The sequence below is a fragment of the Ovis aries genome, chromosome 7 (assembly GCF_016772045.2).
Source record: "Ovis aries strain OAR_USU_Benz2616 breed Rambouillet chromosome 7, ARS-UI_Ramb_v3.0, whole genome shotgun sequence".
Classification (NCBI taxonomy): domain Eukaryota; kingdom Metazoa; phylum Chordata; class Mammalia; order Artiodactyla; family Bovidae; genus Ovis; species Ovis aries.
Window position 1 is genome coordinate 42,909,403 of NC_056060.1, and position 288,358 is coordinate 43,197,760.

The window sequence follows — 288,358 nt, forward strand, 5'->3', positions numbered from 1 at the left end:
GTGGGATAGGAAGGCTCACTTGGTGACTTCCCTGATGATAGAGTTATCCTATATCAGCCCTAGTTTTCCAATGTTCCTTGTTAGTTTACTTGCTAGAGGGGTGAGGCAAGCCTGGGTTAAAATGTAGAGTTGAGAATTTACTCTGTTGCCCAGGAAGATTAGCTTTCCAAGCACTGATTCTTGAGGAGAGGTTTCTTAACAATGTTGCCTGGACACTAGAAGGATTCCCCCCACCCCTACCCTCAGCCTGTATTTAATTTGTAGCTTCCCCCAAAGCACCTTGTGTTCCTAATGAGGAAGAATGACTCACAAGATGAATAAATTCAGAGCCCCAAGAGCAATGAGGTTTAGTGGTGAATATACTAACCATGGGGAATCAGGAAACCAAGTAGTGGTCCTGGTTTGGCTGCTGACTGCTAAAGTTACTCACCATCTCTGAGCTTGTATCCTCTAAAAAGAGCTCTGATATGTCAAACGTATCTTGTGTTTTAGGAAAATATTATTATCATGTTGTGCATCATTTCATTTAATCCTCAAATTTCTGCTATGGGGTATGACCCTGCACTCTGTTGTTTCGGTCATGCCAACTCTTTGTAACCCTATGGACTGTAGCCTGATAGGCTCCTCTCTTCATGGGATCCTCCAGGCAAGAACACTGGAGTGGGTTGCCATGCCCTCCTCCAGGGGATCTTCCTGACCCAGGGACTGAACTTGCATCTCTTGAGTCTCCTGCGTCAGCAGGTGGACTCTTTACCACTAGTGCCATGAGGTGTGACTTTAATCACCTCTATTTTTGCAGATGAGGAAATTGAGGCACGTACAGGTTAAATAATTTGCCCAAGTTCATAGCCAGTAATGACAGTGTGGACTCAAATACTGGTGGGCAGACTGCCTGCAGTCTCTCCCCTTATTGCTAACACTCCACCACCTCCTAAAGTGAAGGGAAAGGCCGAGAGAATGGCAAGGGTCCTTTCAGTCCTGCTAGTGTAGGGCAGAGGGCTCTGTTTCTGGGGGGAGAAGATCCAGCATTCAGCCCCACCTCGTTCCTTCCCACTACTGAGAATCTCTCGGGGAATACGTCTTCACTACTAGGTCACAGGTAGCATTTCTTATCTCCTATGCCCCACAAAAATATATATTAGGGCCATTCTTTTCTGAGCACGTGGGTTAAGCCAAAGCTCAATGTAGTAGGGCCTTGGAGAAATGAAGCATCGGGAATGTTGGCCACAGAAGTGTTTCAGCAAGAAGCTGCAAGCTCCCAGCTTGCTGGCTTGGTAGGGACCCCAGTAAATCAGGATAAGCCATGGAGGCTGGCACTGGATCTCAGGGGTAGAATGTGGTCAGGGGCTGCGGACCCCTCAAAACAACAGCAGCAGCAGCAGCAGCAACAAACCAAGTTCAAGCTAAGAAAGCAGACTGTGTGCGTGGAAGGGGGCTGAAAGCAGGAGGCAATGAGGGGGAGGAAGCAGCAGACAGGACCAAAGGGACCTGGAACAAAAGAGGGAAGAGGATTTACAGGCAAAGGGTTCCAGTGAGCCCTGAAATGGAAGGAGAGGGAAAGAAGTAAGCAGCTCACTGTAAGCTAGAGGAGGAAGTGGGAGATGCGCTGCTTCCTGTAGAAAGACCGATGATTGAAGACAAAGCTGGGTGGGGACTAGTCCCTGGGCTGCAGGCGCTGCTGCTACACATACACACAACGGCTGCCGCTCAGTGGGCAGCTCCTACTACTGCGGGGCTGGGCTGGGCGGGCTGCACCGGAGCTCGCCTGCACTCAGCGGCGCGGAGGGCGGAGGAAAGCCACTCTCCTCGGACCAGCCTCGGGAGCCAAGGTAAAGGAAATGCTTTTCGTGTTGCTCCTTGTTAAGTGGGAAAAATGACCACCGCCAGCGGTTTTAAGGGCAGATTTCGAAGGGAAGAAAGGCACATTGTTCGGGGATGGGAGGAAATGATCAGGATGGATTCTGTTAGGAGGACTTTTGAGAAGGACCAAATTTGTGACACCTAGGTTTGAGAAAATAATCCTCATTAGTGCTTAGCTTCCGTGACTCATCAGGAAAACATGCTAAATATTAAGAAGCTGTTTGCAGAGTTCTCTTGTAAGAAAAGCAGAGCCCAGGCGAAATCAATGGGGGCTGTGAAGCTGTGGGCTGACCATCTGAGCGTCGCAGTCCGGTTTCAGGGGTGAAAGTGGTGTAAAATGTTAATTGCATTATCTTTCTTACACAGAGCACTGGAGTGGTCTGTTGCAGCATGAGGATTGTGATTTGGCTTTTTATGTTGTTTGTTTGTTTTGGGAGAGTAAATCCTTTTGTACTCAGAATTTACCAACAAAGGCTGGAATTGCGTATGTGAGGGACAGTATTTACCATTTAAAAAACGGTGTCTTCCTCCCTCTGTGCTCTGCAGCTGCTCTCAGGATAACCTTAGAAACAGCTATCAGTTGCCAGTGGGTCTTATCCTAAAGTTGCATCCTTTCTCAAAGGAGTGGGGCGAGTTTAACTTATCTAGCATCAGATAGGAGTGTATATATGGATTTTATGTTTATATAGATTTTATTCAGCTCTAGGTCAAGGTACATATTAGCCTCGGTGAGGGACAACATGTTAAAGTGTTGCCGGAGTTGTTTCCTTACCTGCATATGCTGTGCATGGACAAAATAGTGAAATCAGAACGTGATTTTTATTTTTTGATTTTCTTGAGCACTGGGTCATCTTATTGAGAGTCTGTGGCCCTGGCTTGTTCATATTTGTGAATGATACATACAAGTGCAGTAAATAGGTCTAACGGGTTAGAAATGAAATTGTGAGATTCTTTTCGCAGAGTATGTAGGAGGAAGAGTTTAATATCCCAACATAGCCTGATTTTAAAAATTAACCTTTGTCTCCAATAAGAAGTATGGTTAAGCAATAAATGACCATTGGTAAAAACGTTTTGTCTTGCATTTTTAGAATGAAAGGAGATACATTTTCAAAGGAAAGAAAGAACTGCTTATAGTGGAGTAAAAATAATAAAAAGGTCCTATTTAGACACTCATAAATTTTTAAAATGTGGGTTTTAAATACTAAATATGCCATGGAGAGTGTATATGCTTCCTTTTTTATCATTATTCTCAATTGTGAAGTTTCTTTTAATGTCATCTTTATGAAATTGATTTGGCTTCTCAAAATATGTGGGGTAACAGCACATTTCAGAAATAAGAATTTTGGGGTCCTTAAGGGATAAAATGTCTAATTTTCTGAGCTTGTTTATGATGACTAACAGGCAAAGTATTACTGGTGTTGAAACCATGGCGCTCCCCTGACAGATCTGTTGAATTTAATCAAACCTGTGGGCAAAACAAGGCATGCCACGTATTCCATGGCTCCAGTTGCTGTATGTCTCCTGGAGTAAAATACGTAAAGATCATCTACCCAAAGAAGAGATCTTGGGTGGATCTTGGATCCAGAATGCCCCTAACTGCAGCTATATGCTCAAGCCGCCTGTCATGAAATGGAAAGTTGGGAGTCTGGGCTATATGAGTGAAAATGGGACTCACCCTCTGGTACTTACTCATCTACAGTCTGGATTCACTAGGTAATGCCAACACCCTGCTTTGTGTGGGGATGTGGAGACAATCTGCCTTACTTCTCTCTGTGTTTCATAAAAGAGTAAGAAAATGAAACCTTGGGTCATAGACACAGGGGAGTCCAGAAACCCCCTGCTCTCTTTTAAAAAGACGTTGAACAAGAGATGCCTATTTTTGCATAGCCCAAAACATTTCCTTAATTGTTAAATTCCAGCTTGAAGCACAACATGAATGAGTAACAGCAGATCAGTAGCTATGATGGTAGGAGGTTTAGGAAAAAGGTGAAGAAACTCCTAGCCTGTAAAATGGGACTATTTCCACTTCTTCTGGCCATACAGAATATAAAAAGACATACTGCTTTTGTCCAGAGTGTTTAGAGTCAGCCGACACTGAAATTTTAATTGTGTGTGTGTGTGTTTTTTCCCCTGCCATATGGCTAATGGCAGAGTGGAAACACGACTCCATTATTTCCTGGCCAGTCCTGGGCCTCATGGTGGGCTCCTAGTGAATGCGTTTGGTTGACTGACTTTTTTAGCGTACTTCAGAAGGCAGGCTCAACTTTTAAGTATAAAAGCTCTATAGTCAAAGCACAAAGCCTCTTCAAAGACAACTGTGGGAGCAGAAAACAGCATGGTAGAGTGAAAAGAACACAGGCTTCAAGAGGCAGGCAAATTTGCCTTTGAATACTACCACTAGTGCTTGCTCCTTGACCTTGTACGTTAATTTATGAACCTTGTTTTCTTCACTGTAAAGAAGGGTTAATAATCAAGGTATTTTTTCATCGTTGTTTGTCGTGTTATGGTTTTATTTGGCTTTTGCTTTTGTGTATGATTTGTGAGTGCCTGTCAGGTACATAGTAGGTACTCAGGCCCTTTTTTCTCCTGCATCAGGAAAAGTTAGTCTATTCTTAGTCTTTGCCACCATCTCAAAGATTCCAGGAGATATTTTTTTAATTGCAGTTAAATATATATATAAAACAAAATTTCCCATTTTAACCATTTTTAAGTATGCCATTCTGCGGCATTAAGTATGTTGACATTGTTGTAACCATCACCACCATTCATCTCCAGAGCTTTTTCATCTTCTCAAACTGAAAATCTGTTGCATTAAACAGTAATTTCCCATTCCCTCCTCCCCCTGGCAACCACTATTCTACCTTCTGTTCATGAATCTGACTACTCTAGGCACCTCATATAAGTGGAATCATGTGGTATTTGTCCTTTTGTGATGGCTTAATTCATTTACCAAAATGTCTTAAAGGTTTGTCCATATTGTGACATATAATTGTAATTTTATGCCTTGTTTAGGCTGAATAATATTCCATTTTATGTATATATTATATCTTCTAATTCATTAATCTACTGATGGACATTGTGGTTACTTCCTTGTTTTTGCTTTTGTGACTAATCCTGCTATGATCATGGGTGTACAAACATCTGTGTGAGTCCCTGCTTTCACTTCTTTTTGGGTACCCAGAAGGATTAAATGCTATATTATATGGTAACTGTGTTTAATTTTTGAAGAATGACTATACTGTTTTCCATAGCAACTATGGTGACACCAGTGGTAAAGAAATCGCCTGCCAGTGCAGGAAACACAGGAGAGGAGGGTTCAATTCCTGGGTCAGGAAGATCCCCGGGAGGAGGAAATTGCCACCCACTCCAGTATTCTTGCCTGGAGAATTCCATGGACAGAGGAGCCTGGCAGGCTACAGTTCAGGGGGTCGCAAAGAGACGACAGGATTAAGCAGGCATCACAATGTAACAGACACAACGTATTTCCATTACAGCACATTAGGGTCCCAATTTGCATTTCCCTGAGGATTAGTGATGTTGAATGTCTTTTCATGTGTATATTGGCAATTTGTTGTCTTCTTTAGAGAAATGTCTGTTCAAGTCCTTTACCCATTTTTTTTTAATTGGGTTGTTTTCAAGGAGATGTATTTAAATGTGGCATCTCTTAACATAGTGTGTCAGAAAGATCATGACTATAATATTTGTGTTTAATCTCTTGCATGCACCAATATTACCACTGCCCAAGTGAAATGCTTCTCTCAAAAGTAACTTTTAAACTGAAAAGGAGAAAGCAAATCTGCATAGATCCTGGTAACTGGTAACATCAAGAACTGGATAGTGAAATTCAAACCCTTATTGTAGACCAGTGATCCTGCTGGCTAGGCTGCCACAAAGGAGGCAGGAGGGACCTGTCACTTCAGTGTCCTTATAGTCTCTACACATTAGCTTCAGGAGAAAAAAATGCCCAACAGGTAGCAAGTTCAACGACAGTACTAAGTTTTTCTCGAACTTTTTCTGATAGAGAGGATTAATCTTGGAAAGGGGCTATAGTAGTTAAACAACAACAGATTCTGAGAGAAGTTTCTACTAACAAAATGTGATTCTAATCCAAATTTCACATCTTACAATAAAGACCCCTGTGTTTCATTCTCCACCACAGATTTCACTCTCTATTCCAAAACCAGAGAGGTAGGGTATGGATGGGGCTGAGGACATCTGAGTGGAATGATTAGGGAGGACTCTGATGAACAGCAATGATACCCGAGATGGCGTGGTTGAAGATGTTGACCTTGAATGGTTTGAAGAGCTCCTGAAAGATTGTATATTAATGTGTATGTTAATTTTTTGTAATACACTCTGTGTGTGTACTAAGAGGTTGGATAATGGCCCCCAACTTTTTCAAATTTGCCAATCTGTTGATTCTACAGTTACTGGGAAGACCTATGACTGGCTTTACTAGATCCAGATGGGAGAGGGGAATTACAGCGCTGGGTTAAGGCTAGGACATCACGGAACGGACGGTGGAGCTAAAAACTACCTGGGAACAAACCTATCCTGTATCACCCCCTCAGTGATGGATTATAAAATAGACCCAGAATTTACCTTTCTAGAACTGCACAGTTGATTAATACCTCATTTCTCAATTCAATTTCCATTTTACTTTCCTCCATTGTAGAGAAAAGATTTAGAGAAAGTCATTCTACTTCGTCACTTTAAAAATTGTTTGGAAGACCATATTATTTTGTTTAAAAAGAAGGTAATGTTTACATTTTATATGCTATGTTTCTCTGTTCAAATTTGTTCACATGTAAAGATGTCACTGTGGAACTGAGATTCAGATTTTCAAGTAAGAGCATTAGAAATGTATGTGGTTCCCTAAAACTCTTATGTTAAAGAAAACGAGTTATGTCTAATGGGAGTCGATGTTCATACAGTGTTCAGAATCTCCGGGGGACTTCATTAAACTTTAAAAGAGAGGGAGCTCAATTCTCAAACTCTAGTGGTAACATGTTTCTTAGAAGTGAAGATAGGAAACAAAATCAGCCCTTTTATCTCTTGGCAAATATGTTTAAATGGTCAGCTCTTAATGTTTGAAAGATTTAGAAAAACTGGGTGGTTGACCCTTCCTCCCCATTTCTTCGGCCTTCCATTTGTCCCCTTGTCAGCCGGGTTGTCAAGGTCATGCTTTCCCATGATCCTCTGTCCCAGTCACCCGGCAACCGAACTGAAGGAGAGGGTTTGGAAACTGAGGTGACGGCTTCACTTCAGAGTCCTGGCAACACCAGCAAGGACTTTGCTGTTTTTGGAAAATCCTTTTCCTTTTTATTTCACTTTTTTACTCCACTCTGCATTTTCAATGAAAACAATGAAATCCAACCCCCCATTTCCTTTTTTCATTGCAGGTCACTTTTTGTTTTTCAGAGAATGTATGTATTATGGAATTCTTCAACCTCATTCTTTACCACCTCAAAATTTTTCCTGTCTTCCTTCATTTTCTTCTCCTCCCTTCCTAGCTTGTGTTAGCACAGCCTTTCTTTCAACCCAGAAGTCAACTCTTTACTTGGAACGTGTCAGTTCATTTCTTTTTACTTTCTAGGGGGCTATGTTCTGATGATAATTCTGTCTCCTTCCTACATATTTGGTTTCTTCCTTTTATTGACCTTTTCCTCTGCCTGCAAACTTGTTTCAATTCAGTTCAGTTCAGTCGCTCAGTAATGTCCAACTGTTTGTGACCCCATGGACTTGGCACACCAGGCTTCCCCATCCATCACCAACTCTCAGAGTTTACTCAAACTCATGTCCATTGAGTCAGTGATGCCATCCAACCGTCTCATCCTCTGTCATTCCCTTCTCCTCCTGCCTTCAATCTTTCCCAGTATCAGGGTCTTTTCTAGTGAGTCAGTTCTTCGCATCAGGTGGCTAGAGTATTGGAGTTTCAGCTTTAGCATCAGTCCTTCCAATGTATACTCAGGATTGATCTCTTTAGGATGGACTGGTTGGGTTTCCTTGCAGTCCAAGGGACTTTTAAGAATCTTCTCCAACACCACAGTTTAAAAGCATCAATTCTTTGGTGCTAAGCTTTGTTTATAGTCCAACTCTCACATCCACACATGACTACTGAAAAAGAAATAGCCTTGACTAGATGGACCTTTGTTGGCAAAGTAATATCTCTGCCTTTTAATACACTGTCTAGGTTGGTCATAACTTTTCTTCCAAGGAACAAGCATCTTTTAATTCAAGGCTGCAGTCACCATCTGCAGTGATTTTGGAGCCCCCCAAAATAAAGTCTGACACTACTTCCCCTGTTTCCCCATCTATTTCCCATGAAGTGATAGGACCGGATGCCATGATCTTCGTTTTCTGAATGTTGAGTTTTAAGCCAACTTTTTCACTCTCCTCTTTCACTTTCATCAAGAGGCTCTTTAGTTCTTCACTTTCTGCCATAAGGGTGGTGTCATCTGCATATCTGAGGTTATTGATATTTCTCCCGGCAATCTTGATCCCAGCTTGTGCTTCCTCCAGCCCAGTGTTTCTCATGATGTACTCTGCATATAAGTTAACTAAGCAGGGTGACAATATACAGCCTTGATGTACTCCTTTTCCTATTTGGAACCAGTCTGTTCCATGTCCAGTTCTAACTGTTACTTCCTGACCTGCATATAGGTTTCTCAAGAGGCAGGTCAGGTGGTCTGTATTCCCATCTCTCTCAGAATTTTCCACAGTTTATTGTGATCCACACAGTCAAAGGCTTTGGCATAGTCAATAAAGCAGAAATCGATGTTTTTCTGGAACTCTCTTGCTTTATTGATGATCCAGCAAATGTTGGCAATTTGATCTCTGGTTCCTCTGCCTTTTGTAAATCCAGTTTGAACATCTGGAAGTTCACGGTTCACATACTGTTGAAGCCTGGCTTGCAGAATTTTGAGCATCACTTTGCTAGCATGTGAAGTGAGTGCAGCTGTGTGCTGAAAGTGAGGTCGCTCAGTCGTGTCTGACTCTTTGCGACCCCACGGACTGCAGCCTACCAGGCTTCTCCATCCATGGGATTTTCCAGGCAAGAATGCTGGAGTGGGTTGCCATTTCCTTCTCCAGGAGATCTTCCCCACCCAGGGATCGAACCCAGGTCTCCCTCATTGTAGACAGACGCTTTAAGGTCTGAGCCACCAGGGAAGTCAGTTTACACTATAACTAAACTTTAAATAAACCTGTTGCCAACAAAGGTTCCCTTTGACTTTGGTAACCTTTGCTAACTTTGTTTTCTTCCTACCTGTAGGGGAAGAAAAATAGTTTTCCCTTCGCCCTTCTCAGTTCTAGGAAGCCTGTAACAAAAGGTTGATAAGGGAAAAGCAAACAGACATTTATTAACTTGAATACCTCATCTATACATGGGAGGTACCAAGGAAGAATGAGTAGCTCTCAGAAGCGATTTAGAACTCAGGCTTAAATACCACCTTGAGCTAAAGACAAAATTGAGGGGGAGGAGTGGAGGAGGTCAGTTATGGGGAGGTGGCCAGGAAAATTGAGGTAAATAAGAGTTAAGAGTTGATACGCGTATTTAAGTTGGTGCTGGTCCTTTGACGAGAGGCTCTATCAAGTTAATTATCCTTCTTTCCTAGGACCAGAGAGGGAGGCATTCTTACAAATGAAGATTTCCTTTATAAATGTAAATTTCCCTTACAAAAATGTAACTTCTAGTCTGTTTTCATAATTTGTCCAATTTCCCAAAATAATCTGCTCAAAATATTTTTATGCCAAAGAGACATATTTGGGGGTGGTATATTCTACCACCCTTCATGCCTATCTGAAGGTTCCCAACTTCATCATTAACTCCAAGTTCTGCACCTCAAATATGAGTATTCTCAAAATTTGATTCTTCTGCCACTTAATTTCTCCCTCTTCCTTTATCAAATCCTTTTCTAAGATTTCTGTCATTGTCACAGGGGTGGAAAGCAGCTCCAAATCTAATTCTGCATCTTCATCTCTAACTTACTCTAAATTTGCACATCAAGCACCTTACGGACTTGGCAGAACAGGCAACCCACTGAAACTGAGACCAGAATCAGTGTTTGCCATTGCCTTTCCCCACTCACAGCCAGTTCTTCACCTGATTCCATGACTATTAATGACACCCCATTCTCTTAGTCCCTCAATTAGGAAAACTCAATTCCATTATTTTCCTCACCAGTCAAGGTGGAGTCAGTCGCTCAGACCTTTGCCTTGTCGTTGGAAACATACCTTGATACTATTTGCTTTTTCCCACGTTGACAGTTGGTGTCTTAGGTCTGGTTCTCCTGACCTCCCGATGGGCTGATTGGTGGTTTTCTTGCCCCTCCCTAGAACTCTCCTGCTGCTCTTTCTACGCTTCACCTCTGTAGTTTGGCTTCTCTGCCTCACCAAAGTCCTTTCATCCTGTAAGACTCAGTTCAAATGCTACTTCTTCATGAAGTTTCCTTGGTTTCTTCCTTCCCCAATAAAAAACAGCCTTTATTTCCCCTGAAGTCTTTTGTTCTTTTCTCTCAGCAGTTAGTGCATTCTAGCGTATATAATGGCAATGGCAGTCTTTTTTTTTTTGTAAGCTCTTTGAGGATAGCAGCCACACCCAGTTTCATCTTTGTCTTCTTTATAGCACGTGAGAACAGCTTGGGTTTTTCTTTGGTTTTAATTTCAGTTTTAATGAAGTGTAATTGTCAAATAAAATTATAAGATATTTAAAGTGTTCATCATGGTGATTGGATATACATATATACTGTAAAAGTATTCCTCCCAATTAATTAACACATTCATCAACTCATATGTATTTGTGGGTTTGGTGAGGGTTTTGCCTCTTTTTTTAGTGAAAGCCTTTGGGTTCACAAATGCAGTTTATCATTTGTTTAATGAACTTTCATGGGTCATTTACTTTTTGATGCAGAGTGGGTTAGATATTCTAGGAGCTCATAAACTACTGGGGAAACAGACAAATACTGATGAAATTACAATATAGTTAGTCAGTCTGTCCGCAAGTCTTAACTGAATGTTTGCAGTGTGCCTTGTGTCCTTTGAGGGCCTAGGATACTTGGATGAACAAAACAGGCCAGTTCTTTGTTTTCTTGGAATTTACATTGTAGTGTTGGGAGAGACCCAGTAAACATGTAAATCAGCGGTTTTCAGATCTGGCTGCACATTAGAAATCACTGAGAGGTACTTTGAAAAAAATACCTGTGGCCCAACCTCAACCCAGACTAATTAAATCAGAATCAGCCAGGATTGGACTCCACTGACAAAAACAAATTACTATACAAGAAAATACCAGGCAGTGATAAGTGCTGAGGTGGATTAAAATAGAAATAGACTAAATGATGGAGATTGTGCGTATGATGGTGTAGTCATGGCGATTTTACTTTTGTTGGGTAATCCCTGAAGGCCCCTCTGAGATGACATTTGAATGAGACCTGTATTATGGTGAGGAGTAAGCCATGTAAGCAGCTTTGGGGAGAGAGTTCCCAAGCAGGAAGTACAGGTATCTTTCTGAAATGAGGGTGAGGTGGACTTCCAGCTGAAGTGTGACCCTTTTCACACACACCTGTGCAAGAATCTATAGAATGTCCTTCCTCTGCCGAAAGCAGCTTTCCAGTTGAACTAGGTAGACTACAAATGCAGAACACTTGGCGTCTCTGTTGAGCATATGTGGGTGAGATTGTATTTAGATCAAAGTGATTTAGTAGTCAGAGTAGTCAGGAAGACTACTCCGTTTAATAATCTTCTTTTACATTGCCACCAGCACTACAGGGCTTGTTGTCGGAATTAAACACCAATCTTACTGTTTAAAATCACCTTAAATATTTGGTATGATCTCTTAGATGAATAAAGTAGAGAAAATAGTGACTTCTGCCCTTAACTCTACTTGGGGGAGCCAGGGAAAACCTCACAGGGGAGTCATTCAAACTACACAGCACCAAGCACTCACTCATGTCCGGATGAGTGTGTTTCAAGAATCAAGTTGAGAACTAGCATTTGTTGAGCATTCTGTTTGAGCTTCTGTGTGCTGGAGACTTTATACATGTTACTGTTTTCCATTAGCTTTTTCTTTAAAATGAAGTATAGTTGATTTACAATGTAGTGTTAGTTTCTGGTGTATAGCAAAGTGATTAAGATATACATATATATATTTCATATTCTTTTTCATTATGGTTTATTATAAGATATTATAGTTCCCTGTGCTATACAGTAGGACCTTGTTTATTTTTATACAGTAGCATAGATCTGTTAATCCCAAACTCCTAATTTATCCCTCCCCCGCCTCCTTTCCCCTTTGGTAACCATACATTTGTTTTCTATGTCTCCGTTAGCTTTTAAAGTAATTCTATGAGATGAGAACAATATTTTTCAATCAGGATACTTTTGGATGCCGGTGAAAGAATACCCTACCGAAACCGTGTAAACAGTAGGACATTTATTGAGGACCTCCTCCTAGCTGGACAGTGTTCCTAGCAACCTTAAATCTTTCTCTCCTCCTATTCTGACATCCTGAGCAGGTTGGTTTGTCTTCTGAGGCCAGCTCTCTTCACTGTGCTGAGATGGCTCTCACTACAATTTCAGTTATAGGCTGATTTCAGTTTCACTGGAGGCACAGTGAAATGCCCATATACCTCTTCTTAATGTTACAGAAAAGCTGCCCATAGCAGAATTCACCTTCACAACTCACCGTGCCTTCCCTATTAGTAGCAAGACCAACAGAACTGCTGAAATTGGCTCATTTGTTTTCTTGTGAGGCCATGGCACAACCCTGCCTTTCTGAAGAGCATGGTCACCAGACCCCAGACAAAAGATCTGACTCAGTTAACAAGGATGAAGGGTGACTGATTATCGAGTGGGCGGTCAACAGAGTCTGCCGCTATATTATTTCCATCCTGTACATGAAGATATCAAGGCTCAAAAAGGTCAAAATTATCAAGATCACACAACTTTGAGCTGAACAGTGTTTCCATGCATTCTCTTTTCAGAAAAACAAACACACTCCTATACACAAATGAAAAGCTTGTTTTTGTTGATAGTGATGATCTAGGTAGATTAGAGAAAGAGTCCTGGAAGAAAATACAAAATGGCTGCTATGAGTCTAAGCAAAAAAATCACCTTCAAACAAATGCTTCCAGAAGAAATTACAACAGGTCCTGGTGAGCATTAAGAATGGCGTTTAGTTTAGACAACCAGTCCTGCATTTCTGCATTATAATTGTATCAGTTCAGTTTAGTTCAGTTCAGTCGCTCAGTCGTGTCCGACTCTTTGTGACCCCATGAATCGCAGCACGCCAGGCCTCCCTGTCCATCACCAACTCCCGGAGTTCACTCAGACTCACGTCCATCGAGTTAGTGATGCCATCCAGCCATCTCATCCTCTGTCGTCCCCTTCTCCTCCTGCCCCCAATCCCTCCCAGCATCAGCGTCTTTTCCAGTGAGTCAGTTCTTCGCATGAGATGGCCAAAGTGCTGGAGTTTCAGCTTCAGCATCATTCCTTCCAAAAGAAATCCCAGGGCTGATCTCCTTCAGAATGGACTGGATGGATCTCCTTGCAGTCCAAGGGACTCTCAAGAGTCTTCTCCAGCACCATTTGTAATTGTGTATATATATATAATTAAATTGAGTGCTGCTGACTGGTCATTATAATCAGTTTGATCTAAAGAAAATCCACCCTGGACCAAGAAATGACCAAGAGAGGCCAAGGGTTCTGTGTACGTTGTCTTTCAGACTTAAATGAAAACTGTGTTTTCTCTGGAGAGCCATGCATTTTGTTGATGATGGCGTGTGTAAGGGAAGAAAGAATAATCTCTGACATTTCTAATTATGAGTTATTTTGAAAGTGGGTTTTCACTTTGCAACTCCAGGGCCAACATGCAGTTCGATCAGTGTTGCTTTTTCTTTGTGGTTTCTTCAGTTCCCATATTAGACTCCATTGCAGAGGCAGGGTTTGTAAGAGGACAGCAGTGAAAAGAGAAACTGCAGCGGAGCTGCTGTCATCGCTGGCGTTTTGGCGGCTTGCCCCAGGTGTATTTCTGTGCCTTATCATTGTAACAGGTTAGTGTTAACGGTGGGAGTATCTTCTCTGTAATAAATGACTGAGTGCTTCCTACTCTTCTATTTGCATTTTTAAACAGGAAAGTAAATGTTAATTTCTAGGCTTTTCCAACAGAGCTGTGTTTAAGAAGGGTATTTATCTGATCTGCCCAGAGCCATATGAGAAAAACTGTGGAAAAAAAATTTAAACATGAAAAATAAATTAACTCTCATTTTAGAGTCTTTGATGGAGAATTGAATTGATCCTTTGAGATTTTTTAAACTTCATGAATTGTGGTTGTGTTTAGATGGCTCAGACAGTAAAGCGTCTGTCTACAATGTGGGAGACCTGGGTTCGATCCCTGGGTCTGGAAGATCCCCTGGAGAAGGAAATGGCAACCCACTCCAGTACTATGGCCTGGAAAATCGCATGGACAGAGAAGCCTGGTAGGCTACAGTCCATGGGGTCACAAAGAGTTGGACACGACTGAGCGACTTCACTCACTCAGAGACCATTACTGTATATAAGCATTAATTTCACTAATAGTTTTATTATGATTTTTTCCTTTGGGGACAGAAACTTGATTATTGAGCAGTCCCAAGATTATCTTTTAATTAAGCTAACAAAAATTTGAGTAAAAAAAAAAAAATTTCTAAGCAAAAAAAAAAAAAAAAGAAAGATTTTTTATTATGTTTTAAAATAATCCCAAAATACTGTAGTGTAGAAAATAATATTCTAAGGCTTAATTCACAGGAGATCATAGTAGTTAAAGAATATTGGTTTGGAATCAGAATATCTTGGACAAGTTCCTTATACTATTTATGCCTGTTTCCTTATCTATAAACTAGGATATAATGACAATACCTACTTTACAAAATTGTCAGGAGAAGATTATATACTGTGTGTAAAACATTTATTTAACATCAGTTCAGTTCAGTTCAGTCGCTCAGCTGTGTCCTACTCTTTGCGACCCCATGAATCGCAGCACGCCAGGCCTCCCTGTCCGTCACCAACTCCTGGAGTTCACTCAGACTCGCATCCATCGAGTCAGTGATGCCATCCAGCCATCTCATCCTCTGTCGTCCCCTTCTCCTCCTGCCCCCAATCCCTCCCAGTATCAGAGTCTTTTCCAATGAGTCAGTTCTTTGCATGAGGTGGCCAAAGTACTGGAGTTTCAGCTTCAGCATAGTGCCTGACAGATAGTAATTAACTATTCAGAATTGTAGCTGCTATTATTGTTATTTTTATTTCTGTTACCACAGTAATAAATTTATTATTTTATTATTATTGTTACCACAAAGATGGAGGCGAGTATCTTTTATTCTAGCTTTGGGGTTCTTAGCAGGTTTTAGCAGAAACGATTATGATCCAGTAAGAGCGACAGGTGCTCAGAACTTAGAGTAAAGAATCACCCAAGGAAGCCTTCTTCCCTGGCATAATCAGATGTTAGTGTTTTGACTTTAAGTGATGGTCTCAAGCTTGCGTTATTTGTTCACCAATGCATGTGCTTAGTCATAAATATTTCCAGTTTTCCTCCCCTACTTATGATAGACACACATCTCTGTCTACTTTAGTTCGATGTAGCCGTGTGTCTTGCACTGGCCAGTGAAACGTGAGCAGAAGTGATGTTTGTCACCTCCAGGAAAAAGCTTAAAAGAACCAGGATGTGAATACATTCCTTGGCAATTGACTGTGGTAGAAGCACAGAAACAGTGGCTGAGCCCTTAAGCCTGGTTCTTAGAATAAAGACAATAGAAATGGTCTCTCCACTGACCTACAGTGGACATGTAGAGAGAGGAGAAATGAGTTTTTCTTTCTTAAAGGGTTTGAGGGTTGTTAATTATGACAGTATAACCTAATCTATCCTAACCAGTATAGTCTGGTTATCCCTTCAAACTCTAGGGAAAAAAATATTATTGGTAACAGTACATAAAATATGTAGCACTTTGGAGAAATTAATTTTTAATGACTATTGTATGTGTGTGTGTGATAAATTATACCATAAGTAAGCCTTAGGATACTTCACATTTTAATTTAAATAGATATGTATAAAATTTATTTAAATCTCTTTTAAAATAGGGTTTATTTCCATTTCAAACAGAGGAAAATCAGTATACCAAGATTACCAACATCTGTTTTTCTTTGAAGAGAGTCATCTGTGATGCCCAAGTCAGGACTATGAATTCTAGACCCAAGGTGGTCACTGGGTCATGATTCCTCTGACTTAAAGCTCATCCAGAATGGTGCTTTGTGACACAGAAGATCTTCTGAGAGGAGATAAGGGACTAAACCATGCCTGTGGCCTTTGTCTCCAGTAGGAAAATGGTCTTCCCTAAGCTCTATTGCAATGTTCAGTTATAAACAATGGTGCTAAGTACATACAGGGTCTTAAATAACTTGTATTGATAAATGGATGGAAGTAGTCTACAGTTCTTCCAAATGTTGGCGTCTCTCATATTCGCTTTTTAAAAATGAACCTTTATCTTAGACCTTGGTTTAAAAACGTCTCGGTACTAAGACTTACATTTACCCTAGAATCAAGTTACATTGTTATGATTAGACAGTGTTAAGGAAAAGAAAATTCATTTTAATAAAAAAAGACATTTATTCTTTTAAAGCATTTTACATGTACACACAGATGTAAGCTATTTTATTTGATATTTTTTACTACTGATTTTTTCATCTGATTATTACGTTTGGATCTCTAAAACTGCATTATGAAATACCTTAATTATTTAAATTAGGAACAGATTCATTATCTCCAGTGTACAAACTCAAATTAATTTCATTATTAACCCGAATTTTAAATTGATTAATCTTGGAGTGTTTAAGGAATCAAGAAGGATTTTTTTCATCCTTAAAGAAAAGGACATATTGATTGGATGACTCTCTTTCCATCACACCGGTTGTGCTACAAAGAGCAAGAAATTTGTAAGAAACTTTGGATAGATTTTATAAACCAGCCAGAAACCTGTTTGTCTGGGGCTTCTAGGGGAACAATCTGTGAGTCATTTTAAAAAACAAACACACTCATAATCACAGAGCATGTTGTTACCATGGTTATCAGGCCTGTGGAGTTGAGTTGCTTATGTTCCTGTAAAGGGAAGAGGGGGAGAGAAACTGAGAATTCAGAGCTTTGACTATCAGCTTCAATTTGACTATTGTGAGAGAAAGTGTAAGGGTTTCTCAAGAACATGCTGGCTCAGTCATCCTGAGAGGGAAGTGAAGAAACTCTGGAATCCTCCCTTTGTTACTGAATATAAGTTAATCATACTAGTGTTAGGTGTTATGATTCACAGGGGAGAAAAGGACCATTTGGCATACTCTTGGGAAGATGGGGGAAATAAGTCCCTTATCTGTTATATAATTACATGTAAGTCTCTAAGGTCTACCAGGAAAGTGTCTGGTGTGCAGATGCACAGGGCTTTAATGAGCCTCTAAAAGGTACCAAATGCCACTGGCATAATATTATTACAGATTTAAAGGATCCTTAGTGCATTATTCTGATACAGTTAGAGATGGGTTTTAGGCCATTGTTTCAGATCCGGTCCCCAAGAAGACCAGGTCTCTTTTCTCTATTTTATGGAGGGAATATGACTCCTTTGTCTTGTACAGTCATCTTATAATACAGGCCTCTGGGTCACAAAGGTGACCAAGGAGGTTATGTGAACTGTTATTCCTCCAGGGGAAAGTAAAATCAGCATGCTTGGTTTTTTCGTTTTTTTGATGGACAGTCAACAAAGTGGGATTACTGAGGAATGATTCATTATGATTCTATATGGAGAACAAACAACACTGTAAATTAAAGGTATAAGTTGGTACACATACAATACTGGTTTTCAAGAATATTTTAAAATTTAAGAAGCTTCAGCATCCTTTTAAATGGAAAAGTATAATACATTGACCTAGAGATTTGTTTTTTTTTAACCTGGGTTCGATCCCTGGGTTGTGAAGATCCCCTGGAGGAGGGGCATGGCACCTCACTCCAGTATTCTTGCCTGGAGAATGCTCTTGGACAGAGGAGCCTGGCGGGCTACAGTCCATGGGGTCTCAGAGTCAGACACACTGAGCGACTAAGCACAGCACTGAGGTTTTTTAGAGTATTCCTTATGCAGACTTTATTTCTAGAACTTTTCTTTATTAAAACTATTTTTTAAAAAGCTTGAAATGAAGTGCCATGGGGTGTGATTAAAGGGTGATACAAATGCAGGGAGTTTGTATATGATTTTGCCCTGGCATATGGTGTAATTAACTATTTCTCAAAACTGTAGATTTCATTTCTCTTTTCATATATAGGAAGAAGGCACATGTTATCCAAACTTCATTCTATGCTGTCTTAATTTTTTTTAAGATTAGTAAACAATGCTTAAACTTTTTTTTGGATGATGAAAGGAATTCATTGATAATTCCAAAAATACTTAAAGTGTAAAAAATAACCTAAGACTGACCCTTTCCATTAATCAAGTTGTTGGTTGAACTGCATGTGACAGAGACCTGATCACAGTGACTGACAAAAGTTAGAAGTTATTTGTCTTTCACATAACAGCCCAGAAGTGTGTGGTCCAGGGCTGGTAAGGGAACTCCTTGACAAGATCTCCCAGGGACCCAGGCTCCTCTGTCATACTGTTACATCATCCCTGTCATGTTTTCCTTGCTTTGTGGTCTAAAGTGGCTTCTTGCCATAAAAACCTCACTGTAACCAGTAGGAAGGAAGGAAGTTGGAAAGGGGAGGGCATGACCCAGAAGTTGCATGGATCACTTTTGCAGCCTTCCGCTTGAACTTTGTCACATGACCACATACCTAGCCACAAGGGAAGGTGGGAAAAGCACTTACTATTGACTTAAATGTGTCTAGCTTAGAATGGAGGAAAGAGATATTGAGTCATATCTAGCAATTTCTAGTACTTACATTTTCTGGGCATAAAGGACAATACACTGTTAACATTTTGATGTGATCCTTCCAATCTTTTTCTAGAAAAATATGTATCAGAAAGATGTTACGTATAATATTTACTAGGAAATACTGTATATGTTATACTAGGAGAATATTATATATGAAAAATATTAAAGAAAATATTAGAAAATGTATATATAATATAAATATTAGAAAATTAGCTGAGTTTATACTATATATATAATTTTGTATTCTTTTCACAGAAGTTTATTTCAGTGTATTTTCCTTAGCATTTAAATCTTTTGTATTTATCCTTTCCAAGTTCCACTGTGTGTAGTTTTTTTGTTTTACTTAATAGCTTTTATTATTAATATTTAAGCTATTTCTAATGCCTTGATAATAATTATTTGTGTATATTTAGCATTTGGGGGATCACATTATGGAGTGACCTCACTAAGACAATGGCTGAGAACATACCTGAGATCTTAATATAGTGCCCAACTACTTTCCAGAGAGATTGTGCCAGTTTATGCTCCCCCAATAGTGTGTAGGCTTCCCTGTGGCTCAGCTGGTAAAGAATCTGCCTGCAATGCGGGAAGATCCCCTGGAGGGGGAAAGGCTACCCACTCCAGTATTCTGGCCTAGAAAATTCCATGGACTGTATCGTCCATGGGGTCACAAAGAGTCGGACACGACTGAGTGACTTTCACTTTACAATAGCTTATGAGAGTGCTACACTAAGAGCTCCCTTCAAGGCTAATTTTGCAAGTCCCACCAATCATTGTTGTCCCTAGGGTTTATTCTCTGAAAATAGGTTGTTTTTTGCCCTTGGCTTGTTTTTGTTTCCTTTGCTGTCATTAATCATGAAATAATAGTTTTCTAATAACATTGGCTCATTTAAAAACATATGGTCCCTTATAGTCATCTGGGAATATGAGCACTTGAGCTGAGATTTTAGCACACATGTCAGTCTCAAACAGTGGGCAGTCTCTAGAGACACTGATGTTCATTTGGTCTTAGGACCCAACGTGAAAGTGATTTCCACCCTTAGTCATAATACTCTAGATGCCAAATACCTCCTAATTCTGAGACATAACAAATTAGGAATGATAGAGCATTCCTTGAGGCTTAGGTAGTTCCCTTTGAGCTGATTGCTCGATATCTTTTCAGCAGTAAAGAAGCTCCTCTACATAGGAACTTTCTCTGATATGAATCGCACTCACACTTGGCAAAATTAGGCCAGCTCTGCTGAACATCTTCAAAGTCATTAGTGGCTAGGGGTATAGGTATTTCTACCTCTTTATTTATTATTATTTTGGCTGTGCTGGGTCTTCATTGCTGTGCATGGGCTTTCTCTAGTTGCCCTGAGTGGGCTTCTCACCGCGGTGGCTTCTCTTGTTGTGGAGCACAGGCTCTAGGCGTGTGGGCTCAGTAGTGTGGTTCTGGGTCTCTAGAGCACAGGCTCAATAGTTGTGGCTCACAGGCTTAATTGCTATGCAGCATGTGGGATCTTCCTGGACCAGGAATCATACCGGCGTTCCCTGTGTTAGAAGGCAGATTCTTAATCACTGGACCACTAGGGAAGTCCGTGTTTCTACTTCTAAATAGCCTTTTGCTTTGGATGCTAAAGATGTTTTTAACCATAAACTTATTCAGTCTACCCTCTTAGCAGCTGCTGCTAAGTCACTTCAGTCGTGTCTGACTCTGTGCGACCCCATAGACGGCAGCCCACCAGGCTCCCCCGTCCCTGGGATTCTCCAGGCAAGAGCATTGGAGTGGGTTGCCAGGTTGCCATTTCCTTCTCCTATAGATGCACACAAATGGAGCCCCACCTCTGTCCCTAGTACCTGGCAAAAGAGCATATCTGCATGTTGGTCCTGCTGGGAGCTAATCGAGTTAGGAGGAAAGTTTGTTTCATCTCACCTGTACACAGCCTCTCACCAAGAACTCTGCTTGCCCTAGGTTCCCCAGGCTGACTTTCGTGTTTTCTTGTAGGCTGGGGATGTTCACAAAGAAAGGAACTCATATTTTCACAAATCTGTTTCTTCAAAGAAAAAGAGTTAACAAATGTTTCTTGGCTCAGAAATGTAAACCTGTGAACCCCCCTGCCCTTCAAACTATTCAGCCATCACCACCAAACCCTATTTACAGAAACATTTATTTGCTTGTTCAGCTTTTATGTATCATGTTGTCTCTCCTTTTTTTAATGAAACACTTTCCTCTCTGTTTTCTCAACAGCCAGTGAGCCTCAGGCTTTGGGAAGTGAAGAGGTAAGAATTCTGAAATATTTTCTTCTATGATCTTAAATCTAACCAGAACTTTAAAATGAAAAAAACATCTTCAGTAAGCCTATAGGTGAAAGCGTTTAACATGAAATGTTGATCAAGAAGAAACATTTATAGTCTTTAGCAATGTTGATTGCTGAAGGGGATTTAAAGGGGAAAGAAAAGACTCTCCTTAATGATTGTTAAAGATCAGATTTCTCACCAGAACTCCCTCTGCCCTCCTCCCCACTTTGCCCCCTACTTTTTTCTAAAAACCTGAATTTGGAGACCCTTTGAGATGACTGCCTTAACAAAATGTATCCCTATGGCACCAAACATGATTAACTGGTAGCACCTATTGAGGATAATGAAAGACAGATGTCAGAGTAAGTTAGACTGGAGAAGGGTAGGGAAAACCCTGTTCTTAACTGGTTTTGATGTTATAAGGACTTTTCCAGCAGCAACAACAGTAACAATAAAAGGTCTGTTTAATACTGGTGTGGTTTCTTCTTGAAGAAACTGACTTGGCTTTTGAAACTGATGAAAGTCATTTGAATCTAGCTATAAACTTGAAAAAAGTGAAAGTTACTCAGTCGTGTCCGTCTCTTTACAGCACCATGGATACATCCATGGAATTCTCGAGGCCAGAGTCCTGGAGTGGGTAGCCTTTCCTTTCTCCAGGGGATCTTCCCAACCCAGGGATTGAACCCAAGTCTCCCACTTTGCAGGCAGATTCTTTACCAGCGGAGCCACAAGGGAAGCCCTAAGGTCTCCATATTGCTGAGGCAGGTGATAATGTATTCACCCTCTCCAGCCAAGACATAGTTCCACCTTTCATCATCCTGATGTGGACTTTCCCCCCTATTTTAAAATTTAACTTCCTTAGGATAAATTTCAGGCATATACCCAAATAGAGAGGATATCCATGTCACTCAGTTTTCGTAGTTATTGACTCATGACCAGTATTGTTTCTTTGTACCCCTACCTACTTCTCTTCTTTCCCCATTGGATCATATGGCAATGGCTTAAATATGGCTGTTAGATTTTTGATTGTTTATTTACATAACTATTACTGGCTACAGCAAAATGCAAATAAAAAATAAAACCTACTTTTACCCTTAGTTTACTGAAGGTAGCCATTCATCCATTTACTCATTCAGCCAATATTTAGTATATACTACTGTCAGAACCTTCTTAGGAGAAGAATTAGAGAGAAGCCTCATGCAAGGGAGACCAGTATATATCTTGGGTTGGGAATGATGGGCTGGATATGTTAAGAATTGCTGAATAGAGATGAAGGAATGGAGGACATCTAGAAAAACTGCCAAGTTTCTCTTTTGGGAGATTCAGTGGTGGTGATAACTGGGCTACAAGAAGAACAGATTCAAATCTGTGGAGTGGCCACATCCAGATGGGTGTGTCCAGTAGACTGCTTGTGGATGGTACAGAACAGTGGTTCTCAGTCCTGGGTGCACATCGGAATCTTCAGGGATGTGTTTGAAAGTACTGACCAGTTGAATCAGAATCTGATTATCTGTAGTTTTTAAGAGCTCCCGGGTGATTATAATATATAGTCAGGATTGAGAATTTCTGGTCTAGAGATTATTAGAAGGAAGGTCTACGTGTGTTTTGTGCTTTTAAGACCATGCATAGCTTTTGTTACCCCATAATGAGATTTTGTTTGAAGTATTTAATATCTTTCAGGTGAGGGCTGAGCCATCCCTACTTTCTACCAAATACTATTAATAATGAAGACTTTTAAAACAAGTACTTCTTGTTCTCTTATCTGATTTGGTGTTGATTTCTTTCATACTAATAAATGTACTTAAATGTTTCAAATTAATTCAAGCGGATTTCTCGGTGGGAGTTGCTGTGTGTTGAATGGGGCAATTCTTCATTGTATTCCTTGGTATCCTGCCCTTGGCTCACAAAAGGCCAGTGGCATCTTCCAGCAATCTGGTGCCCTAAGGATACATTGAGAACTGCTGTGTCTTTACACACCTTTAAAGAAGTTATTTGTCATTTTCACTCTTCTGTACAAGCATTTTTGCTTCATACATAATTACTGGTTTCAGTTATGCAAAGAAACTCCTTATATAAGTGATCTCTGCTAACAAACTAAAGAAAGAAACTAAACAGACATTTAAAAAAATATATTGTTTTGCACTGTTGGAGGGATTTTGAGCATATTTGTTCTAGTACCAAATCTAATTTTTATGTCTGTATAGAGATGCAAATAAAGCAGTAGGTAAGAAATGGTCAAATATTGAGATTTAAAACAAAATACTGCTAAAGTGTTATGCAAATTGAACGGCAGTGATAATGATGTCTTCATTTCTTGTTTGCTGCTATAACAGGTTATCACAAACTTTGTGGATTAAAATAGTACAAGTATATTATCTTACAGTTCTGCAGGTTAGGTTCTGTAGAGATCTTACTGGTCTAAAGAACTGTGTTCCTTTCTGGCGGAAAGGAGAGAAAGAATTCTGGAGAGAATACTAGTCTCCTTCCTCCATTTTCAAAGCCAACAGCCTTGCATCTCCATGCGTCTTTCACCCATAGCCGTTCTGAACTGAGCCAGGAAGTGTTCTTTGACTTTAAGGGTCCATGTGATAAGATTTGGCATATCTAGGTAATGCAAGATACCCTCCCCATCTCAGGGTCCTTAATTTAATCGTATCTTCAAAGTCCCTCTGTCTATGTAAGGTTGTATATTCACAGGTTCCAGGAATTAGGGCATGGACCTATTTGAGGGCTGTTATTCTGCCTGCATGCATGCTCAGTTGTGTCTGACTCTTTGTTACCCCATGGACTGTGGGTTAAAATAGTACAAAAATATTATCTTACTTGGAGCCCACCGAGCTCCTCTGTTCATGGGATTCTCCAGGCAAGAATACTGGAATAGGTTGCCATGGTTTCCTCCAGGGAATCTTCCTGATCCAGGGATCGAACCCGCATCTTCTGTGTCCTCCTGCATTGCAGGCAGATTTTTTACTGCTGAGCCACTGGGGGAAGCCCATTATTCTGCCTACTGCAGAGTAAAAAAGATGAACTGTTCAGAAAGGTAGAAATGCTTCAGGTAACAGAGATCAAATTATCTTACATTTCATTGTATAGGGTTGAGAAGGTTTAGGGTTCCCAACTTGAAATAGTGAGTTCTTGTCTTGACTCTGCAAATCCTGCTTTGTGGATACGGGCACTAAAGGCTTTTAGTTTTCTTGGAGTATGTGGCGTTGGATCAGGTGGACAGGTTGAAGTCCAGTGGCTCCTCCCTTGGCCAGACTTTCTGGTGCTGTGGGTGTGGCCTCTGAGGACTGTGCTGCTTTTGGCATTTCTCCAGCTCTGGAGAGTTTGCTGGCAGTGTGCAAGTTCCAAGGTCTTTGAATAGCACCAAAGAAATGTGAGATTTTTATTTTATGCTGTTATGTCTGCCTGTCACATTATGCTATATTTATTAGGCTCTAACCTGTAGAAATTGGAAGAAAAATAACAGTATTCTAGAACTTTCAGTTCAGTTCAGTTCAGTAACTCAGTCGTGTCCGACTCCTTGCGACCCCATGAATCGCAGCATGCCAGGCCTCCCTGTCCATCACCAACTCCCGGAGTTCACTCAAACTCATGTCCATCGAGTCGGTGATGCCATCAAGCCATCTCATCCTCTGTCATCCCCTTCTCCTCGGGCCCCCAATCCCTCCCAGCATCAGAGTCTTTTCCAATGAGTCAATTCTTCGCATGAGGTGGCCAAATTATTGGAGTTTCAGCTTTAGTATCAGTCCTTCCAAAGAACACCCAGGACTGATCTCCTTTAGGATGGACTGGTTGGACCTCCTTGCAGTCCAAGGGACTCTCAAGAGTCTTCTCCAACACCACAGTTCAAAAGCATCAATTCTTTGGCACTCAGCTTTCTTCACAGTCCAACTCTCACATCCATACACGACCACTGGAAAAACTATACCCTTGACTAGACGGACCTTTGTTGGCAAAGTAATATCTCTGCTTTTTAATATGCTATCTAGGTTGGTCATAACTTTCCTTCCAAGGAGTAAGTGTCCTTTAATCTTATGGCTGCCATCACCATCTGCAGTGATTTTGGAGCCCCCCAAAATAAAGTCTGACACTGTTTCCACTGTTTCCCCATTTATTTCCCATGAAGTGATGGGACCAGGTGCCATGATCTTAGTTTTCTGAATGTTGAACTTTAAGCCAACTTTTTCACTCTCCTCTAGAACTTTACTGTAGTGGTATTTATTCTAGCTAATTTCTAAGTGTGGTTTAATTTCCATACATTAGGTAGGTCATCCCCACAAAGCATAAAACCATTGCTTGCCTAGTGAATGAAATGGATCACTGGGTTATTTTTTAAAACCATCTCTGCAGTAGGATGTAGCCAGAAATTTTTGATGGAGATTTCAAATGTTGTAGCTAATTTTGTAATGAGTCCCCTCTCTATCCACTTCTAGATAGGTCAGCAATACAGATCTGAAGGTCAAACATAGGGCTAGCTGTAGAATAACAAACCATCCTGATTTTGTCCAAGACTGAGGGATTACTGGGGAGTTGGGATCTTTAGTGCTAAAACTACTAGAGTTCTGGGACAGTTGATCCCAAAGATGTTTAAAAATAGCTCTGGTAGAAAGTGATTGTCATGCTGATGAATTGTGAAGGTAGAAATTTTGATTGAACAAAATAATGACAATAACCTCCAGGGTTTGGGTTGAGTATAAAGGTGAACCCTAACTCTTGAAAAATCTGTATCCACATACATATGTTTGCCCCAAGCCATCTTAGAAGAACCAACATTTATGAAGTGTTAGATTTCATAGCCCACTCTTAGATTTTTCCAGTGTTACCTGTGTACCCCTGCATGATGTCCATGGTGTAAGTAAGTGGGTGCATCTTGTTGAAGACACTTATTCAGCCTTTCCTCCCTTCTCCATAATGCCCTGCTCTGTCCTCACCCACAGCAAAGTCAGACTGAGAAATCAGGAATACTAAAGACCCTAAAGCCTCATTGATTTTATTTCTCTGACATTTATTTGGAGATTTTTATTCTCTAAGCCGCTGGTTCAAAGAGGTTGTAAGTGTACTTAAAAGAGCAATTCATTACCTTCCCCAGAATAGAATTTGACTTTTAGGAGCTGGTAATCTTTTTTTTTTAATGTGTTTGTTTCCTATCTTCTAAATGGTTCTAGCTGGTAGGTACAAGGAATTCTTTCTTTATTTTTATTTTTCTTCCAAAAAAAAAAAAAAGAAAGATTGAGCACTGTCTATTGTAGAAGATCTGGGTTTCTAATGAGAATAGGTCTTGAATAGATTGTGAGTTAACTCTGATATTCTTAGGAATCCCTTTTTGGGGTTCCTTCCTTCTAGGACTCTCAATCTTGGTTTCATTTTTTTAAGACTAACCTCTTTTCAGTTTTGAATCTCAGCTGGATTGTTTCGTGAATCAAACAAACTCTAGAAGAAATGAAAGGAGATGAAATCCTTATGCTGTTGATTAAACTCAGCTTCTTTTATTCCTTTCCAAAGAGAAATTACAGAGTCAATGTAAATAGGAGATCCAAATGACCCAAACTACTCTGCATGCAGGGTTTCTGTGGGGGTAATAGGAATGTTTTGGAACTAAATAGAGATGATGGATATGCAACTTCTTAAATATACTAAATGCCATTGAATTGTACACTTTAAAGTGGTCCATGATTAATTTCATGTTCTGTGAATTTTTACCTCAAAATAAAAATGCCGAACTTCAAGAGGAAAGAAAAAAAAAAAAAAAGACTGTTTCTCCCTATTCAAATTCTGGAGGAAATCTCATCCATTTTAATACACTCATGTTTTTAGATTTATAAACCAAAATTGTTGTCCTGTCCTGTGCCATTACTAGGAGAACATATTTGGACTTAAAAGTGTCTGCCAGCAGAGCCAGTCAGGAAATTCAAAGAGTTAAGATACTAGTTGTTTATTATTAAGATACATATTTTTGTTGCTCAATTATAAATGGCCTATAATTTACAAAGCTATTGCAATAAAAATTTTTTTTTGAAGTTTAACAATTTAAAACACTGGACTTTTTCCACTTCCACTTTACAAGTTATATCAACTAAGTTGGAAAGTTTTTTAATACTCTGTAGTGGTGGTCTTCAATTGGGTATGACAAAACAGAAAGAGTCCAGATGTTGCAACTTCAATGAAATGTAAGCATGGTAACAAATTTCATATATAGAAATGTCTTTTATTAAAACATCTCCTTAGATATTCCCAAGTGCTGCCAGCTGATCAAAGTGCAATGGGCATTTATTTTAAGGGATGTCTACATAGGGGTAAAATGGTAAAACTTTAAGGTTTAATTCCTTCTAGATTTAGAGACAACTTTTTTGACCTTTTGCAGAGATGTAACTAGGCAACCAGTATAGCACTTAGCTGGTGCACAGCATCCAAGCTTTGTAGCTATTGCATCATTTTAAAAAAATGCTAGTTAAATCTGTCTTTTAGTTTTGGCATCTGCTGCCATGTAACCTTTAATTCCTTAGAAATAACATACAAACCCTCCGCTATAAGATAGAATGGTTCCTAGAAGTCTAGCATCCTCTGATGTTAATAAACAGCAGTAACAGGGTGGAGAGGTAGCTGAATGTACTGTTTTATAATTGGACATTAAGAAGGTAGTTTTTAGTTTTGGTGTGTAAAGGTGTAAGAATTTAAAACCATATCCTCAGCAGGTGGGTATGAGCATTCCTCACAATATGATGAATGGAAAATGTACTTTCATAGAGATTAGAGCTGGCTTTTAGTCTAGTGAAGTGGACTTCACTTTGCTGGATAGGTGGTAACTAGAAATACTTAGTTTGATCAGTAAGCAGGAAATATGGAAAGCTTCTTAAGTGTCAGATTCTATATTAGATATATACTATGTTCAATTTCTGTAGTAACTAACCTTGTAATTTTTCAATGTTTTTTTATTAAAGGAATATGTGTGTAAGATTTTTAAAAATTTAAGTAGTAAACACAGGAATAAGTAAAAAAGAGAAGTTCTTTCCAAACACGAACTTATAGCCCACTCCTTGGAGATAACCACTCTTAATACTGGTCTTGTGTGTCTTCCAAAAATTTTCCATCTCTTGGTTAATCTGTACTGAGAAGGTACGATGAGTGCCATTAAACCATCTGTTTTTAAACTTTTCTTTGGGACTAAATCTTTTCAAGACACCATTTGATGCTCCTTAAAGAGTAAAAATGTCAGAAGCAACGTGATGCTAACGGAGGGCTGGTGGCGGGGAGAATGATGACTGAAGACTGTTACTGTGTAATTTTAGCCTCTGTAAGATTTACATACAGAATGCAAGTAATAGACCTTAAGGTAGTTCCTTATCATTTTCAAAGTCATCTGGAGTATGTTGTCACCCTTTATCCTTTTGATGACCCTGTGATGCAGAAATTGTTTACTTTGCTTTACAAAGAAGGAAGCTGTGGTTCCCAGAGGTTAGGTAACTTGCCCATGAACACAGATGGCAAGTGACAGGAACAGGACAAGAATCTGAGGTCTTTTCCAAGCCTTGAACCAAAGTGCACTGGCAACTGTGAGGAAGAGAGGAACTCTGTAGGGTCCCTGTAGTGAGAGGCCAGAAGTGAAGGAGAGGCTGTTAGGCTTACAGTCTGAAGATCCAGTTGTGAAGTTGTTCTGATTCTGCTCCTTGGGCAAGATGCAGCCCGTATGCCCTGCTCACAGTTCCCTAACTGGCCGTGTCTGTTTTGCTTGTTTGGGGAGTACTGGCCAGAGGAGTTGGTTCAAAGGGTGGGCATGCAACCCAGCAAGGGTCAATAGAGTCTTTCTCTGAAATTTTTCAACTCAGGTTGCGAGAGGAGGGGTCCCACCCTTTCCTGCCTCAGTGTAGAAAGAATCACTAAGGGCATGCTTCAGTCTCCTGAAAGAGTAAAGTCTGATGCATAGAGGGGAAGCAAAAGAGAGAAAGACAGAGAGATAAAGGGAAGGAAAGAGAGCCCAGTGAGAATTGGAGTCCATCCATCCAGTTGAAGTGAACCAATATATTCCCATTTTTTTACCTAACCTAATTCAAGTTGCTACTGAAAGAATCCTATTATTTTGAGGCCTTAGTTTCCTCATCTGTAAAATGGGGGTTTTAATATTTTCTGTGAAATACTGTAAAAGTGAATTGAGATAATGAATAGGAAAGTTCTTTGTAAATTTTAAAATGCTATACAAATATAAGATAGTATTATTCATTGATATGTTGTATTAAGCTAGGGAAAAGCTGAAAGAATGAAGCTAACACTCATTTAAAAAATAAGAGTTGAGAGCTTTGTAAGAACCATCTGGTGTTATGTAGAAGTAAATGAAAGCTGCCAGAACTCCCAGATTTTCTTTTGGTATCCCTTTTCAAATACTCTTTAAGTTCTAATAAATACCCATCATAAATACAGGGGTAGGTCTTTCCTCACTGGCTCAGGTTAATCCAGTGAGTTCCTCTTTTCTATCTCCTGTCCTAATCTATGGTAAACACACACACACACTAACACAAACCAAACAAAAATGAACAAAGCATCATATTCATATTTCAACATTTTATCCTTTTCACTTAAAAGAGCTTTACAGATTTTAAATGGTATTTTGACATCATCAAAGAAATTTAACCTTAAAGTAGTTATTCTGTTTAGTTATGACATAGTTGAGGCAGTTCTTGGGATGGGAGGTTAGTTTGGGGCTTAGATAGGATCAAAATCCATCTTTTACCTTAATAGACTTATATCTTTGATATATAAACTCTAATCAAAGTCTACTTGAGATTGTATCTTATGCATGTCACAGGAGGCATCACTTCACCTGTACAGCATTATTCACTGTATATGATACTATTTATCAATGAGAGAAAACAGATGGTACCTCTGAAATCTGTTCTCTTTCCTTGATTTGCTGTTTAGGCAGTTTTTATAATAACAAATATATCTTTCTTTATATTTGACCATTAAAACAGAAAGAGTGGTTTAAAGTCTCAGTCTCAGTGGAATGTCATATGCAGAAAGATCGAAGGTACCATAGAAGTATGATCAGTAAGTGTAAAGAAGCATGACATAGCAAACTGGATGTCAAACATCTCTCATATTTTAAAAATCTGAGAAATACATCCACCACCTTCACTGTTCTTACAAATCTATTCTTTTGCCTTACAGAATTGTCAAGGCAGGAAGGGCGAATTGGTGCTGTTTGACCACCCTACTCCACATCTCACCTTGCTGTTATTTATTTTTGTCTGGGCTTGGTTTCAACCCCATGAATGTCAGTGTTTTCATATAAATTGAGAACTTGGAATAAGTTCTTTTCCTGAATAAGCATAGTCTTAACCCTCAGAAACCGTCAGCTGCACTGAAAACAATTGACATCCTCAAGTCAATTAATTTTAGGAGAGCTTAATAAAGAGAATATTTATAAGGACATGAACAGAGTTTAGGGAAACCACAAGGGAGGATGTACCTTCTCAGGGTTCCTTTACCGTCCTAGACCTAGAGGGGATGAGGGCTAGGAGGAGAGGACCCTCCGGCCTGGAACTGCGGCCTCTGAGAAAGGGATGTGGCCCAATTATAATGATCCTGCCAGCAGGGGTGCTGGGAAACAAATGCCCTGAAATCATTCTCTTCTCTCCTCCTATCTGCTTGTGCTCACTATTGACTAAAGTCAACTGGAAGACAATGAACAAGGAAGCTGGCTGTGGAGTCCACAGTTTAGTCTCTTAGAGTGTAGAGCCAGGTACGATGGAATAGAGAATGGGTTTGGAGAGGCAAGTAGAAGATATTTGCTACAGTTAATCGTCATTGTGAAGGTCTTCCATGAAAGAAAGAACACCCTCTTCTCCCCCAAATCTAAGCTGTCTTATCAAAAAATTGTTTTAACCAGCTTTCACTTTTTCATTAATTGTATTTAATTAGTTTCCTAGTCCATGTTCAAATGAACCCAGTTGCGATTGGTAGCATTTGGAGAGACTTCCGTTGTTTGTGTGGTAAAAACATGATCAGGAGGAGGTAAGGAGGTGATGAAACCACCTTCGTGCTTGTCCTGCTCAGACATAGGATGGGATCCTCAACTCAAAGTTCAAGTTTAGAGGAAGGGGTGGTGAAAAGTAAGTAGACGCTTCAGAGCAACTCTGAATAGTCCACATTCTTGGGCCTCTCATAATCAAAGGGGTGGCTTCTGTCCCAGAGAAGTACAGCATCCACCTCTGGTGGGTTGAGTAGGCAGTTTTTGTTTTTGTCCAGCTTGCTTTTAATCTCAGATGAATTATTTTCACTCCTTTGACCTAGGGACCAGGATTACTTGCCTTGATCTAATCCAGATTAACCATTCTGATCCACTGAGAATGAGTAAATCAATTGAATCGGATAAATCTCCATAATTGGAAAGGTATTTGTGGCAGCATAAAATGATGGGCAAAAAAAAAAAAAAAAAACATCAAAAAACAAATTTGGAGTACTACCCTAAAACATACAGTTCTGTGGACCAGAAACTCCATGACTTGGGAAATGCCTGGACCAAGGATCCCAGAACAGAGTTGGGTCTATAACAGAAACAGTGAAAGGCAGTGTGGTGTAATGAAAGGGCATGGATTTTGAGATCTCAGCCTGGTACTGACTGACCATCTTGGAAAACTTCTGTGCTTTCACATTCTCAAATTTCCTTGTGTGTAAAATGAGAGTAATTTAACTTGTTACAGAATTAATTGAAACCATATCTGCAAACTAAAAGTAGCGTTTTCCATATGCTCACTTTTTTTGGTTTGTGCTTAGTTGCTTCAATTGCGTCCAATTTTTTCTGAACTTTTGGACTGTAACCTGCTAGTCTCCTCAGTGCATGGGACTCTCCAGGCAAGAATACTGGAGTGGGTTTCCATGCCCTCCTCCAGGGGATCTTCCCAACCTAGGGATCAAACTCGTGTCTCCTGTGTCTTCTCCACTGCAGGCAGGTTCTTTACCACTGAGCCACTGGGGAAGCCTACTTTTTTTGGGGTGGTGGGAATGGTATACTCTCTTTTTAAAAAATAGTGTTTCTTAACAGCTCTGTTGAAACATAATTGACATGCAATATAATGGACATATGATGAATGATACATATTTAAAGTTGAAGAATATTGACTGCATACATCCATGGAAGTATAGCCACCATCAAAGCAGTGAACAAATCCATGTAAAAGTTTCTTTAAAAAAAAAAAGTTTCTTCATGCTCAGTAACAATCTCTCCTTTCCCTTCCCCGTCTTCAGGCAACTAATGATCTGCTTTCTGTCACTCTAGAAGAGTTTGCATTTTCCAGAGTTTTATGTAAATGTAGATATATATTATATTTACTTTTGCCTGGCCTCTTTTGCTAACATAATTACATGGAGATGCATCCATGCTGTATGTATCAATATTTTATTCCTTTTATTACTGAGTAATATTCTAGAGTATTGGTATGCCACAATTTATCTGCTCACCTATCAAAGGAGTTTACTCAATTATATTTTAATTCTATTTTCCTTCTTCTTCCCTCAATAATAGTATAAGAAAAAATTTTATATCCCATGTTAAGACTGCTGACATTTCTACTAACATAATCTAGGAGTAACATGATTTATGGGAATGGAGTGTAAAAGCAAGTATCACAGTAGTTGTCTATTAACCCCAGGCTTAGGTTTAGTTCTGAGCTGAAGGCTAGTTCCTTCTGCTTTCTAGGCTTTCTTTTTGCTCTTTATCATAAATTAGCAACGCAAATGCCCATCAACTGATGAATGGATAAAATTATGGTATAGCTGTACAATGGAATATTATTTGCCATAAAAAGGAAGTACTGATTTATACTACAATATGGATGAACCTTGAAATGATTATGCTAAGTGAAAGAAACCAGGCACAACAGGCTATGTAATCTATGGTTCCATTTATCGAAATGTCCAGAACAGGAAAATCCTATAGATACAGAAAGTAGATTCATGGTTGCAGGACCTGGGGTGGGGGAGGGGAAATGGGGATTGACTGTTTAAAAACTATGGACTTTGTTTTTTGGGTGAAGAAAATGTTCTGAAATTTGATGGTAGTGATGGATGTACAATTTTAAAATTTTCTCAAGTCACTGAATTTTGTATACTTTAAAAGGGTAAATTTTTATGTGCATTGTATTTCCAAAAAGCTGATTTTTTAAAAAAGCAATATGTGCAACTTTGCTGAAGGAAATGTATTCAGGCGCAGCAATTAATTTAATTTCCCATTTTTCACTTGCTAAAGAGAAAACTTAGAGCTGCTTACCTCATTGATTGTGCTGCACCTGTATTTCCAGGTCATGAGCATGAAGTGGAACTTTCTAGCATGAGGAAGTAAAAATGTCGCATCTGTTAATAAGTCATGTTTGGGGAGGTAGTTCAGTATCATACTGTTTTGGTTTACTTGAGATGGTGAAGGGCCTGGAGCCACTTTGACTTTTTTGTCTTTTCCTTTCCTTTTAAAAATAACATGCTTTCAGATTGTCTAACCACTCTTTCCTCTAGCCTTAGTTAACCAGATACAGGATATCCTGTCGGTAAAACATCTTAGGTAAATCAGATTATTTACCAAACTCCTAACAGCAATAGACAGAACAGAGTGACAAAGTAGACGTCCAAATATTCAAAATAATCCTTGGGAAAGGAAAGAAGCCAGTAGCATAGAATTAGCAGTGATTCAATTAGAGGAACAGCTTTGGTTTCCAGCAGCTGTGGAGGATGGGAGTAAGGACAGACTTCCTCCCTTTCTAATTGTCTTCCTTCACCTGGTAAAACACCACCTTATATAGAAGGCTTTTAGCTGCTCCACTGCTGTGAATCAGGACCAACATTGTAATATCTGGAAATAGAGCTTCATCTGGTCTGTTCCCAATAAATCAGTGTCTCCTGGGTCCTCAAGATTTGTAGTCGAGAAATGGCATGTTTTCCCCCTGCTTTTGAAAATCTTACTAGCCGAAACTTGAGTTTTGGTGTCATGTAATTTAAATTAGAAAGTAAATCAAAGGATTACCCCAGGGTGAAAGTAAAACCCATGTAACTCTTGCCCAGAAATGTTCCCTTTGCTTTTTGCTGTGATTTAACAAAGTTTTCCCAAGGTGATTTGAAAAATTTTATGTCAGTGTGTGTGTTTATCTTGGATTTTCTGATACAGTCTCACCAGTTTCTGGTGCACTGCAAAAATTGTGTAAGAGAAATTTCCACTTTACCCTGACTCTGGAAGAACATGACTCCCAGGGCTGTTCCTTTTGAGTATTACTCTAAAATATATCTGTTCATTTATATATTAAACATCTGCAATGCAAAGCATTCCTGTAAGATGATTAAGTGACTTCTCTAGTAATAGGATGGGCTTTGTAGGCATGGGCAAGTATAGCTCTAGATTCTGTGTGCACAAGTGTGTGTGAGTGAAACACACCACACATCCTGAAAATATATGGATGTATACACATGTACACCTTAAAGACTACTGGTGAAACATGCATATGTTTCCTGACTTTTCTCCCTATCTTTAAAGACTCCCGTTTGCTCCTTCCAGCCCCTCCTTTCTCCTTCTTCCTGGAAAGCCATAATCTGGATTATTTTTCTTTTACCTGTCATTCCCCTGCTTTTTCTTAAATTGTTTAGTGTCACCTCTTTTTGAAATGGAATCATACTTTTTCTCTGGCTTAGATTTTTACCCAACATTACATTTTGAGATTAACTAGGTAAATATATCAGAGAAGGCAATGGCAACCCACTCCAGTACTCTTGCCTGGAAAATCCCATGGATGGAGGAGCCTGGTAGGCTGCAGTCCATGGGGTCGCTAGGAGTTGGACACGACTGAGCGACTTCACTTTCACTTTTCACTTTCATGCATTGGAGAAGGAAATGGCAACCCACTCCAGTGTTCTTGCCTGGAGAATCCCAGGGACAGGGGAGCCTGGTGGGCTGCCGTCTCTGGGGTCCCACAGAGTCAGACATGACTGAAGCGACTTAGCAGCAGCAGCAGCAGCAGGTAGGTATATGCAGCTGAAGTTCACTCGTTTTCCCTACTATCTAGTATTAATTAGTACATCAGTATTTCTTTCTGTGTATGAAATATCCCATACTTTTTCTGTTAAACCCATTTGGGACATTTGGGTTGCTTCCAGTTTTTTAGTTTAGTTCAGTCGTGTCCGACTCTTTGCGACCCCATGAATCGCAGCACACCAGGCCTCCCTGTCCATCACCAACTCCCGGAGTTCACTCAGACTCACGTCCATCGAGTCAGTGATGCCATCCAGCCATCTCATCCTCTGTCCAGTTTTTTGCTCTCACGAAAATGCTGCACAGTACACTCTGTACATGGGTCTTAGTCCTCATCCAGTTTTTCTAGGACGTATACTTTGGAATTCAGTTGCTAGGTCATAAAATATGCAATGCTCAAATTTATTAGGTAATGCCAAGTCATTTGAAAGTGATTACACCGATTCACTCTTCATTAGCAGTGTAAAAATGTGACTTTTGCTCCACTTGTCAACACTTAATGTTCTCTGAATTTTTGTTTTTATTAGTCTTATTGCAAATTCTGAAATTTGTTTTGTAACAAGTGGTGCTGGGAAAACTGGTCAACCACTTGTAAAAGAATGAAACTAGATCACTTTCTAACACCGCACACAAAAATAAACTCAAAATGGATTAAAGATCTAAATGTAAGACCAGAAACTATAAAACTCCTAGAGGAGAACATAGGCAAAACACTCTCAGACATAAATCACAGCAGGATCCTCTATGATCCACCTCCCAGAATGCTGGAAATAAAAGCAAAAATAAACAAATGGGATCTAATTAAAATTAAAAGCTTCTGCACAACAAAGGAAAATATAAGCAAGGTGAAAAGACAGCCTTCTGAATGGGAGAAAATAATAGCAAATGAAGCAACTGACAAACAACTAATCTCAAAAATATACAAGCAACTTCTGCAGCTCAACTCCAGAAAAATAAACGACCCAATCAAAAAATGGGCCAAAGAACTAAATAAACATTTCTCCAAAGAAGACATACAGATGGCTAACAAACACATGAAAAGATGCTCAACATCACTCATTATTAGAGAAATGCAAATCAAAACCACAATGAGGTACCACTTCACACCAGTCAGAATGGCTGCGATCCAAAAATCTGCAAGCAATAAATGCTGGAGAGGGTGTGGAGAAAAGGGAACCCTCCTACACTGTTGGTGGGAATGCAAACTAGTACAGCCACTATGGAGAACAGTGTGGAGATTCCTTAAAAATTGCAAATAGAACTACCTTATGACCCAGCAATCCCACTTCTGGGCATACACACCGAGGAAACCAGAATTGAAAGAGACACATGTACCCCAATGTTCATCGCAGCACTGTTTATAATAGCCAGGACATGGAAACAACCTAGATGTCCATCAGCAGATGAATGGATAAGAAAGCTGTGGTACATATACACAATGGAGTATTACTCAGCCGTTAAAAAGAATTCATTTGAATCAGTTCTGATGAGATGGATGAAACTGGAGCCGATTATACAGAGTGAAGTAAGCCAGAAAGAAAAACACCAATACAGTATACTAACACATATATATGGAATTTAGGAAGATGGCAATGACGACCCTGTATGCAAGACAGGGAAAGAGACACAGATGTGTATAACGGACTTTTGGACTCAGAGGGAGAGGGAGAGGGTGGGATGATTTGGGAGAATGACATTCTAACATGTATACTATCATGTGAATTGAATCGCCAGTCTATGTCTGACGCAGGATGCAGCATGCTTGGGGCTGGTGCATGGGGATGACCCAGAAAGATGTTATGGGGAGGGAGGTGGGAGGGGGGTTCATGTTTGGGAATGCATGTAAGAATTAAAGATTTTAAAATTTAAAAAAATAAATAAATAAATAAAATTATGATGTTCTACAGTTAAAAAAAAAAAAGTACTTGTTAGAGAAATTAATAAACCATGTCTAAATCTTAAAAAAAAAAAAAGAAATTTGTTTTGGTTAACAAATATTTGGTTGGGTTTTTATTTTGCATCATCTTATTGAAAGAGACAAGAAAATAAATGTGTTTGTTCACTACATTTGATAAAATTAAATGGACCATCACTAGATTCTGCCAATAGATATATTTCCAAGTGATAGCCAGCCTGAGAGTCTTGTTCCTTTCCTGTTTTTTCTTTATTAGATATTTTTGATATGCAAAAATTTCAACAAGTAAAACAGTGCAAAGATGTATGAGGAAGCTAATTTCTCCTTTCCTCTTTTACCCTCCCCCCAGCAGGCTACCAGTGTTAATGATAGGGTATATCATTCCACATTTTTTTCATATTCATAAACATGTAATAGACTTATGTTAGATTGTGACTTAGATTGCCATTTTATTAGATCAAAAAGAGTTGAATATCAGCAATTTCATACGGTTCAATCACACATGCACACGTTTGAGGATCTTTCAAATGTAAGCGTTACCATGCGGCTGTGTTTTCATGGTAAATGTCACAGACATTCATCCAGCTCATAGGCATGGCCCTCACTCACGTTAGTGATTGCACCATGTTCACTCCTCCGTCTCTGTGGAGAAAAATTAACGTCTCCCTTGGGTGGCTTGTGGTTCTTCACCCTGGTTGATTCCCAAGACAGGGGAGCAACAGGGGGCAGAGTCAAAGGACACATGTATCTCCAGTTTAAAAGTATATTGCCAGATTCCTTTCCCCAAAAGTTGTAACAGTGCAGGTTTCCATTAGCAAGTGTCAGAATGCTTGTTTTCTGTATTTAGTCATCACTGAGTACTATTACTCTTCTGGGTGAAAACTGGTATCCTATTTTCATTTATATTCCCATGAATTTTGGTGAGTTGAGCCTGTTTTCACGTTTTATTTTTCTTTCGCATTCTTCTGTGAATTGTTATTTCATATCCTTTGCTCATGCCTCTTTAAGATGATTTGACTCCTCAGTTTGTTGGGAACTCTTAGTTTATTAATGATAGTAATGTTTTGTTTGTTCTGTATGACACAGTTGTTTATTTCCCAGTATATTATTTGTCTTTGATTTTGTTTACATTATATTTTGCTTTCCAAAATTTTTTTAATATTTAGTCACATATATCTGTCTTTTTCTTTATGGTTTCTGTCTTCCGAAGGCTTCTTCTATCTAAGCCAGTATCCTTCTAATTCTTCTTCTAATGCTTGTATTTATTTATTTATATATATATTAAATCCATCTGAAATATATTTTGTACAAGGTATGATATATGAGTATAACTTTATGATCTTTCAAATGTATAGCCAGTCTGACGATACCATGTATTTTATTTATGAAGTCAAATGCAACTTTAGCCCTATATTGTTTCACATATACATCTATCAATTTCTGTACCTTGTATTATATTTCCTGGGTCTGTTTCTATTCCTGTATCAATATGATACTATCTTGATTATGATAGTTATATTTTAGGCTTTAATATATAGAAAAGCAACTGAGTCCTATTTTACTCTTCTTTTAAAATATTTCTTGGTATTATTTGGCATTTTTTCCCATATAAGGGTTAAACTGATTTTGTTTCAATATAAAATGTCATTGGAGATTCTGCTTAAGATAGAATTAAAATTATATATTAATTTGGAAAGGATTAACTTTTTTATATTCAGTTTTTTCCATCCAGGAATCATGTCTCTCTGTTCAAGTCTTATTTTATATCTTCTAAAAATACTGTCAAATCGTTTTCAAATAAATACTGAACTTTCTTCAAAAATGTGTTCCTCAGTATGTAAGAGTTTTTATTTCTTTTGGAATTGGAAATTTGGTTAAATGGTTAGATATAAGATATAAATATAAATAACTTTTCTACTCTTAAGGCTAAAACTTATTCTCAGGCTAAAGTACAGAGGAGTCTCCAGGGATGGATGTGGTAAGCTGACTTAAAGACTGTTAAAGAAGAGCTTTGTGCCGCTTGACCTCATTCCCACTTTGCTGCCACGGGGCAGACAGAGGCTGTGCTCTGAACTTTGTGTGATTAGGCACGTTCGTTTCTTCTCCCAGTGCTAGATTGGCCATGACTTATTTAAAGGTGGGTCTTAGAGGAAACTAATGACTGTAGTTACATTTCTGTTTTCTTTGAAGCATACTTTTATCTGTTTGTATAGAGGTTCATTTGAAAATAAAACCTCGCTTATATGAAGTAGATGAGGAAAATTACTTATCGGATAATAACTTATCATCAGTTTAAAAAACATCTACAGTACTCCTGTATTTACTTTTAAAGGCTAGAGTTTACAAGTAAAAATATTTTTACTTCTTGGAAAACAGTAGCCTAAGTGGCAGTGTAGACAGGCTTCTTCATATTAAACCCATTAAAATGCCAATGAAAATGTCACACAAAAAAAATTTTCAATAGTACAACCTCCGTATTCAGAAAACAAATAAGAGTTTTCAAAATAACTAATTAAAAAAAAATAACTCATTTATAACTTTACAATCACAAGGAACAAAATTACAAACAAACAATAAACTTTAAAATTGTCTGATTCAGGACAACAAAGTCTCAGAGTTCAAAAATGATTCAACTATGCCCTACATGATAAGAAAGAAGATATAAAGCTGTGATGCAAAGGCCATGTAGTGAAATTGCAATACTACAAATAAGGACATGTCTAAGAGTAGTAAAGAATACATTGATAACTGCTAAATATCAATAGTTAATTAGGGAGGTATGCTTATTAACTACTAAATGAATTCCAAAATTAGGTTGCTTAAATAAATGTGCATAGACAGTGATGAATCAAAATAACTCATTTCTAGAAAATTGAGCATAGTATTTCAACTTAAAAATAATAAGTAAATACTTGACCCAATAAAAGAAATACATTTTGAAGAATCAATAATTTAAGGTAAAAGTATTTTCAGAATTGATTTGGCCTATAAGTGAAAATGAATACCCTGAGAAAGATATCAAGACATTTACTATTCATATCTTCAATCTTCAGTGAAAAATAAATTTTAAAACATTTGGAAAGAAAGTCCAGATAACTTTCAAATAATGATTTCAGATGTAGCCACAATTAAGACCATGAACTCCCCAAGGAAATGAAACAACATCTGCAATTCTTTTTATGGAAAAGAATGATCCAGGCAAGATATCATTCATTTGGGAAAGCTAAAGAAAGATTTTCACATATCCCACCAACCCTAAATTGTCACTGACCTTACACTTTGATCCAGAACAAGAACTTCATGTTGTAGCGGCCTTATCAACTAAAGATGGGAGACTGAAAACACCAACTGAAGAGAGATCAATGCTTCTGACCACATCATCCCATTTCAGAATAAGATTGTGATCTAAAGCTTAAAAGGAAGAGAAGAAGGGAATTAGTATTTAGGGAGCAACTACTATGTATCAAGTTCTTGACATTTTTTCATTTACTCTTCAAAAACCCTGATGGTATGATCTCCCTGTTTCAGATGAGAACACAGTCTCAGAGAGGTTAAGGAACTTGCTTTGATAAGTGAAAATGAAAGTTGCTCAGTTGTGTCTGACTCTTTGCGACCCCATGGACTGTACCCCACCAGGCTCCTCTGTCCATGGAATTCTCCAGGTCAGAGTACTGGAGTGGGTAGCCATTCCCTTCTCCAGGGAATCTTACCTACTCAGGGATTGAACCCAGGTCTCCTACATTGTGGGTGGATTCTTTACTGTCTGAGCCACCAGGGAAGCCCAAGAATACTGGAGTGGGTAGCCTATCCCTTCTCCAGGGGATCTTCCCAACCCAGAAATTGAACCGGGATCTCCTGTACTGCAGGCAGATTCTTTACCAGCTGAGCTACTAGGGAAGCCCTGCTTTGATAAGTAGCAGAACTTGAATTCATGTCTTTCTGACCCCACAGAAAAAGCAGAAGTTTCAGAGTAACAGTTAAAAACTAAGAATAAGACAAGACAGGTAAGGGCTGAAACCTGTAACTCAATTTTTTTTTTTTTTACTTATGCAATAAAAGTCTAAGGATATGATGTTTATTATATGGCTATATGTAGAAAACAACAGAAAAATGAATTTGATGATTGTCATGATTGTGTGTGAGTTGGTGTACAGATGTGGTTTAAGTGAAAATCGTTTTACTCAATGCTTTCCAACAAACATATTTCAAAAAAAAGGAGAAAGAAGTATATACACAGTGCTTAATACCAATGGCATGTATTAAGCATAAATAAATAGCAAAAACAAGATGAAATAAAGATAGTTGTCCAAACATAACAATCATAACAGATATAAAATTAATCTGCACAAAACAGATTACTTAAAAGTTAATTAAAATATAAGGCAGAACTATGATATATTAAATTATAAGGAAATGGAGAATAATAATATCTGAGAATATCACAACAAAATGGATAAAGGGGAAAACCTTTAGAAGCATAAGGAACAGCGTTGTGTGTGTGTGGTTTTTTTGTTGGTTTTTTTTGCATTCGTGGTCAGTTGTGTCTGACTCTCTGCAACCCCATGGACTGTAGTCCGCCAGACTCCTGTGCCCATGGAATTTTCCAGGCAAGAATACTGGAGTGGGTTGCCATTTCCTACTCTAGGGGATATTCCCGATCCAGAGATCAAACCTGCATCTCTGGCACCTTTTGTGTTAGCCGGTTTACCACCACAGCAGTTTACCACTAGTGCCACCTGAGCAAATAATGTTAAAATGTACAAGTGGTGACTCTGGAGTGAGGTGTCTTCTTGGTGAGGCAGCATTCCAGGAATGAAGGTTAACATCATCAGGTATAAACCAAGAGCCCTCGGGCCAGGAAAAAGCTTTGGCCTTTTGAAATTTAAGAGTAAATGTTGTATACCTCTGGGTTTACTGAGTAGAGTTGGAGAGTCAGGCTTTATCTGGAGTGGATATAGTTGAGTCACACTATTCATTCATTTATAGTTAAGAAATGTATACATTTCCTTGGCTTAATCATCTTTGGGAAGAAAGAGACTTCCTAAGGTGATACAGCTGTAAAAGTGATGGCTCCTGTAGCTAATAAGAATGAAGACAGATGTGGGAGGCAGGGTTATGTCACTCACAACTCCAGGGGGGTTGTGGGAATGAAGTTGTGATGTAAAAAGGATAATGTTAGAATTAAGAGATGTCTGTTGAGCAAGGTTTACAGATGGAATCAAGCTTGCAGTTGAACCAGAACTCTCATGGTTACTTCAAGAAGGAGAGATGGATTGAGAAGTTTAACTGATGAAAAAGTTACTGGTTGGGTAAATGAGCGATCAGATTTGCTTTCCAGGGACATAAGCCTATTTGTAATATGGTCTGTATTTCCCTGAGGAGATTATTACCAGATTGCTTGGGTCCCTTCTTATCTGGTTTTGGAGGCTGCAGGGAACTCCTTTGGTGAAAGGCTAGATGGAACTCAGTGGGGTCAGGTAGACAGAGCATGGCTTTGGCCCTACCATGTTTGAGGCCAGAATCTTACAGCTTATAACAACTGCATGCCCTGCAATGTGTTGAAGGAATAATGTTTTAAAGGAAGACCATGGGAAATATCTGCATAATAATGACGTTCTTTCCTAGTCCTGCCTTGAAATGAAGTTGTTGGGAGGCAGGTCTGTATGAAAGGGAGAGAGACCCTCTCACTGTGGATTTAACACTCTGAGTGTTCTCTATAGGGTTCTTGCTCTCAGGGTATTGCTTCCATTTATTTTATTTTCCATTTATGGCCCTGGTTTCTCAAGTGAATTGTCTCTGAACTGTGGTAACCTATGTTAGAGACCACAGATTCTAGTTTACAGATCTCATATTCTGAAAATTTTGGAGTGGTATTATTCCAACCTTTGAGGCTAATATTACTGCTTACAAATGATTGTGAAGTATTTAAATTATACAGGAAAGGACAGAGAATTTCTTTCTTTCTAAGTGGTTCTTTTGAAAGACTTGCATGAATAATTTTAAGGACAGAAATAGCCCCTGCATTTAGGTTTTGCTGGGTCTGACGTAGATGTGTGTTGGGGTAAGTATAGGCACGAATACCACAGATCTGGCCAGGAAGAAAGATTGTCCCCAGACTTCTTTCCTTGCTTCCTCATCCCTATTTAATAAAAAGTGAAAAAAAATACAAGAAAGTAACATGAAACAAAGCTGAAAAGATAACTCATTTGAAAAAGAAGGGACTTCCGTGGCAGTGCAGTAGCTAGGATTCCATGTTTCCACTGCAGGCGACACCGGTTCTATTCCTGGTTGGGTAACTAAGATCCCACATCCAGCAGCGAAAGAGAGGGAGGGAGGGGAGAAGAAGTAAAGACGAAAAAGAAAGAAAAATTGTGAAAATAATAGCTCCAACAAAAGCCCAGTGGGCCAAACAAAATAGCCACACAAGACCAGGGAAGGTTCTTTGTCTGAATTTAAAATACCAGTAACAACAACAACAACACGTTAGGAAGTGCATTGAATACAAATGTTCATTTCATTGCAGAGTCCTTCCGTTCTGTAAGTTTGAAGCCTTTGCCACCACAGGGAAGCACTTACCAGACAAGTGTTGCTATGGCCAAGTCACTGTCCCTTGCTTTCTTCTTTTTTTATTTAAATTGAGACATAAATAACATACAACACACTGGTTTAGAATGTACGACATACAATGTGACGATTCAATGTATGAATATATTTCGAAACAGTCACTAAGATAAGTCTAGTTTACATGCATCACCATACAGTTACAAATTTATTTTTCTTGGGATGAGAACTTTTTAAGATCTTTTTTAGAAACTGTACTGTTAATGCTGGTCCCAATGCTGTACATTACATCCCAGGACTTATTTATCTTGTTACTGAAAGGTTGTACCTTTTGACCATCTTTACCCTTTTCACAAACCCCCTCCTCACCTCTAGCAATCACCAGTCTGTTCCATCTATGTACTGGGGGAATTTGCTTTGTTTTACGATTCTACTTATAAGTGAAAGCATACTGAGCTTTCCTTCTCTGTCTGACTTGTTTTACTTACCCTAATGCCCTCCGAGTCCATTCATATTGGCACGAATAGCAAGACTTCATTGTTTTTTATGGCCGAGTAATATTCTATTGTATGTGTGTATATCACATTTTCTTTACCTCTTCATTGATGGACATTTAGGCTGTTTCCTTGAAAGTCTTTGCTTTTGTAAATAATACTGCTGTGAACATGGGGACGCAGATATCTTTTCAAGTTGATGTTTTTGTTTCCTTTGAATAAATACCCCGAGAAGGAACTGCTGGATCATATGGTAATTTTACTTTTAATTTTTTTTAAAAAAGATTTATTATTTATTTATGGCCATGCTGGGTGTTCGCTGCTGCACATGGGCCTTCTCCAGTTGTGGTGAGTGGGGGCTAGTCTCCAGTTGTGGTGCATGGACTTCCTGTGTTGTGAGCATGCGCTCTAAGGCACGGGCGTCAGTGGCTGTAGCAGGCAGGCTCAGTAGTTGGGGTGCACATCTTATGGTTGGAATATTCCCCGGCCAGGGATCAAACCCACATTCCTTGTGTTGCAGGTGGATTTTTCACCACGGTATCACCAGGGAAGCGCCTCTTTTTACTTTTTTGAGGAGCTTCTTCCTACTTCTTTGATAGCCTGCTACAACACATAGACATGGTCAGCTCTGCCTTCTAGGTCCTAGCTGTGACACCATGAGGATTTGGTGGAAATGAAATACAAAGGGTGATCCAGACTGCTATTTAGGATCACCCTTCAAATTCTGTGTATTTACCCTTCAGCCGCTGAGAGAAATGGTGGGAAAAAAGGGGGAGGAAGGGTAGTGTGTGTATAAAATCTCCATCTCTGACAGCGCTTTGTCAGCTTTCTGGAAACCTGTCTCTACTCTAGAATTCATCTTCAAGGACTAGACTGTTTCTGAGACTTTCCCCTGTCTCTGCTGCATGCTTCTGGTCTTGAAAATTAACTGACAAAAAAGCATTTGCTTCAAGGCTCTTTGAGGGGTAAACAATGTCTTTCCCTCTCCCAGCACATTGCTGCCCATCAGCTTTTGCTTGGCCTTGCCTCGGCTAAGGTTTGGCCATTTTCTGGTTGAGCTCACAGCCTCTGAACAGCCTCTTTGCTGGGGCTTGGGCCATCCCCAGCTCAGGCCTAAGCTGGAAGGAACTAAAGCAAGGACGATACCAACAGTAAGGCAGAATTATTATGATTTATGACAAAATTAAAGGTAGAGAAAGGGAAATAAACATCTTGGGTTTTTTGAGGTTTTTTGTTTTGAAATTGTGGTAAAATACACATAACATAAAATTTACCATCTTAACCATTTTTAAATGTACAGTTCAGTGATCTTAAGCACATTTTCATTGTGCAACCATCATCCACTTCCAGAACTCTTTTCATCTTGCAAAACTGAAACTCTGTACCCCTTAAACAGTAATTTTCCATTCCTTTCTGCCCCTAGCCCCTGGCAACAGCAATTCTACTTCCTGTCTGTATAAACTTGACTACTCTAGGCACCTCATATAAGAGTGTGGAAAGTGGAAAACATTAGTCGCTCGCTCAGTCGTTTCTGACTCTTTGCACCGCTATAGTCTGTCCATGGAATTCTCTAGGCAAGAATACTGGAATGGATTGTCTTCCCCTTCTCCAGGAGATCTTCCTAACCCAGAGATCCAACCTGGGTGTCCTGCACTGCAGGCAGATTCTTTACTGTCTGAGCTACCAGGGAAGTCCATATTGGAGTATATATCAATAACCTCAGACATGCAGATGACACCACCCTTAAGGCAGAAAGTGAAGAGGAACTAAAAAGCCCCTTGATGAAAGTGAAAGTGGAGAGTGAAAAGTTGGCTCAACATTCAGAAAATGAAGATCATGGCATCCGGTCCCATCACTTCATGAGAAATAGATGTGGAAACAGTGTCAGACTTAATTTTGGGGGGGCTCCAAAATCACTGCAGATGGTGACTGCAGCCATGAAATTAAAAGACACTTACTCCTTAGAAGAAAAATTATGACCAACCTAGATAGCATATTCAAAACCAGAGACATTACTTTGCCGACTAAGGTCCGTCTAGTCAAGGCTGTGGTTTTTTCCAGTGGTCATGTATGGATGTGAGAGTTGGTCTCTGAAGAAGGCTAAGCGCCGAAGAATTGATGCTTTTGAAGTGTGGTGTTGGAGAAGACTCTTGAGAGTCCCTTGGACTGCAAGGAGATCCAACCAGTCCATTCTGAAGGAGATCAGCCCTGGGATTTCTTTGGAAGGAATGATGCTAACGCTGAAACTCCAATACTTTGGCCACCTCATGCGAAGAGTTGACTCATTGGGAAAGACTCTGATGCTGGGAGGGATTGGAGGCAGGAGGAGAAGGGGACGACAGAGGATGAGATGGCTGGATGGCATCACTGACTCAATGGACGTGAGTCTGAGTGAACTCTGGGAGTTGATGATGGACAGGGAGGCCTGGCGTGCTGTGATTCATGGAGTCACAAAGAGTCGGACACGACTGAGCAACTGAACTGAACTGAACTGATACAGTATATTTGTTCATAGTAATTTTTTTGTGACTGGCTTATTTTACTTAGTATAATGTCTTCAAAGTTTATTCATCTTATAGCATATCAGAATTTCTTTCTATGTCTGAATAATATTCCATTGTGTGTATGAGTGTATCAAAGTTTATTTATCCATTCATCTACTGATAGACACTTGTTTGCTTCCAGCTCTGGGCCATTATAAATAATGTTTGAGTATACAAATATCTCTTCAAGACCCTATTTTGGGGCTATACTTAGAAGTGGAATTGTTGGATCATATGATACGTATATTGTTAATTTTTTGTGAAACAGCCATACTGTTTTCCATAACTGTATCATTTTATATTCTCAGCAAAAGTACACAAGCAAAAGCATATTAGTTCACTGAGCATCTTTTCAAGTACTTGCTGACCACTTCTGTATCTTTGGAGAAAAGTATATTAAGTCATTTGCCCATTTCTTAATTGGGTTGTTTGTTTATTATTATTGATTTGTAGGAGTTTTTTATATATTCTGGATATTAACTCCTTATGTGATTTGCAAATATTTTCTTCCACTTTATGAGTTTTCTTTTTCCTCTGTTAATTGTGGGCTTGGCTGCACAGAAGTTTTAAATTTTGACATAATCCAATTTATTTATTTTTATTTTTGTTGGCAGTGGAAAATATTTTTCTCAGACATATAGGAAGTTTCAAAAGTATGTTCTTAAACACATAGACACTTTCAATGAGGAAAAAGTTAGAAAATATATGTCATAGTTTATGAACATAATACAACTCACCCAAAAGTACTTGTAGTAAAAATTCTGTATATAAAATAATTAGATCATAGGCAAGAAGTACAAAGGGAAAAATTTATCACTTTCAGGATTGTTTGATTCTTTATTTCTTCTGGGAAGTAAAGGAAACTGTTAATCATATAGGAAAGAGGAGGGGCTACCATGTTTGAGAATGGGAAGAAGGGAAAAGGCAGTGGTGTTTTGAATCATCTGCAAATTGACAGGTGATTTGCATATGTTGTTTTACTAATTTCTTATACCAGGCTTGTGAGGGAGACATTGCTGTTGCCATTCCACAGGCCAAGGCTTGATATCTTGCACAAAGCGACAATTTACTGAACAGTAGAGCTGGGATGGGAACCCAAGACCTCTTTTTTCCCTAACCCCTTACCAGGTGAACTAATAGTTAAGTAACAGTTAGTTACTTTAAGACAGGACACTTTATGGAATATAGCAAAATTATTTTAAAACTAATTGGTGAGAATTAATTTTCAAACTATCAAAAGATAGCAAGGATGATTTAAAATGTCTCACAGTTCAGAATGGTATGATCCAGAATTAAAAATGGAAACATAGATTATTGTGACAGAGAAGACCTCAAGAATAAGGCTTCATATACGTAGGATTTAATATCGAATACTCTTGAGTATAAACAATTATTGGGGGAAAAGCAACTCATCATTTTATCAAGGCTGCGAGTTCTATAAATCCACATGTAGAAAAAGTAGTAGACTGGGGTCTGACACTTGCCAGTAGAAATTTCGTTTGACCAGAGATGGGTGTGTATCTGTGTGTGTGTGTGTGTGTGTGTGTGTGTGTGTGTGTGTGTGTGTGTGTATTTGAAGGCTTCTATGTGGAACATTGAGACTATAGTTTGCCAGGGACTCTCCATTTCCTTAGCATCCTCATCTTATCAAAACTGCATCTTTGTCCCTGCCTGGCCCCTTTGCCATTTGGGCTTGTGGTTTCTGATGTGTACTCATTCTCGATGAGTGAGTCTTGTAAAAATGAGCAAAAAATCACAGTCACCTCAGATCTTGTTAAAACACAGATGGCTGGGCCCCACCCCAGAGTTTCTGCTTCAGTAGATCTGGGATGAGGCCCAAGAATTTGCATTTCTAACAAATTCCCAGATGAAGTAAAGTCCCTTGACCTGAGAGTATATAAATTGAGCAACTTTTCTACTTTTAAAAGAAACTTCTATATTGCAGAGCAGTTTGGATTCTGCTGAATCTAATGATTTTTTTAAAAATGGGCCTACATTTTCTATGGCTCTTTTAAAATTGCATTTTCCTGGAAATGTATTTTTATTAAATGTTATAGAAGTATTGGTCCACAGGGATTAAAAATCAAAAACAAACAAGTGAACCAAAAACATGTCCAGAACCACAGAGAGTTTGAGAAGCACTGTCACCAGGATTATGACCAGCTGGCATTTCCCTTGGTGGGATCACATGTTCTGGGGTCAGCCACAGCTTGCAGGCCTAGAAACTTGATCTGGTTGAAGAACCAGAGTTGATTGAAGTCACAACACAGACACACGCTGTCAGGTTCCACAAAGAACTGGAATCTAAAACCACATGCCAATGATAATTTACTAATCTACAATGAAAAATGAACCTACAGACTGGCTGGGTTACTCATGTTGGCCTGACCAGTGAGTCAGTTCCCTGCCTGAGAAACCATCTTATAATCCAGAGGTTACTCAGTGAGCATGAAAATGAGAAAAAGGGAGCTCAGTACATGGTTTGAATGTTGATGGCATCAGGCTGATCACCTAGTGAAGACATAGGCATGTACCTGCTAAGTGGACCACATCCCCTTGGTCATTGCTTTAATGGATGGACGTTTACTTATGAAGCTTGCACTGCTGGCTCGCCCATTTCCTCTTCCTAACTGACAGGTAATGATATTAGTTCAGTCAAGTCACTGCCATCAGTCTAGTCAGATCTGTCTGAAAGTACGTAATTCTGTCTCTTTGTTGATGTCTTTGCAAATCTCCGCTGCACCCATTAGGCTATGATTGTCAAAGTCAATTCTGAAAAAATTAAAAACATGAATCTCATCCAAATGCATATTGAGCACATGTCAAAGAGTTAATTGGCTCATTAAAGGAAAGAGTGAATGAAAAAATTGGTATAAGAAGTATGTATAGTCTATGAGAGAAAGAATGCTGAAATAATATTTTCAAGTTATATAGAAAACTGGTTAACATCCTATAGGGCAATAAAGACATAAGCTTTGGGGTTGTTTTTTAAATCAACTTGTGTATCTCTACCAGAAAAAAATGCCATTTGTAATTTACCGATTTTCTACAAATGTCTGTCTAGCTTTACAGAGTCAGGCCCTAATCAATAGTAAGTAGGAAAAAAAAAAGCTGTCCTTCTTACAGTGATCAAATGAGCTTTTTAGACAATGCTCTTGTGTGACATTGAAGGGCACACGGTAATCATTATTCCTTATTTCTGAATTTTGGAAGACTTTTTTTTAACAGACTTAATAGTTTTACTCTCAGAGAGCTATCCCATTTCCTTGTCTCCAAGTTCTCTGAAAGAAGAGAGATCATCTGGGGAAGAGCAGAGAGAAACTGCTCGGTCACTGAACTTTCACTGTGCTCAGTTCTTCCCAGCCAATGGGACCCGACCTTAAAGAATTTGGGTCTATTGGTTGTCTAATTGCAGAAAAGAGGAACTCCGTATTCACAGTGTGCCTCCTGGCATTTCAATGTTCTCATCAGCTGACTTTGGGCTTGGTTCATTTGGGTCAGATATTCAGCCAGTGCATGCAGAGTTCAAATATGGAGCAATTTAAGGATGATTCCAGTGTGTTCCTATATCCTGCCAAGTTGACCGTCTTAAGTATTTGGGAATGTTTAGGATCTGTTATCTAAGCAGGTGTCAAATCTGCAGGAATTATGTTTCTGAGTAATCATTTCATGTAAAATATGCCTTACAGGGAACCTAAGGCTAATCATCAGCTGATACAGCAGAGCTGCATTGAGTGTTCAAATACTGCAGTGTTTTCGTATCAGCTGGTGAAGAGAAATTATCCTTGGTTGAGGTTATAAGAACCTAACAATGTTGCCCATCAGTGGCTGTGGAGGTGGTAATGGACCTGGGAGGAGTGCCAACTAGAGGCTGGTGGTCTGGGGGGCAGTAGGAACGGCAGGTCCTCTCTCTGGCCCAGGGCTCCCTGGAGTTGCAGTGGTAGCAGAGCAGACAGAGGCCATCCAGAAACCACTGGCATCCAGCTCTCCACCTGCAGTGAAGGGCTTGTAGGATGCCCAGCTGCAACAAAGACGCCGGTTTTTGTGACTGCCAGTATCACGGTGACATCACTGATAAGGATCTATAGTTTGAACAGAGGCATCACCTAGCTAAGTGACAGCTACATCAACTTAAGATCACCACAACAATTTGTAAAAAAAATCAACAATTGATTTGGAAATTTCTAGAATATTTTGGAAAATCATTTTCTGTATAACATATCATTTATGCATATTTTAAGATGTAGTTAATTCAGCAACTAAAAGGGATGTTAAATATATTTTGGTTAAATGTTTTTGGCTTATTATATATTAATATTTTATCTTGCCAGTTGTTAAATATTTTGATTATGATTCATTTCTGGCTATTTAAAGTTAAAATTATTCAACTTAACCATCAAAATTAAGGAAAAAAATCAATTGGGAAGCTATTGGCATTATAATAGGAAAAGATTTATTGTTTGAATTTAGATAAGTGTTTATTCGAAGTTTAAGAGATGACACAGCCTCCGATAGTCAGATGGCTGAATTTTAATAGGCAGTTTGTAAAAAAGTAAAGGCCGGAGGAGGGGAGGTTCCCCAAGGGCAGAAACTGTATCTGATTAAACCGGGTCTCTTGGTTGCCTGGTAGGGACTTGATAAATGTTGATTGACTAAGTGAATGACTGAATCAGTATATTAAAAAGCTCTTTATCTTCACCAGTAATTATATAAATACTAACTAAAACAATCATGAGATACAACTTCACAGCAATTAATTTAGCAAATTTAAAGAAATAAAAAACCAAAGCTGAAGAACTGTTGGGGAAACAGGAAAGCTCTTCATCACTTTCTGAAGGGACTTAGTTAATTTATAAAGAGAAGTTGCTCAGCCGTGCCCAGCTCTCTTTGACCCCATGGGCTGTAGCCCACCAGGCTTCTCCGTCCATGGGATTCTCCAGGCAAGAATACTGGAGTGGGTTGCCATTTCCTTCTCCAGGGGATCTTCCCAACCCAGGGACTGAACCCAGGTCTCCCATATTGTAGGCAGACGCTCTACCATCTGAGCCACCAAGGAAGTCCTCAGTTAATTTATAGTTACTAGTAATCAAGGATACTTACTTTCTTCACCCATTTCCTGAGGAATTTATCCTCTGGGAAAAAATGTTTAAAAAAAATGAAAACTTTTCTTTAAAAATGTTTATTGTAGAGCTATTTAAAATAGCAAAACGTGAAAGTGAAAGTCATTCACTTGTGTCTGACTCTTTGCAACCCATCCATGGAATTCTCTAGGCCAGAATACTGGAGTGGGTAGCCTTTCCTCTCTCCTGGAGACCTTCCCAACCCAGGGACTAGAAGCCATCAAAACATTTGACAGCTCAGTGGAATATTGTACACTCATTTAAAATGATACACATGAGACTTTCATGGAGAAGTTCAGAAGAAATGTTAACTAATACAAATACTCTGTTTGCACCCATGTTTAAAAACAAAACATCTATTGAATGAAAATGTGAGAGGCAGTGGAAAGCATCCAAATGAAAAGCTGGTAGGATGTCTTTATTAATAAGTTCCTTTCTAATGGATGAACAAGAAATCTTACAGAAATATTTGCCTCCAGATTGCTAATAGAGAAATTACCACAGATCATTCTTAGCACATTAAAATTTAACCCCAAATTAATTTTCTCAAAACTGGGGATTGTTTTCTCTTTGCAATTTACATTGCTCCTACAGATTCATGACACATAAATTCAAAAGGGTGATGTGGGATAGCAGTGTTCAAGCAATTCATGGTTTGTAGGAATATTTCTGGGAACAGAGCACAGTTGTTCCTTTATTTGCAAGTTCCATATGTGTGAATTTGCCTACTTACTTAAATTTATTTGTAGTCCCCCAATCAAAACTCAACAGCATTTTCACAATCATTCACAGACATAAACAAAGGAGGAAAAATTTGAGTTGCTCAACATGTATAGTCCCAGCTTAGGCCAAATCAAAAAGATACTCTGCCTTTTTGTTTCAGCTCTCATACTTTAAACAAAGTGTTCTTTTCACGGTCTATTTAGTGCCATGTTTTTCACATTATTGAGCTCTTTTTTTGTTGGTGGTGGTGGTGATTATACTATTCAAAATCTTCCCCAAAACATAGTGCTGATGTGCTGTCTAGCATTCCTAAGTAGAAGAATTCTGTGATGTGCCTTATGGAGAAAATACATGTGTTAGATAAGATTCCTTCAGGTATGAATTGTAGTGTTGTTGCCCCTGATTTCAATACTAATGAATCAACAATATATATTAGGGACTTTCCTGGTGGTCCAGTGGTTAAGACTTCATCTTCCAAGGCAGAGTGTGGGTATTCAATGTCTGGTCAGGAAGCTAAGATCCCACGTGCCTCAGGGCCAAGAAACCAAAACATAAAACAGAGCAATATTTTAACAAGTTCAATAAAGACTTTAAAAATGGTCCATATAAAAAGCCAATTTATATATTAGATAAGATGTGTTCATAAACAGAAACATACATAAAACAAGGTTATGTGTTGATCAACTGATCAAATGTCGTGACCTGAGTTCCCAGGAACTTAACCCTGTATTTCCCCTGGATACAGTGCTTCAGTATTTGCTCACTTATTTTTTACGGCAGCTTAAAGAACACACCGCCATGAACAATAAGAATTGACTGTGTATGGTTCTAGTGGGAGCATAGACTTAATGTATTCATATTTGGTCAGGTATCATCAGTGATACTGAAAATCTTGGGCAGAGTGGAAAAAGACATCTGTTTTTAGGTTATTGTAATTTTTGCTCCCCATTGGCAGTGGGCACACACCTTTCCAGACCCGCATGGTTTTTAGCCTTTTGTAGAGTTTTTCAGATCTCTTGTTCTCTTTTTCTCCCTCTAAGATCAGCGAGACTATTGTTAGTCAAGTAGTGTAGACATGCACAATAAATCCTAAGGAGATGGCAAGAACCTCAGAAGATGTGTCCAGTGTTTTTCTTTATGTCCCCACAAGATCAGAAACTGACAAGTGCTACCAATTGGGAAGAACTCAGTGAAATAGCAGCTATGACCTGATTCCTAATCAGACGGCCCATGCTGGACGTAATAAAGACTCAAACCTCAGAGAACGATGTTCTGTTCCCAGGTCTACTCACCGTGGGCATTCTTAGTTAAAGCAGTAGCAACTAACTTGGGCATAAAATGAATTACCAAAAGGATAGGTAACACTCAAAGAATCTCTGGGAGAACTGGAGATCTTTACTTATGGAGCATGCATAGTCAGACGTGCACCCAAATTATACTGTAGAGCTGGTCCAGAGAAGACGCTACTACTGCTTCCATGGGATGCAAACACGGGAGTTCACACAGCTGGCACCCGACACTGGGAGCTTGAATTCTGCTGCTAAACTGCTGCCATAGCTGCCTCAGAAAGCCCAGAGTAGCTGCCATCACACCCACATCCCGCAGACTCCATTCTCCACATTGCTTGCTTGCTTTTCAGATTTCTAAGCAGCGGCTTCGGTGATGTACTTGTACAATGGATTTTTTTTTTTCTAATTTTTATTAAAGTATAGTTGATTTAAAATATTAGTTTCTACTGTACAGCAAAGTGAATCAGTTATACATATATCCACCCTTTTAAAAATTCTTTTCCCATATAGGTCATTACAGAGGATTGAAAGAGTTAACTTTTCTTCCCTGTGCTACACAATAGGTCCTTATTATAATGGTTATCCGTTTTATATGTAGTAGTGTGTATATGTCTCAAAACTTGGGAAGAAGCAGGAAAAGGAGGAAAATGAATGATAAAAGTGCCTTACCATTTGCACAGTCCTTTACAAAGAGGGGTTCATTTGTGGTGACTGAGGCCACCATAGAGACAGAGACATTTTCTTTCACCCTTCTAAGCCAGTAAACACAGAGGGATTATTGCTGTCCCAGGTCCACTTAAGTTTCTAGAATCTTCCATGTGAGGCAGGAGTTTCTACTCCCTGCCTTTCCTGCACCTGGCCCTCAAAGGCCATACTCTGTTTCTTCTTTCCTCCTCCTTCCTTCTTTATTTTATAATTTCGTATGAAATTTTCTCTACCCAGTAGGAAATATGATATTATGATGCATTTTGTATAGCATACTTTATAATGAAACTGCTCTTCTTTCTTCTAAAATGTGTATTCTGTAAATGTAAATTTATGCATAGAGCATGATTTGCTTTAATCAATGTACAAGATTTTCACATTCAAGCAGTGAGTGAAACAATCAGAATGCAGTTACATTTCAATGGAGAACAAGAATTTTTTTAATCTCCCTGTAGCATTTCTAGAACAATGATTCTCAACATGTCAATTGTAAAAGCCATATTTTAAGTAAAATTTTACCAATCTTAGTAGTAATATGTAATAGAAGCCAATCATTTAATATCCAGCTCTTAATTGAAGAGTGTTTCTAAATGAATTTGCATTTGATGTATCACAGTTATCTATGTATTCTTGTGAAAACAGAACAACACATAGATGAAGAATATATTTTCTGTGCAGCCAGTTGTAGAACCCTTTGTGGGGACTCTGACTTTGTTATTAGGTCACACCAGAGGCACAGGCGTGACATTTCCTGGATTGTAGTCAGGCTGGCGTCCACTGCCAAGTCTCCTTGGCCCAAGCTGGCAGCAAATTGATGGTGTCTTGGGAGAGATTGGTTCCCCCTGCCCAAATATGCTGGTCTTACTTTCCAGCCTCTCACTGGCTTTTGAGGTGGTGGTTCATACACATGGTTTTTTTTTATTTTTTCAGTTTTGCAAAAATGCCTACTACATATGCAAGCCATTTAGAAACAGAAAATAAAAGCCATTCCTAGAATAATTTAAACAGATGTTTATGACTGGATTAAAAAACCATTAAAAATAAGAGTCTGGAGTGGAAGCACACTGACAAAGCAGAAAAGACTGCAATAGTGAAAGCTCATTTCCCTCACTGCACTGGACATTGAACAGAAGTAAACCCACGTAGGAAAGCAGTTCATTTCTTCTTTCATCAGAGACCCTTACTTACAAGGAAATAATGGACAGTTCTTTCAGCTCTATGGTCCTTTTCTCTTTGTTATGAATGTCCTCTTGTTACATTTCATTTGAGTCCCTACCTGAGTCAATAAAGTAATGGTTTAAAAAGATGGAAAGCTTTTCAGAAGCACACAATTTTAACTTGAAGGTCTGAGACCAAATCAGTTCCAGGTTCTGGTGACCTCCGTTGCACTCCGTCCCTGTTCCCTGATCATTATTGGACCCCTCCTGAGGACGGAATAAAATGCCTAATACTGATTTTCGTTGCTGTTGTTACCAGTTCAGGGTTGATGCAGAGTGGGAACTAATGTGAGATTAAGTTTAGAGCATAAAGATGGTCATTTAAAAGGCAATACATGTAGACTGGGAGACAGGCACTAAAAATCACATAGTTGATTGGGTCCTGTATGAGTTTTCTATGGCTGCTGCTACTGCTAAGTCGCTTCAGTCGTGTCCGACTCTGTGCAGCCCCATAGACGGCAGCCCACCAGGCTCCCCCGTCCCTGGGATTCTCCAGGCAAGAACACTGGAGTGGGTTGCCATTTCCTTCTCCATTTCTATGGCTACATAACAAATTAACTCTGCCTTCTAATGTCTGTGTTATTTCCCTTTGCTGTACTTTGCAGTGATTTTGAGGAAGGTGTTTCATTTGGCAGAGAAATCTGACAGAAAGGAGAAAGGCCTGCAGTGAGACCAGGGCAACCATCCAGGAGAGTGAAGAGGAGCCATGAATGGCTTGTCCCCAGGTAGCAGAAACCCCTCTGCACATAGATCCAGAACCCGAGTTTGGCTTCTCCACCTTGAGTATGAACACTGGGAATGTGCATCCCTTGCTGAGATAACTCTGACATCTTCAGGTGTCTGTGCATCGGTGAGGACAGGAATAGAATAGACGAGAAGAGTGTTATAGAAAGCAAGTTCCCCAGTTCTCGTCAACAGCCTGCCACCATTCCTGCTGGAAACCTCACTATCGCTTTGCTTGACACCTTGAAATCAAATTATCTGAGAAAAGTAATTCATTGATACCAGCCACTAATGTGTAAGTTGAGGTTAATGTTTCACATTAGTTGAAGAGACCATTCATTCATTGATTCATGGGTTCATTCAACAAATAATGCCTATTGAGTATCCACATAGTCTCTGCGTATATAATCGTGATCCAAAACAGGTGTCAACATGGAACTGTCAGTCTAGTGGAGAAGATGGACAATGATCAAATAATTCCAAACTCAGTTACAAACTGTAACTCTGTCTAGGAATAAGCCAGGGAGGTGGAAATCTAAAAGATGAGTTGAGGTCAGTAGGGTTGACTGCTAGACAGAAAACAAAGTAACAAAAAGCCTAGCTGCAAAGGCCTTGAGGTGGGAAGGCATTTGTCTGTTTTGAGAAACTATAAAAGGCCAGTGGGGCCATAGCGAGAGATGAGGTTAGAGTGGGGCCTGGGGCCAGGTCATGCAGGGCCTATACATCTCGCTAGAAGAAGCAGTTTAAAAAAAGAAATTCAGAATTTGGAAATGTTCAAAGAGGCAGACACAGGGATTGGAGGGGAGTGATGGACATTGGACTGGAAAGGAGAGATGTCCCTGGGATAAGAAGGCCCCAACAGCATCCTTAGCCACGTCTGTCCTTCCCCTCATTAACCACCTTGGCTTTGTCGGCAGGGCACTGTTTGGCTGGGACCCTCTACTGCTCATGGCACTCACTGCAGGGGCAGAGCAGACTTACCAGGGCCCTTCTTTCTACCCTCATGGACTTAAAAGTCTGTGCCCCACTTTGCCTTTCAGCCGCCTGGGAGGATTCCACCAAAAGTCCATCTCTAATTCTGTTAATTGAATTACAGAGGAAAGGCCCTAGTGCATTCAGCAAACCTTAATCCAACTCCACGTAACCTTAGAACGCTCCATGTTTTAAAAAGCCCACTGCAGCATGCCTCTAAAGCAGCATTTAATTGACATAATATGGGTCACCTGTCTACATGGAATTAACTGGCAGAGCTTCCAGAACAACCTACTTTCCCTCCCTTTGGCCTCTGGTTCTTGAACTTCTGAAATGCGTGACTGCCACTCAAGTCAGTTCTGAGTCATTATGTAACAAAGAGGCGTAAGGTTGAGAACACCTAGCTTCAGGGTTGGTCCAGGGATGCGGCTGAGGGGTGAGAAGGGAATGTGGTCGGGGGCTTGGGAACTGTGCTGGGGCCTGCCAGTGTTGCTCAGCAAACTGATCAGCTTCAGCTTCTGTAAACACACAAGACAGAAAGCATCCCCATGGCTCGGTGTGCTGCTTTCATGGGGTCATGCCTGTAGTGTCAGTCTTTATTAAAACTTGCGCACATGTGTGTGCCTAGGGTGGGGACAGTGAATGAGAAAATTCTGTTATGGGGCAGGAGATGGAATAGTCCCTGAGCATTACCTTGGTGTCCCTGTGCCCTGACCTAGGAAGTCACAGACCTGAACAACCAAGTGTGCGTGGCCTGGGAGATCTGCTGTCTGAGGTCACATCCTGGCTTGGACCACTGCTCAGATTCTTAACGACTTTGCCACACTGGCTCTTGGCCGTATATAAACGTTAGCTTTCATTATTATTGGGAGAAGGGTAAGAAAGGATGGGGGAAATATGGCAGAAATGGCCAGAGGAGGAAGGTGAGAGTACTAAGTTCCCTTGGGCAGCACTGTGAGCCTCTCTGCCCTCCACCACCACACCTCTGGCCCTCTTCACCCCCTACCCCTAAATCTCTAGTGGGTCAGACTAAATACCAAGTATCGCTTGAGACTGTTACACCCTCACTGAAACCTCCTGAGCTCACCTAGGTGAGGGAGAGGCTGTCACTTTCTGCTGTTGCTACAGCTGCCCAGATTAGTGCAGGCTGCCAAGGGTCAGGCCACCAGACTCTGCCACCATGGCCAGGGCAGAGCCCCTTTTGTGGATTGAGTCATGTCCCCTTTCATTAGCCAGGAGTGAAATTCTCAGAACAGAATTGCAAAATTGACCAAATCTGGCATTCTAGAGAAGAGTTATTCCCTGCAGGGTTACCACATAGAATCTTTCTTCTAATATGTCAGTAGTGGTAGTATAAGGCCAAAGTCGCCACACAGGGGAACATCATATGGGCAGTTCTTCCCAAGAGTTTTACACCACATATCTTGCTGCAGTCTATATCTCAGCTACTTGGCTTGGTTTTGTTTTGTTTTTTTCCCCCTGAGGTGGGAGATGGCCTAGGAAAGGCTAAAATAAATATTTAGATAAATCGCTAAAGTTCATTCACTCTGCTGGGAGTTTGCTTAACCTGTAATCTTAAGAGTTTTGCTTTCAAAGGGATGCTACTGCTGAAATGTTCAGACATAGAGCCATCTGATATCTGCTGTCTAGTTTCACGTGGTGGGTAGGGAGACAGAGAAGGCAGAAGTGACAGTTGTTAAATCTAGGTGGATGATATATGGTTTTATTCTTTCAACTTTTCTGTATGTTTCCAACTTTAAAAAATAAGTTGGGATATCATATGGTATTACTTATATGTGGAATCTAAAAAAATATATACAATTGAACTTCTATACAATACAAAACAGAAGTAGACCCATGGACATAGAAAACAGGCTTACAGTTACCAATTAGAAAAGGTGGGGAGTAATAGATTAAGAATTTGGAATTAACATATGATATATATACTATTATATGTAAAATAGATAACCAACAAGGACTTACTATGTAGCAAAGGGAACTATAATCAATATTTTGTAATAACCTATAAGGGAAAACAATCTAGAAAATATATATGTGTGTGTGTGTGTGTGTGTGTGTGTGTAGCTAAATCTCTCTGTTGTACACTTGAAAGTAATGTAACTTGTAAGTCAGCTGTGCTTCAATTAAAAGTTTAAAGTTGGGGAAAAACAGACACATATAAAAATAAAGTTGAAGGGAAGAATGTAAGACCACAGTTACTACTGATGGGATCTGTACAATGGAAGTGTGATACAGGGTTTGGTGATCTTTTCCCCTGTCATCCACAGATCCAGCAGAAACCTAGAAAGGCTGTAGGGAAGGGAGGCAACAGATGGGAAAGAGGTGCGCCAAATAAAGAGATGAGTTTCATGGCTGTTAGTACTGCTGCAGAGCTGTAAATTTCTGTGGGAGTGAAGTTTACAACCTTTAAGTAACATTTTTAAGTCTAATATTAAGATCCAGGCCTTCCATATGCCTTTGAAACAGATCCAACAACAGCAAAAATTTTGCACGTATATGTGAAATATTTTTTCATTGATGTGTTTCATTCAAAATATATGAAAAAAATGGAAAGAATGTCATTAAAAATTTATCTCTATGTGGTAGAATTAAAGATGCTTTTTATATTTTTCATATTAAACCTCTGAATTTTTCAGATTTTTTTTCAAGTGACATGTACTATTTTATAATCAGGAAAAGTTGGTATTATATGAAAAAGAAATGTCATATAGGTATTAATAGTATCTCTGTTGTTTTCTATGTAGTTACATGGAAGCTATCCACAAGTTTCTATGTAACTTGTTTTCTATAATTACCACTATTAGTAACCACCACATCAAGTGGAATGTATCTGTTTTATTCAGAAATTAAAATGAGAAATTTCCAGAGAGTCTGTCCAGTGTCTTAACAGGAGTTAATAAATAAACCTTCAGTGACTTTATTCATACTTTTAATATTATGAGTTTTAACCACCTTAGAAATTTGCCCAATTTTGAGGTGTTTTTCACATTTACTGATTTTAATGGTGCTTTGGCCAATATCTACACAATTTCACCCTTACTTTCTCTTTAAAACTCTTGAGTAGAGCCATCTTGGCCTAGTAACTTCTCTAGATGCAATTAGTCAGTCCGGTTGAGAATGTTATGTGCATTGACCACTGTTTGACTGAATTGCTCAAGCATTTCTCTTTCCCAAGATTATTTTCAGATTGAATCTCCCCAGTGGTTTCCTTAATAAAGACCAGTGCCAATAATTCATTTAGTTTCTTGACAAACATATTTTCATCCCTAGGCCCATGTCATGTCTACAAATAGCCAAATGATTTATTTTTAATTTATATGAATGAATTTTATAAGGGACTCACAAAATTCTTTCTGGCCCAATTTCAAATTTTTACCCTATTTGCCATATTTAGTAGATCTATTTGAGCTATGTTTGGGTAGGAATTTCCAATTCTGCGCTTAATACTGGGAGTCACTGTTTTGAGTATAAGGTTCAAAGCTTTTTGTTTTTGTTCAGGGTTTTGCTTGCTTGCTTTTTTATGTACTTTGGCAGAAGGTATTTAAGTTGCCATCATCTTGTTTCTTGAGGATGTAATGGTTCCATGTTTGCTCTTCTCTGTGTCTGTCTCCACTCTTATTCCAGCTAGAGGCTGCCAGATATGGCAGCATCATTGCATAGGGGTCATTGGGCAACAAGAAATAGATATCAGATCAAGGTAAATGGAGGAGGATTGCCATCCTAGACAGCTTCGGTAGGCCCAAAGAGATGTGAATAAAGAAACACTGACCTCAGTGATCATCAGTTCAGTTCAGTCGCTCAGTCGTGTCTGACTCTTTGTGACCCCATAAATTGCAGCACGCCAGGCCTCCTTGTCCATCACCAACTCCCGGAATTCACCGAAATTCATGTCCATTGAGTTGGTGATGCGATCCAGCCATCTCATCCTCTGTCGTCCCCTTCTCCTCCTGCCCCCAATCCCTCCCAGCATCAGTCTTTTCCAATGAGTCAACTCTTCACATGAGGTGGCCAAAGTATTGGAGTTTCAGCTTTAGCATCAGTCCTTCCAAAAGAACACCCAGGGCTGATCTCCTTCAGAATGGACTGGTTGGATCTCCTTGCAGTCCAAGGGACTCTCAAGAGTCTTCTCCAACACCACACTTCAAAAGCATCAATTCTTCGGCACTCAGCTTTCTTCACAATCCAACTCTCACAGCCATACATGACCACGAAAAAACCATAGCCTTGACTAGACGGACCTTTGTTGGCAGAGTGATATCTCTGCTTTTGAATATGCTATCTAGGTTGGTCATAACTTTCGTTCCAAGGAGTAAGCGTCTTTTAATTTCATATCTGCAGTGATTTTGGAGCCCCCCAAAATAAAGTCTGACACTGTTTCCACTGTTTCCCCATCTGTTTCCCATGAAGTGATGGGACCAGATGCCATGATCTTTGTTTTCTGAATGTTGAGCTTTAAGCCAACTTCTTCACTCTTCTCTTTCACTTTCATCAAGAGGCTTTTTAGTTCCTCTTCACTTTCTGCCATAAGGGTGGGGTCATCTGCATATCTGAGGTTATTGATATTTCTCCCGGCAATCTTGATTCCAGCTTGTGCTTCTTCCAGCCCAGCATTTCTCATGATGTACTCTGCATATAAGTTAAATAAGCAGGGTGACCATATACAGCCTTGATGTACTCCTTTTCCTATTTGGAACCAGTCTGTTGTTCCATGTCCAGTTCTAACTGTTGCTTCCTGACCTGCATATAGGTTTCTCAAGAGGCAGGTCAGGTGGTCTGTATTCCCATCTCTTTCAGAATTTTCCACAGTTTATTGTGATCCACACAGTCAAAGGCTTTGGCATAGTCAATAAAGCAGAAATAGATGTTTTTCTGGAACTCTCTTGCTTTTTCGATGATCCAGCGGATGTTGGCAATTTGATCTCTGGTTCCTCTGCCTTTTCTAAAACCAGCTTGAACATCTGGAAGTTCACGGTTCACATATTGCTGAAGCCTGGCTTGCAGAATTTTGAGCATTGTTTTACTAGCGTGTGAGATGTGTCTCCTTGAATCTTCTTGAAGAATCCTTCCTGCTTTGGATGCCCAGGATGAAGAAGAAATTCGAATAAATGGAAACTGTTTTGACAGGAAGTTTGGTGAATCATCTTGGGTGCTGAGCCCTATGTAACATTATCTGAAAATAATGAGATGTCCTCAGTTTTTATGTAGCTAAAGCTTTAAATAGACTATGTGATTAACGTACTTCAGGTGCTTATCACTCATTCATTCATTTGTAAATGAAATACCTAAATAAAGGAGTTTAAGGGAGCTCCTTTGTAGCTGTGATCTGGTGCGTCCAGTAACAGAGAAATGTTACTCTTGGCAGATGAAATTTGTTGGACAGATTCCTACTGGTTCATTAGCTTGACCACACTTTATTTGAATATTGGTTTGGGGATTTTTTTTCTAAGTGTAATACAGGTTTGATTTGGTCTTTAATATTGACCAGAGTCACTCACATATTCATAGCTTTGGAAGAAAGCTGAAGATAGTATGATCGGAAGCTCTTTCAGTAAGGCAGGGGAAATGGACAAAAGATACCCATAGCTTCCTGTTATGGCTTACTTCCTTGCCCTCTGCCTTCAAGAAGGGCCGAAGAGCCTATCACTTCATGATTTCCCCCATGGATTTAACTTCAGGGGCATTTCTTCCTATTTATGAGTTTGCTTTGCCTTGTCAGAAAACTATGCAACTCTGGAAAGTACTTACTGTTGTGCCTCAGCTATTCAGAAACGTTGACCATGTTTAGAACTTGAAGGATATTAATCAGTTCAGTGATCTGTTCCCTATGCTCCCTTTCATCTTTGTTCTTTTCTTAGAATAAGGACCTCATCCTTAAAGGAAAAGAGGCTTGTCAAAGCTGTTAACTAGCTTATGGGTAAGAAAGGCAAATTAATGTTTTATCTTAATGTGCCTCTGCTCCATTATGAGGGAAAAGGAAGTATTTCAGTGTAGCAATTATGACTGACTTATGTGTTTTGTTCCTTGTAAACTGCTACTGCCTCAAATAAAATGAAAAGAACAAAGAGCATAAATGAATTCACAGAAGACATCTAAGTTGCTCTCAGGATATGGGAAGATTTAGAGAAGCAGCAGGAAAACAAATTAATCCTGGGATAAATGGAAACTTAGGGGGAAATGGGTAAATATGATGATACATTAACAGCTGCCTGTTTTCTTCTGTAGTAGACTTGTCACTACGAGGTGGAGCTCACCCCACTCTTTAAGCAAGCTCCAATCCTTGCCAATGCCTTCCTTCCTAGCTAGATTAAAGTGATATTTGTATTGGGAAAAATACTTTATATGAATGTTAGGCCCTTAATATAATTTCTCCTGAAAAAATATTAATGTTTTTCTAAAATGTTTTGTGATGAAGTGCTATTTGGAAAAATTCACATTGTTCTGAATTAGTTCTTTGAAAGGAACATATACTTAGCCTGGATTAATCATTTTTGCATGCATTTGTGAAATAAAGGTCATGTTCTTAGAGCTTTGGAGCCAAATGCTGTACTCCTTTTCTGAGGTAGAAACACACTGCAGAACGCCACCTCTAGGCTTTTTCATTCCCCTGGGAGTGACAGTAGGTGACAAGTAACAATAGTATTTATTGTAAGAATAACCTATATTTACTGTCATTTTTACAGGAGGCATTAGAAATACAAAGGATACAGTGGAGCTGTAAGAGAATATAAAACTCAACCTCGAAGATAAATTCCTTGAGAACAGGAACTCTTCCTGTTTATTTCTTTGTTCTCTACTATACAACATACTACATAGAGTAGGCATCAAATGAATGAAGAATGATTCAGTTAATGAAATCAGGCATCATTCTATCTACATAATCATTTTATTTCTATATGTAAGTTCCTTGTGTTGAGTGGTAGCTGATAGTGTTTAATAAAAGATGAATTTTAGCTAGAAAGCCATGTTTGAGCTCTATTATTATTTTAGACAGAAAAAAAACACAGACATTGAGTGGGCGCTGGAATGTCTCCATTATTTGCCCCCAGAGATGTATGGAATAGCTGAGAATAGTGCCCCGTTGGCAGAACATGGTAGGAAAATTTGCATGTTGGCTTCCCACAAGGACCTATTCTGTGCTGCTATTTCATATTTCAGTCTCCAGGATACCAGTGTTGTAACATCTTAGAGTGCTAAAATTTTACCACCAAAATAATTCTGAAAAAGAAAGAAATGGAAATTAATCAAATTAAACACATTCCCCTGGGAGAACAGGATTTGTAGCTAGTGCCGCTTCATCAGAGGTCGGTGATAGAGGAGAAAGCCAGGAGCATAGGAGTGGGGCCCAGGGAGACCCAGCCTCCTGCTGTGTGGTGGGGGCAGGGCAGGGTGCCTTGGGCCACAGTCAAGTTGGTGTAGGTATCCCGGGGTGCCATGCGATGAACCAGGGATGTCAGGTAGTGAATTGTGTCAAGCTTCCAGGCCCATCTGCCAGCTTGAGAGCTGCTTCCTATCTGCTGCTGCTGCTACTAAGTCGCTTCAGTTGTGTCTGACTCTGTGTGACTCCATGGACAGCAGCCCACCAGGCTCCCCTCTCTACAAGATTCTCCAGGCAAGAATACTGGAGTGGGTTGCCATTTCTTTCTCCAGCTTCCTATCTAATAGCATTTATTAAGATTCAGGAAGGAAGGTGAGGCCATTGGGGGTTGAGGCCAGGCAGAAGGCCCAGCCAAATGGGAAGGATGCACGGAACATTACCTAGATGCCCCAGGTGTTCCCTGCTCATGAGGCTTAAGAAGCAAAATCTATTTCAGACCTTACCCATCACTGGAAATCTGATTTTATATACACTGCTACATTTGTCTAGGGCTACTTGGGTAACAGGTAGGCTGAGTCTGCCAAGAGTAAGGCAGATTTTTACTTACACAAATGTATTTTCTAAAAACCAAAAAGCAGTTGGTAGCTAGAAAGGAGGAGGAGGTGGCTAGGGAAGGCACGGTCTAATGGATTTCCTTAAGCCTTTGGTAGCTCTTTGGCATGTGAATGCAACTTCAGCTAATCCCTCTCCCTTTCAAAATGATACTGCCTTTCTGAAATTTCTTCCATCAAAAGTGAAAACAATCCCCAAATGCTCTGGAGTCAAAATACCAGCAGTATTCCAACCAACACCTCCCAGCAAAACCCAGCCACTGCCAGGAAGAGTGATGGAGAAGGATTGATTTTTCCATAGATGTACTTGCTAAGCCCCAGGAGGAGAGCACAAGAAAACTGCATCCCATTTGTTGGATGGCAATGATGTGATTGGTTTTCTTCATACTGCAACATCCTCTGGCATCTTCCTGCAAGACACAACACATTCTACGGAGTTAGAGCCAGAAACTTAACCTGGTGCTGAGTTTATTAGAACTGTGTCTTTTTTATTACTTAAAATTGACCAGGCTCCTCTGTCCAAGAATATTGGAGTGGGCTGCTTTGCCCTCCTCCAGGGGATCTTCCCGACCCAGAAATTGAACCCACGTCTCCTGTGGCTCCTACACTGTAGGTGGATTCTTTTACCACTGAGCCACTGGGGAAGCCCACTTAACATCCAGAGAATGGTATAAATCTTGAATGTACTGAATGTTCTCTAATGAAAGGCATTTAGAATTAATCAAGGGTGTTTTCTTTTTCCCTGAAAGTCAAAATCAGGCTGTAAAACAAAAACCAGAACCATACCATTGAGCAATTTAGGCATATGTATTTCAATCAAAAGCAAATCTGGATTTTTGATCATTCATTAATCATCAGACACACTATATTATATTAAAAACTAACAACCAGGCCCCACTTTTCTCTCCAGAAAAGGAAAGAAGACTGAAGCTACAGGGTAATGAGCCAGAAGTGACAGGGAAAACAGCTGGATACAGTGGGATAGAAGTGATCCCCAAAGCATTTTTATTTGACGGTGTCAAAGACAGCTGCCAAGGTTGTGACCTAGTGAGATTTGGCTGTATCATCCAAGTGTGGTCGTACACGTTGGTAAAGAGCTGCACTATCTCTGCACTGCACAGAGCAGCTTTCAGCCAGTTCTGCTTAGTAGTTCCCATGTAAACATAAGTCCCAGGAGAGAGCATTTTTAAAAATATAAAGTTGACTCCTGTCTTCATTTTAAAAAGAGAGCAGACTTTTCAGTTTCACCTGGATGAGATGAGGCTAAGCGATGAGTCTAAATTTTTAAAATATCTATCCATCCCAACTAATTCAATGGTATTTTCTTTTCTTGATATTTTTAATATTTTTTACTGCATTTTTATTGGACTATAGTTGATTTACAGTGTCATGTTACTTTCTGCTATACAGCAAGTCAAAGGTATTTTCTAAAAATAAAAGCAATTTTTCATCTTTGGCAGGGTCACCATGAGAGAGTGCCTACCTTATGTTTTGTAGACTCTCTTTCCAATAATTTGGGCTTGCCTGGTAGCTCATCTTGAAAAGAATCCGCCTGCAATACAGGAGACCTGGGTTCAATCCCTGGGTTGGGAAGATCCCCTGGAGAAGGGAATAGCTACCCACTCCCGTATTCTGGCCTGGAGAATTCCAGGGACTGTACAGTCTGTGGGGTTGCAAGGAGTTGGACACAACTGAGCGACTTTCAGTTTCACACTTTCACTTTCCAATAACTTACACTTTTCAAAATAAGTAACTAAATAAATGTACTAACACATACTGCATAAAAATGAGACAGTTTTTACTCAGATCCAGCTATAGAATAGAAACTAAAGCAGATTGGTTACTTACACACAAAATTAACGCCGCTTGTTTGACTATGTTGTCTTCACTGTGAAAGAGTTAAAAAACAAGGCGTTATCTTTTGGAGAAATTCTTATATATCATCATTAAGGAAATAGAAGTTAAAAAAGTTTTTATAATTCAGCTAGAGTAAAAGCTTTAGGCCAATTTAAATTCCATTAATTCATAGTTGGTTTCATTTCAGATAGTGACTGGATTGACATTTAATTTTACTCAGCAAAGTTCTTCTTTGTGGATAATAATGCAAGTGATTATAATGCAGTAATGTGTAAGCAAGATTGTCGGAGTAACATTTAAAATATTAAAAGAATAATCTGTTTTTGAAGATCCTTAAAGTCTTTTGAAACAGCTCTTTCCATATAAAAAGTGAACATACCAAACACAAGTTATTTTATCTGGTCTTTGAAGCAGGTCTTCAGAGAAATATCTAGCAGCAAGCTCTGCTCACATACTTTAAGTTACCCTGAAACTTAAAAGTAGTACAGTTGACCCTTGAACAATGTGGGCTCAGACTACATGGATCCACTTATAAGCAGATTTTTTTTATAGTAAATACTATAGTACTACACAATCTGTGATAATTTGAATCCTTAGATTTCAAACAGTGGATGCAGAGGAACCATGTGTAGGAAGGGCTGACTATAAGTTAAGCCCAATTTTTCAACTGTGAGGAGGGTTTCTCCCCAACCGTCAAGCTATTCAATGGTCAGTTATACATTCTCCCCCCAGTATATCCCATGACTTAGATGTTTTAGACTTGTCTTTCCTTCTACTTAGTTTGATGATTGAGGTTTAACAGTATAGCCAGTCCCACTCAGTGGGTTCCTGGACCGTGAATGAAAGATAGATTTGTGAGCCAATTAGGCCTCTGCTACTTAAGACTTTGACTGTTAGAACACGTTCAGCCTTAGGGAATGGATGTGGTCCATTGACTGAGTAAAGGTAACAGGCCCTGAAAAACAGATGTCTGTTAGGCAAAATATGGAGCAGCCTAACATTATCTTTTAAAACTGTTGCTGAGTTTTCATTGTATGTTCATTTAACAAATATTAATTGAACACCTATATACCAGGTTCTAGACATTTATAGGCAAATAAAAATAGATAAAGCCTCTGTCCTCATGGAGCTCACAGTCTAGCTGGGGAGGCAGAAAATAAAAACACAACTCTGTGTGTGTGTGTGTGTGTGTGTGTGTGTGTGTTTACAAATTGTGATACAGAAATCCTCAGGAGGATGGTAACAGGGTGCCCTGATATACAATAGGAAGACAGGTGAGCATTAGGATTTTGAGCTCTTAGAATAGTCTTCCTTGAATGGTTCTTAGTTTCTTCTTCCTTTCATCCTATTTGACAGTGAAAGATAACAAGAATGCCTCAATAGTGAATTTTTCCTGTGTTTCTGTCAATATTGATCTTTCTTAACCAAGATATAATGAATTTACAGAGGCCTGATGAAACACGATTGTTGGGGTCGTGGAAACATGAAAGGCAATATGGAATCTTGAGAAGGGTACCTAGCTCCTTGTTGTTGCTTAGTCGCCCATTCATGTCCAACTGCACTTCTCTGTGCATTCATTTCCAAAAGTGGAAGATAATATTAGTGCCTACCGCATAGCAGGAGGACTCTATGAATTAAGAACTTGTAGCAGTGCTGCCTCATAGTAAGTGCTCAATAAGAGTGTTGCTATTATCAATATCCTCTGAAAGAAAATTATCTCTAAAGGATGAGACTCCAATAGAGGCAGAATGCTCGAGACACTGGAGCAAACATATAAACAGAACAGTGTGTAGGTTCCAAGATTCACATTTCCGCTATTCCTATCACACCTCCCTTTGTTTCAGCATGGTTTAAAGGGGCAATTGCTTATTGCTGGAAGAGGGGCTATAACCATAGAATGCTCTATTGGATGCCCATAGGGCCTCTTCTTTCTTAGGACACATGAAGATGACTAAGTCTCTGGGTATGGGATATGTACAGGATATTAAAGTGCTTACTTCATAATTCTGTCACACGCGCAGTGCAGCCAGTACCATAAGGCAGCAGAGATAAATGCCAGGACGAAAGATGCTGAGATGTGGATTCTTTTAAGGCAATGAGTTTTTTTCTTTTAGGCAACTTAATGAGACCTCACTAATTGAACTTGGGAAGGAGTTTTCAAATCACAAAAAAGTTCATTTAAAAATTATGAGCATTAACTTTAGCCGACTTCTGTCTGCTGCAGATTCTGTGTTAATGAAGCTAACGCAGAGTTGCAATAAGCAGCATAATTTTTCTCTTTATTTCTTCATGCTTTTAAATCTCTGAAGTCGTATCACTTTTTTCTTTGTTCTATTTTCCTGAATACTACCTGGTTCAGTTGGTACCTGAATTGTTTAATGAATAAAGAATAAACTGATAGCTTGTATATATCTTTTTCCCGTGTGCACATGTGTACAATTACGTGGCAGCCAAGTAAGGCAAATTGTGAAACTCTGCACAGCCTTTTCCTACACCTTCCTTAGACTGAGGGATATCCAAAATAGTTTAGAACAGGGATTCCCACCTCTGGAGTCTAATGCCTGATGACCTGAAGTGGAACGGATGTAATAATAATAGAAATAAAGTGCTCAGTAAATGTAATCCACTTGAATCGTCTGAAAGTCATTCCCCCGACCCCGGTCCATGGAAAAACTGTCTTCCTCAAAACTGGTCCCTGGTGCCGAAAAGGTTGGGGACTGCTGGTTTAGAAGATCTTGCTTCTTTAGTAAAAAGAGACAAACTAGGATAGTATGATGGGAAGAAAATTGTTTGTGAATCTTGTAAAATTTAATATGTAGTCGCTTTCCTGGTGGTCCAGTGGTTAAAACTCTGCCCTTCCACTACATAGGGTAAGAGTTCGATCCCTGGTGGGAACTAAGATAATGTGTGGCACAGCAGGGGGGAAAATGTAGTTTTTTAGATAAAAAGCAAAGAAAAAAAAGATAATTAACTCTACTTACAGAAAAACTAGTTGCCTGACATTTTTCTGGAGATCAGCACACTAGGGTTCCTCTTTATTGTTCCTTGCAGAGATCAACCCTTTTCTGGGGGAAAAGACCCTGAGTGATGGTAACCAGCCCACACCTCTTAGCCCTGACCATGCACCAGGACCCCACTCCCAACCAGCCACCAGACACAGGAACATTTACTCAGAAAAGCCTCCGGTACTTCCCACTCCCCCTCCATCATCCCCAGGCGCGTAGCATCTCTGATGAGCCTCTTCCCCATCTTCAGTTTCTCCTCCCTCTCCAAAGACTGTTCACAAGGAGCTCAGTTTTTCCTAAAGAGTAAGAAACAAAAAAGTCTTTATGTGAGACTCTGCTTAAGAAATAACCGACTCCAATTTATAAAGGCCCCTTTCATTCTGTTTGCTGGCCTGTGCTTCCTGAGCAGCCGCGGGTGGGACAGCTCAATGGGGCCTAGTCACAGGCTGCAACTGCTAATTTCCATCCAAGCCTGCGCCGGGGAGGAGGAGGGAAGGGTGCATGCCGCCCTGCAGACGCCCTCCCAGAGCAGCCCTAGGAGCTCTGCCTTTAAACAGACCAATGCACGTTTCCTAAGCGAGGCGGTCCTTTCTACCAAATAACTTGCTTTAATGATTTCCCGTGTACAGAGTGACTTTATTTTTCATAAAATGCCTTACTTAAAAATAACGACTGATCAGAGAAAATAATAGGTATTAAGTAGAAAATGGTTGGAACCTAGGGTCTCTTTCTGCTGCAGGTCTGCAAAGTGGTACCCTGCTAAACCAGTCTGTGACATTTCCTGTTGGAACCATCAGGGTGGTGCCCCAAGTGAGGCAGAGCTATTCTGAGAGAGTTCCCTCTTGGTCTTGGGTCTTAGGTTAGAATTACATGGAGGTCACCACACAGTCCAGACCTTGAATGTAAACTGTGGGGGTAAAGAGACGGTTGGTTTTACTGACTCACAACATTTTTTTGGAAGCTGTGAAATCAAATAGTTTTACTTTTTTTCATATATACCATACGTATGTATACACATTTTCATTTTTCCATTCTATATTGATAATATATATTTTGTCTATATTTAAAACACAAATATATAAATTTTATAATATATAAGATATGTAAACATTTAAAATATGTTTATATATTATGTGTATGTTTTAGATTTAAATGAAATAACATTTGTATTTAGGACTCCAGCTGAATTTCATAGCAGCTTTATAAACTGGGAGAATGTAACCATGTACCAGGATTAATATGGTAAAAGTTTCACTCTATCTTATTTTTTAAAATTTTATATTAAACATGGAATAGAATGCAAAATGGATGAGACTTTAAGATAAAAATGGAATGTAACCCTTGCTTGTAGAAGAAAAGGCCGAGATTTTTAGGGGCACAGATTTCAATTCTCTCAACCCAAGCAGATACCCTGAGACACTGGGCAACAAAAATTATAAAGATTCTCTACTCAGAGCTAGTTAAACCCCCAGCCCCACCTTCATTCTGTAATTATATATTCTATAGCCTTTTCAGGTTTCTCTTTTTAAAAATTTCTTTATTTACACTGTTTGTTCCTTCATATCTTTGTTTCACTATGTTGAATTACTTTATTTTTTAAATACAAATTTATTTATTTTGATTGGAGGCTAATTACTTTACAATATTGTATTGGTTTTGCCATGCATCAGTATGAATCCGCTACGGATGTACACGTGTTCCCCATCCTGAACTCCCCTCTCTTCTCCCTCCCCGTACCATCCCTCTGGGTCGTCCCAGTGTACCAGCCCCAAGCATCCTGTATCATGCATCGAACCTGGACTGGCAATTTGTTTCATATATGATATATACATGTTTCAATGCCATTCTCCCAAATCATCCCACCCTCTCCCTTCTCCCATAGAGTCCCAAAGACTGTTCTATACATCTGTGTCTCTTTTGCTGTCCCGCATACAGGGTTATCGTTACCGTCTTTCTAAATTCCATATATATGCATTACTATACTATATTGGTGTTTTTCTTTCTGGCTTACTTCACTCTGTATAATCGGCTCCAGTTTCATCCACCTCATTAGAACTGATTCAAATGTATTCTTTTTAATGGCTGAGTAATACTCCATTGTGTATTATACATATACTGTGGTATATACAATACTACATTGTGTATATGTATCACAGCTTTCTTATCCATTCATCTGCTGATGGACATCTAGGTTGCTTCCATGTCCTGGCTATTATAAACAGTGCTGCGATGAACATTGGGGTACATGTCTCTCTTTCAATTCTGGTTTCCTCGGTGTATATGCCCAGTAGTGGGATTGCTGGGTCATAAGGCAGTTCTATTTCCAGTTTTTTAATGAATCTCCACACTGTTCTCCATAGTGGCTGTACTAGTTTGCATTCCCACCAACAGTGTAGGAGGGTTCCCTTTCTCCACACCCTCTCCAGTATTTATTGCTTGTAGACTTTTGGATCGCAGCCATTCTGACTGGCGTGAAATGGTACCTCATTGTGGTTTTGATTTGCATTTCTCTGATAATGAGTGATGTTGAGCATCTTTTCATGTGTTTGTTAGCCATCTGTATGTCTTCTTTGGAGAAATGTCTGTTTAGTTCTTTGGCCCATTTTTTGATTGGGTCATTTATTTTTCTGTAATTGAGCTGCAGGAGTTGCTTGTATATTTTTGAGATTAGTTGTTTGTCAGTTGCTTCATTTGCTATTATTTTCTCCCATTCTGAAGGCTGTCTTTTTACCTTGCTTATAGTTTCCTTTGTTGTGCAGAAGCTTTTAATTTTAATTAGGTCCCATTTGTTTATTTTTGCCTTTATTTCCAATATTCTGGGAGGTGAGTCATAGAGGATCCTGCTGTGATTTATGTCAGAGTGTTTTGCCTATGTTCTCCTCTAGGAGTTTTATAGTTTCTGGTCTTACGTTTAGATCTTTAATCCATTTTGAATTACTTTAAACACCAGCTTTCTGTCCTGATTCACTTCACAGACCAACCCAGAAGCCCCAAGTTCCTAACGTAGGGTCCACTTAACAGTTTCATGGGCTAGAGGAAGTCAGTTCATTCATTTAAACCCTAGTTTCCTAGTCTGAAAATAGGAATGATAGCATCTGCTTTGCCATCCCAAACAGCTATGAAATCAAAATGACATAATATACATGGAAGACCTCTTGTCAATGATGAAGTACTACTTAAATATTAATCATCCCCAGAATTGGACTGTGAAGAAGGCTGAGCGCCGAAGAATTGATGCTTTTGAAGTGTGGTGTTGGAGAAGACTCTTGAGAGTCCCTTGGACTGCAAGGAGATCCAACCAGTCCATTCTGAAGGAGATCAACCCTGGGATTTCTTTGGAAGGAATGATGCTAAAGCTGAAACTCTAGTACTTTGGCCACCTCATGCGAAGAGTTGACTCATTGGAAAAGACCCTGATGCTGGGAGGGATTGGGGGCAGGAGGAGAAGGGGATGACTGTGGTTCAGCATTGGGAACTTGAAGTCAGAATAGCCCCTCATGGCCCAAGTCGCTATAGAGGAAAAAGTCCTTAGATGATACTTACCTTCAATTATTAGACAACCCCAAGACACAGACCATGGAGTTCTGAGTATAATATTTCTCACAGCCAGGATCTGCCCAAACTGTAAATGGTCAACACTAGCCCCACTTAGCTTTCAAAATAAGTAATGCTCTTGTCTACTTCTACAGGCTGGTGCAGCCTGTCTCTCCTCCCTGGTGTTCGCAAGAACAACCAGAGGTTGTTAAACATGTACTGTGTATAGGGCACTATCCTAGCACCATGCAAACATAACTCATCTTATTTTAACCTCACAGCAACCCTAAGAACTAGATACTTTCATATATCCATTTTACAGTTGACAAAACTGAGGCTGAATGTTTAAGAAACTCAACCAGTGAATATAGGGCAAAAGATCCAACTGAAAGGTAGTAGTGTGACTTTAAACCTGGGTGGGTTCCATGTCTCCCTGTACTTCCAACAGGTGGCATGGCTTTTTGCAGAGAAAGTACAGAGGACATACCCTTCTTGGGGCCTGCTGCTCAAATTCTCTTATCAAAAGCCTTAATTATACTTGGAGAGGTGAGGACAGAGTAGAGCCCAAAAGGGAAAGGACCCAACGAAGTGATGGACTGTGTTTTTATTTTGGAAGCTAAATGAGGGTTTGAGAAGAACAGAGATCTCAGATCATTGAGAATGAAAATGTCATTTTTTAAAAAGTGATCTGTTCGTATTTAGTGAGCTCTTAGATCTGCTGTTGGCCATGATAAGTTACATTGGGTTGTTTTGCTGTCTTCCAAATCTTCTGAAATCCTCAGTTTGACATTATGTTTGCTTCTAACACTCTGCTTCACTCACCGCATTTAAGTTTATTTAGAGAAAAATCATGAAGTGCAAAGCAAAACAGTGGATTTTAGATCTTAACTTTTAAAAATACCCCATCTCTTACCTTCTAAACAAGTCATAGAAATTATAGGCAGAAGTAGATTTGTATGTTGGAGAAGGCAATGGCAACCCACTCCAATATTCTTGCCTGGAAAATCCCGTGGACGGAGAAGCCTGGTAGGCTGCAGTCCCTGGGGTCACTAAGAGTCGGACACGACTGAGCGACTTCACTTTCAATTTTCACTTTCCACTTTCATGCATTGGAGAAGGAAATGGCAACCCACTCCAGTATTCTTGCCTGGAGAATCCCAGGGATGGGGGAACCTAGTGGGCTGCCGTCTATGGGGTCGCACAGAGTCAGACACGACTGAAGTGACTTAGCAGCAGCAGCAGTAGATTCCTCTGTTAGGATAATAACAGAAGGTTTATATCTGACTCTAGAGTGAACTTTGGACTAATGGTGGGAGGGTGGGGGGTATAGTAGGCAGATGTAGGCCAAAGTTTCATGTCCCAGTATATGGCTGACCAAAAATGGTCTTTGACACAGGAGCACAGTGACTCCAGTGCTGATCCCTGTTAGAGATTCTGATTTTTTGAATGGTTACTTTTGTTACCCTTCATCAACTATTGATGTGATTTGTAATTCAATAAAAGTTAGACTAACATTTATGATAGTTATAATAATTATAACAGGTCTTCCCTGGTGGCTCAGACAGTAAGGAATCCACCTGCAATACAGGAGACCTGGATTCGATCTCTGGGTTGGGAGGATCCCCTGGAGAAGGAAATGCTGCTCACTACAGTATTCTTGCCTGGGAAATCCCATGGAGAGAGGAGCCTGGCGGTCTACAGTCCATGACGTCGCAAAAGAGTCAGACACAACTTGGCAACATGCATTTTCACTTTTCACTATAATAGTCTTGGTATTAAAATCACCAAAAGATAATAATCCATTTGAGGAAACACCTGGATATAAGTGCCAGATGTCTATTTCTCTGTTTTCAGGCTCATTCTTTTAACTCGTGGTCTGATCAGTAACTCAGTGTGTAGGCACCTTTCACAATGTCTTCTCCAATCAGAAAGAGGCAGCTGATGGAGACAGATACGCTCTCTGAATTGGGTCAAGTTGCCAAACTTACTTCATCTGATTCCTTTCCTTGGCCTGTTAATGAAGAGAAGAGTCTTCTCTCCTTCCAGGGCTGTGCTGGGCTCATTTTTTGTCTCCTCTGACCATTAGTGGTTCCATTCGATCAGATTATTCTGAGTGACCAGTCACTTCAGCAATATGGGAAATAATTTTGTCTGAGATCAAATGTCTGTTGCTTATTCGGTGCTGAGGTCATGTTAAATTATAATCACCACTCTTCTCTGATCCCTTTTCCCAATTTTATAGTATTAAAAGTCTTCTTATTCAGATTTTCTTGTGTCATTCAGGGTCTCTGGTTCAATTAAGACCCAGCTGCCATTGGATAAGTAACAGTAAACAATATTAGAACTCCAGTCAGGAGGGTCTGATTCTTCGAGTCACTGGCTCAAATTGCAGTTCCACTGGTTCAGTTTGTCTTGATCATGTATGTGGCCGAGGATCAATTATCAATTCATTTCCAAAGCTGGAGAAGATTGTTGGCATCTTTCTTTTCTGCTTCTCTTAGGAGCTTTTGTCATGTACTTAAATTAAGTTCCATGCCTTTCTCACTTTCACTTGGACCATTTCATTTAAATATATGACTTGGTTCAATTATGTACTTGTGTACTGAGCATGCTGTCAGTGCTTTGCATTGATTAGCTAGAGAAAAATTATTCTTATTATTTTTTGTACTTTAGTGTTTTATTATTCATGATTGAATCACAATGTCCCCAACACAGGTATTATGAAACAAGTTTTTATTAGTACTTATTTTGTTTTCCACAGGGACTCTTTATGTACCAGATTCTTTTTTTCTAGATTTATGGAGATGCAATTTGCATGTAACATTGTTTAAGTTCAAGACGTACAATGCAATGATTTGATACATGTATAACTGTGAAATAATTACCACAATAAAGTTAGTCATATCTATTGCCTCACATAATTAGCTTTTTTGTGTGTATGTATGTTCTAAGAACGTTTAAGATTTGCTCTCTTAGCAATTTTTAAGTATATAATTCAGTATTGTTAACTATAGTCACCATGCTATACATTAGATTCCCAGAACTTATTTGTCTTATAGCTGGATGTTTATGCCCTTTGACTGATGTCTTCCCATATCCCTCACCCCTAGCCCCTGGCAACCACTACCCACTACTTAGAGAGAAATTCTTTCTTAACAGATCACTGTATTTCATGTGAGTACTATAAACTCTGTCTCTTTTTTTTTTTTTCTTTCTCTTTCTGGAAAAGCAATGTGTTAGATGTCCTTCCTAGGTGCCTCTGTTATACCCTGGGCTTTCTCCTTTCATAGCGCACAAGATGCTATGTTGAAATTGCCTATTTATGGGTCTGTCTCAGCAGCTTTACCTTTAGAGTGTGACCTCCTTGGAAACTGCGTTGTGTCTGGTTTTCTGTTCTACCCCTGGCTCCCAGTATTGCTTGACACCTTAAGTAGGCAAACCTGAAATCTCTTGATTACACTGAGATTCCAAAGGAAAATAGTGCCAGAAGTCTGGCAAGACTTCTTAATCAGGCCACCCAGTTGTTGAGAAAGAATGATCTGTTAGGTAAAGGAAGACTGGAAGTTTTGGAACTATGTCTTTTTGGTGTTTTTCATAAATGACAAACAGGTCCCCTTGTGTAATTAAATTCATAAGGTTTTGTCATGACACCAGAACACTGTATGGAAATACCAAGTCTCCTCTGAAGTCCCTGTTGGGTGTTTGAGTTTGCCAGCCTTTGCACCATCACAGTAAATGGTATGAATCAAACCACCATTCATATAAACCGTGTGCTCTCTTTGTTCTCACCAGACCACAACTTTAGTAATTTTTACAGACTTTTATGTAAGATTCTGTTCTGACATCTGTATATACGTAGAACCCTTAGAATAAAAAGCACTTCACAAGCAAGTGGGACTATTGATGTTAGGGTTTTTTGGACCAAATCCCAGGAATTTCAGTGTCTCTGTAATGTCAGAGTATTAATTAGACTTCTGTGAGATGAATTGGGTTCATTTAACTAATGATGCTGGAAGGGATTGGGGGCAGGAGGAGAAGGGGACAACAGAGGATGAGATGGCTGGATGGCATCACTGACTTGATGGACGTGAGTTTGAGTGAAGTCTGGGAGTTGGTGATGGACAGGGAGGCCTGGCGTGCTGCAGTTCATGGGGTTGCAAAGAGTCGGACACGACTGAGCGACTGAACTGAACCTAATGAGGAGTCGCCTGAACGATGGCCGAGCAAGTGTGCTGGGGTAGATGCAGGGCTAGTTGTTGTTTCTTCTCCAGCTATTTTAAATAGCTGCTCTACCTGAGCCATTGACCACTTCTGTTCGTCCCATTCCTGTCTGCTCCTCGGTGGTGGGTGCACCACATCTGCACGACCCATCTGACATTTGCTGAAGAAGTGGAAAGGTGTGCTAGAGGCAAGAATCCAGTCACTCACTAAGCAGCCTCTCAAGACACACAGCGTTTCTGAAAATGAGTGTCTATAAACCGCAGAATTCTCTAGCAACTCCAACAGAATTTGCTTCTTCAACTAAGGCAAAAGATAAAGAAAGCCTGCCCAGGCATTAGTCATAAATATAAGCCTTGTGTGCTAGAACCCAAAGTAAACGAGTGTGGGTAAGGTTAATGAATATCCATATGTTGAAACTAAAAGGACATCTGCCTCTCTTTTCCACTCAGTTTTGGTGTGATTGTCATGGAAATATTCTTCAGGATGAGAGAAGACCACATCCCTTGATCCTTCTATGCTTGGTAGGGCGGAAAACGCAAGGAGGAGGGAAGGCTGGTTTTGAAAGATGAGGCTGGCAATAGTAATTGACATAGGTTGCCCTGATGCCAGTTTGACAGATAATGAAAGTTTTTATAGGAGATTTTCAATGCCTCTGAAAACTATTTGCTAGGATGTTATGTTTTCGCCAGCCGGAAATAAATGTATCATCCTAATTTTAAACTCACCAGCAATGAAAGCATTTATCTCAGGAAATTCGAGAATACGTTTCTATACAGACAGCTAATCACCATGCCTGTCTGTGAAGTGGCCCATTTATCTTAGCCTCAACTGCATGACAGTGTACGTTGCCCTCAGCCAAGTGAATAATGTTCTAACCAGGCATGAACAGCTCTTCTGACTCTTCTGCGCATACTTCTTTTGGTGTGTTTGGTTAGCACACTGTACAAGTATGGTCTGAACACTCATTCCTCTTCAGCAGAGTCAGCATTGCATAACAGAATAACAGGACTCTGTGGACCTATTATTCCACAAAATGCTTGTTCAGGCCTGTCCTGCCTGTGCATTGGTGATGGAGGACACAGTAGCCGTGAGCCTGACCCATCCTCAGCAGCATGAGCTCCATCCTTGGCCCTGCTTTGTGGAAGAAACCAGTCATTTTTACAGGAAAGACCTAGTAATAGGATTGTATTTTCTGGGGTTTTCTAGTGAAAGTACTAGATCTCAGAGACCTAAGTACTGACTTGTCGTCCTCATCTGTGACCTTGGTCAGGTCATCTGATCTCTCTGTTGTTTCTTCATCTGCAAATTGGTTTCTGGTTTGCCTCAGAGGTATTTCCCCAAATAGTGGAAAACACAATATGAGTTCTTGAAGGTAACTTTCCACTGTTGTATTTATCATTCTGTTCATATTGATATCCTAAAATTAAATGAAACAAGCCACAGGAGTATCACCTGGAAGTTAGTGTCAAATCCTCTCACCTTCAGGTAAGGGCAACATTTAGATTGTCCATCAGAAAACCTGATTTAAAGCTGACTTCCTGTAATTTTTTTTTTAAGTTCTAAAGTACAAAAACTCTCAAAGCCCATCTATAAGTGATGGCAAAAAGCAAGCCCCTTTCTGGGAAATGATTCTTTGAACAAAAGTATTATAGGTGCTTCATTCATTCACTTTACAAAGAGTTATTTAAAGCCTGCCATGAGCCAAGCACTGTTGTGGGCACCAGTGATTCACAAGTGATCAAAACAGACAAATTCCCAGTGCTCAGGGAGCTTATATTTTAGTAGGAAATACAAGCCATAAAAAATAAAGATAAAATACATCAGGTTGTGATAAACGCCAAGAGAGAACATAAAACTGAGTAAAAGGGATGAGAGGTGTAAGAAGGAGGGGTGATTCTTTTTAGCCAAGAAGGCCATGGAAGGCCTCTGATAAGTTAGTGTTTGAGCGGACACCTGAATAAAGTGAGGAGGTCAACTCTAAGAATAGCATTCTAGAGGGGCCGGAAGGTACAAACGCCCTGAGACAGGAGTAAGCTCACCATTTTTAGGGAACAGCAAGGAGACGCTGTAGCTGTATTGCAATGAAAAGATGAAAGATGAAATCAGAGAGATGCCCACGGGCCTTGTTATTTAGCTCTTATATACCCTGTAAAGAACTGAGCTTTTACTCCTTGTGACATACCTTTTATTAGCAAACACTCTAGTTGCTACATGAAGAGTAGACTGAAAGGAGTAAGGGCAAAATCAGGAAAGACAGTAAAATATGGAAATGGTCAAGCAAGAAATAAAGGTGGTTAGGCCAGTGTGGCAGCAGTGGAAGGGAGGAGAGCAGGGAATGATTCTGGGATTCTAGACATAGTTTGAAGGAACAGTTCAAGGATTTGCTGGTCAATTGGAGGTCAGATGTGGTTAACAAAGAAGCAAAAAGGTATCCTCGTAGTTTTAATCTGAGCAACCAGAGGAATGGAACTGCCGTTGACTGCCATGAGGAGCAGGTCTAGGGGGTAGACAATTAAAAATTTTGTTTGGGACTTATCAAGGCTGAGATGCCCATTCATGTAGAGAGATTGAGTAGGTAGTTGAATATGTGGGTCTGCAGATCAGTAGCAAGACTAGTAACTAAGATACAGATTTGAGAGATTTAAGCATGGTACTTACAGCTGTGGGTCTGAATGAGATCGATGGGGGGCAGGGGTGGGATGGGGTGGCTGTTGAGCATAAACATAAAAATGCACAAAGACACCGAGACCTAGGAATTGAGAAGATGAATAAAACCGAGAGGAGAAACTGAGGTGAAACTGACAGTAACATAAAACAAGAATCAAGAAGGACAGAAAATGACAAGGGTTGGCAAGGAGGTGGAGAAATTGAAACCCTTGTGCACTGCACTGTTGGTGGAAATATAAAATAGTACCTTTGCTTTGGAAAACAGGATGGAGGGTCCTCAAAAATAAAAAATGGGATTAACATATCCAGCAATCCCACTTCCAGGCATATCTCCAAAATTGAAAGCAGGATTTTGAGGAGATAATTGTACTTCCGTGTTCATAATAACATTGTTCACATTAGCCAAGAGGTGGCAGCAACCCGAGTGTTCATCCATGGATGAACAGATAAACATAAGTGTTATATGTATATAAATGGAATATTACTTAGCCTTAAAAAGGTGGAAATCCTGCCACATGCTGCAATATAGATGAACCTTGAGGACATTATGCTAAATGAAATAATCCAGTCACAAGAAGTCAAATAGTATATGATTTCACTTACACAGAGTATCTAAAGTAGTCAAACTCATAGAAGCAGTAAAATTGTGGTTGCCAAGGGGTAGAGGGGAGAGGGAAATGAGTAGTTGTTCAATGGGCATAGGGTTGCATATTTTGCAAGGTTAAAAACTTCTAGGGATCTGTTGTACAACAGTGTGAATATGGTTAACACTACTAAACTGCACACTTAAAGACGGATATGGTGATAGATTTTGTTTTGTACCTTTTGCCACAATTTTGAAAGGATCAATCAATCAAGATAGGGCCACTTCCCTGAAGTCAAATGGAAAAAGTGTTTAAGAAGAAGGAAGCAATATGACTGTGTTAAATGTTGCTAGAAGGTTTTAGTTGCTGAACATTGTTGTTGTTGTTTAGTTGCTAAGTCATATCTGACTCTTTTTGCCACCCCATGGACTGTAGCCTGCCAGGCTCCTCTGTCCATGGGATTTCCCCAGACAAGACTACTGGAGTGGGTTTCCATTTCCTTCTCCAGGGGATCTTCCTACCCAGAGATCGAACCTGTGGCTCCTGCATTGGCAGGCAGATTCTCTACCACCAGGGAAGCCCCCATAGTTGCTGAATAATAGCCCTCAAAGATATCAAGTTCTAATCCTGGAATCTGCAAGTATTACCATATAAGGATACAGAGTCTTAAGTTAAGGTTCTTGACAGGAAGTCATCATCCTAGATTATCCTGGTGGATCCAAAATTCAATGTTAAGTATCCTTACAAGAGAGAGGCAGAGGTAGATGACACACAGAAGAGGAGGAGGAGGCATGGTGACCACAGAGGCAAACGTCAGGTTGATGTGGCCACAAGTCAAAGAATGCCAGCAGCCACCAGAAGCTGGAAGCAGCAAGAAATGGATTCTTTCCTGGAAAGTCCAGGGTAAATCATGGCTCCGATTTCCACTTAGTGGCACTGAGTTTGAACTTCCAGGTTCCAGAACTGTGTGTAATTTCTGCAGTTTCAAGCCATGACGTTTATGGTAATTTGTTACAGCACCCACAGCAAGCTAAGACCAAAGTCAAGTAAGATGAGGACTGAGAAGTGACTGTTGGATTTGACAGACTGGGAGCTGGACCTGCTGGTGACAAACACAAATGCAGTTTTTATAGACTGCTGGAGGAAAGGCTATCTGGGGAGAGTAGAGGAAAGAACTGGAGGAAGAGAAATGGATAGAGAGCCCAGACGAGGTCTCCAGGTCATCTGTAAGGGAAAGCAGAAGAATGGGTTTGCAGAGGGCATGCAGTCAAGGACCAAGTTTTATTGCTGTTGTTTTTCTGAAGATGGGAGATGTTTAGCTGATGTGATTGGTCCAATAAAGAGGAAAGGAAAATTGGTGATGCAAGAGAAAATGAAAAAAAAAAAATAGCAAGGATCAAGTCCTTTAATAGATAAGGACGGGACCCAGGCTGACGTGAAGGGGCGCCTCACCAAGACGGAGAACAAAATCAGAGCACGAGCAGTTCATCATCCAAGAGAAGGCAGAGTTTGTGAGCTTAGAAGTGCAGATACACATAGGTTGGAAGGATTGGTCATGGTAGACTATAGGTGTTCTCCTCTGGATGCTGATGGTTTTTCAGTGAGATTAGAAGGTTACCAGCTAAGAATGAGGATGGAGAGAGCGAGGACGTATTAGAGGCTGAAGGACAGAGGCGAAGGTATGAGAAGTCACTGAAAGCTGACTAAGGAAATGTAGAAGAAAAGCTGGACAACACTAAAGACCCACTTTAAGTTAATGTCTGTGAATTTGTGATGATTTGTTTACTCAACACTCCTAGCTGCTTAAGGGTAGTTTGGGAGTTGGATTCAACCAGGGTTGGGGATTTTAGCAGCTGGTGTGATTGAGGGAGAAAGAGGCAGAGTTGCTGTTTGTTTAAAGGGAGTGACCACATGCTAGACCATGGAATAAAAGCCAGGTAAGGCGGCGTATGTGGAGAAGGCGATGGCACCCCACACTTGCCTGGAAAATCCCATGGACAGAGGAGCCTGGTGGGCTGCAGTCCATGGGGTCGCTAGGAGTCGAACATGACTGAGCGACTTCACTTTCACTTTTCGCTTTCATACATTGGAGAAGGAAATGGCAGCCCACTCCAGTGTTCTTGCCTGGAGAATCCCAGGGATGGGGGAGCCTGGTGGGCTGCTGTCTTTGGGGTTGCACAGAGTCGGACACGACTGAAGCGCCTTAGCAGCAGCAGCAGCAAAGTGGCATATGAGGGCATGAGGGTTTGAGCGATAGTGAAAAGGCGGCAGGTTCAGTGAATAAGTGTCCTGAATTCTTAGAATCTGGGTGCAGTAAGAGTAATCTGGAAGGATAGGAAATGAACTGGAGAGAATGGGAAGCTTGAAATCCTTCTTTCAGGAGAGGCTGTTCTCTTCGTCATGGGGCTTTTCTTCATATTTATCTGCTTTCCTTGAACATTTAGTTTTGGAATTAGGGTTGAAATTTAACTAGGTTGAGAGAGTAGTAGATCTGTGGGATTTAATGATAAGAGTGGCAAGAGTGAAACTACTTGACTATCTCTTGAACAACAAGCAAAAAGAACTAGAAAGGAATCACGCAAGCATTCACCTGTCTTCATTTTACAGAAAACGAAACTGAGGCCCAGAGGAGTGAAAGGTCTTCTTTCTGATTTCTTGGCAAAGTTGAAACTTGCATCCAGACCTCTAGCCTCAGAACTGACTGCTCTCTGTAATACACCCCTGCTGGTTCTTGCATTGTCTTCATGAACACCAGGAACACCTTGGAGAGCCATGACTGGCAGCTCATTAGGCATCGTCATGGCCTGTTACTTCCATGCCCCTCTGTCTTTCCCTCCACGTTTCCATCCAGAGACACCACATTTACTAAAAAGAGATTGCCTCTAAAAAACTCCTTGGAAATCTACACAATTATCTGTTTCTCCCTTCATGCAACATTAAACCTGTTTGATTAAAAGTGTAGAGATCTGCTTAGCAAATACTATTCACTCACTAATCAAGGAAACTTTGTAGTCAAATTTGCTGGCTATTTACATTCTTTACAAAAATAGTACAAAATATAACTAAGCTGGAAAAATCAAGCTCCGTTTCTCTGGTCTGATCCATTAGAAGGTCTCACTGTTGGGTAGTGATCACTATAGGGTATTTGGGGGTCGGGTGAGAGAGAGATATTATTTTTACTTTGTTGACCCCCCACTTCCCCTCCCATTCTCCTAATAGGGTTTCTCTGTGGTGACCACACGTAGAGGGTGTGAAGGCTGTGTAACTTAGTGAGAAATTTGAACCTTTATAATGCTTCCAATGTATTGGGTACCAAGGCGTTAGAAATACTCAAGAAACAGTGAAAAGCACGTCTAACTGGTATCTTAAAACTAAATTTAAGTTCTTGGTTCTGACACTGGATTAGAGCTGCATTTTCTAAAGCAGTTCATTTTGTTTTGTTTTTTTTAATCTGTGAGGTTAGGGTCTTGGTTCAGAAGGTTTCAAGTGTCTCATATTTGTGTGTTATGTGTGTTATGTGTGTTAGTCACTGAGTCGTGTCCAACTCTTTGTGATCTCATGGTCTATAACTCACCAGGCTCCTTTGTCCATGGGATTCTCTGGCTAGAATATTGGAGTGGGTTGCATTTCTTTCTCCAGGGGATCTTCCATCATATTTAAAGTCTCATATTTAGCCTCTCTTTAAGGGTTAGTGGCATAAATTTGCAGAGGAGCCATTTTCTAACTTGCTCATTCCTAGAAAAATCTTCAGCCCTAATCTTGAAGAAGGCTTCCTTTTATGAGCCCGCAGGGCCTGCCAAAGCTGGACCAACTTGTTAAATGAAACACAGGACCACTCTGCATTCCACATATTTATAGATATTTCTAAGCCTGTGTCACCAGTGATTAAAGTGTATTAAATCAGTGGCTATAAAAAAGATTTCTGTTTTGGGTGGAGAGTTCTGCAAGGTAACTTCTGAGTCCTGCTTAACTCTGAGATTTAATAACACCATGAACTCCATGGTATATTAAGTAAGGTCAGTCAAGTTCACAGCCTTTCCTTTCTCAGAACTGCTCTTAGTACCTGGGGACCAATCTCAAAAGTGTTCATTCTGAGGGCAGGCTAGAAAAGGAAGAAAGTGAGCAGCCAAGGTGGTTACATAGCTCCTAAAAATAGTGTCTACAATTGAAGTGGTTTCAGGACTATATATATACAATGGTCAAACCCTTTCATCAGCACATGAAAAAACGGGTGAATTCTAATGTGTATAAATTACACCTCGATAAATCTGATTTAGAAAAAAATAGAATCTGTAAGATGACTGTTTCCCAAGTCAACATTTTAGACAGTTCCTTGCACCCTTTGGAGATGGCAAAAAAAAAAAATAGTGTCCCTTGGAGAAGAGTCCTTTTCTTGATTCTCCTCCCCTCCAGCCCAGGGTATTTTTGAATCAGTGTGGACAATTATTGTCCTTACCTTGTGACAAAGTAAAAAAAAAAAGACTACTTATCCCTTTCTCTTTCTTACATTTTTCCTCTATTCACTCCATGTAATCAAAGGGATATTGGTATGGCAATGTATTTTATGCACCTAGGGCAGTAGTTTTAAAAATGATGTTGGCTAAAAGAAGAAAAAATGACTTTGTACCATGTATCAGAGCTGTGTAATAGCCTTAAAAGATGTGGTATAAAGTTTGACAGTTGACTAATGGGGAAACATTAAAATAACTTCATTTTCTTAAGAACGTGGGGGCTGGCGGGAAAGGATAAATCTTACAGAATGGGTAATGAGAGAACATCTCAGAAGGTCAGCATTTACGCAGGTCCCAGCAAATGATTATATATATTAGTTAATATTATCTTCCCAGCATGATATTACACACCAAAAATAAGCACTTCAAGTAAAGGAAGGGCACTTGAACATTACTGTGAAGGTGAACTTGGTTGTCTTCGGTGATAAGATTATAGGAGATTTTTGTGTTCTGAATTTCTGTGTTTTTCAGCTTTCAATGGCTATGTATTTCTTTAAAAAAAAAAAATATATATATATATATATATATATATATATATATAGTTTTTAAAAAATGAATTGTTCCCTGCTGTCCCTGAAACTCAACTAATAAAAGAGAGATGAGTCCTTCTGGTTTATGTTCTCAGGGCTGTGGGGATTCTACCTGAGTTGAGTGGTCACAGATTGGTTGAGAGGGTGACTCGGGGCCAGTGCTACAAAGGAGCTCTCAGTATCAGACTTATGTTTACACTTTCAAACTGAGTGTGTGTGTAATTTTGCGCCTGGGAAAAGTTATTGACGATTTAGATGTTGCCCAAAACAACCCCAAAAATGGTGAGAAAGAATGTGCACCAGTCTGAAGCTTCTCTTTTGCCCCTAGAATGGGGATACCTGAAGATCAGATGAGATATAGTTAAGAATCTGGAAGGCACCTTTTGGGGAAACATGCTATGTAATCTTATTTGCTCCTAACGAAAGCCAATATAAGCAATCTGTATCCAGGAGCATCTATATGATGGGGCTGCGGTGAGGGGCATGGATGATGCCGTGTACCAGGCACTCATCCTCAGAAGCAGCAGACCTTACTGAGATCTGACAGGTGCTGGGTACACAGTGGAGGACTTTCATTTAAAAAAAAAAAAAATAGTAGATGCTCAAAGTAGTTGAGCACCTACTTTGCTCTAAGTTAACATCTAGAGGCGGAGAGAGGCTGATGGTCAATAAATTGATTAGATAATTCCAAATTATTATAATAATTGAAAATAAATAGGGAGATGCGCAAAAAAATGACGGGCTAGAAAGGGGTCCTTTGGATAGTGTGATCAGGAGATTTGGTGTTTGGATAGAGGTCAGAAGAAGATAGTAACAGCAATGGGTGTCTCCACAGGAGCTGTGCAACATTGCAAATGGGGGAGACAGCAACTATGGGGGCCCTTGGATGAAACCTAGCTGAGGCTGTTTAACCAGTAAAGACAGATTTAGAGTGATTTTAGAAATAGAGTATCAGCACGCTGTGTTTTTTAAAGCCAGAGAAATAGCTTGAATCATACTAGCACAGGCTCCTAGACTGGTGTGGCCTTGAGAGGGGGCTAAGGAGGGTGCTGTAGTCACTGAGGAAGATTCCTCAGTGGAAAGATCTGAGCTGTACGATGCAGGTGTGTGTGAAGGACGAGAGAGATGGCAAAGCCACGGCTGCCGAGGGCACGAGCTGTGTTGGGAGCACACAGAACAGGCTGATCTGACTGAAGATGAGGGCTGATGATGTGGAGCAGCAGCAGGCAGTGGACGTTTTGATGGAAACAGTTGCTATGTGTGCACAGACACTCTGCTGGCCTTACATCCAGGAAATTAAATCAGCCTGAGGAGGAGGCAGAAGCCAGTCAGCCTCAGGTACTAGGCTTGCAAGTTTATTCCATGACCACAGAAGTCCTTTACAAGCACTATAACTGGATATGGGCTGTTCTATCCAGAAGATCCCAGTGAAAGGAAGCGCCCTCCTGGAATTACGGAGGTGGCCCATGCACACTCACATCCACCCAGTGGCTGGTTTCCTTAGAAACTTACTGAGCGTAGCAAGTTTATGTGCTTCTGGGTCATGCACATTAAACGCTCAATAAATCCTCGTTAACTAATTTTATGTCACAATTGATTTTCAGATAATCACATCTCCTTAAGGTTGTCGACACAAATTGGAAATTTCAAAATTGGTTGTAAAGATTTACCCACCCTCCTCCCCCTGCAAAAAAAGGTTTCCCTCCCTCTTTTGCATTGTTTGTTGAGTTCTTGCTTAGTAATCACAGTTTGTCGTGATCATAGACTTTCCCCTTTGCCTTTCTTAGTCCCTGATTCCCTTTCCATAACATTCTTGTGAGAATGAGATATTAAGTATGTAATCCTTCTAGGACACAGTGCTTATTAATTGCTAAGTAAATGGTGCTGGTCATTCTCTCTATTCATGCCGGCTCCTTGTATGGCACTCCACAATGTTCAAAATGCTGTCACAAATGTTAGACACACGTGTGCAGTCTTAGAGTTATTAGCCCCACTTGACTGCTGAGCCATGGAGGCCCGGAGAGATTGAATGATTGCCCTGCTGTAAACGGCTGGGAGTATCAGCATGGCCTAGAATCCAGATCTTCTCCTAGTTTCTGTTTTTCTACTTTTGTACTGTCTCTCATTGGCATTACTGGGAGTATTCCCAAACAACTCCGTGATTAAAAACAAACCTGAATGGAGGAGGTTTGATTGTTATTGGAGGGCTGTATTGGGGAGCTCTGGAGTGAGAAATGGCAACCCACTCCAGTATTCTTGCCTGGGGAATCACCAAGGACAGAAGAGCCTGGTGGGCTGCAGTTCCATAGGGTCGCAAAGAGCTGGACTCGGCTAAAGTGACTTAGCATGCATGTATGCATTGGAGAGCTAAGCCAAGGGACTTCTGGTGTTACCATTTTGTAAGGAGCCATATGAGTAGTGGCCAGGAAGTCCAGGGGGTCAAGTCTTCCTTGCAAGATTAAAGCTGTGGTTTGTTGTTGCTGCTGTTTTGTTTTTGTTTTGTTTTTTTTTAAAGAAATTAATTAACCAATAGGTAATTTCCTACAAAATAACATAAGGCTGCTGCCTGTCCGATCTGCCTTGCCTGTTGTGGTGGAGTATTAGATATTAGATGTCAGTAGGTTCACAGATCCATTTCTATGGAAACGGTTTCATTATTTCTCTTTTGTTGAAATCCTAGCGATTTGTGGTCTGGACTTCCATATATTAAAAAGAAAAGAAAGTCCAACATACGCCATATAAAATACTAATCTTGTTTCCTTGGAGTAAACAAAGCCCATCTAACATCTGAAAATGTCAGCTCCCATCTGTGGACACAAGCCATTTCCTGGTCCAAGACTCAGATAAGAACTAAAAGCTTAAATGTCATTTCTTGAGCTGCAACATGGCCTATTCACTCCTGTTTCATTTTACAAAATCCCGTGAAATTCATGACTTTGAGTCAGCATTTTTCAAGGGTTTTGTGTTTGTCAAGGTCATTAAAAGCAGCTAACCAATGATTCTCTTTGCAAGAGGAAGGCTTGTGTCTGTGGAGACGTTGTTTTGAAAACAACAGTTTACTGCAAAGCAGAGAGTTGTCATTTCAAATAATGTTTTCTGGCAGCAAGTGAGAGAGGGAAGCTCGCCATGTCTTACTGTCCACCTCCACAGCCTAGATGGTTCCCATGCTGATTTGAGGGAGTCAGACATGATCTTTTCTTTCTCCCGTTTGGAAATTGGTACCATCCCAGGAAACCCACATGAAAGTAGCACACGGTGGACTGATTGCTTCCTTGGTTCATTCTCTTCCCCCTTGGCCCCAGAGTGCTTTCTATTGGTGTGGCTTCCACACCAGCCCTCATTCTCCTTAGCTCTCCCTGTAGCTGCACAGACCATAAAAATCACTATTCGTTTGTGAAAATGGCCAACCTATGCCTTGACTCCCAGATCAGGATCAGTCTGCTGCCTCTAAAAATGTGAATTGAGATAGGCTAAAGGAAAAACCTTTCCCTGGGGAGCTTGCTTTAGAAACAGCCTTCTTGCTCACATTCTGACTTAATCTTAGTCTCTTTCAACTGGGGATGTGGTGCTTATTACTTCCCTAGGATTGTTGTGAGGATTAAATAGGATAATGTTCTAGAGCACTTGGCCCAGTTCCTGGCACATGGCAAGCCCTTGGTTTATAAGCTAATATTCATTTTCAGTCTGAGTTCCTATCCTCTGCTGATAGAATAGAGATTTAGGCTTGTAAAATCAATTTCTCAGAAACAGGAAGCCCTTAAAGATAGGAACAGGAGGAGGGGAAAGTCACTTGGAGGGCTCATTTTGTTTTGTTTACAAATTCTTCACTTAAGCCAGTATTGTGGAGTCTGGCTTTCTGGATTCTGGCTGCCGGTGCACTCCTTGAGGCTCCCAGTCCCTGCCCCTCCCCACCCTCTCACAATGCTTACCTGTACCTCCTGGAGTCCATTTCATTCCACAACCTCTGTCTCCAAGTCCTTGCATTCCTAAGCCTGTGTGCACATACCCTACCCTACCTCCTCCCTGTTCCCCCCACTTGCTCTGTACTTGTCTCCTTTCTGAACTCTATAGGTGAGGTGAAGTCGCTCAGTCGTGTCCGACTCTTTGCAACCCCGTGGACTGTAACCTACTAGGCTTCTCCGTCCATGAGATTCTCCAGGCAAGAATACCAGAGTGGATTGCCATTTCCTTCTCCAGGGGATCTTCCCGACCCAGGGATCGAACCCAGGTCTCCTGCATTGGAGGCAGATACTTTAACCTCTACTGCTCCTCAAAAATGAGCAAAGGCGAGTGAAACCATGACACTGTGACATCCAGAAGAAATCTTTGCAACGTCTCCAACTGTTGAAACATATGATTGGGAAAAAGGGAGTGAGCAACATAAATTCTACCCCCAATGCCCTGGGCCTTCAAAGTGTTGAGGGGAAAGCAACCAGCTTCACAAATAAATCCTTTATTGATTATAAATATCCCTTGTGGCTGGAGAACCAAAAAGAGTTTGGTGTTTGCTGAGGAGTAGAGATTGCAATGTGCTCTTTTGTTATTTTCAAGTCAAAATGGCCAACTGGTATGAGAGGATAATGCCTGACAAAAAGCTACCCTGAAACCTGGCGGGTATTTTACAATTCTCATTTAATTCATTGTGTCAGGCGAGTGTATGCTCCTAGGTTCTGTCACAACAAAGGTTTGGAGTGACGGACATGAAAGCCCCCTCAGCGCGTCACAGCTCTCGGGTCTTGGACAGACTGTGTTATAGCTCTCAGGTCTCAAGCGGACCATGTTATAGCTTTTAGACAAATCAGTGTTACAGCTCCATGTTACAGCTCCGTGTTACAGCTCTATTTTATTTCAATAATAGCAGGAAAATCCACCCTCACGGCGTGAGGGCATGTTGACCCAAAGAGAAGAACGCCCCAGCCCATGGAGGGAGAGAGAGAGGGAGAGCGAGAGCGAGAGCGAGAGCGAGAGCGAGAGCGAGAGCGAGGAAGAGAGAGAGCACGCACACGCATGCGCTTTGGCTCCTCCTTTTATATGTTCCCCCCACCTCCCCGCTCCCGCCCCCCCCCCGCCCCCCCCACCTCCCTGCTCCCCCCGCCCCCCTCCCCGGGCCTGCCCTATGCAAATTGGGCCAGCCAGGAGTGCTGATTCTTCTACCTGAGGTCCTCACTCCGGTCCTCAGACCTTCCTTTGTTCTCTTTTCGAGGGCTTTTCCCTTCCTTGTCTTTTAGCCACTGCCATTTTGGACTCCTGTTTCCTATCCTACCTACCTAACAATTGTGTAGCCACTATTCATACGTTTACTGGTGTTTTGACTCTGAAGGACCTTTACAAGAAAGGATAATTAACAGTCCTTCCTATATAGAATCTAATCCATTTGATGATGACATACTTGTTGCAGAATAAATTAGAGTAAGGGTCAAAAAACGAGTCACAGAATGACCAAGCCCAAACTTTGGCTGTCGGTCTGAACAGTTAACAGATACATTTTCTCAGCTGACTAATTGTAGAAACTCTGAAAAATTCTAAATTGGAATAGTTTGAAATTGTGTGTTATGTGTTGGTTGGTCAGTCGTGTCCGACTCTTTGCGACCCCATGGTCTGTCCATGGAATTCTCTAGGAAAGAATACTAGGGTGGGTTGCCATTTCCTTCTCCAGGAGGTCTTCCCAACCCAGGGATTGAATCTGGACCTCCTTCTTTGCACGCAGATTCTTTGCCCTCTGATCTATAAGGGAAGCCCAGTTTGAAGTTAGTCCTCTAATTTAAAAGTAACTACTAACCAATCACCAATGCTAGGGCTAACTGACAAATGAGAATAATATAGATATCATCAAGTGACTGGAAAGCTATAAACCTCTAATTTGTTTTCTAGACTTAGAAATTGTTTGTTTTATTCCCAGTGTAATGGTAACCTGAAAATATACAAAACAAATAAATCAAACCCCCTCAGCACCTACTGCAAATATCAAAACACAGTTCAGAGAAACACACAGTTATAATTAAAATGAAAGGCCTTAGGGAAGCCTGCCTGGATCCATGCTTAAAAAACACCATTAAAGTATGAAAAGAATGGAATCCTCCATGATTAACCTACAGTCTCCAAGGCACAGATCCCTCGATCAAAACATTTATCTATCTTTGTGCCACAGAAATAAGGGGTTGTGTGTATATTCCCGAGCCTAAGTGACAAAAAAATATATAGTTTCTTAACAGAAAGATTCCTCCTAAAAGAAATTAAAATACTGGATGTATTTTTAGAGAAAGAAAACCATCTGATGGTTATTATTCCATAACAAGCCTGACCCTCAGGGATGGAAGTCTACTGTCCTCAGTTGAAAAGAATAAAATATATTCTGTTATTATTCTTGGGTTTGGAATCCAGGTGGGATAATTAGAACATTCTTGCAAAATTCCACTGATCCCTCACACACAAGCTAATTGTTCTAGGGGTTTTTGTTGTTTGTTTTTCCCCTCACTGGCAGATATAACTCAGAATAATCTCATTCTACCAGTACATTGCAAAAAAGAGGCTATGCTCTTTTTAAACATGAATATGGACCAAATATCTGTAAAGCAAAATAATGCTAATGAGAATTATGAGCACTTATTCTTCCCTGGGAAGGTAATAGGGATCAGAAGACATAAGCGTAAAAGCCCAGTGAGTTGAACCTTTTCTTAGGGAGTTCTTTCTTTGAGCAGATTTTTCATGCATGGCTCTATGGCTATTTTTTCAGAGTCCTTTCTCACTGAGGGTGCTGTGGGCCTTTTAAACAGCATGAGTCATTGTTCCCTGGCATTCTACAGGGCATGAAGAGTTCCTGCCTCTGCTCACTAAATGCCAGTAGCCCCTAGGTATCGTCAGAACCCACCCACCCCTGCACATTTCCAAATGTCTCATGTTGGATGATACCTCCCTTGGCTGAGAACTGCTGCCTGTGGTTCTAGTGTGAGGCTTGGAGAATAGATTGAATTTTGAATTTCCTGAGGGTAGACTTTTAGAATTTTAAGAAGAGATACTGGCTGCAGGAATCTGAAAGAATTTATCTGCAGCGTTATAGTTCCTGATTCAAATTCAGGGATATGTAGCCGCTCATTCTGTGCCATAACTTGGTTGCCACGCTGGGCCCCCACAAACGTAAACTGCAGTACGTCAGAAAAGCAGTCCAGACTAGACTGATAAGGTGAGGGGGAGTGAAAAGTGAAAGTGAAAGTCATTATCATGTATTTGCGAGCCCATGGAATTTTCCAGGCCAGAATACTGGAGCGGGTAGCCTTTCCCTTCTCCAGGAGATACTCCCAAACCAGGGATCGAACCCAGGTTTCCCACACTACAGGCAGATTCTTTACCAGCTGAGCCACCAGGGAAACCCAACAATCCTAGAGTGGGTAGCCTATCCCTTCTCCAGGGAATCTTCCTGACCCAGGAATCAAACCGGGGTCTCCTGCATTGCAGGAAAATTATTTACCAACTGAGCTACCAGGGAAGCCTGAGGGGGAAGTGGTCTATAGAAATTAATCTCCCTTCCTTATTAACTAAAAGGGTTTTTTGTTATTGTTGTTTATTTTTAAGAAATGTGTGTGTGTATTTTAAAGCTTTGCGTGATCTTTTCAGGAGTTTTAGCTATTTCAGTTGTCAGTGTATTTAAACCATTCCCTTCCCTCTTAGAAAAATAGTTTCTGCCTAGTTTGGCTTACATGTAACATGAAATGGAAACATTAGCAAAGAATATCTGTGCTTGCCTAAGATGCTTGTCTAAGTTGAAACTGCCTAAGCATCTAACAGGATTCTGTCAACAATTTTTCTTGGCCCCATTGTATTCAAAAGGCACACCTCTCCTCAACAACACTTCTACTTGCCTGCAATTACTCTCAACTCGGGTAACTCAGGTAGGAGAGAAGACAAAGAGTTTCCTCTTCCCCATTAAGAATCAATGTGGTGTAGCATTTCTATACCCTGATGATAAACAATCTGGAAAGGAAATTAAGAACACAATTCCAGTTCCGATATAATGAAAAAGACTAAAATATTTAGGAATTAAATAAGGAGATAAAAAACTTGGACAATAAAAGTTGCAAACATTGCTAAAACAAAGAAGACATAAATAAATGGAAAGACATCCCATGTTCATGGATTGGAAGACTTAATATTGTTAAAATGTCAGTACTGCTCAAAGCAATCTACAGATTCAATGCACTCTGTATTGAAATTTCAGCAATATTTTTTGTAGAAATAGAAAAAGCCATCCTAAACTTTGTATGGAATGTCAGGGGCCCTGAATAGCTGAAAGAATCTTGAAAAAGAACAAGTTGGAGGACTCACATTTCACAGTTTACTTACAACAAAACTAAAGTAGTATAAAAAAGAGTGGGGCACTGGCATAAAGATAGACAAATAGAATAGAGAGGACAGAAATAAACTCTCACATATATAGACAAATAGTTTTCAACAACAATGGTGAGACCATTCAGTAGAGAATGAACAATCTTTTCAACAAATGGTGCTGGGAAAACCAGATATCCACATGCAAAAAAATAAAATAAAAAGTTAATAGAGTTGGACCCTTACCATATACAAAAATTAACTCAAAATGGATCAAAGACATAAACATAAGAGCTAAAACTATAAAATTCTTAGAAGAAAATGTCGGGGGGCAGGGAACTTTTCACTACAATTACCTCCATTTCCATCAAAGAAAGATAACCATAATAAGACTAACTTGTTCACAAGTTAAGTATAATTTCAACAAACTTTGCCTGATTATTTACTTAAGTGTAGCAAGAATAGTATTAACCATATAGACTCTTTCAAACTTTGCTTTGCTGAAACTTTTTATAAAAAATCTCAGATTAAACTCTTAAAAGCCTCTCTAGGCTAGGAAGCCATGCAAAAGATTTTCCATCAAACTTTGCCTGTGGATTTGGATGCATTTTCCTCTTTTTGAGATCTGCAAAATATCCCAAGGTTCCCAGGGTTGCCAGGAGGTGAGCTTCCTTACTCACCAGACAAGGCTGCCAGGAACCTTGTAAACAGGATTGGCTAATTTTTACAAAGGGCTTTATTGGCTCCATAAAGTCAACCTTAATTCCCTCAAGCTTTCTGGTCATATTTGAATCTATGTATGTCTCCCTTAAATAAAACATTCTGATCAAAGCCCTGGTAATATAAACAATGTTTCTAACTGTGTTCTGTTACAAGGAGAACAAATTCTTACTGAATTTGTGCAAATAATTATAATGCCATGAAAATAAGAATAATCATTGAGATTTCTTAATTCTGGAGGGATGAAAAAGTAAATGCTTCATCTTTGTTCACAAAGTTATACTTTACCAAATTGCTCTAAGTCTTAATAGCTTGAGAAAAGAAAAAAATTTTTCTTTGAATCTGGAAAAACAAAACATTAAAGTACTAGCAATGTTTCAAACAAAAAGTCATAAAAAATTATAATCATCTTTATTCCATCCCATGTAGTTAATTCTTGATCTTTGGTTAGCAGTTTTATGAATCCAGTTTTCCTTAGAGTTCTATAAATCCCTACCTGATTCAGTGGTATTATCTGAAAGTTGTCAAAAGCCTGTAATCCACAGAACTCCTCAGAGCCCTTTCCATGAATTTCTCTGAATATGAAACACATTGTGAAAGTCATCAAAGTAAAACAATAACTGTAAATGACAAAAGACTTTAAAATGTCCAGGATTAAAGATCTAATAAGAGCTCATTACAATACTATTAACAAGGAAATTTAGTTATTTCTGTAACATTATTTCTGTATCATTCTAAGATAATAACTAGTGATCACATTATGCCTGGACATACCAGATTTCTAGAAATTTCATATAATTTCTGGAATATACCTATACATATATCATAAAACACACTTGTATATTTTATAACATACAAATATAGCATAACATACAAATATAAGCACACTGGATGAAGCACAAGCTGGAATCAGGATTGCTGGGAGAAATATCAATAACTTCAGATACACAGATGACACCATCTTATGGCAGAAAGCAAGGAAGAACTGAGGAGCCTTTGATGAAAGTGAAAGAGGAGAATAAAAAAGATGGCTTGAAACTCAATATTCAAAAAACTATGATCATGGCATCCAGTCCTATCACTTCATGGCAAATAAATGAGGAAACAATGGAAACAGTGATAAACTTTATTTTGGGGGGTCCAAAATCGCTGCAGATGGTGACTGTAGCCATGAAATAAAAGATGCTTGCTCCTTGGAAGAAAAGCTATGACCAACCTAGATAGCATGTTAAAAAGCAGAGACATTACTTTGCCAAATAAAGGTCTGTCTAGTCAAAGCTATGGTTTTTCCAGTAGTCATGTATGGATGTGAGAGTTAGACTAAAGAAAGCTGAGCACCAAAGAATTGATGCTTTTGAACTGTGGTGTTGAAGAAGACTCTTGAGAGTCCCTTGGACTGCAAGGAGATCCAACCAGTCCCTCCTAAAGGAAATCAGTCCTAAATATTCATTGGAAGGACTGATGCTGAAGCTGAAACTCCAATAGTTTGACCACCTCATGCGAAGTACTGACTCATTTGAAAAGACCCTGATGCTGGAAAAGATTGAAGGCAGGAGGAGAAGGGGACGACAAAGGATGAGTTGGATGGCATCACGGACTCAATGATCATGAGTTTGAGCAAGCTCCCAGAGTTGGTGATGGACAGGGAAGCCTGGCGTGCTGCAGTCCATGGGGCTGCAAAGAGTTGGACATGACTGAACTGAACTGAATTTTACATAAGCACACTATTGATATTAAAGCTTGTTTTTTAAACTCTTATATTTTAACCAACTTGATTGCACAAGATAACATTCTCTCCTTCTCACTTCCCAACTTTCTATTTTCAATTTAATTTGTCTTCGTTTCTCTTTCTCCCATTGTGAAATAACCAACCTTAATTTAGTATAAAGTTATCTTCATTTTTCTTAACAAAAATGCATCTTCATACCACATTTTTTACCTAAATGCAACCAACTTTCCTTGCATAGAGACATTTTTCTTATTATCTTTAGTAATTTCAATTACATTTATTAAGAGTTTTTAACTCTTAAAAGCATTAATTTCTAGTAAAAACCAAAGTAAGCAGTTATGAACTGCACATTATACCAATATTTTTGGATTGGCAAATTTATGAATACATTTTATAATTTCTGGAAACATGTTTCTTTGTATTGTAACCTTTCAATGTGATACATATGTTTACTAATAAACCCAAATATCTTTTCGGTATCTCTGTCATAAGAAACCAAAAGTTCAAGAATTGATATTCCTGTGTCTTATCTCATTTGGAAATTATAGATAGTCAATAAATTTCTATCATTTAATTTAACTGAGCAAAACTCTAAGAATGTAAGTTACCAAAGACATTTGGGAAACTAAGATGACATCTTAAAACATAATTATTATTGAAAAGTTCACTTAAAAATTTTTATCTTACTTTACATTTATTTAATTCAGTTGTTCCCAACAGTCATATCTAGATCACTCATGAAAATTTCATAAACAGCAGAACAGCCAGCCATCATTTTAAGTTATTTTTCTTGTTTACAAATTTTTCAGCAGGGATATCATGAGCTTACTTGGCTAGTAAATCCAGGTACAGAGGAGCCTGATGGGCTGCAGTCCATGGAGTCACAAAGGGTTGGACATAACTGAGCGACTAACACACAAAAGCCCAGGTAGAATAAAACTTGCATGTCTGCATTATACTTAATGCTGATAACTCTGAAGACATGTCTATTTTAATTAAAACAACAAACTTAAACTAGTGTTTACTTAGCAAAGATTATCCCACATCACATGCACTTGAAAAACATTTGAGTTGGTTTCTATATTTCTGAGTTTTAGGGATGCTTAATTCAGAAGAGCTAAAGTGTAAGCCAGTTAAGACAGATTGCAGAGACTTTATAGTTTTTGTTCTAAAACTTGAGCCATGAATCAGGTACAATAAAATAACACTCACTTCAGTTCAGTTCAGTCCAGTCGCTCAGTCATGTCCGACTGTTTGCAACCCCATGAATTGCAGCACGCCAGGCCTCCCTGTCCATCACCAACTCCCAGAGTTTACTCATACTCATGTCCATCGAGTCGGTGATGCCATCCAGCCATCACATCCTCCACTGTCCCCTTCTCCTCCTGCCCCCAGTCCCTCCCAGCATCAGGGTCTTTTCCAATGAGTCAACTCTTCGCATGAGGTGGCCAAAGTACTGGAGTTTCAGCTTTAGCATCATTCCCTCCAAAGAACACCCAGGGCTGATCTCCCTCAGAATGGACTGGTTGGATCTCCTTGCAGTCCAAGGGACTCTCAGGAGTCTTCTCCAACACCACAGTTCAAAAGCATCAATTCTTTGGTGCTCAGCTTTCTTCACAGTCCAACTCTCACATCCATACATGACCACTGGAAAAACCATAGCCTTGACTAGACAGACCTTAGTCAGCAAAGTAATGTCTCTGCTTTTGAATATGCTATCTAGGTTGATCATAACTTTCATTCCAAGGAGTAAGCATCTTTTAATTTCATGGCTGCAGTCACCATCTGCAGTGATTTTGGAGCCCCAAAAAATAAAGTCTGACACTGTTTCCACTGTTTCCCCATCTGTTTCCCATGGAGTGATGGGACCGGATGCCATGATCTTCATTTTCTGAATGTTGAGTTTTAAGCCAACTTCTTCACTCTCCTCTTTCACTTTCATCAAGAGGCTCTTTAGTTCCTCTTCACTTTCTGCCATAAGGATGGGGTCATCTGCATATCTGAGGTTATTGATATTTCTCCCAGCAATCTTGATTCCAGCTTGTGCTTCTTCCAGCCCAGCATTTCTCATGATGTACTCTGCATATAAGTTAAATAAGCAGGGTGACAATATACAGCCTTGACATACTCCTTTTCCTATTTGGAACAAGTCTGTTGTTCTATGTCCAGTTCTAACTGTTGCTTCCTGACCTGCATATAGATTTCTCAAGAGGCAGGTCAGGTGGTCTGTATTCCCATCTCTTTCAGAATTTTCCACAGTTTATTGTGATCCATACATTCAAAGACTTTGGCATAGTCAATAAAGCAGAAATCGATATTTTTCTGGAACTCTCTTGCTTTTTCCATGATCCAGCGGGTGTAAGCAATTTGATCTCTCGTTCCTCTGCCTTTTCTAAAACCAGCTTGAACATCTGGAATGCATGGTTCACATATTGCTGAAGCCTGGCTTGGAGAATTTTGAGCATTACTTTGCTAGCATGTGAGATGAGTGCAATTGTGCGGTAGTTTGAGCATTCTTTGGCATTGCCTTTCTTTGGAATTGGAATGAAAACTGACCTTTTCCAGTCCTGTGGCCACTGCTGAGTTTTCCAAATTTGCTGGCATATTGAGTGCAGCACTTTCACAGCATCATCTTTCAGGATTTGAAACAGCTCAAGTGGAATTCCATTACCTCCACTAGCTTTGTTCATAGTGATGCTTTCTAAGGCCCACTTGACTTCACATTCCAAGATGTCTGGCTCTAGATGAGTGATCTCACCATCGTGATCATCTGGGTCACTAGTTTATAAATAATAGTTGAATTCAAGTTTTATTTCTGTCAAACAGAACACATTAAGGTTACTCTCTCAAATGGCTAAAGCTTTCTACTAATGTTTGTGTAAAAGACTTTTAAGTTTGTGTTTGTCCTTGACAAGATCGTCCTTGACAGTCTTTTGAAACTGTGGACTTGATTTAGGCAAGTGAGTTTTATAGCAGTTTATATTTTTAAAAACCTCTCCCACCCCCTTTTTATCTTGTGTTTTAGGCAGTTGTGAGCAGTGTTTTATTTACCTTCTGAGGTATTTTCATTATAAATACATGATAAGATTTACATCTTCAAGGGACAGGGAAAGAATGTAAGTTTTCTCCTAGGAATTTTGGTGTATCTTCATTATCAGAAGTCTAGGATAATTGCTGTTTGATATTTTTCTTCTTTCCCTTGAAAGTGAAAGTGAAGTCGCTCAGTCGTGACCACCAAGCTCCTCTGGGATTCTCCAGGCAAGAATACTGGAGTGGGTTGCCATTTCCTTCTCCAGGGTATCTTCCCGACCCAGGGATCGAACCCAGGTCTCCCACATTGCAGGCAGACGCTTTAACCTCTGTGCCACCAGGGAAGCCCCTTCTTTCCCTTAAGTCAGGACAATTGTACTTTCAGTGTCCTGAATTTTTTTAAATAATATCTGCAAACACCTGAAGGCAAACGGGAAAAGGTCTAAGTGGACTTTGAGTTGTTTTCAAAGTTATGCTTTTGTTTTTCTAAAGATTCAAGTAGATAAATCAAGTATTGTTGATTGTAATTCCTTTTTTCTCCTGAATTCCTGCAAGCTATCTCTAAAGAATTAGGTAGCTGCTTCTATCACAATGCTTAGAGGTTGACTATCCATCCAGGACTTTTGAATTTGCCTTGTTAAATTTAGGAGAAAATTTCCTATTAAGGAGGAAATTGAAAGATTTCTATATTCTGGATCTTCAGGGCTTAATGCAGTATGCCTTTGAAAAGTCTGTACAAAGCATGTTACAAAGACCTTTGGATGTCCTCCTCTTTCTAAGTGTACCTTTGCACATAATATACAAAAGGACAGAATATTGATACATTTGCTAAACATCAGCCTCCAGCTGATCCATTTCCTGACCATTTAATAGGAGGGCCTGGGAGAAATTCTGGTCATCTGTTTTCCTCTGTAAAAAGGGTTGTAAATGGCCACTAATCTTTTTAATACCTCTTTAAATTTGGTAGGATCTTCTGAAGGTGAAGATAAAAGGGGTTTATAATTTGAAAGATCTCTAGGGGATATGAATTCTTTGTGGTGTCCATGGGGTAGGAGTAGGGGTGTCCAGGATACATCTGCAAAGGGCAAAGGACATTGTATGGAAAGACCCGAAGCTGGCAGAGCCTGATAACAGAGTCCCTACAGGCAAAGAGCTGCAAGGGACAGCAAACAGACCCTCACTCTCCATCCTGGTTGCTTCTGTTAAATTTACTTCTTAGCTTTCATCATTTACAAGAGTAACCTATATATTTGAGGCCTAGAGATCAGAGTGTTCTCTATAAATCTTTTAGAGAAAGGGAGGTTCAAACAGGCGGCTGAGTGTTGAAGGGATTTTCTGGGGAATATGGAGGAGTTGGAGAACTAAGAGAAGTTTCTGAGGAGATGAAGGGGAATATGTTGGATGTGGTCTTTAATTTTTGTTCTAAGTCTAATGTCTGTTCTTTCATCTTGCTAAGAGAGTTGCTAAGGCTATGGCCACTGTGTTCCATTGTGTTCTCTTTTTAATTTGGTCTTTCCATAGGTACCAGTAAAACGTTGTTATGGGTGAGAACCTCCATAAAAAACTCTCTTTTTTTGAACATGACCAGTTCAAAGGATCCTTTGTCTGGTCATTGATGAGTAGGAACTTATATTAATCACAATAGCAACTCAAACCCAAAAGCCTTTATATGATTTAACCATGGATGCAAGAGGCATCCCAAAGGAAAGTGCAAAAGATACAGCCCTCAGAAGATCCAGAAAGTTTGTTCCCAGATTTAGCCTAAGAAAGCAAAGACCTTTGTTGTCCCAGGCAGTAAGAATAGTGTATTTCAAAGAGTGTCTCTAGTCTCTGCCAAGAACACAAGGCTGCTCTAGTCACAGACCTACTAATCTGCGACTCCAGGCAGGCATTAATAGAATGAGACTTCTCCAGCACTAACTAGACAACGAAGGCTGAGATGACAAAGACCCCTTATGGATGAGGACCCTTTATGACAAACTCCCCTGAAAGCTGAAATGGTTGGACAAAGAGCACAGTGCTTGTGACTTCATGCCTTGGAATTCAGTCTATTCAACTGGCCACCATATGCAAGCTATTATTTGTACCCTCTGGCTAGCAGAAACCAGAGAATATTCTTACTGGTTACAGAGTCGTGCTCTCAGGATATAGAACAAGATGAAAGGAAAACTTTACTCTCTTATATTAGAGAGCCCAGAGCAAAGTTTGTCTAAATAGATGCCAGCCTGATAAAAACCATGAACTCACCAGGGTATGAAGGCAGCTCAAACAACAGGCTTACAGAACTTACGCCGGCATTCTACCCTATGGTTTTCTCCTTATGAGAAATGACACAAAAGTTGGAGGAAAAGGAAAACAATAACCATCTCTAGAAGAAAAGGAATCAGTAGATAGCAAGCATACTCATAACAAATCTTTACAAGTTGCTATACCCAAAAAACTAACTCATACAAATATTTTCTCCTACTAATCTGAATTTAGAAAAAGAAAAGGACTCTTACCATTCTCACTTCTACCACATGTTGCAGGCAGAGATCTGGGAGACTGACTGGGTAAAAATTCTTTGCTTCTGTCAGCACTTGCCAGAGGTCCCAGGATCTCTCCACTGCAGCAGCCCAAAGGTGAACAGTGTCCAGCCAGGAGAAAGCCCTATTTTGGGCACCTAAGCTGTAGAGGATGAACACTTTCCCCTTCTTCCATTCTTAATTCTTTGATTACTCTAATAATTAAATTGACATAAGATTGTCAGGAAGCAACAGTTAGAACTGGACGTGGAACAACAGACTGGTTCCAAATAGGAAAAGGAGTACATCAAGGCTGTATATTGTCACCCTGCTTATTTAACTTATATGCAGAGTACATCATGAGAAACGCTGGGCTGGAAGAAGCACAAGCTGGAATCAAGATTGCCGGGAGAAATATCAATAACCTCAGCTATGCAGATGACACCACCCTTATGGCAGAAATTGAAGAGGAACGAAAAAGCCTCTTGATGAAAGTGAAAGAGGAGAGTGAAAAAATTGGCTTAAAGCTCAACATTCAGAAAATGAAGATCATGGCATCTGGTCCCATCACTTCATGGCAAATAGATGGGGAAACAGTGGAAACAGTGTCAGACTTCATTTTTGGGGGCTCCAAAATCACTGCAGATGGTGACTGCAGCCATGAAATTAAAAGATGCTCACTTCTTGGAATGAAAGTTATGACCAACCTAGATAGCATATTCAAAAGCAGAGACATCACTTTGCCAACAAAGGTCCGTCTAGTCAAGGCTATGGTTTTTCCAGTGGTCATGTATGGATGTGAGAGTTGGACTGTGAAGAAGGATGAGTGCTGAAGAATTGATGCTTTTGAAGTGTGGTGTTGGAGAAGACTCTTGAGAGTCCCTTGGACTGCAAGGAGATCCAACCAGTCCATTCTGAAGGAGATCAGCCCTGGGTGTTCTTTGGAGGGAATGTTGCTAAAGCTGAAACTCCAATACTTTGGCCACCTCATGCGAAGAGTTGACTCATTGGAAAAGACTGTGATGCTGGGAGGGATTGGGGGCAGGAGGAGAAGGGGACAACAGAGGATGAGATGGCTGGATGGCATCACTGACTCGATGGACATGAATCTGAGTGAACTCCGGGTGTTGATGATGGACAGGGAGGCCTGGCGTGCTGCGATTCATGGGGTTGCAAAGAGTCGGACACGACTGAGCGACTGAACTGAACTGAAGATTAACAGGAGAAAACTATATTTGATTTTGTACATAGAAGAGCCCATAAAGATATAAGACTCAAAGAAGTGACCAAAGCAGGCAGCTTTTAACCTTTTAGCCAGGGAAACAATATGTTTGTGAAGAACTGACTAGACAACAGAGTTCAGGTTTGGGGTAACAAATTAAGGAAGAGGTTACAAGGTTTGTTGATACAGCCCTCTTGGCCCTGAATTCCCCATCTCTGGCAATGAGGATAACTTCTACCTTCCTGGTAGAGGGTGGGTATGGGAGACCTATTTCTTGGTTTCAAGGGGACAAAGAGAATAAGAGTGTTCTTTCATGACTGTTTTCTTGAATAACTTTAATTCAATATCATCAATATACCATCGTGATGTATTTTGAGGTTAGTATATTCTTCTCTCCTTCAAAACAAAATGGAGCATAACCTTCACAGCATTGGAGTTGGCAGTGATTTCCTGGCCTAACATCAAAGGCATAGGTAACAAAAGAAAAAATAGAAAAACTGGACTTCACAAAATTAAAAACTTTTATGTACGCTACCAAACCATATGTCTGATTAGAGGTTAATATCCAGAATATATAGAAAATTCCTAAATTTCAATAGTAGCAAACCTGATTTTATTATAAAATGGGCAGAAGGCTTGAATAGACATTTTTCCAAAAAAAGATACCCAAATGGCCAGTGAACACATAAAAAGGTGCTCAACATCACTAATCACTGAAATGCAAATCAAACTGCATGAGATACTACCTCACACTATTAGGATGTCTACTTTCAAAAAAAGATAATAATGTGTTTATGAGGATGAGGAGAAACTGGAACCCTTATGCACTTTTAGTGATAATGTAAAATGGCACTGCTGTTGTGGAAAACAGTATTGCTGTCCCTCAAAGAATTTAAAATAATCTTACCCAATGATCCAACAACTCTATTTCTAGGTATATACTCAAAAAAATTATAGCCAGTCAGTCAGAAGTACAACCTGGGCTTGCAATTGAGATCTGAACTGTGTGTTGACATGCAGGTACCCTTCACACCAAAAGGCAATCCTCTCATGCAGTTGACTGTCCTGCAATTTAACTTAATTCTTTAGTTCTCACACTGTCTGCCCGGGGACAGCGTCTGGTTCCCTAGGTTAAGGGTTGAATCCTCCAAGACTGCCTTCTGCCCACTCGCCCTACCTGGCTATAAATCAGAGAGGTTTCCATGACCTCCTCCTTGGTTTTGGTGATATGAGATGATATCATCAATGGTTTCTGTCAAATATTTGGCATACAGAAGCATTGGAGAAGGAAATGGCAACCCACTCCAGTACTCTTGCCTGGCAAATCCCATGGGCGGAGGAGCCTAGTAGGCTGCAGTCCATGGGGTCGCTAGGAGTCAGACATGACTGAGCGACTTCACTTTCACTTTTCACTTTCATGCATTGGAGAAGGAAATGGCAACCCACTCTAGTGTTCTTGCCTGGAAAATCCTAGGGATGAGGGAGCCTGGTAGGCTGCCATCTATGGGGTCGCACAGAGTCGGACAAGACTAAAGTGACTTAGCAGCAGCAACAGTATTATCCTGACACCAAAGCTAAGGAGAGGTAGAAGGATAAAAAAGGAGAGAGAGAGGGAGAAATAAAGAAGGAATAAAGAAAAGAAAAGCTGAAGAGAGCAATAATCTCATGAAGATTGATGCAAAAATCTTTAACAAAATATTTGAAAATATAAAGTACTTGGATTTGATTAATTTACTATTACAGAACTCAGAGAAACATTTTATATACTAGGTTACCAGTTGATTATAAAAGAATGTAACTCAGAAACAGCCAGATGAAAGGGCGAGATGTGGGGACAACGTGCAGAGCTCCAGTACCCTCTCTAGGTAGACCACTCTTCCAGGATTGTCAGGAATTCATCAACCAGGAAGCTCTCCACACGGTGTCCTTTTGAGTCTTTATGGAGACTCCTTTATATAGTCACAATTAATTCAATCATTGGCCACTGGCTATTGATTCAACCTCCAACCTTTCTCCCTTCCAGGAAGTTGGAGGGGAGGGGGTAGATACTGAAGGTTCCAACCCTCTAATTACATGGTTGGTTCTCCTAGCAAACAGCCTTCCCCTCCCTCACCCCCCCACTGCCATCCCCAGGTTGCTTAAGAGCTTTCCAAAAGTCACCTCATTAACATAACAAAAGACCTTTACTCCTATTACCGTAGGAGATTACAAGGGTTTTAGGAGCTCTGAGCCAAGAACAGATCAAAGACCAAATATATTTCTTATAAATCTCAATATTACATACTTCTTTGGAACACTGGTCTAGGACTCTATAGTTCTTTCAGTTTTTGCAAGGGGGATTTCTTCATTGCTTTTGTGGGAAAGCAGCTGAAGGTGAAAAAGAAGAAAATACACTAAGTGATTCTAAAAGTGGCCCTAGATTTTGGGGGTGTCGTATGGTAAAACAAAAATATACAGGATCTTTCTAAAACTAGAAGCACAAACCAAACCCTTTGTCTCCTTTTTTTCTTAACTGATTGATAGGGATAGAAAGCATAGTTATACAGGTAGTTGTAGAAGTCCTGGTAGGAGACTATAGATAGAGGAGGAAACCTAGGAAACCTTAGGAGGCCACTGTAAGTTAATGATCGCTTGAAAAACCTATTGGAACATTGTTCAATGAAGCAGACTTGCTTTTATAAAACCATGAGCAAAACCACAATATATGCCCCAGGCCATTAGATGGAAGAAAAATGTTACCACCCTTCCTGCATACCATAATTCTAGACCTCATAGTACATGCATGCTCAGTTGCTTCAGTCGTGTGATCCTTTGCAACCCTATGTACTGAAGCAGACATGACTGAAGCGACTTAGCAGCAGCAGAACTGTAGCCTGCCCGGTTCCTCTGTCCATGGGATTCTCCAGACAAGAATACTGAAGTGGGTTGGCATGCCCTCATCCAGGGGGATCTTCCTGACCCGGGGATGGAACCTGCATCTCTTATGTCTCCTGCCTGCATTGGCAGGCAGGTTCTTTACCATTGGGACCCCCTGGGAAGCCCCTGACCTCATAGGGTCAGGCACTTTCCTGCCTAATATGAAGGAGGAGCTAGTGATGTATGCCTTATGTCTGCATCTATGTCTACTTGAAAAAGGGGGAACGACCCTTTTTCGTTATAAGCTGTAACCCACTCAGTCCTCTGGGCAGAGCTCCCTTGCGTGCCCCTTGGCATCTCTTACAAGCATCCTATATTATTAGTAAATCTGCTTCTTGCCTGTCACTTTGCCTCTCACTGAATTCCTTCTGCTCTGAAACATAAAGAACCTGAGCCTCAGTAAGTTCAGACATCAGGTAAGTGTGTTCTAATTAAAAGATCATGAGTTCAGGTCCCAAGCAGGGTTTTAGCTGGATTTGAGTTCTGGCCATGTGGGTTTGAGTCCCAAACTAGGTTTTGGCTAGGTTCAAATCCTGGCACACGGGTTCAAGTCCCAGTCTGAGGTAAATGGTTTCAAGACCATTTGCTGCTGCTACTGCTGCTAAGTCGCTTCAGTCGTGTCCGACTCTGTGCGACCCCATAGACAGCAGCCCACCAGGCTACCCCGTGCCTGGGATTCTCCAGGCAAGACCATTTAGGTTTTATGCATTCTTTCCCTTGCATTTCTAGACTTGTGTCCTGTCTCATCCCTCTTCTTTTCCTATCTCAACACTCTACCTTCCCACTTTCCAACTCTCCTTGCACAGAGGTCGCCTTCCATGGTAGATAGAATAAAGGCCCCCCAAAATGTCTGTGTCCCTGTACCTGGAACCTGCAGATTGTTGTGTTACATGTCAAAGGGGATTTGAGGTTCAAATGGAATTAAGGTTGCTAATCAGCTGACCTAACGATAAGGAGATTATCCTGTATTATCAGAGTAGACCCAGTGTGGTTACAGTGGTTCTTAAAAGTGGAAGGAGGCCGAGGAGAGTCAAAAAGGGAGGTGACTACAGAAGAGCTCAGAGTGATAAAGAATCAAAAGGAGTCAACTCACTTTTGTTGGTTTTGAAAATGAAGAAAAATGCTAAGAGTCAAGGAGTGTCAGCAATCTTTAGAAGCTAGAAAAGGAAAGGAAACATTTTCCCTTAGACCTCCAGAAGGAATATCTGCCAATATCTTGATTTTAGGTTAGTGGGACCTATTTCAGACTTCTACCCTCCCTAACTGTAAGATAATAAATTTATATTCTTTAAGCTAGTAATACTAAATTTACAGTAATATGTTACAGCAGCAATAGAAAACTCACACGCTTTCCCTCTCAGCCTCCTAAGGACAGCTATGCCTTTTCCAGGGAACATAAACAGGCATTAGGACATAGACTTTTCCTGGATACTCAAATGAAAATGGATCATTTAATCAGTTAATGGCAGATCTGTCAGCTAACAGCAGAGAAACCCTTAATAATAGTGGTGTAAACAAGATAGGTGCTTATTTCTGTTCACGTAGACGGCAGCCAGTTCACAGCTGACATAGTAGCTTTACAGTATCAGTAAGGACCATCCCTTACTGCTCATCCTGGAGTGTTAGGCCATATGTTCAAGGTGGAACCCTGTGCTGAACATGACTACCTTCTAGGCCAGCAGCAAGAGGAAGGGGAGGCAAAGAGCACATCCCTTTCCTTCAAGGACAGTTCTGCTTATGTCTCAGTCGCCATAACATAGTCAGATAACTGTATCAAGCTGCAAGGGAACCTGGGAGTTTATTTTTCAGCAAAATGTACTCAACTAAAATTCGGGGTTCTTGTGGTCTTTGTTAAATAGAAAAAAAAAAAATTGTTACCACTGATGAAGACAAGGAAAAGTGGTATTGGAAGCAAGCTCTTCCAATACCAGAGACTTCCAGAGACTTGTGGTCTCTGCCACAAGTTACTGTGTGATCTGGTTTAGATTGAAATCCAGCATCATAGCTGACCAGTCTCTCATAGCTCCCTCAGGTCCAATGAGGATTTGGAAATTCTGTGATAGTCTGTATCCTAGTGTGATAAATTCTAATTTGGAGGAAATATTAACTTCCCATCGAGCAGTTTCCATGATCCTATAGATTGTGGCTCCTTCCATCTTTGGATGAATGGAAGAGTTACACTATGCTACTGGATAAGTGGGTTCGATCCCTGGGTTGGGAAGATTCCCTGGAGAAGGGAAAGGCTACCCACTCCAGTTCTGGCCTGGAGAATTCCATGAACTGTATAGTCCATGGGATCACAAAGACTTGGACACAACAGAGTAACTTTCACTTTCTTTTGCTTGGCCCTGTGAAGTTTTACGAGGCTGTAAGATGTTTGTTTGATTTGGGGCGTATAATTTACCTGTGGGTTAAATTATATTTAAATGATTCCATCCCTAACCATGCTGATTAAATCATTGTTGTGGTTAAGGCCTCCCTTTTGTTTGTTTGTTTTTATATGCAACATCTCTCCCTTGATCTTCAAGCATTTGAACCTAGAGTTCAGAGATCTTCCTGGCCTCAAAATTCTTTCAGCCTTCCTTCCCATTTTATTGTCTCAAAGCCCTTTGAAAATAAATTGAGAGAACAATTAAAAGTGTTAGTCACTCAGTCATGTTCAGTTCTTTGGGACCCCATGGACTGTAGCCCACCAGGCTCCTCTGTCCATGGAATTCTCCAGGCAAGAATACTGGAGTGGGTTGCCATTCCCTTCACTAGGGGATCTTCCTGACCCAGGGATCAAACCCAGGTCTCCTGCATTGCAGGCAGCTCTTTACCATCTGGGCCACTAGGGAAGCCCCTGAAACAGTTAACTATCAATTTATACTGTGCGCTGTTGGGTTGGCATTTGCAGTATTCTTTATAAAATAACATTCTCTATGCAGGGACCTCTTTGTCCACAGAGAGTTCTGTCTAATTATTTCTGTTGTCTTGAAGAACTAGATATCAAGAAATAAAAACCAAAGAAAATAATTCGTAGACTTTTGCTTTTTTGGTAATTAAATAAAAATTGTTTCCTGATTTTCGTGAATATGTAAAAACCTATGTACTGAATTTATTATGGGTTATTTTTCTTTCTATAGGTTTTCTATGTGTCTTCTTTCTATTTTGAAATTGTAGCTTGAGCCTACTTTATCCCTAGATAAAAATATTCTCCAAAGCTAGTGGAAGTCGTGGTTTTTAATATAATATCTTCCGAACAAGATTCAATTGGTGTTGACTAAAGCAGTGTTTAATGCTTCTCACTTATGGGGTCATGCACTCTAGTTAAATTGCAGCTCTCAGACATTGCTTCAGTGACCTAAAGGGCACATTTACACAGACAGTCCAGAAATAGCATATGGCACCTTGACGTGGAGGAAGACCTGATCACAACATGGGGGAAGTGGGCACTGAAAATGAAATAGGATACTTTCTGAGGCAAGAATAAAGTGAGATGGGAGGGGTCAGAAAATAATTAGAAGAGAAATGAGATTGGGATAGGATTTGAAGGGGGTGGGGGGCAAGGAAGGAAAGAGGTCTGGCAGAGCCAGAGACAAAGAACCCATCTCACCATCTACATAGGCATAGAACTCCACTCTCTAAAGCAATATCTAACAATAGCAGTACCCAATAAATAACAACAGTAATTATGCATACGGTCACCCTTACCATTTTGAATTTATTTCATAAACTTATTTCATAAATTCAATTCAGTTCAGTCGCTCAGTTGTGTCAGACTCTTTGCAACCCCATGGACTGCAGCACACCAGGCTTCCCTGTCCATCACCAGCTCCCGGAGCTTGCTCAAACTCATGTCCATTGAGTCAGTGATGCCATCCAACCATCTCATCCTCTGTCGTCCCCTTCTATAATAAATTTCATAAATTAAGATAAATTTGATAACTTGCTTTCTTCCTGTGGCAGTTTGTCTTAGCTGATTTAATGATGCCCCCTGAGGAAAGAATGGAAGGGGGAGAGATAGGGAGGAAGAAAAGCGATCCTCGCCTCTCTGGTCTCCCTGCCCCTCAGACACAGTGCTGGATTGGGGATGTAGACGGCTGCAGAAGCCTGGCCTGACTGCAGTCGTTCTTGTGGGATCTCCCAGTTACGGTGAACCCACACATTTGGCAGCTGGTGATTTCTCTGATGTATTTTTCCTCCTTGTTTTCTTTCCTAGTGTATCTGAAACCCACCCAGCATTCCAATGGCCAGCAACAACACCGCCAGCATAGCACAAGCCAGGAAACTGGTAGAACAGCTGAAGATGGAAGCCAACATCGATAGGATAAAGGTGAGGATGGCGTCACCCACAGGCTCAGCTGGCCTTGTCAGAAGTATGACTTGTAGCCAGGTGTCCATTTGACTACTCTTCTATGGAGAGTAATGAAACCAGAGATGGTGGGAGAGAAACGTAATAGTTAGGCAAAAGTTCATTTTCTAATGTGCCTTTGCCCTCTCTGGAATTTTCCAGAATAAAATGATAGTATAAATTAAAGCTAGTTCGCTGAGTAAACTTCAAAGCAGAGCATAGGCTCATGGCTGAATTCTAGCCAAAGGATTTGGAGAAGCCGCAAAACATAGCAATCGACCAGTTCACTTCTCTGACCTCGTAAAGAAATCCTTCTCACTCGGGTTTAATTTTTTCTATCCTGATGTATGTTCTAATTTTTAGTGTCTATCTTCAGGTCTAGCCCTTCTATCCACCATTTTTATTTTTACTTTTTTTCTCTTTTATACTCTTAGATTTTTTTCTTCAGAACACAAAAACCACACATGGTCTCCCTGAGAAGTCAAACAGCATAAAGGTTTCATGGAAGTTAGTAATCTACTTATTTCTTTCTCTCACTCCCCAGATCTAACCTGATAGCTTTGCCTTAAGTTGAATCTAACATATTGAGCCAGGACTCTTAATAGAAACCTTTTGTTGGCAGATTTTCAATGTAAATTAACTCACATAGATAGGCAACGATGGCACACGGCCCCACCGCGGGGCCGGCTCACCCAACTCCCTCCCCTCCCACGGAGGGCGGGGGAGTTCTGCTCTGCCCACGTGCTCTGGCAGTCGCCACGGTGGCCACTGCGCACTCGGGAGGGGCAGCGGCTGGGGGCTCCTGTACCCCAAGGCTCCCTCTCGGATCGCTAGAGAAGGCGTTCTCACCGAGGGTGCGCCGCAGGTAGTAAATTTTTGTCAACTATCAAAGCTTCACTTCCTCAGAAGACCTGAGCATTTTATGACATAGAACTCAGCAGTGTATTTCATTTTATTAAAATTAGAACATTTTTCCAAATACCTTTTTTAAACTGGAAAATTTGTCCATACCTGCCTTAGGAACCTGAACAATCCAGCCCTCCTTTGGAATGTGCTTCTAGAGCAAGGGTCAATAAATTATGGCTTATGAGCCAAATCCAGCCCACTGTCTGTTTTTGTCAATAAAGCTTTATTAGCACACAGCCCCATACACTCATTTACATCTTGTCTGTGGCTTCTTTGATGCTATAACAGCAGAGTAGAATAGTTGCAATAGTTGCAACACTTAGCTCAGAAAGCCTAAAACTTTTGCTCTCTGGCCTTTTAGAGAAAAACTTTGCTGAACCCTGGTCTAGAGGAGTGATTCTCAGCCCACCTTCAAATCACCCTACATTCAAATCACCCAGGGAATTCTATAAAAAGAACCATTTCTAAGACCACAGTGTAGACCAGTTAAATTAGAATCTATGATTCAGACAACAGTAATTTTTTATTTACGTTATCAGTTAGTTTTAATATATAGCTAAAGTAGAGAACCATGGTTCCGTGGGAAGAGGTTTGCTCCTTATAACTCCCATCAGGTCTGTGCTAGAGTCTGAAGGGAGAGCTTATTTTCCTCTGTAGGTAAGCCGAGCAAATAACCTTAGACATTTTCCCATCTATCCTTAATTTCCTTTATACAATTTGAATCCTGGTAATGAGCCACAAAATGTAAACAGCTTCTTTCTTGCAATTGCTTTAATTCTTCTTTATTTATAATGTGATAAAGGGTCCTTAACATCTATTTTGCACCTTCACTACCTTCCTCTTCTGCATTTTCCCCTTTACCTGTTCTTTTTTATTTCCTTTCTTAAAAAAGTACCATGTGGCAAGTGGGCATAGTACCTGCTGGGAGGAGTGAGGTCACGCAAAAATTGTGGCACCCAAAAGAGTCATTCAGTTCTTTTTTTCTCCCTGCTGGGAGGTGTTCTGTGTGTGGGCCTCTGGAAAATGCCACTTTGCCTTTTGGGGTGGCCCAGTGAAGATGAGAGTGTTTGCCAAGCCCCGATATGGTTGGCATTTTCTGGTACAACTCAGCATCCCCAGGCCCAAGTCCTGAAGCAGGATGTAATGGTGTAGGTGGTATGAGAAGCTGACAGTGGGAGGAACAGCCCAGAAACAGACCTTTTCAGCTGTAGGTCAGACCATCATCACCTCTCACCTGAATTACTGACTGCACAGTGCACTTAGCTGACCTCTGCAATCCCTTCTCAACCCTAGTCCATCCCCACCATCACTTACCGTCCATGTGGCTGCCAAAGACCACAAAGCAAAGACTTGCTGCAAGAAAAGCCCATTAGGTTCCTCTCCTACTGAACATCTTTTCATGACTCCTATCACCTGGAACTTGAAATTCAAACTCTCCAGCAGAGTGTGTGTAAGGTCCTTCTGGCCCCTGCCCCTCTTTTCAGCTTCAGTCCCTTCCCCTCACCCCCATGCCATATTGAACCATTCTTAATTCCCTTGATGGGAATTTCAAATGACTGGAACATTCAGTTTCCTCCTCTTTACATTTCTGCTTTCCCAACTCCCATGACTCCTTGAAGACTCAATCATTATATCCTTTAAGATGCTTTCCCAGACCTTCATCATAAGAGTGGACTTTGGCTATTTTTCTGTTATTTATTCCTTTATCCAGTACATATTTTAGTGAGAGCTTTCTAAATTGCCAGGCCTTGTTAGGTCTTAGAGATACAGAGCTGGATAAAGATAAAGAAATGATTCTTGCTCTCAAGGATCGCCTAGTCTAATAAATGGTTACCAAAAAAAATGAACATGACCTATTACTGATACAAGTAAGACATCCAAAAAGCATAATTACCAAGTATCATCAGAATGAAGCCGATACCTCACCCTGATTACCTTGATATACTACTTGTGAAGAGACCAAATAAAGCAGTATCTCTTTGAGACATAAAGCATTGGCCTAATAAACTGAACAGTGAGTGATTGCCTTCCTACCTGATTGTAACTTTCAAAACTCTCAATTCCTCTTGACATCATTGGACCCAAAATTGTTGGAAATAACAGCGGCAGCCTATATTTCAGCATTTGTTCTGCACATCAGAGCCAGGCAGGCATGCTATGGTGAAGTGTCAGGTTATTTTTAGTTTAGCTCTTGGAATAAAACTGCCACTGGTTTAGGACTAGTTTATCTGCCTTTCGGAGTCCCTTTCAGGGTTTTGAGCGTTCAGGTTTCTCCACCTACTTTCCATGCATGATCCTGTCAGCAAGAAGGAGCTTCTCTCTGAAGATCCCAGGTTTGTGATTTTTCGAATCACAGCAGTGGCCTCTTCAAGCTATAAAGGCTGCGGTGGCTTGATGTCCCTCTGGCAGAGCCTAGTGTAGCTGAGGCAATAGGGAGCAAGGAAAAGCGGGCACAGCTGACACCAGGGGTGTCCAGGGTCCCTTCCGCAAGGAGTGGCCTTATCCCTTCTGTGGCCTCCAGAATATCCTTGGCTGCCTAGAGTAGTCTTACTATGGGAGGGTCTGAAGAGCATATTCCTTTTTAAGCCTTCTTGTTTCCTATCCCTTTGTATCACAGATCCTGGGAGATTTGGGCTAATGAACCCATTATCTGTTCATAAGCCTCAGGCATATATAAATTATACTCCCAGCCTCTCTGTGTTTCTTTGTTAGCATTTCATTCAAGGACAGAAAGGAAAGAGAAGCCAAAGAAAGCTGGGACGGGCTGGGGAAAGGGGCAGAGAGAGGTTTTGGAGACTGTGACACTCAGATGTATGAAACAAGATATGCTGCTGTTGAGCAAAGGCTGGTGAAAGAAAGCTTGTCCTGAGAGCACAAGTCAAGAGAGCACGTGTGAAAGCAAAGGACAGTAAGACTTCAGTGACTCTATTTATTCGTCACTATATTAGGACTCTGGGTTTCTAATGATAGAAACCTAACCCAAGCTGGCTTAAGCAGAAAGAAGGGATTGATGATAAAAGATACAAGGCGTCTCAGAATCTGAGAGCAGAAATGTAGCTGAGTGAGCATGGGGAGTCAGAACTGAGAAGCCAGCAGGAACTGTGGGGGCTCTGGGATGTCTCTGCTTCTCTCAGCCTCTTTCCTTTCCCGGGAGGAATAGACTTCTCAGCTGCCTGTTGCATGTGGCGGACACAAAATGGCTGCCCACAACTCCCAGGATCACACATCGCACTTTCAGCTCCATGAAGAAAGAGGTAGACTCATGTCATCCCTTTTAGTCTCACTTCCTAGAGTGGTACATTTGTTCTACCAAGGATGAGCCATCTGCAGCTTCAATCAACTAAGGCTTGAATTAAAGCACATTGCACAAACATGGCTCCTAGGAACCCACCCACCCGTAAGCATGGGAAGGGTAGTTAAGGAGGGGTGAGAATCATCATAAGCTGAAAGGAAGCCCTTTAATACATGGCGTTGTTGGCATCATGAATAATATACATGTAAGTGCAAAAGAAAGCCAAGGCCAGGAGCATGGGTGAAATGATTGCTTCTTAACTAATTGGATGCTCCTTATATTGGCTTCACATATAAATGCCAAAGTTATTTCTCATTTCTCCCAAATGGTTCCAATAGACCTTTCCAACTGGCATTCTTCACTGTCTAGAGAATGTGCTGTGCAGATTACCGTCTCTCTGGTTATTCTGAATCCCTCAGTGAGAGCACTCTTCCTCTTATTCTTTTCCTATTTGTTGTTGTTCAATTGCTCAGTCATGCCCAACTCTTTGCAACCCCATGGAATGCAGCATGCCAGGCTTCCCTGTCCTTCACCATCTCCTGGAGCTTGCTCAAACTCATGTCTGTTGAGTCAGTGATGCCATCCAGCCATCTTGTCCTCTGTCATCCCCTTTTCCTCCTACCTTCTTTCTTTCCCAGCATCAGGTCTTTTCTATTCTTTTCCTATTTATTGTAGACTAAATGCTTGTGTCCCTCCCCATATTCATATTCATGACTTCCCTGGTGGCGCAGACAGTAAAGCATCTGTCTACAATGTGGGAGACCTGGGTTTGATCCCTGGGGCGGGAAGTTCCCTAGAGAAGGAAATGGCAATCCACTCCAGTACTTTTGCCTAGAAAATCCCATGGACGGAGGAGCCTGGTGTCCATGGGGTCGCAAAGAGTCGGACATGACTGAGCGACTTTACTTTCCACATTCATACATTAAAATCCTAACACCCAAATGTGGCAGTATTTGGAGATGGGGACTTTGGGGAGTGATTAGGGGTCATGCAGACAGAGCCCTCAGGAATGGAATTAGTGCCCATATAGAGGTTCAGCAAGCTCCCTTGCCCTTTCCACTTTGTGAGGTTACAACAAGAAGATAGGCATCTATGAACTAGGAATTGAGACCCAACAGACACTGAATCTGCCGGCACCTTGATCTTAGACTTTCCAGCCTCCAGAACTGTTGTTTACAATCCACCTGGTTTTGGCATTTTATTAGAGCAGCCCAAATGGACTGGGACAATATCTGAATCTGACTCCTCTCTGACAGGTCACCTTAAATCCCCACTTGTTCATGAATCTTTTCTATTCTGATCCTACTTATTAGTCAGTTTATTAAATAATTTTTCCTTCATCAGATAAATTACACAGTCCTCAACGTCAAAGACCTTATTGTCTACTTCTTGGTGATGAGATAGGCAGACAATGAGAAAACACTTTTTTTTTTCAGTGGATAGCTTTACGTTCACCAGGGCTTTCCTGGTGGCACAGAGGGTAAAGCGTCTGCCTACAGTGCGGGAGACCCGGGTTTGATCCCTGGGTTGGGAAGATCCCCTGGAGAGGGAAATGGCAACCCACTCCAGTATTCTTGCCTGGAGAATCCCATGGACAGAGGAGCCTGGTGGGCCACAGTCCATGGGGTCGCAAAGTGTCAGACACGACTGAGCGACTTCACTTTCTTTCGCTTTAAGTTCATGTACTAAATGTGTCATATAACAAGACATTAGGAACTGTATTTTGGATGACATTTCCAATTACATTTATGGTTTGGGAAATTCCAAGCATGATGTCACTGGCCAAAGAAAACTCATCATATAGAAGAAAGTTCAGTAAAATGCCAAAAAGTAGGGCAGAATTGATCATTTTAAAATAGGTAAATTGTTTTATGTCAAGTATATGAATATAAGAAGCCAGTATTTATAGTATACCTTTCTTTTTGAAAACAGCTCAACATAAAAAAAAAGACTGATTTTCATAACTGAAAAAGTTGTTTAATTATTGAACCAAATGTAAACGTTTCTAGTAATCGAATCATCTTTCTGACAATCAACTCATAATACATTGGAACTGAACTTCAGGTAAAGTTGTACTGAGACACAAGTCAGTTAGACATCCTGCTTCATTCTAGAGAGGGGACAGACATCCTAGGTTTGGGACTTTTTAAATACTTCTCCAGCATTTGAATCAAAAGTTTTAACATCTCTTCCCTAAAATTCTTGCATTCAGTTTATTAGGAAGAGTAAGTTTCAACCTTACATATAGGCCAAACTGAGACTATTTTCAGGGTTAACAAAATAGGTATAATATGTCTGGAACTTATAGAGGAAAAGGCTGTGTTCAAAGATATCCATTTTAATTCATCTGATTTGCTGAAAGTGGAACAAAAAATTTAAATTGAATCCAGGCATACATTAATAATTGAGCATAAAACTTCATTTTTATGAGGGTTGATACAATTTTCAAAGTTCAGTAGTTGTTTGTTAAGCACCAAGTGTATTCTTAGCCTTGTGCATTATACGTGGGAGCTAGAGAAGCAGTACTGCTAAACCTTGATAATTCAAAATCCCTAGAAAATGAATTTTTCTGAATAACCTAGTTTTCAGGCCAGAGGAAGCTCTTCCTTCTTCAAAATATAAATTAAATTGAGTAAATATCATGTACTTTTCTTGATGACTGTTTTGAAAATTAATTCTATTATTTCCTTTTTAAAAAAAATCCTATTGACGTGCATCATCAATCTAATATCACCTTGGACAAACAGGGAGGGCAAGATTATTTAGAATATTTCTACTTTATTTTACAAATTTAAAATGCTAGGTATTTATTCATAAATTTTACTTTCTCTAATATCACAATCAAAGTTTGATCCTGGCTGCTTTCCACGGTCATAATGGAGAGATCCTTTTGACTCACCTTTGACCACCAGCAGTGATGTGGGCCCCTTGGTGATACAGGACGTCATGGTGGTATGCTGCTTTCCATTTCTGGCATTCCTAATGTTGCTCAGCATACCGACTGTTGTGTTGTCAGTATAATTCCAAGACACAGGAAAGAATACAGACATTTCTTCTGCATTTACTAAGGATCAAACTAGATGTTTCAATTTTCCCTTATTTGAATTACATATTGATAATTCAATGAATGATAAAGCCTTTACTGTAGCCAACAGCTTTTGACCTGAGTAAAAACATCTTTGTAAACAAATGCAGGTCAGTCTCTCTAGCATGAAAATTTTATGATCTCTTCCCACAGGTGTTACAGTTTCTTTTGCCTTCAGCTGTCTTGCCAGGCTTGTGACAGGCAATGTTCAGGGTAACTTCTCATTCTAAGGCTCCATCCCAGTGTGATCTTTGAAGTCCTTTTAGGAGTCAATTTGAAACTGTAAATCCTGGATGGCTCCAGTAGTGCAGGCCAGACAACTGAAGGAGTGATTGAATGATTGATACCCTTAACACATAGGCAGATGTCCATGGGCGCAGGCAGTGATGACCCATCAGTGGGTTGCAAGCATTTTGCAGCGTTAATTTTAAGGTGTGTTTCAGGATTCAGGATGTAATGAAGATGGAGCTTACTTAACCCTTACTTACAGTTTAAATTCTCAGGTCTGGTTTTTATTCTTACTGACAACTTATACTACTCAGAGCTGTAAATGTGTCTGCCAGAGTAGATTCCTGTTTTTCAGAGCCCAAGATTATAATCTGGTGGTTTTTATTGGGACTGCCTAGAGCCCTCCTTCTCTTTCTCACTGATTCTCAGCCCCAGTCCAGTTGGGTGAAGTGCCTGGGTAGCTGGGTTTCAGCAGCTGTCAATCTAGGGAGATGCTTGCTCTTATCGAAAGTACATTCCTTCATTACACAGTAGATCTCATCTCCCTTATCAGAGACATGCTCTGGCAGTTTGCTGCTCATTCTGAATCACCAGTTTTGATTCTTTATTTCATCATTTCCATCATCATTCAAATATAGTGTTATTTGTACATCTTAAATGAAATTTAAATTTCTTCTCTTGAACCCCTCATTTCCTCCTCTAGCAACTACCTCATTTGTTTGCTCTGCTTTGAAGCTTAACTTCTTGAGAAAGTTGTTCATACTCAGTATTTCTAATTTCTCTTTTCTTTAGAAAAAATATTTTTACTCTGGAAGTAACCTCAAAGGTACAGAAGAGTTTGAAGTACAATGCAAAGAATTTTGTTTTCCCCTGAACCATTTGAGAAGAGTTGTCAACAGGTGCCTGTTACCTCTGGATACTTTAACATTTCCTATAAGTAAAAACATTGTTTTACATATTCATAATATCATTATGTACAATTAACATTTATACATCACCACCTTCTACTCCTCAGACCCCACTGAAGTATTTCAGATAATCCCAATGATGTCCCTTTTAGCAAAAGCACCCAGTTCCAAATCATGGGTTGTATTTAGCTGTCCTGTCAGGCACAGTTCCTTAGACTCTTAGGACATGGACAGTTACAAAGATTATATAGATTTATAGAGTGTCACTCAATTTTGGTTTGCCTGGTGTTTCTCTATGATTTAATTAAAGTAACAGAAATTTGACATTAATATCAGAGAACTGGTGGGATATCCGTCTCACTGCTTCCTTCTGTCAGTGATACACGATTTCATATTGTCACTTACTGGTGGTATGAACGTTAATTACTTGATTAAGGTGGCGTCTTCCAAGTGTCTCCATATAAAGATATTTTTTCTTGGTAGTTTACCCTGCTGTACTTTTTATTTTCTTATAAAACAGACTGTCATCTAACATCCTCCATAGCTATTTATTATGTTTTATTTTCTGTTCTCTCCATCCTCCTACTCAAGTACTACATAAGCAATTTGATTATGCTGTACATTGGTGTAGTTTGATTCATGGTTCTTCATTTGGGAATTGAGTTACTTGAAACTGTGGATTTATAGTTTTTATCAAACTTGGAAATTTTCAGTTATTATGTCTTCAATTATTTTTTCTTTCCTTTCTTCCACACACTATATTTCTCCTCTCCTCCATAGACTCCAATTGTATGATTATAAGGCTGCCTGAACTTGTCTCCTAGCTCAGTGGTCTCAGTTTGTTTTCAGTCTGTTTTCTCACTGTGCTTCACTTTGGAGAGTTCCTGTTATTGTCTTCAAGTTCATTATTAATCTTTTCTTCGGCAGTGTCTAATTGGTGCTAATTCCATCCAGTGTGCTTTTTATCTCTAAAAATTTGATTTAGGCCTTTTTAGTATCTTCCACCTAGATAGCATATTCAAAAGCAGAGACATTACTTTGCCAACAAAGGTCTGTCTAGTCAAGGCTATGGTTTTTCCAGTGGTCATGTATGGATGTGAGAGTTGGACTGTGAAGAAAGCTGAGCGCCAAAGAATTGATGCTTTTGAACTGTGTTGGAGAAGACTCTTGAGAGTACCTTGGACTGCAAGGAGATCCAACCAGTCCATTCTGAAGGAGATCAGTCCTGGGTGTTCTTTGGAAGGAGTGATGCTAAAGCTGAAACTCCAGTACTTTGACCACTTCATGTGAAGAGCTGACTCATTGGAAAAGACTCTGATGCTGGGAGGGATTGGGGGCAGGAGGAGAAGGGGACGACAGAGGATGAGATGGCTGGATGGCATCACCAACTCGATGGACATGAGTTTGAGTGAACTCCGGGAGTTGGTGTTGGACAAGAAGGCCTGGCGTGCTGCGATTCATGGGGTCGCAAAGAGTCGGACACAACTGAGCAACTGAACTGAACTGAGCTGAGCTGATGTCTCTTTTAATCATGTTTTCCTTATCTCTATTTCCTTGGTCATGTAGACAGTATTTACAATATCTATTTTAACAGCATCCTTATCTATGTATTTTATCATTTATGTCAATTCTGCATCTTTTTCTCCTCATTTTTGGATTAATTTGTATTAATTTTTTCTTCATTATGGGATATGTTTTTCTCCTACTTATTTGTATGCCTGGATTTTTTTATTACATTCCACAATTTGTGAATTTTTTTTGTGTGTGGCATACTGGAAGTTTTTGTAGTCTTTAAATATTTGGATGTTTTGTTCTGTGGTCCAGTTAAATAACTCAGAAACATTTTGATCTGTTCTTTTAAACTTTAATAGGTGGGTCCACCTCAGCTGTTAGTCAAGGCCTACTTGGCACCACTACTGAGGATACCCTTTCTAAGACCCATCAATCCCCTATGTGTATGAGATCTTTCTACTCTGTCCAGCAGAGACACAAACTACTCCAGCTCTGTGTGATCACCAGGGACTACTTCACTTGATCCTTTCTGAAATTCATTTCATAGTTTCAAGCAGTTTTCTCCCACATATGTGCTGATCAGTATTCAGCTAAAGACTCTAAAGGAATCCTCTGGAGGCCTCCAGAGTGCGTGCTTGCTCTCTTTCTCTCTCTCTCTCTCTCCAGTGACTCTGTGTGTGTGTGTGTGTGTGTGTGTGTGTGTGTGTGTGTGTGTGTGTGTAGGTTTTTCTTCTCTGTCACTCCCTCATCAACTCAAGGAGGTTTCTGAAATCTGTTTGGGTAGCCCCTCCCTGTGCTGTGGCCTAGAAATCTTTTCAAGCAGTAAGCTGGGACATGGGGCTTATCTTGCCTCCCTTCTCTCAGGGATAACTGTCCTCTGCTGCCTACTGTCTAATGTTTTAAAAAACATTTGTTCATTTTTTTTTTCCAGTTTTTAAGTTAAAGCAGGAGGGTTTAATTAGTCCCTGTTCCTCCATCATAGTCAAAATTGGAAGTCTAGAATACTACATTAGTTCTGCAAGGACGGGAATTTTTATTTTGTTCCCTAATTATTTCAACCTTCCAGAATTGTGACTAGCATATTAGGTACTCAGTAAATATTATTTGAATGGAGTATTTGTTGATTAAGATTATATTTGAGAACTTTTTCAGCAATTATTTGAGTCTTTCCTATGTGCTGGCACTGATGACATAGTGGTGAATAAAATAGATATGATTCCTGTATTCAAAGAGCCAAATGCCTGAAGGGAAATATCAAACATCAAATAAACAAGCAAGAGTTGTAATTATAAATTGTGATAAGTGTTTTTCCATGAAGGAAAAGAGTGAGGAGACAGAATAGGTGAGGAAAGTGATGACTTCATCATTATTGGATAAGATAATCAGTCAAAACTCTGCAAAGAGGCAATATTTCAACTGACTTCTGAAGAGCGAGGAGGAGCCAGCCTGGTGAGGAGATGGTTCCAGGGACTTGTATGTGTGAAGCTTCGAGGCAGAAAAGAACTTGGAGCTTTCACAGAATTAGAGGAGACCGGTATGGGAGGGGAAAACGCTACAACGTGAAATTGGAGAGATGGCAAAAGTAGGCAGGACTCACAGGCTGTTTTTGTGATGTCTTGGCTTTCTACAAACTGCAATGAGAAGCTCTTGAAAGTTTTAAATAGGGAGTGATATGAGCCAATTTATATTTAAAACTATTTTTCTAGCTGCAGTATGGAGAATACTACTCCTGGCACAGTTGTAAAAGAGAAGTTATATACAGCTGAGATTCTTAAAATTTTTTGTGCCCCTAAGCTTATTTGGCTGTCTGCTGAAGCATATGGTCTCCTTCTCAGAATAATGTTTTTAAATTACAAAGGAAATGAATTATACTAAAATATAGTTCGTCAGAATATTTTTAGGAAAACTTTTGTGATACAGTTAAACATAGATACTTCTTTGTTAACTGATTAGGTTATATAAGAATGGGTATGTACTTACAAAATGAAAGAACATAAAATGTTGATATATCTATACTAACTAATATGATGGAAAATATCTGATTTTTATTGATGACTAAATCACAGAAACTGTTAATGCTACTTGTATTGTCTACATCTATAATGGAAAGAAATGTTAGATTTCCATTTGAGATTGGTGAAAATAACAATGTCATTTTTTTTATCTTTGAACTTCACAGACCACACCCTGAATTCAGTTCATCAAGCCCGTCTTAGTCCATTTGAGCGACTATAAAAGAATGCCATAAACTAGGTGGCTTATGAACAACAGAAATTTATTCCTCATAGTTCTGGAGGCTAGAAGTCCAAGATCAAGTTACCATAGATGTGACATCTAGTAGGAGCCTGTTTCCTGGTTCATAGAAGACCATCTTCTCTCTATGATCTCACATGGGTAAAGGGGCAAGGGAGTTCTCTGGGGTCTCTTTTTATAAGAGCACTAATTCCATTCATGAGGGCTCTACTCTCATGACCTAAAAATGAAAATGAAAGTCGTTCAGTTGTGTCCGACTCTTTGTAACCCCATGGACTGTAGCCTGCCAGGTTCCTCTGTCCATGGAATTCTCTAGGCCAGAGTATTGAAATGGGTAGCCTATCCCTTCTCCAGGGGATCTTCCCAACTCAGGAATTGAAAGTGAACCAGGGTCTCCTGCATTGCAGGTGGATTCTTTACCAGCTGAGCTACCAGGGAAGCCCCTCATGACCTAATCACCCACCAAAGGCCCCACCTCCAAACACCATCACATTGGGAATTAGATTTCAACATGAATTAGGGGGGTGGGGAGGAGACACAAACATTCAGTCTATAAAAGATCCCTTGGAAATTTTTAGTTAAGAGGTTATTTCAGTAATTGTGGAAAATAAGTTGGAGGCTTGGACTAAGGCATTTGCAGAAGAGGTGACAATAAGGGGACAAAGCTGAGATGTTTTTATGGGAGCATCCCTGTACAGTGTGCATGTACTCAATGGCTTTGGTAGGAGAGCTGGATTTGGCACGAACACAAGTCTCATCTTTCCTCAGGGTGTGCTGGCAGCTGTCACCTTGGTAGGAGGGTAGGGTTGGAGGTGAAAGGGATAAGACCAGGGTGAGAGGGAAGCCAGGGCTTCCTGCCTGCTCAGTGGCTGCTACTGCCCTAATGGGGGTGCAGGCAGGTCCCAAGTTGCTGGAGCAGACGCTCTAAGGGTTGGGTCCAAGCGGGTTCTATTCCCTTGAAGTGTGAACTCTCCCCTATCCCAGCACCAGCACCCTTGGGAGCAGTGCTGGAGCAAGAGGGGCCCATTTGGGCTCTCAACGTCTGTCAGGGTACAAGCTGCTGTGGTACAGCCTCAGTTCAAGGCTGTTTCTGATGCACTGCCAGTAATGGCTGCCCCCGCCCTGCTCACACAGCACTTCTGGTCAGAACCCCCTCTGCGTCTTAGAGCAGAGTTCTCTACGTCATGCAGTCCTCACTCCAGCGTAGAGTTATGACATGAATTAAGCAGGGCGGGAACATTCACTCAGCTCAAGCTGGGGTGCTCTGGGGCAGTCATGGGAAACCAACCAGCCACCAGTGCAATTTCAATCAGCCCTCTCCACTCTGCTTCAGGAGAAAGTGAGTGCATACGTGCATTCCTCCCAAGTAGACAGAGTCTGGGCTTCCCACAGCCCTCATGTTAGTCCTCCCAGTCATCCAGTCAGTCAAGGGAGCTGGTCTTCACTGGGCCAGACCTCAGGACTCGTGCCTGTAATATGTAGCTTGAACCATTTATTGCCCAGGGAGGATCTCCACCCCTATAATCTCCCTTTTCTTCTGAGTCCCCTGCCTGAGCCACAGGTCCTGACCTGATTGCTTCTCTTCCCTTCCTACCCAATCCTGTGTAGATCTTTCTTTCAGCCTTGGTTGTATAGGAGACTTTGCTAGTTTCCAGTTAGTTTTCAGTGCCACATGTAGATGTATTTTTGATGTGTCTGTGGTGGGAGATAAGTTCCAGGTCCACCTACTCTGCGTCTTGATCATCTCTAAAATTTAAGATATTTTAGTAGGAACAATCAACAGAACAGAAAAGAGAGAGGTTACCTAAAGTTATTGAGGAAATCTTCATGGAAGAACTAGGCCTAAGAATGTGAAATGTGAAAGAATCTCATGAGAAATGTTAGCAGGGATGGTTAGAAAGCCAGAAGATTTGCCAGGCAGGCTATTGCCGTAACTCATTGAAAGGTAAAGGATAAAGGATAATATTAAGGATTAGAAAGAAAGAGCATTCCTAAAAATCAAGTCAAGAACACTTAGACTCAAGACTCTGGTACTCACGAGCTGTAAACTAGGGCGAACACTTACCTAATGAAACCTCAGCTTCACATATTAAAAATGAGGATAATAATAGCTTGTGACCTGTAGTGTTATTTTAAGGATTAAATAAATACTGTGTGTAAAGTAACATGTATCAAGGGCAGATAAATATTAGCCATTGTTCTAATTACCACTAGGATTCTGACATTGTATTGGACCGTCACCCACAGGAGATTGCAATCTAGTTGAGGAAACATGATAGAACACATAATATATTTTCAGAATGAAATTGTTCAGAATCAAGTTTCCAAATACAAGATCTGAGCAACTCTAAGCTGTTAACACATTATTAACCAGAGACATATTAATTCCTCTCTTGTTATCCAAATGTTATAGACCAGAGATGTTTCAGTATGCCCTTACATAACAAATCACCAGCCACAGGCATTAGCTTCTGCAAAAATTCCTCTGTCAATAATATGTTAAATTTTGCCCTGGATAGTGCTTTCTGTACCGTAAAAAGACTGAAAATTCCTGCTGCAATGAGTAGGGACACTGCTGTATCTCTTGTTAACAAGGAAGTTTTAGACATTACTATTGTCTAGTCTCTGCTGCTTGCATAATAATGACTATGACTCAAACAATTAAAAAACCAAAACAATAAAAAAGAAATTGAGATTCTAAAAGTCTGTTCTTTGCTTTCATTTAGAGGAGCTAAGACAAGAACAGGCTGTTTCCTTTCATTCTGTCATAATAGCATTTCAAAAAGATGCACAAAGAATTTCAATTGACCTTTGGAACTAGCCCTGCATTTGAGTAGTTTGTATGCAGAAGGCTGTTTGAGTTGTTTGTATATAGATGGCTGTGGCTTAACGGCTATACATTAATGTTCAAATTCTTTTTCTGCAGCATACTTTGCTATATGACACTGAACCACTCCTGCAATGTGTTAAGCCTAAATTTTTAATCTATAAAAGGAGGATAACAGATCAGTAGAGAAAACTTAATGTCTGTAACAAAATAGAAACACAATAAAAATACTTTAATAATCAATGTAATGCCTATGAAACAGTGAGGATTTAAGCCAAAACTTATAACAAAGACAAAGAAGTTTGTTATATAATGAGGTATAGGTCAATTTACTAAAAGGATACAACAATTATAAATATATATGCATCCAAAATCACAGTGCCTAAATACATTAAGCACATATTAACAGAACTAAACAGAGAAACAGATAATACAATCGTAGTTGGAAACTTTACTACCTTACTTTCAACAATGGGAAGATCATCCAGACAGAAAATCAATAAGGAAATGTTGAACTCTACTTTAGACCAAGTGAGCCTAAAACATATATAGGACATTGCATCCAACAGCTTCAGAATATACATTCTTCTTAAGTGCACACAGAACATTCTCTTGGATAGGTCAAATGACAGATCATAAAACAAGTCTTGGCAAATTTAAGGAGGCTGAAATCATACCAAGAATCTTTTCCAATCACAACTGTATGAATAACAGGAACAAAGCTGGAAAGTTCACCAATATGCGGAAATTTAAAAACACACTTGTAAACAACCAGCCAATGGATCAAAGAAGAAATAAAAAGGAAAGTTAAAAGGTACCCTGAAACAAATTTAAAAAAAAAAAAAAAAGGAAACACAACATATGAAAACATATGGGATGCAGCAAAAACCAGTTCTAAGAGGGAAGTTTATAGTGATAAATTTTTAAAGGTGTCAAACAACCTAACTTTATACCTCAAGTAACTACTAACCAATTTTAAGCACAAAGTTCGTGAAAGGAAGCAAAAACAAAGGTCAAAGCAGAAATAAATGAAATAAAGACCAGAAGGACAAAAGTCAGCAAAGCTAAGAGCTATTTTTTGGAAAATTTAACAAAATTCACAAACCTTTGGCTAGACTAAGGGAAAAAAGAAAGAAAACTCAAATAAGTAAAACTGGAAATGAAAGAGACATTATAACTGATATCACAGAAATACAAAGGATCATAAGATTCTACTATGAATCATTAAATGCAACAAATTGGATAATCTAAAAGACATGGATAAGTTTCTAGAAACATGTAACTTACCAAGACTGAATCATTGAAAAAGAAATAGAAAATCTGAACAGACCAATTACCAGTAAGGAGATTGAATCAGTAATCGAAAATTCTCACCAAAGAAAATCTCAAGACTAGACGACTTTCCTGGTGAATTCTACCAAACATTTAAAAAATTAATGCCAATTCTTCTAAAACTCTTCCAAAAAACTGAAGAGGAGAGAACACTTCCAAATTAATTTTACAAGGTCAGCATTACCCTGATACGAAAGCCATGTAAGGACACTATAAGAAAACTGTAAGCTTATATCTCTGATGAATATGAATGCTAAAATTCTCAACAAAAATATTAGCAAACCAAACTCAACAGCACATTATGTGCTACATCACATTGATAGAATGAAAAGCAAAAGTCACATGAGCATCTCATTAGAGAAAATTTAACAAAATACAACATCCTTTCCTGTTAATAACTATCAATAAATTGAATATAGAAGGAATGCACCTCAACATAATAAAGTCCATATATATCAAGCCCACAATTGACATCATACTCAATGGTAAAAGATTAAAAGTTTTTCTTGTAAGATCAGAAGCAAGACAAGGTTACCCACTTTCATGACTGTATTTAGCATAGTACTGGAGTTCCTAGCCAGAATAACCAGGAAGGAAAAAATAAATAAAAGGTATTGAAACCAAAACCAAAAAAGGAAAATTGTCTCTGTTTGCAGATGATGATCTTATATAGAGAAATCCTAATAATGTCACCCCCTCAAAAAAGAAAAAAAAAACCTGTTAGAACTAATAAATGAACTCAGTAGCAGAATGAAAAAATCAACATACAAAAATCAGTTGTGTTTAAGACTTTGATGGCAAACTATGCATTAGTTCTTGAAGTCTCTGCCCCAAAGTGACTCATATCACTCACTTCTGCTTATGTCTCATTGAGCAAGTCTGATGCCTTTGTTGGGTATGTATAACCCACATGTAGGAGGGGCAATGGATCTTTTCAGAAATAATCCTGTCTCCCCACTCTTAGAGAGGACTGTCTTCCAGTAGTCACTCTGAGTTGCTGTTGTAGTAGGACACTGATGTGGGGAAATGTTTGTGTTGATTTCTAGAGTAAGTGTATTACGTCTTGTAAGAGACCGACTCTTGACTTTATGGTTTTGACCCCAGATGGCATTCTCCGGGTAGATCATCATCCACCTAGGCCCAAGATGCAGTTTCAAATGACTTGTAATTTATTTCCTCATATTCAGTTCCCCTTCAGTAGTGAAAATTTGCCACTGTCAAAGCTCATCAAAGAAAGGTACTCCAGAAGACATTCAACAAGGAGCTACAGAAATGTTATGAGAAATGACAGCATCACTGAGATCACTGACCAACCTCCCAGGGGAATTCCTTAAAGCGTGTGATGCTTGGTTGAAGTAACACAAAAAATATGTGTAATAAATTACATATAATATTATCATATATATAAAGTTACATGAGTACATATATAATACCTCCTCTTATATTTGTTAAAAACAAATCAACATGGCTTTAGGCATCCCTAGCTCAATTTCTGAAGCAGAGAGACACAACTACAGAGTGATAATAATGGATAGCCTGTGTGAAAAGCTTATAGTGTTGTAGGCACTAAGTGATATATGTGGTTCACCTCATAAGCCCTTGCAGCCAGGGCTGGGACTGGGATGAGGGAAGGAAGCAACCTGCCCGGGACACAGAATTTAAGGAGATGCCTGGACAAACACAAGGTTGATGCTTGCTTGACCCTGACCATGAATGCCTCCTTCAGTGCCTCACTCACCTCTCCCTAACCCCAGAACTGCTTGTAGCAACCCTATGAGGTCAAGATCATCAACTCCCTTCTTCACAGATGAGGAAACAGTAGCTTTTGAGGATGAGTATTTTGTTTGACTTGAACCCAGGCAGCATGGACACCCAAGTCTGAGCCTTGACTCACTGAGCCTGCATCAGTGCCTTCGTCGACGCCTTAGCTAAAGTTTTGGTTGTTTTTGTCGTCTTTTCCAGGTGTCCAAGGCAGCTGCAGATTTGATGGCCTACTGTGAAGCGCATGCCAAGGAAGATCCCCTCCTGACACCTGTTCCGGCTTCAGAAAACCCATTTAGGGAGAAGAAGTTTTTCTGTGCTATCCTTTAAGTCTTCAGGAGGAACCTGAGGAGCCTCGGGGCTCCAGGGACACTGATGTAGAGTTTTTAGCAAAGTGGGCGCCTTTCTAGTCCACAGCATTTAAAGAGAGGGAGGAGAACCATCCTGGAGTCTCCAGGCTTATGCATGTTTAAAGAACTGGTCCCCTTTATGAGTATGAAAGCTGATCCACACCCCAAGTTAAGAGATCTGATGTCTGGAGAACTGCCTAGAGGAGGGGAATATGTAAAGATAAAATTGATGTCATTTCTTTCCTGCTATCCCTCCCCAAACCTTATGTTTCTGCTTCATATTTAAAAAAATAAAAATTAAAACAGACAGCTGTACTGAGCTCAGATATGTATGACCTTCTTGGAATGAATATTGCCTTTAGAGTACCCTTTGACAAGCTGAGTCGCCCACTGTAGCCGTGGTTCGGTTCAATGGCGTTGATGTTTCGTCTTTGTTTCTTTTCTTTTTCCCTTTTCCCCACCCTTCCCTCCACCCCTCTCCATTAGAGTAGTGAAGAGATAGGCTGGATTTGTCTGTAAGACTGAACTCGAAGGATGAGCACCCAAAGGGTTTAGAGAGATTTCCCCGTGGTTTATCCTCATGGTAATAACAACAACAAATGCCGGTTATCTGTGTTCTCTGATCACTATTCCTAACATTTGTACATGATAGCTTTGATTCTGCGAGTAAAAGTAAATCATGTGTTGTGACTGGTGCTTTCATATATTTGTGACAGTTTTTGAGTAATACTGCATGAAAATGTCCCCATGTTACATCCATTCAGAAGTTCTATTGTTTTACTATGAAGTTCGGAAAAAGAATAAAAGAGAAATAAAGCTAGGGAGGACAAGACTCAGTATCTTGAAAACTGAGATGACTTCAGAGCCTTAGCCATGCCTAAAATACCTCCTAGTTAACAGAGGCGTCAGTGCTTCTTCAACGTATTTTCCAGAATCCAAAGCATTTTGATTTGATCCAGGATCCAGGGCAGCACACCTACCAACAAGCAACAGAAGCAAGGATTCACCTTGAGTTGGGAAGTGCTGTGGTCACAAAGTCAGAGCAAATTCCCTTTTTCCCTGAGTCACCAAAATTCTAGAGTGAAGAAGGCTTTCTGTGCTCTTCTTAACAAGAAAAAACATGGCCCTCACTTGTTCAAGTATCAAGAGGAATAACCCTTGACTCCAAATCAAATCCACTCTCAGAATCCAGCTGTTCACATGCCAGCGAGGAAGGGTCAGATGCCACCCCAAGCAGCTCCACCGGAAACAGTTCTGGCTCTTTTTTCCGCTGAGATAGCCTTTGTTTTTCACCTAAATTCTCAATAGAGTCTTTTCTTTGTGTTTGTTCTCCGCTTTGTTGGTTAGAGTCTCTCTGCCTTTGTTTACAACTTCCTTGCCCCTCTAGCTTTCTCTTCCCAAGAGATGTGTTGTAAGTGATTTTTTTCTTTGTGGCTCCCGTCCACCAGTAATGGGAAACTTGGAAGTCTTTCTCGCTTTTTTCAGTGTTGTTTCTAGGCAGATGAGGGCTCTCTTACAACTCTTTTTTTATTTGGAAATTCCAAAAGATGATTTCTGAATTAATTTTATTCTCTTTCCATTCTCTTCCTCCCATCAAAAAAAAAAAAGGAGAGCAAGGAAGGAAAAAAAGAAAAGAAAAATCTGCCCAGGGACAGATTTTGAAAGAAACTTGATAAACACTTTGCTTAGCTTCCTGTATGGGGATGAGTATAAAACAATAAATAAATTCAATTAAAACTCATGTTGGGGGGGCAGGGAGAATATTAAGACATTGTGAAATTCATGAATGCACTCCTGTTACCAAATACTTCTGTTCAAACTTTTGGATTTTGTTACAGTCAGTGGGACTCTGGTGAAGATTTAGTGGGGGAAAAACCCTGGCAGAATATTAAACTACAGTATTGTACCATTGGCTTACTAATACTGTGGAATCAACTAAAACCCAACCATATTTTAAAAATAAGCCAAAATATGAATTGAATATGTGTTCACATAAGAACAAGTGTGAATAAAGCACTCTTTGGTGGTGATTAAAGCATCATTGTAATACCCTGATACCTTTTATAATCCACACCATTTATTTTTCTCAGAAGGAGTCTCTATATTTTCATGTAAAGCTAGATCTTTGGAGCAGTTAAAATGGAATTAAAACTCATAGGAATACAGCTCTGTTAATTAAAAGTTAAGGAAGTGTCAAACTGCGCATGATCTTGTTTATTGAAGAAAGAAGGCAGAAAATACACAGGTATTCTGAAATTAGGTTTAAGAAAACTTTGGCTCATTCATAATTTCATGTCCTACAAAAGGGCATTATAATCCCAGAGTTTTTATATGAGTTTTAACTTATTGGTATTTTTACTTTTTAAGGAGGAAATAATCTTTTGATTACTTATGCCTCTAATGAATTTTAATTCTTTTAGAAATTTAACAATCATTTTCACCAGCATAATTTTATCTTAAGGGGTGACTAATAGGAAAGCTTAGCTTAATTAGTCAAGGCCCTAATTTATGTATATAATATATTGGGTAGTAATGAAAATCTGCCATGAAATTCATTAACCATTAATAATAGCCCTCTACTTAGAATGCAAACTCTATTAAGGAAAAAACCAATCTTGTATCATCCTCAGTATTAAATCTTTCTTTTTTTCTTTCAATTTTAAACCAAGTGCTATTTAAGTCAGAGCTTGTGAATAAGTACTTTGAACTGAGGCTAACTTTGCTCATAATATTTGAAAGAGATTGCTTACCAAGGAAAAATTTTAAACCATTTCTCTGTATACTTATAATCACAAAAAGAATTTTGAGAAATCAAGCAGGCTGTCTTATGGGATTTTTTGTACTTTTTTTTTTTATAAATATTTGCTTCTAGCTGCTCCTGGCAATGGTGAATTATTATACATATACATTAATGTTTTCCCAGCCCTAGAACTGTTCACATTTTTCCTATATAAGATCTATGGAGTATATCTTTCAAAGAGAGAAATGCAGAAATGTTAAAGCAGAAAAACCTGAATGTGATGTGTACACTTTCATCCCCCATAGACAATGTATTTGTTTTAATAAATGGAATTTTCAGATTCATTTCCATATGCAGTTGATTTTATTGTGAAAGCCTGTGGACCACCTCACACAACGATTCTATGGTTAATTTGGGAAGGATGATAACACATAACAAGATGGATGAGGAAATAGAAATCCATGGATTTTCTTTAGGGTTTTGTTAATAAAGGCACCCAAGGAGGCAAAAACTCACATGAGGCTCTTGAAAAGCCTTTCTCCCAGGGGATAGTGCCTGGGGACAGAGAAAGGATACAGGGAGGCATCCAGACTGGCAGGCTGGACTATGAAGACAGATGAGCTGCATTCACACTTGGACATCCTATGGGTATGTCACACGGGGATTTTTTCTTTCCAAAAAGAAAAAAAAAATTGAACAGAGAACGTGCTGTTCTCTGTAAGCTGCTCGTGGTTTAAAAGAAGCAGTAGAGAAGATAAATGCTTAGGACTCTAGACTCATGGCTCCTTGGAGATATTCTCAATCAAGAAACCCTTCTGTATGTCCCCCAAATTATGCTAGTGAGTCATAGACCCTGTTAGTAAGAAGCAGGGGCTTCCCTGGTGGCTCAGAGGGTAAAGAATCTGCCTGCAGTTCAGGAGACGCGGGTTCAATCCCTGGGTCAGGAAGATCCCCTGGAATGGGGAATGGCAACCCACTCCAGTATTCTTGCCTGGAGAAGGAGACTCTGGACCTCAGGAAGTGTGCCTGCAACAAAAGCATCTTTGAACCTCTGATGAAGGGGCCACTTGGAGTTTGTGCATTTATTTACTTCATCATTGTTTCTCAGACTGTGGTCTCTGGATCCCCTGCTTCAGAATCACTTGGAAAGTTTATGGCTAGTTCAGAATTACTAGCGATGGCACTTAAGACCATGCACGGTTGCATGCTACGGTCTGAGGACCACTGATTTAAGTACTTACAACAGCTGGCTTTTCATCATGCCTCACGAAAGGCACACACTCACTGTCAACATGCCGGCCCTTGTTCCCACAGCTGCAGGAAGTGGTCGCCCTAGAGTGAACCGTGGCTGAGAATTTCGGCCGTTCCTGGATGTGAGACACTGGGAGGAGGAAGCTGGTGGGTTTTAACTCTGCTCCTGTTCCACTGAGCCCCTGGGGAGGATCGCCTCCAGCTCTGGTTCTTTAATAAGCTGCTCACATATTAGATAGTGCTCACAGTGACGTGGGAATTGGAGCTGGGTCAGCTCCAATCCACAAATTGCAAATAATTTGCCAAGGGAAATCCCTTCCCCTTCGGTTCTGCCCCAAATCTACATTCTCTTCTATTTAGAACCAGGAGATTCAGGCAGAATTTATTTTTAATGAAGGGGGTCACGGGCTCCCAGGCCTTTCCTCAGTAACAATCCCTATGTTTCTCCATGTCCATGATAAAAAAAGCCTGGAGGCAGGGTGTCCTTCTTCATCAAGGTGATGGAAAGATGGTGCCCGGTGACCTTGGTTCATACTGTAGGCAAGCAAGAGCCCATCCACGGTGAGCTGGAAAACAGGAACGGGGCCCCAGAATTCCGTGTGATCTTGGCCGAGTCCTTTAACCTCTCCATGCTAAGAAATGGGGGCAGCGTACTTGATTCATTTGCCTTGCACAGTTGTCTAAGCCAAATGAAAAAGAGCAGGTTAAGGGCATCATGAAGGAATAGGTGGTAATCACTGGACCCTGCTTGCACAACTTTCAAAGAGAGGAAAAGTCTAGATGGTTCCTGCTCTTGACTCGCTGCCTTTTCTCTCTACCCCAGGGTGCCATGGTTTAGACCCTCAATGCCTCATGTCCATCCACTGGTATAACCACTCTGACTCTCATCTCCTCCCACTCTAAGCCATCCTACTTACCCCTGAGCATTCATTAATCAGGACCCTCCTCTGGTTACAAGCGGCAGAAATCTAGCTGAAACTGGCTAATCACTGGAGAGCTCAGAAACAGACCCACTTCAGGCTCGGCTGAATCCAGGTACTCAGATGATACCATCAGATGTCTGTCTCATTCCCTTGTCTCTGCTTTGCTCTGTGCTGGTTTAACTCTCAGACAGACTCTTCCCCTGCAGATTCAGAATAGTTTCTGCAGCTCCAGACTCACATCTCACCCATTGAGTAATCACAGAAGAAAGATCACAGCAGTACCAGCAAAAGTTCCTGGCTGTATCCTCGAAACTTCCTAAGATTTTTATTGGCTGGATCTGGTTCATGTGCCCAGCCATCTGTGAACCTGAGCACACAGGCAGGACAGTGGGTCCCAGAAAATTGAAGCACTTGTGCTAGAGAATCAGAGATTGAAGGTTAAAGGCAAAAATAACTGGTACCAATCACATCTTGCCAGATTCACTGATGTAACTTAGGCCTCCCCACATGCAGCCACCCAGAGCAATCTGGCTCATGGAGCTCTTTATCAGCCTCTCCAGTCCACACACAACTGCCTGACTGGTAAGGCCCTGGGGAGTCAAGGTCATCCGGCTATTCCTACTTTGTTTTCTAAACTCTGCTCTGGTTCATCCTGTATCCTATAAATACAGCATCTTCAACCCTAGCTCCATGCCTTTGCTTATGATGTTACCCCCTCAGGAATGCCATGACTCAGCTCTTCCAGTAAACAAATCTCTTTCAGTTTCAAGCCCAGTCTGAATTTGATGCTGCCTGTGAACGACTTCAGGGAATGCTTACCTCCTTCCTCGCTCAACTCCTGTTGTCCTTGTCCTCATCACTGAATAGAACAGGATTTGAGTTTGAGGCATTGTGCTAAGGCAGACCCCACAGGCCCTGCCTTTGTGGAACTTGTGCTTTAGTGGACAAGTAAACAGTAATTATCAGTCATGGTGAGAAGTTCTCAGACACAGAAAGCAGAGGGGAGGAGGGCAGAGGTGGATCACCAGCCACAGAAGGTGATGTTGGAGTTAATGGCTTATTATATGAGAATCTTGTCTCTCTGGGTGAACTGTCATTTTCTAGGGAGCAGAGAATGCTAGCTGGGCAGGTCTCTCTTTAATCCTCAGCACCTAGTTCAGCAGCTGGGAACACAGGCAGTACTCAGCAGTGATGCCTGATGGATTGAGCACAGGGCAGATGTCTGCAGAGAAGTGGGACGAGGCAGAGACATAGCTACAAAAGTCAGTCTTGTTGTGAGCTTCCCGGAGGCAGCTGAGAAGGAAGCGCTCCCCCACCACCCCCACAAAAATCAGTGTGACCTCTCTTCTCCAATTGGTGCTGGCTCTATGACCCCACAACTTCATCCTTTTTAGCTAGCAACGTCTTGGCCTAAAAGATACCACTGCTTTCCAACCTGGAAGTGAGATTTGGGGGCCCCTGTGGGCCCCGGGGCCAGAGGAAATCCTGCTGACTACATTGCCTTAATTTAAGCTCTCAGTTCAGTTCAGCCTCTCAGTCGTGTCTGACTCTTTGCAACCCCATGGACCGCAGCACGCCAGGCCTCCCTGTCTATCACCACTCCCGGAGTTTACCCAAACTCATGTCCATTAAGTTGGTGATGCCACCCAACCATCTCATCCTCTGTCGCCCCCTTTTCCTCCTGCCCTCAATTTTCCCAGCATCAGGGTCTTTTCAAATGAGTCAGCTCTTTGCATCAGGTGGCCAAAGAACTGGAGTTTCAGCTTCAACATCAGTCCTTCCAATGAACACTCAACACTGATCTCCTTTAGGATGGACTGGTTGAATCTCCTTGCAGTCCAAGGGACTCTCAAGAGTCTTCTCCAACACCACAGTTCCAAAGCATCAATTCTTCGGTGCTCAGCTTTCTAGGGAGGGCCCATTCAGCTCTCTACTGAGAACACAGTCTTTAATTGCCCTCCACTGTGTCGACTTGTGGCCCTTTTCAAAAACTGAAGTATAGTTGACTTACCATGTTGTGTTAGTTTCTAAAGTGATTTGTAGTTTTAGTTTGTAAAGTGATTCAACTATATATGTGTGTGTGTGTGTGTATATATATATATATATATATATATATGTATATATATATATATATGTTCTTTTTCAGTTTCTTTTCCAATGTAAGCTATTATAAGATACTGAGTATAATTCCCTGTGATATGCAGGGTCCTTGTTTCCATGTGGCTTTTTAGATTTAAATTAACTAGAATTGAGTAAAATGAAATATTCAGTTTCTCTGCGCATTAACCATATTTCAAGTCCCCAACAGCCATGTGACCAGTCTATTGGACAGCAGAGACACAGGACATTTCCTACATTCAGGAAGTTCTATTAGCAAATGCTGCTCCAGAGCAATTGTTAGCAATCTTTCTTCCACTCCATGCAATGGACAGAATATGCCTTCTCTTTGTGCCCAAATTTTGACGACAACACACGCACAAAGGGAGAAATTAAAAATACTGTAATAAACCACATAATTCATAATAATTGGCCATAGGTCATGGTAAATCATGATATGAAAGAGACAGGCTATAGATAGTCTATCATTCCTGGAGTCCTCTAAGCCATAAACTTACCCCTGTCTTTTTCATTCAAAGAAGTACAGTGATAATAACCATGATGACAATGATAATAATAACAGCAGCAGCAACAGTAAAGTGAACACTTACTAAGCACTTAACTATGTACCAAGCATGATACTAAACATCGTGTAGACATAATTGCATTTAATTCTCACAATAACTCTGTGACATGGAGATTATTGATCTCCCATAGCAGGCATCTTTCTTGCCTCATGTCATATCCGGTGACCCACTTCTGACTGCAGCTGCAGCTGCAGTAGAGACTCCTCCTTCCCTGGAATGGGGATGGGAGTGAATTGCCCTCAGAGATAACCCTCAACCAGTAAGGGATGAGGTGCTCCCCTTTCAGAGGCTAATTTAGGGGTACACTTTGTAGGACTTCTCAGACGGTCTTGGGCAGGCCTGAGTCTCAATTGACCAGGCTAGTAACCAATCTAATAATACATAATATTGGTTTTTTCCTCGTTATCTGTTTCATTTTCTTACCTCCTTAATTTCTGCTTTCTGAGATCACTCTCACCACCAGTCCCAATGAGTTACCTGCACTCAGACTCTGCATTAGGGCAACTCAGACATATTCATTCCCATTTTATAGGTGAGGAATTTGAAATTTAGACCAGTTAACACTTCCCAGAGTTCCCACTGTTATTAAGTGGGAAATTGAGGCCATGAACCTAAATCTGTCTTAATTCCAGAAACTTAACTCTGAGTTACTATAATACACATTAGAATGCAAGTGCATCAGAGAGAGGTGATTAAAAAAAAAAGTTCTGAATCTGCTCCTATTTATAGAATAAGCAGATTGTTTGTAAACGTCAATCCTCTGAATCTTCTCTGGAATGAAGAAATCAGTGAATTCTTTCTTGACAATACTTGCCTTTTCTTCACTGTAGTCATTGGTACCTAGGAAGTATTCACCTGGCTCAGAAAATATTTCCTAGTATGGAGAAGCCTTTGCAAGGAGAACCAAAAAGGCTGTTTGTAACAGGGAAGTTCTGGAGTGTTTCTTTTCTTTCAGGAGAGGGAAAATCCCTTCCCTTCCAGGAGCTGCTCCCCTGTGATCTCAGAGCCCAGTGACCTTCCAATTGTCAGAAGCAGGGTCTGAGTGGCAGTGGAGGCTTCCAGGCATTTCAATGGCGAAAAGCCCAGCCAAGAGCTCTTGCAATGTAGCAGCTTCAAGGTCTCGCCCAGTCTGTCTTTGGGAAAGGATGAAAACGGTGCTCATTTCCTCCCCCCCCCCAACCCCCACGCCATTTCCTGTCCCTACTCCAAGAATGTGCAGTATCCCCCTCAGACTAGGAACACAGAATCCCAGCACAGATCAGCAGTCACTGCTGCTCTGGCATCTGCATGCATGGGAGGAAATTTTACTGTTCTATAATGCTTGCAAAAGCAAACTGTCACCTAAGAAAGAGGTCAGCATGAGGTACTCATACATCCCACTGCCAAAAATCACCACGTCCTCCTGCAGGTTATCTCCATTTATTTTACAACAGCAGTTCTCAAAGAGTGTTCCAGGAACTCATAGGGGTTCCTGAGAGCCTTTTAGGGGGTTTGCAAAATTTTTTTATAATAATACCAGGGTGTGTGTTGCTCTCATTCATAATAATACTAAGATGTTATTAGTAGTTGTTCTCATTCATGAATGTAGGGTGGATATTTGAGAGGCTCCATGATATTGATGGGGCTTCCATGATAGCTCAGTTGGTAAAGAATCTGCCTGCAATGCAGGAGACCCTGGTTCAATTCCTGGGTTAGGAAGATTTGCTGAAGAAAGGATAGGCTACCCACTCCAATATTCTGGCCTGGAGAATTCCATGGACTGTGCAGTCCATGGGGTCACAAAGAGTCGGACATGACTGAGCGACTTAAAAAAAGATATCGATGTCACAACAGACTGAAGGCAAACACACATATGAGAATTTAGCAGTCTTCTATTAAGTCAGTCATTAAAAAGATTTTCAAAATTGTAGAACAAAATAAAAACAAAGCCATTCTTCTCATTTTTTTTATTTTGGACAACATAGTTATGTATGTTAACATGTAATGGGTTTATCATTGTTATTTTCAATGAATTAATAGATGCATAAGTTAAAAATTTTCAGTTTTAACTCCTAATATGGTAAATAGCAATAGATATAATCCACCTAATCCAAATCCTTCATAATTCAAGGAGGTTGTCAATAATTTTTAAAAGTGAAACAGAGTCCTTAGACCATAAATTTTAATCTTGCCTTATCAACAGTTTTCTAATCCAACTCCTTATTTGGCAGCTGGGAAAATTTAAACATCATTTTAAATCATATCACTATTTCCTAGCCAAGTTGTGAGTAGAATATAAGAAGAGAAATGATGATTTGATTCAAAAGGGGGAGACAAAAGAATTTTAGGTTGTCCCCTTGGATACTGTTCAAATGTTTTCTAGGAAAACATTCCTGAATTCAATTTTACAATTAAACAGCATGTTAAGAGATAATTTTCTACCTAAAAACAGGTAGAATCATGACTGTCAGGCAGGTGTAAAAGAAACACATGGCAAACATTTAATTCACTGTTGATAAGGAAACGAGGCGATGTTATAGTAGGTAAAAGCAAAAGTCAGAGACATTGACAGATCAGAATAGCGAAGTGGATTTGCAATGGATATAGAATTAGCCTCTTTCACAAAGAGGGAGAGAAGTGAATTGAACCTCCTCTAGACAGACTGTAGTTGCATGTCTAAGAGTTATTTCACATTGCTATCAGTTATCTACAACTCATAGAGTCCTAAAACATCTCAGAGGCAAAGAAAGGGACAGAGCCTCTGGGAACCAGAATGGGATAAACCCAGAGGAGTGTGCTTTCCAATGAAGCACAATTTTTCCCCTACAGTTGAGATGCCTTTTGATGCCAGCCACTGAGCTAATCTGAGTAAGAAAAAAGTGGAATTTGGTGTGTACCCTGCTCTCCAGTCCATGGGGTTGCAGAGTCTGACTAAGACAACAACTGCTCTCAAAAGGCTCTTTCAATCCATCTCTATTACCATGTGCTATAGACTGGATGTTTGTGTTCCCCTCAGATTCATATGTTGAAAATCTAAGGTCCAGTGTGTTTGTATTTGGAGGTGAGCTCTTTGGGAGATGGTTAAGTCATGAGGGTATAACCCTCATGAACAGGGTTAGTTTATAAACAAAACCCCAGAGCTCCCTCATCCCTTTCACCAGTGTGAAGATGAAGAGAAAAGACAGTTGTCTAAGACTCAGGAAGCAGGCTCTCTCCAGACAGCCAATCTGCTGGCACTTTGACCTTGGACCTTCCAACCTCCAGAACTCTGAGAAACAAATTTCTGTTGCTTATAATTCATCCAGTCTATGGTATTCAGCCCAAATGGGCTGCTGTATTCTATGGTAGGGTAGCTTGAATAGACTAAGACATCATATAACCCACCACTAAAACTGGATCATACCCTAGCTCTCATACACAGATATTTAGATATTTCTTAGGGTTCATCACCATCTTCTGGGTGATAAAAGCTGCCATCTATTTTAGTGCCTACAGTGTTTCAGGTTCTTGACATTCTCCTTAAAGCCCCATCAGATAGGTAATAGCATCTCTCCTTTTACAGATGAAGAAAGAGAAGCTGAAGAAGTTGTCATACACACACCCAAGATCTCAATCTCTAAGGGTCTGTTTAGGTTCAACCTTGGTGTATCAGGCTCCACTTTTGCTCTCTCCCCTAGTTCAGTGCTGATCCAGCAGAGCCTCTCTGGCAAAACTTGCACTTTGCAGCCAATATTCACACCAGAAAAGAGCAGTTAGTTTTGTTGAACCTTGAGAATCATGTGTTTTCAATAACCTCTGAATTTTCAACATCTCTATGCTCAGTAATAGAGATAGTAGGACCTCAAAGAGGTGTTTATTTCCTTCATCTTTCTTGGAGGCTGAATATTTCTAGATGGGTCCCAGGGAAAAAATTTTACAAAGATATTCTCTCAGAGAGATGTAGAAATTACAGATGGAGTCCAAAGTTTGAGTCAAGAGATAGTTTAAAGCAGGAGTTGGCAAACCACAGTCCGTGGGACAAACCTGGCTGGGTTTTTTATGGCTATAGATGACACCACCCTTATGGCAGAAAGTGAAGAGGAACTAAAAAGCCTCTTGATGAAAGTGAAAGAGGACAGTGAAAAAGCTCAACATTCAGAAAACTAAGATCATGGCATCATGGCACTTCATGGGAAATAGATGGGAAACAGTGGAAACAGTGTCAGACTTTATTTTTTTGGGCTCCAAAATCACTGCAGATGGTGACTGCAGCCATGAAATTAAAAGATGCTTACTCCTTGGAAGAAAAGTTATGACCAACCTAGATAGCATATTTAAAAGCAGAGACATTACTTTGCCAACCAAGGTCCATCTAGTCAAGGCTATGGTTTTTCCAGTGGTCATGTATGGATGTGAGAGTTGGACTGTGAAGAAAGCTGAGAGCTAAAGAATTGATGCTTTTGAACTGTGGTGTTGGAGAAGACTCCTGAGAGTCCCTTGGACTGCAAGGAAATCCAACCAGTCCATTCTTTTTTTTTACTTTATTTTACTTTACAATACTGTATTGGTTTTGCCATACATCAACATGAATCCACCACGGGTGTACACGTGTTCCCCATCCTGAGCCCCCCTCCCACCTCCCTCCCTATACCATATCTCTGGGTCATCCCAGTGCACCAGCCCCAAGCATCCTGTATTCTTCATCAAACCTAGACTGGCGATTCATTTCTTATATGATATTATACATATTTCAATGCCATTCTCCCAAATCATCCCACCCTCTCCCTCTCTCACAGAGTCCAAAAGACTGTTCTATACATCTGTGTCTCTTTTGCTATCTCACATACAGGGTTATCATTACCATCTTTCTAAATTCCATATATATGTGTTAGTATACTGCATTGGTGTTTTTCTTTCTGGCTTACTTCGCTCTGTATAATCGGCTCCAGTTTCAGCCACCTCATTAGAACTGATTCAAATGCATTCTTTTTAATGGCTGAGTAATACTCCATTGTGTATATGTACCACAGCTTTCTTATTCATTCATCTGCTGATGGACATCAAGGTTGCTTCCATGTCCTGGCTATTATAAACAGTGCTGCGATGAACATTGAGGTACATGTCTCTCTTTCAATTCTGGTTTCCTCTGTGTGTATGCCCAGCAGTGGGATTGCTGGGTCATGAGAAAGTTCTATTTCCAGTTTTTAAGGAATCTCCACACTCTTCTCCATAGTGGCTGTACTAGTTTTCATTCCCACCAACAGTGTAAGAGGGTTCCCTTTTCTCCATACCCTCTCCAGCATTTATTGCTTGTAGAAATATAGATAAATGGAACAAAATAGAAAGCCCAGAGATAAATCCACTCATCTATGGACAACTTATCTTCGACAAAGGAGGCAAGAATATACAGTGGACTAAAGACAATCTCTTTAACAAGTGGTGCTGGGAAAACTGGTCAACCACTTGTAAAAGAATGAAACTAGAACACTTTCTAACTCCATACACAAAAATAAACTCAAAATGGATTAAAAATCTAAACGTAAGACCAGAAACTATAAAACTCCTAGAGGAGAACATAGGCAAAACACTCTCTGACATAAGTCACAGCAGGATCCTCTATGACCCACCTCCCAGAATACTGGGAATAAAAGCAAAAATAAACAAATGGGATCTAATTAAAATTAAAAGCTTCTGCACAACAAAGGAAACTATAAGCAAGGTGAAAAGACAGCCTTTGGAATGGAAGAAAATAATAGCAAATGAAGCAACTGACAACTAATCTCAAAAAAATGCAAGCAATTCCTACAGCTCAATTCCAGAAAAATAAACGACCCAATCAAAAAATGGGCCAAAGAACTAAACAGACATTTCTCCAAAGAAGACATACAGATGGCTAACAAACACATGAAAAGATGCTCAACATCACTCATTAATCAGAGAAATGCAAATCAAAACCACAATGAGGTACCATTTCACACCAACCAGTCCATTCTAAAGATCAGCCCTGGGTGTTCTTTGGAAGGAATGATGCTAAAGCTGAAACTCCAGTACTTTGGCCACCTCATGCGAAGAGTTGACTCACTGGAAAAGACTCTGATGCTGGGAGGGATTGGGGGCAGGAAGAGAAGGGGACAACAGAGGATGAGATGGCTGGATGGCATCACCGAATCGATGGACGTGAGTTTGAGTGAACTCCGGGAGTTGGTGATGGACAGGGAAGCCTGGCATGCTGCGATTCATGGGGTCACAGAGTCGGACACAACTGAGTGACTGAACTGAACTGAACTGAAGCTAAAATTATATTTTCATTTTTAAATGGTTGGAAAACAAGAAAAATTATATTTGTGACCCATAAAAATTAAATGAAATTAGATTTTGGGGTCCATAAATTAGGTTTCATTAAAATACAACCATGCCCACTCATTTTATATTTTCTGTAGCTGCTTTTGAGCTACAATAGCAGATCTGAGAAATTGTGACAGAAACTATAAGGCCTACAGAAGTGAAAATGCCTATTATTACCAGAAAATGTTTGCCAACTTCTGGCTTAGAGTCACTTTCAGTTTGAATGTTGAGAATAATTCCCCAGGGACCCAGAGTAAGTAGTTTTGAAGGAGTTCAACACGACATGACCTAAATATGGCAAGTTTCAGAATTGCTTGGGAGGAAATTCTGTTATTGCAGGGATGTTGGTAAGAAGGCAAAACCCTATTGGAGGCTTCAAATTCTCATCTAAGCACCACTTTAGGTAGGTTCTCCTGCTGGGTTTCCTGCCTTTGGCACCTCTCTCATTCCTTAGCTGTTCCGGTTTATGTCCTGTGGAAGCTCCGCTTGCATTTACCATTAATTACAATAATTAAAATTAACTGGTGCCTCCTGTGTGGGAATTTTCCGGTCCCTAACAAGACGCTTCCAAAGGCGTCTTGTTTCTCAAGAGCACCCTCTGCTGGTCAGTTCTCAGAAGGCACCTCATCGTCACATTCACAAGCTGCAGGTGGGTTTTGCTGCCGGGAAGAAGCGACAGGCCGATTTTCATCTAGAAACAAAGGCATTTGGGGGGATTGTCTCCATGCCTGGCCAAGTTTTTCACAGCACACAGGCATTAACTGAAGAAACAGAACTTGGTGAGAGAATAAAACTCACATTGAATGCAAACTAACAAACCCCTAGTTAGGCTTCAGAGGCCTGGAGTACACACAGGCCTGTTAAAAGCTGACTTTCAAAAGGCCTGTTACTATGGCAAAGCTGTGTTCATTACCATTTACCAGTAAGGAAGGCTGATAGTGTCTTGATAAGGGAAGGGCAAGGTCTGTTTTATTAAGACTTTGAGGCCTGGTTGAAGGCAGATCAGAGAAGCCTGATTAGGATTGAGAGAGGATTGTGGTATAACAGATTAAGATTGTGGGCTACAACCATGTAAGGCAAGTCTAGGAATGTAAATTTACACTGTCTGCTGATGACTTGAGACTTTGCCAGAAATTTCTGCAATGAAACAAAAGATTTGCAACTTGCTTTTCCAAGGTAAGAGTCTCTGGACTAGTAAAGTTATGCTAATGAAACTGACTTGTTAATGTAGACAGGTTGGGGGATTGCTAGTTTGGGTTCTAGGCTGACTGAAAAAAAAAAAAAAAGCAGAACTTAAAAGTTGAGAATTCTGTTTTATTTGACAGGCAAAACAGTAGTAAGCCCAGGACTCAGTCTCTCAACTCTGAAGGACTGCTTCAAAGAGGTAAGGGAGAAACCAAGAGTTTTTGCAACAAAGACCAGGTAGTTGGAATTTCAAAAGATTACTGTTAATTTACCAAAAAAAAAAAACCCACCTTAGATATCTCAAGTTAATGAATTTAGCACTTTTCTTTGTAGGGGAACATGTGAGAGTCTGGACTCACTTAAATCATTTCTTTGGTATGCACCTCAGCTATCTAGGGCCAGTATCCTGTTCTTGGGGACAGCTTTAGTGGTCTTGATAGCTGTAACGTCCTTTCTTTACTCCCATGGCAAGCAACATTTTTCATTCACACATCTTAAGATGTTGAGTGTCCTCTAAGAGGCCTAGTGTGGGTGGGAGGTGGGCATGCCTAATGCCCTTGTGACTCCAGACAAAATGTCAGCGCTGCTCTGAGTTTTCACATTTCTTTGGGGGTGAAGGAAACTTTGTTACTAACTCATGCTTGGAGGTGGGCACTCTGCAAGTACAAGGGAGCTACTGCTGCTGCTAAGTCGCTTCAGTCGTGTCCGACTCTGTGCGACCCCATAGACGGGAGCCCACCAGGCTCCCCAGTCCCTGGGATTCTCCAGGCAAGAACTCTGGAATGGGTTGCCATTTCCTTCTCCAATGCATAAAAGCGAAAAGTGAAAGTGAAGTCGCTCAGTTGTGTCCGACCCTCAGTGACCCCATGGACTGCAGCCTACCAGGCTCCTCCGTCCATGGGATTTGCCAGGCAAGAGTACTGGAGGGGAGTGCCATTGCCTTCTCCACAAGGGAGCTAGAGCTGATGAAAAAAAACAGACCATGTCACTCCAAAATATGCCTCTGACATAAAAAATTATTTTGAGCTGAAGGCAATTAAGAAGCTGCAAACCCAGGAAAAGCTCTCCCTTGTTTGCCTGAAGACAGGAAATAAAATTCTCCTTTTACTGGATATAGACTCTTATCAGCCCATAGAGGGCACCAGAGGAACCTCTAAACAAACCTTGTTAAAGGAACTCTTATCCTTGTTAAAGAAGATACCTGGGCCTCCTTGAAACATCCTTAGTCCAAACTCCTTTGTGTTGTTAATTCTTCACACATTTACTGTTTAGTTGTCAGAAAAATATAAACGTTTCCTACTCTGGTCACTTGTTTGAGTCTTCCTTCTCTGGTGAGGAATCCCACATATCTGTAAAAAAAATTTTTTTTAATTTGTATGCTCCCATCCTATTAATCTGTCTTTCTCAGTTTAAGTTTCAGACCCAGCCAGGGACCCCAGGATGTCCCGGGGGGGGGGGGGGGTTCTCCTCCCCCAGCACCTGTCAGAAAAAAGGTTAATGTCTATAGACTGTGTGAGTGCCAGTTTGATAGGAGTATATGCATTGGGCCCCGAGGGGGCCAGGGTGAGTGAGAGACCACCCCATTCTCCTCTGCAGAGGCCCTGCCCTCACTGAAGAGATCCTGAAGGTGCTAAGGACAGAGCCTAGGCTTGGCTGGATGCAGCGAAATGTCAGGGAGCCTGCACAGGGTTGGCGTGAGACCTGGGATTCCAGGGGTGATGGGAAGGAACAGGCTGTGGGAAGGTGTCCTAGGCCTGAAGGCCAGAAGGCTCCCAGCATATCCAGTGTGCTTTGGGAACAGGCAGGAAAGGAAGTCTGGGGCTGGCCTTATTTGCAAAGGTGTTGAACTTGATCTTTTAGGTGGTAGGAAGCCCCTGAAAAAGTTTTAGCAGTGAAGTGCTAAATGTGCTAATGATTTTACTTGCTATTTAGAAATGTACTCCAGTTTGGAAGCTGTAATAACAAAAACAGAGTGAGGGCCTTCCCTACGAAAGTGAGAGGAAGATTCCAGAGGAAGAGGCAGGATCACCACACCCTGGAGAGCACCCCAGATGGAGGAGCGGAAGGTGAGGAAGAGAGAGGGTTCTCTAGCCTGGATGCTGCAGGAGACTTTGGTTCCATTAGCTGGGATGGAAATGCAAGAGAACAAGTTCATTATGGATAGCGCCTCTTTGGTATAAGGAGTATTTGAGCTGGTTATTTTTTAAAAGCAGCAGATTCCGGGTAAGCTCTGAGAGTAATACAAGTTACCCTTTTATAAGGTAAACTTATAAAGGAACTGTCCATTTGCAAGGGTGTCTCCCTTTCTGTACCAGGAAGAGAAGGGTGACCCTAAACCACTAGAAACTCATCCAAGGAGAAGGCAGCAATTTAAATCTGCATCACAAACAACCGTGCTTTTCCTGGCCGTTCTCCCCATGACTGGCCTTCCCCACACCCATTTTTTGTTTTTAGTGAATATGAAGATGGTATTTCTAAGCCACCTCTTAGAGAGTTACTTTTTCTTTTTTCATGGGTTTCTCGCATGTCCGCATACACCAGGTACTACTGCTGCTAAGTCGCTTCAGTCATGTACGACTCTGCCCACCAGGCTCCCCCATCCCTGGGATTCTCTAGGCAAGAACACTGGAGTGGGTTGCCATTTCCTTCTCCAATGCATGAAAGTGAAAAGTGAAAGTGAAGTCACTCAGTCGTGTCCAACTGTGCGACTCCACAGACGGCAGCCCACCAGGCTCCTCTGTCCATGGGATTTTCCAGGCAAGAGTACTGGAGTGGGATGCCATTGCCTTCCCAGGTACACCTGGGAATTAACTTGCTTGTGTTTTTCTCACTAATCCATCTCTTTGCCAGCAGGGCCCCTGCTGAGACTTTAGAAGGTTAGAGGTAAAAGATTTCCTCCTTCTCCACAGAGGTGATCGATTCAGCTTTGCAATTGCTGGCTGTGAGGTGCAGAGGATGAGGCTAGCCCGGAAAATGCAGAATGAGAGCTTCTCTGGGAGGTGGGTTTGCACACTTGGGTTCAGGCTTCTTCAACAGCTGAAGCTACAAAGTAGCTGTAGTCAGCAAAGGAGAGAGTGAGTGCACATGGCACACAGGGGGAAAAACCCTGAAGGAAACAGTGATGGCTTTGCCGTAGCATCAGTGGCTGAGCAAAACCAAATCCTTACAAGGTCCTGTGCTTCTTTATCCAGGGACCGAGCCTCTGGTCAAAGGACAAGAAAGTGTCTTCAAGCTTCTGTGGACAACTAGGGGCCTTGTGCCCTGCCTAGTGGAGAAAGCTGTCGACCACATGGAGGATCAAGCTGGTTGAGAGAGCAACAAGGACTCACCCACCTCACAGGACAGAATGAGGAAGACAGAGAAGGTAATTAGTTTGTATGGAACAGAGGGTTTGACCTATTTTTGCCTCTGAATTTAATCAACTTAGTGGCTGAAAGGTTGGGAAACAATAGAAGTGGGAAGGAAATTGTACCAAAAGAAGCTGCCTCTGGGGGATCCTGCCGTGTGAGCTGCAGGAAAGGCAGGTGTGTGCTCTTGTGGTTGTTCCAGTCTCGGTGGTTGAACAAGGACAAGTGAATGGCCCTGGAGGAGGCGGGGCTGAGCTGGGCCTCAAGGGTCTGAGTATGGACTTCTGTGTAGAAGCTCATGGGAGCCCAGAAAGGTCTCTAACAGCTGTTCCCAGTCTTGAGAGTGTCACCTGGAGGGATTGTTGAAACGCAGCTTGCTGGCCTCACTCTCCTAGACTCGGAGTCATTACATCTAGGGTGGGGCTAGAGAATGTACATTTCTAACAAGTCCCCAGGAGATGTTGGTGTCGCTGGTCCAGGGATCACTCTTTGAGAACCACTGGTCTATCAAAGAGTAGTGTGCATACCTGTACCCAAAATGATGGTAGACAGGTGAATACTGTAACAGTTGTGTATATATTTTCATGTGTATTTAAAAAGTACCACTTGCCTAAAAAATTCATGATTTAAAAAATATTGTATTTTAGAATAAGACTAAAGTGGATATAAACAAAAAGCAAGTCAATTTATATAAAAATACTTAGCCAAAAAGTAGTATAGGTAAAATGTGAATACAGGATAAACCAGAGAGTGGTATGCAAATAACTAATGTTTAATAAATATGAACATAAAAAGGAAATGACCTTACATTTATACTTACTATGTAGTTAGGGGTCAGGGCAAATGTTCAAAAATTAACAAATAGAAAGGCATGGACCTTGCACAATCAGAACAGACACAGTCAAAAGCAGTGAGTTATCAGTAGGAGTGAAGTGAAAGTCACTCAGTCGTGTCCAACTCTTTGTGACCCTATGGACTGTGTAGTCCATGGAATTCTCTAGACCAGAATACTGGAGTGGGTAGCCATTTCCTTCTCCAGGGGATCTTCCCAACCCAGGGATCAAACCCAGGTCTCCCACACTGCAGGCGGATTCTTTACCAGCTGAGCCCCCAGGGAAGCCCAAGAACACTGGAGTGGGTAGCCTATCCCTTCTCCAGCGGATCTTCCCCACCCAGGAATCAAATCAGGTTCTCCTGCATTGTGGTTGGATTCTTTACTAGCTGAGCTACTAGGGAAGCAAAGAAGAAGGGAATGCAGCTAATTTCAGCCCAGGGCTGCTGATTGGGTCTCCTTTATAGATGAGGGAACTGAATTTTTGATAAGTTGTTTTCCAAGATCATAGTCAAATTAGTAGCAAAGCTACAATCACTGTAATATATAGAGCATTGCAGCCATAACTGCAAAATGTGCCCACAACGTGTGTGTGTGTTAAGTTGCTTCAATTGTGTCTAGTTCTGCGACCCTATGGACCATAGCCCACCAAGCTCCTCTGTTGATGGAATTTTTCAGCCAACAATACTGGAGTCAGTTGCCATTTCCTCCCCCAGGGGATGGTCCCAACCCAGGAATTGAACCCACATCTCTTATATCTCCTGCATTAGCAGGTGGGTTCTTGACTGCTACCAACAGCACCACTGGACACTGACATGGAAAGGTGGACACACTCCTCTGTCAGCACTATCCCTTCCACCCAACCCTTACCCTCAGAAATAGAGGAGCTTCTCCCTTCATACAATGGCCCTCCTTCCTCTCCTATGGACCACCCAGGCCCTCCACAGAGGTCATTGGCCCACATGTACAAATGTATATACAAGCCCTGTCTATAAATCATTTTGATTGTTTGCATTTGTTCAGCAAATATTTCTAGAGCGTTGCTGGAGCCAGGACACTGTGCTCGATGCAGGATACAAACCCTGCCCTCAGGTAGCTCACAGTCATTGATGGTAGCAGATAAGAAAAGAGTACATGGAGTCATGATGGGCTGAGGGAAGTTGCATACCACCAGATGGAGAGAGGGTGACCCAAGGCACCCCAAAGCGGTGACCTGACCTGGGTCATGAGGGCAGGAGGATATGAGGCTATTCCAGGCCAAGAGGGGAGCAAATACAAAGAGAAGGAGAAGTCATGGTGTACTGTGGGACCAAAACTGACTCAGTCTGATTTAAGCACTGAGTGTGGGAGGGTGTGATAGGAAAGGAGCGTAGCATGTGCCAGGCACTGGTGTAAGCACTTTGCACGCACACACACACACAGAATTTTTGTAAATCAATTCATATATACATATACATGTGCAAATGAATTAATATGTATCATTAACATATGCACATATCATGCACATATGTACAACATATGTTGATACATATAAATTCATATACACATATGTATACATGTGTCCTATATGTAATGTTGATGAATAAGTAAAGTTAATTTTACTTTAATTTTTATTACTCATTTGTTTTATTTTTGGTTGTGCTGGGATTTCATTGCTCCTCACAGGCTTTCTCTAGTTGTGGGAGATGGGGGCTACTCCTAGCTGCAGTGTGCAGACTTCTCATTGCAGTGGCTTTTCTTGTTGCAGAGCGTGGGTTCCAGGCACAGCCTGTGGGCTCAGTAGTTGCGGATCTCGGGCTCTGTAGTATGCAGGCTTCAGTATTGTGGTAGACACCCTGGCCTAGTTACTCACTGGCATGTGGAATCTTCCCAGACCAGTGATTGAATCTATGTCCCCTGCATTGGCAGGTGAATTCTTATCCACTGTACCACCAGGGAAGTCCAGTAAAATTAACTTTAATATTCACAAGCCTACCAGGTAAGTACTGTTATTATTCCTGTTTAATAGACGAGAAACATGAGGCACCAAAAGCTTTACCAGTCTTCCCAAGGAAAATTATTAGTAAGTAAAAAATTGGTAGTAAAGCTATTAGTAATTTTCCAAGGAAAATGACTAGTAAGTGGCACAGCTGTGATTTGAACCCAGGCCATCTGATGCTAAAACTTGAACTCTTTTTATACTGGACTGATAGAATAAGGGTGGGAAGAAATGTAGACAGGCTTCAGACTGTGGGCCCCAGATCCCATGTGGAACAGACAGGCCTTTATCTTGAAGCCTGCCAGCTTGAAGGATTTTAAGTAATGGTGCAACAGGATTCATATATTCAGTCAGTCAACACATATTTTATTAAGTGCCTATAGTATGCCAGGTACCATATACTAGACCCTGGGGACAGAGCAGTAAACAAGGTAGAAAGGATCTCTACAATCAGGCAGGGGGGTTTCTGCTAGCAGTAGGTACAGTCATTAAAAGAAAAAGTCCACAATTAATTAAATCCTGACCACGGTGTGGAAAAAGATTTTGCCTGCTGATGTAGGAGCCGTGGGTTCGATCCCTGGGTTCGGAAGATCCCATGGAGGAGGAAATGGCAACCCACTCCAGTATTCTTGCCTGGGAAACCCCATGGACAAAGAAGCCTGACAGGCTACAGTCCATAGGATCACAGAGAGATGGACATGACCGACTACGAACATAGACAAGATGGTGATAAACTGAAGAGCAGATCAAGGTTGGGTGGAAGTGCGCAGCCAGGGGCCCAGCCTGTTCTAAGGATCTGGTGGCAGCTTCCTGAAATCAAAGAAATGCCATCTTATAGCTGAGTAGATGGGAACTGGGCAAAGGGAACTGGGAGGGAAAGCTTAGAGGGAGTTTCAGCCTGGAAGAATTGCATATGCTGGGCGTCTTCACAGCCGGCTGGGTCTGGAGCACAAAATCAAAGAGTGGGGAACGGCAAAGGAGACAGAGGAATGGGCTTTATTTGGGGGAACACTGAGCTTGAAGTATCAAGAGGATACACAGATTGAAATGTCCAGTGGGCACTGGGTACAGAGATTGGGTACAAGGATCTGGGTTTCAAGACAGAGGTTTGACCAAAGGGTACAGATCTGAGAGTCAGCGAACATGGCAATTAGAACTGTAAGAATGAATAAGACCATTAGGGAGTGTTTGAATAGAGAAAACAGCTGAAAGTGGTCCCCAAGACAGACAAGGAGGTAAATATATGGATTCTTTGGGGGCAGAAAGGAGCCCCATCAGCCATAAACCATCAGAAGTGGGTCCTCCTACCCCTGACCTCAACCCCCATCCCAGGCCTCACACTCACAGACAGCCTCACATACAGACTTTTAGCTTTATTTCTACATGAGGCTAGATCTGCAGTCTTCTTATCTATGTGTGTGCGTGTGTGTGTGTGTGTGTGTGCATGAAAAGTGTTAATTTGCCATGTATTAGGCATTTAATATATAATACTACAATTTTTACATGGCTTGATGTTCCTTGATTTTGAACACATACCCAAACCCTCAAAAACCGGACATAGTCTGACCTCCCATAACTTCAGGGAGGCCCTGAAAGGGTAGGCAGGACTTTCCATGTCTTCAGTATCCCTCCCAAGCGGCCCAGTTCCTTCATTGTTCCAGCCTCCAGGGTTTTCTTTTCCAAGAAGAGTCTCTCTGAGGCTGGGTGGCCCTTGCCAGCAGCCCCCTTAGTAACACCGCTTTTGGGTCTCAGCCCTCTGGAGTCCTTCCTCCACCCCCACCCCCACTACCCCTGCCACCTCTTTTAAAGCTGGAAAGAGAACCAGGAATGACCAAATCTTGGGTGAAAGAGAACCAAGGTCAAAGAACATGTGAATTCTAATTCCAGGGCCTTTTCATCTGCTTCCTCTAGGTGGCTGAGCCTTTGTTCAAATTTGGGAAAATAGATTGTCAAATTTCAATTGGCAATAATAAATAGACTTGTGTTCTCTTAATCAGATTTTCTGTGATGATCTATAATAGAGATCTCAAGTTTTCAGGCTATATTTGTGCAAATTCATGAGGGTGAAATTAAGAGCCCAAAGCCCTGAATTTTGTTCCCACTTCTGCCACTAACATTCTGTGAGCAACCAAATGGCATCTTTGGTTTGTTTTTTTTAAACGAAGTGTCAAATCAGCAAGTGTGTGTTGAGAGCCTGCTTGATACAAGGCTCTGTGTTAATACCATGGGAAAAAAAGTCCTCAAGCTCAGGCAGTGGAATATCGGGTAAGGGTATAATGATTCCAGTATACATGACCATAGTGCAGTGTCCAAAGGTTGGCAGTTGATCTGTGCTCTGCAGTGGCTCAAAGAGCAGGAAAGATGCCTCCTAGCAGAGGTAGCATTTGAAAGGACCTTAAAGATCAGGAGGTCTTGAGAAGATGAGCATGATAATGAGGGCCAGGGTAGGCAGGGAGGATGGACAGTGATGGGCACAGCTTTCCAGGCAGAGAAACAGCATCAGCAAAGGCACAGAAGCAGAGAAGTCTGGGAATTGTTCTGTCATGCTTATAATTGTTACTGACCCACGATGAGTTAAGTAGAGAACCAAGCAAAAGCTTTTAAAAATTATATAGTAATATAAGGTAGTAATTTTTCTGTTCAAACTAATAATTTCTAAAAAATGAACTTGTGTTTGTGTATGTCCTTTTATTTCATTTTTTGTTTAGTGTTAAAGTTTTTTTTACATTTTACTGTGTTTTAGGTGTAATTTTTTATTGAGATCTAAATGGCAGGGTACTTTGTGTAAGCCTAAGATGTCCAACAAGTTGATTTGACACATTTCCATGTCGCAATGCGATTGTCACCATAGCATTAGCTAACACTTCTGTAATATCACATAATTACATTTCTTTTTTTAAATGAAACAAAGAAGAATATTTTCAATGATAAAAGGTACAATTCACAAAGAAAATAGACATCATAAACCATTAGACACCGTAACAATAAAAGAACAAAGATACATAAAACAAAAATCAGGAAAAATATAAGGGAAAAGAAAAAATAATCATAGTGAGACATTAACATTTCTCTGAGAATACTTTATCAAGTGCAGAAAAAAAAAGAATTAGGAGCATCTTGAATGATGTCATTAATAATTTAAATATAGATTTATATATAATTAATTTATATTAATCATATCCCATACAAATATCTTTAAAATTTTGTGTCTCACACATTGTTATTAGATGTCCATAGGACATTTTTAGAAACTGGCAAAAAGATAAACATTGCTAAATTTCAAAAAGTAGAATCCTTTTTTGTGCGTTTGATTCAGTTATATGTATACACACATATTATTTTTGAAATTATTTTCCATTATAAGTTATTATAAGATATTGACTGTAGTTCCCTGTGCTATACAGTAAACCTTTATTGCTTGTTGCATATCTATTTTTTAAAATTAGAAATCTAGCATTCTATTCATACAAAGTCAAACAAGTGGGATCAAAATGTCAAATTTTTTAGTTAGGAAAAATTAATAAGTTTTCTAAAATACATATATTATACATATTATTTATATTTATGTATATAAAAGTTTTTCCACTATGCTTGATAAGGCTTGAGAAAGAACATTTAAAAAAAAGAGATGGAGAAATAGGAAAACATAAACTAAATGAAACGGGAGCACTGAATATGAAATAGAAAAGTGAAACAAGCTTCAATTCAGTTCAGTCGCTCAGTCGTGTCCGACTCTTTGCGACCCCATGAATCGCAGCACGCCAGGCCTCCCTGTCCATCACCATCTCCAGGAGTTCACTCAGACTCATGTCCATCGAGTCCGTGATGCCATCCAGCCATCTCATCCTCGGCCGTCCTCTTCTCCTACTGCCCCCAATCCCTCCCAGCATCAGAGTCTTTTCCAAGGAGTCAACTCTTCTCATGAGGTGGCCAAAGTACTGGAGTTTCAGCTTCAGCATCATTCCCTCCAAAGAAATCCCAGGGTTGATCTTCAGAATGGACTGGTTGGATCTCCTTGCAGTCCAAGGGACTCTCAAGAGTCTCCTCCAACACCACAGTTCAAAAGCATCAATTCTTCGGCACTCAGCCTTCTATCCTCATAAGTCCAGTTGTTTTTAAACATGGTTGCTCATTAGAAACACATCTGGAGCTCTGGCAAAAAAAATAATGCTCTGGGCATTTGTATTTTTCAGAAAATTCCAAGATAATTCTGATATGCATATGGATTTTAAAAAGTGATTATAGGCTTTTCTATTAAATGCTAGATTTGGTGATATAGAATTCTATAATTTTTCTGTTGACCAATCATGATACAATGATATTAAGTAATAGTTACATAATCACAGTAGTAAAAGATGTTTGTCAGTTTTCACAAAAAATAAAAGGTGATTACAATTGCAAGCCATAATGGGAATGTGATTAACCTAACAATATAAAATAATTGCATTCAATTTGAGGGGTCAAGCAGAGTGATGTGGTCAATGGAAGTGCATACATGCACAAGTTTTCATCAGGTCAGCCAGCCTGTCTTTTGGTTGGTGCATTTAATCTATTTACACTTAAGGTAATTATCAACATGTGTAATCCTATTACTGTTTCCTTAATTGTTTTTGGGTTCCTTTTGTTTTCTGCCTAGAGAAGTTCCTTTAACATTTGTTATAGAGCTGGTTTGGTGGTGCTGAATTCTCCTAACTTTTGCTTGTCTGTAAAGCTTTTGATTTCTCCGTCAAATCTGAAGGAGAGTCTTGCTGGGTAGAATATTCTTCATTGTAGGTTTTTCCCTTCATCACTTTAAATATGTCATGCCATTCACTTCTGGCTTGTGGAGTTTCTGTTGAGAAATCAGCTGATAGCCTAATGGGAGTTCCCTTGTATATTATTTGCCATTTTTCTCTTGTTGCTTTTAATAGTTTATCTCTGTCTTTAATTTTGTCAGTTTGATTACTATGTATCTCAGTGTGTTCCTCCTTTTATCCTGCCTGGGACTCTGTGCTTCTGGGCTTGGTTGATTATCTCCTTTCCCGTGTTAGGATTCTATTATCTCTTCATATATTTCTCAGGTCCTTTCTCTCTCTCTTCTCCTGGGACCCCTATAACACGAAAGTTCATGTGTTTAATGTTGTCCCAGAGATCTCTTAGACTTCATTTCTTTTCACTCTTTTTCCTATGTTCTGCAGCAGTGATTGCCACCATTCTGTCCTTCAGATCATTTATCCATGCTTCTGCCTCAGTTACTCTGCTGTGGATTCCTTCTAGTGTTCTATTCATCTCTGTCTGTTTGTTCTTTAGGTCTTCTAGGTCTTTGGTAAATATTTCTTGCATCTTCACAATCTTTGCCTCCATTCTTTTTCCAAGATCCTGAATCATATTCCCTATTGTTATTCTGAATTCTTTTTCTGGAAGGTTGCCTATCTCCACTTCATTTAGTTGTTTTTCTGGGGTGTTATCTCTCCCTTTGTTGTGACATAACGTTCTGCTTTTTCATCCTGATTAAATTTCTGTAATGTGGTTTTGTTTTAGTTGCTGTGGGATTGTGGTCTTCCTGCTTCTTCTCTCTGCCCTCTGATGGAGGAGGCTAGTGTAAACTTTCTTAGAGAAGGGACTGGTGGTGGGAAAAACTGGGTCTTGCTCTGGTAAGCAGGGCCTTAGTAAAAAGTTATGTGAAAGTGAAAGTTGCTCAGGTGTGTCTAACTCTTTGCGACCCCATGGACTATACAGTCCATGAAATTCTCCAGGCCAGACTACTGGAGTGGATAGCCTATCCCTTCTCCAGGGAATCTTCCCAACCCAGGGATTGAACCCAGGAATCCACATTGCAGGTGGATTCTTTACCAGCTGAGCCACGAGGGAGAGGGTAGCCTATCGCTTCTTCAACAGATCTTCCCGACCCAGGAATCAAACCAGGGTCTCCTGCATTGCAGGCAGATTCTTTACCAACTGAACTATCACGGAAGCTACTCAGTTAGGTTCAGTTCAGTCACTCAGTTGTGTCCTACTCTTTGCAACCCCTTGGACTGCAGCATGCCAGGCTTCCCTGTCCATCAGCAACTCCCAGAGCTTACTCTAACTCATGTCCGTTGAGTCAGTGATGCCATCCAACCATCTCATCCTCTGTTGTCCCCTTCTCCTCCTGCCTTCTATCTTTCTCAGCATCAGGGTCTTTTCCAGTGAGTCAGTTCTTCACATCAGGTGGCCAAAGTATTGGAGTTTCAGCTTCAGCATCAGTCCTTCCAATGAATATTCAGGACTGATTTCCTTTAGGATTAACTGGTTGGATCTCCTTGCAGTCCAAGGGACTCTCAAGAGTCTTCTCCAACACCACAGTTCAAAAGCATCAGTTCTTCAGCACTCAGCTTTCTTTATGGTCCAACTCTCACATCCATACATGACTACTGGAAAAACCATAGCTTTGATAAATGGACCTTTATTGGCAAAGTAATGTCTCTGCTTTTTAATATGCTGCCTAGGTTGGGCATAACTTTTCTTCCAAGGAGCAAGCATCTTTTAATTTCATGGCTGCAGTCACCATCTGCAGTGATTTTGGAGCCCAAGAAGTTAAAGGAAGCTACTCAGTAAAGTTTTAATCCAATTATCTGCTGATGGGTGGGGTTGCACTCCCTTCCTGGTAGTTTTTTGGCCTGAGGTGACCCAGCCCTTGGCTCTATGGTCAGGTTAATAGTGACCTCCAAGAGGGTTTATGCTAAAGGGTACTTTCCCAGACAGCTGCTGCCAGTGCCCCCATGCCTGTGGTGAGCCCCTGCCAACCCAGTCCTCCACAGGAGACCCTCCAACACTAGCATGTAGTTTTGGTTCAGTTTCCTGTGGAGTCACTGCTCCTTTCCTCTGAATTATGGTGCATGCAAGGTTTTGTTTGTGCCCTCCAAGACTGGAGTCTCTGTTTCCCCCATTCCTGTGTAAGTCTTGTGATCAAATCCTGCTGGGCTTAGGTCAGATTCCCTGGGGATCCCCAGTCCCTTTGTCAGTTCCCCAGACTGGTGAAACCTGATGTGGGGTTCCAAACCTTCACAACAGTGCAAGAACTTCTTTGGTATTGTTCTCCAGTCTATGAGTCACCCATCCAGTGGGTATGAAATTTGATTTTGTCATGATTGTGCCCCTCCTACTGTCTTGCTGCCGCTTCTTGTCTTTGGACATGGGGTATCTTTTTTTGGTGGTTTCCAGCATCCTCCTGTTAATGGTCACTCGACAGCTCATTTCGACTTTGGTGCTCTTGCAGGAGGAGATGAATGCACATTCTTTTTCCCTCTACCATGTTGAACGGGACTCCTATATTTTACTATTGCAATCAATTGGGAATGTTTTGAATTGATCCTTTACCACAAACAGTTTAAGAAGCACTGGGGTTCAAGCAGTGCCAAGTCTCTAGCTCCATATAGTGTCAAGTGTAAAACAGAACTGAGAAAAGTAAGCTTGAAGAGGTAGTTTGCGGTCTATTGCAGGGGATGGCCCTTTAAAGGTCTATTTGTGGGTTCAGAGAAGGCAAGGAGACAGGAATGAATGGAAGGAGGATCTGAAATACACGAAAGCTTCTGATTTCTAAGTGTTGGCTTTAATTTTAAATTTTTATTAGTACGCATGAAACAAAACACATCTGAGGGCCGCGTGTGGGCCCCCAATTTGCAGGGTGATGTGGGCAGATGAGGCTGAGTTACTCAGTGAAACAGGCCACAGCAGAGGATCAGCCCTGCAGCCCCTGGGTCCCAAAGGCCTTGGAAATAGATCTCTGTCACTGAGATGGTACAGGAGCAGTGAGATATTCCCAAAGAACTAAGGGCAGCACAGCAAAGAGGACCTGGAAACCTAGCTTGGACACGAGGGGGCCAGCAATGACTTTTGCAGAGATGGACAGAAATGAGAGCAATAATCAAAGACTGGACAGAAATGAGACCATCCTGGGGTACCAAGGAGGGCTCATTGAGGACACTGACCCACCAGCCACTCCTTGGCATTTGAGAATGTCCCACCCGTAACTCAGGCTAAACCCTGGGAAACGAGGTCAAAACAGACTCTGTCAACAGACTCATTGGATTGTAAGTTGATTGTGATTCAGCTCCTACCACCTACCACAAGAGGAAAGGAGGTCCAAGCAGAAGTTCAGCTCACAAATGCAGACTGTTTTATTTCGCTTTCTCCAGGAATGCTTGGGTCAGACAGGCTGGGACCTATTTTATTTCCCATGAGCACTGTCAAAGAGGCCCATTGTCAGAAGCAGATCTGGACTTAAAAAAAAAAAAACAAATTCCAAATACTTCCAGACTGTGAGGAAAGAGTACGAAAAAGGCAGCATCTTTAAAGACACATACTATGCTGAACTCTGAAGCCTCAGGCTGCCAGAAAATTGGCTCATTGGGGGAAATAACTCAAACCCTCATTAACAATCTGAATTATTTATTCCTACATAGTCATTAGTGGAACTAATGAGGTCAGGTTGCAGGTTCCGGCACCATCCCTGGGAAGACTGGGTAATGACAGATGGAGAGGGAAGCAGGAGAGAGCAGGCTGCCCTGGGCTGAACACCACCTGTGCCCAGGATGGAGTGTCAGGCACCGAACATGAAATTTCCCCGGAGGCTGCTGCCACTGCTCTCATTTGCCAAAGCTGTTAGGTAGGTAGAATAGGGAAACAGAGTCCAAAATGGCGGTGGCTAAAAAGGTCAAAGGAAGGTCCGAGGACCAGAGTGAAGACTTCAAAGAAAACAAACAGCGCTTCTGGCTATGCCCAATTTGCATAGAGCAGGCCCAGGTGGAGGAAAACATATAAAAGGAGGAGCCAAAGCGCTTTCTCTCTCTCTCTCCCTCCCCCACATGCTCCTCCACTCTCTTCCCTTCAAGTCTTTGGGCTGGCATGCCCTCACACTTCGAGGATGGATTCTCCTGCTATCTTCTAAATAAAATAGAGCTGTAACACTGATTTGCCTAAGAGCTATAACACGGTTTGTCCCGAGAGCTGTGACGCGCCAAGGGCTTTAATGTCCGTCGCTCCAAATCTTTGTTGTGACGAGACAAAGAACCGAGGAACATATACTCATGTGACAAAGCTAAGTAAGAATGACACAGCAGATATGGGAAAAGTAAACAGAAACAAAGTGTCCAAGTGCAGATGAGTATGAAGAACAAAATTTTTCCTCTTCATTATTAAAATCCAAGATAGTAGCACATGTGCCATATTTTCTAGGGAACTTTGTAAAACAAAATGCCAGTGGTTCAGCAATCAGAGAAGAAAAAGAAATAAAAGGAATCCAAATTGGAAAAGAAGAAGTAAAACTCTCACTGTTTGCAGATGACATGATCCTCTACATGGAAAACCCTAAAGACTCCACCAGAAAATTACTAGAGCTCATCAATGAATATAGTAAAGTTGCAGGATATAAAATCAACACACAGAAATCCCTTGCATTCCTATACACTAATAATGAGAAAGTAGAAAAAGAAATTAAGGAAACAATTCCATTCACCATTGCAACGAAAAGAATAAAATACTTAGGAATATATCTACCTAAAGAAACTAAAGACCTATATATAGAAAACTATAAAACACTGATGAAAGAAATCAAAGGGACACTAATAAATGGAGAAATATACCATGTTCATGGATCAGAAGAATCAATATAGTGAAAAAGAGTATACTACCCAAAGCAATTTACAAATTCAATGCAATCCCTATCAAGCTACCAGCCATATTTTTCACAGAACTAGAACAAATAATTTCAAGATTTGTATGGAAATACAAAAAACCTCGAATTGCCAAAGCAATCTTGAGAAAGAAGAATGGAACTGGAGGAATCAACTTGCCTGACTTCAGGCTCTACTACAAAGCCACAGTCATCAAAACAGTATGGTACTGGCACAAAGACAGACATATAGATCAATGGAACAAAATAGAAAGCCCAGAGATAAATCCACACACATGTGGACACCTTATCTTTGACAAAGGAGGCAAGAATATACAATGGAGTAAAGACAATCTCTAACAAGTCGTGCTGGGAAAACTGGTCAACCACTTGTAAAAGAATGAAACTAGATCACTTTCTAACACCGCACACAAAAATAAACTCAAAATGGATTAAAGATCTAAATGTAAGACCAGAAACTATAAAACTCCTAGAGGAGAATATAGGCAAAACACTCTCAGACATAAATCACAGCAGGATCCTCTATGATCCACCTCCCAGAATTCTGGAAATAAAAGCAAAAATAAACAAATGGGATCTAATTAAAATCGAAAGCTTCTGCACAACAAAGGAAAATATAAGCAAGGTGAAAAGACAGCCTTCTGAATGGGAGAAAATAATAGCAAATGAAGCAACTGGCAAACAACTAATCTCAAAAATATACAAGCAACTTATGCAGCTCAATTCCAGAAAAATAAACGACCCAATCAAAAAATGGGCCAAAGAACTAAATAGACATTTCTCCAAAGAAGACATACGGATGGCTAACAAACACATGAAAAGATGCTCAGCATCACTCATTATTAGAGAAATGCAAATCAAAACCACAATGAGGTACCACTTCACACCAGTCAGAATGGCTGTGATCCAAAAATCTGCAAGCAATAAATGCTGGAGAGGGTGTGGAGAAAAGGGAACCCTCCTACACTGTTGGTGGGAATGCAAGCTAGTACAGCCACTATGGAGAACAGTGTGGAGATTCCTTAAAAAATTGCAAATAGAACTACCTTATGACCCAGCAATCCCACTGCTGGGCATACACACCGAGGAAACCAGAATTGAAAGAGACACGTGTACCCCAATGTTCATCGCAGCACTGTTTATAATAGCCAGGACAAGGAAACAACCTAGATGTCCATCAGCAGATGAATGGATAAGAAAGCTGTGGTACATATACACAATGGAGTATTACTCCGCCATTAAAAAGAATTCATTTGAATCAGTTCTGATGAGATGGATGAAACTGGAGCCGATTATACAGAGTGAAGTAAGCCAGAAAGAAAAACACCAATGCAGTATACTAACACATATATATGGAATTTAGAAAGATGGCAATGACGACCCTGTATGCAAGATAGCAAAAAAGACACAGATGTGTATAACGGAATTTTGGACTCATAGGGAGAGGGAGAGGGTGGGATGATTTGGGAGAATGGCATTCTAACATGTATACTATCATGTAAGAATCGAATCGCCAGTCTATGTCTGATGCAGGACACAGCATGCTTGGGGCTGGTGCATGGGGATGACCCAGAGAGATGTTATGGGGAGGGAGGTGGGAGGGGGGTTCATGTATGGGAACGCATGTAAGAATTAAATATTTTAAAATTAAAAAAATAAAAAATAAAAAAAATAAAAACAAGAAAACAAAAAAAGCCAGTGGTTTTCCTGAGCCAAGGAGAGAAATTGGGGCCTGCATCTCACTGGAAAATAGATCTGTTTCAAGTAAGAGTCACAGTGGAAGAGCTGAGGAATATGTCTTGACTGATAGTGGCTATATTTCTCACTTTCTTTCTAATGGGCTCTTGCTGTTTAGAATTTATTTTACTATAATGGAAAAATTCCCCAAATGGTTCTCCAGCTCTTTCAGAAATGCTGAGTAATAAACAGGAAGTATAAGGATAAATAGTGTACAAGATGACTCCCCATCCTTAACAATGATGGCTGAATAGAGGGGAAAGGGTAATTTGCAACAGTTAACCCCCTCTCCTATGCATGATAGTATATCTGGCAGCCTGCTCTGACATTCCCTCTGCTCCCTAACTACTGCAGCACCTCCTAACTGGCCTCCCAGTTTCTTACTATTTTTCTTTTCCTTCTTCTTCTTCTTTTTTTTAACATATTGGCTGTGCTGCATGGTATGTAAGAAAGCTTCCCAGCTAGCGGTAAAGAACCCACCTGCCAATGCAAGAGACTTAAGAGACGTGGGTTCGATCCCTAGGTAGGGAAGATTCCCTGGAGGAGGGCATGGCAACCCACTGCAGTATTCTTGCCTGGAGAATCCCATGACAGAGGGCCCAGGGGGCTATAGTCCATAGGTTGCAAAGAGTCAGACACGACTGAAGTGACAGCATGTTCGCATGGTATGTGGGATCCTAGTTCCCTGACTAGGGATCAAACCCATGTCCGCTGTGGTGGTGGACCACCAGGGATGTACCCAGTTTCTTACTCTTTACCAGCTGCATTCTGTTCGCCACCCAGTAGCCAAGAGGATCGTAAAGCCCAAGTCAAAACTCCCCACCCCTGCCACCATTTAATACCATCAATAGCTTTCTTCTGCACTTAGAATAAAACCTAGACTTCTTGGCTTCAGGGCACCCCTGACCTGTGTCATAAATGAAGTCAGATGCTAGCTAAAGTGGTAAGGACAGATTTTAATCAGTTACACATTTTCCAACGGGAAAGAGTCCATCATGAATAGAACTCAACCTGGATTGGTAGAGGTGCATGGGTGTTTTAAAGGGAGAATGAGGAGTAGGGAGAGGAGGCAGACAGGAGCTTAATACAACCAGGGAAGTGCAAGATTACAAATGGGAGTGCGTATCAGTGGAACTAGGCTAGCTGTGTCTGCTGGTCAACCACTGTGGATGTTAGGATTTTACCATCCAATAGAGATTGAGAGACGAAGGCCCTGTCCTCAGACGATGACCAGAACTAACAGCAAATTTCCTGACAGCCTTGAGTTTTCTCAAGTAGGTACTTTAAGTGGAGGCTTCCCTGGTGGCTCAGAGGTTAAAGCGTCTGCCTCCAATGTGGGAGACCTGGGTTCAATCCCTGGGTCAGGAAGATACCCTGGAGAAGAAAATGGTAACCCACTCCAGTATTCTTGCCTGGAGAATCCCATGGACAGAGGAGCCTGGCAGGCTACAGTCCACAGGGTCACAAAGAGTCAGACATGACTGAGCAACTTCACTTCACTTCAGGGTTATCTTAGGGATATGTGGCCTTGAGCTATTAGAAAACATATGTTTGTTTATGTCTTTAGAGACCACACTTAAGACCTAGTCAAGGAGGGGGCTCAGAGGAACCTGACTCTAGTTTTTCTGAGAAGAGAATCTTTGTCACCTTCCCTTTCCCTATCATTATCCCCTCCCCACTTAACACCCACCCACCCACCTTGCTCATCTCCTTTTTCCACCATGTCCTGCCTTCAGCTCCATGGTATCATGCCCTTCCTGCAAAAGGGATTTTTTGCTCATGCTATTTTCTCTGCCTTTTTTTTCCTCATTTGGACATCCAGTAATAGCTCATATTTTATGGCTCAGCCCAAAGGTCACCTCCTTCAAGAAGTCTCTCCTTGCCACCTTGTCTAAATCAAACCCCTTTCTGTTCTTCTCTGTCTCCTTTGCCTTGTTCTGTTTTCTGTCTCCCTGTTGGGCTGAAAATTCCATGAGGATGAAGATCAGATCTGTCTTCATCATCTCTATATCCCAAGTATCTAACTGGTACGGAACAGATGGCTTGATGAATGAATAAATGGATGACTGGCCTCCACCCTCACCCAGGTCTCACTTCCTCTTGGATTGACCCTCTGTGAGGTATCTGAGGTTTACATGTCATTGGAGCACAGGATAGTTCTGTGAGACTTTGAGGTAGAAAGCAGAGAATCTCGTGTTCCTGAATCAAAATAGAATTTAACTTACAATGTCCTCATATCTGAGAGCCAGTGTGGGATTCGGGCAGATCTGGAGGAGTTCCTCATCCCCTCCCTCCTTCCCAGCTTGCTGGCTGTGCTCCAGTGCTGAGGTTAACAGCGAGGAACCCTGGGAAGTCTGGCCCCAGCATGAAGCCTGCATTTGGAGCTTGCTCAGTAGGACAATGGCCTTTACAAGACGATCAAAGGACCTTTGAGAAACCTGACTTCTCAACACTATAGGGATCCCTGTAGTAGCAGTCCCTGTCCAACTCCTAGCATCCTGAGGAAAGCCTGCTGCTGCTGCTGCTGCTAATTCGCTTCAGTCGTGTCCGACTCTGTGCGACCCCAGAGGCTCCCCCATCCCTGTTTGCAGAAATTTGAAAAAAAAAAAAAAAAAGGAGTGTTTAGTCAGTACTATGCTTACTGAAGGGTTTCCCAGGTGGCTCAGTGGTACCAAATCTGCCTGGCAATGCAGGAGACATAGATTCTATCCCTGGGTCAGGAAAATCCCCTGAAGGAGGAAATGGCAAACCCACTCCAGTATTCCTGGAAAGAGGAGCCTCAAGGGCTACAGTCCAAGGGGTCTCAAAGAGTCAACCACGACTTAGCAACTGAGCACATATACATATGCTTAGTGAAATAAGTCAGATGGAAAAGGACAAATACTGGATGATATCACTTAGATGTGGAATCTAAAAAACAAAACAAACTAGTGAATATAACAAAACACAAGCAGAGTCATAGAGAACAACCAGTAGTTACTAGGGGAGAGGGAAGATGGAAGATAGGGATCGGGGATTAAAAAGTACAAGCTACTATGTATAAAATAAATACACTACAAGGATATATTGTACAGTGCAAGGAATGTAGCCTATATTAAACAATAACTATAAATGGAGTATAATCTTTAAAAATTGTGAATCACTATGTTATGCATCTGAAGCTTGTATAATATTGTAATTCAAATACACCTCAATAAAATAATAATACTTAAATATTTGAAAAACAGGAAATAACTAAGCTTTTGTGGGTGAGTCAGAGAGTTAGCAAATGTACCTGAGGGCTCACTGGGGTGTTGAGAAGAGGAAAGAGGGAATAAGAGTATCCACAGGAGATCTGGCAAGTTACTTATTTACTTAATATGATTTATTTGACTGTGCCAGGTCTTAATTGCAGCACTCAGGATCTTTTTAGTGGCAGTATGCAGGATCTTTAGTTGCCGCATATGAATTCTTAGCCGGGGCATGTGGGATCTAGCTCCCCGACCAGGGACTGAACCTAGGTCCGCTTCATTGGGAGTACCAGGGAAGTCCCTAAAGTGAATTATTCAATCTGTATGTTAATATATGAGATCATAAGCTCTGCCATATTCATTACTTACCTGGTTTCAAGTGTTCAGAATTGGCTCTTTTATAATATTTAGGGGAAGCTTCATCAAAATTCTATCACTCAAATGTTGATCTCTGTTGCCCTGCTTCCAAATCTGCCTCTTTCCACATCCTCTCTTCTCTGCCTTTTGGATCATGACATTCCTGATTTTCTTTCTCCTGCCAACCACTTTTCTCATGAAAGCACTCCCTCAGGTTTTCCTAAGATGCAGTCACTAGCTCTCTTTTCTTTCCATGGTTTCTCAAGGAGCCCATCCTCATGGTTCAATTACAGCTTTACATTAACAGCTCCTCAGCTGACATTTCTGCCTGGACCACTCACTCAGGCTCATTCCAGAATCTCAGGAGTGTTCACAGGTGTAGGCAAGGAAACATCATAATTTTCCCTCTACCCTGTGAGTTCTTGGCTGAGACCCCTGTAACAACAGTAACAACCACAACAAAACAGATGAACTAGAGAAAACCAAGTCAATTATTAATACATGCAGCACACATAGGCGAGCCTAAACCAAAAGTAACTCAAAATAGTGGATTAGAATTCTAGATTATAGAGTACCTTCAACAGAGGACGATTCATCTCTAGACAAATAATAAGACAGAGCAGTTTTAGTCTTCCAAACTGAGGGAAGGTAAATATACGGGAGGAAAGTAAGGGAATGAGGTTTGTTTGCAGGTTTCTCTGTTGCATCTCTGAGCTGATGAGAATCCATCTTGAGTAAAAGGAGAATTTATATCCTCAGTCAGTTCAGTTCAGTTGCTCAGTCATGTCCGACTCTGCAACCCCATGGACTGCAGCGTGCCAGGCTTCCCTACTCATCACCAACTCCCAGAGCTTGCTCAAACTCATGTCCGTTGAGTCAGTGATGCCATCTAACCATCTCATCCTCTGCTGTCCCCTTCCGCTCCTGCCTTCAATCTTTCCCAGCATCAGGGTTTTTTCCAGTGAGTCAGTTCTTTGCATCAGGTGGCCAAAGGACTGGAGTTTCAGCTTCAACATCAGTCCTTCCAATGAATATTCAGGACTGATTTCCTTTAGGATTGACTGGTTTGATCTCCTTGCAGTCCAAAGGACTCTCAAGAGTCTTTTCCAACACTACAGTTCAGAAGCATCAATTTGTCAGCATTCAGCTTTCTTTATAGTCCAACTCTCACATCCATACATGACTACTGGAAAAACCATAGCTTTGACTAGATGGACCTTTGTTGGCAGAGTAATGTTTCTGCTTTTTAATATGCTGTCTATGTTGGTCATAGCTTTTCTTCCAAGGAGCAAGCATCTTTTAATTTCATGGCTGCAGTCATCATCTGCAATGATTTTGGAGAAAAAAATTAAGTCTGTCACTGTTTCCATTCTTTCCCAATCTATTTGCCATGAAGTGCTGGGACAAGATGCCATGATCTTCGTTTTCTGAATGTTGAGCTTTAAGCCAGCTTTTTCACTCTCCTCTTTCACTTTCATCAAGAGGCTCTTTAGTTCTTCACTTTCTGCCATAAGGGTGGTGTCATCTGCATATCTGAGGTTATTGATATTTCTCCCAGCAATCTTGATTCAAGCTTGTGCTTCATCCAGCCCAGCATTTTGCATGATGTACTCTGTATTATAAGTTAAATAAGCAGGGTGACAATATACAGCCTTGAAGTACTTCTTTCCTGATTTGGAACCAGTCTGTTGTTCCATGTCCAGTTCTGTTTTATATCCTGCCTTTAGGCAAAAAAGGGAGGGAACTTTTTCTGGGTTTGCTGCTTCTCGATTACCTTCAGCTCAAAGTAAGTTTTATGTCAAAGAAGCATACCTATTTTATGGTGACATACTCTGGTTTCTTTCACATTTCCATCAACCATCACCTCAAACTCAGCAGGTCCCAAACTTGCTTCTTCATGTTCCTCAACTGGTTCATTTCTCCCAGTGCTCCTGTTTCTATGACTGCAACCACTATTTTTCAAATCTCTGATGTGTGACATTCCTGAGGTCTCCTTTAAGCCATCCCCTTTTCATCCCATGCTGAGTCCCACCAACTCTGGACTGTTTCTTTCAACCCTCTCTCTGGTATCTGTCCTCATGTTAGGACTATTTCATTTGTAAGTGAAAAAACCCCAACCCTAGCTGGTTCAAGGACCCAAAGGAATATATGGGCTCACATATATGAAAAGTAAGACATTTTCAGAAATTGTCTTTCTCCACTTCTTGGTTCTGTTTTCTTCACGTTGTTTTCATTGCCAGGCAAGGTTTTCTCCTGAGCATCAAATGTGAAAGGTGGATACTTCATGCTCCCTAGATGGCTAAGGAAATTCCTATTCATTCCTATTCCATTTCTACCGTTAAAATTGAGCTTCATAGGCCTGCTTTTTGCTTTTAATGCTAAATCATGAAATTCCAGAGCCTGACCTTCCAAAAAAAAAAAAAAGGAATAAAGATATTCTATCTCCAAGGAAGAAGAAAGACTCTCTGTATTTACAATTTGTTTTAAAACGAGATCTAATTTAATGGGGCATTAAATTGATAGCATTCATTAGAATATCAAACTTGTCTTTCTAGACAATAGAGACTTCTGTAGAAGTGTTATTAATTTGTTCTGTTTATTGTTTTTGGAAGAATAATTTGAACAAAGAGGTCTAGTAAATCTGCTAAGACTTTTTAAAAAATGTTGCAAATCATGAAAATAACCTTCAAAGAGTAACCTGTATCTCTGATTTGTTGTTTTACTTGATAGTGAGTTGGCCTGGTAATAATATTGAAATTTCCACCTCTGCATTTCTGAAACCATGCAAACTCTCACAGATACTCCGGGCTTCATGAGCCATGTGGTCCCTGTCACCAGCATTCAACTCTACCCTTTAGCACCAGAGCAGTCAGTGAGCACATGGTTGTGACTATGTTCCAATACCACTCTATTTAGGGACACAAAATTTGAATTTCATATAATTGCCATGTGTCATGAAATAATCTTCTTTTGATTTTTCAACTATTTAAAAATATATAAACCTTCCTTATCCCTCATGTGTACTGAGTACTCTGTCTAGAACAGTCTTGACCCTGTGTATTCATGTGGCTAACTCCCTTGCCTTCTTAGGTCTCTACATTTTACCTTCTTTTTTTTCTCTCATATTTATTTATTTGGCTACACCAGGTCTTAGTTGTGGTACTTAGGATCTTTAGTTGTGGCATGTGAATTCTTGACTGGGGTGTGTGTGATCTAGTTCCCTGATCACGGATCAAACCCAGGGCCCTTACATTGGAAGCATAGAGTCCTAGCCACTGGACCACCAAGTCCCTACATTTTACCTTCTCTGTGAGGCCTAACCTGACCATCCTCTTGAAAAATGCTACCTGTATCATTTCCCACTGCCCCTGCCATCCCCATCTCTCCTCCTTATTCCCCTTATCTGATTATGACTACCCCATAGAATTTATCACCTCCTAAAACATGAAATAATTTACTTATTTATAATCATATAGTTCATCTTCCCTTGCCAGATGGCAGGCTCTCAGAGGGCAGAGGTTTTTGTGTGAAAGTGCCTAAAAGACTTCCGGGCATGCAGGCAAGATTGAAGAAGTTTGTTGAATAATTAAACAGATGGATTAATGACCTATCAACCCCTTGGCCAACTATTAGATTGGGGTTCAGGTCATTTGATTTAAAAAAAATAGTCAATTTCTCCTTCTTGATGTACATAAAGGACTTAATTTTCAGAAATGGAATTGTCCAAGATTTACTTCCTATTGGACACTATAGGCCAAAGGACTCCTTCAAATGCAGGGGGGAAGAAAAGACAAATTTTTGTAAATAAAAAAGTTGAATGCTTATAATCTTCTATACTTCTTTTCCAGGATTAGTTTTAGCCCCTGCTCGAGTCTGGTGGTTCCTGCAGCATTCTGTGTGTCTGAATCCTCTTCCAACCTTCTCACACCTGGGGGTGATGACCAGGGAGTTTCAGGTGGCTGATAACTTTGGGCCTGAAATAGAGAGACATGGTCAGGAGCAAAAAACTTAGTGTTTTGCACTAAGGAGTCAATTCCAAAAAGCAAAATTTAAAAGCTGCTTATCCCCACTCTTTAAAGAAATGCACTATCTGTAGTTGCATTAAGCATTCCTTTATTATTTTCCCTTTGTTTATGGGTTCTGGTCATTTTTCTTAATTTTTGGCTGGTACCTCATTAATTATACAATTAGTATAAACCACAGTGTGTGACTAGGGCCACAGCTCTGATCAAATTTTGTTTGAGGCAAAACACTTGGAGGTGATTTTCCTGATTTATTCAGTAAACATCTTATTTGGAAAATATAGATTTTTTCACAGTTCCTCCTTAAAGCTGTATTCTGACCTGATAGCACGCTTTGCACTTCTCAAAATGTATCACTTTATAACTGTAGATCATAAGCACTTATTTACATGCATATTTTTGCTTTTATACTTGAACTTCCATGTGTAGAGTCTTCTCTTGTGTTGTTGGAAGAGGGTGTTTGCTATGACCAGTGCATTTTCTTGGCAAAACTCTATTAGTCTTTGCCCTGCTTCATTCCGCATTCCAAGGCCAAATTTGCCTGTTACTCCAGGTGTTTCTTGACTTCCTACTTTTGCATTCCAGTCCCCTATAATGAAAAGGACATCTTTTTTGGGTGTTAGTTCTAAAAGGTCTTGTAGGTCTTCATAAAACTGTTCAACTTCAGTTTCTTCAGTGTTACCGGTTGGGGCATAGACTTGGATAACTGTGATATTGAATGGTTTGCCTTGGAGACGAACAGAGATCATTCTGTCGTTTTTGAGACTGCATCCAAGTACTGCATTTCAGACTCTTTTGTTGACCATGATGGCTACTCCATTTCTTCTGAGGGATTCCTGCCCGCAGTAGTAGATATAATGGTCACCTGAGTTAAATTCACCCATTCCAGTCCATTTGAGTTCACTGATTCCTAGAATGTCGATGTTCACCCTTTCCATCTCTTGTTTGACCACTTCCAATTTGCCTTGATTCATGGACCTGACATTCCAGGTTCCTATGCAATATTGCTCTTTACAGCATCGGATCTTGCTTCTATCACTAGTCACATCCACAACTGGGTATTGTTTTGGCTTTGGCTCCATCCCTTCATTCTTTCTGGAGTTATTTCTCCACTGATCTCCAGTAGCATATTGGGTACCTAATGACCTGGGGAGTTCCTCTTTTGGTATCCTATCATTTTGCCTTTTCATACTGTTCATAGGGTTCTCAAGGCAAGAATACTGAAGTGGCTTGTCATTCCCTTCTCCAGTGGACCACATTCTGTCAACACCGAAATCAGATTGATTATATTCTTTGCAGTCAAAGATGGAGAAGCTCTATACAGTCAACAAAAACAAGACCAGGAGCTGACTGTGGCTCAGATCATGAACTCCTTATTACCAAATTCAGACTCAAATTGAAGAAAGTAGGGAAAACCGCTAAACCATTCAGGTATGACCTAAATCAAATCCCTTATGATTATACAGTGGAAATGAGGAATAGATTTAAGGGCCTAGATCTGATAGATAGAGTGCCTGGTGAACTATGGAATGAGGTTCGTGACATTGTACAGGAGACAGGGATCAAGACCATCCCCATGGAAAAGAAATGCAAAAAAACAAAATGGCTGTCTGGGGAGCCCTTACAAATAGCTGTGAAAAGAAGAGAGGTGAAAAGCAAAGGAGAAAAGCAAAGATATAAGCATCTAAATGCAGAGTTCCAAAGAATAGCAAGAAGAGATAAGAAAGCCTTCTTCAGTGATCAATGCAAAGACATAGAGGAGAACAACAGAATGGGAAAGACTAGAGATCTCTTCAAGGAAATTAGAGATCCCAAGGGAACATTTCATGCAAAGATGGGCTCGATAAAGACAGAAATGGTATGGACCTTACAAAAGCAGAAGATATTAAGAAGAGGTGGCAAGAATACACAGAAGAACTGTACAAAAAAGATCTTCACGACCCAGACAATCATGATGATGTGATCACTAATCTAGAGCCAGACATCTTGAAAAGTGAAGTCAAGTGGGCCTTAGAAAGCATCACTACAAACAAAGCTAGTGGAGGTGATGGAATTCCAGTTGAGCTGTTTCAAATCCTGAAAGATGATGCTGTGAAAGTGCTGCACTCAATATGCCAGCAAATTTGGAAAACTCAGCAGTGGCCACAGGACTGGAAAAGATCAGTTTTCATTCCAATCCCAAAGAAAGGCAATGCCAAGGAATGCTCAAACTACTGCACAATTGCACTCATCTCACATGCTAGTAAAGTAATGCTCAAAATTCTCCAAGGCAGGCTTCAGCAATACGTGAACCGTGAACTCTCTGATGTTCAAGCTGGTTTTAGAAAAGGCAGAGGAACCAGAGATCAAATTGCCAACATCCGCTGGATCATGGAAAAAGCAAGAGAGTTCCAGAAAAACATCTATTTCTGCTTTATTGACTATGCCAAAGCCTTTGACTGTGTGGATCACAATAAACTGTGGAAAATTCTGAAAGAGAAGGGAATACCAGACCACCTAACCTGCCTCTTAAGAAACCTCTATGCAGGTCAGGAAACAACAGTTAGAACTGGACATGGAACAACAGACTGGTTCCAAATAGGAAAAGGAGTACGTCAAGGCTGTATATTGTCACCCTGCTTATTTAACTTATATGCAGAGTACATCATGAGAAACTCTGGACTGGAAGAAACACAAGCTGGGATCAAGATTGCCGGGAGAAATATCAATAACCTCACATATGCAGATGACACCACTCTTATGGCAGAAAGTGAAGAGGAGCTAAAAAGCCTCTTGATGAAAGTGAAAGAGGAGAGTGAAGAAGTTGGCTTAAAGCATTCAGAAAATGAAGATCATGGCATCCGGTCCCGTCACTTCATGGGAAATAGATGGGAAACAGTGGAAACAGTGTCAGACTTTATTTTTTTGGGCTCCAAAATCACTGCAGATGGTGACTGCAGCCATGAAATTAAAAGACACTTACTCCTTGGAAGAAAAGTTATGACCAACCTAGATAGCATATTCAAAAGCAGAGACATTACTTTGCCAACAAAGGTCCATCTAGTCAAGGCTATGGTTTTTCCAGTGGTCATGTATGGATGTGAGAGTTGGACTCTGAAGAAGGCTGAGCGCCGAAGAATTGATGCTTTTGAACTGTGGTGTTGGAGAAGACTCTTGAGAGTCCCTTGGACTGCAAGGAGATCAACCCTGGGGTTTCTTTGGAAGGAATAATGATAAAGCTGAAGCTCCAGTACTTTGGCTACCTCACGCGAAGAGTTGACTCATTGGAAAAGACTCTGATGCTGGGAGGGATTGGGGGCAGGAGGAGAAGGGGACGACAGAGGATGAGATGGCTGGATGGCATCACGGACTCGATGGACGTGAGTCTGAGTGAACTCTGGGAGAATGTGATGGACAGGGAGGCCTGGCATGCTGCGATTCACGGGGTCGCAAAGAGTTGGACATGACTGAGTGATTGAACTGAACTGAACTGAACTTGAACTTCCTGAAAATATCTAACTCATTTGTAGGCCCCACAAATGCTAACACAGTGTTTAATTATAATCTGTTGAAATGAAATTTATATAATTGGCTTACCCCCCAAGAACTTCAATAGTTCCCAGTAGCATGGCATGAAAGATCCTTCTTGCTCAGGTCCTTGCCTCTGTCCAAGTCTCATCAGCTGTCATTCTGTCCTACCCTCCAGCTCCCATAAGTTCTAGCCCCCCTGGGCCATGCCTTGCCTTTGTATATCCTCTTCCCTCAAGACAAGTTACCCTTTTGACTGCATGGTGAACTTACCACCTTCAAGTCATAATTTAAGCTTGTTTGTCTGTTTATTGCTTTTCTTCCCTCTAGGGCTTATAAACTTCATAAAAGTAGAGGCTTGGTCTCTCTGGCTCACTGTTGTCTGTCCAGTATCTGAAAGCAGATGGGGACTGAATCAGGAAGGATCTTAAATATGATAAGGAGTTTTGATGATTGCTAGAAGGCAATGAGGACCCACTGAAAGATACTAAGCATTAAACTGTTATGGACAGGTTTTTGTTTTAGGAGGTTTTTATTTTACAAAATCACTATCATTGCTGTGTGGGGGAGTGGGCTGGAGAAGGCAAAACTGGCTCTAAGAAATCAGATAATTAGAGCAAGCAAAAATTATGAATCCCTGATTTGAGGTAGCAACAGTGAGGTTGGGAAGAGGTGAGGAATTTGAGAGGCAGAACAGCAGGAATCAAGGAGCTACTGGATGTTGTAACTGCAGTCAGAGGGAGTAAAGGGTAAGTCCAGGTTTCTGGCTTCAAAATTTCGTGGTTGCTAGACATGTCAGGAACTATCACGTAGTATTACAGTTGTATGTTTATCTATGGACCACTCCTAACAAGTCATGTGTATGCATACTCAGTCGCTTCAGTCGTGTCCGACTCTTTGCGACCCTACAGACTGTAGCCCGCCAGTGCATGGAATTTTCCAGGCAAGAATACTGGAGTGGGTTGCCATTTTCTTCTTCAGGGGATCTTCCCAACCCAGGGATCAAACCCAGGTCTCTTGCATTGGCAGGCGGGTTCTTCTACCACTAGCGCCACCTGGGAAGCCGAAGGAGTCATAAAGTGGTGGTTTGAGTGAGTGAAGTCACTCAGTCGTGTCCGACTCTTTGTGACCCAGTGGTCTGTAGCCTACCAGGCTCCTCCATCCATGGGATTCTCCAGGCAAGAATACTGGAGTGGGTTGCCATTTCCTTCTCCAGGGGATCTTCCCGACCCAGGAATCGAAGCCAGGTCTCCCACATTGCAGGCAGATTCTTTCCCGACTGAGCCAGGAGGGAAGGCCCAGTCATAAACGGACCTTGCTAAAAGTCTTTGTATTAGCCTTGTTAGAAGAGCACCTATTATGTAGGAGGCATATAATTAAATGAATGAATGAATGAATACACTGAAAATACTAAACAGTTTGTATGGTCCAATAAGAGGTATGGCCCATAGCAGAAATTCTAAGGATACTGTTCTTTGCGTGCTGTTATCAAGACCGCGAAGAAAGCAAGCGGTAACTATGTTTCTCAGTTGCTCTCTGCCTATTGTACAACTAGAAAGCTGACAATAAAGTTTATTTAAGCGTCGACGTGCCCCGACGTGGCCCCGCCTCCCCAGCCAGAGCCGCGATTGGTGGGCATTGTCCAGAGGCTGCCGTTCCTAAGCCACGATTGGCTAAGGCCGCCGTCATTTCGGAGCTCCCGGTGCCCGCCCGCCTTCTCGTCGCGTCACCCGTGTCTGCGCCTCCTGCTTCTCCTTGCCTTGCCTCGCCTCGCCTCTCCCGGCCGCATCCCGGGGGACCGGAGCGAGCAGCGGGGACCATGTTCCGACGCAAGTTGACGGCCCTTGACTACCACAACCCTGCCGGCTTCAACTGCAAAGGTGAGGCGGCGGCCCCGGGCCCGCAGCGCGTCCGTGACCGGCCGGCCGCCGCTTTCTCAGCGCCGGCTCCTGGGCTCTCCACCCGGACCGTCCGCGGCCTTGTCTCCCCGGCGCCCCTCTCCTCTTGGCCCCGAATACCTCTGCTTTCTCCCATCCTTCCTTCTCCGCTACCCACTCTTGCCTCGGCATCGCCACTTTCTGCACTTGCTAAACTCCAGACACCACCCCCACAGCCCTCGCCCGCGCCCTCAGCACTCTAGAAGGAAAGTCTTCGCTTTTTAACTTAGCCCTTCAGCCCCGTGTTTCACGGGTGATTGGGCGATACCCTGAGCACCTGCTGGGGTCGGCACAGTGCTGGAATTCGAAGAGAAAAACCGAGTAACTTGAAGACTCGTTCAGGGAACTAAGGAGGGGAGGGATTAGGAATAAGGGCAGTTAGAACCCATCCAGTAGTTTGAGCCCAAGACAAAAATGAAGTCCAAGACAGTGTTGGGGTGAGCGCGTGTATTAACGAGCTAATTACAGTGTGGGGGTTGTGGGGGGGGGGAGTTAATAGATGAGCGGGGCGGTTGAATTGTAAATACAAAGGTGTTTGGGATTTCACAGCTTGAAACTGTAGAAAGTATTAAGATTGCTACCCACTGCTACTCACCTGTCGCCCACGACTACTTATTTTCTTCCAGAATTCTTGGCCTGTGGTAGATTAAGTTTGAAAGGGATCACGTAACACCTGGGATGTTAAGACCATTGTGTATTCTCAAGACTTGGGGAAGCTGGAATTTGAACTCAAGCTTGAACTTGAAAATTGAAGATGATTTCCAAGCAGGATGACAGTGTTTTGTCATCTCCTGTAGAAGCATGTCATCTTACAGAATCTTGTTTTTCTGCTTTGCCTTTTATTTAACAAAAAAGGTTCAGTAGGAATAGAGCTTAGATATGGTTTTGAAACTTTGAGCCTCAACTTTTTCACTGGTAAAATGGGGATATTACTTACCTCAAAAGCATATGGAAGGATTAAATGAAACCACATGCACACTATTTCATGAATGTGTTTAATGTCCTTAATAGCAAATGACAGTGATAGTCGGTATCCTTGTTGTGATCGCCATTTAATTTCTTGTACTTTATTGTTGCTATTAATTTAACCTTGCACAGTCCATTCTCCCCCTTTTCCTCACAGGAACTGAAATAATAACTGACACTTAAGTAGCAAAATTGTGTGCCAGGCACTGTTTTTATTGTTATTTTATTAAATCTTTCATAACAAGCCTATGAGGTAAGTCCCCATTTTGTAACTCAAGAATCTGAGGCACAGAAAATTTAATTAGCCCAGGTTCACACAACCACTAAATTTCTGGAGCCAGAATTTGAATTTGGGCCAGAATATGAACAGAAGTTAATTCAAAGTCTGTACATTCAACTCCTACTTCAAGCAGCTCAAGTAATTTATGATTTTGCAGTTTAAAAAAAAAATTCCACAAGACTGTTTGTGGAGAAGGAAGTGTTTTACCTAGTGCTTCTCATGGGCTTCCCTTGTGGCTCAGCTGGGAAGGAATCTGCTTACAATGCGGGGAACCCTGGGTTCGATCCTTGGGTTGGGAAGATCTCCTGGAAAAGGGAAAGGCTACCTCTTCCAGTATTCTGACCTGGAGAATTCCGTGGACTGTATATAGTTCATGGGGAGGCAAAGAGTCAGACACGACTGAGCAGCTTTCACTTTCTTGTGATTTCTATGGTGTTTTTATTACAGATGAAACAGAATTTAGAAACTTCATTGTTTGGCTTGAAGACCAGAAAATCAGACACTATAAAATTGAAGACAGAGGTAACTTAAGAAACATCCACAGCAGTGACTGGCCCAAGTTCTTTGAACAGGTAATGAATTAGAAAGTAAAATATACCAAGAGCTTGTCTATGAAGACAGCTTTTAAAATAATATAATTTTTCTTTTAAAATAATATAGCTGAATAAAATGGATGTTTTATTTGCAGGGCAGGAAGAGAGATGCAGACTTAAAAAACACTTGAATACAGCAGGGGAAAGAGAGGGTGGGACAGACTGGAAGATTAGGATTGATGTATATACACTGCCATGTGTAAAGTAGATACTGGGAAGTCAGTGTATATAGTGCAGGGAGCTCAGCTCGGTGCTCTGTGATGACCTAGATGGGGGATGAGTGGAATGGGGGGTCGGGTAGGAGGGAGGTCTAAGAGGGAGGAGATACACACACATACACAGGCATAAGTAAGTCATTGACAGCAGAAACTAACACAACATTGTAAAGCAATTATACTCCAAACAATAATAATAATAATAATCAGTGTTAGAAAAGCTTGATTTCAGGGATGGAATTTTTTTTTTTTAAGCATATTCTCTCTTCCTACCAAGCATTCAGTATTAGATAGAAATAGTATGGTGAACCATCAGGCATGAGGGCGGGGGCAGGGGTATAGGGGATAAAGAGTTTGATCTTGATGGAACTAGGGAGCTCTCACAGTTTTAGGTGATATGACTGGACTAGTGTTGCCACTCCTCAGCTTTCCCAACCAATCCCTGGCTTCTCGAAACTGTCAGCATTAAGGTAATGTATCTGGAGAGCAGGCCTTTATCCCCAGTACTTAGATAAGTGCCTGACATTCAACAGAAGGATCTGTTTCTTTCATGAAAATATATATTTATAAGTGTGTATTTGTATACATATATGTTCTGAATATAAATGAGTGATTGATATGTCAGTATTCATTTCTGCATTTTCCCTATAGCAAAATTTATTCAAATCTTCTAGGGCCCTGTACCTGACTAGCAGGCTGCCCATTGAAAACAAGCTTTATAAACTATTAACTAATAAAAGTAATGGCACAGTTAGACACTCAAAAGAAATAGTGTAGTCCAAAAAACAAAGAGACTTCTTAATTAAACAGTGATACATATTATATAAATAGTAAAAATGGCCAAAATAAGATTTTTTACATTACATTAAAATGTAGCAGAAATAGTATTATATTAAAATAAGACATTATTAACATGATTGTAAACTAAGGTTCTCTTGTGTTTTCTTATATTTAATATACACAGTTCTCCTTTGTTGTGTACTATAGAAATAATACTTTTTAAAAAATGGTATTATCTTATTTTTGTGGGTGGAATAACTTTTTCATTGACCTAGTTTAATTTTAGTAACATTTTTGCAGAAAACAGTTTTTTTCAAATTAGAATAAAAATTACATTTTACAGTGTCATTATATTAAACATTTTATCAGCTCTGTTACTTTGATGAGATCTTTTCCTTTAAGAATTTGAAAATGATGATGTATGGCAAAACCAATACATACTGTAAAGTAATAACCTCCAATTAAAATAAATAAATTTATATTTTTTAAAAAAATTTGAAAATGATTTAATTTTTCATTGACTGGAGCAGAGTGTTTAGGTAGCTAACTTTCTCCTTTTGTGGACTAGGGAACTATGTAAGTTACATACTATCTCTGTGACAGTGAGTAAGTTTATTAACCTTTCTGTGGCTCTAGATTTTTATCAATAAATGGGGATAACAGTGGTATCTTAGCTCAGGAGTGGCATATTGTTAATGAAATATACCTTCAGCCTGTCACAGAGGTGCCTGGCCCATCGCAAGTGCTATATGTTTGTTGATATTCCTGCTTCTGCTACTAATACTGGTACCACTAGATCATTTTCCTTTACCCTTCAAAACTATATTTTGAAATTTTTGACAGACTTGTTAAGACTTTGAAATACATTATTAGAATTTTATATTTGCTTTTATCACATTTTACTTACTGGTCTACTTGTGTACAAGACGATACAGAGTTCCACATGTAGGAGGGTGTTGAAGAATAATAAACTTTCCAATGAAAAAGACCCAGAAATGACAGTAAAGTAGTATGACCTAAAGATAAATATATTGGAACTCTCTTTGGAATGATGATGTCATTGCTTAAAGCATATTTAGAACTTCTTTTGGAATTACTTTTAGATCAAGAGACTTATTTTGAATATTGGCAGTTTTTTTATGCTTTGAAGGTGGGTTTGCTTTTTGTATCATGACTAAATCTTGTGAATGAGGTGCCTTTTTTTTTTTTATAGAAGCAGGTGAATAACATTTTTGGTTAGAAAATAAGTTATGGTTAAAAAGTGCTGATTCATTAGGTATCCACCAAAGGATTTCCAGAAGGTTTGAGTTATAGCATTGTTGTGGGATTAGATTTTAAGCTCCTGAGATATTTACTTTAAGGACATGCTCATTTGAATATATTGCTTCTGATGTTTATTCAAAACACCAGTGTGTCACATAGCTTACTCTGTTGGACGCGTTCCAAAATATGAAAGCTAAGGTTTAGATAATAATTGGGTTTTGCACTCTCAGACATAAATCACAGCAGGATCCTCTATGATCCACCTCCCAGAATTCTGGAAATAAAAGCAAAAATAAACAAATGGGATCTAATTAAAATCGAAAGCTTCTGCACAACAAAGGAAAATATAAGCAAGGTGAAAAAACAGCCTTCTGAATGGGAGAAAATAATAGCAAATGAAGCAACTGACAAACAACTAATCTCAAAAATATACAAGCAACTTATGCAGCTCAACTCCAGAAAAATAAACGACCCAATCAAAAAATGGGCCAAAGAACTAAATAGACATTTCTCCAAAGAAGACATACGGATGGCTAACAAACACATGAAAAGATGCTCAACATCACTCATTATTAGAGAAATGCAAATCAAAACCATAATGAGGTGCCACTTCACACCAGTCAGAATGGCTGCGATCCAAAAATCTGCAAGCAATAAATGCTGGAGAGGGTGTGGAGAAAAGGGAACCCTCCTACACTGTTGGTGGGAATGCAAACTAGTACAGCCACTATGGAGAACAGTGTGGAGATTCCTTAAAAAATTGCAAATAGAACTACCTTATGACCCAGCAATCCCACTTCTGGGCATACACACCGAGGAAACCAGAATTGAAAGAGACACATGTACCCCAATGTTCATCGCAGCACTGTTTATAATAGCCAGCACATGGAAACAACCTAGATGTCCATCAGCAGATGAATGGATAAGAAAGCTGTGGTACATATACACAATGGAGTATTACTCAGCCGTTAAAAAGAATTCATTTGAATCAGTTCTGATGAGATGGATGAAACTGGAGCCGATTATACAGAGTGAAGTAAGCCAGAAAGAAAAACACCAATACAGTATACTAACACATATATATGGAATTTAGGAAGATGGCAATGACGACCCTGTATGCAAGACAGGGAAAGAGACACAGATGTGTATAACGGACTTTTGGACTCAGAGGGAGAGGGAGAGGGTGGGATGATTTGGGAGAATGACATTCTAACATGTATACTATCATGTGAATTGAATCGCCAGTCTATGTCTGACGCAGGATGCAGCATGCTTGGGGCTGGTGCATGGGGATGACCCAGAAAGATGTTATGGGGAGGGAGGTGGGAGGGGGGTTCATGTTTGGGAATGCATGTAAGAATTAAAGATTTTAAAATTTAAAAAATAAAAACTAAAAAAAAAAAAAAAAATTGGGTTTTGTTTTTTGATACATATTTTTATTTAACTACTCTGTGTATTGAGACCTAGAATCATATGGTTTAGATTCAGGTCCCTGATTTCAGTTGTGTAACTGTCAGGAAGTGTTGACCTATAGGCTTTGGTTTTCTCATCTACAAAATGAAGTTATCGTAGATCAGTGATACCCTGTCTGCAATCTGCAAAAGTAAAACTTTCATAAACCATGATGGAAGTACTTAATTTTTTTCCTAAGTAGTATATGCTTAAATGGGTTATATAATTGCATCAAAGGTTTAGTAATATAAATGTTGCAAGAAATTCTTAAGAGATACAAACTCAGGTCTCTTAATTCTACCGTGTTTTATTTTGTGACTTTATAGTAACAATGAAGCAATTTTCTTTTTCCTTCACAGTATCTCAGAGATGTTAACTGTCCTTTCAAGATTCAAGATCGACAGGAAGCAATTGACTGGCTTCTTGGCTTAGCTGTTAGACTTGAGTATGGAGATAATGGTATGTTTTGTGGGGAATATATTGTTTCAGAGAGAAAGGGTGGGAAAGGGGGTTAAAAATGTAGGGAACTTGCCCGTTTGTCTTAGATTGTTTTACCTTTGATTCATTTTAAGTTTTGTACATCCTCATCTCACTTTGCAGTATCTGATTAAAATTTTACTTTTTGTTTGTAGTCATTCTGGATTTTCTCTTTTAGAATTTGAAGGTGATGTCCTCTCACAAAGTCACATCACTTCAGTTAATTTGCCGGCTCGGCACAGTCTGGACCTTAGCCTTCAAGTTCACTTTTTGCTACTGTCCCAGAATTAATAGGATTTCAAGTCTTGGTTGCAGCAGCCAGTTTCACTAGAGACTGAAATATACATCTAATGCAGATATGCACAATAAGCCAAAATATATTTATTATTCATGTTTAACATTATTTTATTACAGATACTGATATCATTGGAAGATTTTGAATATTAATACTTATTGTGAAAATAGTTTTCCAATAAACCATTTTCTCTCATTAGGCCATTTCATTTTGAAAGGCCTGTTAACATCTAAATGTAAGATCCGATTATCTTATTTTATCTCCATCTTCTGCATTTATGTTGTTCTCTTTCTTGCGACTATCAGTTCCAGTCTTAATCATTTGCTTTTGAAGCCTTTTTAATGCCTTTTGTTGTTTAGTCTTTAAGTCATGTCTGACTCTTTGGGAATCCATGGACTGTAGCCTACCAGGCTCCTCTGTCCATGGAATTTCCTAGGCAAGAATCCTGGAGTAGGTTGCGAGAAATGCTCCAGATTTGGTTTCAGCGTCTTTGGCCCTCTTTTCTTCCCATCCATCTTTTCCTTTGTCTGCTGTATCTTTCATTCTGCATCTCCACTGCTGTCACCCTAATTCTAGCTCTTGTCCCTTTCTCCTGAGATTATCGTAACACCTTTCATAGTAGTCTCCCATCTGTGTCACCCTCTGTTTTCATCCACATAGCCCCCAGCAAGCTAATTTTTTAAACATAAATGTTTTAGGATGCTACACTTTGTCTCCAAAGAATAGTTCCTTTTATATGTTCACAAACACCATTGCTTTCCCATTTTCTACAGAAGGAATTCCAGGCTCCTTAGCATGATATTCAAAGCCTTTAAACTAGTATTCATATACTTGCCACCCCAGCCAAACTGCAGTAATGCTGTTTCCTCTTTCCATCTCCTTTTTTCCCCCTTCTTTCTTTGCTTTCACTTTTCCTTTGGCTAATATGCCATTTCAGTCTGTCTGTCCTTGTAAGATCCAGCTCAAATGCCAGCTAGCAGCAATGATACTTACTTCTTAACTTTCATAACTTTTACCTCAATACCTTTTTAGATCATTTTCACTTTCCATTTTGCTCGTCTTACTGGCCTCACTAAATTGTAAGCTGATACTCAGCCTTGTTTTCTACATGGTACCTCTGTGAATTTCGTGTTGCTGCTGTAACATATTGCCATGAACTCAGTGATTTAAAAGACAGTATCTTACAGTTTTGGAGGTCAGAAGTCCAACACCTGTATCAGGACTAAAGTCAGTTTGTCGACAGGGCTGGTTTGTTTTGGAGGCTCTAGGGGAGGATTCATTTCTTTGTCTTTTCCGTCTTCCGGAGGCTGCCTGCTTTCTGCTCCCTTTGTCTTCGAGTCTAGCTGCATAGCAAGTTCTAATCTCTGTAATTCTGCTTTCATTGTCACCTCTTCTCTGACCTTCCTGCCTCCCTCTTCTAAGGATGCTGTGATTTCATCGTGCCCACCTAGATAATCCAGGGTAATCCGCCACCCCCAGTTTCAAGGTCCTTAATTCAGTCACACCCACACAGTCCTTTCTGCCACGTAAGATACCATATTCATAACTTCTAGGGATTGCAGTATGGCCGTCTTTTGTGGGGAGGGAGCAGTCATGATTCTCTCTGCCACAGTGCCTGGTGTAATTTCTTGTGTACAATAGATGTGCTTATCAATTTTAATAAATCCTTGGTAAGTGCAGTATATTAACGTAAGTACAGGTATTTCTCAGTGACAGCATGGTTTCTTTTAATGTGTAAAAAAGCTGAGTTTGTATCTGAAACACTGCCCCTTATCAGTAGGGGGCACTGTTGCTCTCTTATGGCTTTACGTTGGTGAGTTCATTCTTCTTGACTTTTAAGTTATTTAAAATTTTTATTTTTGATAAATTATGAATTTTTATTATTTATGCCATAATATTTTGTAAAGCCTTTAGCTTGCTTGTCAATTAAGGTGGTTAAAAGCTAACTTAAGTTCTTCTAACTTTTTTTGATAATTTAAAATTTACAGATATGTTGCAGGAATAATAAAAAGAATTATTACATACTCAAATTCTGCAGGCGTTATTAACATTTTACTTCATTTGCCTTATCCTTTTCTGTGTATTCACATACTCCTAATTTTTTTCTAAACCATCTGACACTAAATTGTAGATGATTTCTCTTTTAAGTACTTAAATGCACATTTCCTAAAAGAAAAAGTCATTGTCTTACATAGCTGCAGTATGCTTATCATAATCAGATTAACTTTGATTCTCTGCTGTTGTCTGTAGGTATTACTCACATTTCAGTGTTTGTCTCAGTAATGTTCTCTACGGCAAAAACAAGCGAATAAAAACCTCCAGAGCAATCCTGGATGGTGTGTTTTGTTCATTCTCGTTCATCTCTTGTGTTCATTCTCCTGCACTCCGGAACGATTTACTCAGTCTTTGTGCTTTAGGACAGTGACGTTTATTTTGTAGAATGTCCTTCAGTTTGGGTGTGTCTGATGGTTCCTCGTGGTTGGGTTGAGAGTTTGTAGTTTTATTAAGAATAATACAAGTTATGTTGCATTCTTGTTAAGTACCTCATATTAGGATGCATGTGTTAGTGATATACCTAAATGTTAGTCATTTTGCTGATCACTTCGGTAAACTTTCTTCAGTGTAAAGTTACTGTTTTCCCCTTTGCGATAAATATGTGTCTTATTTTTTTCTTTTTGACTGCACCTCACAGGATGCAAGACCTTGGTTCATCAAACCCCATGCCCTCTGCGGTGGAAGACCAGAGGCCTAGTCACTGAAATTCCTTAGATACATATCTTGGAAAAGAGATACTTTGAGATGATTTCTCTGTGCTTTTCTTCCTTAAACCTTAGCTTTAGTATCCATTTGATGATTCTGGCCTGAGTCAATTATTATTGATTATGATGGCCAGAAAGTGTTTTTCTAATTCCATCATTCTCCATTTTTTTTGGCTTTCCACTGAAAGGCCTTTAAGAGCAGTTTCCTTCTTACCAATGGATGTTTTTATTCAAATCAGTATAGATATGTGAATTCTTATTTTACTCAGTGGGTTTTAATCCTTATTTGTCATCATGTATTTAAATGTTTGTTCCAGATTTGGCTAGTGGGGACTCCTTTCAGCTAATTTCTATCTGACTTAAATTTTAATGCTTTTATTTTCCCTTTTTTTTTTTTTAAGCAAATCATAAAAGCACTGTAGCCAAAGATGTCTTTGGGGGCATTAAATTTAGTGAATTACTATTAAATATTTTTATTTGTAAAATCTTAAAATATTATTTTTCAAGTAGAGCTAATAAAATCTATTTTTGGAATTCTGTATTTTAAGACTCAAAAGTGTAGCTTTGTGTATCATGGTGTATTTGAAGTGCTGTTTTTTCTAGAAAGCAAAGTTTTTGATTCTGTATACAGCATTGAAAAGAAATTTTGGTAAGAAACTTCTTAGTGAGTTTGTATTTAACCTCATGTGACCTATATTTACCCACTTCCCATTCTTCTACCCCTCCGAAGTTTCAGAGGAAGCTGAAAAGCAGACTCTCTCTCTCAAAATTTAGATACTTTAAGAAACATTAATGAAAAGGTATTTGTGTTGGATAATCATTTTAGCTTAATTAAAAAAATAAACTCGCATTGTCTTGTAGAGTTTTTTAATAGCAAAAAGTAATTTTGAATGGATGAGTTGTCTATGCTTACAAGCAATTTAGCTTAGTTAAATTCAATAAATAAGCAGTGTTTATTTTACCTTAAGTTGAAGTCCTACAGATTGTATTTTTGCCTATCTTTACAGCTGAAAAATACAACAAGGACTTGGTACCTGATAATACAAAAAATGCTGACAATGCAGCTAAAAATGCAGAGCCATTGATCAATTTGGATGGTAAGTTTATAAATGCATAAAAATTATCAACATTTTTTGTTTCTTAAATGTTTTTTACTTCTAGAATGAAGTTTGGGTTTACTTGGTTTTAGTAGATTAAGAGTGTTTCATGCAGACAGACATTTGTGTTCATATTTTTTATTCTCTATGCTGTTTTTTATTGTTGTGACAGTGTCCTTTCTCCCTTATATAGTTGAATACCTGAAATTTAAAATGCTTTTCTTTCATCTGTCTGTAGTAACTTGGGCATTTGATTTGTATTTAATCATAGTGGTGATTGCTTTCCTAGGTGTAGAAAATATTAAATCTAATGACTATGAAACAGGTGTTAAATTTTTTCATTTTTATAAGTCCCAGATGTCTTTAGTTCTTTCTCCTTTTAAAAGTATGATGATTCTAATTACTTAGGTTATGTTAAATATTCTTTTGCTGACTGATGTTAACTTGTTATTTATGAGTTACTCTTATGAATTAATAAGCTACTTGGACACTCTAGGGCTGCTGCTCAGAGAAAAGGTTTTGGGAAAACCGTCCTTTGAAGGGAATCTGTGTGTTAAAATTAATAGCTTTGTGAGAAAAGTTAATTAAAAGTGCTACATAAATGGGCCTTGCAGAGAAAGTTACAGGACAAACCTCATGTAAGTTAGTCATTTATTGGGTTGTTCACTTTGGTTAATTAATAGGAAGACCATTGATCACATCAATTTACCTAATGATGATGCCCCATACTACTTTTGTCAGCATTAATTTTAGAAATTGAGATTTTTTTTGTTATATATGCTTACATTTATGTCTGTAATTACATGCTTACAGAGGTATAAGTTTCCATTTTTAATCTTTTATAGTAAATAATCCTGATTTTAAGGCTGGTGTAATGGCTTTGGCTAACCTTCTTCAGATTCAGCGTCATGATGATTACCTGGTAATGCTTAAGGTCAGATTCATATTTTTGATTCATACATGTAACAATTTTAAAAACTCATTTATAATTATATATTTGTATATAATTTTTAAAATAATCATTTTCTAAAAATAATTGATATTTAAATCTGTGGTTGAATGAGTAAAATGTGGAGGAATGTAGGACATAAACCGGATTTAATTAGTTCATTGGTTTTATATTATCTAACAACCAATATCAAAGTATTTACTGTGTACCTGCCTCTGTGCTAAATCTTTTGCAAAGATGATCTCATGCAGTCTTCCCAACAGTCCTAGAGCTGGTTAACTGGTATCTTTTTAAAAATATGTATATGAAGAAACAGACTGAATGATAATAGATAAATAATGTTCAAGCTGACACAGAAAATGATAGGATTTAAACTAGACACTTGACCTTAAACTAGACACTCGGTCCAGTCTTCTTCCTATCACCCCACCTCTTTTTAATTAGTCCTTCTAAAGATTCATGGTCTGTAATTCATTAAGATCATGGAAAATGCCAAACTAGTAAATGGTGCATTTGGTCAAAAATATATACGCCCAACTTCTTTGAGTAATGAATGTTTCTGTCCTCCAAGCCCCCCATGCTAGATAGGCCATTCAGTTCAATCCTTCCATCAGGGAATCTGATGGTCTGAAAGATGTCTTATTTCTGAGAGGAAAAATCTACTCTTGCTTCAGACGATTCATGCTGAGTAACTATGATAGTCTTGTGGGGGAGGGACAGGGGAGTGGTCCTTAGGATACCAGATTTGAAAGTTATTTTAGAAATTATTATTGATTTTTATGAGAAATTAAAGAGCTTTAAATTACTTTAGGCTACTTTGCAGGAAATTAATCTCACTCTCCCCACAAGAGATTAAGCCATAATTTATTCTCCTTTTTAGAATTATATTAAGTGACAGTTGTAAGAAGGGGAAGACTATTCTCTTCCTAGATTAGTATAATTCTGCTGAATCTGAATGTTAACTTTGATTGTCTCAACTCCAATTGGATGCCAAGAGACAAAAGTTGTTTTTAGTGAAATTTAGCTCTTTCAAAGGCTTGTTTCTTTCTTGGGCAATTACAGAAATTATTTTGGGATGGTTCTACAGTGGTTGTGTCAGCCTTAATCATAAACAGAGAGAGGAAAATACTGTATTTGGGATGCTAAAGTATAAGTCAGTTACAATCAAAAACTATAAAATTCTAATCCTAACTGCATGTTTATTCTTTTGAGTTAATTGAAGCAAACAATACATGACAATATGGACATCTTCATAGGTTTGCTAGGTGTGAGAATCAGTACATTAACTGTTTGGCAACTGGACTATGTAATATATTTGCAGTGACTGTTAGATTGGTTTAGTTATTTTTCAAATGTATTTTTCCAGGTTTTTATTAAAAATAATTTTTCACACTTTCATACTTATTTTGGGGTTTTCACTATCATTCACTAAAATTCCTTAAAATCTTTTCGAGTGTGCAAGTACATGCATGCACTTGTGTCTGCAGTGATAAAATGTGTTGATAATGAAAAAAATCAATGTGTCCTATGAATAATATGAAAAAATTTTACTATAATGAAGAACCCAAGGACAGTATTATACACTACTCTTTGTGTCAAAGATTATGTGCGTAACACACGCATGTGCATATATCCCTGGTGAGCTTGTAATTTGATAGAGACTGTGTGAGTATGTAGAAGGATCTGGTAGCAACAATTGTTTTCTGAAACGATGACTGAGGCTTGGATAGAAAGGAGACCTACTTTTTCACCGTGTATCCTTCTTTATTAAAATTTTTTACCACACACAAATTACTTATTAAAAAATGTAATTGTTATGAATATCATTCCACATTATTAAATGTTAAAAGTGAAAACTTTCATTACAGTAGCTATTTTATTTAACTTGCTGGCAATTTGGTACTGAATTAGGTATTTCTAATTTCATCATATTGAGCATCCTTATTCTATATATTTAGAGAAGAAAAGATAACAGCCAATAAAAAGTAGAAATAATATTTTGGGGAATTTTTAGGCAATTCGCATTTTGGTCCAGGAGCGCCTGACACAAGATGCAGTTGCTAAAGCAAATCAAACGAAAGAGGTACGTTGTGTTTTTTTTAATCTAAATAAATTCTAAATTATTACTGAACGTTTTTTGGGGGGTTTGAACTTTGCTTGACAATGCTTGAGATATTCTGTGTTAGAACTGCCCAGAGAAAGTACTTCAGCAGGGTTGAATTTGATTCTTAAGCAAATTGTACCCAGTCATATTTGAGTGAAAAGTGAACTTCACATTTATCTCACTTCATTACTTTTAAGAAGCTACCAGTAGCACATTTACAGCCTACCAGTAGAAAACCACTGTGTGTACTCAGTTAATTTAAAAGAACTTACCCTTGTGAAATTTACTGGGTTATTTTGACTAACTACTAGAAAACAGGACACATCTCCTCTTTGTTACTCGTTAGTTTTCCTTTTCTGCGTAAATCTTTATCTTCACCCTTTTGTTTCTTCAGAGAAATCTCATTTCCTACCATAAACCATGATAATGATAAAGTAACTTGTTCATAATTTTAGGGTAGTTTTCGATGGATTGTACCAAAAATCCAAATGTCCCTAAAGTCTTCTTGAGTATGGGTCAGTGTAGACAGTGTCCTCGGGTTAGCAGCTGCAGATATCTGATAATGCCCCTTCCTGCTGCATAGATGAATGTCTTGGTTACAGTCTATATTCTGAACCCTGGTCCTTCGTCATGCCTCCCTCACCCTCTAATTCCCCAGTGTCTGTTGTCCTCTGACCTCATCTTTATCAAAGCCTGGTAGTTTTGAAAGGTTATTAATGCCAGGGCAGGGTAGTGCCCCTCTGAAAGACACTCAGTTTCTTTTAAAGGTTTTTATTGGCTTATTAATTACGTATGAATCAGGCCACTGGAAACTAAAGATCAGCTTATTTCACCCCCCCTGCAGAACAAACAGTAAGTTGTTTTGGCATAATAAAATCATTCATCATCATTCAGCAAAACTATGCCTTTGGTTTGGAAGGCAGTACAGATAAGGCCATAACCAAATAATCTTTGCTCTTATTTGCCAAGTAAAATTCAGTTTATTTTCAGTGTTCCAAATAAATCCTAACTTCAGTGTCATCTCAGAAGATACTGTGCTACAATAGTAACAGTGGAAGAGTTCTATAGTTTCTTGTTTGCACTCATTCATTACATCGGATTTGGGGCATGAAGTGAGAAGTGACAGTTCAGCATTTGTAACATTGGAAGTATTGACGTTAACTGGTAATAATTTTATACAGTATATAATTAGCAGAAAGTCTAAACCGCCTTCCTGATTTTTGATAGTTATTGTGAACTTTATATGGTTTGGCATCATACCAAAGATGGTGATTATGATACAGGTGCTGACTGGTTAACTAAATGGTTTAGATTCTGTTCGTTTTCCTAGACCATTTCAAAGTAACTTTTAAGTAATATATAATCTGATGTCATAACCAGAAAAAAAGTTATGTATTTTTAGATTTGTACAGTTCATAAAGACAATATGCTCAAACAAAGTTGAGGAAGCTTATGAATAGAAGTGATCCTGTTGGTTCTGTACACTGGCTGCTCACTGTCACTAAAGTGGGATCAGAGCAGCCCTGTTCAGCCTTTGCTGCATAGCTGTAATGATAGCACTGCTGCAGAAAGGAGCTATGCTTTTATATTGCCTGGTTTTTAAGGATTGGATTGTGTTACGAAACTAGCTTCTTACTACATGGAAAAAAGCCTTTTTTGGGTGGGGTTTTTTTTTTTTTTTTTTTTGGTAGTAAGAGAAAATTCTCAGGCACCTTGCCACTGCAGCTAAAAGGGCTAAAATAACAGGCTAGCTAGCTGCTTTTCAGTTTGAGGTAAGAAAATAGAAATGTATAACTATATATAGTCTGATTTTTGTCCTTTTTCCTTAAGGGTTTGCCTGTTGCCTTAGACAAGCATATTCTTGGTTTTGACACAGGGGGTAAGTGATTTTTAATTCAAACTTTTTAGAGACTTGGTGATTATTTGGGGGAAGTAAGTGAATAAATGCAAAAGTTACTGATTAATCCAGTGTTTCTTATGAAACAGATGCAGTTCTTAATGAAGCTGCTCAAATTCTGAGATTGCTGCACATAGAAGAGCTCAGAGAGCTACAGACAAAAATTAATGAAGCCATAGTAGCCGTTCAGGCGATTATTGCTGACCCAAAGACAGACCACAGACTGGGGAAAGTTGGAAGATGAACACTTTAGGATTTCAGCTTCTCACCTACTTAGTACAACTGGGAACCATGTACGCTTTGGCATGTGTTTGGAAATGTCATGTTTTCAAGGGAAGAATCCCAGAAAATTGACTCTGTTCTAGAGATTTACCATCATTGCTTTTTCTTTAATAAAGTTGGGAAGGCCATTTTTTTTTTTTGACTGTGTGTTGTTTTATGTATCTGTAAAAGTAATCTTTCTCCCTTGTGGTTCCTGCCACCACCCCCCCAACTTCATTATAGACAACACAAATCCTTAAGTCATAGGAAAACTTAAAAATATATTTTTATTGGAGTAATCTAGAAAATTTGAGAACTGTTACATCTTTGGTATTTATATATAAATGTAATTTCTGTGGGTAATCCTATAGAGGGATTTACAGGATCAGAAAATACAAATTGAAACATTCTAGCACCTTTTAATATAAATAGAAATGCATTGATGTAGAGGTAAAAAAAAAAAAACCCTAGAACTTTTGTTGGGAAACTATAAATAAGTTGGTTATTTCCCATCAGTTCTGCATTAGCCTTCTCTTAACTATGTCAGGGTTTATGATCTTTTAGGATTGTATTTTTATACTGATCACGTGTGCTTTAATTTCTTGTCCAGAAAGCAAAAATCAGATTTAGGATCTCAGCATGCTCTAATTGGTTATTAGTTGAATGAATTTGACCTTTTAAATATGATATAAATGTTTATGGAAAGTTGCTTATATAAGCAACAATTAAAATTCTGTTGCCTTTCTTAATCTTGAAATAACTTGTTTTTTAAAAAATACAGTAGTAAAGATTGAGGTATAAACTTTTCACAAAATATACTTAGTCTTTTTGCACCGAAAATGTTCATCTTGTATGTCCAGGAACTTCTAATGACCAATTCCTTTTTCACTTTCACCTTTGTTCCTGATAAATGTTCTTTAGGGTCCAGATTCCAATTGTAAATTCCAAGTCCATATTTACTTTCTTCCTGTGGAGGGAGGGAACAGTATGTGAGTATTTTATATCTAATTTGCAACAGCAAGTCTTTTTAAAGGGGAAATACTCTGGTAGGCTGACACTTTTTGTATACAGTTAAGCTTGGTCGGCTTAAGGTAGCAGAATGGTCACCCCTATGTGTTAGCCATTAGCTTTTCTAGCTCAGAGTGGCTCTCACTGGTGGTGGCAGCAGGCCAAGGGTGATCAGCTACTAGATCTATCCTCCTCTACCCAGCTGATCCAAAAGGAGCTGCCTGAGCAGCTGTTTACCTGGGCAGTAGGGGTAGACTGCAGTTATCCCATAGAGGTGAGATCGCTGCTCTGGGAGATACTCATCAGTAAACTGGCCGGTGTCTCTGTTGACTGCTATAACACCATCCCTGGTAACAGAAAGGAAGAGTGAATTCATAGGATTTAAGACTGGGGTAGAAAAAGTCAGTTTATCGATAAACGAAATCTCTGCCAGACTTCTCAAATACATTTTTAAAATTAATTTAACTGTAACTTTTGACTTGGATTCTGAAGATCCGTCTATATCAGTGATTCTCAAAGTAGTCCTCAGATCTATATTATCTGGGAACTTGATAGCAGTACAGATTCTTTGGGCTCCTACTCAGATGTCATGCTAAAGTTTGAGAACCACTGTGCAAATCAGAATTGCTGGGGGTGGAATGGAAGAACATATACTTAATGTTTCCCAGTTCCTCTTGGTGAACTAGTGTAAGGTGTAGTATTTTTCATTCTCCTAGGGAGCAACTAATATGTCCATAATGTCATTTTTTATTCTCTGAAGATCAGATTCAGACTAATGTCCTTGCCTTTTGGATAGTTTATTACCAAGTAGTATTGCTCACATGTAACTTAAAAATGGCAGAGCTATTAAATTTCTGGGTGATATAAAAGTATGCTTTTAAAAGTCTTCAGTAACACTTGAATATTATCTACTAATGAAGAAAGAATGAAAAAAAAAAAAGCTCAAGCATAGGGCTTAATTTCTAAAGTCACTTACTAACATGGTACAACAAGTGCTGTGTCCTCCAGAACAGTTTGCCTTTTCAGGCTTGTCCAGAGTGTTTCAGGCTCACCTTCTCCAGTCGGTGTGGTAGAAGTGATCTGCGTAGCTCACAATGTTGAAGGGGTAGTTGAGGTTGCTTTGAATGACACGCCGTCCAGTTCCATCAGGTAATATACACTCCAGTTTTTTAGTTCCTTTTAAAACAAAGAGATCCTTTTATATGATGAAAAAATTTTTTTTCTTTTACCAAAAACAGTGGCAAGTAAAATTCATTCTCAGAGAAAACAAAAGTGGAATATTTTATCCCCATTGCAATAATACAAATTAAAAACTGTGAAATTTTCCTGTTCTATTACCAGTCTTCAGGTTGTTTAAATTCCAATAAAAACTAGAATGGTCTTAAACTCTTAATCCTCTTTTGGAAAACAGGATTGCATTTACAGAAACCTGGCTAAGTTTCTCCCAGAGGAGGAAATAGAGATAAAGTTACATCAGTGTTAAAGAAGTTTACATGTGAGCTCATACACTGCTAAAACTTTTGGATAAATACCTGCCCTTTGTAAGCAATGTATGATAATAGCCAAGGCTGCCTTTTAACTTAAATCCTTTTTTTTAGACTATATTATTTTCTAGGCAGGAATAAAAAGTAAAATGCTAGCCTGACTTGTATTTTTCAATGTAAATATTTTAATAGCTAAACAAGACAGGAATTTCCAAGTGTGACCTCATGGACTGTGTATCCCACCAGGCTCCTCTGTCCATGGAATTCTCCAAGCAAGAATACTGGAGTGGGTAGCCATTCCCTTCTCCAGGGGATCTTCCCAACCCAGGGATTGAACCCAGGTCTCCTGCAGTGCAGGCAGATTCTTCACCAGCTGAGCCACTGGGGAAGCCATTTTCTCATGGAACCCTTCAGTAAATTTCAAATACCTATTAAAAATATCACTTGTTTTAGGCAGCTGGGTTGTAATATTGACCCACCTGCATTTTTGTCCCTTTTATTAGAATCAAATTCCTTAAGAACAGCTTTATTTTTTAGTATCGAATGAAACATAAAGTATCTTTTCAGTTGTACTAATAGTAACGAAATTACACAACAGAGAGAGAGAACCTGGGAACAGGCAGCCCAAATTTATTACTAAAGGAAGCCATCCTGCCACATTGCTTTTCAAAGAATGTCCCCAGCGTAACAGCATACTGACTGTTAGAATAACATAGTTATACATGTTGTAATACTGAGACAAGAAAATAATAACCTCTGTTCATTTATCTAAGCCTGTCAATTCCAACAGTGTATAATACTTATTTTTAACCTAAAAGATGTGCCAAGTGCTTGTGTTGGGAGAAGGAAAGCAGTAAAAAAATAAGTTGGACATCGTACTAGTTCTCAAACTTACTGCCTCATTTATACACATAAGACCTCAGGAAGTTCACTGTCAGAATTGTTACAAAGTGTCCTTTAAAACAGGGTTCCCAAATTTCTGGGTTCCAATGCCTGATGATCTGAAGTGGGGCTAATACAATTAATAATAGAAATACAGTCACAGTAAATATAACCTGCTCAAATCATCCCAAAACGCCCTGTCCTCCCCCGTCCATGGAAAAACTCTTCGACGAAACCAGTCTCTGGTGCCGAAAAGGTTAGGGACGCTGCTGTAAAAGGCATAGAGCATTTGCTGTAGTGTTATAAATTTAAACCAGAAGTTCCAAATGGTGGGATCTGGTTTTACTGTAAAATCAGAGTGCTCACACTGCACGCTGTAGTGTTCTGTATTTGCATTTCATCAATAGTATTACCTGCATCTGCCCAGCAGAGCAGTTTGGAGAAGGGGTCGAAGGTTAAACCATTGGGTAGTCCAATGTCTTTATTCACTAGAATTCTTCTGTTTTCTCCATCTAAGGATGACATTTCAATCTTAGGTGCTTCTCGATTCCAATCTGTCCAGTACAGGTTGCTATGGGTAAATGAAATGGAGAAAGATAAACCTTCCTCAATGCGTTGAATCCAAATTTCAGAGTCAAAAACACTGCTGAAAGTTAAAGCTGAAGGTTATCTTTATATGTCCCAGTTGATGACGTTAGCAATTATTGTAGACAGGAAACACTGTTCTGTTAACCACTGCCACTGTGAAAATGGGGCCAGAGGAATAACACATCTGGTGTCTGAGTTTTGCTTACTTGCACCATTCTACACAGGTAACCCCACTATGGCTTTAACAACTGGGATTTCCTAATATGTTGCTGGAGGGAGACCCACCTCATTCCAGTTGAAGTCGCGGGGTTGGCCTGATCCAAAGTAGCCCCCAGTCTCTCTCACATACTCTTGAATTCTCTACATAACCACATCACAGGCTTAGTAATTTCCTTGTTATTCTGTTATTCATTAGTTTACTGTCTTATTTCCTAGAACGTAGTAGAACATAGGCTCCATGAAAGGACAGACCCTGTCTTTGCCTAAACAGTGCCCGACACCTAGTAGATCCTCCATGAATACTGTTAAATTAACGTGCACTTTTATGCTCATGTTCTGACCCTCCCTACATTGAACTTAGAACCCAAGGGCTTCAAGTGAGGGTCAACAGGTAACAGAGGAGAATTAGGGAAGCCCAGCTGACCCCTGGATTGGATCCACAGCGATGGCACGAGGGTTCACTAGGTCCGTGTGGAAGAGGGCCCGACGCTCAGAGCCATCCAGCCTGGCCCTCTCTATCTTATCCAGGCCGCTGTCCGTCCAGTACATTGTTCTACGGAAGTGGTCGATGGCAAGACCTTCAGGGCTTATTAGACCTGAAATAAAGCAAAGGCAAGACTGAAGCAACTGCAGCTATGAAAGGAGAATCTGAAGCAGAAAGGTCTACAATGTTCCAACAGTTAAGGGGAAAATCTTGAGAGTCTCTAAAAAAACAGACTTACTAGAGGAGTAGGTCCTTTGTAGTTTTCCTGCCATGTCTAGTTCACTCTAGCCTCATAAGACCTCCCCCCAAGCCTGGTGGCACCAAGCGCCCCCAGGGCTGGGGCCACTCCCTGAGTTCCTACACAAGCCCTTCCTGTTCAGAGTCCTATCTAGAAGGTAGATGGGAGACTTAGGCACAAAACAGGCAAATAACCTGGACTGAGTAGAATGAAATAAAATGGGAAGTGTCTTCTGGGTGGAGCTGCTGACCTGAGTTAATGACCATCTCGGGCTCTGCTCCTGGTTCCAAACTGGCGCGGCTAATTGTCCGTCCAGCAACATCTGTCCAGTACACCATCCTCTCCCGGCAGTCATAGTCAATTCCCACGACTATGGAGCCCTGTGTGACCAAAACACAGAATTGGAAGAATTAAGATTCCTTGTACTTCCCCCGACTTCATGCTCAGCCACCTCACTCGTTTGTTCATGGCAGCATTGACCAGCCCTGCACTGTATGGTTTTATGGGCAGCTGGGCGCAGTGGGTAGACGTATAGGCGATGGAGGCTGGCTTCCCTGAGCCAACGCCAGGCTTGGCCACTTACTTCGGCACTGCCTTCATTTTGCAAATGAGGTGACAAAGGCATACAGAAGTTAACAGCACCTACTTCACATGGCTGCTATCAACATAATACCAGAAAAGCTTATGAAGTATCCTAACCAGTGATGAATACATTGTAAGCTTTCAATAAGTATTATTACTGTTGCTGGTAAAAACAAAAGTGATTTCATGAAAAGATCAGCCCATTCAGTGATTAGAGGACAAACGTTAGTCTCAGCAAAGTAAATCTTCAATACTTAACTGGACAAAAACTGACTCTGTCAAATGTAAGCCAGCACTTTTTGAAAAAGCCTGTCTAAAATTTGCCAACATATAATGAAATCAACCCTCCCCTGCCCTGTCAGATCTTTCTGCTATTTGAGGTGCAGACACCCTTACCCTTGCCTCTGCGTCTTACTACAAAGCAATCCTTGGGCTGTACTCTAGTGTGAAAGAAAGTCTGTTAGAACTCGAAGGAACTGGGGAATGGTGGCCACCTGACTTCTGGCTTGGGAGCTCTCCCCTCCTTCCTTATTGCTAAATAAATGACAAAATCCTTTTTTTAAGTGCTGAGTCGGTGATATTCCTTTCCAAAATTCTGCACAGAAGTTGCTTCATTGAATTTCCAGCCCAGACTCCTGCTCTGAGAAGCCCAGCAGATGTGCAAAGCCAACACCAATGCTGTCCCTGAGGTCTTGCAAGCTCCCTGCTTGCCTAACAAAGCCTCCTGGGGCTAGCCTGACTGGGAGAGGAGTCAGGACAAGAAAAGCAGCATTAGGCTACTGTGGGAAAGTGGGCAGTTTTATATAGGAGGATTTTCATTTTCAATTTTACTTGAAAATTGAAAGTTACCTGTCTTGGGCAAGGGGGCACATCCATACAGGCTTCCGTTAACCCAGGGATCATGGGATTTTTAAGCCCGTTAATGATTTCAAGATTTCTTGGAGAAAAAAGTCCCACTTAAATCTTGTAGAGAAACTACAAATCAGCAGCTAGTGTCTGGAATAACACACAATTCAAATCTTAAAAGTGGGGAGGGGAACCCATTATAAGTGTCAGTGCCTTTCTGGTGAACTCCCTTCTCTTTCCTCCCATCTTAGTGAAGAAATCCCTGTTCCAAAATGGAGTGTGTTGACCATAGGGAAGCTGTCAGCTCGGGAAGCAGCCAGCATCCCTTGGGGAAAGCCCTGTCTACTCCTTTCCAGCATCATGTGCTCCCCATATTTTCATCTATGACAGATTCAGAGAAGATAAGAAGCTGGTCAACAGGACCAAAGAGGAGGGAAAGGGTCCACAACAACAAGGCTATCACTAGTTGACTTCCAGAATATGCAGAGATGTCTATGGCTTAAAGAGAATGCTGGGGGCTGGGGTTAAAAATCACTTTCCTTTGGATCCCCATCGCTGCCTCAGTATCCTGACAACTCTGAAATTTGCCTTCCACATAGCTGAAACCCCACACACCAACTGGAGAAAGTGGCCTGGATCAGTCAGATGTGGCTCCCAGCAACAGCACCCCTCCCTTAGGTTCCCAAAGATAACTGCCAAACAGGAGCCCTCCAGGAGCGCCCCTGCACCTCAGACCTTGCCGGGATCTGATAATGCAATACAGCCCCGCCCCCAGGGGAGAAGCCCACTTTACATGCAGCGACAGCAGAGTCTTGGCCATGTCCTTCTGAAGCCTGGTACCATTGAGGGGCAAGTGGCCAATCTGCTGGCCCTGGGCATAGAGCAGGAAGGTGCCCACTGGTGGAGGGGTCACGTCGGGCCGGGGCGTGGGCCGGCTGGTGGGCGGAGCCACGGTGGGTATACCTGCGGTGAGGAAGAGGGAGGTGGAAGGAGCAGACTGAAGGAAATGGTCAGTGGAGAAGAGAAAAGTTTACTTCCCCATTTGCCAGAGTCTCCAGAAACATCAGAAGTTCTTTACTCTGGACAGATGTGCCCCAGATGTGCCTTAAAAGAAATTCTAATTTCCAGGGTTTTTTCTCCCAAAGATCAATTATACAAATCACTGCCAATTACTGGGAAGGAAGACAACAAAGTATTTCCCTTTGAACAAAGCAGAACATCCCCCTTTTTTTAAAAAAGAAAAATATCCAGAGCCAGTGTTGTGTCAGCTTCTCTTTGGGGCCCCATGGTGACACCTGTCCCCTTACACCCCAGGCTCAGAGTAGTGGGAGCAGGCGGTGGCACTACATATTGAACTGAGCTCCAGATGTTCTAATTACAGCAAGCGCTGATGACAAAACCAAACGTTAAATCCGCACTGGGAGCTGGGGCGGACAAGATTATAAATCAGCACAACCCATCAGAGACTTCTTCCACTGGACCTGTCCACCCCTCATTCCCCCACCTTCACCCACATCTGGCAGCTTCCCTACAGGGACCTCAACATGGCAGAGGGGAGGGAGGGCTGCCCTGGGGTGCTTACATGCAGGGGTGATGCCTGGCTGCGAGCGGGTTCCCTGCACCTCTCTGCCGTCCTGGTCAACACACCAGCAGAAGTCACTCTTGCCGTGGCACTGCAGTGGGGTGAAGTGGCCCAGGTCATCGCACTGAGGCACGTACTGGTCGTCCCTGGGGGTGCCCCCGTAGTGCTCCAGCAGGCTTTCCCTCCAGCGCTCACAGACAGTCCGGGGCCTCTGGGTGGGCTCTGAGCAGATGCGGACAAAGAGCCTTTTGAGTGTGAGCCAAGGACAGACTGTAGCATGTGGTTCAAGATCCCCAGGCCTGGCCTCCTCATCTTCTTCCTCCTCATGTCCATAACAAGGCCTCAACCAAGCCCTTGAATGCTGGCCCCGAGCAGCAAAGTGCTCCAGGAGGTTCTCCTGGGGATCGGGAGAAGGGGTTGTCCCGATGCTCCTGTGACCCTCAGGCCAGGAGGAGTGTCATCAAGGCCCAGCCACATCAGGAAAGAACAAGAGGCAGTAACATCTGGGGTGCAGGGCTTGCTCAGCCTGGGAAGGGGCCTCTGCTAACAGCACTTCTGGGGACTCTCCTTGGGGACTCAGTGGCCTACATGATGCTTAAAGCAAATATTTATTCCTTCTTGTTTCAAACTCTGGGACCTGCATCTGAGAGGGCTGTCTTGAGACTGGCCAGTGTGTCTTAGGAAGTATTACTGAACACCCTGCTTACGTGTGGCCCTACGTATCTGTCCGCTGGAAAACTATACTGAGTAAAACTGACTATAATTAGTATGTGTGATCATAGAGTTGGTGGCAAACAACTTGATACAGACTGCGACACTCCAGCTCCTTGAAGTCCTTTGGCTACCCTGCCCTGGGTTTATCTCAAAGCTGAGGCCCCAGCTTCCCACCGTGTTGCTCAGTTCCTCCCTTTCTCCAGCATCTTTCCCCATCCTTCCTCCTTCCTTCCTCACGACTGTGCTGAAACTCTTGTTAGCTTCCGTGGCAGAAGAGCTCCCCTACCAGCAGTTTTTTCCCCAACTGCTTCTACAGGGCTGCCAAGGCTCTGTCTCAGATACAGCAGTCCTCTGTCTGCGAAGACTCTGCTTGAGGCAGTTTAACTTGACAGTCTCCTAAGATAGGATGACCTATAGGAATTGAAGTACTGATTGAAGGTATTTGTCCTTCATTAATTCCTGCAACTCAGAGCCTGCAGAATCACACATCAGACTTACTTCTATCACCACGTGGATGTGTAACAGATCTCAGAGGAGAACAAAAACTGAGCTTTCTCCCCTCAAAGCTTCTCTCCTCTAAACTTTTCCATAGCATTATACAGCATCTCCACCTTTCCATTGCTCAGACTCACTAAACCCTGACTCCCTTCTCCCACTCTACATCTGATATATCAAAAACTGCCAGCTGACATCTCCACATCTCACCACATCTACCCCTGTCGTCTCGTGCCAGAATTACTGTGTATGTTAGCCTTCTTACTGGTTTCCCTGCTTCCATCATCTTTCCTGCTCCCCACCCCCTGCCCTGCTGTAAACTCAACCAGCAGCCAGAAAGAGTCCCTTAAAAAAAAAAAAAAAGTCATCTCATGTCATTCCTTTGGTTAAAACCTCCAATGAGTTCAAAGAACAGCTGGAAACACTACATTTGAGCACCTGGAAAGCCAGAAGATGGTGAATAAAATCTCCAGAGCTCCAACCAAAGGAGCACAACTCCAAGACTCACAATGTTGGGAGCAAGCCGATGCCCTTCAGGTTGCCGCTGGAGCTCATAACCCATGGGAAGCAAAGCTCTTTTTAAAACATCATGGAGAAAAAAGACTGACTTCCTCACCCAAATGTGTCTCAGAGGACCCAGAGAGGAAATACCATTTCCTCAGACACTCGCCATCATCAACGGGTGGGATTCCCTGAAGAAGTTCCCAGCATCGCCCCTGGTCCACATTCCAAACTCAGAGCAGCAGTTCTTGGGGGACCACCCAACAAGGCACACACAGCAGTCAGCCTCTGGGAAAGGAGTACCTCACGTCACTTACACGTGGGCATCTGTCATTGCTTACTATTTCAAGCTGTTTCTCAATCCAATCATGGATTTATTTCTCTTTCTGGCTGGCAGGGTTTTAAATACTTTTGAATTTTGGGCACAGAGTGTTCTCTCACCCGTGAAAGCGGACCCTATTATGCAGATGAGACTAGTCAGAAATGGCGACCAAGGCCAAACCAGCACCAAGAGAGGCCTGGTCATGGGAAAGAGTCTGCACGAAGGAACGTGCCCCTCTTGCTATAATTAACGTCTCATTCTCTTGGCTCCCTTCTGGATCACTGTCCTTAATACATGACTATCTTAATAAATTTAACAGGATTCTGAACCATTCTGTTAGGGCACCTCCCAACCATCTGATTTCTTCAAACCCAGCTGGAATTTAATCAAGACTTTTTAAAGACTAGGCATGAGTGAAACAGAATTTCTCTGTATTTGGCGGGGCGGGGGGCGGGGTGCGGGGGGGGACCTGAAAAATCTTTCCCCAGAAACAGGGGAAACAAAAAGGAATGCTATAGTGGAAGCAAGGGTATATAGACATCTAGAGCAAACATCACCAATGTTTACTTACATGAATCTTAGAAGCACTAATGTCCTGGCCATAACAATTCATATTATGGAAAGGATCAAAACTGGCAATCAAAATCAAAACTGTAATCAAAATTACAAAAATGAAGTAATTTTCCATTTCTTACTCTCATACATTAAAAGCCAAGACTGGTACTTATGGAACCTTCCTCAACGGTAAAAACTGATCTTTGAATAGTGAGCTCATGGATCTGTACAGGAATTACTTTGGTTAAAATGATAATGCTGTGTTTCATTAATAAAGTTCTTCTGTATTAAAAGAAAAAGTTCTTCTCATCTTTGAACAACTCAGCAAAGGAGCAGTAGTCTGCCTTGGCAACCTACAGTTGGCGTGAACTCTTGAGTGCTTGGAAACCACACCCCACACCCATGCAGACAGGGAGTGCTTAGACCATAACAGACAAGTTCATCAGCAGCATCTTAGGTCTCTAAGGTGAACAGAACAGATCCCTGCACCTCTTCTATAGGTGGCAGGAGCAAGAGTGATTCCCCATCGACATATTGGGAAGAGGGCTGGGGTTACTAGCTTAGAATAAACCAGTGGGATCCACCTACAAGGGTCACACTTATTTTCCCCACTGATATTAAAACAGACTTCAGACTATTTCCTGCACTCCACAAGTCAGAGACAAGTGATACAAAGTCACATAGGGAGGCCTCCCTGACCTTACCAGGTGTGCACTGAAATCCATCCCCGTAATATCCAGGTTGGCAGCGGCAGGAGAAGGAGCCAGGGGTATTAGAGCAGGTGGCCAAGGGGTGACATCTGTTTTCCGAGCATTCGTCGACATCTGCAGCAGTCAGGGACAGAGAGGGAGGGAAGGAAGGAGCATGATTTCACTGAACACGTGCCTCAGTGTGCATGGATCGACACCCAGGCATCCCCTTCAGAAGACCCTCATGTAGGGGCAGAAACATACCGGCACCTTAAAGGGTACAGAGGGTACAGAGTGCAAGGGACACGTCCAGTGTAGAAGTCAAATGTGGTCTCTCACACAGAAATACATCCTGGCGTCTTTCCTCTACAGTTCATTCCAGGAGGTTATTACCTTTGAACTAACCTTTAGCTCATAAACCATTTCCTTTCAGTAACACTACAATAAATATAGATAACAATAGTTTATTTTTTCCTTTCTTTATTGGCACTATCTCGATATTCAATTCAGTTGCTCAGTTGTGTCTGACTCTTTGTGACCCCATGAACCGCACCACTCCAGGCCTCCCTGTCCATCACCAACTTCAGAGTTTACCCAAACTCATGTCCATCGAGTCGGTGATGTCATCCAGCCATCTCATCCTCTGTTCTCCCCTTCTCCTCCTGCCCCCAATCCCTCCCAGCATCAGAGTCTTTTCCAATGAGTCAACTCTTCGTATGAGGTGGCCAAAGTATTGGAGTTTCAGCTTCAACATCAGTCCTTCCAATGAACACTCAGGACTGATCTCCTTTAGGATGGACTGGTTGGATCTCCTTGCAGTCCAAGGGACTCTCAAGAGTCTTCTCCAACACCACAGTTCAAAAGCATCAATTCTTTGGCACTCAGCTTTCTTCAGAGTCCAACTCTCACATCCATACATGACCACTGGAAAAACCATAGCCTTGACTAGACGGACCTTTGTTGGCAAAGTAAAGTCTCTGCTTTTGAATATGCTATCTAGGTTGGTCATAACTTTCCTTCTAGGAGTAAGTGTCTTTTAATTTCATGGCTGCAATCACCATCTGCAGTGATTTTTGGAGCCCCCCAAAATAAAGTCTGACACTGTTTCCACTGTTTCCCCATCTATTTCCCATGAAGTGATGGGACTGGATGCCATGATCTTAGTTTTCTGAATGTTGAGCTTTAAGCCAACTTTTTCACTCTCTTCTTTCACTTTCATCAAGAGGCTTTTAATTCCTCTTCACTTTCTGCCATAAGGGTGGTGTCATCTGCTAACCCTTTTCCAACAACACAAGAGGACTCTACACATGGACATCACCAGATGGTCAACACCAAAATCAGACTGATTATATTCTTTGCAGCCAAAGATGGAGAAGCTCTATACATTCAGCAAAAACAATACCGAGAGCTGACTGTGGCTCAGATCATGAACTCCTTATTGCCAAATTCAGTCTGAAATTGAAGAAAGTAGGGAAAACCACTAGACCATTCAGGTATGACCTAAATCAAATCCCTTATGATTATACAGTGGAAGTGAGGAATAGATTTAAGGGACTAGATCTGATAGAGTGCCTGATGAACTGTGGACAGAGGTTCATGACATTGTACAGGAGATAGGGATCAAGACCATCCCCATAGAAAAGAAATGCAAAAAAGAAAAATGGCTGCCTGAGGAGGACTTACAAATACCTATGAAGAGAAGAGAAGCTAAAAGCAAAGGAGGAAAGGAAAGATAGAAGCATCTGAATGCAGAGTTCCAAAAGAATAGCAAGGAGAGACAAGAAAGCCTTCCTCATTGATCAATGCAAGGAAATAGTGGAAAACAACAGAATGGGAAAGACTAGAGATCTCTTCAAGAAAATTAGAGATACCAAGGGAACATTTCATGCAAAGATGGGCACAATAAAGGACATAAATGGTACGGACCTAACAGAAGCAGATGTTAAGAAGAGGTGGCAAGAATACACAGACGAACTGTACAAAAAAGATCTTCACGACCCAGATAATCACAATGGTGTGATCACTCACCGACAGCTAGACATCCTGGAATGTGAAGTCAAGTGGGCCTTTAGGAAGCATCACTAAGAACAAAACTAGTGGACGTGATGGAATTCCACTTGAGCTGTTTCAAATCCTGAAAGATGATGCTGTGAAAGTGCTGCACTCAATATGCCAGCAAGTTTGGAAAACTCAGCAGTGGCCACAGGACTGGAAAAGGTCAGTTTAGATTCCAATGCCAAAGAAAGGCAATGCCAAAGAATGCTCAAACTACCACACAATTGCACTCATCTCACACACTAGTAAAGTCATGCTCAAAATTCTCCAAGCCAGGCTTCAGCAATACGTGAACCGTGAACTTCCAGATGTTCAAGCTGGTTTTGGAGAAGCCAGAGGAACCAGAGATCAAATTGCCAACATCCGCTGGATCATGGAAAAGCAAGAGAGTTCCAGAAAAACATCTATTTCTGCTTTATTGACTATGCCAAAGCCTTTGACTGTGTGGATCACAATAAACCTTGGAAAATTCTGAAAGAGATGGGAATACCAGACCACCTGACCAGCCTCTTGAGAAACCTCTATGCAGATCAGGAAGCAACCGTTAGAACTGGACATGGAACAACAGACTGGTTCCAAATAGGAAAAGGAGTACGTCAAGGCTGTATATTGTCACCCTGCTTATTTAACTTATATGCAGAGTACATCATGAGAAACGCTGGGCTGAAAGAAGCACAAGCTGGGATCAAGATTGCTGCGAGAAATATCAATAACATCAGATAAGATTGCCAGGAGAAATATCTCCCTATAGTACCAATTTATAGATGCAAAAGAACCCAGTGAAGCTCCAACTTCGTTTCTCAACTAACAAACACATTCAGTCTTACATAATCAGAGACTCCTACTACCTAGAATGTCCAAAAACTTTCAGAAAAAAAATTTTTTTAATCAGAAATTTACTTTCCACCTTTAGAAGAAATATAGAAGTATAAGAAAAATATCATCAGAGGATTTAAGACAACACATAGAAAAGAAAATTTAAATTTGTCCAGGTTTTCAGTACAAACAGTTCAGGTCCCAACATTCCTACACAGTACCATGTGGATTAATCTTCATATTTCTCATAGCTGCAACATCCTGAAACTTCAAAGAAAGGCAGATTTACATTCCTTTTATTTGCTGAAATCAGTGCAGGCAGACAATAGCAACACACCGCCCCTACCCTCCACCCTGCTGCCAGGAAAAAAAGTCTGACAATCTAACTGCTGAAACCAATGGCCAGTAGTTGAGATAAGCCATCTTCAGAGACAGGAAGTCTTCCTGAGCAAAGAGGGGATCAAGGGGGTGGATCTGATCAAGGCTCAATGGAAAATAAAGCAGTCACACCCGAGCTAACATACAAAAAATGTTTTAAAATTGTGTGAAGAGGGAAAAAACATGGGACGGGATGATCAACATTAAACCGAGAGAACAGGAGTCACAGGATGAACTCTGTCGAATCTGTACAGCTTGTGACAGAGACACATGGCGCCCTGGAAGCTGGAGACTTAAGAGTCCTGAATGCAACGCCAGTCAGCTGGGGACAAACATGGCTCCGGGCGCCCAGCCTCCCAGGTCCCAGATGGATTCTTTCCTGGGGTGACCAGTGCCACCCCTGCTGTGACCACGTTGCACCGAGCCGCCTCTCCATCACTAAGGGCTTTTCCCATCTACCAGTAAGTAGACGTACTGGACACAGCACAGACGTTCTCTTCAGGGGAAAGGAAAATCTCTGACATCGTAATTAGCAATGTAATCATTTACACTGCTTATCCTCCTGATCTGGCATTTCAGTTCAGTTCAGTTGCTCAGTCGTGTCCGACTCTGCGACCCCTGAATTGCAGCATGCCAGGCCTCCCTGTCCATCACCATTCCCGGAGTTCACTCAGACTCACGTCCATCGAGTCCGCGATGCCATCCAGCCATCTCATCCTCTGTCGTCCCCTTCTCCTCCTGCCTCCAATCCGTCCCAGCATCAGTCTTTTCCATTGAGTCAACTCTTCGCATGAGGTGGCCAAAGTACTGGAGTTTCAGCTTTAGCATCATTCCTTCCAAAGAACACCCGGGACTGATCTCCTTTAGGATGGACTGGTTGGATCTCCTTGCAGTCCAAGGGACTCTTAAGAGTCTTCTCCAACACCACAGTTCAAAAGCATCAATTCTTTGGCACTCAGCTTTCTTCACAGTCCAACTCTCACATCCATACATGACCACTGGAAAAACCATAGCCTTGACTAGATGGACCTTTGCTGGCAAAGTAAAGTCTCTGCTTTTGAATATGCTATCTAGGTTGGTCATAACTTTTCTTCCAAGGAGTAAGCATCTGTTAATTTCATGGCTGCAGCCACCATCTGCAGTGATTTTGGAGCCCCCCAAAAATAAAGTCTGACACAGTTTCCCCATCTATTTCCCATGAAGTGATGGGACCAGATGCCATGATCTTCGTTTTCTGAATGTTGAGCTTTAAGCCAACTTTTTCACTCTCCTCTTTCATTTTCATCAAGAGGCTTTTTAGCTCCTCTTCACTTTCTGCCATAAGGGTGGTATCCACCATTTAGCCCCCATAAATTACTTCACTCTGAAGTCTGAAACACCTTGAATGCCTGACACGACCAAAGTTAATGCCACCTAGAGAGACTCTGCCTAGATGAGCATTTGGCCTGCCTGGATGCCTTCCTTTCACTGACAAAGGCAGGAAAGTGGTTATGAATTTATCTGTAAGGTTAAATTGGTTAGCTCCTCAATTAACCAAAACTAAACCAAATTAATTACAATGGGAAACTTATCTCCAATCTGATCAGTCAGGGCTGTATATTGTCATGTTTCATTATCTTTGAGGTTGGCCCAGTTTGTTGAGAAGGACAATGCCAAGGTCCAGTTGGCTGAAGTTGGTGCCCATTCAGTTCCTTGTGCCTTCTATGATGCTATAAAACCAAACTGCAAAAATCAACATCCAACCAAATACAGGAAATTAAAGCTATTCATAATGCATATGCTAAAAGTACTTCTCATGGTAACAGGAACCCCAGGCAATGGCAGGAAGCAGGAATTCCTGAGACACAGGGCCTATTTCTAGAACCCAGAGATCAGTTGCTTGTGATTACTTTTGTGAACAAAGAGAAAGAGGATTCCCCAGAGGTTCTGAGTTATGTTCTTAAAGCCTATGGCCTAGAATTCCAACCAGACCTGAAAGAGCAGCCATCCTCCCAAAGGCAAAGTTTGGGAAGATAATAACTTACGAATGAACAGGGAAAAAGTCTCTGAAGAGACTGAGAGCATCACAGGTGAACCACTCCCATCCCCTAAAGCTGGAGAAGCTTAGGATTCCCTGAAGCAAGCTCCCCATCTCCTCCTTGGAGGCTCTCGCACCATGTCAGAGAACTGGAGCCCCACCAGCCACTCCAGGGCCTGAGTGCAGAGCAGGCTATCCGCCTTCCTCAGAGGGCCAACCCTGAGGAGTATAGGGGGAACCAGAGCTTTTGCGTAAAGGAGAACTCTTCCTAGCTTCAGGGGATCATGTGTCAGCAGAAAGTATAAAGACACTTTGAACTCCTTAGCAAGGGAGGAGTTTCTTCTTACACTCCTGAGACAGGGAGTGTAAGAACCATCACTGTCAGGGTCTTCAGGTGCTGGTAGGTCAAGGTAGCAAGGTTCAAGGCACAGGAGAGTCTCTGAGAAGTCAGACAATGCCAGATGGCTTAATCTCAGCGCAATTCTCCATTCTATCTGCTCCCAAGCAGCTAAAACACCTCTTTGGAAAACGTGTTTAAAATTATCTATTTTGAGTGCAGGCTTTGGTGCTTCAACATTCTTCTCCCTGCCTTAATTCTGAGTCCACACCCAAAACCCAGCTGAAATCCCTTCAAAACAAGCCCAGCCCCTGGACTCTAGCTTTCCCCTCCTGCCTCCCCTTGTTTGCTTTCGAAACACCCAGTGAAATTCCCTGGCACCAACTCTCCTTGATCCTGCTCCAGACCCCAACAAAGGCTTGAAGGCCCATGAGTTGGCACTCCCCACCTACTCGGTCAGGACCTGGATTCTGGCTGTGCCCATAGGGTCCTGCATGGCAGGACCTGTGAGTAGAGGCAGCTTCTTCCCTTCAAGCCTTGGTCTCTATATTGCTTGTGGCCACACCAACTTTACTATACCTTATCCAGAGTCTGCACTCCTCCCACAAAAGCCATGTGTGAGAACAGTGTAAGAACCCCTAGTCACAGCCCTTCTGTGGGTAATGGGCCATCTGTAACCCAGTTCCTCAACTCACACGTGCTCCTCCCTGAAAAGGTCTCAGCTCACAACAATCTGCTTTTCCATCCAGCAAAGTCACAAAGAGCTGCAGGGACAAACGTGCCTGAGAAACAGCCAGCTCACACCAATGCAGGATCGAAATCAATCCTGACTGAGGGGAGCTGGAAAAGATTTCATTCTACTTGCATAAAAATAATTCCTCCTTGTGACTCAGGCTAGATTGAGAACCCAAAGCCAAGGGCAGCCTCCCCAGGGAAACTGGTTTTTAACAAACTTGCTGAAGACAGAAAAACCCACACACTCTTTCAATGCCAGTTTGATGGACTGAAAACGAATGTGCTCTCTAAGGGTGCTCACTTCACAAAACAGAGCCTTCATCGCAATTTTCCTCCTTTCTTCATCTCAGTTGTCACTGGGACACATGCACCCTGTGACATGCCTTTAAAACTGTGTGCACACACACACACGTTTATACACTTATCCTGAAGGCCACCTTCATGACTAGCCCAGCCTGATTTATGTGCAGCAGAGGCCTTTAGGAAAATGATTGTTATTTTCTACTGCCCCGAAGCTTGGACGGCAACCACAGGGTAACCGACTATGGCAGGCAGCCTCTCATAGATGATCCCAAAGATCCCTTCCTCCTGGTATTCAGGGTCTTCTATAATCCCCTTCCTTTGAGCAACTGGCTTCCAACCAAGACACTAAAGCAATACTGAGGAGACATCACTTTTGTGGTCACTGCCAACCTGCTAGAGAGGCCTCCTGCTGCTGGCTTTGATAAAGGAAGTTACCTTGTGGGAGAGGTCTGAGTGGCAAGAAGCTGAAAGTCACCTCCAGGCAATAGCCAGCAGGGACTTGAAAGTCCTTGGGGAACGGAATCCTGCCGATAACCATGTGAGCCTCTTTCCTGACCTGGACCCCAGATGAGACCCCAGGTCTGGCAGACCCCCTGACTGCAGCCTTGTGAAGATCCTAAAGCAAACGAATGAGCTAGACCATACAGATAATAATACAGCGTACTGTTTTAAGCTGTTACGTGTCTGGGGTAAATGGTTATGTTGCAACAGACTACTAATACACTGGGGAAGCAACAGATTGGCCTGGCCTACGTTTAAGTTTGTGGGTTCCAGAGAGAATCCCAAAAGTAGAGAAGCAGAGATGAAAGAGGGACAATTGAAAATGTCCCTGAAATCAGAAAGAGGGCAGCCATAGCAAAGAATGACAATCCTAGAAAACTCCCAGCATGGAAAAGTAGCTAATTTCAAGGCCCTACTACAACCCCAGAAGGTAACCCAAGTCCTCCAGGACAAGCAGAAGTTAAAAGAAGGGAGAATGATTCTCAAAGGGGTTAGGACAAGCAGCAGCTCACCTACATTAGCATTCTGATTTTAATCCTCATCACATCTAAGCGGCGATTAATTTCAACTTCTTTGTTTTAAACCAAAGACCTAAGGAATGAAAGGCTTTTGAAACACCATCTCAGCTGACCTGAGCAGCCAGACATTTAAATATGAAATTCTACTGACAAGATTTTTTTCTCTGGTTCTCATTTCTGAGAGCCAGTAGTGTGTTAGGTCAAACTGAATGATGAGTTTCCACAAGGGAGGAAAAAGCAGTATTCCTACTGTGGGGCTCAACAGAAATGTGAGAGGTTTGTGCGCATCACCTGAGGCCTCCTCCCACCCCCCCACCACCCCCAGACCTAGAGGGTGCCTCCATCTGTATAGAGTATCTGTTGCAGATGGAGCTCTCTGGCCAGTCAAGTGGGACAAGCATCTGTGACTTACACCTCTACTCCATCCTAACTTGAAAAGCACTTGAGCTCTGCCTAAACCTGGGGGTGTTTTTAGGGAGAAAAAACCACCTCATGGCTGAACTGAGTCACAGTTTTGGGTCATTTCAATATAAACTGTGTTTTCAAGAAACCCATACAGCTAAGCTTCTGTACATCAGAAGTGGAAACGTTCAAGAGCCAGGTTCGAAAAGCCCCACATCTGGAAAGGAACAGAGGGCTGTGCTGCCCTGACATATCTGTTGCGTCAAGAACATGTGGCTTTAGGCTGCTGGTCCATTCAGCCCATCCAGATGAAACCAAAGGGAAAGGGGAGGAGGAGAAGAAGCCAACGGCTGGTGAGGAGGGAGGGGCCAGGCTATGCGATCTGTTTGAGAAGATCTGATCTAGTTAAGAACAGGCTATTTGATCTGTTTGAGAAGGAGGAGAAGGGGACGACAGAGGAAAAGATGGGTAGATGGTATCACCAACTCAATGGACATGAGTGTGAGCAATCTCCAGAAGATAGTGAAGGACAGGGAAGCCTGGCGTTCTGCAGTCCATGGGATCGCAAAGAGTCGTACACAAAGAGTCGCAAAGAGTCGGACACAAGAGGGACTGAATTCCTAGTTTTTCAGTAACAACCTCATACATCTTGAAGTTAAATTTAAACAGTTAGTCCTGCTTTCTGGTTTAGTGATTTCATAAAATATCGTATAAAGTCTTAAAGATAGTTAGATTTCTGGAAGGAAAGCTTTGAGTACTTAGGTATGCATTAATATCCTTTTATATCTGTGGATTTTTCTTCTCTCTCTCCCTCTCCCCTTTCAGGGAGAGAGAGAGAGAGAGAGAGAGAGAGAGAGAGAGAGAGAGAGAGAGAGAGAGACAAAGGAATAAATTACACAGAAAGAATTGTATGCATGTTTAGAGATTGCTTCAAATACCACTTCAAGCAGGGGAATAGCAACTAAAAATTGGGCAAGACTGGAAGTGCTGAATTAAGCCATTAGCCAGAGAGACTGAAGGATGGAGACTTCCTCCCAGGGGAATATACAATTTTCCCTCGCATCCCTCTGAGCTACAGTAGCTCCAGGGAACAGAAGACTGCAAGCTGGCAGGAGCTCCCCACTGCTCCAGGCCCATCTCCTCCAAGGACAACCATCCTCGCTCAACAATCTGGTGCCAAGGCAATCACATTTGGCCTCTGACTCAAAGGACACCTCTTTTTTTTTTCTCTTCCAGCAGTTCCAGGAGGTGTGAGTCAAAGGAAAAGAGAGGTTTCTGAGAGGCCCTGGGGATATGGAGATGTGCATCCAAAGCAACTTTCAGGGTCACTGAGTTGCCCACAGGTACTCACCGGTGCACCGGTGCCCATCTCCAGCATAACCAGGCAGGCAGGCGCAGCTGAAGGAGCCATCTCCATGGTGAATGCACCGGGCCTGGCTGGCGGGAGCACAGTTGTGACGGCCATTCTCACAGGGGTTGGGAGGTGGGGTGATCGCTGAAGAGAGAAGGCAAAGATGTCCAAGAGCCCAGGCCTGCAAACGGGTGAGCCCTGCTCTTTGCAGTGTGATCTGCACACCAACAGCATGGGGACACCTCGGGGTTTATAAGGAATGCAGTTCCCAAACCCCAACCCAGAGCCAGTGAACTGGAACAGGAATTTTAACAAGATCCCTGGATGGTTGTATGCAAATCACAATCTAAGAAGTGCCGGTCTTGGTTTGTGTCTATAATACTAGACATGAAAATAAGTCGTCAGCAAATGTCCTTGACTAAAGCAGAACACTGCTACTTGGCATGCTTGTGTGTACATGCACACACGCACACACACGCACACGTCTCTATGATTGCTGCTACCTTGCTCACTGGATTCAAAAGTGGGTTTTCTCTAAAATCATCTAGCTCTAGCAATGGAGTGACTTCGGAATTCTAGTTCTTTTGGATCCACTGTTATATCAAGTATTTATCTGGAACTCTAGAAAGGGTATATTTATTACCAATGGAGCTTTTGGTCAGTCAAATAGGACAAGCCTCTTTAAATTACAAAATCTATGTCATTCTGATTTGAGAAACACTTGACCTCTATCTAGAGCTGTTGGTATTAGAAAAGTTCATAGTCTTACTACATGATGGGGCCCAACACCAAGCTACACAGCAGTCCTGACAGACGTGAACATCCTTCCATGACTTACACCAAAAATTTCTATTTAGATAGATAAATAGCACAATACAACAACAACAACAAAAACCCAGACAAAAACAAAACCCCAACACACAGGACTGAACTGAGCCATAGCTCTGGGTTCTTCCCATGTAAGTTGTCGGTCTCCTAGAAAACCTTGCAACAGGCCTTCTGTAGAGCCACAGTGCAAACAGTCGTGCATCCTGGGGCACGGGTGGGCACTCACAGATGCAGGTGTGCCGGTCGTCTGCAAACTCGTAACCACTCCGGCACTCACACCTGTAGCTCCCCAGCAAGTTGACGCACACAGAGTTGGGGCCGCAGCGGTGGAAGCCAGTTGCACATTCGTTGACATCTAAGGAGGAGTAAGAACAGAAAGGGCTGCTTAAACCAAAGGCCCCACAAGTGGACGGTCTGCAGACTTGGTATTCTCTCACCCCCGAGAGGTTTCGGTGGGACCAGCGGTCGGTAGACTAAACGGGGGGCAAAGTGAAGGCTGCCTCAGCTCCAGGTGCAGATGCCCACTGCAGACCGTCAAGAAAATAAACGTTTATTTCAAGTCATTCGAGTATGAGCCCCAGGCAGACGTGTTCTGAACAGATATTCTGAGAATTCTTTAAACATTTAAGCAATTCGGAACATTGAGAAGAAAAACACACAGAGTAACCATGTTTCTTTTAAAGTGTAAAGAAATCTCCATGACTGCTTTTGAGATACAGTAACTGAAAGAAATGGATGAAATGGATGTCTGAAATCTGAAGGTAACCAGAAAAATATACTCTTTAATGAATGTAAAAAATACTTGATTCAGGCCCAAAATGACAATATTTAAGAGTATAAAATATCCACAAATTACAATAGCCCTAAATACCCACTCCAAACTACTCTGGTAAACCTAACCAGAATTATGCCTGGTTTTTAAAAAGTTGGTATTTTTCAATGAATAGCTGCTAAACTCATTGATCCATGGAGATGACAAAGCAGACACTTGTCTTCTATGGACAGGATGCTGGGGGCCTTCATGGAGGAACACAGAGCACCAGGGTCTTACCCACGCAACTCCGTCCATCTCCCTGGTACCCAGATGCACACTCGCAGGTGTAGTCCACACCGGTCGCCGGATGGCACCGAGCTGTGGTGGCACACGTGTGGCTCCCATCATAGCAGGGATTCACTGGGGTGGGCTCGGAGTCTCCTGGGTGGGTAGAGAGAAAATACAAAAGCAAAGCACAATCTGGCTGTCATCAAGAGAACGGCCCAGAAGGAAGAAGATCGGCAAGTGGAACTAGCTGTGGACTTGTAAGTTTGAGGCCTGCCTGGAAACCTGACTAAATTATTAATATCTAAAGTGAGGGTGGATCATCTGCATTGCAGTTCTCAATTCCAGAATGGCTTCCTCTCGCCTACTCTGCAGATAACTAACCTTATTTACAGCAGGTTTGTGTCCAGGGAATAAAAATATCCAACACATAGCATCCTTTTATTTAAAAGTACTTTCATTTTATTATCTTCTGTGATTCTCGGGATAATTCTGTGAGGCAGGCTGTCATTCCTTTTATTGGTAATTTTCACCAATAAGGAAAATAAGCAAGAGACATTAGAAAAATTGCCAAAGCTCAGAAAGCTGGGAAATGGGACAGCAAAACTTATACCAAAAATTTCTGCCTCTAAATTGGGCAGTCTCACTAAGTGTACTACTCTATGTTTCAAAATTCAATTAATGAGAAAATCTTGCCTTTTTAAGATTTATAAGACCAAATAAATGGGAATAACTTGTGCCGTATTTACTCTTTAGGATTAACCTTGCCATGGCTCCATCCGACCACTAGGCAGTGATGACCGTTAACATCTGAAATCTTCCCTTAATCTACTAGATTGAGTGTAACAGTAATGCATCTTAAGCACTTATGTGCCAGGCATTGTTCTAAACTATTACCTACTCTATTCTATTAATTACTCATGACTATACTGTGAGGCAATGGCACCCCACTCCAGTACTCTTGCTGGCAAATCCCATGGACGGAGGAGCCTGGTAAGCTGCTGTCCATGGGGTCGCGAAAGTTGATCACGACTGAGCGACTTCACTTTCACTTTTCACTTTCCTGCATTGGAGAAGGAAATGGCAACCCACTCCAGTGTTCTTGCCTGGAGAATCCCTGAGACGGGGGAGCCTGGTGGGCTGCCGCCTGTGGGGTCGCATAGAGTCGGCCACGACTGAAGCGACTTAGCAGCAGCAGCAGCAGCATCCTGTGAGGAATGTATTATCTTCTTTTTACCGCAGCACAGAGAGGTCAAGTAACCTGACCAAGGTCACACAGCCAGAAGAGATGGATGGGTCCAAAAGTCAGGCAGAGGCCATGCTCCCCAAATCATACAGGCATGCTTGGACGTCCCTCAGCCCTCCCCTCTGATTCTCTTGCCAGGAGGTCTGGAAGTATAGCATTCGGGTTATGGTGGCAGGGTTAACTTGATCTTACTGACCAAGGTCCGGAGTCAGTCCCCAGTGCATGCTGCAGTTGACAACAGGGTCAGGTCTTCACTGAAGGCCCCACATGAAACAAAGACCTGACTGCCTCCCATTATTCTCTCTCCATTTTAGGAGAAGGTTTTGTACCAAATTCCTGACCTACCCAGCCAAAGAAGAAGTGAGCTTGAGATACTTTAGTTTATAAATACTGATGACTTAGCCTTCTTGTTCAGTGCTCTCCAGCATCAAAACTGCACCATGGCACATTCCAGCAGAGATTAGTGGGTATACATAATGTCAGGAGCTTACCAGCCTGAGAGGCATTAAAAGGAGGGGAAAAAAAAATGCAGCCCAGAAGTTGATTGGCCAACTTGGACAGGATATACTAGCCCTCCTGAAATTGAGGAGAAAGTGTGAATACCTGCATCATACTGACTTAAAATAGCCTTCACTGACAGGACGGCCACATCATTTGCTGAGTCCAGTGCAAAACAAAACTGTGGAACTCTTTGTCCAAAAATTATTAAGAGTTTCAAGACAGTGACAGCACAGCTTTAAACCAAGTATCAGCCAATTTCTGAGCCTGAGGCCCTATGCTCAGAATTTGGTTTCCAAAAACACTATATTAAAAATCCATTTTTAAAACTGTAAGTCTATTCATTCTCTGTGACTAGTTAGCTTTTCTCCTATTATAGTAAGTAAAGAAGAGCTGTATCCTTTTTAAGACATTTTCTATTTCTCCCTCTCCCTCTTGAACAGTTTGACTCTCTGACAGAGGATCTGGAACTAATTTAGTCATTTAATCAAGAGGAGAAGACTGGTTTTCCTTAAAGGAACAGTCCGTTCAGCTTCAATGCATGGCCCTCTGCCCAAAGGCTCCTCAACTGGAGAGCTGAGCCCTGAACTGGGAGCAAGGGCAGGAAGCATCCCTGGATCCTGTCCTGCAACCCCACCAACACCAGCCAAGCCACATGGGAAGCTCAAACACTTGGGCAAGGCAGGGAGCTGGCTGGTGATTAGGGAGAAGGGGCTCCCTGGGAAGACTGCCTCCTGAACCCTGGACACCCAACTGGGAGCTCCCACGTCAGGTGGGGCTGCTGTTTTGTTTCATACACATTCCAACCAGATCACCGCTCCCTCTGGAAAAAGGGAAAGGCTCTTAAGATACTTGCAGGCACTGAGAGAGGAAAGAAAAGAGGCTGTGTTTTTCTTTTTAATTTCCTTCTTTCTTCCCCATTTTTCTCCTATTTGGATAGAATGAACAGTATTGCTGTTTTACATAGGGGTGGATGGATGAGCAGAGTTGAAACACAAAGGGTAAACATCCACATTCCTTCTTTTAAAATTTGATCTATGTTACAAGGTAGTCCTGGAGTCTGTGGGGTTCACGGGGAACAGCCATGAGTGAGGGATGAGAGTGGGCTCTGGGGCTGGCGTTGGATTTGAGCCCCGGCTCAACTCTTCCAGCTGTGACCAGGCAAATTACTTCATGTCTACACCACTGTCTCTGTAAAAGGGAGTAACAGTCCCTTGACTGGTAGGGTTGTTGTGGGGATTTGATGAGTTAAATTCATGAAAGGTACTTAGAACGGTGCTTGGCATCAAGTAAAACTGTCCTTTACTAACTACCACTACTACTGCTACTAATTATTATTATAATTAGACCTGGGTAGAAAACAAAAAATCATGTCATCCTAAAAGCAAATTAGCAACCTGGTACCCACCAGTTTGTGGGCTTTCTGACCTTTTGCTACTCCCTTAGGGTGTGTCTCGAGGAAAGATACACCCAGAGATCTGTCTTTTCCATAAATGATTCCAGAGTCTGAATGGGACTCTGGCCTAGGAAGTTCTCCCACTAAGTTACTTCTCTTACAGATCAGACTCCTATACCTAGCGAAGGGCTGAACTGGACATTCAAAGGTGACGGTCGTTTTCCCTAGATGTTTCTGTTGAAATCTCTCCTTAAGAAATCAGCAAAAACTGATTTTTCCTTCCTTCTGAGGTACATGTTTCTATAAAGTCAGCTGATATTTTCATGCTATTAATTCACTACATTATAATCCCTTCTTCGGACACTCAGCAGCTGTGCCCCCAACCAAGTTTTCTAAAACTGAACCAACCAAGCACACCAACAAGCTCGGGATTCCTGTTTCGTGTCACCTCTATATTCCACAGGAGAACCCAGTCCTCTTTATCTCCTGTTATCATACTGCTGAAGTGATACCTGCCCAGAGAGCCTAAGGAGGTGGTAAAGGAGGCCTCAGCTCCAGTGGTAAAACACAGAATTGCTGGTTATGAGCCCACCTGTCTGAGGTACAGATTCTGGACTCAGCAGTGTCAGTACTGCTAAGTGTCAGTAGAACTGAAGGGAAACATTCATTCTCATCATGTGCCTCTACTCTTCAAGAACAAAACTGCCTACTGGCTTTCAGAATTAATATTCCCCTTGATCTGACAAAGTCATTTCCCATCAGTAGGGTTCCCTGACGTCCAGGCTCATCCTCTGGCTTGCCTAGAACTTTTTTAAAAGCTTAAACACACTTTATTGTTTAAAATAGTTTTAGGTTATCAAAAAATTGAGCAGAAAGTATAGAGTATCCATAGCCACCCCCTAACCAATTTACACAGTTTCCTCTATTATTACCATTATGTATTAGTATATACATTTGTTATAACTGATAAATCAATATTGACACATTATTATTAACTAAAATCCGTAGTTTACCTTGGGGTAGACTCTCTGTGCTGTACAGTTCTACAGGTTTTGACAAATGTATAATGACGCGTATCCTCTATTATAGTGTCACAGTTTCCCCTGTGCTCCACCTATTCATCCCTCCCTCCCTCCCAGCCTCTAGCAACCACTGATCTATCTACTGTCCCTACAATTTTACCTTTTCTAGAAAGTCTAGAATCACACAGTATGAAGCTTTTTCACACTGGCTTCTTTCCTTAGTAATATGCACTTAAAGTTCCCAGAACAAGTTGGCAGAGCAGAAGGATGAGCGCTCATCTTGTCCCGAGGGAACACCAAAATCGCAGCTAGCTGCTGAACAATCATCAACAGGAAAATGTTGGAACCCACCAGAAAAAGATGACCCATGTCCAGGGGCAAAGGAGAAGCCACAACAGGACAGTAGGAAGGGCCCAACTGTGCCTGAAATCAAACATTATGCCCGCCAGAGGAACTGAGAGCACGCACTGGGACTCAGGGAAAGGAGCAGTGACCCCCCCAAGAGACTGAGCCAGAGCTGCCCGTAAATGTCTGAGGGTCTCCTGAGGAGGCTTGGGTCAGCAGTGGCCCGCTGTGGGGAGAGGGGCTCTGGCAGCAGCAGTCCTGGGAGGCACAGCATGTGGCATTAGTCCTCCTGGAGGTCGCCATTAGCCATACTATAGAGCTGCGGGGTGGGGTGGGCGATCCACAAACTGGAGAACGATGATACCAAAGAAGTTCTTGCACTGTTGTGAAAATTCTAGGCCCCACAACAGACTTCCCAACCTGGGGATCCCACAAAGGGACTGAGAATCCCCAGGGAATGTGACTCTGAAGGTCAGCAGGATTTGATTACTGAATTTCCACAGGACTGGGGAAACAGAGACACTTGGAGGGCCCAACAAAAGCTTGTGCGCACCAGGACCCAGGAGAAAGGAACAGTGACTCCACAAGAGACAGTCAGACTCGCCTATGAGTGTTTGGGAGTCACTGGTGGAGGCGTGGGTCAACAGTAGCCTGCCACAGGGCCAGGGGCACTGACAGCAGCAGTCCTGAGAGGCATGGCATGCTGGTGTAAGTCCTTTTGGAGGAGGCTGCCATTACCCTTTCCATAGATTGGCCTCAGGCCAAACTACAGTGAGAGAACACAGTCCCACCCATCAGCAGAAAATTGGATTAAAGATTTACTGAGCATGGCCTTGCCAAAGCAAGACCCAGTTTTTGCCCCAGCCAGTCCCTTCCATCAGGAAGCTTCCATAAGCTTCTTATCCTCATCCATCAGAGGGCAGACAGAATGAAAAGCACAATCACAGAAAACTAACCAATATGATCATGCGGATCACAGCTTTGTGAGCCATGCCGTGTAGGGCCACCTAAGACAGACAGGTCATGGTGGAGAGTTTTGACAAAAAGGGGTCCACTGGAGAAGGAAATGGCAAATCACTTCAGCATTCTTGCCTCGAGAATCCCATGAATGGTACAAAAAGGCAAAGAGGTACGACACTGAAAGATGAACTCCCTAGGTTGGTAAGTGTCCAATATGGTACTGGAGAAGAGCAGAGAAATGGCTCCAAAAAGAATGAAGAGACGGAGCCAAAGCAGAAAAGATGCCCAGTTGTGGGTGTGCATGGTGGTGAAAGTATAGTCTGATGCTATAAAGAACAATATTGCATAGGAACTTGGAATGTTAGGCTCATGAATCAAGGTAAATTAGAAGTTGTCAAACAGGAGATCACAAGTGTGAACATCGAAACTCTAGCAATCAGTGAACTAAAATGGATGGGAATGGGTGAATTTAATTCAGATGACCATTATATCTACTTCTGTGGGCAAGAATCCCTTAGAAGAAATGGAGTAGTCCCCATAGTCAACAAAAGAGTCCAAAATTCAGTACTTGGGTGCAATCTCAAAAACGACAGAATGAACTGTTTGTTTTCAAGGCAAATCATTCAACATCACGGTAATCCAAGTCTGTGTCCCAATCACTAATGCTGAAGAAGCTGAAGTTGAACGGTTCTCTGAAGACCTACAAGACCTTCTAGAATTTACACCAAAAAAAAAAGACACCCTTTTCATCATAGGGAACTGGAATACAAAGTAGGAAGTCAAGAGATACCTGGAGTAACAGGCAAATTTGGCCTTGGAGTATAAAATGAACAGGGCAAAGGCTAATAGTGTTTTGCCAAGAGAACGTACTGATCATAGCAAACCCCCTCTTCCAACAACACAAGAGATAACTCTACATATGGACATCACCAGATGGTCAATACCAAAATCAGATTATTATATTCTTTGCAGTCGAAGTTGGAAAAGCTCTATACTACTCCATTTCTTCTAAGGGAGTCTTGCCCACAGAAGTAGATATAATGGTCATCTGAATTAAATTCACCCATTCCCATCCATTTTAGTTCACTGATTGCTAGAGTGTCGATGTTTTCACACTTGCGATCTCCTGTTTGACAACTTCCAATTTACCTTGATTCATGAGCCTAACATTCCAAGTTCCTATGCAATATTGTTCTTTATAGCATCAGACTATACTTTCACCACCGCGCACACCCACAAAAGTCAGCAAAAATAAGACCAGGAGCTCACTGTGGCTCAGATCATGAACTCTTTATTGCAAAATTCAGACTTAAATTGAAGAAAGAAGGGGAAACCACTAGACCACTCAGGTATGTCCTAAATCAAATCCCTTAATAATTATACAGTGGAAGTGACAAATAGATTCAAGGGATTAGATCTGATAGAGTGCCTGAAGAACTATGGACAGAGCTTTATAACACTGTACAGGAGGCAGTGATCAAAACCATCCCCAAGAAAAAGAAATGTAAAAAGGCAAAATGTTTGTCTGGGGAGGCCTTAAAAAAAGTTAAAAGAGAAAAGATATACTCATCTGAATGCAGAGTTCCAAAGAATAGCAAGGAGAAATAAGAAAGCCTTCTTAAGTGAACAATGCAAAAAAACAGAGGAGAACAATGCAAAAAAAACAGAGGAAAACAATAGGTTGGGAAGGACTGGAGATCTCTTCCAGAAAATTAGAGATAACCTAGAGAACATTCAGTGCAAAGACAGGGACAATAAAGGACAGAAACAGTATGGACATAACAGAAGCAGAAGATATTCAGAAAAGGTGGCAAGAAAACACAGAAAAACTGTACAAAAAAGGACTTAATGACCTGGATCAACCACGACGGTGTGGTCACTCACCTAGAGCCACACATCCTAGAGCGTGAAGTCAAGTGGGCCTTAGGAAGCATTGCAAGAAGTGAAGAGAAAGTGAAAGTCACTCAGTCCTATCCAACTCTTTGCAACCCCATGGACTACACAGTCCATGGAATTCTCTAGGTCAGAATACTGAAATGGGTAGCCTTTCCCTTTTCCAGAGGATCTTCCCAACCCAGGGATCGAACCCAGGTATCCTGCCTTTCAGGCAGATTCTTTACCAGCTGAGCCACAAGGGAAGCCCAAGAATACTGGAGTAGGTAGCCTATCCCTTCTCCAGCGGATCTTCCTGACCCAGGATTTGACCCTGACCCAGGGGTCTCCTGCATTGCATGTGGATTCTTTACCAACTAAGCTATCAGGGAAGCCCTAGGAAGCATTGCTATGAACAAAGCTAGTGGAGGTGATGGGATTACAGCTGAGCTATTTCAAATCCCAAAAGATGATGCTGTGAACGTGCTGCACTCAATAAGCCCCCAAATTTGGAAAACTCAGCAGTGGCCACAGGACTGGAAAAGGTCAGTTTTCATTCCAAAGAAGCGCAAAGCCAAAGAATGTTCAAACTACCACACAATTGCATTCATTTCACATGCTAACAAGATAATGCTCAAAATCCTTCAAGCTAGGCTTCAACAGTATGCAAGCCGAGAATTTCCAGATTTACAAACTGTATTTAGAAAGGGCAAAGGAACCAGAGATCAAAATGCCAACATCTGTTGGATCACAGAAAAAGCAAGGGAATTCCAGAAAAAATCTACCTCTGCTTCATTGACTATGCTAAAGCCTTTGACTGTGTGGATTACAACAAACCATGGAAAATTCCTCAAGAGATGGAATACCAGACCACCTTACCTGCCTCCTAAGAAATCAATGTGCAGGTCAAGAAGCAAGAGTTAAAACCAGCCATGGAACAACAAACTGGTTCAAAATTGGGAAAGGAGTACATCAAGGCTATATATTGTCAACCTACTTATTTAACCTCTATGCATAGTACATCATGCACAATACCAGGCTGGATGAAGCTCAAGTTGGAATCAAGATTGCTGGGAGAAATACCAATAACCTCAGACATGCAAATGATACCACCCTTATGGCAGAAAGTAAAGAAGAACTAAAAAGCTTCTTGATGAAGGGGAAAGAGGAAAATGAAAAAGCTGGCTTAAAACTCAGCATTTAAAAACTGAAGATCATGGTATCCGGTCCCATCACTTCATGACAAATAGATGGGGAAATAATGGAAATAGTAACAGACTTTCTTTTCTTGATCCCTTTTCTTGCACTCATCTTCTCCTGCCAGAGCACCAAAATCATAACTAGCTTTTTAACAATCATTGACAGGATGACACTGGAACCCACCAAAAAAGACACCCCACATCCAAGGATAAAGGAAAAGCCACAACAAAATGGCAGAAGGGGAACAATTACAATAACATCAAATCCTATGCCTGCCAGGTGGTGACTCACTAACTGGAGAATAATAATACCAAAGAAGTTCTCACACTGTTGTAAAGGTTCTAGGACCCACGTCAGGCTTCCCAGTGTGGGGATTTGGCCAAGGGACTGGGAATCCCCAGGGAATCTGACTTTGAAGGTCAGTGGGATTTGGTTACAGAGCTTCCATAGAACTGGGGGAAACAGAGACTCTTGGAGGGCACACACAAAATCTTGTGTGCATAGGACCCAGGGGAAAGGAGCAGTGACCCCACAGGAGACTGAGCCAGACCTACCTGTGAGTGTCTGAGGGTCTCCTGCAGAGGTGTGTGTTGGCAGGAGCCTGCTGAGGGGATGGGGGCACTGACAGCAACAGTCCCAGGAGCTGCGTCATGACATAAGCCCTCTTGGAGGTCACCAATAGCCCTACTACAGAAGCCTATAGACTCCAGGACTGGGTCATCTAGGGCCAAACAATTAAAAGGGAGAGAGAACAGCTCCACCCACCAGCAGACAACTGGATTAAAGTTTTACTGAGTATGGTCCTGCCCACCAGAGCAAGAACCAGTTTCCCCAGCAAGTCCCTCCCATCAGGAAGCCTGCACAAGCCTCTTATCTTCAGAAGGCTGACAGAAGAAATAAGAACTACAATCTCATCAGCCTCCAGAACTAATACCACAATCAAAGAAAGCTACCCAAAATGAAAAGAAATAGGATTATGTCCCAGATGAAGGAACAGATAAATTCCCAGAAAAATAACTAAATTAAGTGGAGATAGGCAACCTTCCAGGAAAAGAATTCAGAATAATGATAGTGAATATGATCTTGGAAAAGAATGGAGGGCAAAGATTGAGAAGATGCAAGAAATGTTTACCAAGGACCTAGAAGAACTAAGAAACAGAGGTGAACAATACACTAGAAGGAATCAATAGCAGGGTAACAGAGGCAGAAGAATGTATAAGTGACCTGGAAGACAGAAGGTGGAAATCAATGCTGTGAAACAGAATATAGAAAAAAGAATGAAAAGAAATGAAGGCAGCCTAACAGACCTCTGGGACAACATTAAATGCATCAACATTCACATTATAGGGGTCCCAGGAGAAGAAAGAAAGGACCCTAGAAAATACTTGAAGAGATAACAGCTGAAAACTTCCCCAGCATGGGAAAGGAAATAGTCAATCATGTCCCAAAAGCAGACAGTCACCAGGATAAATCCAATGAGGAATACATCGAAACATATGGCAATCAAACTGACAAAAATTAAAGACAAAGTTAAATTATTAAAGCAACAAGGGAAAAAAGACAAATAACATACAAGGGAAAACACATAAGGTTATTAGCCAATTTCTCAACAGAAACTCTACAAGCCAGAAGAGAATGGCAGAATATATTCCAAGTGATGAAAGGGAAGAACCTACAACCAAGAATGCTCTACCCAGCAAGACTCTCATTCAGATTTTATAGAGAAATCAAAAGCTTTCCATACAAGCAAAAGTTGAGAGTATTCAACCCCTCTAAACCTATTTTACAACAAATGCTAAAGGAACTTCTCTAGGCAGGAAACACAAGAGAAGGAAAACTACAAAAAATAAACCCAAAGCAATTAACAAAATAGTAATAGGATCATACATATTGACAATTACTTTAAATGTAAATGGATTAACGTACCAACCAAAAGACATGCACCAACCAACTGACTGACTGAGTGGATACAAAAACAAGACCCATATGTATGTTGTCTACAAAAGGCCTGCTTCATACCTAGGGACACTTACAGACTGAAAGTAAGGGGATGGGAGAAGGTATTTCACACAAATGGAAATCATAAGAAAGCTGGAGTAGCAATACTCATATCAGACAAAATCGACTTTAAAACAAAGACTGTTATAAGAGACAGAGAAAGACACTACATAATGGTCAAGGGTTCAATCCAAGAAGAAGATACAACAATTATAAATATATATGCACCCAACATAGGAGCACCTTAATATGTTAGGCAAATACTAACAAACAGAAAGGGAGAAATCAACAGTAACACAATAACATTGGGGGGCTTTAATAACCTACCTTCATCAATAGGTCAGACAGAAAATCAATAAGGAAACACAGGCCTTAAATGACATTTTAGATGAACTGGACATAATTGACATTTATAGAGCATTCCATCCAAAAGAGCAAACTACACATTTTTCTCAAGTGCACACAGTCATGTGTAGCCCACACGTGACCACATGCTGGGCTACAAGATGAGCCTTGGTAAATTTAAGAAAATTGAAATAATATCAAGCATCTTTTCTAATCACAATGCTATGAGATTAGAAATAAACTACAAGGAAAAAAACTCTAAGAAACACAAACATGTAGTGGCTAAGTAACATGTGACTAAACAACCATTAGATAACTGAAGAAATCAAAGAATAAATTAAAAAATACCTACAGACAAATGAAAAGGAAAGCAGCAAAAGCAGTCCTATGAGGGAAGTTTATAGCAATACAGTCTTACCTCAAGAAACAAGAAAAATCTCAAATAAACAACCTAACCTTACACCTAATACAATTAGAGAAAGAACAAACTAAACCTAAAGTTAGTTGAAGGAAAGAAATCATAAAGATCAAAGCGGAAATAAATGAAATAGAGACAAAGAACACAACTGCAAAGATCGATGAAACTAAAAGCTGGTTCTTTGAGAAGATAAACAAGACTGATAAACCATTAGCCAGACTCATCAAGGTAAAAAAGGGAAAGGACTCAAATCAGTAAAATTAGAAATAGAAAAGATGTTACAACTGACTCCACAGAAATACAAAGAATCATAAGACTACTATGAACTTATACCAATAAAATGGTATTTTTATTGGAATTACTGGAAGAAATGCACAATTTCTTAGAAAGGTACAATCTCCGTAAACGAACCAGGGAGAAACAGAAAATACGAACAAACCAATCACAAGCACTAAAATTGAAACTGTGATTAAAAACCTCCCAAGAAACAAAAGTCCAGGACTGATGGCTTCACAGGCAAATTTTATCAAACATTTAGAGAAGAGTTAAAACCTCTCCTTCTGAAACTATTCCAAAAAGTTGCAGAGGAAGGAACACTTACCAATTCATTTCATGAGGCCACCATCTGATACCAAAACCAGACAAAGATACCACACACACAAAAAAAAGAAAGAAAATTACAGGCCAATATCACTAATGAACATAGATGCAAAAATTCTCAACAAAATACTAGCAATCCGTATCCAACAATACATTAAAAAGATCATACACCATGATCAAGTAGGATTCATCCCAGGGTTGCAAGGATTTTTCAACATCCACAAAGCAATCAATGTGATACACCATACTCCACAAATTGAAGAATAAAAACCATATGATCATCTCAATAGATGCAGGAAAGGCTTTTGACAAAATTCAGCACCAATTTACGAAAAATACTCTCCACAAAGTGGGCATAGAGGGTACATACCTCAACATAATAAAGGCCATATATGACAAACCCACGACTAGCACCATATTCAATGGTGAAAAGCTAAAAGCATTCCCTCTAAAATCAGGAACAAGACAAGGATGTCCACGCTCACCATTTTTATTCAACATAGTTTTGGAAGTCCTAGCTACAGCAGAGAAGAAGTAAAGGGAATCCAAATTGGAAAAGATGTTAAATTGTCACTGTTTGCAGATGACATGATACTATACATAGAAGATCCTAAAGACATTACCATAAAACTACTAGAGTTCATCAACAAATTTGGTAAAGTTGCAGGTCACAAAATTAATACACAGAAATCTGTTGCATTTCTCTACACTAACAATGAAAGATTAGAAAGAGAAATTCAAGAAGCAATTCCATTTATCATTCCATCGAAACAAATAAAATACCTACGAATAAACCTACTTAAGGAGATAAAAGACCTGTACTCCAAAAAGTATAAGATGCTGATGAAAGAAATCAAAGAAAACATAAACAGATGGAAAGATACACCATATTCATGGATTGGGAGAATCAATATTCCCAAAATGACTATACTATCCAAGGCAATCTACAGATGCAACACAATCAAATTACCAATGGCATTTTTCACAGAACTAGAACAAAAAAAAATCTCAAAATCTGTATGGAGACACAAAAGACCCCAAAGAGCCAAAGCATCTTGAAAAAGAAAAATGGAACTGGAGGAATCAGGCTCTTGGACTTCAGACTATACTACAAAGCTACAGTCATCAAAACAGTATGGTACTGGCACAAAAATAGAAATATAGACCAATGGAACAGGATATAAAACCCAGAAATAAGTCCATGCACCTACAGTCAGTTAATCTATGACAAAGTAGGCAAGGCTACACAATGTTGGAAAGACAGTCTCTTCAACAAGTGGTGCTGGGAAAACTAGACAGCCACATGTAAAACAATGAAATTAGATCATTCCTTAACTGCATGCACAAAAATAAGCTCAAAATGGATTAAAGACCTAAATGTTAGAACAGACACAATAAAACTCTCAGAGGAAAACACAGGCAGAACACTCTCTGACATAAATCACAGCAAAATCTTTTTTAATCCACCTCCCAGAATAATGGAAATAAAAGCAAAAATAAACAAATGGGACCTACTTAAACTCACAAGCTTTTGCACAGCAAAGGAAACAATAAACAAAACAAATACAAAACCCACAGATAGGGAGAAAATATTTACAAATGATGTGACTGATAAGGGATTAGTCTCCAAAATTTACAAACAGCTTATGCCACTTAATAGCATCAAAACAAACAACCCATTCAAAAAATGGGCAGAGGACCTGAATAGATATTTCTCTAAAGAGAACATACAGATGGCCAATAGGCACATGCAAAGATGTTCAAAATCACTAGTTATTAGAGAAACGCAAGTCAAAACTACAATGAGATATCACCTCACACCGGTCAGAATGGATATCATCAAAAAATGCACAAACAATAAACGCTGGAGAGGGTGTGGAGAGAAGGGAACCCTCCTGCACTGTTGGTGAGAATGTAAACTGGTACAGCCACGATGAAGAACAGTAAGTATGCAGGTTCCTTAAAAAAACTTAAAATAGAGCTACCACGATGAGAGAATTGACAGAACTTTGTGGTTTAATGTTGGAGACACATTTAAAAGAGATACATACACCCCAGTGTTCATTGCAGCACTGTTCATAATGGTCAAAACACGGAAACAACTTAAATGTCCACTGACAAAGGAAAGGATAAAGAAGATGTGGTGTATATCATATACAATGGAATATTTCTCAGACATTATAAAGAATGAAATAAGGCTGTCTGCAACAACATGGATGGACCTGGAGAGTGTCATACTGAGTGAAGTCAGTCAGACAGAGAATGTCACATGACATCCCTTATATGTGGAATCTAAAAAGAAATGATACAAATGAACTTACAAAACAGAAAGAGACTCATAGACTTAGAAAACCAACTCATGGGTGCTGGGGGGAAGGGACAGTTAAGGACTTTGGGAAAGTCATGTACAGACTGCTATATTTAAAATGGATAACTAACAAAAATCTATTGTACAGCACATGGAACTCTGCTCAATGTTATGTGGCAGCCTGGATGGGGGGTGGGTTTGAAGGAGAATGTATACATGTATATGTTTAGCTAAGTCCCTTCACTGTTCATCTGAAACTATCACGTCATTAATTGGCTATACCCCGATACAAAATGTTTTTGGTATTAAAAAATAAAAGTAAAAAGTAAAAAAAAAAAAAGTAAAGTGACAAACACTAAACAAAAAATTATTCCTACAATTATACTAATACCACAAACATGACTATCAAAGAACATAATCTCAATATCACAGTCCATAGCTTATTAATTAGTCTATAAGCTTTTTCATCTTAATTTAATGACAGTAGCCTTAACTTCTCACTAATCTTTTTCTCTAACTCCTTAATCAGCATCATTATTAATTTTTAACAATATGACTCATGATTAACATTAATAGCTAACCAATTTCGCCTACTGAAAGAATCATCAGTTTGAAACAATATTTACCATACTAATTATATTAGAAATGTTCCTAATTATAAAATTCACAGCCACAGAATTAATCTCATTGTATATTTTATTTGAAGCAACAGTAATTTCAACACTTATTATCATTACCCAATGGGGTAATCAAACAGAACATCTTGAAGCAGAACCTTCTCATTTTATACCCTAGTAGGAGTTGTTCTTCTCTTAGCAGCACTAGTATATATTCAGATCATCTCAGGTTTGGGACCTCCTGGAAGTCCAGGGGTTAAGCCTCCAAGCTTCTACTGCAAGGGGCGTAAGGGAACTAAAGATCCTGCCTAGGATTCTGCATGCTGCACTGCATGGCCAAAACAAACAAAAACTGTCACAGGCTCACTAAATTTTCTAATACTTCAATACTGAACACTAGCAGCACCCAACTCCTGATTCAACATTTTCACAGGAATAGCATGTATGTTAGCCTTTACAGTAAAAATACTCCTCTCCAGCCTTCACCTTTGATTACCTAGAGCGCAGGCAGAAGCCCCCGTTGAAGGATCCATAGTCCTAGCAGCTGAACCAGTAAGATTCTGAGGCTGTGGTATATTGTGAATCACAACAATTCTAAACACACTAGCAGGTTTTATAACATACCCCTTTTTCTTACTCTCCTTAGGAGGAATAACCATAACTAGTTCAATTTGTTTACGCCAAACAGACCTGAAGGCACTGATTGCGTATTCTTGTCAGTCACATAGCACTTGTTCAGTTCAGTGGCTCAGTCATGTCCGACTTTTTGTGATCCAATGGACTGCAGCACACCAGGCTTCCCTGTCCATCACCAACTCCCAGAGCTTACTCAAACTCATGTCATGTCAGTGATGCCATCCAACCACCTCATCCTCTGTCATCTCCTTCTCCTCCTGCCTTCAAACTTTCCCAGCATCAGCAGTTTTTCCAGTAAGTCAGTTCTTCCCATCAGGTGGCCAAAGTATTGGAGTTTCAGCTTCAGCATCATCCTTCCAATGAATATTCAGGACTGATTTTCTTTAGTATTGACTGGTTGGATCTCCTTGCAGGCCAAGGGAGTCTCAAAAGTCTTCTCCAACACCACAATTCAAAAGCATCAATTCTTTGCTGCTCAGGTTTCTTTATAGTCCAACTCTCACATCCATACATGACTACTAGAAAATCCATAGCTTTGACTAGATGGACCTTTGTTGGCAAAGTAATGTCTCTGCTTTTTAATATGCTGTCCAGGGTCATAGCTTTTCTTCCAAGGAGCAAGCATCTTTTAACTTCATGGCTGCAGTCACCATCTGCAGTGATTTTGGAGCCCCAAAAAATAGTCTTTCACTGTTTCCACTGTTTCCCCATCTATTTGCCATGAAGTGTGGGACTGGATGCCATGATCTTCGTTTTTTGAATGCTGAGTTTTAAGCCAGCTTTTTCACTCTCCTCTTTCACTTAACACCTTAAAGGTTATATAGGAGCCACGAATCTAATAACTGGCCACAACCTCACATCATCCACATTATTCTGCCTAGACAATTAAAATTATGAAAGAATTCACAGCCAAACAATAATTCTAGCATGAGGTCTTCAAACATTCCTCCCATTAATACATGATGACTACTAGCAAGTTTAACAAACCTAGCTCTAACCACCAACTATCATTCTAACTGGAGAACTACTTGTGGTAGTATCATCCTTCTCATGATCAAATATCACGATTATCTTAATAGGAATTACCACAGTACAATAATTACTGCCTTATCTTCCTACACATATTAATTGTAACACAATGAGGCAAATATAACATACCGGTAATATTAAACCATCATTTGCACAAGAAAATGCCTCATAACCTCTCACATTTTACCTTTCTTACTCCTATCATTAAACCCTTGAATCATTTTAGGGTTCTTATACTATAAATATAGTTTTTTTTAAAAAAACATTAGATTGTGAATTTAGTAACAGGAGACTAAACCTTCTTATTTACCAAAAAAGTATGCAAGAACTGCTAATTCATGCTACCCCATATAACAGCATGGCTTTTTCAAACTGGATAGTAGTTATCCCATTGGTCTTAGGAACCAAAAAATTGGTGCAACTACAAATAAACTAAACTTATTTACTTCTTTCACACTACATATTTATACTAACTGTATCAATTATAATAACAAACGCCAACATCTACAAAAGTAATATATATCCATCCTACGTAAAAACAACTATGCTTCTATCACCAGCTTAATTCCAACAATATTTATTCGTATATGTCAAGAGATAATTATCTCAATCTGAACCCTTAAATCATCACTTAGCTTCAAATTAGACTATTTCTCAATAATATTTGTTCTAGTAGAATTACTTCTCACATGATCAGTTAAGGAATTTTCAATATGATATTTAAATACTACTTTTTCTTATCACAATACTAATTCTTGTCACTGAAAACAATCTTTCACAACTTTTCACTGGGTGAAAAGAAGTCAGAATTATATCTTTCCTTCTTATCAGGTGATGATACGGATAGGCAGACGCAAATATAGCTGCTCTTCAAACAATTTTATATAATCACACTGGAGACATTGGATTATATCAGTAGTATAATTTCTATTTAACTTAAACCCATGAGACATACAACAAGTCTTGATGCTTAACCTAAATCACTTACTCAAACCTACCTCTAATAGGACTTGCGTTGGCTGCAACTAGAAAATCTGCCCTATTTGGCCTCTGTTCGTGACTTCCCTCAGCAACAGAAGTCCCTACTCCCATTTTAGCCCTACTCCACTCAAGCACAGTAGTTGTAGTAGGGATTTTTCTACTCATCCACTTTTACCCTTTTTAACAGAATAATAAATTTATCCAAACAACATTATATTTGGATAAATATCACTACATTATTTACAGCAATATGCACTCTTACTCAAAATGACATTTAAAAAATTGTTGCCATCTCTACTTCAAGCCAATTAGGCCTTATAATCATTAACAATCAATATTAACCAATCTTATGGAACATTTCTCCATATTTGCACACACCCCTTTTTAAAGGCCATACTGTTTATATGGTCTGGATCTATTATTCATAGTCCAAATTACCATGAGTAACCTATGGTTTTTCCAATAGTCACGCATGGATGTGAGAGTTGGACCATAAGGAAAACTGAGCGCCAAAGAATTGATGCTTTTGAACTGTGGTGTTGGAGAAGACTCGAGAGTCCCTTGGACTGCAAGGAGATCCAACCAGTCCATCCTAAAGGAGATTAGTCCTGAATATTCATTGGAAGGACTGATGCTAAAGCTCCAATACTTTGGCCACTTGATGCAAAGAGCCAACTCATTGGAAAAGACCTTGATGCTGGGAAAGATTGAAGGCAAGAGAAGAAGGGGACGACAGAGGATGAGATGGTTGGATGGTATCACCAACTCGATGGACATGAGTTTGAGTAAGCTCCAGGAGTTGGTGATAGACAGGGAAGCCTGGCGTGCTGTAGTCCATGGGGTCACAAAGAATCAGACACAACTGAGCGACTGAACTGAACCTTTATAATAACCACAATACCAATAAGCAGTGATACACCAGTAACAATTATCAATCAAGTACCAGAGCTGTACAACACCCCAATTCCTGTACCTCTTCATCAAAAAACTCATAATTACTTGTATCATAAATAACCCAATTATCTAGCCCATTAAACTTAAATACAATCTCCCCTTCCTCACCATTTAACACACAAAATACTACTGAAAATTCTATCATCAACCTTGAAAGAAATATTCCTAAAACAGTCTTACTAGAGACTCAAACTTCAGAATACTTCTCAGTAGTCATAGCTGACGTGTAACCTAATACTACTACTATTTTGCCTAAATAAATAAAAATACTATTAAACCCTGAAATGAACCACCATAATTCAACACAAGCCCACAACCAATACCACCACGTACAATCAGTCTAAGTGAACATAATTAGGTGAAGGTTTTGAAGAAAACCCCACAAAACTAATTACGAAAATAGTACTTAAACACAATGTATGTTATTGTTCTTACGTGGACTCTAACCATAGCCAATGAAATGAAAAATCATCACTGTTAATTCAGCTATAAGAACGCTGGGGCTTCCGTGGTAGCTCAGTGGTGAAGAATCTGTCGGCCGGTGCGGGAGACACGGGTTCAATCCCTGGTCTGGGAAGATCCCACATGCCACAGAACAATTAAGCCTGTGCGTCCCAACTCTTGAGTCTGTGCTCTAGAGCCCCAGAGCCACAACTACTGAGCCCACATGTCGCAACTACGGAAGCCCGTGTGTTCTAGAGCCCTTGCTCCACAATGAGAAGCCTGCATACCACCAACTAGAGAGTAGCCCCCGGCTTCCCACCACTGGGGAAAAGCCCATGCAGCAACGAAGACCCAGCACAGTCAAAAATTAATTTTAAAAAGAACATTAATGATCAGCATCCAAAAATCACGCCCATTAATAAAAATCATCAACAATGTAATTATTGATCTAGCTCCATCAAATATTTCATCATGATGAAACCTTGGTTCCCTACTGGGCATTTGCTCAGTTCTACAAATCTTGACAGGTTTACTCCTAGCAAGACATTATACATCAGACACAATCATCACTTTTGCATCAGTAACACATGTCTGCCAAGATGTAAACTATGGATGAGTTATCCAATATCTTCATGCAAATGAAGCCTCCATATTTTTTATTTGCCTATTTATTCATGTAGGACAAGGCTTATATTACTGATCCCACACTTTTTTAGAAACATGGAGCACTGAAATCAACTTATTTACAGTCATAGCTATAGCATTTATAGGCTATGTCATACTGGAGGACAAACATCTGAAGGGCAACAGTTATTACTAATCTCCTTTCAGCAATTCCAAATATTAGCACAAGCCTCATCAAATGAACCTGAGGTGACTTTTCAGTAGATGAAGTAAATCTTACACAATTCTTCACCTTCCATTTTATTTCTCCCATTTATCATCGCAGCACTAGCAGCTGTCCACTTACTATTCCTTCACAAAACAGAATCTAATAACCCCACAGGAATCTCACCTCATACAGACAAAATCCCATTTAATTCCTACCGTGCAATCAAAGGGGCTTCCCTCATGGCTCAGTTGGTAAAGAATCTGCCTGCCAACGCAGGAGACATAGAAGACCCAGGTTCAGTCCCTGGGTTAGGAAGATCCCCTGGAGAAGGGAATGGCAATCCATTCCAGTATTCTTGCCTGGAGAGCCCCACGGACAGAGGAGTCTGGCAGGCTGCAGTCATGAGGCTGCAAAGAGCCGGACATGACTGAAGCAACTGAGCATGCACACATGCGTGCAATCAAAGACATCCTAGGTGCCTCATTACTAATTCTAATACTAACAACATTAGCAGTATTTTCACCACTTCCTAGCAGGCCTACACAACTACACCCCAGCAAACCCTCTCAACACACCACTTCGTATCAAACCAGAGTGATATTTTCTATTTGCAATTCTACAGCCAATTCCTAATAAATTAGGACTATTGACCCTAATCTTTTCAGTTTTAATTCTAGTATTTATCCCAATGTCTCACATATCCAAATAATGAAGTGTAATGTTTCAACCTCTCGGTCAATATGTATTTTGAGTACTAGTAACAGAACTGTAACACTGACATGATTTAGAGGACAACCTATAGAGCACCCCTTCATTATTATCCAACAATTAGCATTCATATATTTCTTTTTAATTCTAGAACAATGCCAGTATGGCTTCCCAGGTGGTGCTAGTGGTGAAGAATCCACCAGCAATGTAGGAGACCTGGGTTCAATCACTGCGTCAGGAGGATCCCCTGAGGAGGACACAGCAACCCACTCCAGTATCCTTGCCTGGAGAATTCCACGGACAGAGGAGCCTGGCTGGTTACAGTCACACAGAGTTGGACGCGACTGAAGAGACTCAGCACGCATGCACACACATGATGCCAGTAACTAGCATCATTGAAAATAACCTCCTAAAATGAAGAGTCTTTGTAGTATATCTATATAAACCAGAAAAGGAGAATAATACGTCTCCCTAAGACTCAAGGAAGCAGCTCCAGCTCCACCATCAGCACCCAAGCTGAAATTCTATTTAAACTAGTCCCTGAAGATTTGTTATGGGATATTTATAAGATTTACATTTACTAAGTATCATCTCAGTGTTAAAATAACCTCTTTTTACCATAAATTTCTATGTACTTCATGCATAACATGTATTACCACATTAATAAGTACAAATACATATTATACATAATACACTACATGTATAATTATTTGTTATTTACCCTATCTTATAAGCATGCACATGAACCTACTGATAGTATATAATACACTATACATAAATTCATTATTTACTCCATGCTTAAAAGCATATATGTTATATTATTACATGGTACATATTATTGGGTGTACATAGTACATTAAGTCAAATCAATTCTAGTCAACATGTGCATCATATCCAATAGACCACAAGTTTAATCAGCAAGTCACATGAAATCATAAACCCCTCTTGGCTGGCGTCCCTCCTCTTGTTCCAGACCAATAACCTGGGGTGGTTTCTATTAATGTCTCAACTTCATCAGATATCTGGTTCTTTGGGACCTAAAATGACCTGCCCTTTCCTCTTAAATAAGACATCTTGATAGACTAATGACTAATCAGCCATGCTCACACATAACTTTGGTTTCATGCATTTGGTATATTTTTAATTTTTAAAGGCATGCTGTAAGTTGCTGTATAACACAGGGAGCCCAGCCTGGTGCTCTGTGATGACCCAGAAGGGTGGAATAGGGGGGCAGGGAGGGAGGCGATACACATACAATTATGGCTGATTTGCACTGTGGTACAGGAGAAACCAACATAACACTGTAAGGCAATTTTCCCCCAATTAAAAATAAATGGGAAAAAAACCCATAAAGGGATGCTGTGACTCAGTTATGGCCATCTGAGGCCTTAACACAGTCAAATAAACTGAACGTTAATTGAATATTATTAAATATTATTTACCAACATCAACTACAAGGTGTTACTCAGTCAATGGTCACAAAACAAGGAAATTGCACACATGTACATACATGTACAGACTGAACAGGTAAATGACCTATTTAACAAACTCCCCTCATTCCCCACTAAATCCCATGCTCTACAAGTCCTTAATGCCCTGTCAAACCCCCCAAACAGGGCAGAGACATATAAATACATAGAATTTAATCTATCCAACAATGTAATGTGCAAAATAAAATAGACCTAGAAAATAAGCATTAATCATACCGAAGAACTGCTTACATATTTACTATTTATATAGACAGATATCTCCCAAGATCCATCAACCATTTTAATAAAAAGTTTAACACTAAATTTAGCATAAATCACACAAAACATTATATACATGTTACTTCACTATATAAACACAACTTGTCAATGTAGCTTAAAACCTAAAGCAATGCACTGAAAATGCCTAGATAAGTTTATCAATTCCATAAACACATAGGTTTGCTCCCAGCCTTTCTATTAGTTTTTTTTTTAATTGAAAGATAACTGCTTTACAATATTGTGTTGGTTTCTGCCATACATCAACATGAATCAGCCACAGGTATACATATGTCCCCTCCCTCTTGAATTTCCCTCCCACCTCCCACCCCTCTAGGTTGCCACAGAGCCCCAGTTTGAGCTCCCTGCATCATACAGCAAATTCCCACTGGTTATCTATTTTACACATGGTAATATAAATGTTGCCATGCTATGCTCTCCATTCATCCCACCCTCTCCATCCCCGCTGTCCATCAGTCTGTCTCTGCATCCACATCTCCATAAAACTACATATGCAATCATCCACATCCAATGAGAAGGCCCTCTAAATCACTAAGATTTAAAGGAGCCGGCATCAAGCCCACTAACAGTAGTAGTTCATAACGTCTTGCTTAACCACACCCCCATGGAAGCAGTAGGAATAAAAATAAAGCCATAAAGAAAAGTTCAACTAAGTTATATTAACTAGGGTTGGTAAATTCCATGACAGCCACCAAGATCATATGCTTAACTCAAACTAATAGAAATTTAGTGTAAAACATGTTAAAGAGAAATATAAAGTTAAATTTCAATTAAACTGTAAAAAGCCATAGCTAAATAAAAATAGACTATGAAAGTGACTAGTATTTCCTGACGACATGACAACTAAGACCCAAACTGGGATTAGATATCCCACTATGCTTGACCCTAAATCCAAATAATTATAACAACAAAATTATTCACCAGAGTACTACTAGCAACAACTCAAAACTCAAAGGACTTGGCTATGCCTCACAAGCCTCTAGAGGAGCCTGTTCTATAATCGATAAACCCCACCAACCCTTGCTAATTCAGTCTATCTACCACTGTCTCTAGCAAACCCTAAGAAAGGAAAAAAAAGCATAATTGTCACAAATAAAAATGTTAGGTCAAGGTATAACTGATGGGGTGGAAAGAAGTGGGCTGTATTTTCTATCTCAAGAATATATTTCTCACTACATGAAAGTTTTTATGAAAACTAAAAACCAAAGGACGATTTAGTAGTAAATTAAGAATAGAATGCTTGAGTTTCCCTGTTGGTCCAGTGGTTAAGAATCCGTCTGCCAATGCAGGGGACATGGGTTCGATCCCTGGTCCAGGGAGATCCCATATGCCTCAGGACAACCAAGACTGCGTGCCACAACTAGGAGCTCACGTGCTGCAACTACGCAAGCCCACGTGCCTAGAGCCTGTGCTCTGCACCAAGAGAAGACACTGCAAAGAGAAGCCCAAGCACAGCAACTAGACAGTAGTCCCCGCTCGCCACAACCAGAGAACGCCTGCGCAGCAATGAAGACCCAGTGCAGCCAAAAGTAGATATTTGCTTTTTAAAGAAAACAGAATGCTTAATAGAATAAGGCCATGGAGCACGCATACACTGCCCATCACCTTCCCCAAGCACTGCAATAAACACCAAGCATATGAGAAGAGACAAATCAGAACAAAGTAAGTATACGGCAAAGTGTGCTCAATAAGTCAAAACATGGCTTGAAGAGAAGCATCTAGTTTATACTGGGAAGATTTCATAATTTATGAATACTTTGAACTAAGTCAAGCCAAACCCCCACAAGTTTTACTAATATAAGCAAATTAAATAAAACATCCACTCAACATTTAAAGTATAGGGGACAGAAATTCAAAATATCTTCTGGCACTATAGAGAAATTACAGTAAGAGATTAATGAAAGAAACATTAAAAGTAACAAAGAGAAAAGTTTACCCCTTGTATATTTTGCATAATCATTTAACTGGCAAACATTAACAAAGAGAAGTTAAATATCCTGAAACCAGAAGAGCTACTTATGAACAAACTCATCTATGTAGCAAAATAAGATATATAAGTAGAGGTGACAAGTCTAACGAGCCTAGTAATAGCTGGTTCTCCAGGAAAAGAATTTTAGTTCAACTTTTTAAATTACCAGAAAATTTAAAACCTTAATGTATTTTTAAATGTTAATATAAAAAGGTTAGATTTTAGACATGGACACAACCTTATCTAGAGGTTAAAAACACCACCACATTGGCTTAAAGGCAGCCACCAATTAAGAAAGCATTCAAGCTCAATAACTTTATCTTCATACCAATAATAAGCAAACTGACTCCTAGCTTTATACTGGACTAATCTATTGACCAATAAGGGCAACAGTGTTAATATGATGATGGAAGTAAAAGTCACTCAGTCATATCCAACTCTCTGTGACCCCATGGACTGTAGCCTGCCAGGCTCCCCTGTCCATGGAATTCTCCAAGCCAGAATACTGGAGCGGGTAGCTGGTTCCCTGCCTTCTGCAGGAGATCTTCCTAACCCAGGGATGAAACCCAGGTCTCCTGCATTGCAGGCAAATTCTTTACCAGCTGAGCCAGGAAGCCCAAGAATAGTGGTGTGGGTAGCCTATCCCTTCCCCAGCGGATGTTCCTGACCCAAGAATTGAACTGGGGTCTCCTGCATTACAGGTAGATTCTTTTGTTTTTAAATTAACTTTAATTGGAGGTAATTTCTTTACCATATTGTGGTGGTTTTTGCCACACATCGACACGAATCACCTGTGGGTGTACATGTGTCTCCCCATCCTGAACCCCCCTCACCTCCTGCCCCACCCCATCCCTCTGGGCTGTCCCAGAGCACCGGCTTTGAGTGCCCTGCTTCATGCATTGAACTTGCACTGGCCATCTGTTTCACATATGGTAATATACACGCTTCAATGTTATTCTCTCAAATCATCCTACCTTCGCCTTCTCCCACACAGTCCAAAAGTCTGTTCTTTACAATTGTGTCTCTTTGGTTGCCTTGCATATAGGATTGTCATTACCGTCTTTCTAAATTCCATATATATGCATTAATATGGGCTTCCCTGATAGCTCAGTTGATAAAGAATCCACCTGCAATGCAGGAGACCCTGGTTTGATTCCTGGGTCAGGAAGATCCACTGAAGAAGGGATAGGCTACCCATTCCAATATTCTTGGGCTTCCCTGGTGGCTAAGCAGGTAAAGAATCTGCCTGCAATGCGGGAGACCTGGGTTTGATCCCTGGGTTGGGAAGATCCCCTGGAGAAGGGAAAGGCTACCCACTCCAGTATTCTGGCCTGGAGAATTCCATGGACTATACAGTCCATGGGGTCGCAAAGAGTTGGACATGATTTTCACTTCATGCATTAATATACTATATTGGTGTTTCTCTTTCTGACTTACTTCACTCTGTATAATAGGCTCCAGTTTCACCCACCTCATCAGAACTGGCTCAAATGTATTTGTTTTTATACATGAGTAATATTCCATTGTGTATATGTACCACAACTTCTTTATCCATTCATCTACCGATGGACATCTAGGTTGCTTCCATGTCCTAGCTACTGTGAACAGTGTGCAGGTGGATTCTTTACCAGATGAGATACCAGGGAAGCCCTCAATAACTTTATCTTAATACCAATAATAGGCAAATCAACTCCTAGCTTTATGCTGAACTAATGTATTGACCAATAGAGGCAACAATGTTAATATGAGTAACTAGAAATATTTCTTACATAAACTTATATCAGTAACTAATAATATACTGACACATGCATGCATGCTGTCCCGTCAGTCGTGTCCAACTCTGCAACTCTATGGACTGTAGCCCGCCAGGCTCCTCTGTCTGCGGGACTCTCCAGGCAAGAATAGTGGAGTGGGTTGCCATGCCCTCCTCCAGGGGATCTTCCTGATGCAGAGCTCAAACCATAGTCTCCTGTGTCTCCTGCATTGGCACGTGGGTTCTTTACCACTAATGTCACCTGGGAAGCCCAATATACTGCTAATTAACAGCAAATAAACACAACTCAAGATTATTCAGTAATTATGCTATTAATCCAACGCAGGCAGGCACTCAAGGAAAGATTTTTAAAAAGTAAAAGGAACATAGCAAACAAAAACACATCACCTCTAGCATAACTAGTATTAGAGGCCCTGCCCGCCCAGTGACAACTGGTAAACAGCCATGGTGTCCTGACTGTACAGAGGTACCATAATCATTTGTTCTCTAAATAAGGACTTGTATGAATGGCCACATGAGGGTTTTACTGTTTCTTACTTTCAATCAGTGAAACTGGCCTCCACGTGAAGAGGCAGCAATAGCAAAATAAAACAAGACCCTTTGGAGCTTTAATTAACTAACTCCCGAGAAAACTAACTAAACCACTAAGGGATAACAAATTTTTATATGGGTTGACATTTTTGGTTGGAGTGTCCTCAGAGAATAAAAATATCTCCAAATGACTAAAGTCTAGACTTACTAGTCAAAATATTATTCCTTATTGATCCAAAAATTGATCAACAGAACAAGCCACCCTAGGAATAACAGTGCAATCCTATTCTAGAGTTCATATTGACAAAAGGTCTATGACCTCAATGTTGGATCAGGACACCCCAATGGTGTAACTGCTATTAAAAATGTGTTTGTTCAACAATTAAAGTCCTACATGATCTGAGTTCAGACCAGAGTAATCAAGGTTGTTTTCTATTATATAGTTCTTCCAGCATGAAAAGACAAAGAGAAATAATGCCCACTTGAAAAAACTGCCATATACACACACACACATATAACCAATTAATGATGTAATTTAATATATACAAAATATCACCCAAGAACAAAGTTTATTAAGGTGACAGAATCTGGTAATTGTGTAAAACTTAATCCTTTATAACCAGAGGTTCAAATCCTTTCCCTAACAAATGTTTATAATTAACATCTTAATATTCATCATCTCTATTCTTTTAGCTGTGACATTTCTCACATTAATTTAGCCAAAAATCTTAGGTTATATGCAACTTCCAAAGAGACCAAATATTGTCAGACCATACAGCCTATTACAACCTATTGTTGACACAGTCGAATTAGTTATTAAAGAACTGCTATTCCTTAAGGAACCAGCTACATCTTCCATTTCTATACCAGTCCTAACTTTAACCCTAGCCCTAATCATATGAATTGCTCTACCCATACATTATCCCCTCATTAATATAAATCTAGGGGTAATATTTATACTAGCTATGCCAAGCCTAGGTCTATATTCCATCTTATGATCCAGATGGGCTTCCAACTCAAAATATACATTAATCAGAGCCTTATGCGCAGTACACAATTTCATATGAAGTAACACTAGCAATTATTCTTCTATCAATCCTTTTAATAAATGGATCTTTAACCCTCTCAACCCTCGTCACAAGAACATTTATGAATAATCTTCCTATCACGACCCCTAGCTATAATCAATTTATTTATTTCCACTCTAGCAGAAATTAACTGAGCCTGAGCCCCCTTTGACCTAACTGAAGGAGAATCTACACTCGCATTGGGTTTCAATGTAGAATATGCAGCAGACACATTGGATATATTTTTCTAAGCAGAATATGCCAACATTATTATAATAAATACTCTCACAATAATCCTCTTTCTAGAATATTCCACAACCCCCACATACCAGAACTACATACAACCAACTTTATTATAAAACACTATCCACAATTTCTTTGCTATGAACTAAAGCATCCTACCCTCGATTCCCATATGATCAACTAACATACCTACTCTGAAAAAACTTCCCACCACTAACATTGGCTCCCATGCCTATGACACATCTCACTACCTATTATAACATCAAGCATCACCCTCCACAAACGTAAGAAATGTATGACAGGGACTTCCCTGGTAGTCCAGTGGTTAAGAGTCTGCCTGCCAATGCAGGGATCACAGGTTCAACATCTGGTCCAGGAACTAAGATCGCCCATGGCCTAGGGCAACCAAGCATATGCAGTGCAACCACTGAGCCCACGCACTCTGGAGCCCATGCTCCTCAACAGGAGAAGCCACCAAACGAGAAGCTCATGCACCGCAACTGGAGAAAGCCCGCCCACAGCAACAGACTCAGTGTAGCCAAAAATAAAGACAAAAAGATTCTTTAAAAAAAAAGTCTGATATAAGTTACTTTGCTAGAGTAAGTAACAGAGGTTTAAACCCTCATATGTCTAGAATCATAGAAATTGAACCTGCCCTTAAGAATTCAAAATTCTTTGTGTTACCATATTACACTATATTCTATAGTAATGTCAGTTAAATAAGCTATCAAGCCCATTCTCTGAAAATGTTAGTTTATATCCTTCCTGTACTAATAAAGGCCATCATCTTTATCATCATCCTAACAATCATTATCTCCAGGGCTGTAACTGCAATGACCAGCCCCCACTGACTACTTATCTGCATCCAATTCAGGCACTGGATCTTTGTCCCACCTTGATTTGGTGAAATCCTTATCACCCTTTAACTAGCTTAAATGTCACTTCCTTGGGGACATCTTCCCTGAAATTCCCAACTAGGCTCACAGCACCCTGTGCTTATCACTATCATAACAAATATTTGTCAGCATCATTCTCCCTCCTAACTTGGCCACGCCTTGATCACAGGTGTGTCCCCAACACAGATGTGTGCACACAATTGGGTGTTACAACAAACCAGCCTCATGTATAATGCTCTATTCCCGATCTTGGCAGGGACACTATCTAAAAGCCCCATTTCTACCTCTGTCTCCACCTCAAGGACAGGATCCTGCTTTATTCATCCTTACAACCCAGCACCTAACAGAGCCTGGCACTCAGTTACCCTTAGTAACCTGTGTAAATCGTTCTGAGGCACTAAAAAGGAATGAAGAGAGAGGTTCAATCTAATTTTTGCCCAGTAAGAACAGAAAAGGGAAACCATACCTTCAACGGGGCCAATTTGATTGGTCACGGCGAATCTGAGCACTTTTTCTTCATCCGAGTACAAGGCAAAGACCCGGTCAACATTTAGCTGCTGGGTGACGGGGACGGCCCAGTGTCTAGGGGCATGCCTGCACACCTGGTAAGTGATGTTCTGGTGGATGCGGTAGGACTGTGTTTGGTTGATGGCACCAGACATGAGAGAGTAGGTTCTGGTACTTGTGGAGGTCACAGCTGCAACAGACATCATTCAGTCAAACAAGAAAATTTGCAAATATTAAAAACAGAGGTTTTTTTATGTGGGTTGAGTTTCTTGGCACAGTTTTTATGTAGTTGCTGGAGTATGTCCCCCTCAGAAGTTCCTGAGTTTAAACGGGAACCTGTGAGGCAACCTCAAGAACCGGAGTAAAAGTAAAACCAAAGCACTGAGGGCAGGAGATATAAACCCTGCGGTCACTATTCACAAAGCATCCACTATGTTATCTGCCAGCCATTCCCAGCACTCTATATGCACTGCCTCATTTACTCCTCACAGTAGCCAGTAAGGTGGACCCTGTCATCTTGTAAGGAGAGCCTTACAGAGGTTACGGAGTAGTTAAGAAGTGCTACACAAGGCTGGTAGCACAGAGTGGTAACTGGAATTCAAGTTGGCCTGACTCTACTTCCCAAGTTTTCAGCCAATCCATCCATCAGTGCACAGAAAAGAAGCTTTCCAACACCTTGCACTCAAGTCTGAAGGCTTCTGGGGAAAGGAAGTGTGGGAGAGCGTCTTTTATCTCCATCTGAATGCAGAGCAGGGAGGCCTGACAGTTTTCTGGCCATCAGTCACCCTGTGCCCAGGCCAGGTCTCTGCTGCCCATTCTCTTCCCTATGCCTTTTGCCTGATTTCATCATAGAAGAAGCAAAGGCACAATCAAAACCCTTGTGCTGCAGGACAGGAGCTGAGATCGGGGCAGCATCTTGAAAGCAGGTGGTGTTTTACAGAACACATCACACTTAACATGTCACCCAAGTAAGGCAGAAAGAAAGCGGGTTATTATTCTCGAGATGAGCAAACAGGCTCTCTGATGTAAGTGACCTTCTTCCCCAAATTCTTTAGACACATTATGACAAAAATTCCTATCTTCTGACTCCAAATTTAACAGTAGTTTTACAACACTGCAGCTCCAAACAAGGTTAGAGAACAAGTATAAAGTCCAATAATCAGTACTTTTCCATGGTCCAGAGAGGACGAGAGTTAAAAACCATACATAATTATACCATCCCTTCCCACTCTGCAGACAAGGTTGTAACTGATTATGTTATTACTTGCAAGTACTGGGTAGGGATGTTGATATCCTTGTGTTACCACAGCCAGCACCTTTCTCACACTAACAAAATAACAAGAATAATCAAACCAATGTTGAACTCATTTCATGGGCCACGCACTGTTCTAAGGACCTTCCATGCAGTCACTCACATCAGCTTCATAACTCTCTTGTGAGATGTGTACCATCCCCATTTAACAGATGTGAGAACTGGCGGCATGCACCTGAGTCTGCGTGGTGGTAGAGTTCCTTGTAGGGAGCCATGTGGGCGGAGAAGTTTGCCGGGATGTAAGGCACCTGGCCTTGAATGTTGGTCTTAATGCTCAAGTAGTTCTCTGGGTCCAGCCCCTCAGCAGTTTGAGTGATTCGAACCCTCTCCTCTCCTGGGTAGAAAGTAACTTCCACATCATGGATAAAGGTAGCACCTGGAGTGTAAAATAAAAATTCAGCCCAAGAGTGAAAAGAAGCATTGTATCTTTCAGCAATAATCACCACTGCATACTTCCACTTCCCAATTTCTGCTGCTGTTGGAGACAGTACCTAAGGAGATCTGATAACCAGGATAAAGTACTATCAGCTGTTGATTTCATGAGTTTCCCCAAACTTTCTGTTCAAGAGTGTGGTTCCATCCTATCCCATTTCACACTGCTTCTCTTTGTAGGAACTTGTTTTCTGTTAAAAATAAACCCCTATGAACATCCTCGTTCTCTTTCTAAGGCTGCCAGACTTAGCAAAACCAAACAAAACTCCCCAGGACACCCATTTATATTTGAATTTCAGATGAATAAAAAAACAGATTTTTAGTATAAGTTATGTCCCATACAATATTTGCGGCATACTTACAGAAATTATTCAAATTAATCATTGTTTATCTGAAATTCAAATGTAACTAGGTATACTATATTTTATTTATCTACTTTTGACTCAAAGTTTTATCAAACCTTGATTAAAAGCAAGACCCTACAAATAGCTATTGAGCTCTATAGCTGGAGGTGGGCAAAGAACTTTTCTCTCACACTTTACGTGTAATAAAGATAAATCCACTGGGGAACAAGATGTACTGAGGTGAGAAGCCAGGATGTATTCTCTACACACTTGCTATTAAAGGGTGGGCCTCAGACCAGAATTATCTCCTGGAAGCTCACTAGGAAAACAGGATCCCAGATACCCCTGGCCCCCCTTCTCTGCACCTTTCTCCTCCCCCTACTTAATCAGAACCTACCCTTTCCTGAGGCCCCAGGGGATGTGCATGTGGGTTAAAGTCTAAGGAGTGCTGTCTATACCATTATAGGTACAGGTCATCAAGGGACAAGGAGGAAAGGCACCCTTCCCCATGAAGTGAAATCACCTCCAGGTGCCCTAGAATTTTCACGTGCATCCCAATTTGACAGATATGTGCATGACAACTCAGTTACATGGGGTGTGACACACAGGCTTCAACAAATGGGGTAAGAGACCATGAATGATCCCAATGGAGTCATCCTGCTTCTCAGAACAACCTGGAAAGCATTTAGAAGGAATCATGGGGTCTTAAAAACAGTCCTGCAAGGCCAAACCATCCCCCACTACCTTGGACAGAACATGCCCACCCGTGTGGCTCTGGAGCAAGTGAATCCTCTTCCACTGAGTGGAAACCCAAGCTTCCAAGCCACCAAAGCAGCAGTGACCATGGTCTTGCTCACCTGTGAGGCTGAAGCCGTTCTCCCAGCCTGGTTTTTCTAATGCAAAGAGCCAGCCAAACAGACCTCCGATCGGCGTGAGTGGGAGAAGGGCCTGGGCAGCAGGCTGCGGGATGTGGCTGATGGCCGTGTAGGCTCTGCCGTCGTTGCCCACCACGTAAGCGTGCAGATCCACGTCGGTGAAGTGCACGGGTGTATGGCCCACGAGGAGGTGCCCACTCACCTTCCCATTGACTCGATGAGGTGCCCCTGAGAGATAGCATACCCTGTCAACCTTGACCATCATCCAAGCGCACAGATAAAGCCACCCACCAACTCCCCAGTCTCCATCTTCAGCCCTTTTCCCAACTCCTTAACACCCCACTGGCCATCTAGGTACCAGACAAACCTGCCTTCCATCTCTCTCCTCCCATCCTCCCTCTCTCCCATCCACTTTGACTCTAACGCACTAGCAAAATGGGAGGAAACATTTCTGGTTAATCCTCAAATTGGGAAATCAGCTCAAACGTGTTCATTCCTCAGATATTTATGGGGCACCTGCAAGTTGCTAGCACTTTGATTCAAACAGTAGTGACACAATGTCCACAAGCAGAACTCATGGTGGCCGCTAGAAACAGCAAGTGGCAGGAACAGACCCAGAGCAGCCCCCTGCCCCAACCAAGCCATCACCCCTCACCTTCAGGTAGACAGTGCTTCCCATTCCCGTAAAACCTGGACTGGCAGTGGCAGCAGAAACCCGTGGCGTAGTCAGTGCAGAAGGCATGCCGGGAGCAGCGCTCGTGGTTGTGTTCACAGGTCTCCTTGTTGGCAGCATTGTATGTGAAGACTGGAAAGTAAAACAAACTTGCATGAAAAGGACTAAGTGATTCCGGCGTCGTGGCTGCCAAGCTTCATCGTGGACACAGCATCTGCTCCATAAAATCCATTTAGAGCGTAATAAACAAATGCAGTTTCGATGTTTAAGAGACAGGGATGACATTCAACGCAGGGGGAATGAACTTGCTTGGTCTTCTGGCAAGAAGCACTGCTGACTGCTTGCATCTGGTCTCCCTACAGAGCTGGTGAGCACGGATGAGGCTGAGACCCTCTGTGTGGGGATAGGAAAGCCAGCCAGGAAGTAGGTCTTAGGCTGAACTGTACAAAACGGCCATTTTCTGGGTCAAAAAATGGCCAAAGGTCAGCGATTTTATATGGTTCTAACTACTAGCAATGAGTTTCTGAGAGGATGACGAAAGAGAAAAACTAACGAATGCAGTCTCATGTCTAACCATTCTTCTCTTCTTTTTGGTAACCCTGAACTTGAGAGAGAATAACCTGTAGCTTGTTTTACTACCCAGGGGGGAAAAAATTTTTTTTTCTGAAAGAGAAGAAGGGTGTTAAAGAAAGAACACACATACACACACACCCCCTAAAGAATGCGCATGGAGAGGCAGGTCGAGATGGAGGAGGAGCAGCAGGGAACCTAGGCGTGAAAAGTTCTGGGCCTTCGCAGGGTTTCTTGTGGTGGGTGTGACCCAAGAGAGATGTCTGGGCAGTAGTGGAGAGCCTGGGCACAGGCACCCCTCTCTAGAAAGCCACGTGGCCCCAGGTAAGTTCAACGCTCCAGTAGCTGTCCCTTCCATCTCCTGCTTATTCTGCCCATTAAGAAAAGAAAGAGGACCATTTGTGCTGCCAAGAAAGAAAGGAACTGGAGCAGATTCCATTGTCACTATAGCAAATGGCCACGGAGCTGGGGTGTGGCCAGGGGGACTGGCAGACAAGAGAAGCCTTTCTCCGGACACTGGGGACGATGCCAGTCCCGAGCATGGCCACCAGGAGGCAGAGCGGCTGTGCACACCTCTGCCGCCGCATCCCCTGGAGCAGGACTTGGGCGGAGACTCCCCGAGCGGACTGAGGAGGGAAGACGGCGCAGAATCCAGGACTAGACTCCGGAGCTGCTGTGAGGAACACGGATAACCTGCTCTTTGGAAAAACTGAGTGGCAGCTGCATTCCAGGACTAGGTCTGAAAAGGAGGAAATGGGAAGGGGAGGAAGAAATGGAAAAACCAATATGACCCAGTATTCCAGAAGAGAACAGAAGACAAAACTGGGGGGCAGTGGGGGGAGGGGGCACCACCATAGAAGCTAACAGTGGGGCCGGCATAAAGACTTGTACCAGCAAGTGAGGATACAGCCAAGTGAACATCGAAACAGTGCCTGATAAATCCCAGGTACTTTAAATGCCAGGAACTTAATTTGTTCAGTTTGCGCAAGAGCAGGGACTTTTTTCAAATTCCTATATGCAGATAAACAAGTTTTGGCACAGATCAAACTGACTCTCCTAAAGTCACACAGGTGGCCAACGTGGGATTTGAACCCAGAGACACTTGCTCCAGATTCTTAACAGCTGCACCTGACCACCAGCTGGTGGGGCCCAAGGACGTCTATTCTGAGAACCAGGCAAAGGAGCTGGTCAGGTAACCAGCGTTAATCAACATAGGCTTCGACCAGTAGAGTCTGAGTCACACTTCATGTATCAGACGGAATGGGAGAAGACAGCAGAGATCCCCCAGAGGGCTCTCTCCCTGACAGGAAAGCACAGAGAAGAGAACTGAGCAGCAGCAGCCACTTCTGGACAGTGTTTCCAGGTTCCTTTGAGAAAGCAGAGAGCTGAGGGTTGGCAGGACAGACGATCTTGACTCAAGTGGAATATCTGACTGGGAACAGAAAATAAAGTTGGTGAATCAAGATTTGGTACTGGGCCTTGAGCACATGGCTGAGAAATTCCAGCTCGTTAAAAATAGAAAACTAGGCATCACTCTGAACATTTGGGAAAAAATAAGAACAGGAAGCTGACACAAAACTCAATGCAGAAAAATAAGACATAATAAAAAAGATTGTAAAAGGTGGCTATGAGGAAAAAACTATGCATCATTATTTACCATTGGTTTAATAAGAAAGAGGGGAGGAAAGCCCAGTCCGAGTAAAAATAAATGAATGTAACTTGTCAAAATCTCCTATTCCTCCAGCTCAGAAAGTCATGACTAAAGTGTTAAGAAGCAGCCCCTGGAAGGACTGGCACACGTGTGAGTGTGTTCATGGCCTCAACTGCCATCAGGACCCTCCTCTCCTGGAGCATAAGGGAACTGGGTGGCAAAGCATCCACGTCAGACACTCAACAGCAGCCTGGCTCAGATGGCTCCACGGAAACCACAGAGATGTAGAGTCTGTTCCTTCCTCTCCAAAATCAGGATGACCCCCCACACACACACACACATACCCCTCATCACCAGAAATCACACTGTTTCTCAGCATACTTCTGGATGCAAAGGTGAAAAGGTAATCTGATGCAGGACTAAAGGGTAGTCATCTTCAGGAAATTCAGGTTAAAAAACTTGGTATAGATGAACCTATTTCCAGGGCAGGAATAGAGACGCAGATGAGAGAAGAGGTATGTGGACACAGGGGGAAGGGTAGGAGGGATGAATTGGGAGATTGGGATTGACACAGATACACTACCATGCGTAAAACAGATAGCTAGCGGGAACCTGCTGTAAAGCCCAGGGAGCTCAGCTCGGTTCGCTGTGATGACCTAGAGGGGTGGGATGCGGGTGGAGGGAGGCCCAAAGAGGGAGGAGATTTATGTGTGTGTGTGTGTGTGTGTGTGTGTGTGTGTGTGTGTGTGTGTGTGTGGCTGTTTCACGTCATTGTACCGCAGAAACTAATGTTGCAAAGTGTTCGTATTCCAATTTTCAAAAACACAGTTCTGCCATCACATTAATAAATGATGGGTTTGTATTCAGTTCAGTTGCTCAGTCGTGTCCGACTCTGTGACCCCACTCTTTGAGCCTGCCAGACTCCTCTGTCCATGAAATTCTCCAGGCAAGAATACTGGAGTGGGTTGCCATTTCCTTCTCCAGGGGATCTTCCTTACCTAGGGATTGAACCCATGTCTCCTGGATTGCAGGCAGATTCTTCACCATCTGAGCCACTAGGAAAGTCCTACAGATGTGTAGAGTTGGGTTAATTGAACTAAACTACTAGGTGGAGGCATAGCTACGCTATGGGTAAAAAGAGAGGCTTGGCAGTGTAGCCAGCAACATACAAATGCAACTGTGCCAAAGTTTAAAAGTTTATGGGCACACTGTCTGCATGTTTCCGACAAAAAATAAGTTAGGCCCCCATGAAAGTCTGTTACATGACTGACTATAATTATAATGGGTTAGCTACTGGTAGACTGGTTTGGGGATCTTTTAAAACTGTGTATGTAGAGGGGAGGGGAGCTGCATGCTCAGGATGGGACTTGCTGAGCCAGGAATACAAGCTGTGCTTTCCAGACCGTGCAGGCCACACCAGGGGGAACGTGGGTATGCTCGTGGTCAGAGGAACATCCAGTTCCTTTTCTGTACCTGCCTCCATGTGCAGATGAGCACATGTAATACTGGCAGTGTCAACCTAGGTGAAAGGCAAAGGCTACCATTTTCTTTCAGTAATTCAAACAAGTATTTACCAAGAACTCCCTATGCACCTGGCCCTGGAGTAGGAACTGAGGATACAGCAGGGAACAAGAGAAACAAAAATTCCTGTCCTGGACTTCCCTGGTGGCACAGTAGATGGAAATCCGCCTGCCTTGCAGGGGCCATGGGTTCAATACCTGGTCCGGGAAGAGTCCACATGCCTCTGAACAGCTAAGCCCGTGCACCACAGCTACTGAAGCCTTCGTGCTCTAGAGAGCCGGTGCTCTGCAGCAAGAGAAGACACTAGCAATGAGAACCCTGCACACTGCAACCAAGACTAGTTCCCCCATGCTGCAAACAGAGAACGCCCTCGTGCAGCAACAAAGACCCAGCGTGGCCAGAAATAAATTTAATTAAAAAAAAATAATTTCCTGTCCTGAAGCTTATATCCCCCTCCCTAGACAACAGTCAACAGACAGGTAAATTATTTGGCATGAGGGATAATATCCAGAGCTATGCAGAAACTTAAGTCAGGGAGGGACGGGAGGGCGAAGGTGACTCTGGGCAGAGGCCTGGAGGAGAGGAGGATGAGTGAGGGCAGGCACGCCCTAGCAGGCAGGCAGGCATGTGGGAGAAACAGGGGCAGGGAGAGGGGATAAGGCCGGAGAAGTAGCTCTGGCCACTTCCTGTCAGGCCTGGAAGGTCGAGGGGAGGATCTGGGTTTTAGTCTGAGCGAGGTGGGAAGCTGCTGGAGGGTTTGGAGCAGACGGGTGATGCTGTGTGGTGGGGAAAGGGGCGGTGGCTTGGTCGTCGGAGGTGCTCATGGAGGGGCTGGAGAAGCGACCAGATCTGGAGTGCTGTGAGGTGGAGCTGATGGACTGGACAGAGGGAGAACAGGAGGAGGAGTCGGGGGTAAGGCAGAGAGAGGGGAGGCGGGTGGGGAGGAGAAGAGGAGCAAGAAAGGGCTCCACAGGGATGTTCATTTCCTGACGTGGGAACTGGAAGCCTGGAGCGGCCACTTACTGGAGGAGGTCTGTGGGAGGTCAGTTCTGGCAGCACCTTTGAGGCGCCTGGGAAGCTCCACTCTGGCTCTGACAGGTACTTACATCTTCAGCATGGTGCCAGGATGAGGGAACGCTGCCTTCCTTCCTATGAATTCTGGGAACTGCTGCATCAGAATCACCTGGGATCCCAACTAAAAATGCAAATTCCTAGGGCACACCTTTGACCTACCAATTCAGACTCAGTGGGCAGATCCCGAGTCTGCACCGTAGCCACTCCTGGGGTCTCTTATGCCCATGGATGACAATGGTCAGCATATTTGCAAACCGTCCCTTTCTGAGTTGGAGAATGCGGTTTCATGTAGTGAATGAATTTCATCTGACCAATTAATTAGCAGCTCCTGGGGTGGGTGGGTTTCAGGGAATGCTTTAGCATTCACTCCTGCCCTGGCTGAGAAGCAGGACGCTGCGCTGGATGGCCCACTTAGGCTAAGTCTCCAAGTGTGGAACGTGAAGATCCTTAATGGAGGAAACCAGGTGCCCAGGACCCAGGTCTTTATCCGGGCAAGAAAAGCCAGACTTCTGGCCAATGTACTTCTCAAACTTCTATGGGAACTGCAGGTAGATTCAAGGATGCTGAACCCCATGGAGGTGGGGAATCAGTGTCTGAATCCCAGATGGATGAGATGTGCAGTGAGTACCTTTTCTTTCTCAGTGGTCATTTCTATGCCTCTTTATCTCACAGTTGTAAATGTGTTTTCACACACTTCTTCCTGTTCCACAAAGACTATGTGATCTTCTGGCTCTAAATCCCACACTCCTTCCCTCATATCAGCAATACTCAATTGAAGTGGACTTCAGAATCACTAGGGACCTGGCTTAAACAGGCAGATTCTGGGTCAGAAGGTGGAGGAGGGGTGTGGAATCAGCATTTTAAACCAGGGCCATGAAAGAAAGAGCCACAAGTGGACTAGAGCCACACTTCAAGAAATCTAGCTTTCATCCCACAGATTCCTCTCTCCCAAATTTTACCCACTGGGCAGGCTTCACTCCAGACGCTCTGGGGGCCCACGTTCTGCCTGGCGGCTCCTGTCACAAGGGAGGGACAAGTCTGCTGGCAACTAGGACCTCACAGGAGGGTGGAGGGCAGCCAGGTCTGAATAGGCTCAGTTTGCAGCAGTTTTGTTAAATGAGGTTAGACAATTGCTAAAAGAATCTCCGTATGAGGATTTAAAAAACGTCATTTCTTTTTTTTTTTTTTTTTCGTTAAATGTTTTTTCACTCTTTTCCTATCCTTAACGGAAAGAAAAAATGAGGGTGGAGTCACGGGGCTATATCAGGAAAAAGAAAGAGAGGCGCTGCCAGGGCACTTGAGACTTGTCCTAACTGGGAGATTTTCACACAAATGGAAAACTCGTCCTCTGCACTTATTCTGATCCATCCTTCAGTCTTCATTTCTCCAAAGATCTTTAAGCACTCATCTTCAGCCTTGGCCCAGCCATGTGGAAGACTGGCAGGCTCCAGGGTACAGACCAGATTCACCGTGCAAACGGGGACCAAGGGCTTTCCTGAGCTGGCCCTGCCTCTGGCAACTGGGCTGACCTTTCTTTAACAGCTCTTCCTGCTACCTCAAGATAAAGAACCTACATTTTTCACTGCAGGACAGAGTTTTTCTAAGTTTCCCACCTCACAGCATAATAGACGAATTAAGAAAAACCACATCCAGCTTTATAATGAAAAACAGTAGCAGGCTTTTCCCTCCAGTGTTCATTTGTTTTTGGTGTATATGTATGGTACATAGTGAAGCTGGCTGGGCAAACAGGTATTAGGACCCTGTTTTTTGTTGAGGGGAGGGTTACATCTGACCCTCGAAGGCTCTCCCTTAAGGTGTCTTCAGCGGTATGGGCGACCCTCTTGTTCACATTCCCTTAGCAACCTGGGGGTGCCCCCCACCCCTGGAGAGGGGCTTTTGTGTCTGGAAGGCTGGGTTGGGCAGCAGAGCCTGTTTGAGTTCATCCCAGGGTAGAAGCTACTTGAGACACATCCCTAAGGCCTTTCCCAAGGCCAGAAGCCACAGGGAAACCCTATTCACATCTTGGGCCTTCCCTGCATGACTGCCATCCAAGTACAATCAACAGGATCGCAGGCCAGAGTGAGAACGCCTGAGGGTGCTGAAAGCCAGGTGTCGCCTTTCCAATTCATCATGCAGACTGAGGTCAAATTAAGCTCCTCATTGCACCACCTGGGCAGGTAGGTTTCAGAATCTTAAGAATCTCTATGGCCCCTGTGAATCAAGCTCGTCCCTGCTGCCCACAATACTGGCTCCAGGCAGCAAAAGCCTTGCTGGCAGCTGCCTCTTACACCTACCCTCTATAACTCTCCTCTCTCTCCCCATTTCCACCTTATAACCTCCACTCTTGTCACTCCTCTGTCCAGAATATGCCCCAGTTTCTCTCTCCCAAAACTGAGGCCTTGACCTCAAGACCTGGCTCAAGTCCTCCTTCTCCAGGAAGACGTCCCTGACACACCACAGGTGGATCTGCCCTGCATGGTGCTTGCTCTAACCTTCCATGGCTCTGCTGCAGTCCTGGCCTGCCTCTTACCCCAACAAATCATTCAGTACTTCAGGCTTCCGTCTCCTTCTCTGCACTGTGGGAAGGATCTACTGTGCAGGGCAATTCTGAGGATTAACTGCGCTAGTGGCATCCAAGCAAAGTTCCCGCTCAGAGTCCAAGTGGACACCCAATAAATATGAGTGAAGACTTCCACTAGTGCCCTGATCAGAGGAGGGTCAGGTAATTTTTGGTTTGACAACAAGTTTCCAGAGTTGCTTGGAGAAACAATACCCCTGAAACAGAGAAAGTTTGTGCAGCCAATTTACTGCTAGTTTTATGGTCTACAAAAAGATAAAGAAAACAATAAGCTTGAGGCTAGAACTAGAGTGAAATTGGGACATTCTTGCCTGGTGTGGACATGATCTAAAAAGAATCTAGATTTCTCAACAAAAACTCTATAAAAATAAAATTTTTTTTTTCCTTAGGGACTAAAGAGAAGGGAAATCTATTTAATTTCTTGGTTTAGCAAGTTAACCACTATGAAACTTAAAGGCGAAAGTAAAATCTACTGGGCCTGGTGCTTCCATGCCCAATTTTAATTCTTGCAACTCTTCGATGAGGTCCCAGGCGGCGCTAGTGGTAAAGAACCTGCCTGCCAATGCAGGCGATATTAGACTTAGGTTCGACCCCTGAGTTGGAAAGATCCCCTGGAGAAGGGCACAGCAACCCACTCCAGTATTCCTGCCTGGAGAATCCCACGCACAGAACTGGGCCACAGTCCACAGGGTCGCAAAGAGCTAGACACAACTGAAGCAACGTAGTACACACAGCACACACACATTATCTCTGCTTCACAGCTGAAGAAAATGAGACTCCAACAGAGCAAATGTCTTATCCTAAACCACATAACAGAGCTGGAAATCAAACTCAAGTCCATTGAAAACCAAAATCCACACTCCTCCACTCCATCATTAGAAAAAGCTGGCAACGTGGCTCAAGGCTGGCATTTTAGCAGGCAGTGTTCAACGTGAGTCTTGCCCACCCCATCCACTAACTTTCCCAGAGGGAGTCCACTTTTGCCTGATAGACTTGGGGGATGCTAATGTTTTGTTTGAAAAAACAAACTTCACTACCAAGAAAAACCAAGTAATTAATAACTGCATGGTTCTATACAGTCAGCCCTCTGGTGTCCACAAGTTCAGCAACTGCATATTCAAGAAGCTGAGGATTCTGTGCTGTGTTTAAGATCCACGGTTTTAGGAACCCACAGCTGGGGGAGCTGAGGTTGTAGAACCGGGGATCCGAAGGGCTGACTGAGGGCCTTGAGCATACAGATTTTGGTTTCTGCATGGGAAGAGGGGGTCCTGGAATAAGTTCCCCGAGGATACTGAGTCTTCCTAAAGCCTGAGATGAAATCAGAGGTTCAACTATTTTTCATTTCTGCTTTCAAGTTTTAAAGCTTTCTCTCTCTGCTAATATGGTGGCTGATTTTTCTTTTTCCAAAGTTCAAAAACGTATAGATTTTTCCCCCTAAATGTCTCATTGTATTACCCAGATGTTTCAAACGCATGTTGCCATTTCCGAGATGTCAGGGGTAGGCGTTATCTAGCAGCTGGTAAATATCATAGTTCATGCCCCACGAGAGTTATGGCTGCTGCCTCTGTTCTCTATGGCCAGTTCCCTTGGCCTCCTACAGTTACGCCGCTTCTCTCAGCCCCTCACAGCTCAAAACAGGGCGTGCAGCCCGTTCTTAACCCTTTAACAAATCACTCTAGGGATCTGCTTTCTAATATTCCAAGCTCTTCTCAGGGCAGGAAGTCACAACCCACAAATGAAAAGACCACTTTGGAGCATATCTTTACCTCAAAATCTCTTTGGTCAACAGAAACCAACACAATATTGTAAGCAATTATCGTCCAGTTAAAAATAAATATTTTTTTAAAAAAAGAAAAAAACAAGTCTTTGATACTTGGCTTTATATTTTCTTTAGATATATGTCACTTATGCTGAAAATTCAGGAGACTAGACTAAAAAGGTGTGAAGGTTCTGAAGCCTCCCCATAAAATTTGCATCTCTCTCTTGAGAGAAAGGCAGTCCTTAGGCACAAATTAAAGCACAAGTACTTAACAAGCCCACTCTTCCTTCTCTACCACCCCACCCCCATTCCCACTGCTTTAAATCCTCTATAATTAGTAAAAGCAGCCACCACTTATTAAGATCTAACTAGTACAGACACTAACCTAAGACCTTCATTATCTCTTTCAATCCTCTCAACAAATTTAGGAGAAACTAGAGGTTTGGGGTTACATGAAGCCAGCATGACAGCCAAGATTCAACCCTAAGTCTGACACCAATGTTCTCCTTGTCATCATTACCCAGCGTCACCACAGTCACGAAATAGTTTCATCCCCCCACCTCGCAAAAGAAGCGCTTCTTCAAGCAAATTCCTGCAGGTCAGGGGCCACTGCAGAACCACCTGAAAGACCTTTTGCTAGGTCAACCTGTTTTACCGTAAAAAGTATGGGAAACAGGAAAGGTGAAGAAAAAACACAAAGGTTCTAAAGAATGCTTTCACCTCTGACCTCTTCCCTCCTGTCAGAGGTCAGATGAGCAGTCCCTGGAACAAATGGGATAAATCTGTGGCCAGTTTCCCATTCAGGTGTTCACATAAAGCTGACCTGACAAGTCTCGCCTTCAAGAGAAGGCGACATGGGCTCCGTGTCTATATTAATTAACCGAGGCCTCCCCTGGGCATTTCTCTGCTGGCCCCTCACTCTGGTCAGTGAGTCATGAAATGAGGACAAGGCTCCAGGGAGCTGAATAGCACAGCTGCACAGCCGTGAACCAGAAATGACAAGACACAGGTGGTTCGAAGTTTTCTCCCCAGGGGTCCCCTCTCCCACACACTCCACCACCATGTCCCTAACTGAGGGGAGCACTGAGGTCATCCCATTACGGAAGAAGAATCTGGAATGTTCATCCCAGCCAGAACAACTCATCACTTGAAACTAAAGCCCGAAGCCCTCTATCACCATAATATGTGTGAGGCCTCAAAAACGCTTTACCTTTGTTGAACTTTCAGACTAAAATACTTCATTCCACTTGAGAGCGTAGCTGGCACGAGCAACCCCCAGTTTTTCCCCACGTGCTTCAAGAAGCCCCTTTTTTTAAAAAAAATATTATTAATGGTCAACAGATTCCAAACAGAATTTGCCTGCCAAGATTTCTTTGGCAACGAAAAGATACTTGGGTTTTAAAAATAAGTCCCCAGCTTCTTTTTGCTAAACTCTTCATCTACACGCTTGAAAGAAAATTCATGAGTCTCTGCAAGACCAGCATTTTTTTTTTTTTCAATGAATTCTTAGCACCCACGGTTCAAATCCACTTACCCTCAGTGTTGGAGCTGATGTCGTCCTCCACCCCGACCACTTGCCTCCGGTGACCCAGGTGCGGGGCGTGGTCAGGCCCAGGGTAGTTGGGAAGGGCCGCCTCTCCTCCGGGATGGGCTGGAAGAGCATCCTGGTCCGCTGGCCCAGCTCCTCCCTCTAGGGAGGGCGGCGGGGCTTCCCCGGGAGGAGCAGGTGACTCTCCTTCAGTCTCTGGAGGAGCAGGGACTCTGGTCCCTGGCTGTTGAGAAGACTCGACTCGCTGTTTTAAATCCGGGGCATTGGTCTCCCCCTGAGGTCTCCTCTCTTCGGTGTGAGGGTCCAAGGGGGAAGCTTCTGTTTCAGGCCCACCCCGAGATGCTGAACGTGGCACAGGGGAGGCCAGGTCAGAATCTGGAGCAGAGATCCTACCTCCTAAAGAAACATCGATTGTGCTGTGGCCATTTGATGCCTCCGCTGGCTCACTAGGCGGGTATTCAATTTCCTCCTCATTCTCATCATATTCATCCAAAGTGTCCTGAGTGTAGTCATCCTCCAGGGCCACGGCATGGCTGAAGGACTGTCCCAGAGGGGCCCAAGGATGGGCTTTGGAAAGGACTCCTCCAACGGTCGCTGGCCTGACGTTGTCCAACGGGGAAGTGCTGCCTATGTGAAAAGCCCACACTCCAGGAATGCCCAGGTTGCTGTGTCTAAATAGAAAGGAAAAAAGATATTGTAGCATACGTGTCCACCCACCACCTTCTTACAAAGGTGAGCAATTTATTTGAAAACTGAAAGACTATTCAGATCAGATTAAGTTTTCACTGGCAGGAAACCAAACAAAACCAGACTTACACGATAACTGAAAAGCATTATATTGGAATTTTGATGCAAACAATCTCTTATTAAACAATGGGTTTCAAAGGCCATATGCCTACTGCCGGACACTCAAAGCAGAATTCTGTACTACTTGTTTTATCTAAATGGCTATATGAAAACACCTAGGGAACAAGGGCTTCCCTGCTAGCTCAGATGGAAAAGGATCTGCCCACAACATGGGCGACCTGGTGTTCAATTCCTGGGTTGAGAAGATCCCTTGGAGAAGGGTATGGCTACCCACTCCAGTATTTTTGCTTGGAGAATTCCATGGACAGAGGGGCTTGGCAGGCTACAATCCATGGGATGGCAAAGAGTCGGACACAGCTGAGCAACTAATACTCCCTGATGACTCAGTGGTAAAGAAGACTCCTGCCAGTGCAGAAGACATGGGTTCAATCCCTAGGTTGAGAAGATCCCCTGGAGAAGGAAATGGCAACCCAATCCAGTATTCTTGTCTGGAGAATTCCATGGACAGAGGAGCCTCATGGGCTACACTCCATGGGGACACAAAGAGTTGGACATGACTTACCTACTGAACGCAAGCACACACACACTTTTAACAAACTCAAGAAAACATATGCTTAAACATTTCTGCCAAACACCTAAATAATAATGAGTCCTTTTTATTTAAGAGCTAATTACATGCCAAGTGCTTAACATTCTTCAACACAACTTGCAAGGTAGGGGCAGTGATATGCCTGATTTTTCAGAGGAGAAAACAGGTTTAGAGAGGTTACCTAATCTTCTTAAGGTTGCACAATAATAATTGGCAGAGTTTGGACTTGAATTCAGTAATAACACCAAAGCCCATGCTCTGAATATCCACGTCATGTCAGAAAACCAGTACACTATAATCAGTCCACATCCTAATTATTTTACACTACAGAACGTTAGAAACATTTCGCTGTTTAGTCACATGGATTATTCAATTAACTAATTCACAAACCCTGGTAAATCAATGTCAAAAAACTCAAAGAAATAGAAATACCTAAGGATCAAAAATGTTGAGCAAATGTAGAACAAAGGTAAGGGGGGTGGGGATAAGAAAGCAGGTTAATTAACTGCCACGGGTCACAGGTGAGAGATGTCCAGAAACATCTGGAGCCAGGGGGCTCACTTGTACACCTCCACTAGAAAAGGACACAGGCTCCATTCAGTCTTCCAAATATCCCAGCGATCCATTATTTTAGTCAATGATACATTCTAAAGAGAATAACCCCGCAAACAATTTTTTAAAAAAAGGAAAAACCCGAAGAAAGAAAGCGTCTGGCTGGCTTAAATACACCCATTTCTATCCTCTCTGGTATATGGACCAAACACCAGGTGCTCAGTCTCTCATGTTGTGGGATTTTCTCCACAGTCAGTCCATGAAAAGTCAGTTAATGACTAATAATATAACGGGAAATTCATTGACTCATATGAGGACAAGAGAATTTTGCTCATTTGGGCTGGTATTCCTCACCTCCACGTGGATTTCTATAGCAATAATATTTATTAACACAGTTCCAAGAATCAATCAGTCAGTCCCCACCCCTTCACATGTTGTTACCACCACTGCAGTTGTAATTAGTTTAGGGAAACGAGTGTAGAAAGAAAAACTTTTGATCCTTTGTGCAATATGCTATGTAAACTTGGTAAGTTCTAAGAATTAAATGCTGGTGCTTTCTGGCAAGCAAGCAAGGAATGTTAAAGAAGATAAGAGAGGACTCAGAAGATCTGAGGATGTTGAGTTTATTATCACATCGGAGGTGTTGCAGCTGTGAAATTTCTTCTTGAGGTTAGAAACAGAACTATAAAAGCTTCAAAGAGTAGGAAAGCACAAATTATGGCAGTTAAAAGCTAAATAAAATAGCCTTCTACTTAAATATGAATCACTACCCTGGCTTTTGTCATTGTGCATGATAGGAAAGCAGCCAGTTTGAGTTTATCCTAAAATCCAAGGTCATTTGGAAAGCTTAGCGATAGAAAGAACTTAATTTATTTCCTAGAAAGAAAACAAGGCTACAAAATGAGATGGACAGTGCCTTCCTCCCTGGGGTATTAGGAGGATTAAGCTAGAAAATCACATAAAATGTTCAGCATGGGGCCCTGCATATAATAAGTGCTTAGTAACTACTGTTTTCTAGGAGACAGAAAAGAATAATCTCAAAAAATGCAAATGTGTACATTCATATTTAAATGTGCAGAAGGAGAATTATTACAAACACACTATGAATTATATAATTTATGACCTCTATATTTATAAGACAAGTTTGAGGAAGAAAACTTTATTGACTAGGAGAATAATTTTTTTTTTAATGCATACTGAAGCACTGAGGGGTGAGTGGCATGATGTGTGTCACTTACTTTAAATTAGAAACATAAAGGAAAAAATTATTAAGATGGCAAAATGTCAACAGCTTGTAAATCTAGATTACAAGCTGCATATTTTTGATATTTAAAATAATGAATGCTGGAGAGGGCGTGGAGAAAAAGTAACCCTCCTACACTGTTGGTGGGAATGTAAATCAGTACAGTCACTATGGAGAACTGTATGGAGGTTCCTTTAAAAACTAAACACAGACCTGTCATATGACCCAGCAATCCCACTTCTGAGCATATATGCAGAGAAAACCATACTTTGAAAAGATACATGCACTCCAATTTTCATAACAGCACTATTTACGATAACCAAGACATGGAAGCAACCTAAATGTCCATCAACAGATGAATGGATAAAGATGTGGTGTATATATACACAATGGAATATTGCTCAGCCATAAAAAAAAAATAAAGTAATGATGAAAGTGAAAGAGGAGACTGAAAAAGTTGGCTTAAAGCTCAACATTCAGAAAACTAAGATCATGGCATCTGGTCCCATCACTTCATGGCAAATAGATGGGGAAACAGTGGAAACAGGGTCAGACTTTATTTTTGGGGGCTCCAAAATCACTGCAGATGGTGATTGCAGCCATGAAATTAAAAGACGCTTGCTCCTTGGAAGGAAAGTTATGACCAACCTTGACAGCATATTAAAAAGCAGAGACATTACTTTGCCAACAAAGGTCCGTCTAGTCAAGGCTACGGTTTTTTCCTGTAGTCATGTATGGATGTAAGAGTTGGACTATAAAGAAAACTGAGTGCTAAAGAATTGATGGTTTTGAACTGTGGTGTTGGAAAAGACTCTTGAGAGTCCCTTGGACTGCAAGGAGATCCAACCAGTCCATTCTGAAGGAGATCAACCCTGGGATTTCTTTGGAAGGAATGATGCTAAAGCTGAAACTCCAGTACTTTGGCTACCTCACGAGAAGAGCTGACTCATTGGAAAAGACTCTGATGCTGGGAGAGGTTGGGGGCAGGAGGAGAAAGGGACGACAGAGGATGAGATGGTTGGATGGCATCACTGACTCAATGGACATGAGTTTGGGTAAACTCTGAAGTTGGTGATGGACAGGGAGGCAGACAGGGAGGCCTGGCATGCTGCGGTTCATGGGGTCGCAAAGAATCGGGCACGACTGAGCGACTCTACTGAACTGAACTGAATACCATTTGCAGCAACATGGATGGACCTAGAGATTATCACACTAAATGAAATAAGCCAGACAAAGAAAAATATCATATGATATTACTGATACATGGAATCTAAAAGAAGAGAAGACACAAACGAACTTACTTCCAAAACAGAAAGACACAGACACAGAACACAAACTTACAGCTACCAAAGGGGAAAGTGGGAGAGGGATAAATAAGGTGTTTGGGGGTAACACATACACACTACTATACATAAAATAGATAACCAGTAAGAATCTATTGGATAGCACAGGGACCTATATTCAATATCTTGTAATAATGGGAAGGAAAGAATGAAAGGGAAAGGGAGGGAGGAAAGAAAGAAAAGGAAGGAAGGAAGAAGGGAAGGAAAGAAGAAAGAAAAAGTAAAATAGAAGATTAAGTTGGGGAATCTTTCTAACATTTGGAGGTAGAAAAGGCCTTCCTAAGAATAATACCAAGACCTGAAATCATAAAGGAAAAGGCCAATAAGTTTGACAACCCTAAAGTTATACCTTTTAGATTGTAACTACCTTTAAAGATGAACAACTGAATAAAAATATGGATGGCACTTAAGAGAAAATATTTTTACTAGCTTTTTCTTATTTGTAAAAGATCTCTGTAAAACCTCAGCAGAAAAGAGCAAAGAAATGGCTATTAACCATTGAAAAGATGCTCAGTTTTACCATAATCATAAAAATTAGAGTGAAAATATGAACATTTACACCTATCAGATTCACAAATACTAAAAAGATTAGAAGCCTGTAGGAAATGAACATTGTTGATCATAGCTCTCTGTAGGATTGTAAGCTGGTGCAGGGTTTCTGAAGGGTGAGTGATTGGTTAACGTGCACTAAAATGTTAAACTGCATATACCTTTTCTCAGCAATTCTACTTTTAAGAATTTATCTTTAAGACAAATGAGCATCCAAACAACGTGTATTATTTTGTTTACTGCCACAGTAATTATAAAAGGAAAAACCAGAAATGTTTAAATGTTCATCAGTTTATCGTTTTAATAAGACAGGCCATATATGATACCATGTTTTATAGGCTTCAAATAATACTATGAAGATATCTTACTGAAAGATGTCCATACGACAGTGGTGAATGGGTAAATGGCCTCCGCTGCCTCCTATACCCTGCGGAGGTGTTAGCACCTAGTCCCATGCTCTGGAACTAACTGTTCCTCCATCTAGCCTAGGAGAGTGCAGGCTGCTAGTATACAGGGCCTAGGCCTTAGACATCTTTGTCTTTCCAGCACTTGGATGATGTCTGTAAAGCAGAGAATCCATGGGCTCCAGAGATGAGGGTGGCGGAACTAGGGCAGAAAAAGCAAGGAGCTAAGTTTTCTCCAGAGTCAAGACTAAAAGGCAGCCTCAGTGGAGCCCATAAGATACCCAATGTGAGTCCTGAGAATGGGAAAGCAAGCCAGGATTCAGCATTAAAAAAAGTAGTTCAGAGCTCCAGACTCGTGCTTGAATTTTGGCTTTGCCACTTCATAACTTCAAGATTATAGGCAATTTAACTTTCCTAAGCTCATTTGTCACATTGACAAAGGAACAGAACTTACCCCCTGAGACTCTTGTTGAGTTTTAATTAAGAGAACTTCTGGAAAGTGTTTAACATAATGTTGGCAAACAGTAAGCTCTCAATAAATGTCAGCTCTGAGTAACCCTGTTTGGCTATAGGGCCGCTCTCTGGTCTCTGAGTAGAGCGGATGGCATGCAAAAGTGTAAGCTGTTCCAGTACCCAGTAATCTCATTCTGTCCAGCTTGTAGACCAGTATTCAGGGAAGCATAAAAGCAGAGATTTTTTTCTTAAGCCCAGAAATGAGTAAATATCAACTGATGCCAACCCAGATACTGAGCATGATATGGACAAGCAAAGTGGGCTCACGTGATGGGACTAAGGAATGTGCCCAGTTCCAGGCATTTCATGAAAAACCCATCAGGACGATTTCAGATAATGAAGCCATTGAGAAAATCCAAGACTTCCAAAACCCTAGCAATCTGTTTGTTAGTTTTTCTCTTTTTTTTTCCAAATTACACAACCCTTAATTTAACTTTTAACACCTATCTGTTTAAAAGACTAACTCACAACATTTCCAGCTGTGAAACGATTAACCTGGAAAAACCTCAACCTGGGCAGTTATATTACTGAATATTTTTATGTGGTTCCAAGAGCAATGTTTTCCATAGCAAGCCTCAGTGGCTGTGCTAACACACACACACACACACACACACAAACACATACATATATTCACACACATAGTTTGGTTTCTGGTATCCCTAGCCAATATGGCAGGAAAAATAATGAACCTTTTATATTTTGGTCAACTTGCTCCTCCCAGGGTCTAGCCTAGTTCCTGGTTTTGACATTGATGCCTTGCTTAATTAGCAACTACCAAGATACTTAATGGTCTTAGAGCCACTGAAGTTTGGTAGCTCCGAAGAGTCCTTACATTCCAACAGGAAAGGGCTTAAGCTCTATGCTACTTACTGGTAGAGATTTTTCACAGACTGTTCAGTGCTAGTCAAGCTGAAATATGGTCCCTGTCTATTCAGGTCATCAACCTCTCCTCGGCAGAAGCCCACCCGGGCAGGAAGCTGGAGCTGGACGTTGTAAGACTCTTTGGGGCGTGTTCCAAAGAACTGAAGGCCATTGGCAGGATAAAGAAAGAGGGCGTAGGTGTCAGATTCATCAGATGCCAACACTGCCTGGAAAGTATTCAGCTGTGAAAAAAATAGACAATATTCTTAATAAATCAAACAAACAACAACAACAAAAAAAACTGCAAGCAAAGCATTATGAAATGCAAAGTGTTGTCCCCCTTCTCAGGATTTCTCTAAATTGTTTTAACATAATATTCTTTTAAATTTCCTCTCCAAGTTATAAGCATAATTACATAAGCTGTATTATTATAATCATCTTTTATCAATTTAGATTAATAGTTGAAATATGCATAGGTTAAAACAAAAAAAAAAAACCACAGAGGTTAGGACTTCCTTGGTGGCATAGTGCCTAAGAATCTGCCTGCCAACTTAGGGGACACAGGTTTGATCCCTGGTCCGGGAAGATCCCACATGCCATGGAGCAACTGAGCCCATGCACCACAGCTACTGAGCCTGTGCTCTAGAGCCCACGTGCCACAACTGCTGAAGCCCGTGCACCTAAGGCCTGTGCTCTGCACTGCCATGAGAGGCCCACACACTGCAACAGAGCATAGCCCCCACTCGCTGCAACTAGAGAAAGCCTGGGCAAATCAACAAAGACCCAGCGCAACCAAACATAAAGGACTTTTTTAAAAACACAGGTTAAAAAAATAAAACTATTTTTCAAGGTTTCAAACCTTTATCATCCAAACTTCTTTCAGAGCTGAGAGTAAATAGGAAAATTAATGTGTACATTCCTGTAGTCACTGCCCTAGTTTACTGCTCTGGGCACTTATCGGGATCATTCATTCACTCATTTACTGAATCCCCTTTATGGGGAGGGGTGGTGTGAGGCACTAGCTGATCAAAAGGCCTCATTACTGTTCTCACAGCCTCACTCTCTATTCTCTTCCATCTACCTTCTGACACCAGCACCAGAGTTATCCTATCCTCATTTCTCAGATGAGGAAAACAAGACATAAAGGCTAAGAGCTCTGCCTAGGGTTAGGCTGTTAGTATGCAGTGGCAGGCCAGTCAACTCCAGGGTCCCTGCCCTGCACCACCAGGTCATGCCAACCACTCCTTGGCCTGCCACGCCAGGTGATTTATAAGCTGCAAACTCTCTTTCCAGGCTCACATCCACTGTATCTTCACCAGATTATTTAATATTGCCCATCTGTCCCATGTACTTTGATGCTTCTAAACATTTATTTACTCACGTTTTCCTGTGCCTAGAAACACTCCTGACCTTCTCATACTGACCTCTGAGGGGTTTTTGAGATTCCCTGTAGATTTATTGCTGTTCTCTGACCCTCCACAACATCTTAGTGAGTGTTTCTAGTTAGCAGTCACCTAGTTTAGCCTGGTTAGCTGTTTACATGTTTGTAAACTTGATTCATTAATTCATTTGTACATTAATTCAGAGAGCCAGGTGCCAGCTAAGCACTGGACAGTATGCTTGGTGGCAAGAAGCAAAGGGGCAAAGGATGGAAGCCTCCAACCAGGACAGTCTCAGAGTTTACGACAGGGAGCAGCCATGGCTGGGATTCCAAGAGAGTTGCTGGAGAAGGTAGTAGAGGCCAGAGAGGAAGGCGTGGGCCCCAGACCTCAGGGCTGGAATGGGCAGGCGTCGCAGAGGCTGACTGTGAATAGTAATAAACACTGAAGGAGCCAAAGCAGACCAGAAGGACAGGCCAGGAGCCTGAACTAGCCACAAACGCAACACCCAGGTCCTTATAGAATCACTCCTTAAAGTTCAATTTACTCTAGTATTTTCAACAGGACACCTTTTTTTTTTTTGCCTTTATCTACATCCAGCTATCTCCCTCACAACACACAAATGATCAGTTAATGGTATTTGAGTATCTTGTAAAAAATGTTATATGAAGGCCTCTGAGGACACCCCTCTCACTAAATCCCATTCTTTTTGCAACTTAGCAGGGAGCAGGAGAGGTATTTATAAATACCACTACTTCCTAAGTAATGTGACTCCTAGAAACATTCTTTACTGGTAAGGAGCACTGTCTCCCCATTTTGCTAGACACACAAAGTTAGGCAGAAAGAAACATATCGCATTTTACTAAATAAAACAGCAGAAAATAGGTATGGGCCTGTCCTGCGTCCTTCCCCAAATGGTGGCCAAGCTCTTTTCTAATGTTAATTATTGTTTTTTGATGTTTAATTTCAAAGTATAGTTTGGATGGTTCGCTTACAAGATAAAGTTTAGGTGTTAAAATGTTTTCCAGAAAAAACTCAAAATATTATCCAACTTTTCTTCCAGATCGCCAACATAGAAAAGGTCACCTAGCGTGGCTTGGCTTTTTGCTTTCCTTTAAGTTCAGAAACTTAAAGACAAGGGGAGGGGGGTGCCTCATATATTTGTTATTGTTTTCGTTGTTGATTGTTTCAGCCGGAAAGCTTGACTTTTCCACAAACAAAAGGCAAGGGATGTTTTCTAGAATTTCTCAAAGCTCGGAAGCCATAACTTCTGCCAAATGTAAACAAAAGCCATTCTGTATCATGTCCATACAGAATGCATACATGATCGATTAATGGCGATTCAGTAACTTCAGAGTTTTACTTTACTCAGAATAAATAAAGTTCAGCTAGAGAAAGAAAGGTACTCAAGGAAAGAGACTCTGTTTTAAGAAGCAAAGCTTTCAAAGCTTCTGGCATTGATTGCCCACAATAAATGTCAGATAGGAGGAATCCTGGTTCTACATCTAGAGAAGCTCTGTGAGATAAGGAGGTCCTATAGATTGTGAAGGAATTGAATGGGATAGGAAAGGGAAGGGAAAAGTAAACAGAGCTGGGAAGGGAAGAGTCTGGCTTTTTACTGTGGGGTCTGGGTATTTAGCTAGTCAACAAATTTTATTCATTCTTTCAGCCAGTGAGCAAATTTATTTCAATGAAAAGTTATTCAATGTCTTTATATGCCATCCTTGAGACATGCACTTATTACAGGTGGCAAGCATTTATTTAATCTACTTGTCTTCAGTGAAATAGGCAAATAGAAGAAGTTTAAATAGAATTTAGGATCCCAGAGTACCAGCCAAAAAAGTCTGGCTGTTTAAAAACCACCCACACACCAAATGATCACGTTTAAAGTTCTCCCTCAGTTCCACAACATTCTACACCTAATCGCTAAAGAGCCTGCTTCATGATGTCCTGCAGGGCTCCTCTCCCTAGAACACTCCTTGACTGGCTTCCTAACCGGAAAGGTCTACACATTCCTGGAGAAAAGACTTCCCAAGAACCCTACATGCTCTGTCCCTGAAGGGAAAGCCTCAGATGGGCTGCCAAACCTCACAAAAGGGTCACCAGTTTCCAACTTCCTCAGGATCCCAGGGAGGAGAGGAGTAGGGCCTGTGCTGCAGAGCTCCAGGATCCACCTTCCTGCTATCAGAAAGAGAAAAGCCAGAGCCCTCAGCAGAAATCAGACAGCTTCGGGCTCTCCCTTCCAGGTGCAGGGCATCACCAATCAGTGCTGACTTGATGCTTGGCAAAGCCAGGCTGATGGATACAAAGCATGCTCCTCAATGAGTTCCCAGTTTATTCAATTTACTTAATTTCAGCCATCTGGCCAAATATCACGACAATACCATCCATGTCCCGAAGGGTTTGCCTAAAGTGGCTTACAAAAATTATAATGAAAATTAAGAAGTAGGGTCACAAAGTTCCCCTTCCTGTCTTCTTTAGGGCCTCATGCTTTCTATACTGGAGAAGGCAATGGCAACCCAGTCCAGTACTCTCGCCTGGAAATCCCATGGACGGAGGAGCCTGGTGGGCTGCAGTCCATGGGGTCGTGAAGAGTTGGACACAACTGAACAACTTCCCTTTCACTTTTCACTTTCATGCATTGGAGAAGGAAATGGCAACCCACTCCAGTGTTCTTGCCTGGAGAATCCCAGGGGCGGCAAAGCCTGCTGGGCTGCCGTCTATGGGGTCGCACAGAGTCGGACATGACTGAAGCGACTTAGCAGCAGCAGCAGCTGCTCTCTATACTCCTAGCATTATTAGCTTCTCGTCTCCATTGTTTGGTGTGAATGCTAACCTTCATTCCTTAGCATATTTCTCTATCTACCATTACCTATACATCACTGTCACTTGTATGATTTTCCCTCATTCATTTTTTCTGCCCTAATCCTACAGATCCTGCCAAAAATACCAAAATTAATGTCCAGTACTATCACATCCCTAATATTATAACCTTCCTAACACTTGGTCTTTAGCAAAACTGCAGCATTTCTTTAACCAATTTTCATATATGTCTCTGTTCTCTATGTCCGCATAGCCAGATCTCAGACACAAGCTAAACTCTCTCAGACTGTACACCTCCCTTCTTTGGGACCTCAGCTTCAAAATTCAAAAAAGCTACAACCATGTCCTGCTTTTACTTCTCATTTTCTCACTGGATCCTACCCCCGCCCCACTGGATCAATGACCATCATTCTTTGAAACACGTTGGCATATATCACTCCCGAGGTGAGGCCTCCACTAGGAAGCCTTCTGCTCATCTTATTTTACTGCCCACATCTGCCTTCATCCATATCTCCAGCCTTAGCTCTCTTGGCCTTCTCCCAGGAAACATCCTTGGTCAGCACAATCTGTCCTGTTGCTCCATTCTCGATATCCGTCATTTCAGCCCAACTTAGATAAAAGTTGACAAAACATACCCTGTACCACACAGATCTGTGAAGCCCAGTTTTCTATCCCCCTTCATCCCTCAAATAACAACACCCTCACCCGCACCACCCTCGAGAAAAAGACACAGCTAAGGTAAACATTAGTCCTCTTTATGTCTCCTGTCAGTAAGTTCTTTGAAGGTCAAACTGACTCACTGGAAAAGACCCTGATGCTGGGGAAGACTGAAGGCAGGAGGAGGAGGAGATGACAGAGGATGAGATGGTTGGATGGCATCACTGATTCGATGGACAGGAGTTTGAGCAAGCTCTGGGAGTTGGTGATGGATAGGGTAGCCTAGCGTGCTGCAGTCCATGGGGTCTCAAGAGTCAGACACTACTGAGCAACTGAACTAAACTGGGACTTTGCTCTGTGATGTACTTATGACAATTCAAGGCACCTCAGACTGCGCTGACAAACACTATTTGGTCATAGCTTTTTAGATACAGTAACACCTTGACATTCCTACAGCATCAGGTACCATATCCTGTCACATCCATCAAGAATGTCCAAGGTGAGAAAGGACAACATCTGAAACAGTTTTAAAAGGTAAAAATGCCTTTCCTCTGACATCTTCAAGTCTCTGATAACTCTGCAACATGTTATATGCCAAGGTTTAAGAAGGTCATGTAGAATTCACACAGTCCTTCAAGCAAAGTAGATTACTATTTGGCAGAATCTATTTCCAAAGAACTATTAAAACAACAACTCATGTCACAGGGCTCTTTAAAGTATTCAGAAGGAACCTTCAATGTGGGTAATTAAAAAAACATCCTCTCTCCAAACAGAATCTTTATCTCCTTTCTAAATGAAACATTCTGAAGCCAGCTCAGCATTTGGCAACATTCCTGAAGATTAATTTTAATTAGAAAAGTAAGAGATGGATTCTACAAATCTTCCCACGCTCCGCCCCCACCATAAAGAGGTCCAGACAGAAGTTGCAATGCAGAAAACCTTGTATTTAAAGAGTCCTTAAGTAAAAGACTCACATCACAGTATCCTTTCAAGATAGGGAAATCAAAGAACCAGAATCTGGTCCTATATCAACCCCATGTAGGGGAACACAGATCTGCTGAGCAAATGCACCTGCTAAGTCTAAGGGACTATGATGGCTGCTTTAAAATGTCACCTTAGTGAATTCTCACAACAGTCCTGTAAGTTAGGCATTGCTACCTCATTTTACAGGTTAGTAAACTATGACTGAGGCAGGATCATTGCTTCCAAAGTCACTGGATAACCTTTCATAAACTACTTTCAAAACGTTTTTTGTCATTATCTTCACATCAGAAGCATTATTTCCATGCTACAGATGAAACAGAAAAATATTTGTCTGCATTATAATTTCCAGTTTCAAATAAGTTCTGATAAAATTGGACTCCCGAAGCTCTAAGAGTGACTTCATCACCGCATAGGTTCTGTGCAACTGCTCATCTCTCCAATTCATCTCACTCAGCTCAACATTACCTTTTTTTCTCTGTTGAAAAAGTAAGACAGATGCAGCTGGATTCACTTCAGACCACTGGAATACTAATTTGGAAGTAATAAGGCATCAATAGTATCCTTGGCAAAATTCATTCCAAGTCAATTCTTCCTTTGAATGAGATATGAGTCCAAGGACTCTTCTGGTACTAAGATCACATCAAAACAATAAAACAAGCCTCATTTACTGGAAGTGTTTGGAAAAGGCATAACTATTGTGTCTGCCTACATCACTTGTGCCAACAGAATGGGCCCTGCATGAAAACTCTGGGTAGAAGCAACAACAACAAAAACCTAAGAATCAACAAGTCTATACTATAGGGACTTCCCTGGTGGTCCAGGGACTGGCACTTTACGCTCCCAAAGCAGGGAACCTGAGTTCACTTCTGGTCAGGGAACTAGAGCTGAAACTGGAACTAGATACTGAAACTGAGAGTTCACATGCCACAATGGAGGATCCCACACACCACAAAAAAGAAAAAAAAGTCTGTATTCTAAACCTGCCTTTGCCTTACTACGTACAGAATTCTGCACACTCACCTTAACTTACTAGGTAATGGCAAACAGTGAGTCTTTCTGTACTTGTCTTGCAGCAGTGTTGTGAGAAGACAGCAAGATAAAGTGTTGTTATAAGAATTAACAAGATATCCTGAATAAACAACACATATAATCATTGTCTAAGTAGTCAGCCTTTCCTTTGAACCCTTATCTTCTCAATAGTCAGAAAGAGCACTCTTTGAAAAACAAAAACTTCTATTCAAAATCCTTCAAGATCTGCCCAGTGCCAAAGAACCAAGTCCAAACTCTTAGCAGAGCATGATCTGCCCCTACCCCATGGCCTTCCCAGCCTCATCCCCACCACCCTTCCTGTTCAGTAACAGGACCACGTGTAATGCCCCAAAACACATTAACAATATAGTATGTAGGTGATACATCATATGCTACCCCTTCTATAGGGAATGTTCAACTCTGCTCAACTCAGATTCAAAGACAATTGCTCACTGAAGCTTTCCCAGATTAGGTTCCCTAACCAGTGAGGGGTGGAGTTAGTCTCCTTAAGATGTCACTTCACTTCTATTGAATCATAATCAATATTAAACTCTGAGATTCTTGAAAGTAAAGAATGTGTCCTTTCACAGTGCCTACGCATCCTGACTTACAGTAAGTGTGCAAAAAATTTGCTGGATAAATAGATCTCAACTATGTTTAAATATAAATTACTTATACATACATATATTAATATATCACATATATATGTTTAGAAAAGAAGATTGGAAGATAATAAAATAGCAGTGGTGACCTCTGATTAGTATAATTATAAGCTGGATTTATTTTCTAAACTTTGTATTAGAGATATGTTAAACTTTAAATATGTTTTTTAAACTTATCGACAAAAATAAATGAATGAATCAACATACTTACCTTATTTATCTTTATCCAACCCTCCACCTAGCCCAATGCCCTGCATAAAGAAGGTGCTCAATATATGTGTTTGAATTAAATATACTCTGTTGAATTGAATAACTGAAATGTCAAATCTATGCATTAAAAAGTTATTCAATAAACAAAACTAGATGTTTCAAAACAATTGGCTAAAATCAATTCAAATGATTTTTTAAATCTCTAGATCCCCTTTGCTTAGTAGAGTCTTTAGAAGATACTCCTCTCACTCAGGGAACACAGTAAGAATGGCCACCATCTTGAATCATCCAGGGAGAGTGTGCAAGCTACTTAACCTCTCTGAACCTAAAGGAGGATATGTACCGCTTCTATATAGCTAAAAATCACATTGATGAGTTAAAATTGAGATAAGCTGAAAGAGTTTCAGCCCTTGGAGTACGACATTTTAGATTTAGGTTGAATTCCATGGAGGAAGCCCATACCTTCCCCAGGAATGAGGCAAGCACCCTTTTGCCAAACCACCCTGACCCATCTGATAATCCATTTGGAGTACCTCAGTGAATGAATGCATGCAACATACTTACCTTCTTTATCTTTCTCCAACCCTGCACCTAGCCCAATACCCTGCACAAAGAAGGTGCTCAATATCTCAGGTAGAGACTATACAATGGATCAAGGGCAGTCTCCTGTAAAGTAAGGGAGCATGTGACCTGGTACCTGAGTGACAGTTTGGCAAAAATTATCAAAAACTTCATATAAAATATATCACTCTGGCCTACCAATTCCACTTCCTGGAAAGTCAAGTGGTGACATGGCATAAAGATTTAGCCTAAAAAAGAAAAAGTGCTTCACAAATTTATAATGATGAAAAATTGGAAATGACATTGCTGACCACTGGGCACAGTGAGAAATCCACTGGATGGAATATACAAACATTAACGATGATGTTGTAGAAATATATTTATTGACAGTGAAATATATTCACAACTTACTAAAAAAAGTTACAAAACAGTATGTGGAGTGTGAATCCATCATTAATAGACAGAGACACATACAGATATGGATAGGAAAAAGCTCTGGCAGGTGCACACAAAACTGTTTAATAGTGGTTATCTTAAGTGGCAGGAAAATGAGTGGCTGTTCTTTTCAAAACTGCCTGCCATCTTCTGATGTTTTTCCTTCAGTGAACATATAATTAGAAACAATTCTTATATATATGAGGTGATTCTAAAAATAAACAATCAAACCATAAACTCCCTCCTGCATCTGCACTGGGGCACTCACATCTCCTAAGCAGTTCTCCTTACAAGAGTGACCACCTCTCAGACCCTCAGAGAAAGCCTGGAGAAAACCAAGCCACTTCAGCCCCGGTGCCAACAAACTGTACCTGAGGTTCATCAGGGGAGCAGACTCAGGAGAAACTTCAAGCCTGGGTTCCAGCCCAGAATTCAAGCCCATCTTTCAGTAAGCGCAAAGGCCAAGCATCCCTGGTCGCTTACCTCTCCCGAGGGCGGGGCCCCACGCTTGGCTTCTTCGTAGGCGCCCACCTGCTCCCAGGTGGCCAGAAAGGCGTGGGTGGGAGTGAAGTGTGCGCCGGAGAGCGGGAAGCCTGTGCGCACATAGTTGGCGGCCAGGCCCAACACCGCCGGAGAGGTGTCCTGGCGGTACAGGACCCGGCCCCTGCCGCCACTGGTGTCGATGTCGGCCAGGAAGGGGGCGATGGCCGGGAAGTCTGTGGGGAAATCGTCGTCCACATACTGGGTCTCCCTGGGGAAGTCCTGGGTGGAGATGATGCCGTTGGTGCCCACCTGGGGAATGAGGGGGACAAAAAGGTGACCGTAGGAAGCCCAAGGACGCAAGAGCCTACCCTGGCATCGCAAGGAGGGAAGGAAGCCCTCGAAGCATGAAACTCCCCACTTCCCCATCCTCTGGAAGTCTGACTCCTGGTTCGGAGCCACCAGTGCAACTTCAGCCGGCATCGTCCCCCCGCCCCACCACCCTATCCCACACGTACAGTGCAATTGGTCCAGGAGCCCTAAATTCCTTCACATATCTTTTCATTTCCCGCACAACCCTGGGGAAGAAGCTCTGGGTTCGAGGAAGGAGCACCCAGTTCTGCAAATCTGCACGGCCCTCTCGCTGAACTTAACTTTAGACCCCACTGGCCGCCTTAGGAATCCCACCTTCTTTTCTGCCTGGGACGCTTATGCGGCTGATAACAATTCTTACCGTCCCCTTGTAGCAGGGGAAAGCAGTGCGTTTGGCAAAGGCAAAAAGCCAGGTCCCACCCCAAGGGCGCTCGGGGACAGCAGACGATGCGGACTATTTCCTCCCCTCGGAAGGCAGGGGCCCGGTGAGATCCACACTACCAATGACCCCTGCTCAGAAGCTGCTAGAAATCTGCAGAGTCCCGCACCATGAAGAAGCTAAACTTACGTAGAGGTCGCTGAATTGGGCGTCGTAGAAGCGCAAGGAAAGCGTCAGCTTCACGGCGGCTGAGCTTTCGTCGTCGCCTTCCTGCAGGAGCTGGTCCCCTCGCGACTGCCCGTAGGGGAAGAGCTCGCTTGGGTGCAGCGCCGCGGCCCGCGACAGCAGCAGCAGCAACATTAGCAGCAACGGCGGCGGCGGCAGCGCCGGCCGCCCGGCCGCCCGGTCCGCCCGCATGCTTGCTCGGCCCTGGGCTGCCGCGCGACAGACCACGTCCAGCCCGGCCCGCCAGCCCACTAGCGGCGCTGAGCGGGCCTCGGACCTGGATCCCCGCGGGTGCCGGGGCGGGGCGGGACTCTGGGCCCTCCCAAAGCGCTGATTGGCCGCGGCCTTGGGCCCGGACCCAATCGCCGGCTCTGAGAAAGTTCGACAGCGGCCACCACATCTGGTTCTCGTTAAGTTCTCTAAGGCAGCGGTCACCGGAGCGGCGGGGGCTGGAGAGGTGAAAGCCCCCGCCAGGGGTGATCGGAATTACTTCTCCTCCGCCTCCGCTCCCCGAGAGCTCGCGGGGCGGGGAGGTCATCTCCGCCCTCCTGACGGGGCTACCCGGAGATCCTGGCGAGTTCCGCCCTGTGGACCAAATGGCCCACACGGTTCGAAGGCGGCGGCGCTGCAGGAGATGACCTCGGCGCCAAGGGGGACCTCGAGGCGGCGTGTGCAGCTGCCGGCTGGCGCAACGTGCCCCGCCAGCCTGGCAGGGCGAGGGTGGTGGGGGTTACGGTTTGAGCCCTGCCCTGGGGTCCCAGGCGCCCGTCGAGCCGAGAAGCAAAAGGCATTGTCGCAGCCACAACTTCCCGCGCGGCCGCTTCACTTCACCCAGAGACGCGTTGCGGAGAACTGCGGCTTTGTGTGAAGCCTGGGGATTGACTCCTAAATTCCATTCCCCCCCCCCCCCCCCCCCCCCACCCGAAGGTTGCCTCCCAGGCGGACGGCACCGCCCGGAAGGACTGGGCCACCGGGCCGAAATGCCTGCCAGTCCGAGTCAAGAGCGTTGTTTACCTTCCCCGGGGAAAACCGCACCCGGGAAGGGCATGAAACGCTACAGTGTGCGATCGGCTCTGTTTGGGGCGTGAAATAAGGCATCCGGTTTGGACACCAAGCAGAAAGGGCTAGGCGCCACGGTGGAGAGACCCTGGGTCGGGCATCGAAGCTGCTCTTGACCGCTGCCACAGAGGTGGTAACCCGAGCTCTCCGCGAAACTGGAAACCTCACAACCGCCAAACCAGATGCCCTGAGAGTGTGGGGGAACCCCATCTACCATAAATGTACCCTCAGCGAAGCTCCAGTAGCTGGAAGAGATTTTACTACCAATTTGATTATCAAGAGCTTGAAATTTCCCAGATAGTCTGTTTTCTCTCTTGGGATCTCCCTGGGGTCTTTGGAAGCAAAGGTATTTTAAAAGAAGGGAAAAGTAAACCCTTGGAAATGCCTTTAGGAACGCTCAAGAAACAGATTTCCTTTTGTGGGTGTTATTCCCGTTATACAAATCCTTACCAGCCCACAGGGCCAAGCCCTGAAAACTTTAAAAAGATCAGACTGGGAGAGTCACAGAGTTAACACAAAATGGAAAACTGGCCTAAAGTAGTTTGCTTCCTCAAACTGTGAAGACCTATATTTGATGTTACAAAAATGTATTTGTGTTTGCATATATTATGTTCTCCTTTCTTTTGGAGACAGATTATTTTTATCGTACTGAGGAGGAAATAGCTCAAAGACATTAGGTGACTTGACTTGCCCAAGTTCACCTAAAGTTACTCTGTGATATGAAATCCTTCACTGATTTCTGTAGCTCTTGCAAATCTCTCAACTGAGAATAATCATAGTTAACATTTATGAAGTGGTAATAAGCCAAAAGTTAGTGAGTCAGGCAGACCCTAAGATGGCCCTCAATGACCCCCATTTCCTAGTGTTCACTCCCTTGTATAATCTCTTCCCCTTGAGTGTAGGCTGGCCTAATGACTTTTTTTTAAAATATAATTTTATTTATTTATTCTGCTTATTTTGGTTGCACTGGGTCTTTTTTGCTGCGTGGCCTTTTCTCTAGTTGCAGTGAACAGGGGTTACTCTTTGTTGTGGTGGGTGAGCTTCTCATTGTGGTGGCTTCTCTTGTTGTGGAACACGGGCTCTAGGGCACATGGGCTTCAGTAGTTGCAACTCCTGGACTCCAGAGCACAGGCTCAACTGTTGTGGTGCACAGGCTTAGTTGCTCTTGGTGTGTGGGATCTTCCCACATCAGGTATTGAACCCATGTCTCATTCATTGAAGGTGGATTCTTTACCACTGAGCCACAAAGGAACCCCCTGCTGCTGCTGCTGCTGCTAAGTCACTTCAGTCGTGTCCGACTCTGTGCGGCCCCAGAGATGGCAGCCCACCAGGCTCCCCCGTCCCTGGGATTCTCCAGGCAAGAACACTGGAGTGGGTTGCTACTTCCTTCTCCAATGCATGAAAGTGAAAAGTGAAAGTGAAGTCATTCCGTCGTGCCCAACTCTTAGCGACTCCATGGACTGCATGCAGCCTACCAGGCTCCTCCGTCCATGGGGTTTTCCAGGCAAGAGTACTGGAGTGGGTTGCCATTGCCTTCTCCAGGAACCCCCTAGTGACTTCTAAACCAAAGAATGTGGCAACAGAGTTGAGTAATCATTTCCAATATTAGGCTAAATCTGTCTTGCTGGCAGACTCTTTCTCCCTGGTTTTGATGAAGCAAGCGATTATGCTGGGAAGGCCGGTATGGCAAGGAACTGGGGGCAGCCTCTGGCCGACATCCAACAAAGCACTGAATTCTGCCAACAACCATGTAAGTGTGCCTGGAAGGAGATCCTTCCCCAGTCATATCTTGAGTTGTTGTTGTTCAGTTGCCCAGTCGCGTCCGACTCTTTGCAATCCCATGGACTGCCACATGCCAGGCCTCCCTGTCCCTCGCCGTCTCCTGGAGTTTGCCCAAGTTCATGTCCATTGCATTGGTGATGCCATCCAGCCATTCATTCTTTGCCACTCTCTTCTCCTTCTGCCCTTAATCTTTTCCAGTATCAGGAACTTTTCCAATGAGGAAAAGTTCACTGGAACAGATGGAACAGCCACCTGTTCACATCAGGTGACTAGAATACTAGAACTTCAGCTTCAGCATCAGTCCTTCCTATGAGTATTCAGGGTTGATTTCCTTTAGGATTGACTGGTTTGATCTCCTCGCTGTCCAAAGGGCTCTCAGGAGTCTTCTCCAGCACCACAGTTCGAAGGCATCAATGTCTTGAGACAGCACCTGGCTGACACCTGGACTGCAGTCTTGTAAGAGACCCTGAAGCAGAGGACCCTCACTAAACAGGATTCACATTTGAGACCCACAGATACTATGAGAATTTAATAAAACCATGTTATTTTAAAGCTGTTATGGTTTGGGATAAATTTGTTATACAGCGATAGTTAAGCCACAGATCTAGACACCATGCTAAAGAAATCAAGACTTGATTTCTGGGTTAAACACACACACAGAGTTACTGCTACATAGCTAGTAAGTACAAGAACGTGATTTGAACTCAGTTTTGTCTGATTTCTAAACCTCTGCTCTTTAGTAGTAAATCACATTGCCACGAGGCCCTCTGCAAGGCTGCTCAGGCCTTCCTCTCTGGCCATGGTTATCCTTTCAGGTGAGACTTTAGTTCTCAAATGCAACCTATATTATGGTTAGGAACATCCTTATATGCCTTTCCCAATTCATCTCATCTAGCCAAAACCTACTCATCATTCAAGACTTGAATCAAAATCCTTCTCTTCAGGAAGCCTTCTTGGAAACAAGCCTAACACAGAAGACCCTTTTCTGTCCCACATGCCCAGTGCTTGTCATTATCATATGTCCTGTCATCCCTAGTCTCTGCATGTCCCCCTCCCCACCACCACCACGCTTGGAGAATGGGAACTTGGTCTCATTCAGGGCCTGCTACAGTGCCTGCCTGGCCTGTTGGAAGACATTTAAAGAAGTATTTGTTGAATAAGTGAAGCCAAGCAAGGCAACCTAGGGCTAGGATCCATGTCTGTGGCTCAAATGAAAGATTCTTATCCCTACACCACATTTCCTGTTAATCGGACCTGAGTTTTGTAATTATCTTCATCAGGCTGTCTAGTGACTTACCTACCTTGGCTCTCCAGTTTTTGTCATTCTTTCGTTCAGTCACCTGCTCTACAACTATTTCCTGGGAGTTTACCATGACAAACACAGCTCTGCAAGAAATACTGGAGTGCAAGATGTGACCCTTCACCTTACAAATCTCATAATCAGTTGCAAAAACAAAGCAGGAATATGAGGGGAAAAAAAAAAGGACCAATGCTGCAAGGTAACATGCATTTAATAGAAAAAACAGGCCAAAAAATGCCTTTGAACTGAGAGACTGTCCCTAGGTGTGAATCTGGTGTTATCTGAATATAAAAGAAGTAGATTCAAAGGCAAGAGGCTGAAATGAGCAGTCCTGACTCCTGTTTGCTAAGTGGCCAAATTCTTTTTGAAACATGAGGCTTTGGACAGCTGTGCTTGAGCAGATATTCCTTTGAACTTTTATTCTAATATTATTTTTAAAAGACTCTATGGCACCCAAAGAATGGTTTCTTCTTTAAAATGTCACTTTGGGCCTGGAGGAAAAGAAAAAAAATCTGTCATGGCTATTTCAATGGTCAAAGTAAATACTGAAGAAATATTTCTCTTGTATCTTCAGCTCCAGAGTAGAATTTCCATGACCTGCCAGACTAGTTAAAGAGGCAGAGGCCCCTTTCTGGCCGGAAGTTATAGAGGACTTCTCTAGACACTTTTAGTCCTCTTGGACTGGATCTTCAAGTAATTGCTTGAGAGAGAAGATCCTCAAATGTAGTTTTTATCCCAAGCCAAGGACAGTACCAGACACCTTGTCAATCGACCTTGGCAAGTCTCCAAAGTTACACACACACAAATATATATATAGTGGTTATATTTTTGTTATAAATACCAAGACTGCAAGAATGATGATACTTTCTATTATTTTAATCAAGAGAATGAAAACACATTTGCTCCACAGTGTGGCAAATAGATTTTGGTATTCAAAGCCAAGTTCTATATATAGAATGGACTCGTGTGTGTACATGTTTATACTGGAGATGGCCTTGGCAGAAAATGTTCTGGTTCTTGTCACACACAGCGATTCTTTGCATAACTTTACTCTCTATTAAATTCCAGACTGGGTGTTCTAGCATGTAGTGAAAATAGAGTTGTACAAATTAGCATGTCTCCACAGACTCAGGATGGACTGAAACCATCCATAGGCCTGAGAAAAACCACTGAGACATTCCTACTGCTTGGATTATATTTGAAGGTTATTACAATGTAGGTGGGATGCTCTACTTTCAAATGACCTCCAAATAGATCCCAAGCCCTAAATCTTCACTTGAGTTTTGCATTTATATTCAACTCCCTGCTGAACATACTTGGGATGGCACCGCAAATCCACATTTAAGTGTTAGGGAAATTAAAATGGAGGAAGTCCTGTTCAGGCTTCAGAAGCAGGATAGCAGGCCTCTGACCTGCTTCTGACCATCCTAGATGCTCCCCAGATTCTGTGTCTGCCTGTAAGCACAGCAAGTTAGGCAGAACTTCAGATAAGAAAAAGAGTGGGTCTTGGAATCTCTTAAGTCCCTAAGGGCCTGACCAGCCCCCCAGCACTGAAGAAGTCATATGACTCACAAAGTAAAACAAACAGCATTGTAAAATTTAAAAGAAATACCAGAAATGACACTTAACATCATTGAAACAAACAACCCAATCAACAAGTGAGCAGAAGACCTAAACAGACATTTCTCCAAAGAAGATATATAGATGGCTAAGAGGTACATGAGAAGATGTTCAACAATGCTAATTACTAGAGAAATGCAAATCAAAACTACAGTGAGGTATTACCTCACACTAGCCAGAATGGTTATTACCAAAATATCCACAAACAATAAAGGCTGGAGAGGGTGTGGGAATGTAAACTGGTACAGCCACTAGGAGAACAATATGGAGGTTCCTTAAAAAACTAAGAATAGAGCTACCATATGATCCTGCAATCCCACTCCTGGGCATATATCCAGAGAAAAATATGGTCCAAAAGCATACATGCACCTTTGCAGCACTGTTTATAGGAGCCAAAACATGAAATCAACCTAAATGTCCATCAACAGAGGAAAGGATAAAGGAGATGTCGTACATATATACAATGGAATATTACTCGCCCATTAAAAAGAATTAAATAATGCCATTAGCAGCATATGGATGGACCTAAAGATTGTCATCCTGAGTCAAGTGAGTCAGAGGAGCATTACTGTATGACATCTTTTATATGTAGAATCTAAAAAAAAATGATACAAATGAACTTATAAACCAGAAACAGACTCACAGACTTGGAGAATGAATTTGTGGTTGCCAGGGGGAATGACAGGTGAAGCACTCATTAGGGAGTTTGGGATGGACAATGTACACACTGCTGTATTTAAAATGCATAACCAACAAGGACCTACTGTATGGCACATGGAACTCTACTCAATGTTATGTGGCAGCCTGGATGTGAGGGGAGTTTGTGGGAGAATGGATACATGTATATGCATGGCTGAGTTCCTTCTCTGTTCACCTGAAACTATCATGACATTGTTAATTTGCTATACCCCAATATAAAATTAAAAGTTCTAAAAATATGTAAAATACTTTTTTTAAACAAGAAAAACCAGAGCTGTATTTTTGCATGCAAACTGATGATGGTAGGACCCCCCCAAAAGGCAATCTGAAATCTCTTCCATGGGGTGGATGCACCATCCGAGACTGTTCCCAACTGGGACTCCAGATTGCTGTTACTGAGGGACTTCCTTGTACTGTTTAAGTCTGGATGTAGGTTGGCCCAATTTGATGATGTATACACTGCTACTTCTCTCTATTGTTTCTATTTCTTCTCTTTTGTTCATTGTATATTGAAATTGTCAAAAATCTATAAAAATTTGAAATTATTCATTTGTGAGTAATGAGTGGTTTCTTTTGTTAATGAATGCTTCAAATCTAAAATAAAAGTAATCCTTTTGGCCAAACATACTTTGGTGCTAAGAACTGAATTTGTAAAACAAAACACAACTTGTTAAGAAGAAAGAGGTTACGATTGATGAGGTTTTTATTCCCAGATGGGAAGATCTGTCTTACTGCTTATTAGTTGCTATAAGGGGCACATCCACTGGATTGTGTGAGAATTGGGACCCCAAATTAAAGTGGGCTGAACCTTTTGAAATTATTGAATGTTTGCAGCTCGTGCCAAATGAGAAAGGATAAAAATGTACCGTGTTGGGTCTGAGAGGCTGGATCCTCCTCTCTGCATATCATCAGGCACATGAAGCCAAATTAAAATTGGTTGAAGAGACGTCAAAACTAGAGAAATAATTATGTGATTTGCAAGGATGACTGTCCATGTTACAATGCCAAAATTATATTTTAGGTGACTAAGTCTCCACTTGCCAGTCAATAATGGAAAAAGCCGCTGTAAAGGCTGCACAAGCTAAATATCGAAAGCAGCACAGTAAGGTTAACAAGAAGGTAGCTCATTCAGCGATAGCTGAATCAGGGTAGACTGGGACCCTGACGCTTGGGATATGGATATCTGGGATGATAGTTCAAATTCAGAGGCAGAGGATGATGCAAGCTCGAGAGCGCAACCTAGCTCTATGCAAGCCAAGGAGGAATCAAACCCCCTAACTTTTATGCTGAGTCGGCATAGTGTGGAGAATGGAAACTGATGCCCAAGGGAATGTCATAAAGAAGGATATGCTTGAGGATAATACCCAGTATGAAATTAACAACATTCTAAGCAGATTTACTCAGAGGGCTGAAGAGCTCCTTACTTCTCAGATGGTGTGTGTATATGACACTGGGGCAGCTGGAATCTTCATAGATGGGGATGACGCAAATAAATTTGGCACTATCAGCAATGATTCTTTTGTGCCACAAATTTTTAGAAATAAAAGTCAAAGTCCTGGAGACTCAATTCTGCTAGAAGTGGTGGTTGAAGGGTGCGTTAAGAAATATTCTTTAAAATCCACCTGGCCTGGGAGTGATCGCCCTTGGTATGCATTAAAGGACTGTGTTCTGAGACTGAAGAAAAAGGCTATGAAAAGCACTATCTTCGCAGAGCACACGAATGAGATGTCACAAATACCTTTAACAGTACAAATGAGAAAGAAGATCTTTAAAATGGCCCCTCCAATCTACAATCATGCCATTTTAACCCTATTTTAAATAAGATGGGCACTCCCATCAATTAAGTAATTGATAAAGTCCAGCAACTGAGTGACTTAGGAGAGTGGAATTTTGAAAAATAGGAGGACAGAGGAAAAAAAATAAAAGCAATAACAGGGTATCTAGAAAGGACACTTTTATGGCTCACATTAAAGAGAGAGTTCCTAAAGAGAAAATTCATGGAGTAACAACTAAAGAATTATGGGAAATGTACTGTAAGAATGGATTAGATATAAGAAAGACTTCCCAGAAAACTGTTAAGGGTAAGGAACAAGAGGAAGGAAAAGGGGGACCAAGAGGAAATAATCCATTTAATGACAATAATGGTAAAGATGAGTCTAAGTAATCAGATTTGTTCCCCAACCCCATTTATCCCTGGACAGATATGGGGAAAATTTAAAACAAACAATGACTTGTGGGACAAGCTTCAGTAAATTCTTCAGCTGGGAAAGATAGGCGGCCTCATTTTAAAGTAATAATTTTTTTGAAAAATGACTCACCAGTTCCTTTTAGGGCATTCTTTGATATTAGGGTGGAAGCCTCTTTAGTCTATGGGAATCTCAAGAATTTTAAAAGACAAAAAATAATAATGACAGGCCTTAGAGATAAACAGACAAAAGCTGTACAAACCAAAACTGATTTCAAAATAGGGCAATTACCTCAAAAATTTTATTCAGTAATAACTGTTCCTCTTCCAGAATATATAATTGAATTTGACATCGTGGCAGGCATGACTTTAAATCTAGAAGCAGGAAGATATCAATTTGGAGTATATGCTTTACAACTGGCATCTCCTGTAATTGTGAGAAAGTTAATCATGCCCCCCTAAAACTTCTGGCTGCTACCAAATTAATTCAGCTAAAACAATATCAAATTCCTGAGGGACAGACTGAAATTACTAAAACTATACAAGACCTATTAGAGGCTGGAGTATTAATTGCTACATCTACTGAATGGAATAACCTTGTATGGCCAGTAAAAAAAAAAAAAAAAAAAGATGGCTCTTGGAGAAAGACTGTAGATTATTAGGACTAAAGAAGGTGGCAGGTATGACTTTAAACAGTCTGCTGCAGTTTCTGATACTATAACTTTAATAGAATGAATACACAGCCATTCAGGACAATGGTATGCAGTAACTGATCAGGCCAGTACTTTCTTTACTCTACTCATAGAAGAATAATCATGGAATCAATTTACTTTTACATGGCAGGGGTGAAAATATACGTTCACCCACTTGCCACAGGGTTATGTGCCCAGTCCTATTATTTGTCAATGACTTGGAGCTGAACATTTAGATCACATGGAAATGTCTGATGATGTAAAAATATTTTATTACATTGATGACATTATGATACAAGGACCAACCGAGGAAACCGTGTTAAAACTCTAAACCAATGTGTTAGTATTTTAACGAAATAAAGGATAGGAGATTAATCCCTCCAAAATTCAGGGACCTGGCCAGACTGTAAAAGTTTTGGGAATACAATGGGTTAAAGAACATAGAGAGATGTGGTCCCTCACCTAGAGCCAGACATCCTGGAATGCGAAGTCAAGTGGGACTTTGGAAGCATTACTACAAAGTTAGTGGAGGTGATGGAATTCCAGCTGAGCTATTTCAAATCCTAAAAAAATGTTGCTGTTAAAGTGCTGCACTCAATATGTCAGCAAATTTGGAAAACTCAGCAACAGCCACAGGACTGGAAAAGGTCAGTTTTCATTTCAATTCCAAAGAAAGGCAATGCCAAAGACTGTTCAAACTACCACACAATTGTGCTCATTTCACATGCTAGCAAGTTAATCCTCAAAATCCTTCAAGCTGGGCTTCAACAGTACATGAACCAAGAACTTCCAGATATACAAGCTGGATTTAGAAAAGGCAGAGGAACCAGAGATCAAATTGCCAACATCTGTTGGATCATAGAAAAAGCAAGAGAATTCCAAAAAATATCTACTTCTGCTTCACTGACTACACTAAAGCCTTTGACTGTGTGGATCACAACAAAATGTGGAATATTCTTAAAGAGATGTGAATACCAGAGCACCTAACCTGCCTCCTGAGAAATCTGTATGCAGGTCAAGAAGCATCCGTTAGAACCAGACATGCAACAACAGACTGTGAAAGGAGTATGTCAAGGCTACACATTGTCACCCTGATTGTTTAACTTATATGCAAGTTATCCTGCTTGTTTAACTTATATCATGTGAAATGCCAAGCGGGATGAATGACAAGCTGGAATCAAGATTGCTGGGAGAAACATCAATAACCTCAGATATGCAGATGATACCACTCTAACAGCAGAAAGTGAAGAGGAGTTAAAGAGCCTCTTGATGAGGGTGAAAGCGGAGAGTGAAAAAGCTGGCTTAAAATTCAACATTCAAAAAACTAAGATCATGGCATCTGATCCCTTCACTTCATGGCAAATCGATGGGGGAAAAGGGGGAAACAGTGACAGATTTTATTTTATGGGGTCCCAAAATTACTGCAGACAGTGACTGTAGCCACGAAATTATAAAATGCTGGCTCCTTGGAAGAAAAGCTATGAAAACCTTGACAGTGTAAAAGAAGCAGACATCGCTTTGCCACATATTCAAAGCTATGGTCTTTTCAGTAGTCATGTATAGATATGACAGTTGGACCATAAAGAAGGCTCAGGTCCAAAGAATTGATGCTTTCGAAATGTGGTGCTGGAGAAGAATCTTGAGAGTCCCTTGGACAGCAAGGAGATCAAACAAGTCAATTCAAAAGGAAATCAACCCTGAATATTCATTGGAAAGATTGATGTTGAAGCTGAAGCCATACTTTGGCCATGTAATGCAAAGAGCTGACTCCCTGGAAAAGACCCTGATGCTGAGAAAGACTGAAGGCAAACGGAGAAGGGATGGCAGAGGATGAGATGGTTAGATAGCATCATTGACTAAATGGATATGAGCAAATTCCGGGAGATAGTGGAGGGCAGAGGAGCCTGGAGTGCTGCAGTCCATGGGGTCACAAGGGTCAGACATGACTTAGCACCTGAACAACAACGAACATAAAGAGATTTTACCTAAGGCAAGTGGTGCCAGTGGTAAAGAACTCTCTTGCCAGTGCAGAAGACGTAAGAGATCCAGGTTCAATCCCTAGGTCAGGAAGATCCACTGGAGTAGGGAATGGCAAACCCATTCCACTATTCTTGCCTGGAGATTCCCATGAACAGAGGAGCCTGGCAGGCTATAGTTCGTGGGGTCACATGACTGAAGGGACTTAGCATGCACACTAACAAAAGATAATGAAATTTAAAAGTCCCCAGACAAAAAAGGGAGGCTCAGAAATTTAGAAGGCTATTTGGTTTCCGGTGACAGCGTATTCCGCATTTGGGCCAGATAATAAGTTTACTTTACAAAGTAACTAGGAAAAAGTATAAATTTCAATGGCCTGATGAGCAACAACAGGCTTTTTATGCCACTAAAAGTGCAATTGTTATTGCTGTTTAGCTGCTAAGTCAGGTCCAACTCTTGCAACCCCAAGGAGCCCACCAGGTTCCTCTGTCCATGGGATTTCCCAGGTAGAAATACTGGAGTGGGTGGCCATGCCCTTCTCCAAGGGATCTTGCCAACCCAGGGATCAAACCCATGTCTCCTGCTTGGTAGATGGATTCTTTACCATTGAGCCACCCAAGAAGCCCCACGGAGGAAGGTAAAAGTAGCCAATTTGCAGAGTTATATGCTGGGAGTTGGTGATGGACAGGCCTGGAGTGCTGCACTTCATGGGGTCACAAGGAGTCGGACACGACTGAGCCACTGAACTGAACTGACTGATGCTATTTATCAGGTATTAAAGCACTCATGGTGGCTCAGATGGTAAAGAATCTGCCTGCAATGCAGGAGCCCCAGGTTCAATCCCTGGGTTGGGAAGATACCCTGGAGAAGGAAATGGCAATCCACTCCAGTGTTCTTGCCCAGAGAATTCCATGGACAGAAGTACCTGGTGGACTACAGTCCATGGGTGCGCAAAGAGTTGGACACGACTGAACGACTGACACTTTCACTTATCAGGTATTAAAGCAAGAGAATTTAACTAAATGTCATGGTCAGTAGCCAATGGATGGCCACTTGGCTTCCCCTATGGGTAAAGAATAACTGGCAAATTCACTGCAAAGTGCTATGGGGAAAGGAATCATGGTCAGATATTTTGGAAATTGCTCAAACTATTAATGTTTCAGTCTTTCATGTAGATGTTAATAGTGTTCCAAATTCTATAGAACAATGGTATAACTCTATTACAGATGAACAAACCATAATTCAAGCCTCAGAAGTCAATCCAGACTCTAGCGACTTAAAAGATTTGACTCTACAGACACACCAAAAATATGGCCATCTGGGAGAAAAAGCAACATACAGGTGGGCTCAGGATTAAGGTGTTTCTTTTAACTATGGCTCTCATTAAATTTGTTATTTTAACATAGCTGATCTGTCAACATATTAAACACAGAAGCTTGCCACAACTAGTCAAAGGACAACTGGCACATGACAAGCTGCCTGGGCAAATATGGCAATTGATTATATTGGTCCGTTAATTTGAGATAAAGGATGCCAATATATATATTCTGCTGTGGATAGCTATTCTGTATATTTAGTGGCCACTCCCTTTGGGAAAGACAATCAGACTCATAATATTAAAACATTGTAATAATTAATTTATATTATGGTGTTCTACTCTAAATTCAGAGTAACAATGGGTCACATTTTAAAGGTAAGTTAATACAAGAATTTGCCTAGGAACATAATACACAATGGATTTTTCATATTTCTTACAGTCCTCAAGTTGCTGGTTTGACTGAAAGAACGAATGGTTTGCTTAAACAATTAATTAAACTTGGAGAGGCTTTTACAAAAATTGGAGGACTAACAACATTCAGAAAACTAAGATCATGGCATCTGGTCCCATCACTTCATGGGAAATAGATGGGGAAACAGTGGAAACAGTGGCAGACTTTATTTTGGGGGGCTCCAAAATCACTGCAGATGGTGATTGCAGCCATGAAATTAAAAGACGCTTACTCCTTGGAAGAAAAATTATGACCAACCTAGATAGCATATTCAAAAGCAGAGACATTATTACTTTGCCAACAAAGGTCCGTCTAGTCAAGGCTGTGGGTTTTTCCAGTGGTCATGTATGGATGTGAGAGTTGGACTGTGAAGAAAGCTGAGTGCTGAAGAATTGATGCTTTTGAACTATGGTGCTGGAGAAGACTCTTGAGAGTCCCTTGGACTGCAAGGAGATCCAACCAGTCCATTCTAAAGGAGATCAGTCCTGGGTGTTCATTAGAAGGACTGATACTGAAGCTGAAACTCCAATACTTTGGCCACCTGATGCGAAGAGCTGACTCATTGGAAAAGACTCTGATGCTGGGAGGGATTGGGGGCAGGAGGAGAAGGGGACAACAGAGGACGAGATGGCTGAATGGCATCACTGACTCAATGGACATGAGTTTGAGTAAACTCTGGGAGTTGGTGATGGACAGGGAGGCCTGGCATGCTGTGATTCATGGGGTCTCAAACAGTCGGACATGACTAAGTGACTGAACTGAACTGAACTGAACTGAACTTGAATACTTCCCTCAATATTTTAAGTAACAGATCTGTAGGTGTATCAGAAACTCCTTTGATGAAAATGACTATACCAAACCTACAGATTCATAAAATAGACTTCCATCCTGAGACACTGAGTACCAGGAAATTATCCCGGGAGCACCACAGCTCCTTTCTGAGCTCCTTCTGGGGCCTCGGGACTGGATTTCTATCTATATCTAAACATACACTTACTAAAAGATTGATATGTGCTATTTCAACTGGTATTGGAAATAAAATGCCTCATGGACACTGGATTAATCAAAGAACACTCCAGTTTAGTGTTAAAAGGGATTTCTGTCCATGGCAGGGTGGGGGGAGGGGGGGCGCTGTTATAGACTCAGACTACCAAGTAGAAATATGAGTAATTTTACAAAATAAAGGAAAGGATGATCTACTTATTAATACACAGGATTGCATTGCCCAGTTGTGGATTCTTCCATGTGTAATTGGCAAAGTGCAAAGAGGAGAACCTCCCACCTTACTGAAGGTTAGAGGTGATGCAGGGTTTGGATCCACAAACGATATACATGCAATTGGAGTTAAAGTCTGGGTGAAGCAGCCTAATGGTCCTCCCAAACCTGCTGATGCAGCTGTGCAGGGGAAGGGCAACACTGCGTCAGTGATGATCCCTGGACAGGAAAAAGGGACATACGTGCCATTAGTGCACTGTTATTCTCGTGAATAGACTATTCTTGGAAGCCTGACTGTAATGTGCATTGTCATTCACACCACAAACTTTAAGAATATGGTACAATTAAAAGAAAATATGAAGTGTACACACTGCTATATTTAAAATGGATAACAAGACCCTACTATATAGCACATGGAACTCTGTTCAATGTTATATGGCAGCCTGGATGTGAGGGGAGTTTGGGGGAGAATGGATACATGTATATGGATGGCTGAGTCCCTTCACTGTTCACCTGAAACTATCACAGTATTGTTTGTTAAT

At 41.2% G+C, this 288,358-nt stretch overlaps 3 protein-coding genes across 5 annotated transcripts; 2 read left to right on the forward strand and 1 right to left on the reverse strand.

Moving 5' to 3' along the window:
- Positions 1-1,767: 1,767 nt before the first annotated feature.
- GNG2 (G protein subunit gamma 2) lies at positions 1,768-132,503 on the forward strand. 3 transcript variants are annotated; one of them, XM_060418603.1, is made up of 5 exons: positions 1,768-6,616; positions 13,771-13,910; positions 21,023-21,054; positions 110,834-110,947; positions 129,271-132,503. In XM_060418603.1, the coding sequence occupies exons 4-5, from the start codon at positions 110,861-110,863 to the stop codon at positions 129,397-129,399; spliced, it is 216 nt and encodes a 71-aa protein (XP_060274586.1). In that variant the 5' UTR covers positions 1,768-6,616; positions 13,771-13,910; positions 21,023-21,054; positions 110,834-110,860; the 3' UTR covers positions 129,400-132,503. The 3 variants fall into 3 exon arrangements, with proteins under 3 accessions (XP_060274586.1, XP_027827543.1, XP_027827545.1); XM_027971742.2 differs by lacking the exon at positions 13,771-13,910 and having other exon boundaries at positions 1,768-1,829; XM_027971744.2 differs by lacking the exons at positions 13,771-13,910; positions 21,023-21,054 and having other exon boundaries at positions 1,768-1,829.
- Positions 132,504-174,881: 42,378 nt separating this feature from the next.
- RTRAF (RNA transcription, translation and transport factor) lies at positions 174,882-190,641 on the forward strand. Its single transcript, XM_027971745.2, has 8 exons — positions 174,882-175,047; positions 176,798-176,922; positions 181,013-181,112; positions 185,192-185,281; positions 186,127-186,215; positions 188,245-188,313; positions 190,165-190,213; positions 190,321-190,641. Exons 1-8 carry the CDS (start codon positions 174,987-174,989, stop codon positions 190,473-190,475), a joined length of 738 nt encoding a protein of 245 aa, XP_027827546.1. The 5' UTR covers positions 174,882-174,986; the 3' UTR covers positions 190,476-190,641.
- Positions 190,642-190,760: 119 nt separating this feature from the next.
- Positions 190,761-273,771, reverse strand: NID2 (nidogen 2). Its single transcript, XM_004010528.5, has 20 exons — positions 273,483-273,771; positions 272,546-272,854; positions 263,332-263,564; positions 256,447-257,132; positions 245,742-245,891; positions 245,069-245,314; positions 243,611-243,811; positions 242,083-242,313; positions 212,974-213,117; positions 212,149-212,277; positions 211,095-211,238; positions 201,697-201,816; positions 198,406-198,627; positions 197,617-197,786; positions 195,646-195,775; positions 195,098-195,269; positions 194,280-194,437; positions 192,553-192,676; positions 191,738-191,847; positions 190,761-191,459 (listed from the first exon to the last, which is right to left on the reverse strand). Exons 1-20 carry the CDS (start codon positions 273,708-273,710, stop codon positions 191,449-191,451), a joined length of 3,918 nt encoding a protein of 1,305 aa, XP_004010577.3. The 5' UTR covers positions 273,711-273,771; the 3' UTR covers positions 190,761-191,448.
- Between the last annotated feature and the right edge of the window lie 14,587 nt (positions 273,772-288,358).

Bases quoted from the DNA above. Each gene is read 5' to 3' on its own strand.
- GNG2 (XM_060418603.1), top strand. From the start codon at position 110,861: ATGGCCAGCAACAACACCGCCAGCATAGCACAAGCCAGGAAACTGGTA. The intron at 110,948-129,270 runs GTGAGGATGGCG...CGTCTTTTCCAG, and splicing joins CCAACATCGATAGGATAAAG to GTGTCCAAGGCAGCTGCAGA.
- RTRAF (XM_027971745.2), top strand. From the start codon at position 174,987: ATGTTCCGACGCAAGTTGACGGCCCTTGACTACCACAACCCTGCCGGC. The intron at 176,923-181,012 runs GTAATGAATTAG...TTTCCTTCACAG, and splicing joins GGCCCAAGTTCTTTGAACAG to TATCTCAGAGATGTTAACTG. The intron at 188,314-190,164 runs GTACGTTGTGTT...TTTTTCCTTAAG, and splicing joins AAGCAAATCAAACGAAAGAG to GGTTTGCCTGTTGCCTTAGA.
- NID2 (XM_004010528.5), bottom strand. From the start codon at position 273,710: ATGCGGGCGGACCGGGCGGCCGGGCGGCCGGCGCTGCCGCCGCCGCCG. The intron at 257,133-263,331 runs GTAAGTAGCATA...CTTTCTATTTAG, and splicing joins TCTGTGAAAAATCTCTACCA to ACACAGCAACCTGGGCATTC. The intron at 242,314-243,610 runs GTGCATGCCGCC...TGTCTGTTGCAG, and splicing joins CTACCACCACGCAGACTCAG to CTGTGACCTCCACAAGTACC.